At 41.8% G+C, this 236,864-nt stretch overlaps 3 protein-coding genes and 1 long non-coding RNA gene across 8 annotated transcripts; 3 read left to right on the forward strand and 1 right to left on the reverse strand.

Moving 5' to 3' along the window:
- Positions 1–23,563: 23,563 nt before the first annotated feature.
- Positions 23,564–49,280, reverse strand: LOC125896476 (guanine nucleotide-binding protein subunit alpha-11-like). Of its 2 annotated transcripts, none has more exons than XM_049589092.1 (8): positions 49,040–49,280; positions 48,532–48,704; positions 40,015–40,199; positions 39,610–39,764; positions 37,136–37,264; positions 36,478–36,607; positions 35,430–35,583; positions 23,564–27,726 (listed from the first exon to the last, which is right to left on the reverse strand). In XM_049589092.1, the coding sequence occupies exons 2-8, from the start codon at positions 48,680–48,682 to the stop codon at positions 27,521–27,523; spliced, it is 1,110 nt and encodes a 369-aa protein (XP_049445049.1). In that variant the 5' UTR covers positions 48,683–48,704; positions 49,040–49,280; the 3' UTR covers positions 23,564–27,520. The 2 variants fall into 2 exon arrangements, with proteins under 2 accessions (XP_049445049.1, XP_049445047.1); XM_049589090.1 differs by having other exon boundaries at positions 48,532–48,693; positions 49,040–49,279.
- Positions 49,236–55,465, forward strand: LOC125896477 (uncharacterized). The gene is made up of 3 exons (XR_007450262.1): positions 49,236–49,375; positions 52,168–52,246; positions 55,222–55,465. It is a non-coding gene; the product is annotated as an uncharacterized LOC125896477 (long non-coding RNA).
- Positions 55,466–62,429: 6,964 nt separating this feature from the next.
- LOC125896475 (guanine nucleotide-binding protein G(q) subunit alpha) lies at positions 62,430–115,868 on the forward strand. Of its 3 annotated transcripts, XM_049589087.1 has the most exons (8): positions 62,430–63,638; positions 90,473–90,657; positions 92,624–92,778; positions 93,735–93,863; positions 94,440–94,568; positions 100,299–100,428; positions 107,889–108,042; positions 110,204–115,868. In XM_049589087.1, exons 1-8 carry the CDS (start codon positions 63,503–63,505, stop codon positions 110,392–110,394), a joined length of 1,209 nt encoding a protein of 402 aa, XP_049445044.1. In that variant the 5' UTR covers positions 62,430–63,502; the 3' UTR covers positions 110,395–115,868. The 3 variants fall into 3 exon arrangements, with proteins under 3 accessions (XP_049445044.1, XP_049445046.1, XP_049445045.1); XM_049589089.1 differs by lacking the exon at positions 94,440–94,568; XM_049589088.1 differs by lacking the exon at positions 93,735–93,863.
- Positions 115,869–122,192: 6,324 nt separating this feature from the next.
- tle5 (TLE family member 5, transcriptional modulator) lies at positions 122,193–179,883 on the forward strand. Of its 2 annotated transcripts, none has more exons than XM_049588716.1 (7): positions 122,193–123,073; positions 144,221–144,309; positions 153,630–153,693; positions 162,247–162,291; positions 172,886–172,948; positions 173,742–173,816; positions 175,066–179,883. In XM_049588716.1, the coding sequence occupies exons 1-7, from the start codon at positions 123,047–123,049 to the stop codon at positions 175,291–175,293; spliced, it is 591 nt and encodes a 196-aa protein (XP_049444673.1). In that variant the 5' UTR covers positions 122,193–123,046; the 3' UTR covers positions 175,294–179,883. The 2 variants fall into 2 exon arrangements, with proteins under 2 accessions (XP_049444673.1, XP_049444674.1); XM_049588717.1 differs by having other exon boundaries at positions 175,069–179,883.
- Positions 179,884–236,864: the final 56,981 nt, after the last annotated feature.

Consider the following 236,864-nt stretch of genomic DNA (forward strand, 5'->3'; position numbering starts at 1 on the left):
CGTAGTGTCACATAACATTTCATGATATTTAAATTATCATTTCTAATGTGTATCATTCATACAATATGCTTTACATTGTTTTAACATCTGAAAAAAAAAATCATCATTCTGAAGGCGTGGTGGCTTTTATTTTGCTGTGGCAGTGCGCCACAATCAATTACATGCAGAGGAAACCCTGGAAGTCTTTGGCGATTTGACACCAGAGGGAAATATTTTGTGATCGAGGGACATCTGAGTGGCAGCAGGATAAATCCCCCCATGGAGTCCAGACACTGGTGGTGGCTGATGACTCTGAGGCTGCTGAGGCGGATGAGGCTGATGAATCTGTAAAGACTGGGTGGTGATGGGGAGGTGGAGGGCGCAGACAACTGTAGTAAAGAACCATATTTAAAATGAGGAGCAGTAAGATGATAGGCTGACAGGGAAGGTGTGCTATTGGTTGATTGTGAATCAGCTGAAAACAGCTTATGACTCAACTGACAGACCCAAGGAGTGAATGGCAGGGTGAGAAAGAAACTTAGAGCCTGAGCATGACTTTGTGACTGAACATTTGCTAGAGCTTTATTCTGTACGGCTGGAGCTTCACATTTAACTGGCAAAACACGAGTGGACTAATTATGAAGTGATGGGCAGACGGATTATTTTCACAGTTTCGGTTCCTGTGAGTTGATACATGTAAATATATACGAAACCTCGAACACGCTGGACCAGCTTCATCTCTCATCTGGCCTGGGAACGCCTTGGGGTCCCACAGGAAGAGCTTTCCTTGGCCTGCTGGCCCTGCGACTCAGTCCCAGATAAGCGGATGAAAATGGATGAATGGATGGATAAACTTTATTTACTTGAAAATGTGAGAAAGTTTTTTTCTCTCTTTTTTTTTTTTTTTTTTTTTTTTGCAAATGTGTTCGTCTGAATCTATCAGTATTCATGTGTCACATCGTCTCCACAGTATGGCAGCAGCCTCATCACACCCCTCATACAAACATAAAAGGTCAGGCTCATCCACCTCGTTTAATCAAACAGCCATTAGTGTACAATATGTAAATAGGCCACCAAGCGCTGCACGTACTCTGATGCACGCAGGTTACAGACCCGCTGTCACAACCTCTTAATTCAGCCACATACACACACACACTTTTGTGGGGCTCGGTTTCAGTGAACCTTCTCTAAAGGTAATTATACCCTTACAGTATATTCATCTATCTCTATAATTATACCCTCAGCAGACACCGTGCATCGTATCGCTGAGCAGAGAGCCACAGAATCAGTGAATCAAATGTTTTCAGTTTCCCCCGCAGAGCTGGGATCATGAAATTCTTATCTTTTTTTTTTTATTATTATGGTGAGCAAGACAGGATACATCCTCACTGGTTCTTTGTGAATCAGCCTACATGAGAACTTGGTCACATCAAACCTCTGCATAATCAGTCATTCAGAAGTCTGACTGTTGATACAACTGTAGAAACTTCTCTCCATATCTGGATCTCTCCTGAAATTCCCCAAAATGACTTCATAGCTTGTCATCTACTGTACACGAAATTTATAAACAAACCTTTTCTTTTTTTTACTCTGGTGGCTCTGTAATACTGTGGTATATTGTTCTATGTGAAATTAATTTGACAGACAGACGGGGGACATGAACTTTAACTTCATCAGCTTACGATCATGAAATTTAAAATGTTTTATAATGAAAATCCAAAATAATTTAGAAATATTTTCGACTCTTAACCCTTTGAAACCTGGAGTGACATCGCTTTTCTTGTGCTGCTTGCAGATGCCTTTCAGAAGTATTTAAAGCTTTGAACCCTGAGCAAATTTGTGCAATTTCTTTCAAAAACATGGGGAAAAGAGGCAATGAGCACCTTTGTAAGAAATGTTCTACAAATTACAAAAAATAAAGAGATCTAGGAAATTATTTAAAAAAAAAAAAAGCTAGAGAAAAACAATTGTTATAATTAGCATTATTATATATTACAGAATTATTATATTTTTTCAGTAATTTTAAGCTCTCTTCCTTGTTTGTTTGTTGTTAACTATCTTTTCTTATTTCCTTCTTTTTTTTTTTAACAAAATGTCTTGTTTTTAATTTTCTCCTTTTACTGATTTCTTGCTCATTTTTGGGGTCATTTCTTCTTTCTTTGCTTATTGCCTTCTTCCGTTGCTCATTGCCTTCCTCCCATGTTTCTTAAAGAAACCAAGCCAATTTGCTCAGGTTTCAAAGGGTTAATCATCACTCAGGACCCACTAGAAGTGCGTAGCAATGCATTGACCTGCAAAGATCCTGCACTCTGCCTGTATTTCCCTCTTATTTTGCTTTAGTCAGTATGTTTCTGGGCATGTAGCCTCCAGCAAATAACAGTGGCAAGGAGGTCAGGACCTTATATAAAGGTAGCTATCAGATGCCAGACTGTAAGCAGCACACATTCAAGAGGGAGCTACAAAAACTCCAGACAGCCCTGAAAAAAAAAAAACCCCAAACAAATAAGGCAAGGCTATGAGAGTGACTCCTGGGTTGGCTATTACTTTCGGTACTGCTGGCGAGCACTGAAGGAGAGGACGGGGATGAGGAGCTATGCGAAGCTGGCCTGTTTTCTGTTGGACAGGTGTGGTGACTTTGGTTTGCGTAGTTAGCTTGCGAAAGTATCGGCTGTTCTATCACAACAAATGTAACGTTACCACAGTAGTAACTTGCAGTGTATGTACAAGCTGTGTAGGGAGGAGGGGCCAAGTTCTGGTGTCGTGTAATGGCTAAAACTTAAAGATGATGTTTGTTCTGTTCATGACTAAATTACTGTATTGGAGCCTGGTCCCTGCTGCTTGCAACTGTAATTGTTCTTACATTTGTCTCTGACACTCAGTCAGCCTGAGCTCCTCAAACCGACATGACATCCCTGTCACATCGTGTCTCAGCATGTGTCATCACTGCATGTTTGAAATGAAGCCATTAATGACAAAGGACTGCAGGGAGCCTGTCAGTCACGGAGTTAATTTATTTTACCTTATTGTTGAGTGACTGAACACCTTTTAATAAAATATAGAGACATGTTAAACCTTTGTTATCTGAAAGTTTTTTGTTCTGTGTCAGTAGATTGTTTCTTAGGAGAACTCTGCTGGCATACACTGAAATATGTTTTACATTGTTTAAACAGCTACAGAGTTTTTGAAACTAAACTGAAGAAGAAATGGGTAATTAACGTAAACACTGATAACCACCATGGCTGAGCAGGCAAAGAAAAGGCTGGTGTATACTTGGAGAAAACTGCACCGACAGAATATCCAGTTTAATTGCTCTGCATTCTGTGGGGAGCAGACACATGATGGCGCATAGCCACCACGTCTGCCTAAATTACAGTGAACATCTGTGTTGTGTTTTCAAGACGCTCTCTGAGACACAAAAGGAATGATGAAACTGGTGAAATTATATTTTCCTTCCTTCAGTGTGATGAGCTGCAAGACAGACTTTTCTTGTTATACTTCTTGGTAGTTTGTTTGTTTTTTAGTTTAGTTTATTTGACATCATGAGCTGAAGGACATAAAATCATAAACAACTACAGAACGCTCAGTGCGACACCATAAAGTCGTTGCTGTGGTCATGGATGTAGAGATAGCAGAGATTCAAGAGTCTTGGTGACGATGTACCACCAACACATCAACAGTTTTTGTTTAATGCAGCACATCAGGACATTGTTTGAGTTAAGAGAGTGATTGAGAGTGAAGAACTGATATTGGATTTTTGCATCTATTAAGTGATAAATGAACTGCACTTGCATAGTGCCTTTCTAGTCTTCCAACTACTCAAAGTGCAATTCACGCACTGGTGGCCGAGGCAACTGTACATGGTGCCACATGCTACTCAGTGAACATCCACACGCTCTCACACACCAATGGAACAGCCATCAGGAGCAATTTGGGGTTCAGTATCTTGCCCAAGGATACGTCGACATGTGGACTGATGGAGCTGGAGATCTGCCAATCTTCCAATTAGTGGACGCCCTGCTCTTCCTCTGAGCCACAGCTGCCCCTAATTGAGGCTTATATATTCATGTTAGTACTCCTCATCTACAGTTTCTTTATTGTTGTTGGCACAGTGGTCAGAACCTGCTGGCTGGGGCTTTCTTGTCCTCCTCATCTTTGTGTGAGTCTCCTTTGGGTGCTCTGATATGCAGGTTAAGTTAATTAGAGACTTAAAAGCAGTGCTCCACTGATTATACTCATGAAGTTCACTTTACTCATCAGGAGGAGGCCCACTCAACCTGTGAAAACAGTTGTATAATGTCTTCTGCTGCTCTGAGGGGACTTAACAGTGTCTGAGAAGAATAACTCTGATGGTGTCATCAGGGTTATGTAATAGAAAGTCTGTGTAACACACTAAGTGGTGGTGAAAAGGCTAAAAGGGCGTTTACCAGTAGGGATGGTCTATAGGGCAAGTACCAAACTTGGTATTGACGGAATTGAATTTAATGGAGTATCAGTGTCACAGTGGGCACTTTTTATCTGCCATACATGCCATCTTCTCAGCTCATTCAGTAATTTTCCACTCCATGGCTGCTTGGAGGGCCGTCACCCAGCTCTCCAAAGTGAGTTTACTGGTTTATTCTTCAGTGGTCTACTGTGCTGTGGATTTCACTCATCATTGCCGCTGACGAACTCCTCTCTGTACACAGTGGGCTTGGTACCGGCGAGGCACTTTCTCACAGGAGTACTCCTGGTTTTGGAATTCCTGCTCGACTGACACCTCTGCCTGTTCCCTCGTGGTACCATTGCACGCGGTCGAACTGTTTGCTGTGTGTATGCGTCTGGTTGGCGCTGGCTACTCATCTGTTTTCAGCTCCAGTGTTCCATGCCGAGAACTGTGGACTAATTAAGTTTTCCTGAAAGCTCTGAACCTGGACGTTGACTCTCTCAGTTGCTTCCCCAGCCTGCTAACCCTGTACTTGTGCATTTAAGCTCATCGCACACTGTTCTGCCTGACTCTGCTTTTGTGTCCTACACTCACCTGTTACAATCGATTCACCTTAAATCAATTAGTGCCAAATTTTGGTATCTGAGGACACATCTGAGTGAGAGAAAGTGCTGCGTTCAGGCTGCAATACGGCCACCAGAGCTGTTTGGGGCCACTCCTTACAACAGAGGACGAAACAAATTGGGGTCCCAATCAAAATGTGGCACAACAGCGCCAGGTGGAAACTTCCTCATGTCCAGATCATATGTGTATGAGGTTTTTTGATCAATTGATTGGTTATTTGGTCTATAAAATGTTCAAAAAACAATGACATCCTCAAATGTCTTACCTACGACTCAAAGATATTCAGGTTACTTTAATAACAGGTTGAAGAAACCAGAAAATAGTCATATTTAAGAAGCTGGAATCAGAGAATTTTGACGATTTTGTTTAATTACTCAAACCAGTTAATCAGTTATCAAATTAGTCTGCGACCCATTTAATGGTTAACAATTGACTGACAAATCATTGCAGCCCTTCTCTCATTTCAAGCTATGCAGGTGTCACCACAACCTGAGGCGTTCATTTACACTTCATGCCTTTTTTTCCCCCCAACTATACGTGGTAAACACTAGGTTGAACTGGAAAAATATATATCTACATCTACTTTCAGTTTTTAGAACAAAAAAAGGTACCATTGGGTACTGGTACTGAATTCCAGGTACAGGTATCGGTTTAAATGTGAATAATTAATGGTCTAATGCATTTTGTAAAAGATAGTTTGTAGTGTTTTTCTAGCTTGATCCACACTAGGATCTAAAAGTCACAATACTGTGTATAAAACATGCATGTCCTTGGTTTTGAAAAAATGATAACAATATCAGAGATGCTCTTCTGTTCTCTGACACACAGTGAGAAACTAAGCTTGCTTCAGTGCTAAGAGGCTTTTGTGTAACTCAGTGTTACCTCTTAGCCTTCGACTCATGGAGACATATCCAGTGTTTTACTAACCCTTTCCTGTCATTACAAGCTCAATGATTCTCCTAAGTCTCCTGCACTGAGAAACATGTTCGTTGTTCTTTCTTCTATCTGTCCCTTCCTCATTCATGAGGGCAGAAAGACTGAGATAGTGGAGATAGTGGAAAAGGTAAAGAAGACAGATGGAAGAATAAAAACTCAGAGGGAGATGAACAGGCGCAGAAACACTGGAAGAAGAACCAGTGGTGGGAGGGCAGGAAGGGCAGCCTGAGAAAAAGACAGAGCCAGAAAAAGACATGATTGACATGAAATGCTGCTGCTGCGCCGCCTGAGCCCAATTAGATCGCCATTATGGAATTGCTATAATGACGCATCATTTAGCGTGCTGTACTCCTGCTCTGACTGCTGAAGTCACACCAGTCCAGAGCTCCATTATTCGCCTTCCCCACTTCCAGTGGCTGTGGACAGAGACAAAGGATAAGAACAAAGGCCGTGTGTGGGTGCAACTTATTATCCTGAAGGCTGACATGCAGCTAAGATTAGGAGCCCGCCCTCTGGGCAGGAACACACACTGATGATGATGTCATCTCCAGTACTACCACGTTTCTACAGAGATGTGATTCATATGACATATGCTTTCTGGTTATTTACTCTGTATGTCATGAGGACAAACAGATCATCATACTGAATACATAAAACACAACCGTCACTTTTCTGTTGTAAAGGGATACTAACTCTTTGCCTACACTGTTTGTCAGCCCATTCCAGATATTTGTTTGTTTAAAAAACAAAAAGAAAGCATCATAGATGAGTTTTTTAAATGTGTTTGTTTGTAATGAATTCCAAAATAATGCTTTGGATCATAAATTGTATGAAATAATAGATGTAGCCACCGTGAAGTCATCCATTGGGTTTGTGGACTCCCATTTTAAGGTCTCGAGTTCAGCATTTTGACCATCGCCACCATCTCCATCTTTATCTGTTATTTGGAGAGAGAGGGCGGAGACGACCCCAAAGGCCCAGACAAATTTAACTGACTTCAAAGAACTAGAACGGTAACAAAAGCCGACTGTTGTGTTACCTGTGTTTCGGCAAAAAGTTGCACATGAACACACCACAAAGACTGTGGCCAAGTAGCATGTGCATTCTGTTCAAACAACTCTCCATACCACCAGATGGAGGTACAATGTATTTGTCATTCATAAAGGGAAACCGGAAGACCGTCTTGAAGCTAGTTAGCACCTTAACAGCGGTGAAACAACAGAGCATATTTACCGTGCACCAGTGAAAGACATCACAAACTATCTCAAGACATTTCTGCAAAGAGCTCAACTGCTCTCACTCCCTCTTGACTTCAGCTTTTTGTTTACCTTTCTCACTTTAGTTTCTCTTCTCATGTGCTGAGCTGAACTCCCAGTAAGAGTGATTTTATTCACCAACAGGCACTCCCATCACTGACACCAATTCAACATGCTGAATTGGCTGAAAAAAGCCAACAAGGGGTCCAACAGTGCAGGATACATCGGGGCGACCAGGGTGACAGATCTCACGGACAACCCAACACTGACCAACAGCCGACTGTCAGCTTGGTGTGCCTTAACTCTAGCTGCTAGCTTAGTTAGTATGGTGTGTTTACAGCTTTGGTTAACTGTGATAATGCGTATTTTCACAAGCAAAAAACAGGCTTAAAACCATTACAACAAAATGTACCTACTGGCAAAACTGAATACCTGATTCCTCAGAGGGTCAACCCTGAACAAGGCTTTTTTAGGTGACCAAAATGTTACGATAAACTTCCCTGAACTGAAAACACACTGAACTATTGTGAATCTGAGTATACACCCTGGCTATGTTACCTAACTAATGTTGTTGCTGTGGTAGCGACTTATCAATGGGAGGCACCCACCTGTCACCAAGCAGCATCCTCCAGGGACTGAAAAATGATGCCAATGTGGAAGTGCCAGAAATGGGAGTTCTTGAACGTCTGCTTGAGGCTGGCTTCCGAAGCCAGTATATCCCCATTGACCCCCATGATAAAATGCTGAAATTTACAGCAGGAATTAACATATTTACAGCCTGGTACAAAAAAACTGTTTTGGTCTATAGTTAATTTCTCCCTTAATGACAAAATCTTGGGGGTGTATTTTGATAGAGCTCACCCGTTTACATCTTCATTCATTCATTCATCTTCTAACCGCTTCATCCTCTTGAGGGTCGCGGGGGGGCTGGAGCCTATCCCAGCTGACATCGGGCGAGAGGCAGGGTTCACCCTGGACAGGTTGTCAGACTATCGCAGGGCTGACACATAGAGACAGACAACCATTCACGCTCACATTCACACCTGTGGACAATTTAGAGTTATCAATTAACCTAGTCCCCAATCTGCATGTCTTTGGACTGTGGGAGGAAGCCGGAGTGCCCGGAGAGAACCCACGCTGACACGGGGAGAACATGCAAACTCCACACAGAGAGGCTCCCACGCCCGGGATCGAACCGGCAACCCTCTTGCTGTGAGGCGAGAGTGCTAACTACCACACCACCGTGCCGCCCCCGTTTACATCTTATTAAGGCTTAAAGTTACACATGGGAAGGGCTGCTTGAGTGACAGGAAGAACACTGTTAAAAACACTAAAACACTGTACAGCTGATTTTCATTAAACATTAAAACCCCCAGAAACTTTTGACATTTTGGTGACTTGAATCATCTTCTTTAATTTCTTCTGCATAACTGTGCCTTGGCACAGTGCAATAATGTGATACTCAGGAAAATTGTTACCCAGGGATCCAAAGTTTGTGGCACTCAGGCTCTTTCTGGCTCCCAGGTGGTAGAATACACTGGTAGAAACCTCAGCCACCACAAACACACCATCTGTCTCTAATTCTCATTTCTCCCCTCTGGAAGGAAACTTAGAACTACTGCAAACTCCCTGCAGCTTCAAGGCTAAATAAGCAGTCACACGCTGGGGCTGGATCACAGAAATAACACACAGTGGATGAGTAACTGACTAACTGATTTATTCACTGGGTTCGTACTTTGCTGTCTTTGCCTTGTTTCATTCTCTGCAATTTAACCAGTTACTTACTTATCATACTGCATGGAGGATACAAAATAATAAGTGGTCTGTATAAGCTGTCTCCTGCTGACATAGAAAGAAATTGGAATCGTGTGACCACTTGACCAAACTCTAGCATTAAAAACATCAAATTAAAGTGGTGCTTTTAAGAATTTAAGCCAACTGGTGGATAACAGAATCAGCCAAAAGCCCAGTGGCCAGGGCTTTATTGTACTAATTACGACCAACAAATATGATGCCATGTCTGCATGCATGCAAAATCTGAAAAATTACAGATTAATAGAGGTTTAAGAAGCGACAATGTTATGAAAGTATTCAAAGTAAAACAATACAGTGACAGTAAAAGGTGCAACTGGCTTTACAAGATTTCTTTCCCTCTTGAAATGTATTATATGTTCTTTTTATGTAAATGAAATATGGAGGTACAACATCTGTAGAGCCAGAAGTAGTTATGTACATTAAAGTGGATCACTGAAGAAGTGTCGGGCATTCTCCTCAGCCTGTAATTGTGCAGGACAGACGGGCAAAGCCACCGCTGAAGAGTTTTCCGAGAGAGCCGCCGTTATCTGCGTTTTCTACATGCACCGCTGAGTGCCATAATTACTTCTATCACATTTCACGAGCCTGTGCAGCACTCACACGTGGAGAGGTTTCACTTCCCCCTTAAACAGCTTTGCCGGTCAGTCGCACATGCACGTCACGCAGGCAAATTACGTGAGAAGACATGCAGACACGTTCTTTGCTCTGGTACTCTGAAGCCTGTCCACTGCTGTGTTTCCTTTCTTTAACCATTTTTCACCTGTGTTATTGTGTCTTTTTGTCAACTATTTCAGACAACTTCACTCTCACACCGATCATCTACTGAAGCACTGATTTCACATCATGATGGTATGGTATGATAATTAATTAGCAGAGGCTGCTTGAAAGTAGTAATCCAAGTATGTTGTCAGTAGCAGAAATCTGAGCTCGCTGCAGAACATTCCCCAACAATTTAATAACTTATTACCATCAATTGACCATCTAAACCCCTCCCTGAAACAGTGATTGTGTAATTATAGCTTAGCAACTGTAACTAAACACAGCTGACCTGTCTATCTTTGGATTCCTCCACATGATGAAGTGGCGTGCATGGACCAGAGACACAAGCCCAGAAGCAGAACTCATTTCAGTGTTTGTTTGTGCTGACCTAAGCTGCATGTCTGGTAGGTTTGGGCAGTATCACAGTATTATGGTATACCAGGGTATTTGAAGATATGATTTTCAATACTGTCAAAAATACAGATGCTCCTCTTTTTTATTAAACTGATGCGGAGACGCTGTATTGATGAGGTAATGCATTGTAGTGCACAGCAGGTGCCACCAGAGGTCAGTCTCCATTGGTGGAAACAGGCAGCTGAGCTGAGAAAGAAGGCGACTGCAAGTGGTGGGGATAACATTACAGGACTGTAAACAACCAGCCTGTAACCACAGCGAGAGAGAAAGTGGGGGAAACAGTAGCAGTAGTGCTGCCATTATATTTTCACATCTAACTTGGTAAATAAAGGGTTTAATTTGACCAGAACAGGTGAGTTTTATTTTATTTCTGTCCAGTTTGAATGAAGTGTGTTAAATTCTGACTTTTACCACCAGCAGCTCAGCTTTTACTTTTTTTTTTCACACAAAATTTGCTAAGACATCAGTGTAGAAGCGTTTTCTTTTGTAATGTTAAAAGAGAAATATACGGTACTGATTTGCAAACTGCTCAGCTTTCATCCATCTATGATCTATCCATTATCATCTGATTATCTGGGGCCGGGTCACAGGGGCAGCAGGCCAAGCAAAACACCCCAGACGTCCCTCTCCTCAGCGATGCTTTCCAGCTTCTCCTTGGGGATCCGGAGGCGTTCCCAGGCCAGATGAGATATGTAATCTCTCCAGCTTGTTCTGGGTCTAGCATGGGGCCTCCCACTAGTTCGACGTGCCCAGAACACCTCTAACAGGAGGCATCCTGAATAGATGCCCGCACCACCTCAGCTGACTCCTTTTGATGCGAAGGAGCAGCGGCTCAACTCCGAGCTTCCTCCAGATGTCAGAGCTCCTTACCCTGTCTCTAAGGCTGAGCCCAGCCACCCCACAGAAGAAACTCATTTTGGCCGCTTGTATCCGTGATCTCATTCTCTCTTCTAATTCACTACCCAGAGCTCATGACCAAAGGTGACGGTTGGGATGCAGATGGACCAGGAAATCAAAAGCTTCGGCTTCCAGCTTAGCTCGCTCTTCACCGCGAAGATCCATCAATGCAGACACTGCACCAAACTGTAGATCCATCTCACGCTCCATTCTACCCTCACTCGTGAACAAGACACCGAGATACTTGAACTCCCTCACTTGCGGCAGTAACTCTCTCCCAACCCGGAGGGGGCAATCCACTGCTTTCCAGCAGAGAACCATGGCCTCATATTTAGAGGTGCTGACTCCCAACTGCTTCACAATCGGCTGCAAACTGCCCCAGTGCATGCTGGAGGTTACAGTGTGATGAAGCCAACAGAACCACATCATCTGCAAAAAGCAGAGATGAAATTATAGGGTCCCTGCTGTTGTAAGCCTTCTCCAAGTCCACAGAGCACATGTAGACTGGATGGCAAACTCCTGTACCCCCTCCCATAGCCCCGCACGGGTAAAGAGCTGGTCCACTGTGCCACGGCCAGGACAGAACCCACATTGCTCTTCCTGAATCTAAGGTATGACAATCGGCTCGGCTTTCACATTACTAATATTGTTCTGTACACTTGCATCATCATTTTTGTGACATTTTTGTGGTTAAGAAAAAGGCACCGCAGATGGACACTGCTGCCACGGAGACCACCATCTGCAGGGACTAGCAGAGCTGTGCAGCAAAGCTCTGCTGCTGGCCAGAGGAGGAGTCCTTGCTGTCAGTCATAGAGCTCTCTGCATCTTGCTGGAGCTCCAACTGCAGGTCAGAGGTGGTGGCAAAGCCGGATCTGGGTCTGTCCATGGTGGCTGCACTGCTATTTGATGTAGAGGCATCAGCAGTCATTTGAAACTGTTTCGTAACTGATTAAAAACTCCTAGTTGTGTAACATAGTAGTCCACTTGTTTTGATACAGGTGGCATTCACACCTCAAACCTATGCGTTCACAAACTGGAGTTCGGAGTCAAGTATACTCAGATCCAGGCCTGAGTCGTTGATGTGAAAGCCTCCTTGGAGACATTTGAGCTAAAGCGCCTTTGTTTTTTTTTTATCATCTGTGAATTATGGTACAAAATGACCTCTAAATCTTTTAAGCTTCTGTATCTTGTAAAAACCTTTATTGTTAACAAATACTCCCTTATATGCACATCTACACACTCTCTCGCTACCATCGCTCCAGACAAACCGGGTTACTCCCTGCAGATTACTATAACCTAGAGCTTTTAAAGTATTTTACAGACTGAACTGCGGCTCTAAACCAGACCAGACCAGACCAGACGATGTATTCCCTCAGGGGAGAAGAGTGGGCCACCAAGACAATTCTCCATTTAGAAGGGCCAAGCCGCTGACCTGATGTGGATCTCATATCTCGGCAGCGTCTCCCCCGGCTACAAATATATGTGTGTGTACTTTTCCATTTGATTTGGTGTCAGCGGTCAGGGACGATAATGGGGTAAACAGCGTATAGCTCAGAGTATCTGGGCAACTGGAAAAAAGAACTTTTTGTAAACTTTCCAGTTAAGTATTTGCGTGGGTGGAGGGGGAGGTGAAGGAGACTTAAGATACATTTCTGTGAATAACTGTGCGCGTGTGTTTGTGTGTGTTATGCTGTAACATTGAGCCCCAAGGGAGATAAGAGAAGATGATCAGCAGTCTCTCTTTTCCTTTAGCTTTGTGCGCCATTAGATGAAGTGATCAGAGTGGCACCACGCAGAGTGACAAAGACAAGAGAAAGAAAGAGGCACAAAGGGCTCCTGTGATGCACAAACACATCACAACAGCAGAACAAAACTTGGTTGTTCATTATATGAAAATACATCGGACATGTTTTAGCTGAAAGGCACAACTAAAGGCTGAGCGAGGACAATCAAATCACTTCCAGCTCAGATTATCACGTCAGACTTTCCAGCCTTAGGGGAAATAGAGGGAAATAGTCCTCTTCCGATGTTGACTGAAAGTAAAGAAGCTTTGGATCAGCCTCTGTGTTTAAATTCACCTCACTACCACAAGCCCCTGTCACACATGCACTGCAAACCTGAAATGATCAAGACGCTACCCTGACGAGCTGTATGTGAGAATGCACGTGTCCGGATCAGTTGGATCAGACATTAAACGGACTAAACCCTGTCATCAGCTCTGTCATCAAACTCCAGTGATGTTGGGATGCATCAGATCAGTCTGATCAGCTGCAGTGTTGGGCTGGCCAGTCAGTAACTGTTATCCGGTCCGGGGGGTGTGTCAGTCTGTAAAAGGCTGCACCTCCTCTCTCCTCAACTCTTCTGAGAGCATTTGACAAATTGAGACATCCTTCAAGATCGTGGGTGTCAATTGATTTCCAGGTCAAGTGATCAAGGATAGAGGAGTTGAGGAGTCAAGGATGGATTTTAGAATGAACCCTGTGTGTCTCCCCACAGTCTGCCTCTCAGCTTCCTTTTATTCTCTCCTCCCAGTTACTCTCAGGTGCTGCGCTCCTACAGAGAGAGTTGGGGAAAAACAAAAACAACAGCCACACCCACTATGGTGTTCAATACAATACATACAGGGACACGTAGCAGCATGTGTGAAAGAGAAACTCTGTACAGAACATGTCTGGAATTCATATATGAAAACAACCTCAGTGACTTCCTGTAAATCCTGTGAAGAACCTGCCTTTCTGTGTTAGATTGTCAGATTAGATCTGTTTGGGTTCATTTGATTAATTTGGGACATTTTGTGTGGACCAAAACACTTTCACTTTGTATCGTCCAAATTAGGTCTGTGATTTGTGTTGCTTCTTTTTACCTCTGCTTGTAAATTTGTTTTGAAAAGTGCGATGCAAAATAACGGTATTATTATTATTATTATTACTGGTTGAATAACCCATTTTTTGTGTCTGTGTTATGTCTTTCTTTTGTCTTTTGTAAAGCAATTTATGACATCTAGAAAGGTCTAGAAAGGTATATAAGTTAAATTTACTTCCAAATGACTGGTTTTTAAGTTGAGCAACCTCTGCATATTTTAGGGAGCTTTCAGACCTAGAGTTGTCTTGCTTTGGTCTGAATCAGGGACTAATTTTGTCACAAAGTTGTATAATTGCCTAGAGTTGGTTCATGTTCTCACGGCAGCATTTACAAGTGGACCAGATAAAATGCCTGCCTGAGAAAGCTGCTCTTGATTGGTCAGAATTTCCAAGTGGGAAAAATCCAGGAAGTAAACAAAACGAAGAAGAGTACACTTGCAAGATAAATGTGACACTTTCTAATGTCACAATGGAGGGACAACTACACAGGTTGATTTTAGCACTGGTCATCGTGGACTATATTGCTGTCATTGTTCATTTTAGTCAAACCATACAGTTTGAAAACGAGGCGTGGCTCCAACTAGAAAACAATGTTTTGATGCATTGGATGTGCTGAATGTGCATATTAAGGCAGTACAGGAGGAGGTGCACATTAATAATCCTCCAGGACTGTAACATGCTCATGTTTAACCCAAACAATGTGTCATGTGACTGCAGTTGGTTCAGATCAAGGTCGGAACACGTTCTCACCACAAACGAACCGCACCAGAGTTCGTTTGTAACCAGACCAAGACCACCTCTTCAAGAGGGTCTCTGTCTGGTTCTTTTGGTGCACACCCGAGTGCGATTGCTGTGTTCACACCTGCCCAAATGAACCGCGCTTAGGGGGCAAACGAACTTGAGTGCTATTGAACGGAACCAAACATGGCAGGTGTGAAAGCACCCGTAATTTCTCTCACGCTAAACCTAATTTATTATTCATTTATTATCGGTAACTTTAAGCCACAGATGTGTAATTGTTTTCTTGCTTGTAGACACGTTACATTCCTGCATGCTCAGATGACCACTTGTACACAAGAAATTTATCTTTTTAGCAAAAATTTGGAAGTAATTAAGAATGAGTGGACATCATGTGCCAGTTTAAGTGTCTTTGTTTTCCTTGTAATTCATGCTAAAATACTTTTGGTTTTCCAGTAAAATTTACCAACCTCAGACATTTGATCTTTTGGGATTTTATGGTCTTTAACGTTAATTTCATTTCATATATTATTTACTCCTCTGTAAGTTAAAATTCTTCCTCTTTTGGTCAAAATAAAAATCAAATTGATAAGAGAGTGGTTTGTGAAATCTTAAGGGAACACAAGTTTTCACAGTGTAGCACAAGACACTTGAATTATGCATGTTAAGTAACTCCAACTCCTCCCCCCGCACAGCTTCGTGGCTCTGGTGTACAGTACACAGCGAGAGGGATGTGATGTTTTCAGGCTGCACTGCCGCTGCGGGACCAGAGCAGCCTTTAGTGCTTAATGACCTGTCTGTATGGCAGAGATTTAGAGACACACACAAAAGTAGAGCCACAACAGGGGACCCGCTGCTCCAATTCATCTTCATTTTAATTGGGAACATTTTGTGTTGCTCCCTCCTCCACATTAATAAACCAAAGCCCTACAGCAGTTCCTCAAAAACCCATTAATACACAAGGTGCAGTCCGAGCCAGGTGCCGCTGAGCAGAGGACAAGAAAGATGCTTTTATCTTCTGATTTGTCATCTATTTGTCTGTTTCACCATTATCATCATCATTGCCGTCATGTTGCTCATCACCATATTATTTTCTGCGGTTGAATTATTAGCGTCATGATATTTCCAACAGCAACAAACAATAAGGTAATAAACATAATGGTTATAGAACATGAGCAGAGGCAAACAGCAGCATTACTTTAGATTTTATTACTAAACAAAAACTCTTCCTAATGGTGCATTTTTAAAAATGTTTTTTACTAATGACAGACCCTCTAAGACTTCCTGTAAAACCAGGTCGGGATCTTGAAGGATTTATCAATTCGCAGCATTCAGACCGTTGCCCCCTCCGAGTTGAGCAATGTGTGTGTGAAACAGCACACAGCGAGGCTACAAAGGGGCCAGCTGCCGCCGCAAATGCTGAAGCTGTTTTGGGAAACGGAGAGGTGATTCACGCTGGCAAATTGATTCATTTCTTCTGCTGATAAGCACCTTTTTTCCTCTGTGCCCATATGCTGCGGTGGCTTTGAAAAGGCCAGTTGAAAAACACATCTCCCTTCCCACAGTGAAAAGGTACAGGGTGGGTACACAATAACAGCATCTTACAATATACAGTGATGCAATCCAATTCAACATCACAAACGGCAGGTTGGACAATCACCACACAGTTAAATCTGCACCTCTCTGAACATCAGCAGCCTCACCTTCCTGCCGGGGCTTTGTATCGGGAGTCGTTGTGTTCTACAGGTGTTTACATTACATGCAGCTATTTTTACACACTAATCTCGACAGGTTATTGTTGTGATTGTAGCTGCGGTAGAATCTCTGTGTGTGTATCTGTTTATGTGGAGCGTGTGTTTGATAAGTGCACAGCAGGCGTGTATCTGCTTTGAGGAACATTGGTAGAAACGGAAAAGCTTTGACCAGCTCTTATCAGCAACAGACAGTCCATAGCAACAAACCAGGCAGCAAAATAGGTTTGAAAAAGCCCACCGGCTAACCTGCGCTGCACATCTCAGCTCTGCCGCTGCACAGATCACACAAGCTGCTGGACTTCTCGCTCGTTGCTCAGCACCCAGGGGAGCCGAGGAAATGTAAGCTGGGGTTCAGCGGAGATGAGCAGGGTTGATGGGAAATAGTGGCAGCAGAGGTTTCTGAGGGAGTTTGTGAGTATGTCGTTCGAGATTTACATGAACAAATCCCTAATTATCAGCAAAGGCCATGAGGCCCTGCTTCCCACCTGTTGTCAGATCCCCTCATCTTCTCCAGCTCAGACAATATTTAGGAGACTGGCACACACTGTCCTGGAGGAATCAATCATTTTAAATGTCAGCCATGCAAAATTGGGTCTGCCCCAAACTGGAACCCATTCTTTGTGCTCCTGCAGAGGATTCGAGTCAGTCATGGTGGCTTCTTCCAGGAGGAGACAAAACAAATGCTCCCATTGCCTGCATTTAAGGAGGTGGACGTCTGGCTTTGTGATCAATACTTTGATTGGTTTGAACTTTGCTTCGAGTTTCAGTTTGTGACTATGAGACAGCTGATAGATCCTGTTTTACACTTTAATATCTAAAAAAAACAACAACTAACAAACATATTTTTTTTTTATAAACCTCTGCGGCTGATAATTAAAGGAACAGTTCACCCTAAAATCAAAAAGACATGTTTTTGCCCTTACCTGTAGTGCCGTTTATCAGTACAGACTGTTTTGGTGTGAGTTTTGGGGACATAGAAATAAAATGAATAGAACACACGCTCCAGTGTTTTCAAATCAAAATAGGTGGATGGTCAGAGCGCTTGCCATTTTATTTTATTTTTTTTATTGCCATTGCAACTGTTGTAGAGCACTAACTTCTGTATAAACGAACCAACTTGTGGGAAGTCACAAACTCATTGAAGTAAGGTTTTGCAGCAACGACCAAACGATCAGTGGAGTAGTAATGTTACATTTCCAAATAAGCATGTTACCTATAAATCATCACATATTTGTTATATTTACCTGTTTGTTTTGTTGCCATTTATGTCGTGTTTGTTGAAACATGATGTGCTGTAGCTGCCTCCGAAGGGGCTAGAGCTGCTCACCTGGCAGCTGAGACAGTGGCTATGTCAGGGGTCGGTAACCTTTACTATCAAAAGACCCATTTTTGACCAAAAATAAGGCCTTTAATGAAGGTAAAATAGCCTATTATGTCTAAATTAGCCTATAAATAAGCATTCATTCATGTTTTACCACAAGGTGGCCACTCTGCAGGGCACTATGTGATTATTTGGTACTTTAACTTTGCAGAGCTGGCAGTGAGAGCAGAGAAATCTGTCCTTGCACTTTGAAATTCTCTATTTTATTGTGAGACTTTTACTTTTTTGGATTTGGCATCCACAGCTAACCACCTAGGAAGATTTAAAACTAGCCACTGCTATCGAAACAGGAGGCTGGGGTCTAAAGAACTGAATATGGAGGAAACAGTCAAAAAAGTTGGCCTGAACTGAATACCACACAGACTGAGCCAGGCTCCCATCCAACAGAGTGTGTAGGAGGCTTGATTACAGATGAGCAGCAGGTGTGCAGCCTTGTGAGGCAGCAGACCTTGACGCCACGCCCAGCTCCAGCTCCAGACAACAAACACACACACGAGACACAGACAGAAACATAAAACAGAGTGTGAGAATAATGGGGAGAAGGGAGACTCAGACCCTGACTTTACGAGACTAACTGAGATAGTTTTGGTGAGTTTTATTTTGTTTCTGTCGAGTTTGAATGACAAGTTTTATGATGAGTTTACAAGGTAATTAAAGCTAACGACAGTCTCAGTTGGTGGAAGACAGAAACTTTGATTGGTGTACAGTTGTATTTTTCTGTTTATTATAGAAAAAATACAGATAAGAATAGGCCAAAATGGAGATGTCAGCATAACAACTAACTAAAATTCTTTCTATGGCTGCAGATATCGTCCGTAGCAATGTCTGCCTTCTTTCACATATAATTGAATTAGCTTGTGGTGCTCAAAGCGCAAAAAATACCTTTAAAAAAACTCAATAATTGGGTGCCCAGTAGCTCAGTGGGTTGAGTGTAGTCTCGCTCACCAGACCTTTCTCAAGAAAAGAAAGGTCTGACTGCGCCGACTCTCACTTTAAGATTGGAGAAAAAAAACGCCCCGGCTTTTTAAAATTTCTTTCAACCAATCACAACCGTTCTTGGCAGTGCCACAGCAACGGTGCACTTGAAAACTGCTACACAACCGGAGGTGGTAGGGCGGGACTTCAGGGGGTGGCTCGTTCCACCCAATGAGAGGCTGGTCTATGCAGCGAACTTCCGCCCACTCGGACTAGGGTGGGTGCTACATGTACAAAGGAAGTGTCCTTGCCGCAGCAGCTGCAGGCCCGATTCCAACCTGCGGCCCCCCGCTGCATGCCGCATGGTGCCCTTGGTATCAACCGGCAGGAAGTTCACATGCTAATTTTGTGAATATCCAGAATGAGGGGGCTCCTTTGCTCTTGATCTAAATAGACTGCAAGCAGGGATTTTTGGGACACATGCAGTAAATTTCTCACTAGCTGAAAGAGTGAACTTAGTGTAGTCTGTGTCGGCAATATCACACCTAGTTGCTGTTTGAGAATTTGCTTTACTTCTAAATACAGAAGTTGTCCATATATAATTGTGTTTCTGCCACAAGAAATTGTTTATGGACCCTTGTCATACAGAGGTAGAGATCTAGCCATCTTGGAATAATTCCTAAACACCGAGCCCCAAAAAAGTTGTTTTTATATGGTGGCCATATGTGGAATTACAATGTCTGGGTGGGTCACGTTATGCCTTATGACCCCAAAATGCGTTTTCCCATAGACTTCAATTGTGAAAGTAAATCAGTAAATTTGTTTTTTGGAGCATCAGTACCCCCACGAAATGACTCCTTTCACTATCAGGATTTGATCCATTTCAAGTGTTTAGAAGAAAATTTAATCATTTTATCCCCATTCAAGTAAGCTCTCCGGCTGAAAGTCTCAAGTAAACTCGCTCTATGGGCCCGGCGATACAGAGGTAAAGGGTAAATCCATTTTTTTGGCTTTGTGCATCACTGAGCAACTTTCATTGGACTGAATAGGGCCCCGAATCTAACACTGTATCCACTCCTTTTAATAGATACAGTGGTGGAAAAAAGTTTTCGGACAACCTTAAAATTTTACACAATCTAAAATATTATCATGAAATATTTGTGGAAAAATCTTTTTTGTTTTTCAAAAGGTGTGGCTGCATTAGACAGATACAAACAAATACAAATTATATTGTTTTGTTTATTGTTTACAAGAAAAACTAACAAAACTAAATTCTTGACAGTTTCAATATGTCAGTTCTCAACATTGTTGGTATCAAAGTCAACAAATAACAGAGAATGTGTTCAAAACTGAACAAAAAATAAATAAACCATCACATCATCAAATTAATGTTTAGTAGTCCTGCCACTGGCACGTAGTAGAGCTCTAATCCTGGCTGGCATGTTCCCCACGAGCCTTTCACACTGTTGAGGGGTAATCTTGTCCCATTCTTCTTGAATTACTGCTTTTAATTCTTCTAAATTCTTTGGTTTATGCTTTGAAACAGACCTTTTGATAATCCACCACAGATTTTCAATGGGGCTCATGTCCGGGGATTGAGCTGGCCACTCTAAGACCTGGATACTGTGCTCCTGCAGCCAAGTTCTACTGGCCTTGGATGTGTGGCAAGGGGCATTATCTTGTTGAAACATCCAGTTTTTACCTCGACGGAACAGTGCACGCACAGAAGGGAGCATGTGGGTTTCGAGAATGGTACAGTACTTGGTAGAGTTCAATGTGCCATCACAGACAGTGAGATGACCAACACCAGCAGCACTCATGCATCCCCAAACCATGATACTGCCTCCACCATGCTTGACAGTAGGTACTGTACATGCTGGAGATAATGCTTCGCCTGGCCTTCTGCGTACCCTCACATTAGTAGGGGGAAGATAAAGCTGGAAACTGGACTCATCTGACCACAAAATCTTCTTCCAATTCCTGGCTGTCCAGTTCTTGTGTGCCTGGGCCCAACGACGCTGGGCTAACCTCTGTCTCTCATTGATCAGGGGCTTCTTGATAGCCTTGTAGGACCTTAAGCCATGATCTAAAAGTCGGCCACGTACAGTGCGGGTGGAACACTGGACACCAGTTTGGTTTGACCACTGCTGCTGAAGCTCCTGTGATGTCATTCGGCGGTTTTGCCTGCACATGCGGATCAGGATGCGGTCATTTCTTGCTGAAGAAACCCTTGGACGCCCAGATCTTGGTTTGTCTTCCAAGCTGTTGGTTCGTCTGTGTTTCTGCAGAGTGTATCCAACTGCTGAAGGACTGCATCTGCACTTCCTGGCTATCTGGCGGCAGCTGTAGCCTTCCTGGCTGAGAATCTTTATCTTCAGGTGTGTTTCCTGCGTTAGGTTCCTTGTTTTAGCCATTTTTGTGTCTGAAGAACTTTCAAATGTGCTGGCTTTATGTAGACACGAAGCTTGGCAACAAAAATTGTGTCTTTTAATAAAAAGAACGACCTTCATCACTGGTACCAAAATGACCCAATACTCAAAATTTCTTATGTATTTTTATTTTTAGGATTTATTTAGTATTTTGGCTGTGACTGTACTAAAAGAAATTGCACTTGAAGACCTAAGAGTGATTCTTAATGCAATATTTCACAAATGCATGGGGTGTCCGAAAACTTTTTTCCACCACTGTATATGGTGAACACAAATCAGAATATGAGGAGCTTTCCTGTTTTTCCCATCGTGCCAACAGTGTGTAAATGCAGCATTAGATTCCTCGGTAAGATGTAGGATTGGTCGGCCTATTCACTCGAATTATTTTATTTGACAGTATTATCGATATATAGTCAGTACGTTTACATGGACAGTTTAATTCCACTTTTAATGGGAATGAAACGCCATTCCGATTAAAAGTGGTCATGTAAACGGTCATTCCGATTGAAAAATGGTCATTCCGATTGAAAATTAAATCCGATTAAAGGGGGTGGTTTATTCCGTTTGTCATTCCGAATGAAAGAATTTTGTGTGCATGTATACACTCATTCCTCTTTAAGTTCATTCCGGTCTTTCTGCGCATGCTCGTTTCCTTGTCCTTCTGGCGCGCTGACGTATATAGCGCGCATAGCAACGGGCTGCATAGCAACGGGCTGAGATAGAGCAGTCGGACTCATTGCACTCACCGGTTTCCATTCGCCACAGCACGGTCTTCTACCTCCCTTCTACTCCTCAACAGATGAAGCATTAGCGAAACAAGGTTGTTGTAAATATAAATATTGAAGTGTGCTGACAATGTTTTTGTTCCCTATTTTCTTCAAGAATATAAGAAAAACACGCCCGAAAAAAGCACTAAGAACAGCGTCATCAAGCATCTTGTTATCCGGAGCGAGGACTACAGTGTTTTCTTCCGGTAAACGTAAACACGTAACATCCGCCCCGCCCCCTATCCAATCAGAAACCTTCCCTGACCCAAACCTTGCGTAGACTTGAATAAAGGCGATTGAACTGATCTCCCGTGTAAACCCTCATTCGGAATGAATATTTCCCACGTAAACTACCTGGAAACACTTTAATTCCGAATGATGATTCCGAATTTCTTTCAGATATATTTCATTCTGAATGAGAAGCCATCATGTAACCGTAGCCAGTGTTTATACAGTTTGTTGTTTGGGCGTTTTCATGGTTAATTGACTGCAGTGATGCTGGCTGAAGGTGGACAGAGCATCAGGGGTAATTTAACCAGTTTCCTGCAAGTTGCTTCATTTCTAAATACAGAAATTGTCCATATTTAAACTCTCATGACACCGTGGCAACGCTCCGTGAGTGCAGCATTAGTGTCCTCTGCAGGAAAGAAGATGGGTATTCACTTGAATTATTGTTTTTTATCGTGACGGGTGATTTCAGTCTCTTCCTGCTTTATTTTTAGATGCCCGAGGAGAAAAAAAGGAAAAAGTGATCTTCAGGAGTAACAAGGCAGCTCCCCTGCAGGCTGAGCTGTGGCCCCGTCTCTGTCTGAGAGGTTCTCTCTCACACACACACACACACACACAGCTGCAGACATACTGACAGATATGGCCTTATGAGCACAGATGCACACACACACTCAAGCACACACTTGAAAATGTCAAGTCATCTTGAAGAGACTGACAGCCACCAGGTCCACGGGTTCACAGTCTCACAGTCCCGTGGTGCTGTGCTCTGACAGCCACTACCAGCCGAATGTGTGTGTGTGTGCGCGTGTTTTACAGTGGAAGACGTGTCACTATCTGCCTGTCTGTATATTTGTTATGTAAACGTGTGTCATGTGGCGTGTACTTTTGTGGTCAGTGGATGCTCACTCAAAGGAAACTGTTTCTGAATTCTTACCGGCAAAACAATTTGTCACTTCACGCTAATGAGGAACTACTTTGCTGCCAGCAGGATGGAGGAATACAACAGTTTGAACAACTATCATCTCACTGTGTGAAGCCCGAGCTGCCCTCAGCTGTCAGATGTACATTTCCAGACTCTAAACACAGTGAAAGTTTTCTCCTTAACGAATGTGACACCTGTGTTTACAAGAGAATCCTCGCAGTGTGCAACCCCAGGAACACACACATACTAGTTTATGAAAATGAGAACGGTGTGAAAAAAATCCAAATTGTCACTCCTATGCAAATTCTGCAGTGTTGTATTTGCAAACTGTGAGTCACAGAGTGAGTGTGATTGTAGCCTGTGAGCCTACGTTTGTCTTGGTGACAAAGAAAACACATCACACACACTCTCTCTGTCCATATCTGCCAGGGAACACAAACAAAAGTAAGCGGAGGGGTGTGTATGTGTGTGTGTATTCCAAAGTTTGCTTTTAATATTAACTAGAAAAAAAATATTTGCCCACTTCCTCCACCCGAGTCTACACACAACAATTCACTGTCACCGTATGAGAGGAGGTCTCACATCGCCGGAAAGTAGCTCACTAGACAATCACAGTTTATGTGCTGTTGGTAAACAGAATTAAAAAATACAGCAGTTCAAACTCAATCAGAAGTAGTCATCAGTAAATGTACAGTACAATTAAACATTTTCATCATAAAGATTCAACAGCATAGCTACAACATCTGTAGCAGTGTAGAGATCAAAACACTTCATATACAGTTAACAGAGCAGCAGAAAAGACACACAGTGAGCTGATGTTTGCCTCATCACGGTCACTTCATTCAATGAATTTCAATGTCATTTTCCACTCAACACTCAATGAGGCACACAGGGGGGGTCCAACTCATGCCAGCAATCAATATTATTAAATTCCCATCTCCACACGCTGATATAAAACTGATGCACAGAGTTCACACTGCCACTTTATATTAATAATCTTTATCCTGTTGGATTTTTTTTTTCTTCCCCCACCATCGCTGATTTGAACTCGCAGTGAGTCGAGCTGCCTTCTCAAACACATCTCAGTTCCCTCACTTGTGACCTTTTAAACCTTGTCAGCCTCTAACTATGATTTGTGCTCAAATTCGTGCTATTGATTTTATTGTAGTGTATTAATTGCGCCGAGCGCTGAAGAATCAGCTGTTGGCTTTGTTGCGGTGTGGAAAGTGAATGTCAAGAAGTACAAAACAGGAACAGTTCAGAGACTATGACCGACTATTTTTTGACACAGTGAAAAATAGATATTTAGGCACTTAAAGCTGGAGTGTGGAACTTTTATCTCCCCCCTCTGGCAGTGGGAGTAATTACACGAACACTATCGAACATGTGCCTTTGACCATGGGTGGATTACGAGACAACTGGCTCCTGGGCAAAGATCTGCAAAAGGCCCCATCACCTCTCCTACCTTGTGGTTTTGCCTCCCTGTTATTGTTGTTCTGCATCTCTTTGTAGTCATTATGCATCTTTTTGTGGTTTTATGTCTCTTCCTGATTGGTATGTGTTAAATTTGAGTGACATTTTGCAGATGAAGGCCTCTGACACTGACGTATGCCTACAGGAGAGCCCACTGCATCTCCACCACCCCCAGGAACTTGCTCGTCAAGTCTTTTTAAAAATGTATTCCTTCCTCTAAACGCAGAGCTTCTTTTTTATCTGGCACATCCACTCCAGGAACTTTTCTTGGATACTTCTCAAGATCTTCTGCTGCCATCTCTCCCCACTTCCTGCCCTCTTTAACTCTGTCTGGTTGACGTAAAACGCATCACTTTTGGTGCACCAGTGCAGCAAAGTCTCCACAGACACCACAGTTCTGGTGAACTGTGAAATACAGAGAGCTACAGTGGCTACAGTAGGCCTAATCAGCATTGTGTGATTCTGTTTAGTACAGGCTTAAATGTAAGAGACGTTCATTAAAAAGTCCTGCACTCCAGCTATAACTGTTTTTTAGGCACTTTGATGCAAGCTTGTACAACTTATTTAGTTGTGATTCTGGTGACCTGGTGAATGGAAGTCCAATATTCACTCCCTTTAGCTGTGTTTTTGTTCTCCACCAACTCCTGAGGGAAATCTCTGGCTGTTTAGCTGCTAAATGCTCCACTATGTTCACCAGCTAGTTGCCAACTGTGTCTGTCTGCTGTTTTATGCTGAGCAGGAAGCAATCAGGGGTTTATTAGAACTTTTTCTGCTCAGAGCAGCTGCCTGTTGCATCTGGAAACAAGGTGATGAGAGTGAGCAGAAACACTAAAGTTGTGAGCTGAAAGATGTTAATGTTCTGTAGAGTTAAGAGAACCTGCAGAGTTAGCTGATCTTTCTTTGTGGGGCTGTTACTACCAGCAACTCCTGTCTCGTATAAGTAGTCAAGTGATCCACTGTTAAGGCCTTTTGCACACTGAGTTTGTTTTTTGCGTCTTTTGCCCTTTACTTCCATCAACCAACCGCTGACTAAGAAAAGCAAATTCACTAGTCTGATGGGAAAATAAATTTTAAAAAACCCTGAAGAAATTAGATTTAACAATGGCAGAATTTGTGATTTACAACATTTAATATCTACGAGCAAATCAGAGGCTGGAAGGATAATTTGGTTTCTACATTTTCAAACCATATGAACTTTTTTCTCCACATCACATCTACTGTAATTCTGTCTTTGTGTTTTTTTTGTGACTCCCTGCTGGTACTGACTGAAGCAATTTCCAATAAAGATCCACACATGTTGTGTTCCTCTCTTTTTGAACACAGACGGTCGAATTCACAAAAGGATCGCACAGCTTTTATGGACGCTTAACCTGCACATGTAAGAAAGCAAAAAGTGTAATTCTAAATGTACCCCTGACTGTGCTGCCCACCAAATAGCGTCTGTCTTCCTGCGCCACATGAATGTATATAAATTAAGTTATAAGGATATATTCGGCGCAAAATTGGCTATTTCTATGCAAATGAGCCTCATTACAAAACAGTAGTTCACAAAGATCAGTGCTGAGAGCTACACACAGTTACAGTGAAATTATTAGCGTCTTCAGAGAGTTGCTGGTGACTGAAGCAGACTGACAGAGTGGGGTATTAATCCCAAGTCTGGTTTCTCCGTCACGTTTAAATTCCTTGCCTGAAGTTTTGAAGAATGCCTCTGTGCCTCGTCCTTCAGGACCTATAGCTCGTACTTAAAAATGTAAAACGTAACGTACGTAAAAATTTAGTTTTCTTTTTCCCTGTGTTGTTGCTCTGCCTGCTGTGTTCTCGGTGCAAAGGCAATATTTATACATTGCCACATGGATAATTGCAGTCACACACAAAAAATCTAATTGCACCCAGCTGCAGAACTTTATGGGCGTGTTTGCACTGTAATGTCATCCGCGCAGTATCATTTCAGACCTTGAGAAGAGGCAGAGAGTGGTTGCAAGCGATGCACAATTCTTTGTGAACTCGCCCCACAGTGTGTATTTTATCCACATGTGACAGGGAGTTAAACGATAAACCATTCAACACAGACACAGCAACTGACTGGAGGTGAGTGTAGGGATGTCATCACACACTGCTGTTATGGCACTTTGAGGAGGACTCCAAAAGGCACATAAGAATTAAGGGAGACAGTGCAGATAGGAATATTGCCAGTGTGCAAGATTACTGTAATCAATCGGGATTTTGGCCCTCCGACAGCAGCGCAGTGTTTGTGAAGCCAATAAGGACTCTGTGCTGACGTTAATCACAGAGAGAAAATCCCTCGATTCACAATGTCTGACAGTAAAAGATGCAGCAGATAGTAACTCATGTGTTTATGTTGCATAATAGAAGCAGTTTGCATTGAACCTGAATGTACTTGGAGGATTCAAATAAAGCGTTTAAAATGAGAGTGACAGGGTGGCGTACCCAAGCGTGGCCCCATCGCCACTTGTGAAAAGTCATTACTCCGTTAATGGCAGCGCAGCACTTCATAGCATCTCTGCTCCTGCTACAATTATGGATCAATTCAGTCACTGCATGACCAAAACACTCCAAATGAGGAGGAAAAGCTCCTGGCTGAGAGACGTGAGGGTGATTACTGAAGTCATTCAAGTCTTGTTTTGTCTCCAATCTCCCTAAACGTCTTCATGTTTTCTACTTGAGAGGAGGAGGACAAGAGAGCGAGCTAGTGATGGTGGCAAAGGTGAGAGAAAATTGCAGACTTGTCCTGTTGTTCTCCACCACGCTTCTTCATTAAACCCTGATGAGGGAGAGGAGGAAGAGGGTGGACAGGAGCATGAAGGATGGTCTGATTGTCCAGGCTTTAGGAAAAAAATAACAAACAGAAAAAGACGCAACATTTTGGCCTTCATTAGTAGACGTACATAGTGCAGACAGAGTCACTGTGTTTCACCGACGTGTCAAAGTTCAGATGACTCCGTAGTCCCTGAGAGACTTGAGCAGCACCGTGTCCTTGATGTCGCTGAACACCCTGCGGATGTTGTTAGTGTCTGTGGCGCAGGTGAAGTGCGGGTAGAGAGTCTTCCAACTGTCTCTGTTGTCGCGGTTGACGGCCTGCTGCTCGTACAACTTGCGGATGAAGATCTTGGCGTCCTCTGGGTCGTGCCTCTTACCTGTTGACAGAGGTGAGAGGGACGGGAGGGAAAAACAAAAAGGTGAGAGGTGAGACAAGGTTGGGACTGCAGCTGAAACACTTGATAAGTCATCTGACAGACAGTTAATCAGCATCTATTTTGGCAATCAATTGTACTTTTTTAAGCAAAAATATATAATTATCCAAGCTTCTTTTGTCTTATGTTCTACCTTCCTTTAATCTGTCTTTTATTTGGTTTTATACACCAAAATGTTTATTCGTAATGTTTTTTTTAAAACCTGTTGCTTTTTGTTCGTTGGGGCAGAAGGCCAAGCAAAGCACCCCAGACCTCCCTGTCCCAATCAACACTTTCCAGCTCCTCCTGGGGGACGCCAAGGCATTTCCAGGCCAGATGAGATATGTAATCCCTCCAGCATGTTCAGGGTCTGCCCCGGGGCCTCCTACCAGTGAGACATGCCCAGAACACCTTTAACAGGAGGCGCCCAAGAGGCATCCTGATCAGATGACTGAACCACCTCAACTGACCCCTTTCGACACGCAGAAGCAGCGGCTCTACTCCGAGCTCCCTCCGGATGTCCAAGCTCCTTACCCTATCTCTAAGGCTGAGCCCAGCCACTCCACGGAGGAAACTCATTTCAGTGCTTGTGTCCGCGATCTCATTCTTTTGATCACTACCCAGAATTCATGACTATAGGTGAGAGTTGGGACATAGATGGACCAGTAAATCGCAAGCTTCGCCTCCCGGCTCAGCTCCCTCATCACCACGACAGTCCATAGTGGTTTTATTATTATTATGTGATGAATAAAAGGCTGTTTGATTTTTCAGACGTTGGAAGTCAAAACAAGCTATTCAAAGGTGTCAACTTGTGCTTGAGGAGATTGCATTTTTTTTCACAAATTTTTTGACATTATATGGACCAAATGTTTATTTGAGACAGTAATGTGTATATTAATTAATAATGAAAATTGTTAGTTGCAGGCCTAGCAGCTACATCAGAGCATATATGCAGATTTTTTAAAAACTTGGGAACCCTCACTCAAAATTGGGCAATCGACTCCTTTCCCAGTGCCAGTAGATGAGTATGCCTTTCTGTTTTTTCTTTTTACTGGTGTGTCAAGTTCAATGCCACGCACATGTCACAAACAGGGTAATTACACTGTAAGCAGCATGGACGCCAGTGAAAATGTCATGTTGGTTATAGGGCTGCCCCCTAAAAGTCGAAGTTGACTGATATAATTCTGAGTTGGGTACAGCCGTAATTAGTTACTTCTTTTTTATATCTGTTTCTTACTCAGTCTCTTTCAAACAGTGCTGACTAATTTGCATTGACAGAGACGGGGAGAAGCTGTGGCTAAGGTGACAAAGTGTCACAGAAGTTAACGATAGTGTCTGCCCACCTGTGTGTCACGTTTCCATTATTCTTTCAATTAATCATTTAAAATATGTAATGTCAAAAAAGTGCAAAATGGCCATCAAAAGTTTGTGTAGTGACGTCTTTCAAGAGGCTGTTTTGTTCGACCAACCCACAACCCAAAGATATTTAATACACAATTTAGAAAAAAAAGGGGGCACAAGACAGTTAATCGATTACTTGACAAAATTGGTAAAGAGATACTCAGGTTCCAGCATCTCATATTTCAGGCTTTGCCACTTTTCTTTGTGATATTTGATAGTAAACCGAACATTTTTTTTTATGTTTTGGATGGTGGGTTGAATAAAACATCGAAATAGCTGTTCTAATACAATATTTTTTCTTCCCAACACAGATTCAAATACCTGAACTTGCATATTGGCTGATTCCGAGTGTTGATCTGATGCCATTGCGTTAAAAAACAAAAACAATTAAGAGTTGTATACTACGTACTAATTTCCATGTCAAGAAGCCAAATGAAATGTGTACGAATGGAACAACAACTGTTTTATATATATAACAAAAATTATACATATATTCATGGCCTTACGATACTATCCAAATGCAAAAAGGATAATCTTCACATTATTTCACGATGTTCCACTCATTACTATCACAGCATTATTTTAAAACAGAGGTCGAATAGTTTTGGTATATCTGACCAGGTTGTGGGCTGGTATGTGAATTACCTCTCAGATAGGTCTCAGTGTGTTCAACTTAATGGGCTCACGTCTAACTGGCTCAACATTTGTAATGGTGTACCCCAGGGCTCTGTGTTCGGTCTGCTGTTATTTTCCATTTATGTTGGTAGTCTTGGTCGAAATGTGGATGGTACCAATTTTCATTTTTATGCCGATGACACAGTGATGTATTGTGCCAGCTCATCCATCACAGATGCCGTGGCCTGTCTTTAACGTTATCAAGATTCAGCTTTCACAAATAAAGCTGGTTTTAAATTAGGCCAAAGCCGAAGCCGAATAATATTAAACGCTTGGCTGAATACCGAGTACCGAATAACGAATATTGTTGTTTAGTTTTTCATTAGTTTTTGCAGATGAACGCCCTCCAGATTAGTGTTGTCAGGTTGCCAGCATTGGGACCCACTGTACGATACCAATGAAAATATCATGGTTCTAAGTAGTATCACGATACCACAGTGAAAATGAGGCAGATGTGCCTTTTGTCATTTATAAAAAGATAAATCACTTTTCTATAATACATCAATGATATTTCAATGGAATAAATTACTTATTGATTTATTCATACTTCAAAAACAGCATCAATAAGTGATTAACATAGGGGGGATCAAAATAAAATAAATAAATAAAATAAGAATCAACCAGCCACCCTCCTCCCCTGACAAGTCCCTTCATAAGTAAAGAACAGTCCCTAAAGTGCAGTGAGGTTTGTGGGCCATGAGCGGCTCGTTTCTCCTCTGACACATCACGTACGGTCTGTGTTCGGCTGGCTCAGCTGTTGAGGTACTTTTGGGCAGTCCACACGCCAAGAAGAGGATATTATCGGAGGCGACTTCTCCGTCGCCGGTAAGCTGATGGCCGTCATATTTGACAGGAATACATTACTGTCTGTGTCTGTGACCCCCGTTCAACCCACAATCGGTGGGATTCGCCTTTCGTTTCTGCTGGTGGTTGAAATCTGTAGGCTGCTTGCACAGCGTGCTGAATGATTTAAGCCTATTTTGCTCGCTCAAAGCTATTTTTAGTCACAAATGCGAGTGCGGTGACGGACGGATTGCCACACTGCTGACATTTAACTCCGCCTGTCATGGCACACTGTTTGATTACGTTATCAAATCACGCCGCTATTATTCGGCCTTGCTTTTCACTTATTCCACCGAATACCGAATGTGTGTTTTTTTGCAATATTCGGCCGAATATATTCGGTTACCGAATATTCGGTGCATCCCTGTTTTAAATGCTGACAAAAATGCTGGGAGGAAGTCTGTGAACACCCCTGATGTTCTTACTGCTCAGGGAAAGAATTTAGACGTTGTCGATATTTGGCTTGATGACTCCCCTTCTTTTACACCTCAGGTTGATAACCTTCTTAAAAAGCTGAAGCTGAAGTTTCGGTTTTATTTCAGAAACAAGTCCTGTTTCTACTTTGAGGCTAGGAAAAGACTGGTTGCTGCTACGTTTCTATCTGGTTCTGGATCATGGTGATTTGTTGTACGTGAATGCATCTGCACAATGTCTGCACATGTTAGATACTGCATATCATAGTGCACTGAGATTTGTTAGATATTGTAAAGCACTCGCTCAGTCATTGGTATTTGGTCTCCCTTTGTACATTTATACTTTGACTGAACAGAGATCTGACTGTAGTTATAGTCTGAGATCTCAAGATTTGGTTTTGCTGTCGGTTCCTAGTGCACAGACTGAGCTGGGAAAGAAAGCTTACATGTGCTCAGCTCCTCTCACTTAAAATAACCTTCAAAAAGATGAAACTACATGAACTGGTCTCTCTGCCTGACTTTAAAGCTCTCCTAAGTACAAGGATGAATGAGTCGGTTGGGTCTTGTCATTGTGTGTAGGTGCTCAAAAATTTTAACATTGTCATTGTCAACATTTAACACTGTCTGTCTTTTATGTTCTTTATTGTGTGGTTGTTTGGCTGTACCTTTTGGTGTGCTGCTGTCTTGGCCAGGTCTCCCTTGTAAAAGAGATTGTTGATCTCAGCGGGACTTTCCTGGTTAAATCAATTAAAAATAAAAAGTTCTGTTGCTGCCCAAACAGCACCAATCTACTGAAAATAGGATGGAGTGAATGTCAAGTTATTTCATTGAGCATGGCCTCTGGGATCAGTGCTGTTACGCACACAGCAAAACAGCCTCTAATTCTTCGAAAGACTAGACTGTGTACTCGGAAATACCTGATCCAGCATTTTAGGTAGCATCGGAGGCATTTGTGATTCCTGGAAAAACTCTAGTAATTTTCTGATCTATAATAAACAAAATTAATAATTGATGATGATTAATTGATAATTACTCAAGTAAACAGACAGATTAATTAAAATAATTGTTGGTTGCAGCCATAAATGAAACATTAAAAAGCTGGAAGCAGTGATTGATTGCAATTTTAGCTTGGAAAAATGAATCCATTAGTTTTGTGTCAACAAACTAATCATTTAATTGAATAGTAATTTCCGCTCTGGTCCAGTTCACCACTGTGTCAACACGGTGTAGGACAGCAGGGCTGCGTGACAACAGTAACCTTCATGTGTAGTTTGCAGCAGCCGCAGTAAGAAGGGCCGCACAGGAACACGACAGCAAACAGCAGCCAGAAGTAGGAGCTGCTCTGAGTCGTCGTTAAGGTTAAATTGACATCAAGGGGCTTGACCCTGTATGAGTCATTATTTTACTCTGCTAACGCTGATGGTAAAACGCAGTGGGTGTACTGCAGACACACACACACACACACACAAATAATCACTTGCAGTCATTTATTCCCTCTTTGCACACACACACCTTACACACGTATAAGTGGGAGTTTGTGGGGGGTGCATGGCTTGCGGGAAGCACAGTCTGTGGTTGCCATGGGTAACAGAGAGAGAGGTGGAGGTGGAGGTGGTGGGGTGTTGGGGGGAGGTGGGGACTCTTAGGGCAGCGCTCTACAGCCTCTCACACCAGCAGAGCTACAGTCTGCAGCCACATCATTAAGCACACCAAGTACCTGGAAGTGACTCATTTGCAACTGTGTGTGTGTCTGTGTGTGTGTGTGTGTGTGTGTGTGTGTGTGTGTGTGTGTGTGTGTGTGTGTGTGTGTTAGCTTAAAAATATATAATGATTGTTGGTTTTGGTGACACCAGGACAGCGATGGAGGGTTCAGAGTCAGGGATGCACTGAGGCTGAAATCACCCTACAGATTATTATTTTTGAGATGAAACATCAGCGGGTGCAGCAGGGTGCGATGAAATGGCCCAAAGCAAGGCTGGCCGGAGGAGGAAAACAACATCGCAGCTCTCTCACACATGATTCTGTCCAGGCTGTGATGAGAAACATGCACACAATGTAATCTGCCGCTGACTAGGCTCCGCCCTCTCAAATACTGCTGTAATTTCTTGTTTGAATGTTTCAATTTCGACTTTGAGCTTCACCAAAGTGTTGGATTTGGTTTTAAAAGCTAAACCTGGCACTTCTCCCTCTGCACAAACCACGTCACATCACACCACAGCTCAGTCACCATTCTTAAATACGCAGATGACACAACCATAACGGGACTTATAACCCAACAACAACGACCAAGAGTGGGAGCAGGTCGCCCAAGCAGCCACTTGTTGCCTTGATAACAACCTCCAGCTCAACACATCTAAAACACACAAACTCATTATAGTTTCCAGGCACAACCCCCTCCCCAAAAGCCCCATACACATCTCAGGAGAACCCATAAACATCAATGAGTCATTCACATTTCTTGGAATACACATCAGCAACACACTCACATGGACCATCAACACAGATCACATTATCAAGAACGCATAGCAGAGACTGTTCATGTTAGGACAGCTCAGAAAGTTCAGAGTTAAAGCCTTCGCCTTTAGTTTTACACTGCACCCTTGAAAGTTGGAGATTCGAATCCTCAGACCCCTCAGTCAGCTGAGATTGCTTTAAGTCTAGCAGTCTTTTTTATTTTTTGCTAGTCAGTGTGTTGTCTTAACCTTCATGCTACTCCTTGGTACAGTCAGCTGCGGCCATGATGCAGCTGCACAGAGGAGGAGAAAATTTCCACTGTAAGACTCTGAGATAACATTAACTTGAATTTATAGCTCACAGCAACTTAATACGATATAGTCTCTGGCTTTTGATTGTATCTAGTGTCAGCAGAAAATGAACATTTCTAATCATTGCTAGTGATGTTACGTGAATGCTGCTGTCACGCTTAACGTCCCACTGAGCCGGGTTCAAACTTTAAGACGTACTATGGAAAAGAAACCAGAATGGTCGAATATTCATATTAGCAGGCAGAATCTGATTCAACTGATACAATCCTAGTTGGGTACAGCCATAATAGATTGATTGTTCAGTCTATAAAATGTCAAGGAGTCTGCAGTGTCACTGGAGGTTCTCTGAGGCTGTACTTAAGCTAAATGCTGAGGCTGAAACTTAATGAATAGTTTTGGACAGACTGATAATTTACCTGCCTTTGGACCTAAGGCTGCATTCAGACTGCAGGCGAATCTGATTCAAATCTGATTCCTTCTTAAATCCGATTTTTGACTGCTGACTGTCCACACTGTTTTTAGCAAGTGGACAAATCGGATTTGGCTCTGTTCAGACTGGGCCACGTTATTGACCAATCTGACAGGTTGCTGTGGCAATGACGTCGGAGCGGAGGCGTCATCCAGCATTTATTGTGTGATGTCATATAAGGAGCTATTCAGACTCAGACACATCTGTCCAAATGCGATTTGAAACTACCTCCCAAAGGCGGTTTCGATCTGGTTTGCAAAAACCGGATTTCATGTCATTTATGACTGTTCAGACTTCATAAGAGCCATCTGGTTCCAATCTAGATTGGCTAAAAATCGGATTTTGGCTGGGAGTCTGAACAAGGCCTAAGAGGAAAGCCAAAGTGGTAACAGACAAGTTTTTTGCATTCTTTTATTATTATGAAGCATATACTGATTGCCAAATGTTATGGCTACAGAAGAATGACACCATCAGCATTAAGATTGGTTCCCTGTAAGATAGAGCTTTTATCTGGCCTAAAAAATCAGGCTCGACCCTACATGAATCAACACAGGTACTGCCTGACCCAAGCCTGAACCACGACAGCAGTGTTAGGCCCAACTCTGATTAATTTTTTACTGTGAAAGAAAATATTGTTTTTAGTCTTTTAACATTTCATGACAAGCTTCAGGCTGACATGTTTGCTCGCACCACTTCCTCTTCTCTTCCTTCTGTTCTGTCATGAATCTATCGTCAGCTTTGCGTCTTGTGCACAACAGGTTTGGCAGTACGGGCCGGAACCCCTTGGTGCACCTCTGTCTTCAAGTGCACCGGGCCATCCATACTGATGCAGCACACAGATGAGGATCTCTGCTGCTTGTTACACACATCTCTCCCACTGCAGGGGAGGCAGCCCCTTCTCTATCTCTTTGTTTCTGTCCCTCTCTTTCACACACTCCATCTCTCTACCCTAGTTTTCTACTCTGTTGCTCCATTGCTCCGTTACTCTCCCTGTCTGTCTATCGTTGTACCCTGCTCTCTTTCTGCTCGAGTACGATCACAGTCATCATCAGTATATGATATAACTTCACTATAGATGAAATACATGCATCCACAGCTCACCTGTGAAGCTGGGGAAATATTTCTGCAAGTCAGAGGTCTGGATTTTGTCAGCCAGGATGTCAGTCTTGTTGAGGAAGAGGATTATGGAGGTGTTGAAGAACCACGGAGAATGGATGGTGGTGTAGAACAGAGCCAGACTCTCATGCATACGGTTCTGAAGACAGAGACAGATATCACGCTGGAGGCTGCAGTCAGGGGGGTTGTAGATAAAAGGATTAAACCAAAAAGTTTTTGAGACACGATTTTGACTTGAGGACAGAAAAACAGTTTTCGGAGATGGCGAGGTGGACGTGGGTGGCTGAGGATGAAGCAGAGAGGGAAGTGGGCCTTTAAAGAGAGGAGGGAGGGAGTTTATGGGGGGTCTGGAGCACACGGGGCCACTGTGGAGGTTAATGAATGTGTTGGCTGACTAAAAAGTGGCAGAGAGAGATAAACGGCTTAGTGACAGCATGGGAGGGAGGAACGGACAGAATGCGACAGAGGGCTGGAGAGGCTGAGGAGAAGGGGGAGATAGAAGGAAGGGGGAGAGGGGGGAGGTTGCCTTGTGCAAGAGTGAAACCTGCTGGTGGACGGATGAAATGAATGCAGTGAGCGCAGTGACAATTTGCAAATTACAATCTGTTTTATACTTTGGTATTCATGATTTATTTGTAAAACTACACCAAATTCCAGAGATGAATATTTAACTTTTTACTCCACTATGTTTATCTGACAGCTACAGTTACTGTTTAGTGTCTGTAATATCGTAAAATAGTGTAAAATGTCCATCACAGAGTCTAAGGTCTGCAAATTACTTCTTTTGTCTGACCAATAGTCAAAAATCAAAAGATATTCATTTTGCAATGCTGTAAAACAAGAAAAGGGAGCAAACCCAAACTTTGGAGAAACTGAAATCAGAGAATATTTGGTAGTTTTTGCTTGAAAATTACTAAAAATATTAATCAAGTATCTAAGTTCAGATAGATGAGGTTGTTTCTACTATGCTGTCCACCCTCTGCTGTGATAGACTAAGTGTGAGACACACAGACAAACTTCTCAGTGCCCTTACGATGGTCTCTCTCTCCTCCAGGACCTGGTCGTACTCGCTGAGGGAGGCCAGGAAGATGAGGGAGGTGACGTTTTCAAAACAGTGAATCCACTTCCGACGCTCCGACTTCTGGCCGCCCACATCCACGATCCTGTCAGGTACCAGAGCAGAGGGAGGAAGAGTTAAAGAGGGCAAGAAAAACTGTTTGAGGAACAATTTTAAAGGCTGTGTGTTTCAGAACGGTAATAAAGCTACAACTATGAGGTAATCGCCTAGTCCACATGTACACGGGTATTCTTTGCTGGGGTTCAGAGTCAAGACAAACCTTTTCTTCAGTTCAGGTTGGTTTAATTCTGAATTATGCCTGATAATTTAAGAGCAGGTGTCATTTCATTTGGGAACAAGGTGTTCCTCTAAAGTAAACTCTGATCTTTGTCTGCTGAGCTGTCGTCAGATCCCCTCTGGTTTCAGAAAGAAACAACACCAACACATTAAAAATAAAACCAGAGAGCAACACCTCACTTCCCAGTAGGAGCTTTGTGCAGACTCAGTCAGAAATGTGAGCTAAACATCAAAAGCTTCTGCAGGAGTCAGGAGTAGTTTTTCTCACAGTGCTGTGAATATTGTTGGTATTAGATTTTAAACTCTCAGACAGGCTGGTAATCTAGGGACTGGCCACCTTAGCGTGATGGTCTTGATGGTGAAGGAGTAATCGTGGATGCCTGTGGTGGGGAATCGAACTCGGAGCACGTCCTGCTCCGTGGGAATGTAGTCTGGGGCAGAGATGCGGTCCAGGTTACTCATGTAGCTGATGGAGAGAAGAAGAAAGTGAGTGAAAGAGTGGCACAACAGGAGACGTCTAATAAAACATATTGCGTCTGTTTACAGCCTCTACAGCTAAAATAAACTCAAGCGACACAAGATATATGATGAAAAAAAAAAAAAAAACCAGTGATTAAAAGTACAAGAAGGGAGCAGAGTGAGTTCATATCACCCTGTGTACAGACCAAGGCTTTATGGCTGCTGTTGATACAAGCTGTCATTAGCTACTGCCTGTCTCTTATCATGCACACACCATGATGATTGAGCTGCTGGGTAAACACGGGATATAACAGCAATAGAAAGCAGAGAAAACAGGCCTTTGTTCTGTGATACTTAAGAGCGTGAAGCTCACACCCACTGTGTGTTAAATCCTTTCATGTTGATTAAAAGGACAGTTTAGGAGTAGCTGTGTGACACTCTGTGACTGATTTAGGTTTTTCTTATCAGTTTGAAAGATGATTCATGTGTGAGTGTGCTTCTTTAAATACTCTTTGATCAACTGGTGGTTTCAGAGTGGCTGAAAAACAGCTGGACTAACTACAGTCTGTAAAGAACTAGCCCCCTCCAGTGGTCTCAGGACAAAGTACAAAGTCTTATACTTCGTACCACAAAGACAGATACGTGGGGCTGAAACAAAACAAGGCAGTATCAAGAAAAAAAGTATTACTTATTTTAAGATAATGTCCGAAAAATATGTCTTCTTGAGATCAAACAAAAAAATAAACAAATTAATAAAATAAAACTGATTTATCAAACACACAAAATGGGAACCAATAAGTACACGAAACCTCCTCAGGCCTCATTGCCCTTTCCATTAAAAAAATTCGACAGTACAAGCTTAATACATCTCATTTAAATAGCCTTTTTTCCCCGTTGTGTGTCCACTTGTGAGTTTTGGTACAAAGGTCAGATGTGGCATAAACAAACAATACAACAATCTGTCACCACACAGTCTCCTGTGACATTATTACAGCAGCTGTGTCCTTGCTTACAGATATATGGTATTTAAAGCTATCGATTTTAACTGAGAAATGTGGTTATGATTACTGAGTAAAGCTCCAAAATGACGATAGGTTAGTGTTACACACTGTAGAGGATGATAAATATCACTATTGTAAATCCTGGTGAAATATGGTCTAAATGTGAGGTTTGATCAACGTCTTCAAATAGTCGGTCACAGAACTTTTACTTTTGAACCATTTCTGAGCCTCTTTTCACCGGTGACCATTTCGTTTTTTAAACGTCTTTTCAAGGGAAAAATGCTTGCTAAGTACAGTTGGTAACTTTTATGAAACAAAAAAGCTTAATATTCTCTGAAACTCTCACAGTATCCACATAGAGCTAAATTAGACAAATAATCTGTGAAAAAATTATATTTCTCTGCCTACACTATTGCCTCGTAGCACTTCTAATGGTCTCACTGCACGTGAATGAAAACAACCAATCAGAGCTGAGGAGTCTCTCTCAGCTGTTGATCATGTCAATCACTGCTTGTGAACTGAGGTCAAACTGTCAAACTAGGCAGCGCTGATGAAATGTGAAGCAAGATTCTGTGTGTTTGCTGCTTTTCTTTGTGTTACATCATCGTGAATTAGAAGTTTTGGTTGGTTTAGTTTAGCTTCTTTTTGTTTAGTTTAGTTTAGTTTAGTTTAGCTTCCTTTAGTTTAGTTTAGCTTCTTTTAGTTTAGTTTAGTTTAGTTTAGCTTCCTTTAGTTTAGTTTAGTTTAGTTTAGCTTCCTTTAGTTTAGTTTAGCTTCCTTTAGTTTAGTTTAGTTTAGCTTCCTTTAGTTTAGTTTAGGTTTAGCTTCCTTTAGTTTAGTTTAGCTTCCTTTAGTTTAGTTTAGTTTAGCTTCCTTTAGTTTAGTTTAGGTTTAGCTTCCTTTAGTTTAGTTTAGCTTCCTTTAGTTTAGCCCCCTTTAGTTTTGGAAAACGTGAAAGTATGATTAGCACATTTCATAAATTGAACAATTAATCGTTGGACTGGAAAAAATATTTATGAGGTTAATTCATAATGTAAATGAATGTTTGCATCTGTAGTCATAATCACACAATACACCTTTGAAACACTAAGACTAATGTCTCAGATTTCTCTAAAGTAAACTTTGCAGTAAATACAATATTAGATTATCTTGATATTTTAGAGGTGTGTTTCTTGTTTTCATTTCCTGACTTGGAAAAACATCATGTATCACAGATTCCTGTATTGTGATATCATTTTGGCAGCTTGCTGTGACAGTGTTTGTTCATGTGATACTCTGTGACTACTAGTCATGACTCAGGGTGTGGTACACTGCAGACAGCTCTGGCTCCCACTGTGACACAGTTACTCACTACTCTGTGGAGTCCAGCAGCTGGTACTCGCAGCGCCGACTGTAACAGACCCGAATTCCAGAATCTGCCCAGAGTCGGCGGATTGCGTCAGCATAGCCTCGATCCATCTGGGAGATCTGCACCGTGTTTATGTCCTGCACCCATTTGGCGTAGATCTGAAAGATAGTGAGAGACTCAGTGTATTAGGTTTTGCTCTGTACCACGTATGTGACAGGTGTTGTGTGTGTTTATGGTGAAACTGCCAGCTTCTATTTATAGACGACAACATGCTGAGTGTGTGTTTCTAAGCCACTGTGTTTGATGCCTTGTTTAATCGTTTCATGGCTCAGCTGAGCGTACATGCCCTGATGCCAACACACCTGTGTTGACATCTGTGTGTGTTTAGGGTCTGTGTTGTGTGTCTACCTCGTTCTCAGGGTTGAAGTAGGGGATTTTCAATGTGGTCATGGCTCCCGTCATCGCCTTCATGGCTGAGAAAATGTTCTGGTAGATGCATTTAGCAAAGGTCCTCCTCTCCTCCTCTGAGAAGCCTCGTCCATGGATGATCCTCATCTGTCGGATGAAGGTGGTTTTTCCGCTCTCCCCGGTACCTGAGGCAACAAATGGGAGATGAAACGATGACCAGTTATAACTAAAGTGTGATTCTATCAACAGAGTAGCGCAGAGGTTAGCACCCTTGACTCAATGTGCCCCACCTTTGTCTTTATGAGTGTACTCAAGAGGCCAGATGTTTAAATGATGTGTATGCTCAATAGGGTTGCAGCGATACACCAGTTTCAAGGTATATCGTAACATAACAGTTTATGGTTATCATACTGTGTACATTTGTGAATCTACGATATTGAAAAAAATGCAATTTGGTGGAGGAAATTATTTATGAGAGAAGTTAATCTTTTTTCTATTTACATTCATCTCCCTGTCAATTACTATTTATTTTTTTGTTGTACAACACTTTGTAAAGTCCCTGTCTACATGGGTGCTATGAATCAATCATCAATCATCTTTCTGACGTTGAATAATGATGATGATTGACATATTATCAGGATGATGTTTTGTATAATGTGTGGGGCCGTATTCCCAAACATTCTGAGAATACTCTTAGAGAGCTCTTTAGTAAGGAGTCCAGGCTTAGGAGCAATTTAGAAAAGTTCTGAGCAACTCTGAGCAAGGAAGAGACAGAAACTTTGACACATTCTTTTAACAGATGTGATTGGTTGTCACAGGCACACCCATTTGTGAGCCTACAAGGTGTGGACACCCAGTGGAAATGAAATAAACTGCTGACTGAGAAAGTGTTGTCATTGTTAGTGTGATCGCTCTGCTGATGGAAGGTTGAGACAGACTTAGTCTCGCTCACCAGACCTTCCTCAAGAAAAGAAAGGTCTGGCTGCACCGACTCTCACTTTAAGATTGGAGAAAAAAATGCCCCAGCTTTTTTTTATTTCTTTCAACCAATCACAATCGTTCTTGGCGGTGCCACAGCAACGGTGCGCTTGCAAAAATATTGCCAGGGGGAAACAGGTTTTGGTGTAACACGCCCACAAAAATATCGCCTACAGGACGCAAACCATGGCAGAGAAATGGCTACATCCCCGCATCAAACACCGCACAAGTTAGTAAAGGACGTTTGTCGACTATGACAACTGGAGGTGGTAGGGCGGGACTTCAGCGGGTGGCTCGTTCCGCCCAATGAGAGGCTGATCTATGCAGCGAACTTCCGTCCACTCAGACTAAGACAGACTCAACACATCACTGCTGCATTGTTGTATTTTTCCAGTCTTTCAAATATCTTAGTGTTGTGATGATTTTATTTCTGGTGTTACAACGTTAGGTGGGAAAAATGTGCGTATCCCAAATGACATCGACCGCAAAAATTATCCCTGAACAATCTAATCTGTTGCATTTCATTTCCTCGATGTCATCCAGTGTTTGGAGAATATTTCTACTACCTTTTTGTGTTTCGACCATTTTCTCATCTCCAAACTCAAACTCTTAAGCCTCTGAAAAGTCCTCCTTAAGAGCTCTCTTAAGGTCTAAGATGTTCTGTGAATTACTTTTATCATTACAAGGTTCCAGTCTTAACTTTAAGAGGAAATTTCAAACAAAACGTCACAACTCTAAGAATTTTCTTTGAGTTTTCGTCACTAGAAGCAACTCTTAGCACCAGGAAGCTTTGTGAATACGGCCCGTGATGACTTAGTGATACAGATGTTACAAATTGGCTCAGTCCTGTGTGTAATGACAGCTGCTTTGTCGTTGAACCTCGCCAATGCAACACAGTCACTGCAAATGCACATTCTTTGCCGTATTTCTCGATGACAGATCTGAGTGTGGGGGCAAAAGTATCGATACGATAACCAATATTTTACAGGCGTCTTTACATCCATTTATGGCAAACTGTGGATGTGGAAATCAGACTTGTGCACGTGCAACCAGTTCCACAATCAGTGAGATTTATCAAACAGAATCAGGTTCCACTTTATAGATCTGATGAAAAGACTGCATATGTACATTTCTGTCTTTGTGTATAACTACAGTTTTAGTTGTGAATCTACACAGAGCTTTCTGCACCCAGCGACAGTTGTTCCAGCATCTTCCCACAGTCCAAACAGTTTTGATTGCACAATAGTTGACGCACTTTCTTTGTGTCATAAATCAAGGCTTAATTAATCTGGGAGATCACACCTAATGGTAGACAGAATTGCATAGAGAAAGCGAGTCTTATAGCGAACCTAAATGCCAGTCATGGAAGGATTACTGAACAGGCCTACCGGGCACAGACCTGGAGCCCCCTTGGCCCTCACCTACAAAATGTCAATCAAATTAACACCTACCAGGAAGAGACTCAAAATGACCACAAAGAGATGCAAAAGAACTATAAAGAGACACACAAAACAACAAAAGGAGGCAAAATACAACAAAGAGAAACAAAATGACCAAAAAGAGACAAAATTACCTCAAAGAGACAGGAAATGATCAAAAAAGACACTGAATTACCTCTAAGAAATGCAAAATGACCTCAGAGACACAAAATGATGTAAAAGAGAAACAAAATGACCAAAAAAAAAGACACTGAATTATCTTAAAGAGATGCAAAATGACTACAAAGAGACACAAAATGACCAAAAGACACTGAATTACCTTAAAAAGACACAACGCATTACGACTAAGAAGAGATGCAAACCAAGGAGACCAGAGAAACGAAACAACTATAAAGCACTTCTATAGGAGAAGTGGGGTGGGCCTTTTGCATGTCTGGGCCTAAGGGCACATTGTGTGATAATTCACCCCTGATGCTGATAGTGTCATTATACCGCAGCCCTTACATTGTGCAGTCAACATTTACTACATAATGATACTACTGATGTGCTCTGAGAATACAAAATAAAGCTCTAATGTTTTAGAAAATATAAAACAGTTTATACTTCTATTACATGATGAACTCACTTAATCACCATTTTGTTGAAACAGCTGTGAAAATATCCAAGTTATCAGGGGCTGAATTTCAACAAGAAAACTCTGAGTTATTACAGAGTCGTTTCTCAGCTGCTTCTACAGTTGAAGGATGAAAACATTACCGCCCTCAAAGGAAAGCAAGGAAACCACAACAGAGGGACAAGGTGACGCTGATGAACCGGACGTTACTTTAACAGATGCACATTTTCTCTTCGCTCTTTATTTTCAGCCTCGCAGATTAAAGCCAAATAGTGATTGGAGATAAAATGAAAAACAAGTTGCACGTTTGTCTCCACACGTTTGAAGAGGTCGACAGGCTGCAGAGCAACACCCCCTTGAGTCATGATGTAGTTCCTGTTTTACAGCGCTGTCTGCTGCTCTTTGGATGTGTGTGTTACTCAGTCAGTTGTCTGCAAGAAGGAACTCAAACACTGATTATTCCGCCACACACTTTCCTGTGATTTCTCAACACTGCTTTCGAGGAATGATCCTCAAACAAACCTGTGCTGATAGAAAATGCTTTCAACACCGTTTTATTGACAGTCCTGTTCCCGAACACAAACATTTGTTTTCTGTTGCTCCACACAGTGATACAGGAAATAAGAGCGGGCAATAATTCAATATTATTGTTTACTGTTTCTCTGTATCACTGCAGGGTTTCCCCCAGGAAATTTACCGGAGGTGTTAAACACCCCCGAGGTCCTGATGCATCTCGCCTCGGTATCCGCTTAGTTTGCTGATAACACACTGGACAAAAGACGCACTTAAACACGAGGTATTTACCATTTGAAATACTGGCTGTGAGTTTTTACGATGTGGTTTACGGTACGGTGGTCTTTATTTTAAGCGAGGTCGCTCACATTCACAATAAAACAATAAAAGCCTGCAGGGAAGCAGCTGCACACTTGTCATATCAGGAGGATGTGGTTTAAAGTGCTGTTAAAAAAATGCCAATCAAAAGAAAATAAACCAAAACATCTGAATTATTTAAAATTATTAGTAAAAAAACAACAAATACTCAGTAGTTTCAGCTTTAAAATGTAGAAACATGCCACTTTTTGTGTTTTATTACATTGTAAATTGAATATTTTTGGACTTTCAGGTTGAAATAAACAACTTAAAGTAAAAATAAGCAGCAGAATAATCAATAATGAAAATAATCATAAGTTGAAGCCCTGCCTCACTGTTCTTTTTAAAAAGAAATTGTTCCATTATAACACCAAAAAAATCATTTTATTCAATTTTATACGCATTAGTCTAGCTTTGAATGAGTTGAGTATTAGTGAGTTTGAATACTTTAGTGCCACATCAATACTGGGAAGCTGCCTTGATGATAATTAGAATATAAATTAAAAATGACACCACATGGACATATTTACTTCATAATATCAGCCGATGCAAATCAGTAGAAATTGCACTATGTGATGACTTAAAATTAAAAACTAAAATGAAATCGCAGGTTCATATTTAGCAGAAAAGTTTCAGTTACACTCTAAGAAATAACACACTGATTCAACTTTAGAAAATTAAGGTTAAAAATTTGCATGCATCTTTTTAAGTTTTTTACTATCTGATAACCTCAGTTAGTTTAGTTCAACCAACATGATTTGTTTTGACCTTGAAAAACATAATTAAGTTGAACCAAATTAACATTTATCCAAAAGTTGATCTTTAGTGGTCAAACTGCTTTATTTAAAATATCCCAACTTATTTATTTGAATTCTATCCTACTCAAAAATGTCAAAAATGTTTCAGATTTTGACCAGCTTCTTAAAATAAGTTGTCAACCAAAGAAAACACGTTAATGAAACAAACGTAATTTTTTAATACTGAAAGACTTATTTATTTTAAGCATTATCCACTAACCCCACGAATAATCTTTTAGAGTGAAGGCTGCAACTATCATCTATTTTCCTCAGTAGTTATTCTGCCAGTTAGTATTTCAATGTATCAATTAATATTTTGGTCTATTAACGTCCGATAATGAACATGTTTTCACTGTCTGTACAAAGGGTATGTATGGAGTTTGGTAAGCGAGCATTTCTGTATGCAGCTCCTTATATGTGGAATCTTCTGCAGAAGGATTTAAGCGGGATTTATACTTGTGCGTCAGACCCTACGCCATAGCCTACGCTGTTGTGAGCATTTATACTTGTGCAGGGGTGTGTCTGTGTCACTCTGCAGCTACACCTCCAAAACACTGGTTGGCGGCGGGGTTTCTGTGAAGTTCTGTAAAGTTTAGTTGATTCAAAACACACATTAAATACACATTAAACATGGCTTAATAGAGACAATTTCAAACACAAGTACACAAATCATCTTCACTGTAACTCACAGCATTCACAGACAAAGCACTTGTCTTTATCTGGACACATTTTCCCCACAAATACAACATGCTAACATTATTAGCACAAGCATATGGCATTTTACATTGTATAAATTAGCCTAACAGCTAGCGAACCTTCTCTCTACTCATATAACACTAGGGACAACAGCAACATTTAACAAAAGTAACGCTACTTGGCTCCATTACAACTCACAAGGTTCACTGACAAAACAACTGTCTTATACTAAACACATTTTCCAAACAAATGTAACATGCTAACGTTATTAGCACACGCCCATGGCATTTGACATTGTATAAGTTAGCCTAGCGACGAGCCGAGATTTCCTCTGCTCATATGAAGCCAGGATAAATCCTGAAATCACACATAGGACTTAAAATGCCATCTTGTGGAGCAGGGCTCAACAATAAGGACTGCCCGATTGCCCGGGGCAAGTAAAATTCAAGGTCGGGCATGTAAACTAACAACTCACTTGCCCGATCGGGCAAGTTGCTAAAAATAGTAAAAGTTAATAACTAATTGATAAAATAAATGTATTTTAAACCGTGCTCCTTCGGCTCTGATGCAGTGGTCTCTCTGCCTGACGTTACACGCTGTGTAACAATGTCCTGCCCACAGCGCCCATTGATATTATTTTGCGCGACGAACGCTTCATATAATAACATAACAATATACTATTTATGGTGTTATGCCATCGTGTCATTTCTGTCTCTACATGGTCACGCGTTAACAATTCTCCTCTGCTCTCTGTATCTCGCACAGCGGAGTTCCGCCACACACACAGGTGAGCACGCTAGAGCGGCTCGGGCCGCATTTTCCTGACCAAACCTGACCCCGAGCCCGGTGCAGTTTGTCAGCTGACAAAGTTATTGTTATGGACACTGTGTAAATAACCAACAGACTGCTGCACAGACAAACATGCTGCTCGCACAGCAGCTCAGCATGGCACTCGTGCTGAGCTTGTGTTATGCTCAGGCGTTGTCACGAAATAACAACTTCCAGCACTTAAATAGGTCATAACACAAAACAGCAGCATGTCAAGTGACTTTTTACTTTATTATATTCAATAAAATTGTATGTTCCTAAATCTTGAGACACCTCATATGTAAGCTAGACAGACATTTCACCTGCTCATACTGTGCACACATGTACTGTATGTACTTAGTCCTAAAGAGCCCTTCTGGTGCCAGTAGATACATAGAAACATCCCAGCAGACTGTGCTTTGTAAGCATACAAAAAAGTTTCACGCATGTGAAAATTATTTTTCATGCGTGTGCTTCACCTCCGCTGCTACAACTCCATCCTAGGGGAAACACTGTGCGTTTTGTGCAACAGGTGGATGTGGTAGTCTACTGGTAGAGTAGAGAGAGAGCTTGTAGCGTTGAAGTAGAGTAGAGCAGGGCAGAGAGATGGAAGCAAAGTATATTAAACCCGATGTTAATACAGCAGAACTGGAGAGAGGGGTGAAAAATAAATAGAGGTGGGCATGGGCGCAAAATTACAGATGGAGAATGATCGACACATTTTTCACTTTAAGCCCTGACACTGTCATATTTGTGTAGGAATTAAGCTACAATACATGACATATGTTGTTTTAATTAATAAATAGGCTACAGTGTGAATAAAGATTACATAACATGAAAATAACTGCAGTCTTTGTTATTTGATAGCCGCTTAAATTAAACAATTTTTATAGGGCAAGTGAAAACTGACTTTGGGCAAGTAGATCTGTGACCAACTTGCCCGACCGGGCAAGTGAAAAAAAACCTTAGCACTGAACCCTGTGGAGGCTTTATTGTCTTCATAATTTATTGTTTCTTATCTGTTAAACTGAAGTAAATAAAAGCGTTGTTTCCAAAGACCAGCTATGACACAGCCTTACATTGGCATTTCGAAGAAATCCTGCAGCTGTGCTTTGAAATGGCCGAGAGGAACCACAAAGTGCAACTGTAAGGCAAATTTTATACTTCTACGTTGAGATAGAGCCTACGCCAAACCTTAAGCCGTAGCCTGACGTGCAGCTCTCCAGAAACGTAACTACACATCGCGGCAATGTAGACCTCCTGTCTATTTCTGTAAGCTGAAACCATTTCCCTCAGTGGAAACAAAGCTTTATTTACTTTAATTTCACAGATAAACAATAAATTCTGAAGACAGTAAAACCTCCACAAAAACAGCATTTCAAGTCTTGTGTGTGATTTATCCTGGCTTCATACGAGTAGACGAATTCTCGCTCTCGCTAGGCTAATTTATACAATGTAAAACACCATAGGCTTGTGCTAATAACGTTAGCATGTTATTTTTTTGGAAAACGTGTTTAGTATAATACAGTTGTTTTGTCTTTGAATGCTGTGAGTTACAGTGAAACCGATTTGTGTACTTGTGTTTGAAATTGTCTCTACTAAGCCATGTTTAATGTGTGTTTAATGTGTGTTTTTAATCAACTTAACTTTACAGCACTTCACAGAAAAACACAGAAGTGTTTTGGAGGTGTAACTGCAGAGTGCTTGCATGTCTGTATTATCGTATGACAATTATGATCTTACGTGTTCCTGTGCTATGTTCTGTAAAAACTGCCAAACCCAATACAACAATTAGCAACAACAAAAAGAAATTGCGATATTTGATTTCCTCCGCACCGCCCAGCCTCAACGTCCCCTTTAATCCACCTATTAACACCCTGGACCTGTCAGCTGACTTTATCTGACTCCTTTAAAGCACCAAAACAAAAGCTGCTAAGCCTCTGCTGCCATTCAGGTCATCAAAAAAGTCATCCAACCTGATGTAGAGTAGGCCTGTAGGTTTCTGTGGTTTTCAGGTCCAACCAATCCCAATCTGGACCATACTTCACATACTCACATGGTGACACATGCTTTACATAGTTTTCTCTACGAGGCTGCGGGCTACCAAACAGGCCAGGCAGATTTTAATGTGCATACAGGGCGTTCCTTTATAGTGTCCTCCTGGATGACTGAGCCAGGTGGATTTTTAATTTATTTGCTTAATAAATTTGCCATCACTGATTTTTATTTTCTCTCACAGGCCTCACACTGTTATTATAATGTAGAGGATGAACAGAGGTGCTGTGTGTGTGTGTGTGTGTGTGTGTGTGTCACTGACCCAGTAGGAGGATTTTAATCTCCCTTCTCTCCTTCTTCTTCTGCTGCTTGAGGATCCTCTGGATCTCTTTGTCCACTGCAATGGTCTTCTTCTCCTCCTCGGACAGACAGCACATGCACGTGCGGTGGCACCAATGCCAGCAGCCCGCCATGGCCAAAAGCACTGAAATGAGACTGTTAATGAATAATCAGCTGTCTGTAATGAGCAGGTAAGGACTGGCTAATAAACACACTGTCGAGCAGTCCATCTGATGTCCCTGAGTGTTTGACTCTGGGCAACCAGTCAAGATTTACTCCAACACACCCCCCCGGAAATCTGACTTTGACAATGAGGGTGAAAATGTAATCAGTGCCTGTGTAAACACGTCACAGATTAACTTTAAATGGTGTTTCACTGTTCAACAGTGTGACAGGAGCTGTGCCAGGTGTCAGCACAAGTTATCTCTGACATACCTGGTTGGTTTTAAATCAAGTTTAGAAGTTAGACACAAAGCAGTAGAGCACTTTACCTCCAAATCAGTCCGTCACACTCTCTGAAAACGCGCAGGTACACACTCTGACTGCGTCTCACGGTCCATGTCCCACCGTGTCCCCTCCGTCCACTCCAGCTACCAGCTCCCGTCGCTGAGGCGCAGCAGCAGAAGCGTCATTAGCCCACTGACACGGAGGTAAAACTACTCTTTTTCCAGCCCACGCGAAACAACCTGCAGCTCGGGAAAGTCCACCGCGCCTACAGAGGAATGTGCAGCCTGTGTGTACGCTGGAGACGCTCTGGAACAGGAATGCGCTCTGGGCGACGCCGCGGCAAGTGTGCGGCAAAGAACCGCAGCTGCGCCGGAAGTGAGGTAACACTTCCTACAAAATAAGAGCATGCTGTTGCTTTTTTTTTTTTTTTTTTTTACATAGGCTGGCACTTCATTGAAGTATCAGTGCTGGAGAGTAACTCCTTTTTTATCATTTATTAAATAAATTTTTGAAAAATAATTTATTTATAGTTTTTGTAAAATGAACATATAATTTTGCAATAGATGGCTACTGACAATGTCACAAAATAAAAAGATAAAATAAACATTGACGGAGATGGGTTTGCCTTCTTGAGGGCCAACCCGGTCTTACTCCAAGGTTGCTGAAAGCTGGCAGGGACTTGTGGTGTCAGACACTGACGAAAAAGCTGTTCTTTAATGTTGGCATGATACGCAGCTGGTTGCTGTTATAGTTTAACAGTGCTTGGCGGCGTCAGGATGAAACGCAGCAGGACAAGAACAAAGGTTAAGGCGGCAAAGTCCGAGTAGGGTGGATGGAAGGGGGCGTGGATGGGTCCAATAAACACTGACTTTCACCCAGGAGAGTGGTGTTCATGTCCCGTGAGGTTAAAAAAGCCAAAACCCTGTTCTTTTTTCCTAAACCGAACCACATGTTTTTGTTGCCTAAACCCAACCACGTGCATTAGTTGTTAGGAGGTGGGAAAAAAGTCAATTGGCGTTGTTGTACTGACGTAGTGCATTTATTTTGAAAGAGACTGTACATAAACAGTAAATTTCCTGTGAAAACAGAAGTGCATTTTGAAAGAAGATAATGCATGTCACAGGCAGAACTTGACACTGCGTCCCAGAAAGTCAACAACCATCCCACCCAGGGTACCTTGCACGTCATACCTGGACGTAGAAAATCAGTGACGAGGTCAGAGTGAGAATGTGTTGTGAGGGCAGATACAGCAGATAACCATGTTTGTATTTAAACATGTGCTCATCTTTGAACAAAGGCATATTTCTGAAATGGCAAGTTGAATCACTCGCAAGGGCCCGTCCCCTGCTCTAGAGAGAGCGGGCCCTTGAACCACTCCTCCCCACCCTATGGGCCCCAGTGCAACTGCACTACCTGCACTGTCTATATTTACGCCCCTGTTACAAAAACAAAGCAAGGCAGGCTTTGTATTTTTATTTATAGCACATTTCAGCACCAAGGTGATTCAAAGTGCTCTACATAAAACATCACAAGCTTCAACACAAGGTGCAAAAGAAACACGTTATAAAGGGACATTTAGAAACAAAGTATTAAAGAACTAAAGAAAAGAAAAAATGTTAAAGTATGCCAGGACAGGTATAAAATACAAGAAAAAAAGTTTTGGTGCAGTCAAAATCAATAAAAATATCTGAATAATAGAAGTAACAATGCAGTGGCAAACAGAAGTCTTCAGCTTTAATTTAAAAGAACTGCTTTTCCATGTTTAACTGACTCTCGGCAATCATTTTCTGTGTCTCAAGTGCACTCTTGTGATACTTAAAGTACATTTTGTGTAAGATACTTAAATACTTAGTACATAAGTGCTTTTTGAATGATTATTTTTTACTCATAACAGAGCCTTGTTTTTCATTCAGGCGAAAAACTGCAATGACATTGAATCGTGACCAAATGTGCAACATGCTTAAGAAGTTAAATCCATAGTGCAGCAGCAGATTTCTGCCCCTACAGTACGTAATTCATTGCTGATACTGACCACTCCTCTGAGTCATTGTTCAAAAGTCAATAAGCCGGTCACAAGTCTTGCGTGGCATGAACAGATATGACAGAATGCACAATGGTGTAAGTGCAGCCCAAACCGCTCCATGTGTTGACAGCAGATCTGATACAATAGCCTCTATCTATAGCTGAATGTATAGCTGGGGAGCAAAGTTCCTGGTTCATGCTGTCTTTGATTTCTAACAATGAAGTGAAAACTCCAGCATTGTTTGTTTTTCTCAGAGACAATGATTTATGTCAAACTTCAGAATCAAATCACGTATCATGGAAAAATCACTGAAAACCTTTTATTTACAAAGAGTTTATCTCAAAAAGTTTAATCAGGAGAACTGCAAATGCTGACTGTTTATTTTATTTATTTATTTTTGCATATTGGTAATACTGTTTTTATGTACATGTCTTTGTGAAAGTATAATTTTAAAAAAAAGCTAAGGAATAATAAGAACTTTTTAAAATTATCTCTAAATAAGTGTCTAACTTTGGTGTTTATTTTTACTCAGTCTGGTGTTTCTGTGAGTCTCCACCAGTGTTGGGCCTGGTCAGACTGTTGCATTATTTTGAAAAGCTGACACTGGAAGTAGTCATCCTGTGACTGAGTTTGATTTGACAGCAGTATGAATGAGTGCGCTGCGCTGTGGATAAAGTTTCGGCTGCTGCAGAGGCTCCCTGCTTCATGTTTCAGCTGAACTGTGAAATCACAGACACACAAGTTATATTAGATTATTATTTATAAAGGCCTGTGCTAAAAGTTTAAACTTTACATCAACACATTTCAGCTACATTTAATATCCATTTTCTTGTGCTTAGTGTAGATTTGGAAACTTCACTAACTGATCTGACTTCAAAATATTCAATTTTATACAATATGAATCATATAAAAATAGGTACAAACATATATAGTATTACAATAGGACACCAAATAGATGCAAAAAAATCTCTGTGAAGTTAACACTGAGTAAACAAAGACATGACAGGTGCCTGTAGGACTCATACAGCAGGAGTATCACAGCAGGTCATGAATCACCCTGCAAATGTTTCAGAGCACAGATGAAGTGTACAACAGGTATTTAGTCGCTCCTCCTCGGCTGCTATTTGAGTGTCAATCTTTTGTCTCCAGCCAGAAGAACCGGTTGGTCCAGGCTTTCATGGTCCCAGATATTGAGATCACCTGAGATCTGCGTTGACATGGCAACGAGGTGAGAGACCAAGAGAGGTGTGAATGGACTGAGGGGTTTTGGTTAGTGTCATACTGTATGTGTATGAAGCATAGTGAACTTTATTTTAGGGAGGTGTGCTTTCTGTAAACAAAGACGGCCCTTTGAAGTGTGTGTGTGTGTGTGTGTGTGTGTGTGTGTGTGTGTGTGTGTGTGTCTGTGTGTGTGATATCTGAGATAGGCTACATATAGTTTAACAACAAGTTATATAAGTGTAAATGGCACTATGAGAACCCATGTATCCCTAGTGTTTTGGTCGAGGAGAATAAGTGTATTTGGTTCTTAGGAAGTCAGTTTATGTGGATAATATTAATACAAATTAAAGATGTTATTGTTGTTGCTGTGTTCTGAGTACTATGACAAGAAGATAAAAAGTTTTTGCAGCTTTTTTCTTGACAAAAAATGTATTAAGACAGTTGTTTCTGTGAATGTCTGCTTGTCTTTTTCATCAGTGGAATTTCACCCTCTCCATTCTCTGGCATGAGCGATGTGTTTCATGACACTGTGTCAAGATGAAATTGATGTTAATAAAACAAGAAATTCAGAGAAGGCGGGGGAGTGAGTGAGAGACAAAGACACAAAACAAGGAAGAAAGACAGAGAGGGCGGTGGGGAATCCTGCAAAGCAAGTGGGCGTGGACTGACGGTAACAGGAAAGTACCTGCCTTCATCCTTCAATTTACAGGAAGTTACAGATGTGTCTGAATCTGAATCTGAATGATACAACACACTGTCATTTGGTCAGTTCTGTGGGCATTGTATCATCTTGTGGATGAATCTTTACAGGCAGCAGAAAAACACCCAGCCGGAAGAAGAGCGTGGGGAGAGGAGACTTTGTCCTCTGCCTCTGGCGTCTGTGGGAAACAGACAATGATCAATGATTAATCTGACGCTGAGACACACTGGAGACGATGGAGCAGCACAGTCTGGTTCCTCTCATGTTCACTTCACCTCTGACGATGAATTCACTGATGCAAAATGATGCTCAGCAGGAGGAATCATTGAAACACAACAGTTCAAATGAGATTTTAAAGCACTAATGCCAGAAAATAGAGCATTTTCAAAAGATTTAATTTGTTTATGAGATCATCTGTAAAGGTGTGTGTAGGATTCAGGGGAATGTATTGGCAGAAATGGAATACATTATTAATGATTATTATTCATTAGCGTATAATCATCTAGAACTAATAATTGTTGTGTTTTCATTGGCTTAGAATCAGCCATTCATATGTACATACTGTGATCTTCCACAGAGTCTGCCATGCAGGCCCCTTCAAAAAGCTGCTCAGCCTTGCCTCTATTGTTTCCCAGTGGTCACTCGTGGTATTGCAGCGACAAAATCGCATTTTCCCCAAACCAAAGAGAGAGACATATGTAACCTAAAACTGTTGACAGGACACCTTGAACTGCAAACGACGTCAGTTGTGACCTCCATCCATTCATGTGCTTATCCGACGCCGTGTCGCAGGGGCAGCAGGCCAAGCGAAGCACCCCAGACATTCCTCTCCCTAGCAACGCTTTCCAGCTCCTCCTGGGGGACCCCAAGGTGTTCTCAGGCCAGATGAGATATGTAATCCCTCCAGCGTGTTCTGGGTCTGCCCCGGGGGCCTCCTACCAATTGGATGTGTCCAGAACACCTCTAACAGGAGGTGCCCAGGAGGCATCCTGATCAGATGCCTGAACCACCTCAACTGACCCCTTTCAATATGAAGGAGCAGCAGCTCTACTCCGAGCTCCCTTCAGATGTACGAGCTCCTTGTCCTGTGTCTAAAGCTATGCTCATTTCGGCTGCTTGTATCTGTAATCTCATTCTTTCGGTCACTTCCCAGAGTTCATGATCATAGGTGAGGGCTGGGACGTAGATGGAGCAGTAAATCTTCACTACGTCAGTACAGCGCAGCACCCGCATCACCGCAGACGCCACACCAAACAGCCTATCCATATCACGCTCCATTTTAACCTCACTCATGAACAAGACCCCAAGATACTTGAACGCCCTTGCTTGGGGCAGTGACTTACTCCCAACCCAGAGGGGGCAGTCTGTTGTGTTCAGGCACAGAACCATTGCCTCAGATTTGGAGGTGCTGACTCCAACCCCTTCACATTCAGCTGCAAACTGGAAACCTGCTGGAGGTCACGTTGTGATGAAGCTAACGTCATCAGTTATGACAGTTCTCTTATAAATGTTTGATCCATGGAGGATTTATATTTATAAGACTTTCCTCAAGCCGAGAAAAGCCATTTTAAAGTCTGCAACATCATTTTTGACCTTTTTGAGATCCAGATCTAATACATCCACGCTGCCATGTTGCACTGTCATGTTTCTACAGTAACCAAACACTGGCTCCAGAGAGGGTCTATCTTATTTCTATGTTTCAGTAAAGGCCACTGTAGGCTCTCCTATATGGCTGTAAAGGGAGAGTTGAGGGTAGAGGTATTCAGTTGGGTGCAATCTGCAACCTCACCACTAGATGCCACTAAATCCCACACACTGGTCCTTAAAATGTCAACATGACACTTTTAGTTCCACCTGGAGCAAGTGCTCTTTTATTGTTCACTGAACCAAATGGTTTACAACCTTTTTTGGCATGTGACCTCTTAAAACACAGCAGCATTTTAGAACCCCTCAGGCTACATACTTACATACATGTCGACGTTGTAATTGTCAGGAGTTGCACGAAAGAGCGACTGTGTTCTCGAGAGGAAATGTCTGGGAAAAAAAGAATGCAAATTTGTAGAACAATACTTTTTTTCCTGTCCCATTTAATGAAGTTCTATAACTAAGTTCAGGAACAAAGACCTCGCCTCGATCTCATCCATTTCCGCACCTTAAGGTTTTAAGAACACCTGATCCGTTTCCTTCCCCTTCGAATTTGTTCTCACATCCCTCTCCCCTAAAACCATTTTTCTTTGTTTTTACTTTTTGGTGTTATCTCTCCCTTTTCTCTGTCTCTACAGAATACAAGAATCACCAGGGGCCGCTATCTGTAGTATAGCAGGCGAAGACATGACTCCCCCACTCTGTCTCAGCTTCCCTTGTTCCGCTGCACCCTCCTCCATTCAGCTGACACCAGACTGCCATCACATTCCACCCTCCACCTGCCTGCAGCCCTGATTTCTCCCATCATTCCCCCCACCTTCCTTCCTTCCCTGTCCCTCCATCCCACAACCCTCATCCCCATCATCCATTATATGTAATAAACTAATTGCAATCTATAATTCTATTGGTGTGGTCTGTGTTCTTGTGACCTTACAGACTTATTTTAGGACCTCTTTATAGGCTTCACCCCTCAGGTTGGGAACCACTTCTGTACTTTTTCTTTTATTCATTTGTAGACATGCAAATGTAGTGTGCATTTTATTTTACACCACATTAAACATACTAATGTGAGGACATTCTTCATTTAAGAAAACTAAACCTAGAAAAGCGCACAGACACATTAAAAGGAATTAAATGAATTAAAAGGAAAAAAGCCAAAACTGATGATGAACATGAAAAATATATGAACACTGTTTGTGAAGTCAATAAAAAGTAAGTGTTTGTTTGTTGAATGATATCGCAGATGATTCAAAGGGAATGCATGAAGTCATTTCTGTAAGACGGTGTCATGAGATGTGAGCAGGTCAGGCTGTAATCTCATGAGTCATGACTCATGAAGAAAGATTTTCTTGATCACTCCAACATACCGAGTTTGTTGATATCTGATGCACTTCATTAGGCTACATTATGAGTCCTTGATATTTGAGCTTCAAGGAGTTTACACTTGAAAAATGCCAGGAATTTTAAACTTTATTTGTTATCTATTTAATGTTATTGAAATGTTTAAGGGTAGTTAATTTGATTTTATTGCTTTATACCTGCTTTATAGACTAGTGTACTCCATCTATTTATTTTATGTCTGTGAATGAACATTTGAGTGCATTTTAAGCCTCTGTGCTTTCATTTGCTTTTCATTGTTGTTCTACTAAAGTAAGACTCCAGATATTTAGATCAGACATTTCTTGTCTGGAAGAGTTAAAGGATGAGGCTCTGATGCAGGTCAAACACAGAGAGTATTTATTTTTATGAAAGAACTTTAAATTTTTCAACATTTCAGTCATATTCTTAAATTCAATGCAACCCTCACTGTTGTGATGACATCACACATCCACAAGATGTCACTTGGCTCAACAGTATCATCTGCAGCTCATTCAGACTGAAGGATGTAGTTAGAGTGACAGAGTTGTAATTTTATTGTTACTGCTGAGAAGAAATGTTTTGTCATAGTCACCATTTGTGAAGACTGAAGTATTGACAGGATGAATGATAAGTTATTAAATGGGAGGAGGAATTTCTCATCCAGGCTTTAGTGAATTTATCAATTAAACATACAGCTGCCTACAAGCATTCTCATGTCTGCATTCACGTTTATTAAGTTACAACTCTCCACTGAAGAATCTACTCAGGTGCTTTGCTACTTGATTCTTTGCTTCACCACATGAGTATTGTACTTTATACTCCACTATATTTATTTGAGAGATCACTAGTTATTGTAAAGACTCATATTTTATCCACAAAACATAATGCAGTGTTACAGATTAAACTCCCCAACAGTATTATAATTGTCTTCACTTTGACTAACTATAACATTAAAACACTGCACTGTGTTAATGCATCAATAGTGATATCCAATAACCAGTGGCAGTTTTAAAGGGTGGCCAAGGTGAAGCTGTATTGGGTCCCTGAAAGGTCATGGTGGTTTTTGTTTCTGGAATTAATTTGGGTTACTTAGCAACAAAGTTTAATTTACATTACATTTTGGTTGGGAGTGAAGGGACTGCAAAAGTAGTTCAGAAAAAAAAACAAATAGTATTGTGACCCCTCAGAGGGGGCAGCACAACCTGTGTTACAACCTATTGTGTTCACATGGCTCACAATTTTTCACTGCATCTTGTTTTTGTCCATTTTTTGAGACGTCCAAACAAACACAATAGTCAGAACAACTTAATAAGAAAATCAAAGTTTTTCTCCTTCAGGGAGGCCAGGAGTTTTGGATTGGCATCTGAAGAGGCCAATCAAATTCCAAGGATGGCACTGACCTCCTTGTCGGATCAGCCTATGCCAACAATATGATGTGTTTTGTGTTTTAATATTACATATGGTCAGACAAAAGGTTAAAACCACTGTCAGGTGAAGTGAATAACTTTTATCATCTCGTTACAGTGCAATTGTTATGCTGGGAAACCTTTGGTTCTGGCATTCATGTGGATGCCACTTGACATGCGCGACCCACCCAAACACTGTTGCAGAAAAAGTACCCCTGTCATGGCAATGACAGTCCCCAATGGCAGTGACCCTACCAGCAGGACAATGCGCCATGCCACACTGCAAAAAACACTCAGGAATGGCCCAAGGAATGTGACAAAGAGCTCAAGGCATCGACCTGGCTTCTAAATTCCAAAGATCCTAGTCTAATTGAGTATTCATGGGGTGTCAGTAGCTTAGTCCTAGGGACTTGAGTTGGGAAGCAGTAGGTGGCCAGCTCAAATCCCCATCCAGACCAAATATGGAGTGTGGACTGGTAGCTGGTGAGGCGCCAGTTCACCTCACTGTGGAGGCGCCTGTGAGCAAGGGACCAAACCCCCAATAGCACGGGGCGCCTGTCCATCGGCCTCGCCTTGACATCTCTCCATTTAATGCATGTTTAAGTCCTGTTTGTGCATGTGTGTGTATTTTGGGCCTGTGTGTGTGTATGACAACAGAGTGAAAAAACCCCCACTTAATTTCCCCTCAGTGTTTAATATAGTGTATCATCTTCTTCTACCTGTACCCCTGATGTCCTGTGTCCATGCCTTGAGAGGTAAGAGGCCCCCATGTAGATCGGACTTGGCTCTGACCTGTCCAGGCATGGACACAGGACCTCTTGGGCTGCACTTTGGTGTCTGGCATCCTTGAGTCCTGTGGGTTGTGAGGTTGGGTACCAGCATGCTCAATCAGATTATGATCTGGGGAATATGGAGGCCAGGTCGACGCCTTGAGCTCTTTGTCATGTTCCTGAATAGTTTTTGCAATGTGGCATAGTGTACTGTCCTGCTGGGGGGCACTGCCATCAAGGAGTGTCATTACCATGAGGGGGTGTAGGCCTACTTGGTCTGCAACAGTGTTTGGGTGGGTGGTGCATGTCAAGTGACATCCATGTGAATGCCTGGACCCAAGGTTTCCCACCAGAACATTGCATTGTAAGGAGATGATCAGTGTTATTCACTTCACCTCTCAGTAGCTTTAATGTTTTGGCTGATCAGTGTATATACTGATGTAATACTGTGATAGGTATCGTTCTGCATAATGAATTGTTTCATATTTGAGACTTAAAGTACACTTCAGTCTTAATACTCTGTTACGTGTAACAGTATTTTTGCATTAACATTTTAAGGAAGTATAGAGTGTGAATACTTTTCCCAACACTGCTCTTCTATATGTGGATAAAATTATGACTCACTAACTAGTCTGAACCGCCACAACAGGATATACTGCAGCCAGGTATGTAAATGAGTTGTGGAAAGTAACTAAGGACATTTACTCAAGTCACCTAATGTAAACACTGAGGGACTTCACTGTTTACATTTCTACTGTACTATACATCTACTCCACTTGACTCTGGACAGAAATGTTGTATTTTTTACTACATTTCTAGCCATTTATTTGACAGGTGTAGTACTTCGCAGATTAAGATTATACAATCAAAACAAATGTTGATCTTTTAAATTATGGATCGTAATAGAATTTATTTTCATGTTAAAAACAGATAAGAATCCTCTGATATGATTTACAAACAACCCTCAAATTAAGTTATCATGTGTGATTAGTATTTGTATTTTTGACGCACATGTATATTTTGTTTATAACATTTGGTTTTACCACTTTTATAAAAGGGTCTGAACACTTCCTCCACCACTAATAAAGTTTAAAACTTTATTATATTAAGAATTATTTAATAGACAAATATATAGATGTACAATCAAAACCAAACATATATAGACATTCAGATATTGAATGACACAGGGTCATGACCATCTGTAAGAGCAACAACTGTGAAATTGTTCTGTTGGTTTTGAGCCAATACCTTTTCTTTGACTTGATCCTGGATTGTATGTATTGCATTACAAAGTAAATATGGGACTTTCTGTTTTGGTTCAGGAAAAGCCACTTCAAATATTGACAGTATTTGCAATGCTACCTGTTTAGTTTGTTGACAAAGTGCTCTATTTGGGAGAGAGCCAGAGATGATATCGACGTAGATGTTGAAACTTAAACATGTTTTAAGTGTTTTCTTCTGCCAATTTTGTCGCCATAGGGGCATGAACTGTTGCATCAAGCTTTGTGTTACAGACAGTGGTGGAGGAAGGTAAAAGGACTAATACAACAATGTAAAAATATTGAAATAGTCACTGCATTCAAAGTCCTACTTAAGTAAAAGTACAGGAGCCTGTACTCACAGGCTTGTGTGTCCCCTGTGAGTGACATATAGTTCTATACAGTAATTTTGCTGCTGGTTGAAGAGTCTTGTCAAACTAATGTATCCAGAGTTTGGTACTTTAGTCGAGTTTTCTGAGATAAATCTCAAGAGTTGTGAGATTATTATTTGGGTAGAAACAAACAAAAGAATCTGCAGCACAAATCTGTAATTTTATATAGTCTTTACTTTTCTTTTGTTGCTAAAACTGGTTAATTTTATCTCTTTGGGCTTTTGAACAGTTAGTCAATGAACTGCTGACAACTCAGAGACCTCTGAAATGTGCAAAGGGACCCCAATGTGATACTTCCTTTTTGTAACTAGTAACTCAGGTTCTCAAGTGCTATATCGTAGACAACTGGACTTGTGTGAGTTTCTTGAAGATGTTTCACCTCTATGCCACCATCCAAGAGGTTTCTTCAGTTCTAGGTAAAGTCAGGTAATTTGCAACACTTTATGGTAGATTACCAAAAAACAAAACACCTAAGATTTTAAAGACTACCTTCACTACTTGTTTTTTAACGGTTAAATCCATTCATCAGTTCTGTCATTAAATTATTAAATCATTAATGTAACCTAACGATTCATTAAAAATTATTGTCCAACTTTTCTGCCATGCTTTCCCTGTTCTTTTGTTGTCTGTTTCCTTGGTGCCATATCATCTACAATGGACGCGCGCGCGTGTGTGTGTAACACTGATGGCTAACTCTGGATTACTGTGGCTGACATGGACTCATTGCATCGTTGCATCGTTTGTTAAGTGACAAAAATATGATGTGACAGGATGGCACACAATAGTATGAAAACTCATGATGTTATGGCATCTGATAACTCAGAAACTTATTGGTTTCACTTCAGAAAAATGTTCAGTTTTAGCATAATTTTTTGGTCTTTTTATTGTTTTGGTTGCAGTAATCTTACTACCAAAAAGAGAAAATCAACATGCCACGTGGTTTATCTTGCAAGTAGCAAGTTGTTTTATCTAAGGGCCATTTGTAGCAATGATGTAATAACATGTGTGGTGACTAGCTGTTCATATTTACAGAGCCCAATATGTAAAACCTTATTTGTCCCATTTAACCTGATGTCTCAGTTTACCTGATATCACATTACAGTTTACAGACATACGCAATGGAGGAAAGAGTAATAATGTTCTCTCTGAAGTGTTGTGAAAAAGACCTAGACATATAAAGATGCATAAGATAAATACAACCAAGAAAAGTAGAAGTACCTTTAAATAGTAGGCTATTTAACTACAGTACTTGAGTAAATATACTCTTCTCTGCTTACAGAATCTGATTCAGAATTAAGCTGATTGCCAAGTAAGTTTTTATTCACAAGGAATTTGCCTTGGTATTTGGTGCATATAAACATACACTGTAAAAATACATAAGGTGGCACAACTTAAACAAGTTTGGTAACAAGTTGCACAAAGTTGCACAGCTTTTTGAGTTTATTCAGCTTTTAGAACAGTTGCTGCCAAGTCTAATATTTTACATTGCCAATTAGTTGACACAATGTTGAGTTACAGTTAAATTTCACGTCATAACATAAGGCTTTTTACATTCATATAGTACATAATGCAACTTGCAACTGCGACAGATTCAAGATAGAAAGAAAAAAGGAGACAAAAAAACACAATCTGACAAAAATGCTCCTCCTGTGTCAGTAAATGGCAGTCCATAAAAAATGAAGTATAATAAATAAATTAAATACAAAATACAAAATGTACTCGTATTTGTAAGAAAAGAAAAAATAGATAACATTCATTCACCTGGTCATCTGATAGGCAGAACTTTTTTCTAATTCAAAAATGTACTTTACTTCTCTCAGCTCAAGTTGGCCCAACTCTGCAAGTTGATATATTACATTATTAAAACCCATCACTGTTGTTGGGTGAAGGAATTATTTCTCTGTCAGGTCAGGTTGACCCAACTTTTCTTCTAGTCGAAATATGATGTTAGATCAACCCTTTGCAGCTGTTAGCCTTTGCCACTGCTTTTCTCTAAGAGCAAGTTGGCCTAACAAAATACACAGCTGTCACCTCAATAATTAAATACACAAGCATCTCGTTTCCAAAATTGTTAAAGCACAAGGCTTCAGCATCTTCACATCAAATTCAAGGACTCTTCACAGACTTCCCATATCCAATTCCTGCAAATTCAAGGTCCTAGTACAGCATGGTTTGACACATTGATCTAAAATTAGGAGCACTAACATCCATTGATGAATTTTAAAGCCATCATAAAGAATGAGGTGACAGATACACGTGCCTGTTTTCATTGAGAGGCCACTATGTTTGAATAGTTGTTGCTTTATTGTGGATTTTCGTAGACAGATATTTGAATATTTTTGGAGCTGAACTACTGAAACTGTTGCAGTGAGCAGTAAAGATCAACAGAGACACTCGGGGTGAGCACACACACACACACACACACACACACACACACACACACTGTGGATGTGCAGCTCTCTGACAGGAGATGGGCGTTGCCCGTCCAGCCAAATGTCAGTTGCCTTCGCCGACACGCCTCCGATAGGAAGACTCCCTCTCAAGCAAACTTGGGAAGTTAACCATCCATGAAAATCCCGCCTTAAACGCCCACCAGCTCCGTTTTCATTGGCTCTGCCGCTGTCAATCAATCATATCCCAAGCGACGTCAGCAGCAGCGCCACACCGGGGCTGAGGAGTGGGTGACGAAGAGCAATCACCACCAGGAAAAAACACCAGGAGCGATAAAATGCACGGACTACAGGGGTGCATTTGACTGTCAGTTAGGCGTTTTGGTGTTTTGTGGATTTGGTGCTGGCGAGGTCTTTTGGAGAACACTAGCTGAACACAATGAAGGTCCTCTGTCAGGCCGAGGTTTCTGGTTTTTAGCCAGTTGGCTGCAATTCCAGGGATGGCTAGCTGAGCTAACCTAGCTAGCTAACAATTAGCCTGCCCATTTAGCTACACTGGTCACTGGGTGCCTCGGTCTGCAACAGGATAACGGCTCCGAGCGCTATTGTGAGGCGATATTTCCAGACCAACGGCTACAACGATTACCGTCCGTCGAGTTGTCGAGACAGCGGGTTGGCCTGTGTGTGTGTTCAGTAGATGGACAGTTTGACGGGCGCTCATTGTCACTGCGCGGGCGTACAGTGTTCGTTTCGGGGCGGCTAGCCTTGTACTCGGCCGGGCGACCAGCAGAGGGATTGTACAAATGTGGCAGCCAGCGGTGTCCCACTGTCTCTGGGACCCAACTCGGTAGCTTGAAGTAAAAATTAGATTTTTTAAACGAGTGTTAACCAACTAACTAGTGTTGGCACATTGAAAATCACCAACTTGTCAACGTTAGCTTGGTTATAACGTTAGCAGCGTTTAGCTTACAAGCTAGTTAACGTCACCCAAACTAGTTTCAGCTCTTTCTGGACGGTGCATCAAATAAAATGGTTATTCACATGTACGCTAGTGGTGGAAGGTGTTTGGGGACATGTTGCATTGTAAATTTTCTGTGATCCGCGGTCAGTCTTTGTAGCCTGAGGATTTACACGAGACTTTGACTAAGCTGTCAGATATTTGACACTTGACAGCAGTTTTACCACCGACAAGGAAGGCCAGACTCTGCAGCCAGCAACAGCCTCTCAGGCTCCATTATCAGGATATAACTTGTTGCAGACGGACTGTTGCTCATTTATTTGATACTTTGTGTGAGGTGTAGCCCGGCGCCCCTTGTCAGACGGGCTTTTCAGCTCATGCGGTGATGACTTTAGACTCCATGATGGCTTGTTGCCTGAGTGAAGAGGCGAAGGAGTCCAAGCGGATCAACGCTGAGATCGAGAAACAACTCCGGCGAGACAAGAGGGATGCAAGACGGGAGCTGAAGCTGCTTCTGCTGGGTGAGCCTGCATGATCTCTGTCTCACATTGGCACGGCTGGACACTTGCAGTCAATCTCTACATCTCTACCTCTGACACACACACACACGCGCGCGCGCGCGCACAGCTGCACTAAGCTGTTGATTTGATTGTGCTGTAAAAGGTTTTGCATGCAAAACGCTGCACACACAGTTGCACAAACCACATTACCCCCGCTCACCACAGGATTTGTCTGAGGTGTTATGCAAATCAAAAATGCAGATGTGGTTTTAAAGGTGTTTCCAGTCTAGCGGGAGCTGTAGTGTAGAGTTGAGAGCAGCCAGTGACCCAGGGAGCTTATTAAAATATATATATATATGTATATGTATATTTATATGTACAACAGGGTGTCTTAAAGGGGAACACCACCCAAATAATGAACACAAGTTTGTTATTATCATGGCTTAAAAATTTAAATCAATATTTATAAGCATAGTTACACTCTCTCAAGGCCAGAAACCACAGAAGTAAATGTTAAACTTATGATGTCATAGGACAAAAGTGTGGAGCTGCTTCATTGATGATGCATAGGAGACTGATTTTATGGGCCCACACAAGATTATTTTTTGGTTTTTGCCTTTATTGGACAGGACAGGTTAAGTGTGCAGGGTGATGACATGCAGCAAAGGGCTGCCAGCTGGAATTGAACCCACAGCTGCTGCAGCAAGAACCTGCTCTACCCACTGAGCTACTGGGCAGCCTTTTTTTTTAAAAAAAAAAAAAAGACCTGAATGAGCTTTATTCTATTGTAGCGTTCTCCATTATGAAACAGAAAATGTACCCAACATTTCTCTGGGTACTTGCAGTGTCATCAATAACATCTCTCCCAATTCATTGTCTGTGGAGCCGCTACACACCTGACACCCTATGACATCACAAATTTGAGTTTTAGCACTTTAGTGTTTGGATTTGGGAGAGAATTATTCATTTTTACTGAGAGATTTGGACCGTCTTAGACCATAAGAATTACATGTATCAGTTTTGACAATGGGTGTAGATCCCATTGAAATTCAGTGTCACAAATTTTAGGCCTTAAAAGTCATTAGTCTTGAATTCACATTTGTGAGGTCTTAAATGCCACAAACATTTATTCAATTTTAATCATCAATCTTTTAAATATTTTTTCCATAATGAGTCAATCTCTTCAGCATGAAAGTCCACATTTTTTTAGATGTTGAAAGTCTTTAAACATTCCACAGAACCCAATACTGTCTTTTTACTTTAAACTTGCACTTACCTGTTGGCAGGGTTTAAATTGACCTTTTTGTCCACCTGCCAACTGTGGTTGGTGGATTCCCAAATCTACCAGCCACTCAATAGATTACCATTGTTTTTTTTTGGATTGTAAATGAAGCAAATCTAGCTGCGACTTGCATACTTTAGTAGCATTTGGCTAGTGGCTGGTGCCGAACTCACTCTAATAGCCATATTCCTATAGCATACATGCCACCTACTCCTATGCTTACCTGCAATGCCTGAATAAGAAAAAGATTTGTCCAAAATCAGTCTTATATTTGGTTAAACGTATCTTGAAAAGGTCTTTCAAAAGCATTAAATTTAAGTGTCACCCATAGACACCCTGTATACATACACTCTGTGTGTGTGTTTGTTGCTCTGTTGCTAATAATTATATCACAGTTTGTGTCTCAGTCCTCTTGTTTCTCTTTTACCTCCAAAGCGAAAGTAAAAACCCCTTGATGGACTGCCAGGGTGATGACAAGCTTATAAACAGGACACGTTAAAGACCACTCACGAGATAACAGAGGCAGGAGATTGTCTCTGCTTCCTGATGACTCTTAACTAACATGTAGCTGTGCTGGACGTCAAGTCAGCCTTTCAGTCTAGTTGTGTGATGGTTATTCAGGCTTCATTTTGGTTATTGTGTGCCTTTCCTACAACTCACAGAACACACTGCTGCATTAGAAAATTATTTATTTAGTTTTATGTGTTTGGTAGTGGTCCTAACTTATTCTGAATTACATAGATTATCAAGCATGAGTTCAGTTGAGTGAAGCCTCTCGAAACCAGCTGTCAGCAGTTCTCTTTATTCCTGTATTGGTCTTCCACATTCCCCTAGTTTTATCTGCCTGTAAAATGTGGCTTAAATAAAGAAAAAGAGTTGGTTTTAATTAAGTCTGCTTCAAGGGAGACAGCGTTCTCTGGGTGTCTGGTCTAGAAAAGGCCTTCACTGAGGTGGCCCGCACTGGGAAATAACTGCTCTCCTGAGAATAGGCAGTGCCATTCTCAGACTATTTTTCATGTTTAATGAAGATTAGCAGAGCCATTGTGAGTTTTTAAGTAATGTTATACTGACTGAGAAAGTTGGTATTTTGTTTGTCACACACTACAGTTAAGTCCAAGTTTAGGTTCAGCAACAAACAGCGTCACTACAACTAGCAAGGATTCAGAATCATATTATAAGTACACTTCAGTAACTCTGTGGTTTGTTGTCTCTGTGGTTTTAAAAATGCTCACTGATATCTGCAACAACTACCAACACAGAAAGGAGTAGCAGCGTATAAGAAATAACTATTCTTCACTCTGTTCACAAACAATTCTTGTTTGTGAGTTCTAGTATCATTGTCAGAATCTCAGGGGAACTATGCTTGTTGAATGCTAAAAAAAAAAATCACTTGTTACAGCTGTTTTAGCTTATTGCTTTATAAACATAAGGAGATGTTCAACTTTTATAAGCAAACAGAGCAGTGGATTCCTGTTAAGGTTAGAATATGACTGTACTAGCTTCATACTAACCATACTAACCTTCGATTCACAGAGACACTGTATGATAGATGTCAGTGTAACAACTTGTCTTAAGGTGGGGCAACTCAAGATCTCCTTAACTGGCCTTTAACCCCATTTACACTTAGCCACTTTGTGTCTTGGGCAGATTATATCATTCAGTTGGTGGATTGAGCGATCTAACCAGATCTTGAAAAGGTCTAAATCCCTCCATCTCTCCAAGATGCTATGTAATCTGTACTCTTTTCAACTTCAGTGCGTGGTATGTGGAAGCTGAAATGAAACAGAAATACACTAAAAATAGCTGTCATTCTCTTATTGAAGTTGCTCCAGCGATTTCCAAACTTCTAGTCATACAGAAGGTACAGCTAGCTGATGTAATATTTATCTGATTCCTGATTGGCGCTGTCTGATCTGCATGTTGAGAGAGCATTGATCTGTATAGATGAGAAAGAGATATGAGTGATCAAGACTTCTGTCTCACTTGTAATTCATTCATGTATTTCATCCATGGACTGTATAAAATAGTAGATGTAGTAACCTTGATGCGCCCATTGTTTTGTGGACTGCCACTTTAAAGCCTTGAGTTTGGTGCTTTGGCTGTCACCATCTTGATTTTTGGAGCCAGAAGTGACCGTGTTTGGATAAAAGGGTACAGCTCAAGTGGCCTTTCAAGGGATTGCAGTTTTTGTCAATTCAGCACTGGTTTCATTTTTCAGCCCCAACGGTCGCTGCTTGATTTCATCTGTGTGTTTGTTTTAGAATATGAATAGACCTAGGTGCAAGCTGTTTAGCAAAACTATTATTGTATTTAAAAGTGAGAATGTGAGCTGTCAAGTTATTTTTTCTTTAGTTTAAAATGTATTTGTTGTGATGTATATTTTAGATTTTTTTTGTTGAAGTCTGTGTGTACCAAATTACCCCTTGGGTACGATGAAATTAAAGTTAAATGCATTTATCACTACCATCTGTAATGGAGTAGGACCAAAATGTGATTTGCATGTAACATGGGAGAAACCAAGACAGATGCAATCTGATTTGTGATCTGGCTAACTCAAACAAATATGTGTGCCTAAGGGTAAACAAAAGTGTATTAAATCACATTTAAAGTGTAAATGGGGCTTTTGATCAGAGGAATGTTAGACGCTGCTACAGCCCGACTGATACTGGATTTTTGATGCCAATATCATGACTGATATTTGAGAAATTAAAATATCTGATAGAGATAGATAGATCGATTGGCCTCTAGACACCACTAATTATATCTGGCTGGTGAATAAGTCAGAGTGGCTTATGAATGTGCTCCTATGTCACCAAGACCTCAGGTAGTCATTGTCAGTATGTGTATGATAAACCAGGTAATTAATTTAAAATCAGCGATATCCAACGACTTTAATATGTTGATATTTTGGTGTAATACGACATCTCTGTGTAACTGAATGCAGGGTGACATTGAAGCACTTAACGCTGCACAGTTAATTGAATTTTAATCACAATCAAGATTTTGGCTCCACACAATTAATTAAATATAATCGGCTGCAATATTGACATTCATTATGCGTGCTCCGCTCTTAGAAAACACTGCTGTACCTCAAATCAAGAGCTTCCTAAAATAACAGGGCCTCCACTTTGGGGATGCTGTCCGCTGTATGTGCACCCTGCAGAGGCAGCCAGTGGAAAAACTATTTTCATCAACCGTTATCATCCGTTGTTTGAAATATTTTGAATTTAGGAGAGAACAAATCATATTTAAAGCATAAATTGGGCTTGTGTCTGCATTGCAGAGCCAAACAAGTAACTTGTTTAACCACCAAAAAAAACAAAACACATACGATGAATGTATGAAGGCCAAGAAGAATTACACAGTTAAAGTTCCTCATTGATTCCCAGTCTTTCGCCAGTGTCAAATCAGATATCCATGGCAACGAAGCTACAAAAAAACATAATACAGTGGTGTATACGTATCCATGGGAGATGCAGTAAATTCAGGTAAGGAAGAACCTTATTGTCAGTCTAATTATGGCAACAATTATGTGTGGAAGTGTTAAAGTGAAAGTGCTTCTAGGAGATGCACTGAATTAAGATGAAGACAAACATTAATTTAAGTCATACCTTAAATACAAATATTTGTACATTAGCAGGAATGTAGCACAACATGGAAGTAAAAGCAGTGCTCTGTTATTTAAATGTGAAAGTGCAATAAAAATATGTTGTCTCTCAAAACAATGAACAGGCGTGAAAAATAATCATGATCTCAATATTGATCAAAATATTTGTGATGGTCATTTTGGCAGTAATTGTGCACTCCTAGAAGCACTGCCTTTCTCATTGTGAAATGGCTAAAACAATTCATGGTTGGCACCACACAAAAGGCATCTGTTGACTCAGTTGGCCAATATATTGCCAAACATTGATTAGAAATATAAAAGTGTTGTTGGCGGAGCAACATATTGTTATTGTCCTTCTTTTCCTGCTCACAGATCAGATGCCGGGATGGTGACTCATTGAAAGAGATTGATTTGGAAGACATCCCTTTTCCATCCTTGCAACCCAAATTTTTATTTGATGAAAATGCTGAAGTACAAATTGCAGGAGTCGTTTGTGTCTCAGCTCGTGGTGGGAGTGTGCTGTCACATTATTTAAGCGTGTGTGAAAAGGATCTAAGCGCTGTGTAGCTCCAGTGTGAGTTATAGTGCATTCTGGTTGTCTCGCTTCATTTGGAACCTATTATGGACCTTTTTGATCCTTTTTATAGACCTTCATGCACAGTGTAGCTTTTTATTGTGTTTTTGGCTGCGTGTCACGTCTTGAGTCTTTTCTTGACAGTGGCTTGTGACTTCTTAAAGTCACTGATGGGTTTCATTTTTTTGTTACTGATTGGGGACAGAAATAGAGTTTAACAAAGAAAGTTTTGGCGAGTTGCTTACTTAAGCAGAAACATCACAGCTGTATTCATATATTTCAGTTTTAGCTGGAAATATTAAACCTTTATATTCCTCTCTAACCCACATTTGTTGATTACACTGTGAGAAGCTCAAAACCTTTATTTAAATAGGTACAGTTTGGGTTGATGGAGTGTGAAATACTTATCTACGAGCTATACTTAGCATTGCTAGTTTTGTGTGATGTTTTGAGTGAAGGCAATTAGTCCAGCTGTTTATCAGCAGCAGGCTGGGTTTCCTCAGTGGTGTGGTTAGGTAGTGCATAGCAGACGTACAGGCTGAGGAAGATGCCAGGGTTAGGAGTGCTCTGCTGCCTGCTCTGTAGCTAATGAAAGTCACAAGTAATTAAATGTGTACAGGCAGAGCCCATGGAGTTGCAGTAACAACACCAGTTTGTGAGCCGTCTTTAGTAAATAGGACCTTTTATTCAAAATGTGGGAATGATGGTGTTTGTTAGTGCAACCGTGTCGAACTGCTGATGTTGATTTTCAAATTGGTGTCTTCCCTTACTGAAATTGGCAGATGCAGATTTAAGTATATAGGAGATGTGATGATAAGTAAGGTTCCTGTGCAAAGGCAAGGATATGACAGTTATCAGTAAAAGGTCCTTTCGTTTCCCCTTGATCTTAACTTTGATCAGTGTCTCTAAAAATCTCTGGTTTCTTTTTCTTGTGACATATTTTTCTTACGGTTATGTCATATCAAGTAATTCTTTTACATAGGGCCCTAACGGTACATATATTTGTGTCGAACCGTTCGGTACGCGACTTTCGGTTCGGCACAACCCTGTACTGAATTATTGGGCGCAGGATATTATTTTATTTTATTTTGTTTTATTTTAATTCCGTTCCTGCGAGCCGAACCATTTAAAATATCTAGTTCCCCGACGGACATAATTGAGTGATGGACCGAGTCCCGTAAATCTCCGCTTTCACTTTGTGCAGCGCATTCTCGCATTTTGACAACATGGCAAGTGAGCCTGACGAACCTGAAGACCCACCCGCAAACCTTAAGTCCTCCGTTTGGGAACACTTTGGTTTCAGGGTAAAATACGAAGATGGAAATAAACAAGTGGACAAGACAAAAGCAGTGTGCCGACACTGCAGAACAGCAGTCGGGTATGTACTTGGAAACACATCTAACATGCTAACGCATCTAAAGCGACAACACCCGAGTTTGAACGTTAACCGGCACGACTAGAAAAAGCAATCTGGTGGAAACTACGATATCGTCGTTGTTTAAAAAGAAAGAGCGTTTCCCTGACCATTACGCTAAAGAAATAATCAACGCCATTGGAGTTGAGTAAAATTGTTTAAGCTGCACTTTAGATATAACCATGTTTTGTTTACTGCACTTTAACAAAGTGGGAAAGCTAAGTAAGTTCCTAGTAAAACTGAATCTGAGCAGGCTTTAAAGCTGACCAGCTGCACTATACTTTTAATTTTAATTGAGTAAAACTGTTAAAGCAGAAATGTATATTTATATTTTTCATTCAAAAAATGTATTTAAAAAAAAACAGCAGGATTTTATTTTTCACTTTTATATTCCTATTTTCATTCAAACTGTGTGGAAAAAGGATTTTATATATATTTGTTTCATTCAGAAATCGTGTAAAAAGAGTTAGCTGCTGTGGTGGTATGTTTTAATAGGGTTACCAATAAGTAAAAGATATTTAATAGTTTATTTTTTTCATTACTGTACCGAAAAAAAAACTGAACTGTGACTTGTGTACTGAGGTACGTACCGAACCGTGACTTTTGTGTACCGTTACACCCCTACTTTTACAACAAGAAACCTAACTATGTCCCAAGGAGACTCACTGTTTAACAGACTTTAGGTTGTTGTAATAATATAGAAAAATATGTCATAACATTAAAAGTATCTTGTTATGATAAGAAAGAACATTATGTTAGAAAAAGAAAAGTTAATGCTGTGCATTGTGACAGCGTTCAGACAATCACTCGAGACACTGACTTCAACTTTTCCAGTGTGGATCCACTGTTGACTAAAGGTTAAGTCATTCATATGGATGAAAAACCTGTAAAACATGTACTAATGCAGCGCTGTACTAATGCAGCGCTGCACAAATGCCGCTTACTTTTCCTCCTTCTGTGGTGGTGTGTGCGTATTGTACAGCCCTGCTACTGAGCAGGAAACTGGGGAACATTTGCCTTGCGTAAGCTGTGGTTCCTACATTAAATGAAAGAAAATACCACTATATTATTTTAAAATGATGTTGAGTAATGCATTTTACAAGCTTAATAATATGTACTGGCATTTCTCTCTTCTCCTTATAAAGTCTGAAATTGTCATGTCAGCACTGGATGTTGAGAACCAGTCTCTAACAAATTACCATGTGTCATCATTTTTTAACCTTTTATAATGGCCAAATATTGTCTGTTGTCACTGGAAAAATGTAGGGTCTTCAGCACCAAAGGTGCAATGCCTGAAATTAAGACCTATGCTAATGTTAGAAAAATAACAGAAAGCACAAATATGCCATATCACCCAGCAAAAAGCCATATATTTAAAGATTATACACCCTCCTCCTGCAACTCTCCCCTCTCTGTCCTAAGCCCCTCCCACCAGATGAACATGGACATTATGTAAACGCATCACACAGTAACCCAGTGTTTCCCGTACATTGATATATTTATTCTTATTTCATTGTAGTGTTGTGCGATGTGCATTTGATCAGCCACTTCCTTTCCACGCTCCCTCAGCCATGCTCCCTGCCACTTTGGACTGCTTGCCTTGGAGGAGAGCGTCCAGCAGCAGCCTTAGTAGCTCAGATTTGTCCAGCGCAACTCTCCAGTACCAGGTGTTAGTGGCCAGCAGCAGTGCTGGGTCTAACCTGTGTAGCGGCAGCAACAGAAAGTTTACTGATGTGGCAGTGAGGCGCACCTGTCTGGTACCTCAGAGCAAGGGTTTGTGCTGCCTGGATTTTGGTTGCTGCAGCCACTGAGTGGGGGTCTGTCTATGAAGCTGCTACCTGCTCTCCTCCTGGCGAAGTGGTCTATAGCGGCATGAAGTAAGGTTAAGGACACACTATGATTTGAGGCTCTAGCTAACGTTAGCTGTGAGGCTTTTGCTTCAGTTAGCAGAAAGGTAAACCACTAGCAAAATGTCCTCTTCACATCTTTGCCAAATCGACGTTTTGTTTCGTTTCTTGTCAGACTGTCTTTTAGAATGTCTCTTTTTTTGTAAGTGCGTCTTCCTTTTTTTGGGGAAATTTTACAGTGTATGCAGTTGTTGTCAATGCTGGAATAGCATCTTTCTCTGCTGAATTTTCAGCCATTGTATCAGGCTTTCACAGAGGGGACGTGCATGCTCATCTGCATTTTTAGAACAGCCTAAAATGTTCTATGATTGTCCAAAGTCTCCCATCTACATTTTCTAAAGCCTGAAAACAACATAGTTTAATAATGAATGCCAGCATGTACGAAACCAAACATTATATATTATCATCTTGAAAAGTCCATATGCTAACTTGGTAGCAAACAGTTGTTTATTTACACATCCAGCAGATACAGAGTAATGTTATTATTTATTTGTCATCATGTTTCTAGAAATACTTGACTCCTAAGCTGCTGAATCCTCCATGATGTTACTCACTAGTCGGGAATTGTGTGTGTCTGCTCTTTGATGCTGTATCGATGCTATAGAGCTTCCTAGAGCTGGTCAGGTTATAATTATCTGTGAGTTCATTCATATGTGAGGCTAGTTATTGTCTTAGATTTTGGATATCATAATAAGTGTTTTCTTTTCCTGGTTACAGGAAACTGCATTACAGTTAAGTCAGGGTTTACCACACATGCATTTATTTGTGGCGGCCAGCCATGATTAAATCCTGCTGCCATGTTTTGATGAACCATTCGGTTATTGATTGTACCATATTCTCACAGCACAGAGTGTTCTTTGGGCACAGACGTAGCAGCAGAGCCACAGGTGTAGTGAAAGTGAAACTTAACCATTCATTGCACTGTGTATAAACGTTTGCTTTCACACACAAGCAGCTGCTCCATTCATCCATGGATCTGATCTGATCAGTTATCCATCTCACAGCTCAAAACTCCACAAACTGCTGCTGAGGGAAAAAAGACTTCCCCTTGCACCCCATGATATTTCAGGGTATTTTCGCAATATTCGTGATTATGTAACAAAATACTGAAAATAATTTATATTAATTTCAAGAACATACTGTTGCAATAACACACGTTTTATAGTTTTGTATGTTTGCTTAAACACAGCAGTTTGCCTTCAAATATTCAGTAATACTAAACAAAAATGATCTCTCAGTTCTTTATTTTGTAAAGAGTGAGGTTCAGATTCTGTAACTATATGATATGGCAAACCCCTAAAATACACATACGTATATAGATATAGATATATATATATTATATGTGGAACATGTTAAATATACATTCAGGAGTGGGAAGAATTTTGCACAGTTGAATAATTGCACACAGTATGGCTGTAGTTGAATAATTGCACCAATTATTGTGCAGTTAAGACAGTGTTATAAAAAGTTATTGCACCTTTGGGAAATTTTGTGGGAAACACTGAAAGTGATGGGATTTTTTGAGCTTACCAGACTGTTTTTAGCTGTTCTGTTATTTGTCTTCCCCCACTTAGTCATTATATCCACATTACTGATGCTAATGATCAAAAATCTCATTGTTTATATATTTCGTGAGACCACCAATAGTCAAGGCTACGCTATTGAAACAATGGTATTGAAATATTTGGTCAAAAATATCGTGATATTTTACTTTTTCCACATTTTTCCACATATGGCGGCTTTAACAGGGTCACTACAGAGTCCCTTCTGTAGGCCTCCTTTGCATTTTTACACAAAACCAAACAATGGCAACCTCATGCTGCTCCAGTGTGTGGTTATACACTGCATCACAGCTTTACATAATCAAGAGTCATGACGAGCATGACATGTAACGCAACAACGTCAGCTTCTAGTGTGACGTAAGAACATACACGTTGGCAGCGCTTTCTTAACAACAACAATGGCATCAACGTGTCATTAACAAACATTTACTTTCCCGGGTGTTGCTGGCTGATTGGATCGGAAGGAAAAAAGCTACTGGATCTCATTGTTTTTCTACTTTGCGGACGTTTACAGCTGCTGCTGCTCTTCTTCTTCTTTGAGTTACCTGCTAACTGCTAACAGCTACTTTTTATATCTCCGACGGTGGATCACAGCCACAAGATGTCAAAAGGCCACACCCATGCTGCCCATGATCCCGTCTTGCAGACACAGTTTCAGCACTGTTACTACCTCCTGTGGCAACTTAAAGGCAAGACCACTTTGTCTCCCATTGCCTCTGTTGTACCTTATATACAGAATGGCGAGGTGGCACGATAACAGCACGATATTCTCACCTTGAACAGGCAGTGTAAAAGGGGCTAATGAGTCATTTTTGGTTCATCTGGCACAAAGAAAAGCTGTTTCTATGTGATCAGTATCAAATAACTCAGTCACATAGAACCGTTACATCCACATATGTTTTTAAGGAGGGAGTGTTGATGCTCAACTCAGCAGCAATGCTGTGTCCAGCACAAGGAGCCACTGCAGAAAAACTTTAAGGTCAGAGCTAAAATAGTTTGAACTTTGTCGTTCGCCTTTGCAAACATGGTTACCTGAATTCCGCTCATGCCTATCTGGGCATTAAACACAGCGAATATAAAATGCTCTCCATGAAGAACAACAGAGGCAGAGAGCACCTATCAGCGGCCATGAGCCGGATTCAAATCCACGACATCAGGAGCACATTCTGTACACCTGAACGAGCTAACACCGCAGGCAGCACAGGATATTTACCTGAACTCATAATTGAAATGGGAGTCAGGATGCTGTATATACACACACTCTCACACTCACACACACTGAGCACACACTTCATCTGTCAATGTGCACACCGCTCAAACAGGTTGGTAGTATCTGGGTTAATGAGTGTTTGTTTTTTGGCAACACCCAAGGATGTCTCATGCATGGAGCCTACCTACGCCTATTATAGTTTCTCTTAGTAAGTCTCTCAGTAAGCCAAGCAGATAAGCCCTGTGTTAGCCATATTTATTTGTATCCCTGTTAGCTGCTGCCAAGGTAACGGCCGGCATGGCAGAGTTTTGTAGAAATAACAAAATTGCAGACAGTACAGATTAACAACCCACACACTGAGAGGATAAAATGACCCCAGAGAGACTTGTGAGTGTGTGTGTGTACAGTGGCATCGTGGGCCATCGTAGGGCAGCCCTGTGGTACCCCAGCTATCCTCATAGGCACAGTAGCACTGCTGAAGGCAGAGTTGGCAGATGCCTTCCTGTATCCTCACTCCCACTGCTTTATGTCTAACAGCATCGACTGACTCTCAGCCAAGGTTGCTAATGCTAATCATCACCCACGTGAGCTTATTTCCCAGAAATATCAAATTGCCAGACTCATACTGCCTGACCTGGCACTCTGGTGTGACTGTGCCAACTAACTGCCTGTTAGTTTAGTCAAATGCACATTGGTTTATATTGAAATAGTTTTCTGTCCACCATGAAAGTCACATGCACTTTCAGTTCTGTTCCACTTGGCAGTGATTTGTGTCTAAACAGATCAAACTCTCTCAACCTGGCCGTACTTCACAGCTGTCAGTGGGATACTGAATACAAAATTCAAAATTCAAAATGAATTCCTGTCAACAGGAAGCGTTGCCAACCAGTGGAGTTCAAACATTGTAATGATTGTGGTGGGCATTTGGTGATTAAACTCATCATGCAGTGTATTGCTGATTATAAGAAAATTGGTCAGGGATAGTTGTGATGATTAATAAGACATTAACATTTGCTTTTAGGCTTTGCTGCTCCTCACTGTCGTGTTTGATTTTAAGTAAATACTTTGGTGTTTTTCAACTGTTGGTCAAACAAATAAACGTAAAAGTCAAAAGGTAAAACTATTCCAACAGACTAACTGGCTTTTTAACTTGGTCGTTTTGTTTAACCAACAGTCCAAAACCCAAACATATTAAGTTTACTGTCATCTATGACAAATGAAAATAAGCAAATCGTCACTCTGAAGAAGCTGAAATCACAATATTTAGCTTTTTCCCTTGAAAGATGACTGAAACAATTAATAGAATATCTTTAGTCATCTGGGTATGGCAGTAGATTTTACGTCTCTTTAATGTGTTGAATTTGACTTTATGGCTCTTTATACAATAGACGAGTTAAGTATAAGACGAGTTAATGCAATGTGTGACTATACTAGCCCTATAGTTAGTCCAGGTTTGAGCCCATTTCACAATATTGCTTCTAGTTCTTGTCTCGAGTCGTCCGTCGATGACCCATCAGTCGACTGAGATTGCTTCAATTCGAGCAGTCTTTCTGTGTTTTTGCTAGTCAGTTTGCTGTGCAGTGTACTTCTGGGGATGTTTTGGTACCCAGATTTTTCTGTGGAGTGACAATCTTGACTTTCATTATACTTTTTGGAATAGGGAGCTGCGGACAAAATGTAGTGGCTACGGTTGTAATGGTATGAGATTTTAACGGTACGGTATGATAACTGTCTCATAAAATACTGCGGTTTTACAGTAGTGCAGAATTATTATTATCAGTCAGAATGACCCTTAAAGGAGTGAAAACAGAAGAGTTATTTTTGATTGAACAAATGTTTTATGACTATAATTGAAACTTAAAACCAGTTTTTTAATGGCAGTATGTGTAAAAAACCTCTCCCTTATTAAAAAAATAAGGAAAATAGAGGTGTGATTCTCTATCCAGTTGCATTTTTAAAAAAATATCTTAGCTACGCAAATGTACACGGTACGATAACTGTCAGTTTTCATATCACGGTATACCATTGCAACCCTAGCAGCACAGAGTAAGAGAGTGTCTGCACTGTAAGGCTCAGAGAAAACATTATCTCCTCTCTTCTGCTGAGAAGTGGTGAATTTTCAGCTTATAGGTACTTAATACGTCACAGTCTTTGGCTTTTGTTTGATGTCTTGTGTCAGCAAAAAATGTTGCTGCACATTTCCAATCTGTCGTTTGCTTGTTTACTGTATTACGTAAATGCTGCTGTCACAATGAACATCCTGCTGAGTGTGTTCAAACTTTGTATGGGAAAAAAAAACTAATTGTCAAATATTTGTTTCGAACGGCCAAATCTGATTCAACTGGCATAATTCGGTGTCGGCTACAACCCGAATTGCTTCAATGACAATCAAAGCAGCTGCTGTAATATTAGCTGTGTAAAAGTCATAAAACACAATGATTAACCTTCTCTGCTTCACCTGCTTAGTGTTTTCATTCATAAAAATGTTTTAGTTTATCTGGAATGTTTGTGTTCCCAAAAGAGCATATATAAAGTTCACTCTGTGGTCAATTTATTAGGTACACCGAGATAACACAATTGCAGTCTTAAGGTTTAAGCTCTTTTCAGAACTTCATGATCATTTTTGGGCCTGCAGTGTGTGTTAATGTTGAATTGCAATGTGTAATACTTTTTTTATGTCCACCCCATTTATATCAATGGATGCTCCATGCTGTGTAAAGTGGTGCAGATGTACATAGGTAAAATTTACCTTTGTCCTTAAGGAATAGACTTGGCAGGGTTTATACTTTACAGAATTTGAAATCCTCTTAAACTAATTTGTATTCCCTGTTGGTATACGTTGCTCTGATGTGTAAGAAGGTCTCATAGTGTCAGTACATCTCTACTGTAGCAGCTGTTTTTTTCAGATGTATGTGTGTGTGCAGTCCAGAGCTTCTCTGCCTGTTAGATAAAACATTGAGTTTCACAGTGTGGTACGAAGGCAAGACAGGTAGGTGTTCGTAGTTCTGCACTGTTTGTCTGGCGGCTCTGTTGGTTGAGCAAACTGATGTTGACACGCCCAGAGTTTCGGCAGTTATGTGGCAGTCAGGCCTGTGAAAGACTGCCCAGTGCTTCTCATGTCACCGCCTGTCTGGCTTGTTGTTGCAGACACGTATGGTCCCGTTAAAACCTTCTCATAACGCCTAATGTCTTGTTTAATGTCTGAGGTCTAAGGCAGAGGGTTGGGACACGAAGACAAATTATTTAGGAGGTGAAAAAGGGGGACTTGTATGGTTAGGAAAAGACTGACTTGTTGAATTAGCTAGCAGATGTGGCTTGTTTAAGTGTACCAACAGACTGAGACATAGTGATGACCTGATCTTAATAGTATATGAATATCATATCTACAAGTTGTAGCACTTGTTTTATTGGTTGAAGGCATGTCTGTGTGTGCATATGAAAATCAAACAGGTTTGAATACCTAAAAGACAAAAAGCTTCAAAGCTCTTTTGACTGTTTACACAGCAACACATCAGCGGTGGGCAAGTTCCCAACTAAGTCTTGGACTAGGAAGAAGGAAGTGAAGTTGAAGACAGATCACAATTAGTTGGGGGAATTACAAACTGCTCAACCTCTGCCCAGTGGGAAATACTGCTGCTCCAGTACAAGTAGTATTTTGATTAAATGGGAACCAAAATAGGCAAAATGATTAAATTGACATTGAAGTCCTTTAGAAGGAAAAGTATGCCAGGAATTTTCTCAAAACTGGAATAGAGATCCTGTGCTCGCTGCCCCCCTCTCTCTCTGTCTCCATCTTATTCTTTTTTTCATCGTACATCTACATGTGCTCTTACAGTCCACTTACTCCACACAGACACATTTCAAACATTCAAATTGAGCACAGAAAAGGCTCTGGTCCTCATCCCTCCCACCACTGTCATTCAGACCGTCTTTGAAGTGAGTAGATGAAGATGTAGCTGTAAATGCCAAAGTGACATGCACGGTTCGTTGGCAGGTGTCTCGTCAGTGCCCACTAGTCCATCTGCTTCGTTTTGAGCTAGAAGAAGGATTTGTTTTTAATTTGAAGGCCAATTCAAGTTTTCTAAAGACGATGACATGAGCCAAAGATATGTTTCAGAGGCAGGTTCTTTCTTTTTTACAGTTGTATAACAAATTGATATTTTTTAACCCACTCAATCCAGCGTTGATTCAGGTGTGTCATTTTGGTCCTGCAAAGTATTGTAAACAAGTGAGTGTAAATTTGCAATATTTGCAACCATGTACGCACATGCATCCACATGTTGCCCCTTTTTGCCCACTGGCGTGAACAGTTAAACAGCAGTCCTTTGACTCATGAACATTTTCTTTCCACAAAGTCTTGGGTAAGTCTTTGAATCATTTGGAAGTTCTGCACTTTTTTGCAGAAGGCCTCTCTCATTGCCACACCACCTTTAGCAAATTGGATTCAAGTAACAGTGCCAGGCTTTGAAGCCAATTTTACATTGTAGCCAAAAGTGTAATTACACCCTCCAGGTCTGCGTGTGATGCCACAGGGTCCAAAAAGACATTTTCCTATTGACTGACAATGTGAAAGAGATGTCTGTAAATCAGTGGATACATTTTTTCTCAGTGTCAAAACTCCCGTGAAATGACTCATTTCACTATCAGGATTTGATCCATTTGGTCCGATAATGTTTCGAAAGTCTAACTTTAAAGTCAGAGTTCAAGTTAGTGGAGCACTAAACTGTTGGGTGTTTGGCCGGTGGAAGTGAGCCACTTGGCCTCGCCCTGCCGCTGTTAGTCTCTAGAGCTCTGGTTCTATGGGTCCCATAATGCGTAAGATTTTGATAAAATCATACTGCGGGCAGAAAATGGCCAACAAATAGTGAAGAAATGTGTGTCAACGGACCCATCAACCCATTTCTCAGCTGAAGAAATGGACAGAAAATGAGATGCCTGCAAGACAGTATGGGAGCTGTGCAATAAATGTGGCATTTGAGGCATGCACAGCTGGGACAGAATTACTGGAAGATCTTATAGTGCAATGCAATCCAGGAACTCCTGATAATAAAATGCAGTCTAATGCAACTGAACCACAAACTACTAATTCATATTGTTGCAAAATATCATCTTGGAATGTGAAATGTGAAATTGAACAAAGGTTTTATTCCAAGTAGCGCTGAAGTAAGTGGTCAGTTAATCGACTGGTCAATCAACAGGAAATTACTCGTATGTCAATTTTCTGTAAGCAAGATATCTCCCAAATTTAGTGATTTCAACTTCTTAAATGTGAATATTTGGTTTCCTTTGTTTGTAATGATGGTAAACTAAATATCTTTTGGTTTTGGACTGTCGATCAGCCAGAACAAGGCGACAAAAGACCACTCTCTGAGCTCACACTATTGTCTGACTTTTAAAAGATCATTGATTCTTCGGTTAATCAAGAAAATATTAAATCTATAATGTAAATATTCGCTACAGGCTGCTGTAAATAGTAGTATTGTAAATATGTTGTTTTTATTATGGCCACTCATTTTATATAAGGATGACACATTTTAAAAATAGGCCATCATGCACAGCAATAGGCATTTATTACTATTAGAACTGCTGTAGCAAAAAGGATGCTGTAAAACACTGTGCGTCGTTAATCTCCACCGTCTTGTTCCTGCTATCCACCTATTACTAATTTTCTTTTATGTGTCCCTTGTGGTCTTGTCTCTGTAGCTATACATATAACCAGTGGGTGGAGGACTGGTGGGGGTGGAGGGCCTCAATCTCGTGACGGGAACAGTGACATGGGAAATGAATATGAAACAATTTTTTATCTTTCTCTCGCACACACACACCCTCTTCTCAAGCAAGCAGGGGTTACTGTATCCATGCGTAGCAGCTGTACACTGTAGCATCTGCCAAAATGGCCATCCAAGTATTATTGTGAAACTGCTGCTCAGTTTATGCACACACAGTAAAGTTGGGCAAATAGTGTTTTTAGTCTGCAGATGTTGAATCAGTTAGTGTCCAAAATAACTGGCAGAGCACATTCTTTAGTGGCCAAAATAATAAATTGCCTTTTTTTTTGGTCATGTATACATTTGTTTCAGTACATGTCGTTGAGATAATAAGGATAATAAGGAATTATTTTATTTTTTAATCATAAATTTTCTGGAACTAAGTAGCACTAAAAGTTCCTTAAGTACATTTGTGTTTCCACCACATCTCAATAAGCTTGATGATTTAGGAAATTATACAGAAAGTGAATTAGGAATACTTTTGTTTCACAGTGTTCTGTGATTCACTTTTATGCAACTGTGATGCCAGACTAGGGAGACCAGCAGAAGTGGAAATGATTCTTCAAAACACCACTGTATTTTGTCATTACATTTCTGTTGTAATGACATACCTAATTGCAATGAATCATACTCGCTAGATAGTATGATAGTTTCAGAGACTCTGGAGAATCTACATGAAAGAACGTTGAAGCTGTTCATGGTTCAGCTCGTTAGTGGTCTAAAACCTTACTCAGACGCTTTGTTTAATTTGGCGCTCATTTGTATGTTTCAGTTTCCCTTTGCTCACTGACTCTCTCTGTCTTTCTCCCTCTAAATTTAATGAAATTTAATGAAAATTTTCTGGTACAGGACATAAATCCTCTCCACCAGACTCCATGCACAAAACAAATTCATTCAATACAGTACCAAAATACACTTAGTTAAATCACATTAGTTCATAATCACAAATCAGCTCTATAATCAAACAGAACAGCCTGTGTGGAAGTGTGCTACAGAAATATTGTTCAGACACACTAAGGAAACGTCTATCCTTAATCCTCCTTATATCATAATAATGTTAGGATTAGGGATGGACATGGAGAAGTGTTCAAATAGTGTACTTAAATCAAAGAAACAAGACCACAATGTAATAATACCCCTTTACATGTAAAAACCTACATTTAAAAAGTGTGAGTACACATGTATTATCAAACAGAATATGCCCTGTCAGTGTTACATTTTATATTGGATTGTTATTATAGTTTCATTAGTTAAATGTTGCAGCTGGTCAAGATGGAGCTGATTTAAACTACTTTAGACAGTTAGATAGTTTAATCTTTGACAGTAGGCTACATCATAAAAGCTCATTGTAGGTTTAGTGTACAAAATCTGATTCTGCAAAGAAACAAGTAACTTTAGCTGTCATGAACATGTAGTTGAATGAAAAGTACATTATGTTTCTTGAGATGTGAGTCTCAGAAGTATGAACACAGAACTGGATTAAATGTATTTTGTAACTAATATTGATACAGTTAGTGTTTGTTGTCTGAATATATGCAGTTTTTTCCCTGGCTCAAAATGAGGCAGAGGTGGTACCGTCCTGATCACTGAGCACTAGTGGATTTGTACAGTGGCTTTTGTGGACACTACACTGCATAAGAGTGAAGTTATTGAATGTTTTTTAGTATCTCCTTTTGGTGTTGGCACTTTGTAGATGGTCCATACGCATTGGCTCACAGCAGGCTGCACACAGAGAGCAACGTTAGCTGTCCAGCTTAGAGGAAAGCTCGTTTTTATGAAAATCCGTTTTTAGCATGTCGTCTACTTTACTTCAGTTGGGAAGAGGAGTGGTTTTTGTTTTAACAACATTTTGCTTATGAGGTATTGATCCAGGACGTTCTATACCTGTTTCTACCAACTAGCAGTAGAGCTGCGTTCACGGAAGTTGGAAACGGAAATTTGCCTCCTCCGCCCAAATCAAACTGGAATGCCAAAAAATCGGGGGTCTGCCCCCAGAGGCTGTATCACCATCTGCCGGAAGTCAGATGCCAAATACAGCCGATGGGTTCCAAGAATGGCTAACACTAGCTGCCATTTGCAACAGCGTTAGTAAATAGCAGCTGGTGATATGAAACTGTATTAAATCATTGAGTGGCGGGGTAAAAAAAGACTAAAAATGAGCTTACTGGCTTTCTTCACATTTATAGGGCTTGCACCCACTTTGCTGTCGTCCAGCCAAAAATAGACAGCGCTTTACTTCCTCTTTGGCAGTTTGGGCTGCGCCTCTCCTGGTGCACTGTGCTGATTACCATACAGTGCCACCACATTGGTGTAATGCCACCATTGCAGTTACAAATGACAGAAATTTACCAGGAGCAGCGCTTGTTAAAAACTGTTTACCATGAAGACACCCATCAGACTTTTATTGAGAGCTGGAGGTGGCATGATATTTGATGGAGGCGGCCGCCACATCTTTCTCTATGCAGGAGAAACCCTGTGAATAGATGTTATGAACAAGTGGTGGCAGTCGTGAAACGTGTGTTTGTTGAATCTGTGATTCTCAGTATGGCAACGTTACCCCCAATAACCCCTGCTCCAGCAGATCTTGGTAGGGAGCAGGAACCTAATGGGATGCAGAAAACTATGATCCAGGAACAAATCCCAGTACTCTGCTCCTACGGGTAAAATGCAGGTTATGTTCCAAAAAATGTTCCTGGAGAAGTTCCTGCATGTGAGAGGAGCCACTAGACAGTCATTCATTCATTCATGCAGTTCCTGTACATTCAGACAGGCCTTCAGCAAACCTTTCCCAACACTGAGCTTGAAGTGGACATGGCTTCCTGTTTGATGTGCTTGGGGAACTTTTAAGGAATCATTTACTTAGAGCTCCCCTCTCCTCCACTCTGTCACTCTTTGCACACCCCCCCCCCCCCCTTGTCTCCTTGACTCTTTTGTTCTGTCCCTCTCAGCGTGGATGCCAAACTCTGCTTCAAGTTATTACTCTCCATGTAAACCACGGCTGAAATGTCTGCCGTGGCCTCCAGCTGGCCCGACTCAATGAAATGGATCTGTTTCAACTCTTTTTTTCCTGTTCTTTGTTAGTTAATGGTTATTTAGCAGAATGACTAATACCCAGGTCAGTGCACGATGCGGGCAGAGTGACACGGGTCTCCTTCGGTTAATGGTCACGGCTGTGTGATTGTTGAGCGGCTCCTATCCTGTTCCCTCCACCTTTATGGTGTTAAAGATTTCAAAATTGCTCAAGGTCTCTGGAAAGCCTGGATGGGACTCTCTGTTACATATCAGCTTTGTATACTGACAATATGGATTTCGTCTCACATGACTATTGGCTATTACGTGGTGTTGTCCAATGGTTGACTTATTTCAAAATGAGAACCAATTTTTGCTGTGGAGGACATAAAACTGGGGTCATCAAGGTTGAAAGATGTGGGATTTACCAGGCAGAGAGGATCTACTGACAATGATGTGCACTTAGGGAATGTAGCATCCAGCATTTTCCAGCATTTTTTTGAAACTTGATCTATACTAACGAATACCTTTACCTGATAGGGATGTGCAGTAATATTGGCACATCATTGGGATAGGCTGATATCAGCTTAAATCAACCAACATACTTTTTCTTAATTGGCAAAATGAATGAATATTACATACATTGAAAAGTGTTGTATATCAGATCTTCATCTACTGGTCAGCCGTCACGCTAAGAGTATGGATTCATAATATGATGTTAATTCCACTACAGAAGAGACTTGATGATCATTAAAATTAGGTAGAGAAAAAAGTTGATATACCGATATCTGTATTGGTTATTAGTCAGTTGAGTTGCTGCATATCGTCATAACAGATATCGGCAAAAAATCCAATATCATCCATCCCTAGAACCTAATGAACTGGCAAATGAGTATATAAATCTTTATGAAAGAGTATATAATCATGTTCAGCCAAATGCACATTCTCCATATCTTCATATTGGTTGGTGGAAAAAGGCTTTTATTTTAGTTTTTAATGCTTTTTATTGAAGGAAATAATGGCCATAAACATTTGAATTTCATAAACAACTAAATATCTAACCGTGTAATTGAATTATTTCTTAATAAATAATCACGTGGTTGGAATTCCCCTCTTTTAAAATTTCAGTAGTTCATTTGAAGGGTTCACAAATTCAGAAAGAAAATTGACATTTCCCCTAGGATGGAGTTTTAGCAGCAAAAGTGAAGCGTGCGTGAAAGTTCAGGTCAGTTTTTTGTGGATTTGCAATTATTTATTCTTAATTCTTATTTTCCTTAATTTGTTGATGACATTTTCAATAATAGAAAAACTTAACATTTATGATGTATCTTTAAGGAAATCCTATCCAAATAATATGTAACGTCAAGATCTGTGTGAGGGAAGCTATCAGTCATCTGTGAGACTGATGGCTTTCGCTCGTCAAGGCCCTCGCACTTACCAAGTTGCTTGCGTATTTCTGTCAGGTGATTGCGTTTACTGTAACGTTACTGTGCGTTAATTGTGTGAAGTTGCAGGACTTTTCTCTTCAGCAAACGATAATCCTGAATCCGTGATCCGCATTGTTTGCATTATCATCATCTACCTGGTGCTTGTTGTACCTTATATGTTGTGCGGACATTAACACTGGAGTGCTAAGTGTCTCGTTTATATGCTTTACTCACAGGTGTGTGAATTGACCTGGATATGAAGCGTCCATAGCACAAAATATCATGTTAGTTTCTAAAGAGATATGATGGAGCCCTCTCCTCTTTTCTCTTCTCCTTTCCTCTTGTCTCATAAAAAAAAGAACATTGAGCAGCAGCTGTCATATTTCAGCAGCAGCGTTAGGTGCATATAGGGAAAACACTGAAAGTTCATATTCCCAGTACTCAGAGGAGAATTAGATGCCTAGGCTCAGAGATTCAAGTCTTTATGTCCATTATTTGCTTTCATAACATTTTAATTCCCATAGGCTGAGAGTAGAGTCCTGGCTGAGGATGTTGTGGGATTAAGAAATGCATGCTAAAGTTGCATGTTTGACTGAGCTCTGAGGAGACGTACTGAAGCCTATCAGCTGGGCCTATCAGCTGGTGTTTTCTGCCATGTATTTATGAGTTCAGTACTGGAGTTGCCATGGGAACTAGCATTACCCCTCAGGAGTAGCTCCAGTGAATGTACAGTAGCTTGTTCGTGAGAAATGCTTTTGCTGGGTTTTCCAGTTAGGCAGGAGAACAATGGGATCTGTTGAATTAAGCTGATCATGCCTGCAAGACATGGGCCTCTCCTCTGGTTGTGTGTGTTTGGAAAATTAAAATACGCATGAATACACATGCGCACATGATTTAACAACAGAGCTGATGTATCTATCCCATATTAACTCCGTTTTTCTGCTTGTGAATTATGCAAGCAAAGACACGGTATTTTTCTTGTCTTACTCCCTCACATCCCACTAACACCCCTCCCTTCTGTTCAGTCCTTTAGTCAATGAGAAAGTGAACTCTCCACTGCTGTGTCTTGACAATTGCTATTTATGTCCCTCTCTCAAAGACATACTCTGTCTGAAGGGGAAACTCCAATGTTGCCTGACCTGCTTTCCGCAGTGAAAGATCCTGTCTGGTTGGAGGGCAGGCGCTGCTCAGGGCACTCCTTCACTGTACACTCGACCGTGGTCTTCTGTCAGCGACAGTCAAACTTGACTCTCGTCATGCTTGGAAGACATTTCGACTACTTTGCCTTGGGAATACCAGCTGGACTTTATCACACAGAGCACATTCCATTATCTAATCGGCCACTACACTTCTGCCTACACAGTGTGTCTGTAAACATTATCAGTGTCACTCGTGTTTGTGTTTTTGTTTGTTTTTTAATGTTTCCTTTTTCCCCAATTTGGTATGGCCAGTTGTGCAACTTTCCTTTCAGCGTTAATTTGAACTGTTGGACAGCGGAGGCTGTAGTCTACCATGTGTTCCCTTCAGTCACAAAATGTTACATCAGTGTTTGGCTCTGTGGATGGTTATGTCGGTTGTTCCACCATTTCAGTCCACTACTTTGGTCCAGATTGAAAATCCAAAAAAAAAAAAAAAAAAAAAACCAACCCCAGATGGATTGTCTAAAAAGTTTGTCCAGATAGTCATGGTTCCCAGTGGGGTGTTCTTCCTTTTAACTCCACAAATGCTGGTGCTTGGTCATCAGCCCTTGTGTCTGTATGAGACGCACTGGGCTGCATTAGTATTGTACGCTTTGAGCAACTGACAAAGTATAATGAGCGAGAAAGTTTGTGCAGGGCGGGGTGGTGGATGGGTCAAACAGTCACAGGACTTTCACCGCAGGAAACCACTATGTCCCATGTGAAACCAAAAGTCAACATCAAGTTATTTTAACTGCACAATTTATTGGGGGGGGTGCGATTAGTCAACACAACGATTGAACTTTGTGATCCTTGTTCGTCGATACCAGAATTACTAGTTGGTTAAACGTATTATTAAGATACCCAGGGGAAAACAGGAGTTAAGATCAGCATGCGAGAATAAATAGCAGGTCTGATCATCAACAGCTCTGCTTCGCCCTTTCTCTATCGCACACACAAACACATACGTACAGTATGCTCTCAGACTCAATGCGACCAGTACAACTCCGCTGCTGTTTGCGGACATTCAACGCAGGAAAAATGTCGGAGTCTTTCGCACACGAGCGCTGAATGGATCTGTTCTTGCTTGGCTGAATGAGAGAGGCACTTTTGGGTGCACATGAGATCTTAACAACCAAGGATGTATGTGTGTCCTCCAGCGCCACCATGAAGTTGACGTTTGTGACTTTGAGTGAATCTCTTAAAATTTAAATGTGTCTAATTCTTTCGTTTATGACTAAATATTAAAATGAATGACCCTCCCATACGCTTCAGCTTTACTCTCTGTCATTAATTATCAAATGTTAGCATGCTACATGTAACACACTAAACATGGAGAACATGGTAGTTATTATACCTCCTAAACACCAGCAAGTTAGTATTGTCATGGTCATGTGCAATTCTACTTCTAGTTATTATATCAGATTCAATATCTTATTGATTACCAAGAGCAGTCTGTTTTTTCCCACCATTTTAGTTTATTTTAGTAACTCTTGTACTTATCGTACTTATTTATTAGGCAGTGGTTTTTGCTTTTGCTTATAGCACTTCTGTCTTGTATATTTGTATATTTTGTCAGATATTTAACACTCTGTTGTTCTAAAACTGGGCCCAGTGAGTGACCCTGACCCAGGGAACCCACTGGTTGTTACTTGTTGTGAATTGTTACAATTGTGGTTACTGTACTTACTGTTATCATAATTTGAAGCATTCATTACCTTCTGGAGAAATAAAGTTCTATTTGATTGAATGGAATTGTCACTGTGAGCATGTTAGCATGCTGATGTTGGCATTTAGCACAAAAAAACTGCCTATGTTCAGCCTCACAGAGTCACTAGCATGGCTGAAGGCTCTTACGTTGGTTCGCGTGCCAGCAAGGAGCTTCAGTTCACTTCAAGGATAAAGGGCACACAAAGATTCATGTTGTAGATCCTGTGCTCAAACAGGGACTGCTGTTTGGATCATTGCTCTTAAGGACTTAATACATAGCTAAATAGAGGTGCACGCAGTTGTGTTTATGCTACACTGGGTGTCCACATGCATGAGTGTATTCACACACACGCATGCGGTTATTTAGATTACGTGCAATATTAAAATGTCCATAAAATACCAAACATTACTAAACCAAATGTGTTTTGGTTTTGTGACTGTTCAAACAACATACTGTCAGCAATTTGTGGAGCATTCACCATGATTTGTTTTAACCTGTGATGGGCACTTTATACGTTTTAACAAATATTCTAAACGATCAGTAGAAAAAGTGAGATTAATTCATGGTGAAAATAATTATCAGCAGCAGCTCTGGTTGAGATCATTGGAACAAAGATGAGAGTGAAAGGTAGAAATCAGAGAGAATAGGTGTTGCTGAAGCTGCGGTGACTCAGACGTGAATGTTGGGAGAAGTGAGATGGAGAGATGAGTGGTGGAGAGCTCAAGCAGGGTTGTAGAGGAAGAAAATAGGTGGTGGAATGGGGGTGGAAGAGAGAAGCATTGCTCTAGAGAGAGAGCTGCATAGTGAAACGAGAGGTTGAGTTTGGGTTCGACTGCTGCCTGCCTTGTCTTTTGAATGTTCCTCTTTGATTGACAACCACAGTATACAAATGTCTGATGCTTTCATCCTGACTGTGGCGTCCCCTTTGTCACTAAATATATGTCCTTATAAAGATACAGAACCTGCTGTGAGAGCTCTCAAGGAGAGGTTAAGTGTGTCTGAGAGGGATCTGTGGATTTCTTTATCTGCATGTGCAAGCAAGTTTCCTTCTCTATGACTTGGCCTTTCTGTGTGTTTATGGCACATGTGCATATGCATGGTCACTGTGATACAAAATTGGAGGAGTGAACTTGGTTTACCCAGCTCTTTGTTGAGCTGAGGTGAGCCGTGCAGCCCTCATGTGGTTACTCTGGGCCGCTCCACTTTCCCAGACTGTCAGTTGGGCCTCTGTGGTAACCACGGCCAAAACAGTGATTACATTTCATTGTTACAGTGCACATCTCGGGACACTAAAACCAAGAGGACAAGAAACAATGGCTAAACCACAATAAGGGACAGAAACATTTGTCCATGTATATTTTAGGCTTCTGGTTTAAACTTGTATCTAGTAAGTAACATATGAGGATAGTGTGAGTTAATTTTTTAAACATATACAGAGGATTTTACAGTTTTTATTGAACAAAAAGTGATTTAACCAGGAGTCTGCACCATATGGAAGAGTGACAAGTTCAGCTGAGCAGCCTGCACTGGTAAAACACAGAGACTGAGTTGGCATTGAGGTCTGGCCCTCTGCCTGAGGGCATGATGGTGTGGATTCCTTCACTGCGTTGTGTATCAGAAGCAGGATGGAGGTGGACAGACAGGGTGAGCCTGTTGCACCGATCAACCAGCATATTCCATGGAAATATGAGTTATAAAAAGACTACAAATTACTTACTGCTTGCTTGCTTTCAGAAATACATTTGCTGACTACATTAATGTCAAAGAGCTACTACGCCAAGCAGCCTATTATATTTTTAATTGATTGGGCAGACGAGGATGGAAGGATTAGAGCTCGTCTTTGGGTATTGTGGTATTGACCCATTTTTTAAACAAATGTTTGAATCCATTACCGCCACATTTGTGCTGCTGTTCATTTCTAGCATTGTTTGCCTCTTTGAGGAGGTTTCACACATCACATTCTCTTCGTTTTTCCCAAATTATCTGCACAGAATAATTACTCGTCTTTTTTTTTTTTTTTGTTTAGTTTTTTCTCTTCTCTCCAGTTGTAGGTTAGCACTGTATGATACATAACTTTCTGTTTGTTCCTGGGTCATGTCAAGGGTGGGAATGCAACTGTCCGTTTTCACACGGCCTGCAAGATCCTGTATTCATTTATGAGCCTTTAATAGGCTGACCTACTGTGTCGTCTTTGTGTCCCTGTCAGGTACTGGAGAGAGCGGCAAGAGCACCTTCATCAAGCAGATGAGAATAATCCATGGGTCAGGCTACACAGATGAGGACAAGAAGGGCTTCACCAAACTGGTCTACCAGAACATTTTCACCTCAATGCAGGCCATGATTCGAGCAACTGAGACCCTCAAGATCCCGTACAAGTACGAACAGAACAAGGTGTGTACTGCTGGGGTAAAAAATTGGTGTGTGATGTGTTATTATATACTCACTGGTTTCTTATATAGTTATACATGTTGTATAATTCTTAAAACGGAATTAGAATTTATAAAATGTTTGGTTTAGAACCTGATGTGAGAGTCGGTTGTGTTTGGTTACTGTCAATCAAATCTTAAAAAAAACAGCCTCATAGCGTGCAGTTAGAAAGAAGGGAGGTCACCAGACCTTTGTAGTCCATTCCTAATCCCTCCCTGAGGCTACATTAACTGCTGCTAGCATGACACACTGGACTTTTTGACCTAACTGTCAATTGTCTGTTTGCATTGTGTGTAATGTAAGCTCTAGTTTTGCTGCATCAATTGTATTGCAAAAAAAAATACTGTTATAACACTACTTCTTTTAATTGATTGACTCAAGATTAAATGATCTCGCCTTAACTGAGCTAGAGTCGTCGAAGTAGTTTAAGGGTATGGTCAAAAATGGGCAAAATTAACATTGGTGAATATTCCTCTCCCCTTCACTTCTATTTACTGCGAGCAAAGAGGCGAATAAAACTTTCGCTTCATGTGGCAAAGTATATTTGCATATTCTCATCGCATGAAGTTCGACTCCAGTGAACTTTGATCCGCAAAGTCACTAGGGCTGGGTATTGCTACTCGATACCTTTTAGGGCATCAACTGAAAGAACTCTGTGCCAAGTAGTATCGAAACATCTCCAGACAAACTATATCTGCAGTCGATCCTTTTTGCACCGGCGGTCTGATCCCGGAATGTCTAGTCCTGATGGATCAGCGGACTTCCTGCAGCCATCTTCAGAGTCATTGTCCTCCTGGGTAACAGTCGGTTTACTGCTGCCTGGTACGCACAAGCTGTACATATAACACTGAGCCATTAAAACAACAAACTCCAACTGACACTGAAATGGGTCATCTCTGTTGTCAAATCCAACGATGCAAAGCCGTGTGATGCTAACAGTTAGCCCCGTTGCCTCGTGTGTGCCGCCAGGTGGACCCTCACAAATTTTCTTGATGCAAAACTCACAGTCAGCAGCAGCTGCAGCTTCAATTTCTTTGGTCACCAGATTCAACAAAACATCAGTGTCTAACAATGCCAGTGGCCAGCTAGGTTGTTTCAAGAGGATAAAGAGAGGTGTTGTGTCGATGCCATAATCCTCGGAAGCCGTTACGCAAGTGTCGTAACGCTCTGTCTCTCCATCTCTCCATCTCTATCCTCTAGTGACTGAAGCAAATAAAAGCCCTGGCTATTAATTTTTTGTTTACACACCACTCCATTCACATTATGGGTATGGTATAAAGCACTCAGTTGGTATCGGTATCATTTTAAAGGTACTGTTATCATAATTTTTTTAAACGATACCTAGAAGTGACAGCATTAACCAATAGCAAATAAGTGTGTGTGGAGGAGATACTGGCAGTGAGCCGGGGACAGACATGGAACATCCAAAAATGGAAAAGTTAAAAAAACAAATAAATGTTAATAGTTAAACTGTCGTAGTTGGGTAGACATTCAGCAACATGTACAGGAATGCATATGACTTCATCCAAGCAACAGAGGCCACTCTCTGTCAGTGTGAATTCTCATTCAGTCTCTTCTGAAATATGTGGCCACTGCTGTCAGCAAGGCCAGAAACCAGAAACTGCTTGATTGCTCAGTCCAACATTCACGTCCATTTAGTCTCATGCAAATCACATTCAAATAAATCATAGATGGATAAACTGCTCTTGTAGAGTGAATCATGGCCTCTGATAACTCATCATTATCAGCAGATCTAGTTTACATACTTTGTACTCTAGAGAAGGGTGGTTTGAAAGTGGGGATATGTTTGTAAACTGAAGTGCAACACTTTTGTTTTCGCTCCCATTTCTCACAGGTTTAAGTCCTCAGTTACTAAATTGACATGTTTTATTAAAAGTGTGTGTTTTTGCTTTGCTTCCTGTTCCTCCAGAATAATGCCCAGGTGGTGCGTGAGGTGGACGTGGAGAAGGTTTCATCATTCGAGCAGCCGTACATCAGTGCAATAAAGATGCTGTGGGCTGACCCTGGCATCCAGGAGGCCTATGATCGCAGGAGAGAGTACCAGCTCTCTGACTCAACCAAATAGTACGTCTGTGATCTATTAATCTAATGAATTGACTGATTATTTACTTGATGTGTGGAAGTGGAGAAGCAGCATCGCTGTGTAACTCTGACCTCCAAGATATCTAAATCAGTGTGATGAAATAAGTAAATAATGGTTTCCATAGTATCGACATGAGGAATAAAATCAAAGACACAGCAGTTATCTACTTGTGTTGACACGCACTCAAATGTAGGAGGGGAACAGGGATCAGACAGATGGAGAGAGTTGAGGGAATGTTGGCAGGTTTATAAACAGGTGCTAATGATATCCAACCTGCATCAATCCATGTCAGACTAATGTGGCTCCTTTGAAAGGTTAGGATGGGGAAGAAAACTAAAGATTATGCTTGTATGTGTGAATGTATTTGTTTATGAGCTACTGCTGGCTCAGTCTCAGAACTCATGGTCTAATGATGACCTAGCCTCTGGGGGCAACTGCCAGTATATCCAACCAGTGCAGCCATCGGCTATCCGGATAATAGATATCTGGGCAAAGACCTCCACTAGCGGCCATTTTGACTCATCTAATAAATGTAAAGAGCTAATAAAGAGCTAAAGCGTCATCAGACAATTGGCACAGGTTCCTAGATTGCATTTCGGCTAATGCGGTCCGCCTCTTTTGCTCTCCACACGGACTGTTAACCTGCAGGCAACCAAAGCCCACTCAAATGTCATTGGTCAATACTATTCGGATTATAAACTGAAACCAAAGTGCTTCCAGTACCAAAATCTTCAGACTCTGCATTCGTATGCATTTATCTGTTTATAGAGATAACTGCTGGCTATATGTAAGTTTGTTTAAATGTTTTGTAATTGTGTTTTTGACAGAAAGCAGTTGTCTGTCTGTTTGCATATACATGTGCATGTAGTCTCCTATTGTTGTGACTGGTGTTTGCCTCCATGTACCTCTTTGTCATATGTTCCTTCCCCTTCCACAGTTACCTTAATGATTTAGAACGAATAGCAACAGCGGGGTACGTGCCCACTCAGCAGGACGTGCTGCGGGTTCGAGTGCCCACCACCGGCATCATTGAGTACCCATTTGACCTGGAGAATATTATCTTCAGGTACTGGTGTCAAGTACTGCTGCTGATGTCACTGGTTGGCCGGCTGTTTGACAGTTGGTCAGCCAGTTGGAAACCGTCGATGCCGCTATCTCCATCTAGCCTGTGCTGCACAGCAGGGCTCAGCACTTTAACACATCCCTGATGGTACACTCTCAAAGACCGGCCTCAAGAACGGGCCCCAACCCTCCTCGTCTCTCTAGAAGGGCAGTCATTTTTATTTTCACCCAGGCAGTGAAAGTTGGCCTTTTGAGTGTTAAATCATCGTTTTGGAGTCAAGTTAAAAGGTCCTGCTTCCCTAAACTTTGACAGTGAGCAGTGTGAGGGGGAGCCAGAGATAAAATTGAGGAATGTTTTGTCTTTGGGAGCTGCCATCAAGGATGAAGCTACATTTCTAAGAGAAAATTTGGGGGTTGAGGCACGAAACATCACCTAATCCCCTCATAACTCTTTGGAAATGTTTTTCTGTGGTTACATCTGGACTGATCCACTTGCTTTTGGCGGGGGTCTGCTGTATCTGCTGTTATGCTTCACTTTCTCTTTCCTCCCTCTCTCTGTCTTTGTTCTTCCTGTCTCTAGCTATCTAAGCGATCTGGATCGTATTGCTGAACCGTCCTATCTACCAACCCAACAGGATGTGCTTAGGGTTCGAATCCCAACCACTGGGATCATAGAATACCCTTTCGACTTGCAAAGCATCATTTTCAGGTAGAATGAGAACTACACTACTTTGACTAACCCCAGTTATGTACCCTACTAGTGTTTTGTATTAATTTTAAAAGGCCATCCTGAGTGTTAGTCAACATGTTCATGTATCACCTCCAACAATGTTTATGTCCCCATTTTTGTGTGAATATGTCCCCAGTCCATTCTGTTATTTGCAGTACATTCAGTGTTCAAGTAGATTCTACAACTAGTTCTTTAGATAAATGATTAATGGTTTAACGTTGTATTCCTTGAGATTTTAGTCCTGGATTACTTGTGGACGCTTGTGGTTGCTGTGGTAGCACATGTAGTTTACTACAGCAAACCCCCCTTGAGCAACTTCATTTTTTTGTTAATGAATGTTCCCAGTTAGCACTAACCTTGGCAAGAAATACATGCATTTCCTGTTGCTGCTTCACAATAAAAGCCACATTTTTGCCAGTTGAATGCTTTTAATGTACAAAAGTGGAGGTTAGATGTTTCATTTCCATTAGAAATAGCTTAATACAGCTGGTAAATATTCTCAGTCATCCAGGCCATCATAATCATAAGTGCTATATCGTAGGCAACAGAACTTTTTTGAAGACGTTTCACCTCTCATTTAAGAGGCTTCTTCAGTTCTTTTTTTTTAAAGATATTTTTGGGGCATTTTTGCCTTTAATGGATAGGACAGACAAGTGTGAAAGGGGGAGAGAGAGAAGGAGTGACATGCAGCAAAGGGCCACAGGCTGGAGTCAAACCCGGGTCTGCTCTACCACCAAGCCAGCGATGCCCCAAGAGGCTTCTTCAGTTCTAACGGACTAATGTGGAGTCACAGGTATTAAGCTCAGTGTGGGTGTGAACCCTTACACAGTTGTTAAGGTCACATGTGAGTCGTTGGTCCACCCGGCCATCTTGAGTTTGATGGGTCCAGGTGAGAATGGGTGTTAAGTCGTCTGGGAAGGGATCCCAAGACTGCATTTTGTAAATACATCCCTACCACCCATTCTCACTTGGACCAATCAAACGTCAGTCTGTTAGAACTGAAGAAGCCTCTTTGATGAGAGGTGAAACGTCTTCAAGAAACTCAAGCAAGTCCAGTTGCCTACGATATAGCACTTAGTACAGGGTGTCTGTAGGCCCTTAAAAAGTCTTAAAATGACTTCAATTCAATGTTGCAATAACAAGGGCTTAAAAGTCATTAAAGAGTCTTAATTTGACTACTACAAACATTTTATGTAATTTCATTAATCAATTTTTTTATTTCTTTTTGTGATAATTAGTGAAGCCTTTCTATGTAAAAGCCCACATTTCTAATGTTACAACTCTTAATATTACATAATACATATACATAATATACTCTATAATACTGTCATTTTACTTCATACCTGAACTCACCTGTTGGCAAAATGTAGATTGACTGAACTCACTCTAATAACCATATTCATACATAACACCTACCTCTGCACAGGACCACATATACTCTACTTACCTGCGATGCTTAAATAAGTAAAACATGATTTGCCCATAAATCTGTCCTAAATTTGGTTAAAAGGTGTCTTGAACAGGTCTTAAAAAGCATTACATTTAGCTGTCTGATACCTGCAGACACCCTGTAACATAGCTTGGACATTAAGAATCAACAGTAAACAATGGGCCTGATATCAATGAGACAAAACTGTGCTGGATAACATGCGTGCATTTGTTCCTGAGAATCCGTCGTGTGTATGCAAGCAAACTGAATCCAGCGCAGGAATGGCGGACCCCGCCACTAACTATAAAAACTACCAGACAGAGAGGTAACTACTAAATGTAAATACATGGAATGGCTATTGCAGAAAGTGCAGACCATAAATGGTGTCAAAGATGGGGTTCGATTTCAGGGAAACCTTAAGGATTGTAACTGCAAGCAGTTTATCAAGAAAAACTAAAAACATTCCCACATTACTCCACCACTATCAGATTTTACTGCTTTTTTAATAATGATAATAGACTGAATATTTTGGCATTTTGTGTTGTTTTTTCGATCATTTCTAAACGGGTAAATTTGCAGAATAAATCATAATGAAACTAACTTCTTAGATGTAGCCCTAGCCCCTACATGCATCTGTATTATCACTTAACTGCAGTCTAATTTGGCACAATGAAAACAAGCCTAGATTGACAAGGCTCTCTATGAGCCTTTCAGTTTTTAAACATGCAGACTTCTTAAAGGCAGTGTTTTTACATAATAGTCCCTCCTAGTTTTTCTGTGTAGTCCAGACACACAGCCTCCAGGACTTGGCACAGAGACAGTCTTAGGACCCGCCACCAATACGTAGAGCAGCTTCCTTTCCTCCTCCTCTTGCAAAGAGAGAGAGAGGATGAGGAGATAGAGTTGGACCCAGGGAACAAGAGCGATTACAGAAGAGTGCGAATCGATAGGAAGCCATCGTGTCAGCCCCCTCCTACGCTTGGCAAGGCTAGAAATAACTCTGCTCGCAATGAGGTTGTGCTGAAGAGGTTCCCAGCAGCTCTGCTGCAGCTTGCCGATAGGCTCTACTCTGCTTGGCTGCGCGGCTGATGGTGAATCACTACATGCTCTCAATGACATCAATTTTGTGTTAAGAGACTGAAAATGCGAATATGAAGTGGGAATAAATGTGAGGTGTCAGGTTTTATTGGAAGAAGAGCATGATTATTGAGGTTTCTTAGTTTAGTGATTTATGAGAATGAGTCGTTATATTCCTGTAATTAAACATGGAGGATACTTGATGCAGGATGAGAAGTTCCTCAGCCTCAAACTCATGTATAGTAACAAGCACATGTGGCATTGCGCTGCCCCTGCTTGCTGCTGACAGGGCCTGAGCTGCAACAAGGAAGCCTTTCATAGACACACATCTCCATTAGGCTTGCTTCCTTTTCTTTTAATTGGCTTTTGAAGTCACAGAAAATGTCATTTCACTTGGCTTATCCAGCATAGGAGAGCTTATCGTACTAAGTAGGTCACTCATCCTTGCTAGGGGAAAAAAAGGAGGTCGTCTGATGTGAAGGAGTTTTATTTTAGGCTGGCTCTTCTGGAGGACTCCATTTATCAGTGCCCTCCTTCCTTCGAGCAGATTCACTGACTGAGTTCACCTTTGTGATGTGTGATCAAAGTTTCACTGTCTGGCTTTTTAATGATACTGGCTGAAATCGTCTGTAATGGAGACTTAAACTGACTTGTCTGAAGAGTACAGTTAGAGTTTAATTCATCAGGAGGGTTCCCACGCTGAAGAATTTCACAGTCACATTTTCCAGGCCTGGAATAGTCATGGAACTTTGTGTATAAGGGAATAGTTACAATAATCTAATGTTGATAACCTTCCATGTGATGTAACATAGCGGCAAATTAATTGTCTTTAGCTGTCGACTTAATGAAGCTTTAATAAGCATTGATTTGTGACACCACATACGTTTCATCATTTTCTCCCTGGGTTCGTCTCTCCCTTCATGTATGCCAGATAGCGGAAATTATGTTTGAATCTGATATGTTTGAAAAACGCCGGGTAAGTGGGGCAAGTAAAAAAAAAAATCTTTATTATGGGTCCTTGAAAAGACATTGAAAAGTTTGGAAATTTATCCATCAAAATGTGTGGGGACACTGATTCATTGTCTGAGTTTGTAGTTTCTGTAGCTGTTTAGTTGGTTTAAATGGACAGATAAAACGTTTGCCCTTTCTGGCGCACTTGGATTCTTATCCAGCAGCTTTAGCTCTTCAGTCTAATTTAATTGAATCGATTTAGCCTCACTTGCTTTTTGTACTAATCTTAGGCAAACTCATCCAGACAAAATGTGGACTTTAAAACCAGTTTAACTAAAAGTCCATCCATGTCTCCTACCCCAGAATCAAAGCTTTCTTGCATTCTTCAAGTCCCCATGTTGTTAAAAACTACATTTTCCCAGTTTTGATCTGTGTCCCTGCATTAATTAATCGATTATCTCCTGTTATATGCCAAAAATCAGTCTCGAGAAAGAGAATTCTGTAAAACAGGTCAAAACAGTTTGAAATGTTTGACTCATCCTGCAGTCAGGAGCGTTTACAACAGTTCATCCAATCAAATGAGACTTTAGCGACTAGCTAGCAGCAACGGTCAGTTAAAACTGCACTTCACCGCTTGTTAGGTAGTGACGTAAGCCACAGAGCAATATGGAGAGAGCTAGGAAGAGACGTGTTTTTGGTTATCACTTGGCATACCTTTCATTTTCACTTCCTAAACAACGTGGCTGAGATCCTCCTCCCTCGTCGTCCTCCTGATCTAACGATGAGGGAGATGTGTGTGGAGCCAACAGTCCGCTCAGCAGCAGACTCAGCTATAGCTCCGTATAAGGCTGAACTCTAAAGCCCAGTTCAGACCAAAGATTCACGACAAGACGAGTTGAAACATGCACTTATTTGCAATGCGCCATTCTGCAACGTTCTTAAAACCTGCTGGTTCACACAAACGCAACTACATGAGATGGTGTATCATCTCTATGCAACAACTCTTTGTGCTGTCGTTCTGATTTCCAGATTTTCAGGCTTATTTTGTGGCTGAATATAATTTGTAGCTTCTTGAAATATGAATGAGGATAGTCATAGTGAGATATTGGCTACAGCTGCATTTGTAGTAGTGATGAAATGGCGAAAAACATAAATGAGCATCAGATGGACTGTATTCATAATCAATATGCCACAATAATATAGGGAAGCAGTGCTGAAAATGTGTGTGTTAGGGGGCATAAGCACATACAGCAAGCAGTAGCAGCGACCCACCGTCTAACACCGTTGCAACTGTTTCGTCTCGTCGCAAATCATTGGTTTGAACTGGGCTTATGTCTGCCCACTTTTTAGTCCTAGTGGCCAAGTCCCTGTTGTAATTGAACACCGCTCACATATTCCGTTTCACTGGGAAATGCGTCACAGTACCGACGTTAAAGACACTAGAACCTCTGTTTCATGGGGACTTTCAGTGTTTCTTCCTTGATTTCTAAATTCTTTAACACATCCTCATCTCTTTCCCGTCGACCACTCCCCTTGTCTTCCTTTGACCTCTATCTGTCGCTTCTCTCATAACTCTCGCATTTAGCACCTTTTTGGTGGCGCTTCAAAACCAGAAAATATTTTGTACTACTCTCCATCCCCTAAACAGACTCTCCTGTATCTACTTCTCAGAGAAAGGAGAGCAGGGTGGGATTGTTTGTACACACACATACACTTCCTTGTAGTTATTTTTGGTCCACCGTAGAGAAGCTCTGTCCTCTCTGTGATTCACGCTGCAGATGCTCTGTTCACGTTTCTTCAGTTTGTATTCTCAGTGCAGAAGAGGTGTTTGGCTTGAACTGTGCTAGACTCAGAAGATATTGTTCGAGTAGTCAAGTAGTAACAGTAGTGACTCCAAACTGGCCTTGAAATATATTGATTGGCCACAACTGGATACGAAGCTTTAGGAGACGTTTTACAAGATGAACGCCTCTTTGCACTGACATTTTCCTCTTAAAAAAAAAAAATCATATTCCCATTTTTAAGTGACACAGATCTTTTGGCTGGTGGCTTCAGGCTTTAACAAAAGATACTCTGAGATGGTATTTGACATGCATGCTTACTTATGTGCTGCTGATTCTAAGGTTAAACAGCTAAACACTTAAGACACTGGGTGATAGATGTAGCGCTAATTGTCATTTCTCCTCATTTATGTGAATTTTTCTGCCCCCTGTGTGGCGGCCATCCATCTCATCTCATCGTGCTCCAATCAGGATGGTGGATGTGGGCGGTCAGAGGTCAGAGAGGAGGAAGTGGATCCACTGCTTTGAGAACGTCACCTCCATCATGTTCCTGGTGGCGCTCAGCGAGTACGACCAGGTCCTTGTGGAGTCCGACAACGAGGTGAGATGACACAGAAATAGTTTTGATTTCTGTGCAGTTTAGTTGACACAGCATTTTATCCCTTAATAATTATAATAAATGCTGAATTTGAACATGCCATCACAAGACATTTGCAAGGTTTCACTCTTTTAATTCAGCTCCTTGAACAGCCTGTTAAATCTCCTTCAGCTGAACTGGAATATTCAAACTTCAAGTGCAGACATTCAACCTAATTTCCAGCAGCAGGCAGCAGCTGTTTCCAGTGGGAAAAGCTCAGATGTACTGTACACTAAAGCTACCTGCTCAGCAAACAGCTGACAAAGTTGGCGACCAGCTGGTGAACACAGTGGAGAGACGTAGCAGCTAAGGAACCAGGGGCCATATTCACAAGGCTTCATAGTACAAAGAGTTGCTGGTAGTGACGAAATTCTAAGAACATTCCTAGAATTGTGCCTTCTAAGAATTTCCCCTCCCAGTTAAGACTAGGTCCTGGTAAAGATCAAAGTTATTCATAAAACATCTGCCCTGAAGACAGCTCCTGAGGTGAACGTTACATAAGCAGAGGAGAAAATGGTGAAAAGAGAAAGAGCAAGTAGTGATAAAGCTGAATGACAGTGAGTTAATGAAACGCTACAGACTAGATCGTGCAGGGATAATGTTTGCGGTTGATCTCATTAAAGATTTGCTCACATCTTCCGCCCAGCACAGTATCGCCAGAAATGAAAATGATCACAACACTGAGATATTTGGCGACTGGATGACTTGAGTCTGCCTCAACCTTTGTCATCAGTGATCACACTAACAATTAGAGCCCTTTCACAGCCTCATGTTGTGATGCAGTTCATTTTATTCACGCTGGATGTCCACACCTTGCAGGCTCACAAATGGGCAACCAATCACATCTTTTAAAAGAATGCGTCATACCGAGCAGTAGTGTCAACCACACGTCCTCACTAGGGTAAAAGTTGCTCTGACAGTTTTCCTAGATCACTCCTATGCTCAGACTCCTTGCTAAAAAAGATTTAGGCTGAGTTAGGGTGTTACCACAATAGTTATTTTTAAATGAAACGAACTCAGTCCTCTTAAAGTGGACCAACATTTTTGTGTTCACATTGTCAGTTCATTTGTGAGAGGACTCAGTTCTGGTCAACTTAAGCTCTGATGGGACCTCAGTCCTCTTTCTGTTCACACCTCAAAGTTCAGATGAACTTAAAACTGGAGGAAAACGTTAGTGTTTCTGTGCTGTAGACTGTTACCATTTGATGTATTCTACATTCCACATCTGGAGACGTGCTGTATCCTCCGTGGACCAAACTACTCCTCGTCCTGCGTCCTTGCAATTGTTACAGGTTGATGGGTTCTGTCCGTTTTTTTTAAAGTGTCCCAGTGCAATAGCATGTGATCTAGAGGGCTAAATACAATGACAAAGAGCAAAGTGAACCAGGAGTGCTTTGTATTCACAATGCACAGGTTAAGTGAACTGCACTGTGGACTTGGTTCGCTTTTGAGTGGTCTGAGTTCTCTCCAAGTGTTCGCATATGTGCAAAAATCGCTGAGTCAGAGATTAGAGTTAGAGGGCTGAAAAGTACAGAGTGTGAAACCACCCTTAGGAGCTCTCTGATACCCCTTTCCCACCAAATTAGCTCTGGTTCTTGAGCTGTGTTCCTGCAGGACTCTTGGAAACTTGGTGCTGTCAGCCTGTTTTCACCAGTTTGGAGCAGAACCATTGTAATCAAGGATGTGTCATCAACAGACGGCCTTGCACATTGCACAGCAGAAGTAAACAGTAGTAGTAGTAAGAAAGGGGATATCACTGATTACCTGCAAACCTTTGTTTTGTTATTACAATTATTTGTGTTTATCTAAAAACAAGAATGGACCAACTAACCAAATAATGAGACCATAATGAGATCTTTTTTTCCCTGATGATTTCTCACTTAAAGTCTATTGATGCCTTCATGGTTCACACTTCAAGTTAAGAAAAATCTGCTATGTTTTGTTTCCAACTGGGAGCCAACTTTTCATGTTCTGAACCAATTTATTTTTTGTCAAAATGCTCTTTATGGTTCAAAATTAGGGCGGGAACCGGAACAGAACTCGATCCATGATGGTGGAAATGAGATATGAGAGTATTCTCTAAATGTTTGTGAATCTACCCTCAGATATTTCTCTCAGGAGTTGGTGGCGACCAAAACAAAGTTAAAAGCAGAGTGAATATTGAACTTACACGAAAGACGACTCCAGTGAATGCTCATGTTGGTCTCTGTCAGCTGGATGTAGAAATAAGCAACGGTTTGCTAACACAGTCACCATATCAACTTTGTAAGGTCATAACTCGTCACTGTTGTGTTCACAACTTGTTGGGTTTCCTGCAAAACATTATGTTACATTATAGTGTAACATTTAATTTAAATTTAATTTAATTGTGTTGTTAAAATGCAGTTTTCTGATTTTTGTATTGAGCTCAACGACCATATGTCACATCCATACAGAAAATGTTTCTGGATTGAAGAAACTAGATGTGTCAGAGGGGTTTGTTGAGTTTACTGAGGGCACACCAGCATGTACACACACATAGATTGCACACACACACACACACACACACACACACACACACACACACGGTCATGATTATTGATGCGTCTCTCTCAACAAAGACAACAGAGGTCTTCTGTCTCTTTTCATATATTGACTTTATCTACATGGTCGGCCCCGTCCCCTCTGACTGTTCAGATAGAATTATCACTAATAAAGTTAATGTGATCAGCTCCTGCATGCCCTCTGCTCCTCTCCTGACAACAGACCCTTTCTCTGACCTGGTCATATGACGACCGGGTTTCATAATCCAGACCCAGCTGCCAGCTTGACTCTCTATATCTGCTGTACATCCCTACAGCTTCATGATCAACAGAGTCGATGTTTGTCTGCACTGACAACAGTTTGTTAATGCACACACACACACACACACACACTCTGTACTTTATCTTCACTGGGCCTGCTCAGACGTGGGACCTTAGTGAACACACGAGGATGGGAATATTTTTTAATTTTCTGCAGGTTGCTGTGTATTTGCTGGTTATGTGTCACATGGTCACAGGTGCTGCTCTCACCAAGCTCTGTTTCTGAATGGTTGACAGCTGAGCCAAGGCCGGGCAGCGGTTAGGCATCACAGACTTCAGAGATTATCCCGGCGTGTTGACAGACTGGAGACCAAGACTTTGACCCTTCAGGCCAGTCGGAGCCTGACGGAATTGTTTTCAAATGTATTTAATTTCATCGGGTCATATCTGTCTGGGATCATGTTATGACTTGCTGAGACTAAACTTTGGGAGTGATGCTGGCGAGGAGTAAAGATCAGAAAGAGGAAGAGGAGTCATGTTTGACAGCAGCTCTCAGCTTTTAGCAGTTTACACAAGGTTTCCAAGTCCACTCTTTATGTTTGCTGGACAGTTTTCTTTGGAGGGAGAAATTTTATGTTTGAAACGTGCCTGGATCACTTAACAGGGAGTCTTATTCAACTTTTTTGGGTTGTTTAGACAGTCCTCTGACTGTTTTTCATTCGTTACTATAATACCCTGTATCCACTGTAAGTGCTGCCATCCTGCTATGGGCCATCCCTGTTAGTGAGCTGAAGTTTTGTGTCAGAAAAAGCAGTTTGTCTGAAAAATATACAAACATAAAATATCCAAATACAACCTATCAACATCTTCTGTTTGTGCATTTATGGAGGGTTTCACAAAACAATGAGCAACAATCTTAGCAATCATATAAAATGTGAAAGTAACATGATTGCAGGTTTAAGTAAAACAGTTTTGTTTCTTCATGTGTTTGTTTTTGAGGAGAAATTAAATATTAGTTTAAGTTTGCTGCAGTTTTATTATTGCTAATTGTCTTGTTTCTTTCCTAAACAGACTCTCTTACTTTCATTTTTCTTAAGTCCTTTATTATGCCACAAGTCCAGAGTCCCCCTGTCCTTCCACCAAAAATAGAAGTGTTTATTAAACTGGAAATCTCTGTTTTTTGCCACTCATTGTTGTTTAGCTCTGTTCAGCTCAGTCTTCTAAGTGTCTTTAAATATAATACTTATAATAACAACAATACATTTTATTTATAGGACACTTTTCAAGGTACTCAGACACTTTACATTGGTTAAAAACGTATCACAAAATAGACAATAAAATACACACAACATCATTCACACCGGGAGAGTCATCGGGAGAGTCTTGAATGTGTTTGGAAAGAGTGTTCCAGACACAGGAAGCAGCTATGGAGAAGGCTCTGTTCTCCCAGGTTGGGCTTGGTTCTGAGTGGTGGAGTCAGGAGGTGGGCATCAGAGGAGTGTGGTGGTGGAGCAGGTCAGTGAGGCAGGAAGGGGCCAGGTTATGGAGGGCTTTGTAAGTGAGGAGAGGGACTTTGAGTTGGATGCGTTGTGGGACAGGGAGCCAGCGGAGGCTCCAGAGTACAGGGCTGTTGTGATAGCGGGATTGGGAATGGGTGAGCAGACGAGCAGCAGAGTTCTGGATTTATTGGAGTTTATTTTGGAGTTTGGATGGTGCACCATAAAAAAACGCTGTTACAGTAGTCAAGTCTGGATGTGATGAAGGCATGAGTTTCAGCAGCAGTGGGGGAAAGTGATGGGCGGGGATGAACTACGTTCTTTAGGTGGAAGAAGGAAGTACTGGTGATGTGATTTATATGTTTATATCGATATACAGTGGTGGAAAAAAGTTTTCGGACACCCTTAAAATTTTACACAATCTCAAATATTATCATGAAATATTTGTGGAAAAATCTTTTTTGTGTTTCAAAAGGTGTGGCTGCATTAGACAGATACAAACAAATACAAATTATATTGTTTTGTTTATTGTTTACAAGAAAAACTAACAAAACTAAATTCTTGACAGTTTCAATATGTCAGTTCTCAACATTGTCGGTATCAAAGTCAACAAATAACAGAGAATGTGTTCAAAACTGAACAAAAAATAAATAAACCATCACATCATCAAATTAATATTTAGTAGTCCTGCCATTGGCACGTAGTAGAGCTCTAATCCTGGCTGGCATGTTCCCCACGAGCCTTTCACACTGTTGAGGGGTAATCTTGTCCCATTCTTCTTGAATTACTGCTTTTAATTCTTCTAAATTCTTTGGTTTATGCTTTGAAACAGACCTTTTGATAATCCACCACAGATTTTCAATGGGGCTCATATCCGGGGATTGAGCTGGCCACTGACCTGGATACTGTGCTCCTGCAGCCAAGTTCTACTGGCCTTGGATGTGTGGCAAGGGGCATTATCTTGTTGAAACATCCAGTTTTTACCTCGACGGAACAGTGCACGCGCAGAAGGGAGCATGTGGGTTTCGAGAATGGTACAATACTTGGTAGAGTTCAATGTGCCATCACAGACAGTGAGATGACCAACACCAGCAGCACTCATGCATCTCCAAACCATGATACTGCCTCCACCATGCTTGACAGTAGGTACTGTACATGCTGGAGATAATGCTTCGCCTGGCCTTCTGCGTACCCTCACATTAGTAGGAGGAAGATAAAGCTGGAAACTGGACTCATCTGAGCAGAAAATCTAATTTCAATTCCTGGCTGTCCAGTTCTTGTGTGCCTGGGCCCAACGACGCCGGGCTAACCTCTGTCTCTCATTGATCAGGGGCTTCTTGATAGCCTTGTAGGACCTTAAGCCATGATCTAAAAGTTGGCCACGTACAGTGCAGGTGGAACACTGGACACCAGTTTGGTTTGACCACTGCTGCTGAAGCTCCTGTGATGTCATTGGGCGGTTTTGCCTGCACATGCGGATCAGGATGCGGTCATTTCTTGCTGAAGAAACCTTTGACGCCCAGATCTTGGTTTGTCTTCCAAGCTGTTGGTTCATCTGTATTTCTGCAGAGTGTATCCAACTGCTGAAGGACTGCATCTGCACTTCCTGGCTATCTGGCGGCAGCTGTACCCTTCCTGGTTGAGAATCTTTATCTTCAGGCGTGTTTCCTGCGTTAGGTTCCTTGTTTTAGCCATTTTTTGTTTATGTAGACATGAAGCTTAGCAACAAAAATTGTGTCTTTTAATAAAAAGAACGACCTTCATCACTGGTACCAAAATGACCCAATACTCAAAATTTCTTATGTATTTTTATGGAACCAATCAATTTTAAATTTTTAATGGCTTTTTTAGGATTTATTTAGTATTTTGGCTGTGACTGTACTAAAAGAAATTGCACTTGAAGACCTAAGAGTGATTCTTAATGCAATATTTCACAAATGCATGGGGTGTCCGAAAACTTTTTTCCACCACTGTATGTTTAAATGGCAAAAAAAATACACAGGTCACGCCCCCTCTGACTGAAGCAGCTGCTAAAAACTAGGAAAAAGGGGCTGAACTTTCTCACATTCACACACTCACCACCAGTAATGTTGTACAGCAGATCTCAATCTCAATGAGACTTCCTGGTTAAATAAAGGTTAAAAAAAAAAAAAAGTAACTGGCAGGCACTTTAGTTTAAAGCACTGCTTTGGCAGCGTTTCAGACACACAAAGGTCTGTTCAGTGTCCAGGTGCTAGCTGAATGTTAACCCAAAAACTGTTTTTGGGATAATCCTCAAAATAAAAAGTATACACATCGATGCACAGGCCAGAAGTGATAAAACGAGGACTCTTAACTTTTTCACCACTGTTCCGAAAATACAATTTAAACCATCCTGAAGTAAATGCTCACAATTATAACTGTGAACCGTTTTTCTACATTAAAATTATTTCTGTGACAACAAAACATGATGGAAATGATTAGATTATAAATAAGCTCACATTTTATATGAATATTTCTTACATTTACATAAACATTGTCACCATTTTCTTTTTTTGAATTTGTAAACACTGTGGGTGTGTTTGCACATGTGTGCGCACGTGAGAGGCCACCTGTCTGCGTGCTCCAATGAGAGAGAGAGAGAGATACAGATAATGTGTGGTTGCAGTTTGTCCCCATTTTTGTCTCTTCTACGGTACATTGTGCCAGTTAGGCTGCCGGTGACACCAGAAAGCGTAAAATCCCACCACCGCTTTGGGACGCCATTGTAGATGCCTGACAGCTGCGACAGGTTCGCTGCTTTCAGATGTCACTGCTGCGGTTCATCTTATCGCTGTGTGCACGTCAGTGTATGGCAGAGTGCTTGTGCTCTCTTGAATCATGTACGCTCTCACAATTCTACACTGACAGCGCTGTCAGAGATTAATGTTACGGTTTAATCGCAGTTGTATTTTTTTTTATAGGCAAAGTCTACCTTCCATCCCACACTGTCCCAAAATATATATCTTTCCATCCCTGAGACAGCAGGACACCCTGGAGTTAGAGCCTTGAATAAAATCTGTTTATTTATTGAGTGAGAATCAAGCGCAGAAGACTTTAAAAGACTAACTCTGTGTTTATTTCCCTCCTCTGTCTCTTTCTCTCTGTCTTCTTTGGCCCGTGTTAGAATCGTATGGAGGAGAGTAAAGCTCTGTTCAGGACCATCATCACATATCCATGGTTCCAAAACTCCTCCGTCATCCTCTTCCTCAACAAGAAGGACCTGCTGGAGGAGAAGATCATGTATTCTCACCTGGTCGACTACTTCCCAGAGTTTGATGGTGATTTGATTTTTTTAGTTTTTCTTTTTAAATACACATCTTAACCACAACATAGATTTTACATAGTCTGTCTACCCCTGAATGGTTGTATATCGTATGACCGTGCTGCTAGTTGAGCCTCAGCAGTGAATTCAATTCCAGAATTCATTTAATGAATTATCCGTACGGTTGAGAGGCTGAGCCATAGGTCAGGCTCTGTCAGTGATGCTGTGTCTGTTTCTTTCTGTCTTCTTTTAGCCAGTAACTGACTGTTTTTAAAGGCCATTTACCTGTTTGAACACCAAACTGGCAGCTTACTGGTGTAACACATTTTTTTTGTCACTTGTGCTCTATAACTTCACCCAGGCTGGAAAGTTGTCCCCTATATTTTTGATTGTACAGTGACACCTTATGGTGATAATGCTGCACTACACTGCAAACTGATACTTGACTGAACATAACAGTTAAAAGTCACAGAGTAGGAACATGTAATTTTTCTTTCTCCTCATCTTTTTTTCTGTTAATTGATAAAGGATGCTCATATTTTAAAACAGCACAAAAGAACAACAAAGGTCAAAAGGAAACATGTGTTTCAACAGTTTCAACAATTTTTGAAACTGGTCCAGTATTGAGAGTGTCGCTGCAGTGAAACAGGCTGGGACAATTACGCACTGTCAATTTACGCCCACTAAAAGTGCTTACTTTGCCACTGACAGGCTCAGATTGTTCTTAGAATTGTTTGACAACATTATGAAATGGACCATACAGAGAAATGAAACACTTTTCCTCACCTTTCACTGGTCTCTTTGTTATTGTGACCAAGTCTCGTTCTGAACTCTCGTGACAGGTGAGCTGTTGTAGTCTAAAAACAACAGTGACAACATTATTGAACGTTAAAGAGAGGAGTGCTGGGAAGTGTTTGTTGAGTTGGAGAACAGAAAGCCTAATGTTACCTAAGAGATTCTTTAGAGTCCATTATCTACCAACCACCCACTAGATAGCCACTGTTTTTTTGGCTGGAGAGTGAAGCAAATCTAGCAGCCACTTGCATGTTGGCTGGTGGCTGCTGCTAATTTCCAAGCCTGCATCTGTAAATATTTAGCTGATTTTGACAATGTGGAAAAATCCACAAGATTTTAGAAAGAGACTTATTTTTGTGAGACTTGGGGTGCTTTCACACCTGGCCTATTTGGTTTGGTTCAGGGAGACTCAAGTTACTTTGCCCCCTAAGTGTGGTCCTTTTGGGCAGGTGTGAACACAGCAATCACACTTGGGTGTGCACCAAAACAGAAGGTCTTGGTCCGGTTACAAACGAACTCTGGTGCAATTCGTTTGTGGTGAACGTGTTCCGACCTCGATCCGAACTAAGTGCGGTCTAATTACACATTAGTTGGGTTAAACATGAGCATGTTACAGTCCTGGAGGATTATTAATGTGCGCCTCCTCCTGTACTGCCTTAATATGCACATTCAGCACATCCAATGCATCAAAACATTGTTTTCTAGTTGGAGCCGCGCCTCGTTTTCAAACTGTATGGTTTGACTAAAATGAACAATGACAGCAATATAGTCCACGATGAGCAGCGCTAAAATCAACCTGCGTAGTTGTCCCTCCATTGTGACATTAGAAAGTGTCACATTTATCTTGCAAGTGTACTCTTCTTCAATGGTTTGTTTACTCCCTGGATTTTTCCCACATGGAAATTCTCACCAATCAAGAGCAGCTTTCTTGCTCAAGGCATTTTATCTGGTCCGCTTGTAAATGCTGCGGTGAGAACACGAACCAACTCTAGGCAATTACACAACTTTGTGACAAAATCAGTCCCTGATTCAGACCAAAGCAAGACAACTCTAGGTCTGAAAGCACCCTTAATTACATACATTGACAATCTGGATTAAGCAACAGGTAGGACATTGCCATAATGTGGTCAAAGACACTGATAATAACAATCTGAGCCTGCAAGTACTGTTAGTGGATGTAAACTGACAATGCACAGTTGCCTGAAAAGATTACATTGCAGCCTGTTTTGCAGTCTCTCTCTATACTGGAACTATTTCAAAAATCCTTGTCTCCATCAGTCACTTGCACACAAAAATGTGGTGAGTCCATGTTGAAAAATACCGAAGTTCCTTTTTAAATCATGCTAGCATGATGCCTAATAGATGGTCTGTTCGTCTTCCAGGGCCCCAGCGGGACGCCCAAGCGGGCCGCGAGTTCATCTTGAAGATGTTTGTGGACTTGAACCCAGACAGTGACAAGATCATCTACTCCCATTTCACATGCGCCACCGACACGGAGAACATCCGCTTCGTCTTTGCCGCCGTCAAAGACACCATCCTGCAGCTCAACCTCAAAGAATACAACCTGGTGTGAGAAGAGAAATGGAAACAGAGAGAAAGAGGGAGCGAGAGAGAGACCTGCAGCCCCCCTACACACTCAGACACACACATACAAACACACCCACACACACATACTCACAATGCAGAGTCCACTTCTAGAAACACACACGTGCATGAAACACGCTGCTGCTCGAAGAGTTTAGCATTGCTTCATACTTTACCAGACCAACACTATCCACGTCCTGTCCCCCCCTCTCCACTCAGCTCTTTGGTTGTTTTAAAACAATGGTTATCTGTTTCGCGGCTCTAATAATTGCTCCTCGTGTACACACACAAATATAACAATCCCTCCATTCGTCCCCCTCTCTTGGGTTTTACGGTCTGCTCTGAGGCTCCTCTCAGCCCCTCGGCGCGGCTCACATTTTTTTTCTTTCTTTACACTACATTATCACCAGTGCTTGTGTGTTGGAGGTGGGTAGAGGGCCTTCTCTGGGTAGACTAAGCTTTGATGGACAAAGGGCTCTCTCCCCTTCTTCTTATTTAACCCATGCATGCTACACACTACAGCACGAGGGCACACAGCCAGGCTGCAGACCCTGGACTCTGCTCCTCTGCAAAGGGTAACTAATTATGATGATAGGAATATATTATCAGGCAGTGCTGGGGTGCAGTGAGGTTCTTGGTTCCCCCTGGGTCTTGAATTGTGTATTTGATATTTTTTTTTTTTTTTTTGTCAACCCGGCCCCAAATCAGAGCGCAGAGGCTCTGTTGAATGTAAATAAAGTTTTCATGCTGCTCACACAGAGTGAGGGCTACACAGAGACGACTCTCTGCAGACTTTAAATATTCTCAGCTATGTTAACTTCTTGGTTTTATTCTTATTACTGCTATTGTTCTACAATTAAAATTGAAGATGACTACTTAAAGGAACACTCCTTTTACACTGCCCCTCATTTTAAAGTGTTAACATACGTTACGAAACAGAATTAAGAGACAACACTAGCGGTATTTACATACTGTATATCAGCTCCCCATTGCCAAATTAAAACCACCTACGTTTGTTTCTGTAAATATAATTACGTTGCCAGTATCCTGCTCATCCCTTAAGTGGTTCAGATACTAACAAAACATGTTTGGAAATTGCCAAAATTAAGTGCTTAATTAATTAAGTGGATCATTTAGATGTTGATGGCGTAATGACTCACTTTGTGTGGCATTTTTTTATGTCGACTATCGTCTAAATCACACATGTATTATTAGTACTGTGATTTATTTGTTCCCATCAATGGTGAGAATAATCTTCCTGTGCAGACATGATGATACCAGATTAGTACGGTGCAATAGTCAGTTGTAGATGAAACAGATGAACAGTTTTTGCGCTGCCAGTTAGCTCAACAAGTCACAAGTTGGTCTCGATCACCCATATGGCTTCTCTCCGTAATCAACTCTTGTTTTGCCATATTACACAGCCGACATTTGATAAACTGTAACCGATAGCGAGAGTTAAGAGTTCTTTTTTGTATGTCTAATTTATCAATCAGATCTATGTGTTGTTGATACAGTAAATGAGACTTCCTCCCTAGTTTCAGCTCACAGTTTTTCCAACCAAGGAGACGGGAGGAGATTTTATACTGCTGTAAAATATCAAAACTATTTTATGGACAAGTGTTCTATCTTTCTAATGATACTTCATATATTTAGTTGTTGCAGTTCTGTTTTGAAACGCTTGACAATGGGAAAAAAAAACACTGTTTCCATGTCGGGTTTGTGCTTTATGCAAATAGGAAAATGAAAACAGACAAAAAACTTAGTGGTTGAATATTTACTGTTCAAGGATGCTTGCTTTTTTTTTTTTTTTGGTAATTTTTGAGGATATGTGTTGGCTATTGGTACCAATCCCATATCGTGTCTCTTGCCTGATAGTTGTTTAAATATTCCATAAAGCTGAACGTTGATAGATGGCTATTTTTGTCTTCACAATGTAATTCAGGTAAGTTTTCATAACTTTTTCATCACAAGGGCTACTACTTGCAGCTTTGGTAGAAATGAAAGGACTCTATGGACGGCATAGAGCAAAAGGTGCAATTAATTAACAAGTGTGGAGGCGGAGGGGAGGGGGGTATGAATCAGGAGTGTGTTGACATCCTGTTGAGGGTGATGGCCGCAGGTTCAGTGAGGGAGGAATGCAGCAGTCCACAGATGCCTACACGACATTCCCGAGGGAAGTCTGGTGGCTGTTTGGCTCTTTGTTCATTATCTTTTTGCCTTTTGGAGGAGGAGAATGGCTAACGTCAAAAGAAGTTCCCAAGGTGCAGTAGCACACATTTAGTGTCCTGGCTGTCGCTAATCTAACCATCCTCTTACTCTTATGGATTATTTGCTGATCTTCTTGGCTTTGTGATATTTCCCACTATGTGGTTTTTGCATATTTGGCTTACCTTCTCATTGGTAGTGTTTCCATGTTTGGCATTGGCTGTGTTGGAGTCAGGAAAAAGAGGAGTGCTTGGGACAGTTTGACCTTTTTATGGGTCAGATTACACATCAAAGAAATTATTAGAGGTCCTGTCGAAGTCTTTCTGTGTATCTTTAATTGTTTGCCAGAAAGTTTCCAGTTAAAAAAAATCTTATTTTCTATAGAAAAGCAGTACAATGTGCTGAGTTTAAGGGGAATCCACTCACCCTGTGTATTCTTAGCCTTGATTTCAGTCACATGCACCCAGTGAGAGTCTTTCTGTACGTCGTGTTGATAAAGCCATTATCTTGTACATTAAGCCTTTGTGCATCCTGAGACACTTAAAGAAGGGATATGTATATTTATGCTAAGTGCCATAATTTTCTGTAGAGATGTTGCAAAGCTCTGAAGTTATTTCGGCTGAGATCTTGTTTTTTCCAGCGTCTATTTCTTGTGGATTAATCTTTGGTGCTTCTGCCAACATTTAAAGGCCTTTTCTTGACCACTTTATCCCGTATACACGGTGATGCTTTTCACACTCGCTTGCTTATAGACGTTGATTTTGCGAGTGTCACAATTCAGCACGTTCTTCAGTTTGAAATTAAGAGCTTATGTATTTTTGAATCGACTAGTTGAGACTTTTCCTGAGCTTGGAGAGTAGTGTTGTGCTCTGCTTTGCTGCTGGGATAACAGTGACGTCTTTGTGTGCTTTTAAAAATCCTCAGCTTGGCTTTCAGGAAGTACGCTCCATTCCCCTGATCTGTGGCTCCCCACCTGAACAACAGGTGTGTGGGGGTCTTATACACCGATCAGCCAAAAGATTAAAACCACTGGCTGGTGCAGTGTTTTTCTGAGGAACCTTGGGTTCTGGCATTCATGTAGATGCACCCACCCAAACACCATTACATACCAGTATACCCTCTCATAACAACAGCACTCTTTGATGGCAGTGCACCCTCCCAGCAAGACAATGCACCATGCCACACCACAAAAAGTGCTTAGGAATGGCTTGGCAGATGTGACTAAGCTCAAGACATCAACCTGGCCTTCAAATTCCCCAGATCCCAATCCGATTGAACATCCATTGGGCATGCTGGTACCTTACCTCGCAACCCACAGGACTCAAAGAGTCGAACGACAAGGCCTTGGTGCCAGACAACACAGGACACCCCCAGAGGTCCTGTCTCCATGCCTCGACAGGTCAGAGGCTTCAGCATAGGTTGGACTTGGCTCTGACTCATTTAGGCCTGAACAAAGGACCTCCGGGGCACCGGTTTGTCCTACAGATGCTTGATCAGATTGGGATCTGGGGAATTTGCCTGAAGCTCTTTGCCATGTTCCTTAGGCCAATTCCTGAGCAGTTTTCGCAGTGTGGCATGGTGCACTGCCTTGCTGGGGGGCTACTGTCACTGGGGGTACTGATGGAATCAGTGGGGGTACTTTGTCTATAACAATGTTTTGTTGAGTGGAGTGCGTAAAAGGTCATCCGCGTGAATGCGAGGACCAAAGGTTTCCCTGCACAACATTGCATTATAATGAAACGATCGATGTCATTCACTTCACCTGTCAGTGGTTTTAATGTTTTGGCTCATTGGTGTACACTAGGCAAATTAACTTGACTGTGATAAACAAAAGAAGGTGACCACTACAGGGACCAGTGTTGGCATGACGTACACTTTAAACACTTACGTTGGATCAGCTTTCACTATACGAGCTCCTCATGCCTTGCGTGGCTAGTCCCAACACAGACCAAGTCACATGGTTACACTACCAGTGATCAGAGCCAGCAGCAGGGCCGGGTCGTTTCTTTAAAGCCCTTTCCATTGACTTGTACTGTATTTGCTTTATTCTGCGTAGAATGCATTGTGGAGAAGGTTTGTACGACAATCCAGTACAAAACACTGTGCCAAACAAAATCAGATCAGCCACAGAAAAGATACGAAAATTCCCAATTTGTCGTCACCTGATCCAGAGCTCTGTGGTGTTGTTCATCCACTTTAACATGACGGTGTCTTTATTTCCGAATGAAGCTTGTGTTTGAAGCCTCAGTATTAATGTATTTATTAAAAGACTTGCCAAGTGAAGGTACTAAAACAGTCATTATAATATTTTGGTGTCTCCAATCGCGAGTGAGTGAATGCTGTGAGTTTACATGTCCGCCATTCTCCACTCTCTTCTCCCGTACTTGATTGGACTGCGTATTCTTTCCCTGGGTCGAAGGCACTGAAACTGCACCACTGCAATGGGCCTGCATTCATGCAACTTAGATGTCCGTTCAAGCGTGCTCGTTGGTACTCTGAGGTGTGTGCGTATGCGTGTGTGTATGTATGTGTACACTTTTTGACGGCTTATTGCTTATGCTTGAGATCCATTCTGATTAGAGGGATGGACACACAGTGATATTAAAAAGCTATCTTTGCATCTTTTATTTTGTTTCTTTTGTAAGGTTTGACACACCTTAACACATGTATTTAGGACCACTTAAGATGACAGACTTTTTTAAAACAGTTAAAATAAACTTTGTGTAGTGGTGTACAAATTGAAAGTAATGTATTTTTGTTTTGATTTTTTTTTCTTCTTTTTTTAAGTATACCAAATGTAAATTATGTACAATGAGTGTGCCAATCCCCTTTCTTTGTAAAGCCAGACTCTTAACAAGTGCCAATGTTGTGAAAAATCAGAGGGCCTGTGAATTTCATGGTCCAGTTTTTAAAACAAATAAACACTTAAGTATGTGATTAATTAACTAAAAAAAAGGACAATTTTATTCTATATTTAAGATTAATGATGAACTGCTGTTTTTAAGATAAATGTCATTTTAATTGCATGTGTTTGTCAGGTTGGGGAGGGAGTGGGTGGGTGAGATACTGTATTCATGCAACGCCCTCATGAAAAGGGTCCTAATGGTTATTGATTTACAGTATTTTAGCCATATTTCTCTTTTGTATGTTTCATTTCAACCACTGTTGCCTGAACCTCATTCAAACATGAAATGATTTTCATAGCCTTCTCCTTTAAATGTTTTAAATTGGAATAAAATATGTTCCTATACTCTCTTATTGCATCCTTGTACATTTCCTTTCGGAGGGTGGGGATTGCTTTCTTATGTAAAGTGATTAAAGGACCGTACTGCTTGTCATCTTCAATATAAGGTGTGTACACTTGACATAACTGCCATAACTAACTGATTTATTAATGCATTTCCCCACTGCAGTAAGCTGCTGGTTTCCATTTATTTCAATACAATGTTCAGATTAAATGGTAAATGGACCTGCATTTGTACAGTGTCCTCCTATTCATCCAACCAACCACTCAAAGCGCTTTTTACACTACGAGTCATATTCACTCATTCACACACATACGTATTCATACACTTGTGGCTGAGGCTACCATACAAGGTGCCACCTGCTACTCAGTTTTTAACACAGTCACACAACGATGGAACAGCTAACAGGAGCAATTTGGGTTCTGCTATCTTGCTCAAGGATACTTTGACATGCAGACTGGAGGAGCTGGGGATCGAACCATCTATCTTCTGATTGGCTCTACTTCAGTTAAAAGCCTAGTCCTAATTAAACGCCAAGTCCCCTTTACTTGACCAGTGTTGATACAAATTTTGACAAGTAGAGGTCTGTCTCAATTAGAGGCCTGGTCTAGTGGCTTAACAGTTCATTTATTTTATGTGTCCATTCCTCAATTACCCTGTAAGTTATTCATATTCCTTTAGTTCATAAGGGTCCTCAGGTCAAAAGAATCAAAAGGGTTTTTCATAAAAACTGATCTAAGTTGTGAGTATTATTTTAACAGGATAAAGTGCTATTGTGTCAGTATGCCGGGTACCGTAATCCTCGAGTGTCGTAACTCTCTGTGATGTTCTGTCTGACGGAACTAGATCAAATTAATGATTCATAATGGATATATTCGCGATGTGGCTGGAGCCTATCCCAGCTGACACTGGGTGACAGGCAGGGTACACCCTGGACAGGTCACCAGACCGTCACAGGGCTGACACACAGAGACAGACAACCATTCACACTCACATTCACACCTACGGACCATTTAGAGTCACCTGTTAACCTGCATGCCTTTGGACTGTGGGAGGAAACCGGAGTACCTGGAGAAAACCCACGCTGACACAGGGAGAACATGCAGACTCTGCACAGAAGGGCTCCCCCACCCCTGGGTCCAAACCAGGAACCTCTTCCTGTAAGGCAACGGTGCTAAGCTTTGTACACCACAGTATTCATACTGGTTTAAATAAAAAAAAATTGATTGTATTTCCTGATCTCTGCTGATTCATAGTTTTGTGTGAAAAGAATTAAAGGCCTGTCCCAAATATAGGCCTGTTGATTTCAATGATTTAAGCAAATAAAAGAGAGGAAAAAATTGTGTTTTAAATGTTTTCCATCTTAATTTTTTACACCGCATTTATGTACACATCTTTGATGTTGAATTTGTTATAAGTTAATTGATACCAAATAATAGATTGTGCTTCTTGTAGTTTCTGAGACACAGTCATTATCTTACCGTACTGTATTTAGTCTTTGGACATATGGGACTATGTAGATGTTTAATGGTAGAAAATGTCCTAGAATAAGCAATAAACATGTAGGGATTTTAATTATTTTCAGTACACACATACAAGAGACTCCTATGTATATATTCCACAAAAATAAAAGTTGCACAGAACTATAATTAGTGTTACGGCAGGGGAAAACATGCATTTAAGCAGCCATTCTTCAGTAGGCTCAATAGATTTCAATTCATTTTGAGGAAGCATGTCTGTTGACATCTATAAATCCTCAGATCTAGCTTTTTTGAGATAAAGGCTGACTCACATACATACTTGTGCATGCACTCACATACACAATACAGTACATAGAAGCTTGTATATATAAACCAATAGGGTCTTGAAGAAATTGTATTTAAGATGCATTAAATTGTCCATACTAATTCTCAAACTCAGGCACAAATGGGTTTAGACAATTATCATGCTACAATAGCAGAACTTTGACAAAAAAAAAGCGGACATGACGTTTGTAGTGCCAGATCCCCTCACGCTGGTTTTTATACCATTGTGACATTGAAGTCAATGGCTTCCTGAAAGGTAGTATTTACCATCTGCCATAAAAAAACACACAGCATGCTCTGAAAACTGTTTAGTTGGCAGCTGTAATACACACTGTCCGCATGTGTAATTTGTATTATATGGACTAAAACGTGCACAAATACAGGTTTTGCTCCCCGTAACAGCTGATGTTGTGACGGTCTGCAGTCTGAGCAAGACACAGAGCTCGACCTGCAGGTAAGTGAGTGTGAGCATCAATTAAGTTGTCTTCACAGACATAAAAACAACTTACAGGGAGACAGAGTGAGGCAGACGTTTATTGGAAAAGAACTCTGAAGCCACTTCAATTACACACAAAAATGTAATCGTTATTACAAAGCAGAGTTATTATAGTTCTGTATTTAATTACTTTTTGTTTTTATTTAGTTTTAGTTTTTGTTTTAGTTTAGTTTCAGTTAGCATCCACAGTGTTTGTGCGTTTGAGTTTAGTTTTTATTGTTTAAAAATGTTTAGTTGTAGTTTAGTTTTTATTTCTTTCAGTATTAGTTTTAGTGTCAGAGGCCAGATTTAAGATGTTCGGAATAGCTGTTACATAGTTTATACAACAGCAGTAGACATCTCAGTGTCATTAAACATTTGCATCAGAGCCTCCTCATGTTTGTTGTGTCAACAAGTTTCATCAAACTAGAGACATTTTCTGTATATTGTGACCTTATTTTAATTAGTTGTGTCAGTATACAAGATTGTTTCGTTAGTTTTTCTTTCTAAACATCTATTTTTTTCAGTTAATGCATGTTTTTTAACACCTAATTTTCGTAGCTATTTAATTTCAATTAACTATAATAACCTTGTTTCAAAGATGCATGTGTCACCTTTATAAAGGAGATTTGGCACTCAGCATTTTATAATAATGATAATAAAAGTGTTTTTATTGATTTTCATATTCAAACATCAAACATCCCATTCAAAACAAGATAATGGGACTCAATATATACATCACAAATACAGGTCTAAACTACAGACAAAACAGTGACAAGACAAATCATACTAATACCAGACATCAAACATACCCACCACCTATGTGGTCCACACACTCTCGGGTTAAAATAAATAGATAAATAGAAATGACAAAAATGACAGCAATATTAATAATAGTAGTGATAGTTAAAGATTAATAATAATAAAAAAAACAAAAGAGAGAAAGGAGAAAGAGAAAAAAGGGGGGGGGGGGGGGGATTCAGAAGCTGCCAGTTATGTTGGAGCAGATGAAAGCTCCTGTTCAAAATGAGAAATAAAAGGCTGCCAGACCTTAAAGAATCTCTTAGTGTTGCCCTGCAACGTAAATCTAAGGTGCTCTAATTTAAGGTGTGCCATCACCTCCTCCATCCATCGTTTGTGAGATGGCGGAGTTGCCTTTATCCAGTTAAATAAAATCAATCTCCTGGCCAACAATGAAGAGAATGCCATTGCTTTCCTTTGAGCAGTGGTTAGTTGTGCTTCCGCTGGTGCCACACCAAAGATGGCTGCCAGAGGGCCGGGCTCTATATTTTTATTATAAATGGATGAGAAGGTTTTAAAAATTTTGGTCCAAAACTCTTTCAGCCTGGGACAAGACCAGAACATGTGACATATGTTGGCTAGCACCTGCTTACATCTAGGGCAAGTCGGATCAGCCCCCTGATAAATCCTTGCCAGTTTGTCCCTTGAAAAATGAAGTCTGTGTAACGCCTTAAACTGTATCAGTCCGTGTCTAACACATACAGAAGAAGAGTGTAATAATTCTACTGCCCATCTCCAGTCAACCTCCGATATGTCCAACTCTAACTCTTCCTCCCATTTCCTTTTTATGTAATCAAGGGATGGGGAAGCCACCTTCTGGATATTCACATAGATCCTGGAAACCATCCCTTTAGGAGTCGGGTTCGTATCCAATAGCCCATCTATCCATCCACTTTGTGGTAGCGCGAGGGATGAAGAGAATGTTTTTTTTCACAAATTCTCGAACCTGAAAATATCTGAGGTAGTTAGTCTTTGAGGGGATTCCATACTCCTTCTCCAATTGAGCAGCAGACATGAATACCCCATCTTTAAAAAGATTTTTGACACATTCCACCCCAGCTCTATACCATTCCCTAAACGCTGTTCCCCCAAGGGCCAGGGAAAACAAGTGATTGCCGTAGACGGGAGCAGATAGGAGGGCGTTTCTGTTTTTAAAATGTGTTCTAAACTGGACCCAGATTTTGATAGAGTCATGTACAACAGGGTTGTTTGTGTAAAGGTGTTTGCTTAAGGTCAGAGGAGCGCAGACCAGGGAGTGTAAGGACACTGGGCTAGATGTATATCTTTCCATATGTACCCACACTGGGGTTTCGTCGTAATCTAACTGCGAGACCCAAAACAACAGCTTATATATATTAGCAGCCCAATAATAGTGCATATAATTTGGTAGAGCCAGGCCTCCCTCTTCTCTCTGTCTCTCAAGGAACTCTCTTCTTATCCGGGGGGACTGTTTTTTTCCAGATGGCACTCAGCATTTGATATGCGTTTTCAAAACAACATGAGGCAACCAACAGAGCTCCAAACACGCAGGGTCATCATACAAAAATGTACTTAACATCATGGAAACTATAACTATAAATTGAACCAAATAACGTGTTTTAAGCCTGATTCTGATTTTTTTTTAGTGCTAAAGATCTTAAAAAGTGACAACAATAAATCAAAATAAAAAGGATTTAGTGTCTCACAGAGAATGCTTTGTCACAAACATTTAGCCTGTAATGTAGGGTAATAAAATGTTGAGCAAATATAATTAAACAATTGAATAATGTTATGATTTTATTTATCTATCTATTAATATTTTACAGACTGGCTAAGCAAACATTTTAAGTGGGTGGGGTTCTCAGTCATTTTAACATCCTGGCTGATGCCAAAGAAGGATGTGACTCACAAGGGCGTAGGTTTCATTTCAACATCAGGGGGGCACATATATGATCATACTGGATGAATGTGTTATTTGGTGTGACCAGTCTTTCCTCCACATTAATGTGTCTAAGACCAGTGAGATTATTGTTTTCCAGAGGTGGCCCTGCCCTGTATTTGGGCACAGTCCTCTATGACAAGTTGAATTTCAACGTGAACACTGACAGCGTCTATAAGAAGGCAAACCAACAGCTGTTCTTTTTAAGGAAGCTGAGGCGTTTCGATGTAGATGGGACAATCGTGCCTTAAAAACAAGAACAAGTTGGAATAAGTGCTCAAGTTGTGCTGTGAGATCACTGGGGTTACTTTTAATAACCTGCAGCATCTGTATGAAGAGAGGGTCACCTCTACAGCTCGGTCTGTTGTCTCAGACTCTCAGCATCCCCTCCATGTTGAGTTTTAGATGCCTCCATCAGGGTGGAGGTTTTGCCTCCCTGAATGCAGCACTAAGCATTACAGATCGTCCTTTGTCCCATCTGTTATTGCTCATCTTAACCACCAGTGACCACTCATGTCCATGATTTACCTCTGACAGTGTGTGATACTGGAGTCTGTGTGTTAGGTATTATACTGTCTGTATCTCAAATTGCCCTTCAGGGACATTAAAGTTACCTTACCTCACCTCACCACACATGAAACAACGGGATTTGGAGGTCCTCCACCGGAAAACTTTGAGCCACCCATTAGTGGCGTAAATATCTTAAACGTCAACACCCATACTTGGCACTCAAGTATGGGTGTTGATTATTACTGCTAACTTTCAAACTAAATAATGATAACTTTATTTGTATAGCTCAGTTCATACAGGAAGTGAAACTCACAGTGCTTTACATAACCAAATGAGAAAATACACATAAAAGACAGGTTAAGATAGAGTAAATAAGATTCAAATGCCAACTCACACTCACACAGACACACATATTTTTTTCTCCCCATGGGTATGGGACTGATGTGTTGCACAGAGAGTTTACACCTATTGTTAATTTTCAACTCTTTTTTATGTAGACGTAAAATGCTGTTAAAAAATACACAGTTTACAACATCATACAATCACAATACACTATAAACATGGAAGGCACGGTAAGAGACATAGACCACATAGCTGCTTTAATAGCCTGACCCCTGCTCTGCATACACAGTGCTCTGATCGACCCATCATCACCCCTCTGTGACTGTGGGACCATGTGCTGACCTGTCCACGTGAGGCGCTAGTTGCTCAGACATCAGCCGGCGGATGATGATGAGGTAGATCTGCGGCGTGTAGATCCGCGCGGTACCGCGGCGCTCACCGCTCATCTATCCGCTGTGCTTCTGTGTGGGGCGGTGAGCTCGGCAGCGTCGCGCCTACCCACCTCCACCACCACCAGCTCCAGGAATGGACTGACTTTCTAGCTTCACCACTGCTGACAAATCCACTCTGTTCCTCCACCACTCCTCGGATAAACGTTCAGAGTTTAACTCCAGCTTGGGGTTTTTAATTTGAAGTTGCCGTTTAAGCGACAACGCAGATTTTCCTCTCACGCGACTTATTTGTAGCCGTTGGACGAAGCGGGATTCAACTTAAACGAACCCGCAGACATTTTGTTATTTCTGAGAATTAGACCGTTTTTTTTCGTCCTCCTCCTCTTCTTACTTTTTTCATCAGTGTAGTCGCAGCTGGCTGAGGCGAGCCAACTGTTAAAGGACCACCACACGGCGAAGAGGGGGAAACCATTACCCTCCCTTGCTCGCTAGCTTAAACCCAAACACCGCTGTGTGCTCAACGGTTTTAATTTACATGCGTTGAGCTCGCTTCGCTGCCGCTCGTGCGTTAACGCGGAAGGCTTCGCAACAGCGATGGATCATTTTGACTGACAGCTTTTGAAGAATTAGCTAGCTTAGCCACTGATGGTGGTTTCCTGTTCACAGACACAGTAAATACGGGGTCGGGACAGGTACAGCTTGAATGGTCTTGCATCACCCAGACGAGACGCCGACTCTTTTACCTCGCTGAGTGCATCACTTGTATTCGGCTTAATTTTTTAGGGGGGTCGCTAGCTACCGTTAGCTAGTCATCCTGCTAACGCTGGACAGCTCCTGTGTAAGGCAGGGCTAGCTTTGGACAAAGGACCAACGCAAGGAAAAATATAAACACAGGGCACTCAGTTGGTCGTGTTTGGGAAGGAAAGCAACAAACAAGGAATTGACATGATGTTTCCACAATCAAGACACTCAGTAAGTGGATTTTAATTTCACATTTGTCCTGAAATTTTGCCCCACAGTAAGCGCCAAGTGATTCACCCAGGCAGGTTAGTTAGGTAGGGGGATTATGCATGCAACTTGTGTTTTTGGCAGCGTGTTGTCATTGTATTTGAAGTATTAGAAGAAGCAGGATTTTCTTGGATATTAGTGAGGTTGGTTTTGATCCGCAGTGTTTAGTTTTTGGTGAAATCTGCATAAGATGTGTGGTTTGGGGTAACAGAGACACGATGGGAGAGAAATCTTTTGTGTTTGGGATTTAAACTGTGAAACTTTTTCCAGATCCTCCAAATCAAACAACTCAAATGAATGCTGCCATTTTTCACAACCCAATGATTGCACACCCCTGTGTCAGTGTAGACTCAATGGGTTGCATTATCCAAAATATTTATTTTTATGGTTTTGACTGTGGTTTTGTTCCAACCTGACTCAGAGGGGACAAATAAAAGTGGTGTTGTCACTGTCATTGTAAGGCTGTGGAGCCGCTTCAAAATTCACTGTACACTATTATGTGCAGGTGGGTGTTTTTATGACTGTAAAAAAGCACATCTTCTCTGTTCCCCTAAATCTCAAGTTTCCATGGTAACAGAAACTCAGTCCAGGGCATGTATTCATCAGTGATGAGGGCTCTCAGCCCATTGGTCCAGCATTTATGTTAAGTGACTGGCAGAACTGTGTTGCTCGCCACTGTAGAAATATCCAGTGTCAGCAATGCTTTTCAACCAAGGGCCCAAATTAAATAATTTGTGTTTCTGGCTGGGGCCCAGGCCCAATTTGAAAATGGAAGCATTTGGCTTCTGATATGGTGCCATAAGAAATCTCCCTGAAACCAAAATGTGGTGGCTTACCTGTATTTTCCCCTCTCATATCAGTTCTGGCTGCCATTTCACCCTGCCCCCGCAAGGGCACATCCAACAAAAAGCCAAGTCCAGCGCAGGTAAACACAACAGCAAAGAAGACTGTTTTGTTGCCAGCTACTGTGCCCTCTGCTTCTCCCTGGCAACATCTTGTCGCCACCACTAGTTCTTTTACTGCTCAAAGCGGAAGAGTTGTTTGCTAAAGCTAGAACCTGAATGTCTTTTGTGACTTGAATGGGTTTGCCCTTTGGCAGTCAGTCTGTGTGGCAGCCTGATTGTGGTGCTGCTGCTGCTGCTGCTGCTGATGTGAGCCAGCTGATGTGTGTTCTCAGACTCGGGAGCAGGATGTGAGGATTTGGGAACCTCTGGCCTGGCTTGTCAGATGAGTGAAATCCTGTATAAGCCGTGCGTCCCACAGAGTTCAACCTAAGTGTTCTGAAACTGATGATCTAAAAGGATGCTTGTTTTTTTTGTATAATACCAACTACAAACCAAAAAAACCTAGCACAGTTTAGACTGTTCACTGTAGACATATCCTCAGTCATATACCTGTCAGTGTATTAGATACAATCTTATCATGGCTACTTTTTTAATTAAAAATGGGAAATGCAAGTGGGATAGAAACAACTTAAGGGACTCCATTTTGTGCTTTTCATACTTCTGCCAAACATCTCAAAAGTGACCATTTCAGATTAGCAGTTGCATGGTTTGAACCGAAGTAGCTATGTTTTTTAGCCCATGCCATAATCAGGGTTCAGCTGTAATGTCATTTATTTATTTATTTATTTTCACTTGCCTGGGTGGGTCAGAATCCTTCTTTCCCAAAGTCCATTTTTACTTGCCTCTTTACAAATTATTTTATTTATTAGTAGTTATCAAATAACAGCAAAGACTAAAGTTAATTGTCATGTTTAATCTCTTTTTTAATTAAAGTAATCGGAACAAGGACACAGTGTGTCATAGATGCAAATAAACATTCTTGCATATAGAAAATAACTCGGCAATTCCACCTCCCTCTCTCCAGAGATGGATTCGTTAGACACTCACAGGCTTTTTTAACACCACCCAACTTAACTCTTGTTTCCAGGATAATTGAAATTCTCGCTCTGCTTTCAGCTCATAAACTTTGATTTTACCTGCCGTCATTTTCTGGCATGTGCTAATTGATACTGCACATGTGCAACTCTCTTCAGAATTGAAAAGGAAGAGCGATGACTCACTCCTTAGCTACTTCCGTCATCAGCTGCCGAAAAAAAACAATGTATTTAATACTTTTAGATGTACTAGCCCAACATGGCATTTAACTTGCCCCGGACAATCGGGCTATCCTTATGTTAAACCCTGACGGTATTACAATGTTTGTATTGTTTAGTATGTACCCACTGAGTGCGGTGAGTTATTACCTCCTCAAAGCATGGTGGGATATCAACATTCGCCTGGAGGCTTTGTAGTGCTTGCAGAAAAAAGTCATTTCAGTGGTAGAAAAGGATGTTTATTCTCTCTCAGGTGTGGATAAATGCAGTTATTATAGTTTGTGGGATCCCTTTTTTGATTAAGAGAAAAGTAAATTCTTGGAGAGAGAGTCGTAGGTTGCTCATTTATACCATTCTTTCTAACAAACAAGCCTTAGGGCTGCTGTGAATCTGCGCCGACTTGGGGCAACAAAAAGTTTATCTTGGGTGCGTCGGTAATATAGGCAAACAAGAAAGGACGGCAGAGGAGATACCCACACTGATCGTAGTCAAGGACTGACACATTTGCTGCTGTTTTTACTCATGTTTTTGCACTTTGAGCACCTTTTTTGTGCACTGACGTCTTAAATAAATAGACTATTTTGCATTATTCTTAGTTTGTGGACCTTCATGTGGCTTTCTAGCCCAGTTACATTGGTGTGCGGGTATCTCCTCTGTCATCCCATTTGACATGGCCACATTAATGAGCAAGAAGTAAGTCATGTGATTGTGCTCTTTCTGTTGGTCTTCACCGTGTTCCCGAAGAGGAAACCTTTCAGGGATGCCCATTTATAATTATGTTCAGATAATATTTACCTGCACTTAATTTCGGGGAATTACTGGGACGAGATGTCACTTTAGAGCCCTGTTTTCACCACCCTCCTTCCTGTGAGTGAAGTGGTGAAGCAGTCACCTCCTGATGGGGTGAGAACCCAGTCACCTTCTCCAAGGTGAGAGCAGCTGGGCCACCGCACTCCTGTCTGCCTGCCTGTCTGATAGGAGGTTATTTTTCTAATCCAATTGAGTGCCCTTATGCTGCTTGATTGGAGTATTAAGACCCAACACACAGGATTAAAAATGGGGTTTGGGAATTTAGGATGTCTCCTCACTCGTTCTGCAGCTGCTTCAGTTTTAACCTGCTGCAACTAGCCATTTCCGTCCCTCCACAAACACACCTGTGCTCTGACCCCCCACCTCCAACTGTGGCTTTAAACATAAACGTACACACACACACACACACACACACACACACACACACACACACGTCTTCCCTCTCTAAATCCTCTTCTTCCTCAGCTGCTGCTGCTGCTGCTGTCACAGGGGCCCGAGGATGGGGAGAATGTGTGACACTCATATAGATATGAGTGTCAAAGATAAGGAGCTGGAGGATGAGAGTAACAGCACTGCCTCATAATGACAGATGATGGATCTCTCAAACTGACTCAGTCAGCACCGAATCTGCTTTCCTTCTACTTTCCTTTGTTCTCTCTGCAGTGACATTAGTGTTCAGTGTTCATATGATGTGAACAAAAGTGTTACATTCCCACTATGAATATACACAATCAAGGACTCTCTCATGTATGATGCGTCTGATTTAAAGCAGCAGAGGACTTGCAGAGGAAGCTGTATTGGCGTCGGAGCTGATGTGCAGTCACACTGCATTAAAATAACGTTAAGGCATTTCCTGTCAGAATCGTAGAAGATGTTGCCTTTTCCTGGACACTTTAGACAATTTGTATTGCTAATGTAAAGTGTGTGTAAAAGGGCTGTGTGGCTTTTAGCTGATTCATAGAAATAAGAAGGATTTTCCAGTGTAACACTGTGTCAGGACATTTTCTGCATTTGGATGGTTGCTGCTTTCTTTCTGCATCTTCCCCAGTTTGACATTTTGGTTTTTGTAAATGGGCACATATTGTGTGTAATAGTCATGCCTAGTGGAAGTGTTTTAAGGATTTAAATGATTACACTGTAAATGTAGTGCTTTTCAAGTGCAGTTCACTACTTCACAGAGAAAAACTCCATTTATTAAGTACAGCTTGATATAGCCTATTATTTACACGAAATATTTCAGATTTTATGAATGATTTTGATTTTTTTTTTTACTTGCTTGGTTTATTGACTAGTTGGCATCTGATTAGATGTAGCACTCTGAATCTCGTTGTATATTCTTTGTACAATGACAAAAAAGGCTTTCTATTGAAGTGAAATTGCAACTTCTTTTACATGCACAAAACACTCTTTTTTTTGCCCTTATTCCAAAGAATACAGTATTCCCACCAAGCTGTTTACATGGCTAATGAAAATGAATATTCCACTCATTTTCACATTTACATGCATTCATACTCCGATTAACGTGTTCTAACATGTCGTGTATCACGTCAAAATATGGAGAAGTGAAATGGTTGGGCTGCTTGTGCCATTTTGCTTCTTTGCATCATATCAGATTTTTTTTAAGTTTTGACAGACCTGTTTGTATGTGCAAACACTGCCTCCATCTTATGTTCCTTCAACCTGCTTCGTAAAAAGGTTGGCGATATTGTCGCAGATTCAAAATCTGTATCAAAGTTGGTTGTGTTAAAAGAAGGTGTGTCGTCTGAACAGAAAGACTTTTATCTAGCCCAGCCACGCAAACAGTTGATGAGTTTCGTACAACGTATCCATGACAATAGACAGAGTTGACTGTATACGGACAAGAGGCAGTGTGTTGCAAAGTGCGATTAAAAACCCCAAATGAGATGCCGATTGTGCCGTATCCTACATATTTTAATCAGAAGATGCTATATTCTGAGAAAAGGCCTGATTTAGGATATCCAAACTGAATATGCTGTTTACGTGATCCGTATAAAATTCAGAATATTGTCATGTTTGGAATAATAGTAGAAAAGTAGTGTGCATGTAAACATAGTCATTACATACAGAAAACAAAATCAGTGAGCAATGATTTTGTCCTTTTCAAATAGTTGTCCCATTTAGGCACAAAGGAGACCACAGTATAACAAGGATTCATGTGTCTTTTAAGTCAATGGGTGCATTTTAATCCACTGTCACAGGTTACGGGCACAGTTCATTGGTTTAATAGGAAAAAGCCTCATTTGATAGTGGCACAGTGCCTGACCCAGTTGATAGCATTTGCCATATTGTTTGGGTGTTGATTAATCCTAATGCAGCTTCAACAAAGCTGGCTGTGGCGTGAAAGTGGAGCAACAGAAAGGCCCGGTGCCAAAGCCGGAGAGTAGCACAAGTAATATGGAGGCGAAATCCCCTGAGCCCACGCTCCACTGTAGAGATGGCCACAGGTTGTACACACACACAAACACACACACACACTGAGACACAGACACACTCCCTCCTCCTCCTGCTTGTCTCCCTTTATCATGCGTTTCCTCCCAGATCTGATGTAGTGGTGGGAGGGTCAGGGGCAGAGGGTGCACAGGCATTATTAAGCCCACTTGAATTAACAGGACAGCCCCCAGCCTTTCCTCTAAAGCCTCCAGCTGGGGGGAGCTTAATCCCCATGGTCCCCTGTCTCGCCCATTAAACAAACTCCCCCCACCCCTTCTCCGCCGCTCTGCTGCACACACACACACACACACACACACACACACACACACACACACACACACGTGTTCATTTCTGTGTGTGTGTGTGTGACACACGTGTTCATTTCTCTGTGTGTTTGTGTGTGTGTCTGTGTGTGTGTGTGTGAGCAACAAGCCAGGCTGTGTGTGTTTGTTGGTGGGGGGTACTAGACATTGAAGCTTGCACACCCACACACACACAGAAGAAAGCATGAGCACGGCACACACGAACATACACTTTAGCTCTCTTCTCTGCTGGTAATTATTGCTCTAGTACATGCATAGAAATAAAGGATTTTTTCCCTTTCACCCATCAACAGCAAGGACACACACACACACACACACACACACACACACGGACATTCTTACCAGCCTCAAGGGTCTTATCTGCTTTTTGTATCTGGGGAACAAATTGAATGTGGGGCTTGACACACGCAGGCCAGCAGATGTCTGGGTCGTTAAGGTTAGGCCAGCTGATTAGCATGACAAACAGAGCCCCGCAGAGCCCACAAACACCCCCACCCTGCAGGAGGCCCTGCCTTTGAGTGGCCGAGTTGAGGCCACGGGTCACAGGTGATGTTGATTTTTGTGAAGGGCCACAGTGGATGATTGTCAAAATGCTTTGGGGTTGGTTGAAAGGGAGGGGTGTAGACTGGTGCAGCCCATCTCTGACTGAACACACACACACACACACACATACACACTGACTTGTACTTAAGTAGGCAGAGGGGATACATTTGAATACACATTCAAACCCTCTGACTTATACCCCCTTTTCTTTTTGGGGGGGCTTTTTATGCCTTTTTCTACCAGGAGAGAGGTCCCCAGCAGGACTCTCACCGGGAGAGTGTTGTGCGTAACGATCGGCATATTAACCCCTAAAACACATGGATCCCCAGGTATATGCACTTTCGACCTGTTTGACTCCAGCCCGTTGTCACAGGTTTCCATCCAAATTTTGCACAAATCTGAACCAAATTTTCAGAGAATCTGCAAAAGAAAATGCAGAATAATGTGCATTTCCATCCACTAACATTATGCAAATAACAGGAGTCTTCTTATCTGTCCACACATATCTTTATGTCTGTCGCAGTTTTTCATTTCCTCAGTGGAGCTGAAGCTTGAGTGGATGTTTGAGTCACATGCTTCCTGTAGGTCGTAATTTATTTGCTTAGTCTGTTTTCATTGCACTGTATTGTGTTTTGCTTTTTATCCATGGACAAATTACGAGACAGTGGGCGCCTGGGCACAAATAAGCAAAAGGCCACACCACTTCTCCTACACAGGAGGAAGATACACAGACTTTGTAGTGGTTTTGCATCTCTCTGTAGTCTTTATGCATCTTTTTTTTGGTTGTGCGTCTCACTGAGGCAATTTTGTGTCTCTGTTGAATTAATTTGGTATATTTTTTGGGGGGTTGTTTTGTGTCTCTGTGGTAATTTTGTGTCTTTTTTGGTAGTGTTGTGTATCTTTGTAGTCATTTTATGTCTCCTTGTGGTTGTATTGCCTGTTTTTCGTAGTTATTTTTGTCTCTTTGCTGTTCCTTTGCATCTCTTTGTGGTCATTTTGTGTCTCTTCAGTGTTCCGTCTTAATTTGAGTGGCATTTTGGAGGTGAAAGCTACAGGGGGCCATGACACCTTGGGCCCTTGGGCCTACCCGGTAGACCTGTTCAGTAATCCATCCATGCTTTTATTGACACACCACCAATTAATTACTAAACTGTTTGCAATATTGTGACCTTTTTTCAAATTCCTGGCTTTTCCACTAAGTATTTTTCTGTATTGCTGTTAAAGCACTCCACATACTGTTAAAGTGCCATATATATTCCAAAGGGATGCAGGGAGATGAAGAAAATTCTGGTATTTCAAATGTGAATTTGTTGGCCATGTTAAGGCCACATGAGCCAGCAGCTTTTTAAAATTTCTGTCTGTCCAGCAATATGTAATTAATTGTTTATAAAGCAAGTCTGATGAAGTGTCGGCAAGTGAAGATTTTCAGTAATGATGACTCTGAGATGCCATACATGACAGTCGTATGTCAGCAATTTCAAATGCATTCTCCTTGGAGAGCATTTTTTAAAGCTCTGTATGTGGTGCCCTATATAACACAGCTTTAGGTGTGTTGTTCACATTAGTGTGAATGCGGCTAAAGCAAAACAAACACACACACACAGACTTTGTGCGCCATCCCTCCGGAGTTCACAGCACACACCACAGCAGCCTCTGGCTTGATGGAAATACTGAATCAAGGTGACAGAAAACATGTCACCACTCTATGAATGATGCCGCCCCTGCTGGGCCAATCAGTTACACAACTTTCACCTTGTGTTTATTTATTGTGTTGGTCATAAATAAGTGAAGAAGAATCTGTATGGACTGTGCGGAGGCCAGGGGAATACAAGACTGCTCACAGTGTGGTTTATTGCTGTCGTCAGTTAAAACATCATCAGCTGAACACTGTCAGAATTATTGTTACCATGTGATTATAGCGTAGAAACCAGGGCTTCCCCTTTAACGTTGATGAAAATAAGACTTGCAAGTTGTATCTGTACCTCTTTGTCTGCTCCGGCCACTTTGCCTCACACAAAGTACCGCAGCAAATTCACCAGAAAGACCGTGAATTTAAATCAAAACAGATGTCAGCATCAGAGTCGTACCATATTTTTGGTTTTGCTCAAGTCCGTTGGAGCTACTGATGTGAATATCTGTGTGTGTTTTTGTTGCATTTACTGACGTATATGTGCAGTATATGAGTGTGTGCAGATATGTGTGCATTCCAGCATGACTGAAGGATGCTGTGCGTGAAGAGGAAAAAGTAGAATGGTGATGAATTTGTGCTTGTGTGTGTGTGTGTGTGTGTGTGTGTGTGTGTGTGTGTGTCTACGTGCATGTTCACACATGCAGTCGAGAGCTCATCGGGTGGTGTGTGTGTGTGTGTTTTTTGTGTGTGGGAGGGAAGATGGGGGGTGTGTGGAGTGGAGAGGCTGCATCAGTATTCAGCAGTGGCTCCCTACGAGGAGTGTGTGGGAGGTGGGAAGGAGGGAGGGTAGTGGTGGTGGCGGTGGTGGTGGGTGGGGCAGCCCTTCCTCAGAGCAGAACGGTGCGATGGGCTGGAACAAAGCAGCTCGACGGGGGGCTGCCGGATTGGCCTGCCCTGGCCAGGGCCCCCAGACCTGCCAAAACGCAAGGCACTGCACCAGTTCAGACAAGAGAATTAGCTGCTCTGTTTGTGTGCCCAGGAGCAGTAATGCCCGGACTGGAACAATATGCCACCTCATCTCCACCAAGATCTCATTCAGACACCATGAGGACTCACAGCAAGGCAATGAAAACCTCCCTCGTTCAGGGGGGGGTGGGGGGGGGGGTGGGGTGAGGACAGACATCCACTATGAGACAGGACTGGTTTAGATAGTGTTGTATTCAGAATCTTATTAAACATGCTTGATATTTGCAACAGGACACCCTGTCAGCTGTGCCACTCAGGCTAATGAAATTTTGGTGGTGTAAGCGGGAATTCAGACTGAAAATAGAACCATGCTTAAAACAACACCAGGGGTCCCACTGGAGAGGGCATGTTGCTGAAGGTACTAGTGAGAACACAGAAAATATCCAGGAAGTTCTGATTTAGTAATAGACTGATTAGTTTGAAAGATTATCAGACAACAAAACACACACAGTGCACAGCGGTATGCAATACTACAAAACATTTTACAACGGGAAAGTTGCCATCGATTACTTAGAAGAGAGCGAGTGATTGAGAGGGAAACGGTGGCATTGCACTGTTCTTGTCACAAAGTCTTTTACCAGACGTGTACTTGCATTTATCTGGCCAATGCAGTGGGTTACTGGATGAAATAACATTGCATCGTTGCAAAAGTTTTGTCTTTATTTATTCCAAATGGCCACACTTGTAGGAACGGTGGAAAGTCCGCTGTGATAGTGAAGAGTGAGAGGTGATAATTGTTCAAATATGGGGATAACTGAGCACACTTTTGGACTTTCTGTTCTTGAAGGCATTCATAGTGTTGCGCTCATTTGTGCATACAAAAAGGAAAAAGGGACAGAAGTAGGTGTGTAAAGAATTAAAAAAAGATATGAAAGAGAATTTTAAATCCTTACATCCTTACCTCTGAACTGTCTTCTGTCTGTGTGGTGTGTAAAGTGGACTTGCTTGTTGGAATGTCAGTTACAGAAAGTTAAGCACACATTCAGCCAACTCCAGTCTAAGAAAGGCGTAGGTGCAGGGGACGTCAGACGCTGTTTGACCATTCAGCCCCTAAGACTGAACTTGAGTTTGATTAAACCGAACCAAACAGGGCAGGTGTGAAAGCACCCTAAAGTTACATCCTCACTAATATTTTTCATTTTAAAACGCATAACAATTGCTACTTGTAGTCCTAGCGTCCACACTACTTTGGTGCTCTGGAACCCCTAAAACAGAGACCTTTGAAAACGCTGTTAACCCTGCTTTAGTTTCAAATCATCAGGGTTGCATTTTAGTCTGGACGTCACGAAAGGAACTCTTTTGGAAATGGTGATGCAGATATTTATGTTTGCTTGTCAGGTTAAAACATCACAGTTAGATGTACATACCTTCTGTGATATTATTGTTTTTATGTGGGTACCATTACTCCTTTCCCATTACCATGACTTCCTCTGACGACAGATAATACTGTTGTTCGACACCGCTATACTATGTCATCATGTTTGCTTTGTAATGTCTCCCAATCTGTTTTCCGCCGCCTTGACCATATTAAACACGTGTTACTTTCAGTAACAGTCCACCTCTTTGTCAGTCCAAGCAAAGAAAGCTCTGGTTTTACTTTTCTCCATTTATTTAGTATTTCTGTAACTCAGCAACCAACCACAGAGAAGACAATCTGCTTCCTGTTAACACCGATACACACGTCTAGTGTATGTAAGTGGCCATGTGTATTTTCAGGCATTTAGTATGGATGGGAATTAGTTATGAAATTCTGCTGAAACACTTGTGTGTATGGAGAACAGTTTGTTGTAAAATGAAAACGTTAAAGTGTTGATGCACCCTAAAGCTAAAACCAAATGAATGAGGAGCCTGTTTCATTGACACTGTACCGTCTGTGTGAACGTGGCCTAAAACTGGCTGAAATTTCATTAAGGTATCGCATTAAGATTAGATTGGGACTCATACTGAAAATTAAATGGCTTGGATTGGAGTCAAGGGAAAAAATAGCTCTACCTTTTAAAACTTTTAACATGTGCACACGCTACAACGTTAGCGCCGGCACCTCTGTTGAGCAGACGAAACAGAAGTTCCCTGGTGTCAGCCACATGCTGGCACTTCAGCTTTCCGCTTTCATTGTCCACTTATTTGTTGCGAACTTTGGGACTAATCTTCCTTTCCTCCCTACATGTCTTCCCTCCTTCGCTGGCTGTTGTAAGTAATAACCTTGGTTTTTACAAGCAGGCATCAATCATCTGCACAACCGTACTGGGTGTAATCTTAAAGCCCCCCTTCTGCGAGGCTGGCTTTAATCTCAGCCATGGTCTCCAAACCCACAGCCCTGTCGGCCTCACCACTTTCCCCACTCTTGACAAATTGCCCATTTCCCTTGGCTTTGCAATCTCTGCACTATTTTCCTGTGTGCGTGCGCGTGTTGCGTTATAGCGTGCCTGCCCCCACCTTGTGTCTGCTATGTTTCTGTACATCTACCTGTGTGTGTGTGTGCCTCTGTGTGCGTGTGTGTGTTTGTGGGTGAAGTCTACTCATTTTTGTGCGTCTGTGTTTGCAGGGCAGTGTGCCTTAAGTGTCATATTTGTGTGTGTTTGTACTGTGCGCTTGGCTGGCCTTGCGCAGGGGGTCAAGACAGTTCTGCGGAGTGGGGAGGGAGGCTGAGCCATGCCAAGCCTATGTTTGCAAGGGCACTTCACTCGAAGTGATAAAAGTAGAATAATCCCCTTTAAAGCGTCTTAACGAGGTCAAATCTGTTGGGCTGCAAGGGGGAGGAGTGTGTGTATGTGTGTGTGAGTGTATGTGTGTGTTTATATTGTGGGGATAACTCTGCAGAAATGGGGGTAAGCCTTGGCTTGGTTCGTGAGAGATAATAATCAAAATCTAATTCCTGGCCCAAACAGGATTAGGCTCTCCCTGCGCTCTAAAGCCCCTGTCCAGAGCGGCTGAAGACACAATCCTATTCCTCAGCCTCCTCTCATACACACACATAAACACACACACACACACACACACACACACACACACACACTGAGCAGCTAACATAGCAAGGCGCTCTTGGCCCAGACAGAGTTGGCCGAGGTGAGCTTGGATGCAGGCCAGTTAGCCCTGACCCTCTCTCAGATCACTGGGCACATACGCTTTAGTCCAAACACTAATCTGGGATATTTAGATGGAATTGTTTGGTTGGAGCTATTCTTAGATGGAGGATGTGATCTTGTTTGGTGCTTGTGTATTAGCAAAAGGCTTAAGCCCTCAGCGTCTGGCTCGGTGAATCATGTCATGATGGATTTTTGCTGAGAGGTTTGCCCACATGTTAAACACATACCCCACGTGTTGTATTCACCAGAGCCAGACATAGTTATCCCCTTCAGCAGAATGAACGCTACATGTAGACACTTTATTTCAGAGGAAATGAGCCCAGAAAAAAGGGAATATCTTTGGATTGGAGAGTTGTGTTGAATTGCCCCAAATTTATAGCAATAATGCATCACATTTAAACATCACTTTCTGTGCCTGCTCTCAGCACCCTTTTTACATCTTTCTAAACCACACACATGCTGCACTTACATCCAGGCTTTAATTTACCCCTATAATTTCTAATCTCGCCGCCAAACTAAAAAAAAAAAGGCTAGTGATTACTTTGCTTTCAACAGGCACACTTTCCCTTCTTCTCAGCCTTTGCGTTATCTTTGAATAATAATGTGTTTGTGTCTGAGATGGTCAGAGGAGGTGGACAGCTCAAATGGCATCCATGGGACTGTTGCTATGGAGCAAACAGACAGCCTGGCGTTGAGAAACAGGCCAACTGCTCGTCAGTGTCGATCTTCTGCATTCATTTAAAAGTGGGAGTGAGATAACATCCAGTCATTAGTGAGTGATTACAATGCCAAGGCTCCATCCCTGCCCCCAACTCACACACACACACACACACACACACATATACCACATGCAAACACACTCCAACTGAGATGTAAACAGTCAGGCAGTGCTCCAGGAAATACAATCCCCACACTGCCGCTACCCTCAGGCAGGATTTATACTGAGGAGGATGTTTTCCAATGTATCCTGCTGTTATTGTCTGTGTGCATTGTAATTGTGTGTGTGCTCAACTTGTGTGTCCAAAATTCTCTACTGGATATATGTACTGTATTCATGTATTGTTGGTGTGTCTAATCGCTGTAGTGCGGTCCGTGTGTGAAGCCGAGCCCCCCCTGTAATCTCCATCCCTTCCCGTCGCCTTTGTCGACTGATCTATGGAGCAGAAACAGCCTTAGCCTGATTCTTATTTAAAATAGACATTATGTTTCACAGTAGATTTCACATGGATTGGACCAGATGATGAGGCCAGGAGGGGTGTATGTGTCTGTGTGTGTGTGTAGGGGGGTGACGATGAGTGGGCTTTGGGTTGGTGGGTGGGGGATGGGGGTGGGGCAGCAATTTCCTGAAACGATGAATCCCATTTATTCGCTGAAGACTGTCTCAATTGCCTCACCAGCGCACAAAGCTTTTTAATGCTTTAATTACGTCTCAAAGGAGCAGGGCAGAATCAAATTAGAGATTGTCCTACATTTAGGTACTGTGTGTGTGTGTGTGTGTGTGTGTGTGTGTGTGTGTGTGTGTGTGTGCGCGCACTATGCAAATTTTGCATGTGAGAGAGAGAGTGTGTGTGGGCTGTTGTATCCTTGTGTATGATTCATGGCAGTGAATATTTGTTCCTCTGGCAGCCAAGCATCATACACAGAGGCTTATCACACCCCACACACAGATGCACACACACACCTATTCAATGTTAAGGCTCTCTGTTTTGCTCTAACACACACATATCTTTCTCTGTCACATTCACACTGTCTAGGCTATTGCTCTGTAACACAAACAAAAAAGACACACACACACACACACACACGTTAGCCTAGCCTCTCTCTTGCACAAACACATTTTCACTTGCACAGCGTGTAGGCACCTTTTTTGTCACAGCAGATGGCATGTGTCACAATATTACGGCAGTATTTCATTAACATTATGGGCATCCATCTGTTGTGGGCTCTCAGGCCCCCATAGAGCACCTTGTTTTGGTCACTGACAGAGAGAGGGATAATAAACATTGTTAGCTGTGTATACTGCACAGAGCGAGGAGAGCCCTACAAAGCCTGGTTGTGTAGTGGCTAGAGTATCAGGGCAGCACTGTGAGAATCGTCCTTCAAACTCCCGCACTTTGCCGGACATTTTTATCCAGGATTTAGCCTGCTTTGTGATGACCTTGATTTAGAACGTTAGACTGTACTTAGTACCATGTTTCACATCATTAACAAAGCAAAACAATACCATACCATATGACTGTTCTAATACTTGTGCTAGCAGTTGTGTGTGTTACACACCAGGCAAGATTATCACGGTGGTGTTTTCTCTTAAGACCCAGACACACCAAACTGACGTCAGAGACCTAGCGGTGACAAGGGCCTCCTGCCGCGTCATCTCTCGTCAAGGTGTCTCGGCCAAGTTGCACATGAACACACCAAACTGACTGCCAACAAGCATGTGTGCTCTGTGCCTGCAGGAAAAGACATACCCCTCCATACCATCAGACCGCAGTTGTCTGTAATCGTCATTCAAAAAGAGCAACCGGAGGACCGTCTTAACGCTAGTTAGCCTGTTAACAGTACAATCAATGTTGAAAGAACAGGCCATTATTACTGCGCACCAGTTAGTAGTAACCCAAAATATTACAAAGCGTTTTTGCTAAAGTGCTCAGTGGCTTAAGAAAAATAATCTTACCTCATGTAACAAGTTTGTTTCGACCTCACTCCCTCTCCACTTCAGCTCTTTGTTTGTATTTCTCACTTTCATTTTTCTTCTCATGAGCTGAGCTGAACAGCTAATCAGAGTGGTTTCATTTAGCAATGGCCTCCAACGTGCAGACACTGATTCAACATTCTGTATTGGCAGAAAAAAGGCCAACTTAAGCTGATGACACCCTGCACCGACGAGGGCGGCAGACACTCATGGCAGCCCAACTCTGACCGACGGTTGGCTTGGTGTGTCAGGGTCTTTAGCTGTAGGGGTTCCTTGTTTTATAATGTCTTTTTCAATAACAAAACTTTGACTTAAATCATCTCAATTCTATTTGTGTCCTGTGAAGCAGGGTCATGAGCTAGCATGTACGTAGGGCTGTTGAGATAACTGTAATACCATGGTATTGACAAGCCAACCGCAGGGGATGGCAAGCAACAGCCACAACTTATGTATTCAAGTTCTTTTTTCTTTTTTTGATGGAAGTGCCAGGAATTTATCCTAAGCTACAAATGCCAGCTGCCTGACAAGGCAGCGAGCGTCTACTCTGCACTGAGCAGAGTTGACAAATATTCAACTTTTGGTTACAACACTGGGGCCATTTTTCACTTCACCTTTTACACCACCATCAGAGCAGAATACCACAAAGACCAACTGTCACATTGCTAAACAACAATGGAGGAGAAATTAATAGCTTCAGCACTTCCCTTCATCCAGAGCAATTACCACAGACTGTAAAAATAATGGAAGTAGCTACTGTGACATCATTCATTGGTTCATGGACGCACATTTGTAGCCTTGAGTAGGGCATTACGGCTGTCAGAATTTTGGCTTTTTGGAGTCAGAAGTGACCATATTTGGGTGAGAGGCTGGAGCTGTGAAGGAGTGAGGGGTGGATCTGACTGAGAAGATGAGGAGCCATCAGCAGACAACTTATTACACAAAGCGGCCCATCTTTAATTATGTGTAACTTTTACCTTAATAAAATGTGAACGCTGTAAAGACCTTAATCGTTATTTGTACCAGGCTGTAAACACATTTACCTCTGCTATGAAGATGGGCATTTTAACTTGGGGGTCTGTGGGTATTGACTGGCTTTGAGAGCCAGCCTTAAGCAGCTGTTCACAGAACTGCAGTTTTTCGGCACTTTGTGTTGGCTTCGTTTTTCAGCCTCAGAGGTTGCCACTTGGAAAGTACACTACCTTGTGCCAATGGTTTTAATTCTGTGGATATAACGAATCATAGCAACCAAACATAACCAAAGCGTCTCAACTGATGAAAACATTTCGTCCCTTATTGCACCACATTGTCTCTCTGTGTTCTGCATTTAACAAAGAATCAGTATTTTATTTGATATAAAACTGTCATCTTTGCTATTTAAAAAGCAACTGTATACCTAATAATAGCCCAACAATTAAACTAATTTATAAAGCACTAAAATCAGGATATATGAAGTAATCTACAAAACAACAAAAAATGTTGGTAATACCAAATATCAAATACCATGCTTTTGAACCACCCTCAATTCACCGCAGCAGTCCTACGTATACATAAACCTCACCTCCAGCCAAGCTTTCAAATTATTGCCAGCCATCAGCCAAATAAGGCCACATCTAAGCTGCTGTTAGTAAACACATCCATCTCTAATCTATGTTGGAAATCTGTGAAACATTTCAAGAAGAAGGTGAAGTGTGACAGTTATCTTGTTGCTCCAGGCAACCAGATGTTGACCTCCGCTATTTTCTTTAGTCTGGTTGCCCCTTTTGGCATCTATTACACCTACATTTAAACATGCCCTGTAACCATTTGATTACATATGTTTGACTATATACACATGTACTATCACTGCTCCAGTTATACAAAATTTTTCAACCATTCTGACACCTTAGGTAAACAAAAGCTGATGGCCCAGTAGCTAGTTGTAAAACTTATTGTCGGGCCCTGCGTGACGTTACAGTTTCTACATAAATGACTGTTCCCAGCTGTAATGATGCCTATAAAGATCATAACAAGCTGTGATAAAGAGTTGTTCTTCAGAAGTTCACACTGTCGTCATATCAGTGATAAGATCCCCAGAAAGCACAGCCATCACTGCAGCAAGTTTACAAATTCTTCTGACTGATATTTGATGGGTTTAATTCCTTTTAGCCATGCTGGCAGCATGCCTCAGGGGATGGCAATGTCGGTCGGTCCACCACTTTGGCCCAAATTAAATTTAAAAGTTCCTGCTCTCCTTTTCTTGCTTCCTTTTCCCATGTCTTCCTCCGTCTGTCTTCTGTGTCTCTCCTGTTATTCCCCGCGGAACAGGATGCTCTACCTGGGGCTGTTGACTGAGAGAAACTTTGGTATTTTAAACGTTTGCATACTGCGCTACACAGAGAGGAAATCGGATCTAGGGCAACAGCTCTACCCTCGGGCACAGGGGGTAACCTGTAGGCAGACACACAAACACACACATGCACACACACAGTGTTCAGAAAGCAGCGCAGGGAAGAGTTATTGCAGTGTGAGTTACATGGCTGCCTGTAGCTAAGTGCCTTGTGTTGACACAGGCTCTGTGTGGCACAGACCCATATAGCCAAGCTGTTGTTTGCTGAGTTTGGACCATGCCATACTGGCCGGAGAGATAATGGAAAAGGTTATTCTGCTTTACAGTCTGAGCCTCCGTCTCCGAGCAGCAGCTTGGTTTGTGTGGATTGGGGGTTTCTGTGTGTGGCGACAGCATGATAATGTCAGCACTTCTCATGACATTTGAAAGTGTAATGGCTGAGGTCACTGTGCTTGTCACTGTTTTGTGGGACTGTGTAGAGGTTTTTTTGAATGACCTCCTAACTGCCTGTCTTTTTCTTCCAAACCTAGAGCTTCTTTTTACGTAATCTAAAACATTTAATTTAGTGTCCAACCCCCTATAATACCATGACCATGTATATGTTTACCCTGGGAGGCTTAGTTAGAATTCATCCCCAACTCTTTACCATGTTAGAGCTAAGCACTGCTGACTGAGCCACAAAGCAAAAAATAATTCAGCCTTTGAAGCAAGCAGGTTCATTCCTACAACCTGAAGCAATCCTGTTGCTTAGCATATTCTCTGGCCATGGCTCTGTGAATGCGAAGCGGCCTATTTGTAGTTAAAAATGAAGCTGAGCGACATGCCGTGGGGGGGCAGGGTACAAAGCGACAGGTCATTCCTAACAGCGGCGGGCTAGCTTCCCGTAAGTGCTGCAATCAGATTTCTGATGGTTTTTTTATGCCTGCTCAATCGTAGTGGGAAAATGTCGATTTTTTTTCTCTTTCCCCACCTGACCCATTATGCAGCCTGCTGAGAAATAATGAGATTTTGTCCCTATTTGGGTTTGATGCTTGCTGTGCTCCAACACACAACCAGGCCGTCCACCGCTGCCTGGGGAATGTAGTGTGGACTGAATTACAATAAGGGCTAATAGCAACATCCAGGCTAGGTGAAGGAGCGGTGATGTAGCTTGCTGTGTGAGGCCCATACAAAGTCTTTTTGACATTACATGGGTGTCATTTTGGTGTAGTTTTATCCAATGTGCCTTTCAGTAAACATCCATAGTGATTGTTTTCATTATTGATCAGTCTCCAATCTGTTTTCTTGATTAACAATAATCAATAAAATATCAGGAACTTGTGAAAAGTGCTCACCACAATTTCCCACAGACTGAAGTAATGTCTTCAGATGTGTTGTTTTGTCCAACCAGCATTCCAAAATCTAAAGATGTTCATTTTACTACAGTATAAAACTTGAGAAATGCAGCAGATCCTTACATTGGAGAGCCTGGAAAGGGCAAATATTTACAATTTTTGCTTGAAAAATGACTCAAACAATATCAAAACCATTGTATATTAGCATAATAGTTTGTCCCCTGGCTAACAGATTAACTGACTAATTGTTTACTTTATTGCAGTTTTCAAGTAATCTGTACAAAAGGAAAACAGCACATGAGCAAACAGTAATAGACAGAACAAGTAGGTGAGGTATAATAAGACATAAATAACTGAAAACAAGCCAATGGTAAGATCAATAATCTGACTAAGTATTTAATCTCTATATCAATTAGGGGTGGGAATCATCAGAAGACCCAAGATACGATATTATCACGATACTTGAGTCATGATACAATGTTACTGCAATTTTACATATATTGTCATATGCTGAGTGTTGTGATAAAATGTATTGCGATATATTACCTTGTTTTTAACTGTAAATTATGTAAAGCAAAAGTTTGTCAACATCTGTTTTCTCTAATAAGTAATAAGAGCACTATAATAGGTTTTAATCTGTTTATCTCACTTCAGTCATTGTTATTGCAGCAGCAAAATGTATCTATTGAACTGGAAAAGTAATTGATTATATTATTCTAGTAGGCTACCTAAAGTTAAATTTGTATTTGTTATATTAATAATTTACATATTAAAAAAAAAGACTGATGAATCGATATTGCCACACAAAAATATTGCGTTACTATGCTGTATCAATTTTTTTCCCCCACCCCTAGTATCAACCCCCTTGATTGTTTTTGTAGTTTGCTCCATTACACTTTAGGGCTGCAACTAACAACAGCTAACAATTATTTTCATTATCGACTAATCTGCTGCTTACTTTTGTTATTAATTAATACATATTTCAGTCTATAACACAATTTCCCAGAACCCAAAGTGACGTCTTCAGTTTGCTTCTTTCATTCAACCAACAGTCCAAAACCCAAAGACTCTTCATTCACTGTAATAAATGACAAAGAAAAGCAGCAAATTTTCACATTTGAGAAGCTTCAACCAGCAAATGTTTGACATTTGTGCTATTAAAAAATGACAGAAATGATTAATTCATTATCAGAATAATTTGCGGTGTTCTTTCGATCGACTAATCATTTAATCGACTTGTTGTTTCAGCTCTATTACACACATTATGTTTCTGTAATTTTACTTCTTTAATCCGTTTGGCTTGGCTGCTGTTTGTATCCCCATTTCTGTGATACATTGTTATAACCACCCTTGTTATGACGTGGTCACACATCTCTTATCCAGTTACTATAAGTACTAAAAGAGAACCATGACTTTTGTGTGCATCGTTTCTTTTACTACACTTTACTATTTACTATACTTGTGTTTGCACATGTCATCAAGCTAGTTTGCTGTCTTTGTCAAATAGCTGTCAGTTATTCACTCGCTCCACAGCAGGAAACAGCACTTCAAAATAAAAGCTCTGTGCCGGAAATTCAATGTACGTAAGGTGTGTTTTTTTACCAACTTGACGTGTTCATGAGTCACTTGTGGTCCATTCAGAATGGACCTGCGACCTACTTTTGGACCATGACCCACCAGTTGGGAACCACTGTTTTGATATATCGTTACTTTGTTCTACTTGCGTAAATGTTGTAAGGTACCTTAACTTTTAAGGTATTTGATTCACCAAATTAGCCACAAACAAACATTCTGGTTTAGTCTTTTTCAACTATAAAATATTTCACTTGACTTATACCATAACTACAGTATATCACTACCACAATTACATTTATTCGTATAGTGATAGAACATGTTACCCCTACTCCACTAATGCTTTACAGCATGTGCACAAGCACTGCTGTGAGTGTGTGTGATGCCGCGGTGTTTTAAAGAGAAGGTTGACGTCAGTGGGGGAATTTAAGAGAGTTTTAATTTGGAGCTATATTTTTTCAACACCTCAAAGGTCTCAACATGGTCTCCACCAAATTCCCTATAATAATATTTATAAAAGTGTGTTACAATCATTATTTATACTCCCAAGATTTACTCAAGCTTGACTGGGTAGGTTTATGTATTGTCACCCAAACTGAACCGTGGAATAACAGTAAGGAATGTTGGGATAATAACACATGTTGGATTATAACCTTGACTCTCTCACGTGTCAGCAGGCTGTTAGGGCTCACAACATATGCTTTTGTTCATAATGGTCTCAGGTAATAACTCTTAAAGTTGCTTCTGCTCTGTAAAGATGCTGCTGGAGCCAGACCAAAGACAGGCAGAGTATGGGTTCTGCCTATAGAAGGTTAAATAGGGGTGTGTCGATATCCATTTATGGCTAATTGTGTCTGTGTGTGGGTTCGGCTCATGTGCGTGTGCAGTGATTGATATATAACAGAGCAGTGTAAGCACAGAGGTTTAAACATTTGGCAGAAACAATGGGTATACATGTTTCTGCTTTTATGCATGCACAGTTTTAGTCTTGATTCTACACAGGGTTTTTATGCACTTGGCCCCATGTGTGTGGAAACATACTTGGCAACCAGTGTCTTCGTAATGTCATACCCGTTGGTCTGCGTCAAATTGAAAACTGCTCGATTTCATGTTCATGTTTTTAATTATTTCTCTCACTCCGCTCTCTTTTTCATCTTTCTTACTCTTTTCACTCATTCTTTTTTTAACTTTCCCCTCTCTTGTGTTTTTCTCCTTGGCAGGCTTCATCGCAGCAGCTGAAATTCACAACCTCTGACTCCTGTGACAGGATCAAGGATGAGTTCCAGTTCCTTCAAGCACAATACCACAGGTGCAGACAGAAACACTTTCATGCGAGCATATCTCCAGGCTATACATGGATCACTTAGTGTTTTGCTTTATTGAACATATTTTTGTAACAGTAGCCACAATGTTAAACTGCAGAACTGAGCTGCATTATGGCTGCCATGCCTAGGCCAGAAATTGGGTTTTAATAAGTAAGTGTATGGCGTTAATCAACACTTCATTTCACATAATGTCACATACACTTGGGAACTAGCCAGGTTTTTATTTTACAGGTCTTTCATGGGAGGTTCCCTTGAAAGAAATATAGATTTTGACACTAATTATAGGTAAAATAAAGATGGTGTTCACTTGGTACACTTCCAGTTGATACTGTAAGATAGTGTAATTTTGCTCAGTGCACAACAAATCTACAGCAGGGGTGTCAAACTCATTTTAGGTAATGGGCACCATACAGCCCAGTTTGATCTTAGATGGGCCCGACCAATGAAATCATCGCACAATAAACCTATAAGTAACATCAGCCCCAATATTTTCCCTTTTTTATGTGAAGAACTACAAGTACATTCTAGACGTAGACGTTCGTCCTTTTACAAAAGAGACGCACAGCCTGAGATGTCTTAAGAAAAATAGATGTATTTTCAACAGTATGTCTCAGTTTTTCCACATTCAGTCAGTCTACTTCTCACTCAGTACGTTTACGTGACACTTGAAAAAAAAAAAACAATTATTGCCTTAATCCGACTATAACTGCACAGCTGAAGTGCACGTAAACGCGTTACTCCAACTAATATCGGAGTTCTCCAACTCCAATTAAGACACCCAGATAATGTGATTGGAATTCGATTTTCTCCGGCATGTATACGCCTTAATTGGAGTTAAACTAGACAATGCATGTGCACATGCTCCAGACCCCCCACGCTGGCGTATGACCCCAGAACAGACAAGACATGCTATTGTTGTAGCCCTCCAACAGCATACAGTGTTCTTGTCTGCCTCTCGAAATCACCATGACCACGAGGGATAGCATGCACCTTATCTGCACAATCAGTAACGCGTACATTATGTACTAGATGAACTAAGCTGTACGATTATCCATCTTGCTGTTGTTCAAAAATGCCGGTCTGCCACCTGACTCCAGTTGTTTATTATTAAGTGCCGTAATAGGTCAACCGGAAAGTGGGCCATATTAACCCGCTGAAACGACACATATCGCCACCTAGTGTTGAGGAGGACACGTTCCTGTCAGTAATTCGATTTTCTCAGTTGCATGTAAACTGGGACAAGGACAGAAGTCCGATTAGATGCCAAAATCGAATTTTGAGCATAGCTCGATTAAGCTAAAACGTACTGACTGCCATTACGAGCCTGAGCTCACTCCGAAGTCATCGAAATGGTGCTTGGGCAGTGATAAGTATCGTCAGAAACCAATGAAAAAATGTGTCCTTTAATGTCTGCATGATACACGTCTGGTAAAGTCTAATGGCGCCCGGCGGCGTCAGGGGGAAAGGTGGCGGGACAAGGACGAAAGTCCGAGTGGAGCGCTTGGGAGGGATGGTGGATGGGTCCAACAAACATTGACCTTCACCCGAGAGAGAGTTGTTGGCATCTCATAACATTTTAAAGCCAAACACTGTTCTTTTTCCCTAAACCTAACCACGTGCTTTTGTTGCTTAAACCCAACCATGTTTGTTTGTTGTTGAAGGAAAAAAAAACGTCAATTTGCGTTGTTGTGTCGACGTAGTGTGTTTATTTCCTGTGAAAATGGAAGTGTATCTTGAAAGAAGACAATGCATGTAACAGACAGAACTTGACAGAGTGTCCCAGAACTTCAACAACCAATGCACCTGGGTGGATGTGGATAGTCCATGACGAAAACATCAATATGTGACAAGGTCGTAGTGAGAATGTGTTGTCATTATATGTGCGTTTATCCATACATTTCATGATACAGGTGTGATACAGTCTGATACAGATTCTCTGATTCCCCTGAAGCTGCTGATTGACAATATTTTGCACAATATTCAATATCTTTAAACATGGTCACAATAGGTATTCATTGTTACATTAGAACTGTACTAACTGTACAGTGGAAAAGCCTCTGAAGCAGAATTTTACATCAAATAGGCAGCACATTGTTTAACTTGCTCCTGAAACCTGGCACCTCTTAGTCTAGTCATCTATTGGGCTGGATTGGACCCTTTGCGGGCTGGTTCTGACCCACGGGCCGCATGTTTGACACCCCTGGTCTACAGGCAAGCACAACATTCAACATGTATGAGGAATGAATACATATTGACTTGAGTTTAAATGGAGCAGTTCTTTCAAGGAAATTCCTCTGAATGTCACTAGTTCCCTTTATAACCCAAAGGAACTGAAAAACTAAAATGAGAACTGAATCTCTATTTGGCCAGTTTCTATCCTACATTTTGTAAATTCCGCTCAAATAAAATTTTAAGAAATTAATTTGGAATTAAATGGAAATAAAAGTCATAAAATAAAGCTTTGCAGAAAAATGTAGCTTGAGCTTGAGGGATGCCTCAGCAGTCAGTTGTGATAAAATAAAGACATCTGCCTTTGTTCCACTATTCCTCAACCCTACCACACTGCACACTGAGGCAACATCCTTTATTGACTCATACCTAAATCAATCTCGTTTACCCTCGGCCATTGATCTCCCTTTACTGCTTAAATACCGCTACAGTGCCAGAAGTCTGAGGCACTTCCAAAGTGCCTGGTTCGACCTCAACTGATCTGTTTGATAGCAGTTATAAAGAGGGGGGACGCCACGGGGTCTGCGTCTCAGCGAGAGATCCTCTCTTTGTGAGAGTGGAGTCTTTGAAGCCCGCCTTCCTTCCTGAGGAGGTTGGTTTGTTCTTCTGTACCTGTTCTCCCAGAACCTTCCAGAGGCTTGCCTCTGCCGGTTACAGAGACAGGCGAAGGCAGATGAAAGCCTGGCAAATTGTGTGCAAAATCCCTGCTCTGGTCTGATCGCTCTTGTTTGCGGAGGATTCTGAAGCAGCAATAACACCCGGCGCGTCTTTTTCCTCGCCTTTGGTTTTTGTAATTCCCACAACGGTGAGCAGCACCGTTTAACCCTCTTCAGAGAGCCAGGGCGCAGTTGAAAGAATACCTTTTTTGTCTGAGCATACAGAACATGCATACAGTGCCTATTGACTCAGGAGGGGGGCTGGGATGGGGTGGGGGGCTTGGGAGCCACAGACGAGGCTTTGTAGCGCTTTGCTGCTGTGCTGTGCTTGTCTGGTGCCGAAGCCTTTAAAAGGCAAATGCACCGCAGGCGTTCCCCCGGGTATAGTAGCAAGCATTGTAGCTGTCGCTGTCTTCCTCTTCCCACCCTCCTCCTCTTCTACCACCTCTCCTCCCCTCCCCTCGTTCACATGCATAAATAGATCAGGGAATACATAAATCAAAATAAAGATGACAGCAGGAGCGATTTAGAGACGGAAGAATCGGCAATAAAACTCCATCAAAGTGTCGTTTGAGAGCAGCGGTGCAGGCCCGGGGGCTGCTGCGCACCAATCAGAGGAGGCACAAAGCCAATCCCAGGTAGGCTGGCAGCGGGGAGGCCTGTTGTCATGACAACCCACCACACAGCCTACGCATGTACACAGGGATAGCAGGAAGGGTTTTATGTAGGAGGGAAGGGGAGCATTTTGGATAAGTGGAGGTTGCTCATACACACAGAATAAAACTGCCCATCACCCCCAACAAAGAAGCACACCCACTACCCAGGGCTGTCAGTCATGTTGGATATTCTGTTACGTGCCATGGCGTAAGCAGCCATGATCATCCTGTAAAGTGGACTGATTGTGTTCCCATACAGCAAAACTCATCCTCACCTTGATTATGTGATGGGCGTCAGGGCCTCGTCCAAGCGCCTTCCACCTGCACATCCTCACCTTACTAGTTCAGTACTGGCCGCATCTGTTTTCTGTTCCTTTCTTGTGTTATTGAAAGCTGATCCATATCTATACATCATTTTAGGGCCAGCGTCAAAACGACGTGAGTTTGTTAGCTGGAGGCAAAACACGACTTGCCACCACAGGGCTGTAGGCTACATAGGAGTCTTAAAATGTTGTTTTGTTGTGTTATTGGGAGCCAGAATAGAAGGAGTCATGGCTCAAAACTTATATTTTATGACATACCAGCTGCCACTGGCCGTCAACAAAAACGAAGGTAAAAAGTATTTCCTGTTGTAGGGATGAATAACGTTATGTGTATTAAGGTTTATCATGTCCACCTAATCAGACACTGGGGAGGTATTAAGAGGAATAATGGATTTCTCGGTAATGCTAACTTTTTAGCGCATTAGCTAACGTTAGCTTTGATAGCAAAACAAACTGGAGGAAACTGTTCAAGTGTCGTCTTCCTTGTAAGATTGGCATTGTAATCAACCACAAAGCTTCCTGTCAAATCATCCATCCACTGAGTGAGAGCATACAGGTCGGCCAGTCTGGTCCCACTGGTTAGTGTTTACTTCTTCAAGTAACACTCGTGGTCCCGGAGAGTAAGTGACCTGCCGTGGTGCGTTCGTAAATTCAGTCTGACGCTGGGCAGTAAAAGGAGAACCCTGTTGGTCAAAACGGAAAGCTCTATTTCTATATGAACTAACGAATGGTTAAGTTAATCACACAGTCACTCCGCCTGGCGCTCTGCTACTCCGTTTCATCAAACAGAATGTCTAGAGTTTGTTCTGCCACTCCAGTGCGGTGCTCTGGATAACTGAATGGTACATTTAGACAGCACCTCTGAGTTTCCGAACAGTCCAGTTGGTGCTAGAGCGCGCTCCACCACTCAGAATGAATGTTTCTCAACGCACCACTTACATCATCTACCTCCGTTGTCTAAAACAAACCAACAGAACTTGCTAGGTAGTGCTAGCTAATGTCTCTGGAGAATTGCTTTGCCTCCAGCTAAGCCCCGCCCACCAAAAAACATCATACTGTTTACTAACAGTAAAAGGGTGTGTAGTTATAGATATGTACAGTAAATGCTGGTTATATTTAAAAGGCAGTTAACCTTCAGAATCAAGCCCCAGTGACTGAGTCAGCAATCTTTAAGTGCTTTACTGTTTCTTCAGATCTTTTATTCAAATATGCATTAGGTGTTTGTTTGGAAACATTCTCATACCTTCAGGGTTTCAGCAGCAACAAGAACAGTTTGATGGAATTTAACAGAGAAAAACAAGACAGTTTGCATCAGCTGTGAAATCATCACCTCATATATACCCAACGGAGTGTAATATGTAAATGTCACAATACTTGTTACACTGCTTTATTGCCAGGTTATCACTGGAAAATGCTGTGCGAAAATATCACAGCGCTAATATCTTAAAAACAATGATGTCACCACTTCTTTTAAAAAAAGTATTTGGTGTATTACTGTTAATAAGCAGGATAATTACAGCATGATTTTGAATTGTTAAAACTTTACTTTAATGTGCTGCAATTAAAGATAATTTCAAATAAGGATAATTGCACATGAGGCCATTGCTTGTCCTCATTCAATTTCAGAAGGGATAAAAACAACTCCTGGGACTTCTGAAGGTAACTGATCACAGCGAATGAGATACTGACAAGTTGCTTTTTGCAAAACTCACAACACATTAGGATGCTGATAATAGGCTATCAACTTTTACATTTGGAAAGAGGGTCTGTGTGTGGAGTGCACCGAATAATGATAGTTTTTGGCAGCAACATGAGAGCAGACAAACTGATTCTGGGTCATTACAGGATTTCTGTCTGCTCTTTCTTTGAATAAATATTTCAAGTGATAGTTTCTAAACTGGGTGACGTGCTGACACTGTCGACATGCAGCAAGGAGGTCCTAAGTTTAAATCTACACTCTTGTCTTTTCTGAATGGCATATGGAGGGATTCCTGGGTTCTGTGATAAACTGTCCCTCATACCCTTTTTCCACCCAAATTATGTGTACACGTGTCACATTCGACTTAACGAATATGCCGGGAAAAAGGGTTAGTAAACATTAGAAAGCAGCATGGGGTGGTTACTTCTTTAGAATTTGTTGCTGAGAGGACAAAGCATTGTAGAAGTCACTGATGGTCGTGCTGGAAAAGGGGCGAAAATTAATGTGTCCCCAAGTGTCACTAACTTTGATATAATACCTTAAAAGTATTGATATTTGATACCATTTTTGATGTCATAGGAAAAATTAGATTTTTCTTGGTTAGTAGCAGAGAAAAGCAGAGTGACTGTATGAAACATTAACAATAACAGACAGCGAGAATTAGGGCATTAACGACTTTGATTTCTTTCAGGTCGACTTATCTGTCAATAAAGTCGAAGTCGAGTCGACAAGTCATTTGATGACGTCATCACATTGACACGGCGGAGGAAAGTGAAGTATCTCCACACATGTGATGTGTGTCTGTCAGGCCCGAACATACTCGGGCAGAACGTACACGGAACGGACTCTGCGGAGGTCTGCGCGGACTCAAAGCGGACGTCCGCAAGCCCTGTGCGTGCAAAGCTCAGATTTTATGACCACGCAGACTCCGCTCCGCGCACCAGTGATTGCTCGGCATGTATTTTTCACCTCGCGGGGATTTTTCATGGACATTTTTACAGGAAACTACAACACGGAAGTACGCTCGGCTATGAAAGCCCAAATGACTGCGGACATTCCTCGCGGAGTCTGCTCCGCTTATAGTAAGCCTGAGTATGTTCACTTAGTCAAGGATAAAGTATCAGCATAAGCCAATCAGAGGCAGCGATTGTACACGAGCACAGAGAGAGAGAGAGAGAGAGAGAGAGAGGGAAAAAAACACACGACTTGTCGACTCCTCCCGGGGGGTGTCGACTTGTGCTACTGACGTCGACAAATCGACTTTTCTTTTACTGTGGAAATGAGTACTGAAACTGTTTCAAATTAGGGCTTGGTTAAAATAATCGATTCATCAGATTAAAATTGATTTTCATTTGAATTACCTGATATCAATTCATAAAATCCAAGATCGGTCTTGTAATATGCGCTTTTTCCCACAGATGTGTGAAGCTTTAACTCTGTTAATCTCACCGGTAGTAAACGGGCCAACGTTGCAAAATTATTAATGACCGTCGTACTGAGAAGCTCTGACGTTGCCGGCTCTTTTATCTGTAATGGTTAGTTTACTTTATTTTTACTTTATTATCATGCTGCAGCAGCCTCTCCTCCTGCCATCTGTGAGTCAGGGCGGCTGCACCACTTTTACACACACAGAGACACACACGAACACTGAGTAGAGATGCCGTGGTGGAGAGACAGAGAAGTGAAGATAACTTGAGCTGACAACAACTACGCTTGTTACTGTGAGTGCAATAAAACCTCCATGAGGAAAAAAACCAATACTTTGTCAATACAGCTGATCAGTGATATTTAATCTGCTCTGTCCACAGTCCGTCATCCACCGCCACTAATATCATTTGTTACATAATATTTGCCACGTATCTTAAAACTTACTGGTGGTCATGTGACCTGCAGGCAGCGAGTCTCCTCAGCAGCAGAGAGAACAGGAGCACTGACACTGACTGATGTCTGTTTTTTATTCTTTCTAAACTTCACTCAGTATTGTGATGTCAGGAATATGATTTATGTTGACATTTTAGATCTGTCTCCAGTGAGATATTGAGTTTATATTGTGACTTTGCTGTTTTAATATTACTGTCGCTGCTCTAGAAACAACATTTAGTCATAAAATATTCAGTTTTAATCCTGCTCTGAATTTATTTTTCCTTTTAAAATAATTCCTCGTAAAATGTACAGTATTTGTTCTGTGAGAATCTCCTTCACATACTAGCAAAAATTGCTATTGTAACTGAGATATCACCAATCGAATCAGGACCTTGTGAATCGAAATCAAATCATTTCAGGAAATCAGTGGTGACACCCAGCCCTATTTCAAATTTTCAAGATCAATATGTATCTAAAAACAGATATGTTTGATAACACTATCCACCAGTGTCACGTTCCCATCACTGCTCATCAGAGCTAGAGCTGGTAAATACCCATGACTACTGCAGAGTCATTTGTCCCAGGAACAAATACTGATTGTAACCTTTCCCACGATAGACAAAAGCCAGATGTTATTGTGTGTTGGTGGGATTTTGTTGCCCAGTGAGAAAGGGGTTTTTATGTGTTTGTGTTGTGTTTGCCCACAACATGCCCCCAGTACATGCTGAAAATGGGCTTCAGTCCCTCTGTGGGGATAGAAAATAGATGGATTAATTATTTCAGTCTGCACTTCAGAACAAAAAGGACGAAATAAATACCGATAGATCTAAAACATAAGTACAAGCATGAACTTTTAAATACTAAATAAGATACCTGATTGTATGTTTCAGTTTTATAATGTCCATCATGAACACTGTGCCAAAACTGAGGTTAACTCCAGTTAACACTGCAGCTGTTGTGGTAATTATAGAAGAACCACAATACTGTGTGTATGCGTGAGCTGACATTATTGGCCCCGTGTAACACAGTGTTCAGTCTGCCAGTTAAGACTAACAGCGATGAAGATTCAGCCAGCGCTCGCTGTAATCGAGCTGTCATTCCTGCAGACAGCTGAGAAGAACATCCCAGCATAAATATACACACACCATCAAACAGGTTTCAGACTTATCTTAAATCTGAAACTATCCACCGTGTGCCTGCGCATATCTTTATTTGATCTGAGTCTTATCCTGTCCTCACATCGGATGATGCCTTCCGAGACTGGCACGTTGTAACTGGCTGCTTCAGTCAAAAGGCATCGAGGGGGATTTTTTTTTTCCCCTCTGTCTTTTTCATTTGGCGATCAGGGTGACTTGTTGACGCGTCCTCCTTTGTCCTGTCGCCTCGTGTGACATCAGCGCTGACATGATTACAGCTAATGGCTGTCGCAGGGACTGGGTCGCAGGAAACGCTCCCAACACTATATTTAGACTTTTTACTTCACTGCCTCCTCTCTGATTTAGAAAGCAGACATTTTGACTCGACACCATCTCTTGAGTTCAGTTTGACCTCCTCCTGTCAATCGATACCCCGTCAAGCTCGGTGAAAACGCTGCCACCGTGACTTGTAAAGGTGAGGATGCAGGCGGCGGTAATGATGATGATGGAGGCGGTGATGGTGATAAAGATGTTAATGGTAGCCGAGATGATGACCATGGAGGTGGTGCTGATGATGATGAAGGTGGGCGGCTGTGATGGGGGTTGAAGTGATGATGAAAGTGATGACAGCGTCATTGGTGATGATGATGAAGGGGGTAGAAGTCACCTGGTGTCAGCACTTTAGACTGAAGACTGTCTAGCTGACTAACAAGGTCTGACACTCCTCTCCCTCTCTCCCCAGTTTGAAGCTCGAGTGTGACAAGTTGGCCAGTGAGAAGTCAGAGATGCAGCGCCATTATATCATGGTGAGTGAAGCTGTGTGTGTGTCGTGCACCAGACATGATGATTTGTGTATCCTTATGCCGTTTTTGCCTCAGTGTGTTCGACCAATGAAACATCTGATTTCTACATAAAGCTCTTGATGTTTGTTCTTGTGTTTTTACTGTCTCTGCTAATTAATACTCCATCTTAACTTCCACCCTCCCCACTCGTCCTCCACCTTCCCCTCTGCAGCACAATTGTTCTCTGATGTCTCTTTTCTCGCTGTTCATTTTAAAATTTCTCTCTTAAAAGGTAATTCTGGTTTATTACAACTTGGATCTTATTTTAATGGCCTTGGCCATCTGTTTCATGTACTCACAAAAATTGCGCACAATAATAAAATCGCTGAGATCTTGGAATGCAGCAATGCTGTTAAACACAAGTCAGACTGAGGAGGATGAAAAAAGAGCTGTCAGATAAGCATGCATGTTTTAAACAATCTAAACTATGGCGGTATGATATACGTGTCAGCATCAACATTGAGATGTGCGCATGTGCAATAGTTGCATCGCAGGGCGTGTAATGTCGCATCAGGAAAAGGCAAATTAACTCAAACACGTCATGCTACAACACAGGAAAACAAGCATGGTTCTCATTTTCAGTGACTAATGTTACCAGCCAAACCCCAGTTTATGTGTGTATGTGATATAGTCTGGCAGCATTGAGAAGTGAGACTCTCCTGGTGTGTGTGTGTGTGTGTGTGTGTGTGTGTGTGTGTGTGTGTGTGTATTTGTTGAACAGTACCGTTAACGGGCCAGCAAGTGCAACAGACACAGTGAAGCACACGCTCAGCCGAAGCTACAGTGATCAGCAAGAGTGTCTCAATAAGCTCAGGTTCCATCTTAACGACTGCAAAAGGGCCGTGTTTTGTGTGTGGTGCACAGAGGAAATAAAGCATCTGTTAAATGCAACATTATTTCAACATCTCCCGACCAGTCCTCACTAGAAGTGTAAATTAGGGGTGTTCCATATCATCTCGTTCACGATAATATCGGTATAATTCTTAACTGGTAAAATCACATGAAAAATTCATATTGTGATACGGCAACAACAAGCATGGCTGAAAGCAAAATTATTAGCGACTCCACAGTGGCTCCAAAAAGAGGAGCAGAGTTATCGCTCAGAGGGAACTCAGTCAGCAGCTCCTGTGGCAGCAGCACAGCGTCTCTCCCTCTCCTCTCTCACTTTGCGCACACAGGAGTCGGTGTCATCAAGTGATAAAACCTCTGGTAATGTAAACCTGCTCCCAGCGCTACAAAAAACTACATACATGTTAATATACGATAGTTAATGTAGCATAACAACCTGTCACAGGTTACAGCATGATGATTGGATGAGAGATGGCAGAGCATAAAGGTCCAGGTGGGAAAATAAACAACTCAATCATTTAGGATTTTGCTAAAAAAAAAAGGAAATCGCCTGTTGATTTATATATATAGATCCCAGGGTATATTTTTTTTGTATTTAGGAGCTGTTTAAATGTGTAATTTGTGGTAGGTCCAATTTTGATGTACTAATAATATTGTATACAGAATCTGAATCTCACTCTGTGTTACTGTTGTTAAAGGCATAACCGGAAGACGATGATGTGGGTCGAGGCTTTCACTTTGCATCAATGACATTAGACTGTTGATCATTAAATCGATATATAGATCCAGATTGATGGATTTTCACTCCTATTCCAGACTGTAAAAGCTAGTTACCAGCTACAGGCCAGGCTAAAGCTATTAACGTTAGCCTAAAGAAACCAGAGGTTTCCCAACTCCATCAGCACAAGGGAGGCACCTTATTTTAGGGTCAGCAACATGTGTTATTAATATGACATGTTAGATCTGTGACTTCAGCCTGGATTAATGGAAGAGTATTACTGTATATGAATACAATGTTGTCATAAAGAGTCAACCAGTGCATCAAACAAACTGATTTCACCCTCCTCCCCCCTCCAGATAGTTGTCAGAGATGTCATTTTCATCTTTTATTATTATTATCATTATTATTATTATTATTATTATTATTTGTATTATCTGTGCAGATGCACTCCCCTGCAGAATCACACCAGAAGAATAATAACATTCAAATAGAGCTAGTCGAGTCTTTTGGTGAATAACGCTGTATTTCTTTATGCCAAAATAAATATCACAGGAAAAAAAATTTGCAGTTTTCGATGTAGTGCAGCCCTAATCCAAAGGATTAACCAATATGGGTTAGAATCTCACTATTAGATTACGAGTCTGTCACAACTCTCAGTTCAAACTGATTATTGGTTCAATCAGTAGGAATGTGAGGACTCTTGCTTCAGTTCACCGTGTGCCAAAGTATTCACTCATGTTTTCATTTCACTGAATTGCAATATAAAACATAACTGGCAGCCGAACACACTGACCTTGTCACTGTCTGACCGAACAGACAAAGCAGAGAAAAGTATGTGGGAGTGTATGTGAATTATAAAATGAAAGAGCAATTTACTGACAACCACCTCCACTGCCTGGAATGTCTCACTTCTTTTGTAAAAAAACAGAAGTTTATCAACGTATTATGGAGTGAGAGTGCTTCACTGTGCCATTATAACTCCAACAGTACAGAACATGCGCTATGTACCAAGGAAGCCCATCGTCATCTTCAGCCCTGAATGGGGCCATGTCTTGAAATGGAACAGCCTACGGACTGGCTTATTTTCTTTGCTTGATCAGAGCTGAATAAAGGTTTTGTTAAGTGGTGCAGGTTGCAATGTGTCTTGCTAACTTGTTTGCCAGTAATGCTCCACTTTACTAACAATAGCTCACCGTCATCCTTTGAAACTAGTAATTACATATTTAAAGCTAAATCAGCTGCCTTTATTGAAGATGAGCACTGGTCATTCTAGTTCGTGTCTAAACTGAGACTGTGGCCTCACAACACAGGCACACAGAAACTGTCCACCCTAAATGTTCTAAACTGACATTTGCTTACATTCAAGTGGCACAGCTCTCTCTTTATCTCATTGTGAGATAAAGGAAGTCAAGTGGTGTTACCACAGAGCCACATAGTCTGCAGCAAGAAGAGGTAGAGGGCATGGATGGACCAACAAAATGTGGGACTCTGCCACCTTTTCTTGTTACATCAATATAGCAAAGACAAACTATAAAGTAATACTCATATTCGAATCCATTTTTGAAAAATGTGAATTGATTCTGAATTGTAGAAGATGAGAATAACAGTCCTTATGTGAATCAACACTTGTGTGTTGCCTTGTTACCTCCGCCAAGGAGGTTATGTTTTCAGTTTAGTTTGTTGGTTTGGTTGTTTGTCAGCTGGATTATGGAAAAAACTTCTAGCCCAGTCTTCATGAAACTTGCTGGAAAGGTGTAGCATGGGCCAAAGACGAACCCATTAAATTCAGGGTCGATCAAAATCAAAGGGCGGATATACAATTTATTTTTCACTGCTGTCAGCCTTGTGAGACCGGGTATTTTGCCTTTGTGGAGGACTGTGCTCTCCGTGTGCCCTTTTAGTCCAGCTGTTTTTAGTCAAGTTTGATATTGAACGATACTGGTATTTCTAACATTGATGCAGTACCTTGAAAAATATCGATATTCAGACATTGTGGACATGCCATTTAGAATTATTATGAAAAGATAAATATAACAAGGCTGTAAGATTACGACGATGAATCTCCTTTTCTCGAATAGTAGCAGAGAACGGCAGAATGTCTGAATGAACATTAACAATAATTCAAACTATTTTATATCAGTGAAAATAATATTCTTGCGGTAGTGCCCACATTCAGAAGCCTAAAAAAACAATCGTGCCTCAAAAGAGCGTGTGCGACCAGAGTGAATTAAGACGGATTTATACTTGTGCGTCAGCTCTATGCAGAGCCTATGACATAGCCTACGCACGTGGCCTTCGCCATTGTGAGCAGTTTTACTTGTATGGTGGTGTGTCTGTGTCACTCTGCGTTACACCTCCAAAACACTAGCGATGGGGCTTTTGTGAAATGCTGTAAAATTCAGTTGATTTAAAACACACATTAACATTAACACACATTGCTTAATAGAAACAATTTCAAACCAAGTACATGAATTGCTTCAAAATAACTTGCAGGATTCACAGACAAAAAACATGTCTTTATCTAGACACGTTTTCCCCGCAAATACAATATGCTAATGTTATTAGCAAAAGTCTATGGCATTTTACCTTGTATAAATTAGCCTAGTGATTAGCGGAGATTTCCTCTGCTCATATAAAGCCTGGATAAATCACACACAAGACTTAAAATGCTATTCTGTGGAGGCTTTATTGTCTTCACATTTTATTCTTTCTTATCTGTGAAATTAAAGTAAATAAAAGCTTCAGCTACGGAAATAGACAGGAAGTGTGCGTCGCCGCAACGTGTCGTTATATTTCTGGGCAGATGCATGTCAGGCAGAGCCTAAGCCTTAGGTACAGCGTCAGTTTGACTCGGAAGTATAAATCCTGCTTGAGACGAGTGACGAGGAGACAGCATTGTGAGTAAGCGAGGGGAGGTGAGGCTCCTGACAGTGTGTGTCAACTCGCTGTTGGAGAGAAGAGAATGAGACAGTAGTATTGACACTGCAAAAAGTGAATATTGAATCTGTTTCAAATTTTCAGAACTGATGTTTCAATAAATCTACATTCTTGACACCACTAGGTGAAGTTGCTGCTCTGAGATCTCAACAGTTCACTTGGTTAGAACAGTGGCATCGTAATCAACGTTAGCCAAACCTGCAAATATAAGACTGTAGTTGTAAGAAATTGGAGTTGTCCTTTATTATTCACCTCCTTTTTGTTTCTGGATGATCTGTATGTGTGCTCTCTCCCCAACCCCCTTCATTTCCTCTCCTTCCCCATCCCTCTCCACACATACACGTTCACACACAAACATGCTCACACAGATGTGCTCGCCCGCTCTCTGCTCCACCTCAGGGCTAATCTCATTGTTGCTGGCCATGGCTGTGTTGCTGTCTGATGTTTTGCCTCTAATTGATCCTCTGACTGGCTTTAATCTCATCTAATCTGTGCCGCCGCACTGCTCTCTCCACCATCCGCCAGCCAGCAGGCACACACATATGCATACACTCACATACACCACCTCTCTGTGTGTTTCAGGCAGGCGTGAGTGCATACAATCTCCCCCCCACACACACAAACACACTTAGGCATTGTTGGCTTGATAGCAGGCACACACACACTTAAACACACGTAAACACACACATAAGGACTGGACAGCTCAATTATGTAATTAAAAAAAAAAGAAAAGTAACGATGACCCAATTTTTTTTGTCTCTACATTTACACTGATGTTCATAATTAATGTATTTTCTTTAGCATTTAGTTTGTTTAACTGCTGTAAATTATCCAGATCAAGGTAATGGTTGAATTGAACGTTTACTTGCTTTGCCAAAACCCAGCTTCCTCAAGTTTACATGATTTCTTTGATGGTTGGGTAAATGTCCGGCAGGATGTGTGCTCGCCTGCAGGCTGATATTATCTGTAAGGAAAGGAAAATGAAGGGTTTTCATCATGGTTTGGTATTTGTACTGTTTGCAGTGCACTGCAAAGTGTGTTTTGTTTTTTCTATGACTGCTAAATGTAGTATGTCTTTTTGCTATTTAAGAGCTCTGCCTTGTTTCCAGTTCACTTTGTAACCTAATAGTGCACGTGCCAAATCAAACCGCTGAGAGAAACCAGACAAAGCTGTATACATGCAAAGAGTAATTGAAAGGTTGTTTGAAAGTTCAGCTCTATCAATCTTTTCTGTTCTGTGGAGGATTTAACCCCTTAAATGTTGTAACAGTGCCTCATCATGCATGCATAATAAGCTCTAGCCTTTTCAGTTATCTTCCGAAAACAAGTGAGCTGTGCTACGTGAATAGTCGTGGTACAGAACCATCTGAGGACAAATGTTAAGAAACCTTTTGGGTTCAAAACCACAGATATCTAAAATTATAGATTAAAATGACGCTGTTTTCTGCCTTTGAAAAATGAAACATCTGCAGTATGGTTACCACAACAACAAATCTGAAGTCACCTGTTAGAAGCTGTACACATGGCGTTTTTTTTTTTAGTGTGTGTGTCCTCAAATTAGTTGTTTTCAATGTAGACTAGCAGCAGGTGCACCCAAACGCAGGAGCGACACCGTTGCAGCACGCACAGGTTCCTGAGCTCCTATTTTACGAACAGGATTCTACTTTTGGAACACAGCAGCGCACACCACATGTCATGTGACGAGAAACAACCAATCACAGCCAACAGACAACTCTCCCGTCATCCGTTAATAACAGTCTGTGGTAAATATGGAGAAGTTGATCATTTTAGTGCAAAGGTTTACATCTGTTCCACAGAAAATAGGCCATCACACAAACAGCACCTGGAAGACGATCAGCTCTGCACACAGGATTTTAGGTAAACAGGCTACGATACGTGCTTGTTAAGGTTGCTTAGCAACCTCAGATGCAACCTGCTGCTGTGCTCTTGCAACCTGGCACAGAGAAGGCACAAGAGTAGCACCCAGCGCCTGACCTAGTGATTTCCATGCCGTTAAAAATGTGGCATGTGTATGGCCCCTGAGGTTGTCACTCAGTGAAGCAGCAGAAGAGACACACGATGAATGAAAAATTTGCAGTTAGGACATGTACACTGCGTTTGTTCAAACTTGTGTTTTTTAAGTTACATCCCTAATTGCTAATTGATATATTGTTAATTTATTGTCGTCGCAATGCTAACTTACACTATAAACAAATCGTGAAAGACCGCAATATTGCACTCAAGGGTTTTTGAGTTAGTTGAAAGTATCAGTATAAAACTGTGCTTTAAAAATCTAACTATCATTCTTATTTTTTATTGGTGCCTTTTGTGTTTAGATCAATGTTCAACTTGTTTAATTCTACAAGCAATATTTGTTTATATATACTGAAAGCAGTGAAAAGGCAGAACTGAGCATACTTTAATATCTGTATATTTAGCTCAAGTAATATTGTTATCTTGATATTCAGCAATGTTATCACACAAGTTCCTCATATTCTGAGCATCCTATTGGGAACGTAATACTTGTGTGACACAGCCAGGGTTGGAAATTAGCACCAGCCAAATGCTGGTAAAATATGCAAGTGGCTGCCAGATCAAGCCTCAAAAACAAAGGTAATCTACTGAGTGGCTGGTAGATTTTGGAATCCAACAGCCACAGTGGCAGGTGGACAAACAAGTTAATTTCCAACCCTGGATGCAACATTATAAACCAGGTTGTTCTCTAGTTGTAACTAAACTGTGCATGGACGCTTTCTTTAGTTTGGTTTCATTTGTAACGTTATTTATACTTTCCTCTGAAATACAAAGGGATTTTTTTCACTGGAAACCATCTTCAGATTCAGCTCAAAATGTTGCGATCGAATTCAACTATGAATGCAATATGGCTTATCCCTCCTCCTCCACTCTACACATGCACGCTTAAACACAGACACACCACGCACACACATGTGCACTCTTTCAATCGCACTTCCACTCCATCAGTGGCAGGCCCGGCCTTGTATCCCCACAACGACCACCCCCCTCCCCCCACTCCGTCTCTAATAGCATATCAGGTTGCCCCACTCCCCCGGCCAGCGGCAGCACCTCCATTTCCCCAGCACTGTAATTACTTTAGGGAGCTTCCGCGTGGGCCCAAGCAGCTACAGAGAAAAAGCATGTGTGTGTGTGTATGTTTTGTGTGTCTCTGGATGTACGTGCACGTGCATTCACGTATAAGATAGTGTCAGTGTGAGATCGAACAGAAAACAACAATGGCGTGTGCGTGTGAGTGTGAGCGAGCGAGTGATAGAAACGTGTGTGTGTGTGTGTGTGTGTGTGTGTGTTGTTTGTTTTGCAGTGACAGAGCCAGTCCCCCCTGCAGACAGAGTGGGTGATTAACAGAGTTGACGCCTAGAGGGTGGCCCTCTCATTAACACTGAACTCACACACACACACACACACACACACACACACACACTCAACGCTCACTCTCAACAGAGGCTCTTTCTCTGTACTGTCTCGCCTTTTCTCTCTCAGTTCCTTTTCCTATTAGTAGCCATGTGTCTTCTCTTTGTGTGTGTGCATGAAGGTGTGTTAGTGAGTGGGAATATGTTGGGACTTATTAAGATGTCAAAGATGTGTTGTGTTAAGCTGAGGGTCTACAATGTGTTGAAGGATACTTTTGATTATTTCCAACCTTGACTTTTATTACCTAGATTTTACCTTCATTATTGAAAATCTTTGAAATTGCTGCACAAATTTATAGTTCGCAGGGAGCACTTCATTCAGCAGCGCTGAGCAATTACCAAATCATACATTTATTCTTTTTGGAACACCAGCTGAAAAAAGAGAACTTTAGTGTTACCCAAATGCACATCAGCTGTACAACACATGATTTTTCTCTCACAGTAAATTCTGCATAATGAAGTGTTGGCATGGAGCTCCTGTGCAGAAGATTGCCTGGTAACAGTTATTTGATGCCTGTATTGTTGTAACATTTTCCTTTTGTCTTCCTGTTTGTTCTTTTTCAGTACTATGAGATGTCCTACGGACTTAATATTGAGATGCACAAACAGGTGAGTGTACATGCAGTCCTTTTAGAACAAACTCTTCTGTTCCCAGCACATACTACACAAACCTGTTCTATGTCCTTCAGCAGCAAACTGTTGGAACACCCAAGGATGCATTAAATGCTTGTGGAAGATACATGTTTATGGAGCTAGGCCAGAAAAATAACATTTCAATCTTTTCGTGTCTTCGTGTTAAAGGTGTTTATGTTGATGTAGTCAGTAATGGCTGCTGGTCTGCGTGCCAGTATAGACTGTGAAACTTTTCTTCATGGCCCAGACACACCAAACTGACACAAAAGAACTAGCGGTGATGAAAGCAGACAGTTGCGATGCCTCACGTTGCCTGTGTCTCGGCCAAAATGTTGCACATTAACACACCACTAAGACTACAGTCGACGGCCAACCAGCATGTACGTTCTGAGCCTGGAGCCAGGAAATAATTCTCCACACCAGCAGACAGCAGTAGTCTGTTACCATCATTCAAAAATAGAAACCCAAAGACCGCTGTGACACCAGTTAGCCGGTTAGCACATTAACTACACACCCCAGTGTTGAAAGAGCAGAGCATATTTGCTGTACACCATTGAACAATTACAAAAACAATCAGACAACGTTTCTGCCAATGAGCTTAATGGCTAAAAAAAAACCAAAACTTCCTTTTACTCTTCACTTCAGCTTTTTGTTTACTTTCCTCACCTTCTTTTTTCTTCTCGTGCGCTTAGCTGAACTGCCAATCAGAGTGATTTCATTCATTGATAAGCTCTGCCATCTCTGACCCTAATTCAACATGTTGAATCAGCTGAAAAAAAAGCAACAAGGGCTGGCTTGGTAGTAAGTTCTGTTTCTGTTCGCTGCATGTTAGGTAGTCAAGCTGTAAGTTCTAAGTAAGCAATGACTGGTTCACAAGATAGAGCTGTAAATGATTTTTTACAACTGTTATCCTTCTCCACTGAAATTAGCATCGTTATTTAGGTTTTTTAAACATGGGAAAACCTGTTAAAAATAGGTAATAGACTCCTTTGCCATTGCAAGTAGACAAGAGTGTACCATGTGTACAGGGCTCAGTATTAGACGAGGATGCTTTTGTTTTTGTTTTTTGTTTTGTTTTTTTTGTCTGGTGTGATTCGTTCGACGGCCAGTGAAAATGGGCCAGATGTTACTTATTTTTTAATATCTCTTATTAATTCAGTCTCTTATGATGTTTGAGCACTGCTCGGACAAAAAACAAAAGTATTTTGTGGCAGCATGTCACTGTATCACACTGGAAAAGAGCCTGAAAGTGTCCAATCGGGTGACATGTTTCCATCGCTGCTTTATTGGCTTCCAAGCTGAAGCCAATAAACCCATGACTACTGCAGAGTCATTTGTCCTGGGAGTGAATGCCAATTGTAACTTCTCCCATTAAATCCGTGTATTCTTGTCCAGTGAGAAAGGGGCTTTAGAGAAGCAAAGTAGCAGAGCTATGTGGGATTTATACTTCTGCATCCACGCTGTACCTATGGCCTAGGCTCTGCGTCGACATGGAGTCTACACCGTACCATATGCTGTAGCCTGATGTGACCCTCCCCAGAAATGTAACTACATGTTGCGGCAACGCAGACCTCCTGTCTGTTTTTTTAAGCTGAAACCATTTCCCTCAGTGGAAACAAAGTGTTTATTTACTTTAATTTCACGGATAAACAATAAATTGTGAAGACAGTAAAGCCTCCACAAAAACTGCGTTTCAAGTCAAGTTTTGTAGCGTTACCGTTTTGAAATGTTGCTGATGTCCCTAACTTTACATGAGTAGAGGAAAGTCCACTAGCTGCTAGGCTAATTTATACAATGTAAAATGACATAGGTGTGTGCTAAAAGTGAACCTGATTTGTGTACCTGTGTTTGAAATTGTCACTATTAAGCCATGTTTATTGTGTGATTTGGGTGTGTTTTGAATCAGCTAAATTTAACAGCACTTCACAGAAACCCCACCACCGACTAGCGTTTTGGAGGTGTAACTGCAGTGACACAGACACACCACCACACAAGTATAAATGCTCACAACTGTGTAGGCTACAGTGTAGGCTCTGCATGGAGCTGACGCACAAGTATAAATCTTGCTTTACAGGGAACAGTCAGTTTCTATTTGAATGTTCTCTACAAAAACATAGGAGTCTCCTGAATCCTTCAACTTCACACTAAGATAATGTTCTGGCAGTCAGAAATTTTTTAACTTTGTTTTTATGAAAACCCGTTTTTTGTTAGTTTCTAAATGATGATGCTGTTGCCAGGGAGAAGCCAAAGAAAAGTCTGCAAGCGAAACATGAAAGAAGCTTTTCCACCAAAGTTTGTGCTGACAGCAAGCAGGAAACCACTTCTTTCTTTGGCATAACTTCACTCTCCTAAGCACCTGTCCACCAGGTGTGCATTAGGCAATATTCCCTTTGACGTGCTATGGAGAAAACAGCCACAGCCACAAATAAGAGCTGCAGAAATTTCACAACCATTAGATGTCAGTGTCAGAAACAAAGCACCAAACCAAATCTGTTGAATTCATCTAATAAAGAAGTGAGAGATTTTTTTTCCTTTTTAACTCTCCCTTCTATAAATGGTTCAGACAGCATCATTTTGAATTTGGTGATTGGCTGAAGTCTCAAGGACTACCCGTTCTTCATAGCAGTCCATAATTGCAGTTGTTCGTACTGGTGATTCAACTGGGTGAATTTCATGGCCATCAGAACCTTGGAGGTGTTCCAGCTGCCAGTCACTTAAAAAAAAAAAAAAAAAACCTTGAACCTTGAAAATAACTCGTCTCACTTTGTTATTCTGTTGATGGAGACACAGCTGTGCATTCCCAACCCCATTCCCCCACTGTACACCTGCAGCTCACTGATTGGCAGGTGTGAATTACAGAGATAATCTCCCTTCACTTTGGGAGTGTTCAGAGACATTTGAATGATGTCACCTGAGGCTGTCTGTAGAAAAACAGGTGCCGAGGGGGTTCGCTTTTTCCACTGTTGCCAAATCAGTTTCAGTTCACTGTATGCCACAGCGATGCCAAGCATGGAGATGTGTACAAGGAAGTGAATTTTATCAATTCCAAGTTTTGGAAAGTTTAGTTTGTGGATACTGATGTGGCAATAAATCCTGAGTTATACAGTTAAAACTTCAGCAGCAGCTACATCATTCATCAGCAGAGAATCCAAGGAGCAGCCTCCCCACATATTCGAATCCAGTGAAGACAGTATGGCTGGAATCAGTTGGCCATTTTGCAAAGAATAGAAGAGGCAGGGGAGGGGTGAGAAGCCGATATCCATACATCAGTTTGTGAGGCTGAAGCTGGGGGAGTAATTTATGCTCAGCCTGTAGGAGGGAGAGAGCGATGGGCCTCCAAAGGGCCAGCCCTTATCGGTGACCTCGTCTGGCGCTGCCCGTCCACACACACAAACACACACACTGTCTTATGATTGACGGCGCTCACTGACAGCCATATTGGGAGAACCGAGTATGCTTTGACAAATGGACACAGACACACACACACAGGCGTGCACACACATACACACACAAGTAGCAGCTTCCATGATTTAAAGACCTTCACATATATGCACCCACACAACTCTGAGGTAGGAAGCACAAGACGGCCGTGATGCATGATGCACACACACACACACACACACACACACACACACACACACAGAGCCATTTGTGTGCAGTTCATCCCACCCTTTTCCTTTATCTAACGGATGAAATTCACAGTCACAAGTGCAGTTGCGTGTGTGCTGTGTCAAATGTGTATGTGTCCAGAAGTCAGAGGTTTTTATGTGTGTGTGTGTGTGTGTGTGTGTGAGTGTGTGTGAGAGAGAGAGAGAGAGAGAGAGAGCGCAATATTGTACATTTGCTCATGCACTTTCCTGTTAGCTGTTTTTTCTAATGTGTGTGTGTGGGTTGAGACTGCCTGCGCGAGCATATTTGTGTTTGTGCTTGTGTCCCTCTCTATTAGCGCATTATGCCTGTATATTAGTGTGTGTGTAAGTGGCACGTGTTCATGAGCGGTTGTGTGTTTCTGTTGATGTGTGCTCCTGTCATCCTGTGTGTGTGTGTGTGTGTGTGTGTGTGCGTGCTTTCTTTGTGCACACTATGAGTGGGTGCTGAGAATCTCTAGTTCCATTAGAGAGTTGAAATTGAAGGGGATGTGTGGAAACGAGTGTCGAGGAGCATTCATGTCTAGGCCTATTGTGCACAGCCAGTCCCCCCCTTCTCCACCTCCACCTCCTCCTCCTCTTCTGTTCCTCCTCCTCCCTTTCCACCTCTGTCTCTATTTCCCTCTCTTCCTTTCTCTCTCGCACTCTCACACATTCAATTGCTCCCTCTTGATCACTCTGTCCCACTCAATTCAAAAAATGCCTCTCCACTCTGTTCACTCTTTCTCTCTCTCGCTCTCTCTCTCTGTGTTTCCCCCTGTTTTGTCTTGGTGAGTAGAAGCATGGCTGAGTTTTGTATTGAACTGGGAATATGTTGTATGAAGCCGTATTGTTTCTGGGTCCCTCTTTGTCTTTCTATTGTTCCGTTTCCTCACCATGTTTTTCTTCCTCTATGTTAAGTCTTGAGTGTTTTCCTGCCCAACAACATAACTCTTCATCTGTGCTTTCTTCATGTTGTATATAGCGTAGGCTCTTTCATTGTTTGTCTAAATAATGTATAAGCAGTCTGTAGGACACATTCAGTACAGTATAGTTAATTCCCAACATATTCATCTATAATGAGGGTCTTATAGGATTAACTCTAGCAAGTTATGCTTATTTTATAAGTATAACTTGCTCCTATACCCTCTGCGCCTATGCCCTCTGTGTGGGCAGCTCTCGGCACACCAGGCATATATTGTACTGCAGTGGTTTGCACACAGCATGTAATTTCACACATACGTGATGGGGCCAAAACTGTCCGCAACTCCCACCATTCAGCTCTGATGTTCAATGTAATTTCTGCTAGTGTCTGTCGTGCCTGGCACGTGCCTCGGCGGCTCTCTGCGAGCCCTGCAAACCATCTCTGCGACTGTGCAATCTCTGCGCAAGCTTTTCTGCAGACATAGGCTATGACTTAGGCCATATTCTTGTTAGGTGCAGTGATGGAACTACCGAGAAGCTTTGTATAAGCAATGGCGCTAAAGTGATGTCCATTAATCTCTGGTTGTGTAGCAGTTTTCAACCGTTTTCAACACGTCCTTTACTAACTTTTGCGGTGTTTGATCTTGCGGGGATGTAGCCATTTTTCTGCCATGGTTCGCGTCCTGTAGGCGATATTTTTGTGGGCGTGTTACACCAAAACCTGTTTCCCCCCGGCAATATTTTTGCAAGCGCACCGTTGCTGTGGCACTGCCCAGAACGATTGCGATTGGTTGAAAGAAGTCCAATCTCAAAGTGAGAGTCGGCCCAGCCAGACCTTTCTTTTCTTGAGAAAGGTCTGGTGAGCGAGACTAGCCAATATATAACAACTCATTCATTCATTTTCCGTAACTGCTTATCCTGTTAGGGAGCCTATCCCAGCTGACATTCGCCGAGAGGCAGGGTACAACCTGGACAGGTTGCCAGACTATCGCAGGCTAACATATAGAGACAGACAACCCTTCACACTCACATTCACAACTACTGACAGTTTTTAGAGTTGCCAATTAACCTGCATGTCTTTGGATTGTGGGAGGAAGCCAGAGTACCTGGAGAAAAAAAGAGATGACGTGGGGAGTTTTTCCACTCTGATTTGAAGTGTCAACTTCAGGAGTTTAGAGTGCTCAGGCAACAACACCAGGTGCCTAGAGTGCAGAAGCAAGAGGCGCATTGCGATGCAAAAAAACCACAAAACCACGAAAAGCTTCATTCTCATTAAAAATAATTACTAAAAGGCACCCGTAGCTGCTGAAACGCTTTCTTTGTGATCTGGGCCTAAAGCAGCACAAAAAGTTGATACTGAATTGATGTACAAGTACCTCAACATTTTACTTTAAGAAGTATGTTACTGCTGTGAAGATGGTCTCTTCATAAAACTGGACTAGGTGCTATATGACCAGAGAAAAGAGCGAAAGGGCTGTGGTGTTTGTTTTCACTCAAGCAATAACGCTCAACCTACAACTACCAGGGTGCTATGCATCGCACCAGACCAATTAGTGCTCCAGCAAGTGGGTGATGTAATGTGACATTTTTCCACAGGAAACAATATGGTCGTCGGCTGGTACCAAACAACCTCAAATTGTAATTAAACAATGAGCTAAAATATGTTAATTATAACATCTGAGGCAAGAAATAGGCAACACAGCAACAGAATCTTGATCAGCACAGCTTGGTTTTATCGTTTGAACTGTTTTTTCAACCTCCATTTTTTACAATACCAGAAACAGTATGGTGCTCCCCTGTTCAAAAATTTGCGTGTACTAAAATATGTTTCTGAAGACCTTTTAGGCGAGAAATAGGACTCACAGAATCTTGGTTTATATTTGATCAACATTACCAAGTTTTATCATATGATCAGAATTTTGTCTGAGTTTGAGAGAGAGGGTGGGGGTCTCTCTTTCTCTCTACTGTTCTCTTTTTGTCCATGGTGGCAGGCGTATGAAAGTGCAAAGTACAATCTATAGTTCAGGCAACAGTGCTAGAGCCAGCAAAAATCCTCTGGATGACACGTTTTGCATCATCCAGGGGATTTGTGCAGGACATACTACCCACAGTGTTAAGATACATAGCTGGTTGAAATTTGGCAGAGTATCCCTTTAAGAACACAACCATAGTAAATGTTCCTGATTAATTTATACCACTGCTTGTCAGAGTTTGTATCATGTCCGGTCGTATTCCTGGCAGGAAGCAGTAGCTCATGACCCTCAAAGAGTGAAACTCATTCAGGGACAAAAGCAGGACACCCTGAGGAAGTCTGTGCAATGTTAGGTTTGTTTAGGCTGCCTTCCATGCTTCCTTGAAACACATTTTAAATCAACTCGAACACATTTTTGTATCAGTATTTGCCTTCCCCTTCGAGTCTACATTTTCAAATTACAAAAGATAAAGCTTATTTAAATTGGCAAAAGGCAGCAAAGACATCTCCAGCAGCAATGAATTCAGTCTGTTGCACATCCTCCATGTATTTGTCCGGAATCCTAGCACAGTTTTATTATTTAGTATGTTTTATTTGCACACATACAATGCTCTCGTCAGTGAATGTGTGCTCCAGTAGCACTTGAGGAAAGCTAGAAAGAAGCAGAGTAAAATGTAAAGGCAGGACAAAAGGAGGGTAGAAGCGTTCAGACAGATAAAAGCTGAGGGAGAGACACAGAGAGGTGAATAATAGAGAGCACGGATAAAAGAAGAAACAGAAGCTGGGTTGGGAAAAAAGAGGGAGGGAGAGACGGCATAAAGGGCACTGAAAAAGAGGAAGAGCCATAGTTAGCATGGAGCGAGTCCCACAGAGACATTTTAGAGAGACATTTTAGAGATGTCAGGGAGTGTGTATGTGTAATGATGAGCGGATAGGAGTGAAGCGCTTGATGGGGAGCTGTGCTCTGCATGCCTAATGATTGTTAGGAGGGCCCCTCTCTCCTCATCGCACCACGAATTAGGCTCTAACACAATTACTGCTGCTTTGCATATCTCAGACGGATTGGATGATTACCAACCAAATGTGATAATAGACCTGCATGTGAGAAAGATAGGGAATGTGCAAGACAAGGAGGAGAAAAGGGTGTGTGTGTGTTTGAATAGGTTATTGTTACTGTGTGTGTGTGTGTGTGTGTGTGTGTGTGTGTGTGTGTGTGTGTGTGCGCGCGCACGTGCCTAGTAGTTTGAGAAAGAGTATTAAGTACAAGCAACTTAATTAATGAGGTGAATCAAGGGATTCTGATATGTCTGATATGTGTGTGTGTGTGTGTGTGTGTGTGTGTGTGTGTGTGTGTGTGTGATGCAAGATATGGGTGCCCTAGTTTGAGAAGGTCATTGCAGATGTTTCCCATACTGATGAGAGTGTGGTTTGAATCACGAGGGTTTAAAGGATAAATCTGGTTTGTCAACAAATCCCATGAAAAGACCAAAACCAACAATGAATTGAATCATTCAGTTTATCATCCACAGCTGTGTGTTTAATACTGTGACGTGTCAAAATGTCTTTTATGGAAAATAAGTATTGCGCTCTAAAGCAGACCGATTGAGTCTTGGTTGGAGGGGATGTGGTTTCCACCACTATTCCATTTGGCAATAAATGTCACATGCCACTTATGCTGAGTATCAGTGGCTCTGTGTGAAACCTAAACAAAATACCATGTGTACCAACAGCATCTAAACAATACACAGTAATAAACACATCCCACATGACTTGTGGCTGAATGCAAACGGAATAAAAGCACAGTACTGTCTCTGGCAAGAGCTCAAAGCCAAGCTGCTGTTTGCACTCCATTTTAAGGAGTTTCCCCATAGACTGTAAAATAATGGACATAGCTACTGTCACCCATTGGTTTGTGGACTCCTGTTTTGAAGCCTCAAGTTCAGCATTTTGGCTGTCAAGCAGGATTTATACTTGTGCTTGTGCATCAGCTCTATGCAGAGCCTACACCATAGCCTACGCACGTGACTTACGTGTTGTGATCATTTAGACTTGTGCTGTGGTTTGCCTGTGTCACTTTGCAGTTACACCTCCAGAATGCTAGTCTGCAGCAAGGTTTCTGGAAAGTGCTGTAAAGTTTAGTTAAGTTGATTCAAAACACCCAAAACACACATTACACATGGCTTAATAGAGACAATTTCAAACACAAGTACACAAATCAGCTTCACTGTAACTTGCAGCATTCACAGACAAGCACTTGTCTTTATCTGGACACATTTTCCCCACAAATACAACATGCTAATGTTTTTAGCACAAGCCTATGGCATTTTACATTGTATAAATTAGCCTAGCAGCTAGCGGACTTTTCCTCCACACAAACGAAGCCAGGGACAACAGCAACATTTAACAAAGGTAACACTACAGAATTCGGCTCCATTACAACTCACAAGGTTCATCGATAAAACAACTGTCTTATACTAAACACGTTTTCTAAACAACTATAACATGCTAACGCTATTAGCACAAGGCCATGGCATTTTTCATTGTGTAAATTAGCCCAAGACTTAAAATGCTAGTTTTGGTGAGGGGGCATTATTGTTTCTTATCTGTGAAATTAACTTAAATAAAAGCTTTGTTTCCACTGAGGGAAATGGTTTTTACAAAAGCAGGCAGAAGGTCTGCGTCACTGCGATGTGTAGTTACATGTCTGGGGAGGTGCATGTCAGGCTACAGCATTGGGTGCAGCGTTTGTTCTACATCAGTGCAGAGCCTATGACGTAGGTACACCCTGAATTCGATGCAGAAAAACAAATCCTGTTTGGGGACACTGTCGGCAGACAGCCTGTCACTCAAAACGGCCCGCCCTTAATTAAGTGTAAATTTAAGCCTTCGTAAAATGAAAACGGGTGAGTTGTATAAAAATTCACCCCCTGTACAGTTGTCATGAATCTTGAAATTAGCTTTTTGGACCAGGCTACAAACATGCTTATTTCTGCTGTTCGAGGGTCTATGGGGATTGACTGACTTTTTGAAGCCATTAGTAGCAAAAGTTGTGAATAGTACCTGGTACTGTTTTTGGTGCCACCTTGGTAGAATCTGTAAATGAGTTGAGTTGATAGTAGAAGGTGGAGTAAAAAAACTGCAGTGCACTGATTGGTCAGAGAGAAATGTCACTTGAGCAACACTAAGTAGCAACTTCAACATGGAAGTGCCAAAAACACTTCTTTGAAACAATTTATAAACCAGTGGTTGACGTCATTATAGCTATCTTCCATGATTTTTACAGTCTATGAGCGACATAGGACATCCTGCACAGGCCCGCCATTTTTAAATAACTAAGCTACAGTCAATAGCGACAGCAATGTTTTGATTCTCTTAACCCAGATTTTAAAACATGATAGCTAACAAAACTACACCTTACACTACACCATACAGTTGATGAAGTGCAGACGTTACTTTGTTTGGTTTCCAATGAAAGGATTCAGCAAGTGTCACGTTAAAGATGTCACAGCAGTTTCATGTGGCATCGCTATGGTGATCAGCTGAGAATCCCACCAACACTGAAAGGGTACTGTCCACAGTGGTAAAAAGATAAAGAGAAAAGGACCTAAAGGAAGTTGTGTCAATTGGTGCCGAACCACACAATAGGAAAGTGGCATCGGGGTGTGTAGGGGCTTTAACAACACATCAGTAGGCCAAGTTGTCTCTCTAAACTACATGTTCCTTCATTTTGATGAAAGTGGGCACCATAGTTTACTGTCCTACTGCTGTAAATACACACTAGAGAACCAAATGTGTATGAATCTGCATCTAAAAATAGTCCCCAACATATACACTAGTAACTCCTGTTTGAGTGCTGAGTGCCCTGCCTTTTAGGAAACTACTTTGACCTTTTTTAGAAATGAAACTATATATTTGTGCCCAGTTTATATTGTTAACATCTTAAGTAGGAATTAAAGGGCTTGGGTGTTTTCATTGGATATGTTGACAGTAAAATACATTTAGATTAATACTGATATTTCTGTTAAACTAAGAATCTCTCCTTCCACAGGCTGAGATAGTGAAGAGATTGAACGGGATCTGCGCACAAGTCCTCCCCTACCTGTCTCAGGAGGTAAGCCCACACACACACACGCTCTGACACAAAGACGTCACTAACCCTCTGACCCTCCGCACTATTCCTTACATCCTGGAATGAGATCACCCTCATTCCCGCCTCATTACCTCTCCACCTCCGTGACCCCTCGCTCAGCATCCCTCCCTCCTCTGCTCTCCTCTCCATTTCTCTCCTCCCATCATTCATCATCACTCGCTTCCCGTGTTCCTCTCCAACTCACTTTCACTTCACTCCTCCCTCCCCCACTCTCCCCTGCCATATTCAATCTGTCCTCCCGGTCTTCCCTCCCCTTCATTTTGACCTCCTCCTCCTCCTCCTCCTCCACTCTGCTCCTCCCCTTTATCCCTCCTCCATCCCACTCCTCTTTTCCTTTATACATGTGTATGTTTGTGTGTGTCAGCGTAATAAATGGTTGTGTGATTCAGATAAGCCATGCTCTTATCTGCCCACCAGGGCGTTGACCTCCACCCATTACAGCACACCAGCCAACCATCCATTCACCGGTGTCACACAAGGCTTTTGTGTGTGTGTGTGTGTGTGTGTGTGTGTGTTTGTGTGTATGACTGGATGAATAGCTGAATGGCCGGAGGGGGGGGATGCATCACCAGAGAGGGTTGTCGGGTCTCTGTTGGGACTATTGATATTGATCTAACCTCTCCACCTCTCTCCCCCCGAACTCTCCTCCCCTTGTTTCTGTCTCACTTTTATTGTCTCTCTCACTTTCCTTTCGCTCGTCTTCACCGCCCCACTCTCACCCTCACCCCCTCCACCCCCCACCCAATGTCTCCAGCACCAGCAGCAGGTCCTGGCAGCCATAGAGAGGGCCAAGCAGGTCACCCCCCCAGAGATGAACTCCATCATAAGGGTATGATGTTCAGGCCCCGCTTGAGGGTCGTACGATGGCTTCAAATCACGATTATTGATCATTATCTCTAATTCTGTTGTCGCCTTTAATGGCCTTCAATTACTGGCTCATAGTTTGTGTAAATTTTAACGTCTATATTTCAAAATGAGTTGGAAAATTTTAAGTTTACCCTACCCTGTAGCTGTAATCATCTATTTAACAGGATGAAACCCTCAATCCTCCATTCCAGGGGCACAATTTTGATAATGAGAACATTAGGATAGCTAGCAAGCTAACTAAAACACTGAATCAATATGGATGGGGTATTAGCCAGCTTGCTGTAATCCGTCATCTCTGTGGCTTTAATGTTAGCCAGCTACACTTTATCAATATAAGCCTTGTAGTAGCTAGCCGAGCCACTCCATCATTTTACTATGGTAGTGTTAGCTAGCTTAGCCACTCCATCACTGTGATGCATGATTCAAAGAGGCGCCTTGCCTTTGTCTTTGTGTCTGCTGCTTTAGATTCAGAGGATACTGGTGTGTTTTTGGGTCTCCTCTCAGCACAGCGAGACACACAATTTGGTCCATTTCCTGATGCATACCAATATTTTCCTTTCATACTTTGTACATTAAATATACCTAAAGGACACGGAGCGTTTGTGATTCTGAATGTGAAGCTGTTTACTTTGTGGGTGCAGCCTCTGCAAACTGGGGCTGTTAGATCCAGTTTATGAGAAGTCAGTCAGGATTGTCATAAAATCAACCCACTGATGTGTCATGACGTCAAGTGTGTGTACAGCAGGGAGTGATGAAAATGAACAGGCTTGGCAGTAACGATTTGTCTCTCTGCACGTTAAAATGAAACATGTATCCCGTGGTATTTTTATGTGTAGTTTTATGTGTTACATTGTGGACAAGGTGTGTCTTCTCTTGAGTCATTTTTTACAGTGTGTGTCCCCCCCCCCCCTCACTTTTTTTCTTGGGGTTATATAGATTGAAAATTGCATCTGTTATAAATAACTTATATGTGCTGCAGACTTTCCATCTCCTACCGAGCATGTATTTTAGCTATGATATGTGCCTTCCATCTTTCCTATTGTGCCTGAGCTATTAGCGCTGTGCCTCAGGGGTTATATATTAAACATAATTTGTGATGTATAATAGGTCTGTGCATTGCAGATTTTGCATTTCCCCCTGTGTTTTGCAGTGATTTGTGTGCCGGGTCTACCCTGCTGTGCCTAAGTTGTGTCTGGTTGTCTTCCATGCAGCAGCAGCTCCAGGCTCACCAGCTGTCTCAGCTCCAGGGCCTGGCCCTGCCCATGACCCCCTTGCCGCTGGGCCTGAGCCAGCCGACCCTCCCGGCCGTCACCACCTCCTCCGGTCTCTTCTCCCTCTCCTCCCTGCTGGCCTCCCAAGCCCAGCTGGCCAAGGAGGAGAAAGCATCACGCGACGGAGTCGACAGCCACCGCGAGGAGGACGGAGACAAGTCCGATTAGATGGTGTCCCCATTCAGCTCTGTTTTTGTCCAGAGACCTGAATCCCCCAGATCTGAGCTCCCTTGGCCTACAGCCTCTCCCCTGGTCTCCCTCTCTCTGACCTTAGCTAACATGGGCTTTAATCCTATCACACGGCTCCAGCTTCAGACCCCTAACCAACTCTCATTACTGGGAGGGCTTTGGCACCTGCCCCTTATATCAGATGAGTCCTGATCGCTTCATATTTACATCCATAGGTTGTTTCTTTATCCTCCCTCATCTGTATCAACATCAGAGTGGCTCCTGTGTCTTTTTCTTCTAATGTCCCTTTTTTGTATCTGATTAAGCTTCTGTTTTATGTTTATTTTCTTTTTTATCAGGACTCCTCTCTATTTCTGTTCCTTCCTGTCTTCCTGTCGCTCCATCTCTCAGTTCTTATTCCTGTTTAGTTTCTGTTTTTTTTTTTCTCTTCCTCCCACTCTCACCCACCTCTTGCCTCTGTTCTAAGCGGGTCCTTGTTATGCAGGACTGATCTGTGAGACTGAACGCACCGTACCGTAGGTGTTAAAACAGGCTAAACGTTAAACACAGGGATTCTTTGGCAGGCTGTAACACTTGTCAGACACAACATAGGATTCCTACAAACTTCCAATTTTCCTAAGAAGGAGGTCTGACAGAGATCAGTTGATATTTTTGGCAGTACAGATTGCATGCATTCATTCCAAGCCACAACTTGGCTTTGAGTTTAAACGGTGGATTGTAATGGATCAGAGAAGCGTTTAAACAGTGTCCTCGTGCCCCGGCTAAAGAGAGAAACATCCCACACACACACACACACACAAGTCCGAACCAAAACCTGCTGCTTTCAGAGCAGGATCGTTGTATCAAGAATACGTCTCCAGATTTTGTGTATAATCCTAAATTTATATTGAGAAAGGGAAAGCACCTTCATGCTGAGGAGCAGATAACAAACCCACATTAGTAAGTAATCCCCCTCGACTTAAGATCCTCACCTGACCCCGTGAGGTACGTTCGATAAATCCACCCAGCACCTTAACCGAAGGCAACATTTTCCCCAGTAGTTAAGTGAACAGAGATGCCGCACTTCCCCACCACCTTTTGCATCTTTAATGTACACTAATATTAGAGTGGGCACCGAAGGGAGACAGTGTGCATGTTGTGTGTTTGACAGCAGAGGGCAGTGTGTGTCTTCCTCCTCACTAGGTCCAGAGCAAAACAAGGGCAGGACAAAGACAGAGTACAGGCTGTGTCACGAGGGGAATGGCTTATTTATCCACTCTGTGTGTACTAACTTAATATACAGAGACTTGACTGGTGACATTAATCTCTGCATGCGGTCAGTCCCGGTCTCTGTCGTGATCCAGTTCTTGAGAAAAACTCTGTTTTGTGGAACACAAACACAACTGGATGTGTGCTTTTGACCCCTTCTGTAAAATCTGATTTAAATACTGTACATTTTGATTCACTGTACATATACAGGTCTGTCACACATCAGACTAACACTATATTCTGACACCTACGTACAAAACCAAGTGAGAAATTTCCACAACCCAACACAATTATATCAGTGCAGATCACACAGCTGAAACACTGGTGTCCTCCACATCTGCTCTGATGAGTAAAAACTCCCCCACAGCCTCACGGGCCCTGTTTTCAATTAGCTTGTCTGATTAGGCCTCTCGTCAGGTGGAAGTTGGCTGACACTATGCTGGGAAAAATGTGAAGTAACCAAACTCTGGTTGTGCTCAGAATCTCAGTAGCAGATCTTTACAGCGCCCTTAAAAGTTCCCACAAATCCAAACTCCACAGGGAAACTTTAAGGCACTTGTGTGATTGAATTGCCCAGCTTGAATTGACAGTTTTATACTTCCCATTACATTTAGATTTAATTACGTAAAGATACAACTTTGATAATCGTTTTATTTTCTGTTCTCTTTGGCGGCACCTGTGGTGATAAGCAGTAATTGCAGGTGTGTTTTTGGCTCATACTTTCCAGAGACCGAACAGCGTCACCCTCTATTAAAAGTTGAATTAGTTTCTTTTCATTTGGATTTGCACTTGTTTCTGAAGTTTTGTAGTCTCAAGTCATCGCTCTTTTCTCTGTTTGGTGAGTCACAATAACCGTTTGCCTGCAACGCTTGCAGAGACCAGAAAAAAAACAGCCCGCCATCTCGCATACAAGTGAGTTGAAGAGCAATTCATTGCGTTAGCTCTGCCTACCCAATCTAGTGGAGCAACCACTGCTTGGTGATGGAAAATGCGTCACTAACTGTGCGTAACTTGTGATTTTTCTTGGGAACATTGCCACAGACGCCCAGTTCGTAATACTGCAAATGCAGGGACTCTTCTCCGTGGGCAATATTGCATAACCTTATGTGGTCATAGTGACTTAACAGATATTTCATTCATTCATTCATCTTCTAACCGCTTCATCCTCTTGAGGGTCGCGGGGGGGCTGGAGCCTATCCCAGCTGACATCGGGCGAGAGGCAGCGTACACCCTGGACAGGTCGCCAGACTATCACAGGGCTGACACATAGAGACAGACAACCATTCACACTCACATTCACACCTATGGACAATTTAGAGTTATCAATTAACCTAGTCCCCAGTCTGCATGTCTTTGGACTGTTGGAGGAAGCCGGAGCGCCTGGAGAGAACCCACGCTGACACGGGGAGAACATGCAAACTCCACACAGAAGGGCTCCCACGCCCGAGATCGAACCGGCAACCCTCTTACTGTGAGGCGAGAGTGCTAACCACCACACCACCGTGCCGCCCTTAACAGATATTTGTTTAAATGAAAATCTTAAAAGAAAAATGTGGCCGACATTAGGCGTCCATATTCCTTTGGCTTTCAGGCGCTTCTGTGTTAAGTCAGACACATCAGGGCTTTCAAAAAAATATCCTCAGTCGCCAATTACAATGTTGATGTTGACGTTAATGCTGTTTACAGGTCGGAAGGTGTACCTCCGATATGACACGAATGCGGCATAACGGAAGCAACTAAACCACTTGAAAGCTGCATTGGTATAGTTCCTTTTAGAACCGTCGAAAGTCGTACCAACATGTACCTCATCCGTAGACGTGTCGGTGAAGATACTCAGTCATCTAGGTCATGGTAATCATAAGTGCTATATTGTAGGCAACTGGACAGTCCGGAACTGAAGACGCTTTTTGGATGAGAAGCAAAATGTCTTCAAGAAACACAAGCAAGTCCAGTTGCCTACGATGTAGCACTTACGCTTATCCATAGAGCTGTTTTGCTTTTCCACCACAGACAGACTCTCAATGTAGGTGGGGTTGTTATCAGATTGTAGTAGCCACATCGCTGCTCATCCAGTTCTTACTGTATTTTCTCTTTACTGATGATTCAGGGGAATGTCTGAGCCTCATTGTTGGTGCACAGAATGTGGTTGCGAAACATTTTCCAAACAAAAAGAACAGGCTGGAGTGTTTAGAGTACCATCGATTGAATATTTAAAAACACTGACAATTCACTCGACCATACAACAGACTGCAGTGTTTCTAGCTCCACCTTTTAGTGTCGGATCAGTGTGCTCGGTACCTCGACAAAGGTGTCGTGTTGATACTATTCACAACAATGGAAACGCAAAAATAACTGTTCTAATGTGTAACAAACTGAACTGAACCGAATCAGACTGCTTGGTGGAAGCAAAATGAGTGAGATCCTAAGAAGAGGTCTAATCAGGCAACGTGTAAACACCTGTGTAGGTTGACTATGGGGGTGCAGGGGCTTTAACGGGTCCAGTAGCAGCCAAAACAGCCCTATAAAACGTCTTCTTTTGACAGCATGAGACGGGATTGAACACGTACGCCTCCTTTAGGGTGTTTGCAAACACATATTTCCAGCAGATGAACCCTCAGTGGTGATCGGACCCCCTGACATTTGGCGGCGGCCTGTATATGAAGTTGTTTTATACAAACCCCACACACAGATACACAGAAACATTTCTTACCCTCCTCTCTCTGGTTTTAAGGCTACACTGTGAGAATGAATTGATGTAACGTATGAGATGCTTTGATTTTTGGAGAAACACCACTCAGAACGATGTTTGGCACGGTGATGATGATAAAGCACATTTTATTGTTGAAGTCATTCAGAAAGCAAAAGTAAACAAACTGCACATTAGAATGAAACCCTCCATGTGTCTATAAGTTCAGACGACTTCCTGTTGGTGACGCTGGTGGGATGAATCCTTCAATGATGCCCATTGTTGTGTATGTATGTGAATACATAAACAAGGTGTGTATAAGCAGCTGTACAGGTTTGATACACACACACACACAGACACACAGATGAAATGCATTGCTGTTGTTACTACAACTGAAGCTAACACGCTATTCTGCTTGTGAATTAAGCTCGCAGCACACCGTCCTCCCACATACTGTATGTGTCTAGCTACAAACTGTACTTGTCGTAGTGATATGCAGAGCGTGTAGACAAAGCGACACACACACACACACACACACACACACACACACATCAATGCATGTCTGCTGGGGAACTGAGATTGATTTCTTTCTAGTGGAGACATTTTTTCAAAAGAATGTTTGGTCCAAACTTTCTGTGATCAATGCACTTGTTTTTTTTTTGTTTTGTTTTGTTTTTTTATCCTCTTTGTTTTTAAATATTAATCAATATGAACTAGAATGAGAGTTACAAAGCTGACGTTATAAACATACAAATGAAATTCTATGTATTTGTTAAAGTAGTTGGAGGCGCCGGCCTCTGTATACAGTTATACATAGAAAGCTTTATGTGTATATAGCTGCATCTTTTCTTGTCTGTCCTGGATGATTCTTGTGCTATTGTGTTACAAAACTGATGTGACACCAGGGGGGAAACTGCAGTACGTTGACCTTTTGCCCTTTGACCCTCTTTCTGACCCCCACCCTCTCTCCGATCCCCTTTACTCCCACACCACGTCCCACCTTCCCGACTTTTGGCCCCCATAGCGTGAAGCATTGTAAGCGTTTTGAGCTTTGTAAAGGTCTTTTTTTAAATACTTATTTTGTGCATAATGTAAAACCTGAAAGTGTGTACTTTGGCAAAAAAAATGTTTTGTGTCTGAAATCATAGCTTCATTGAAACAAAAAAAAAAAAAGAAACTATAAAAAAAAAGTACAACAAACATTTACTATAAATAATATGAAATGTTCTGCAGTAAGGAAGGACTTCTGGTGCCTTACAAATAAAGTCAATCAAATCATAAGAAGCGTTCCTGCTCATCTGTGACTCTGTGAATGTCTCAGTGTGGTTGGTGTTTGGAAAGCCTGGATTCCTGTTTTAATGTCTGTGCAATTGTTTGAAGTCACTGCAGGAAGTATGGTGAATTGTCAGGGTAACCGTCCAAACAGAAGACCCAGATTACAGGTGAGCTCTGCTGCCTTTCAAGGTTTTAACTCATGATGTTTTTCCCTCAGTGGGCCGAATAAAATTTTGCCAAATATCCAATCTTTAGGCTGACATTTGTTCCAGTTCATCTCATCAGTGTGTGAAAATCAACTTTAGGTCCAAAACTTGGTTGAGGTAGGGTAAACATTTCTTATCCTTAATTTTTGTTGAGGTTTCGTGATCTGAAGTGCACAGTAAGATGTCAGTGTTAAAGACAGTCCAAAATCTACAGCCTCAATAATGCTTGAAACAACCAATATAATAATGTCCTTCTGACAATATCCATGATGGCTTGTAATGTTTTCTTCTTCTTTTAGTTTTGCTCAATGATGGGTCGTGACTGCAAACCTTTTTTGCAGCCAAATCTCAAATTTAAGATGTACAGGAAGATGGAATTTAAAAAGGACTTTGTGCATTTGCATCACCATGCAGCTGCTCATCTTTCGAAGGATCAGCTTTGATGAAAATCTCCACTAAGTTGCAAGGCAATTTTTGTAGCCTACTGAAAATGACTGGAAGCAAAAGGCTGTCTGAGAGGTAGGGAGACGTTTTTTTTAAAGATAATTTTTTGGGCTATTTGCCTTTATTTGACAGGACAGCTTAAGCGCAAAACAGGTAGAGAGAGAGTGGGGAAATGACATGCAGCAAAGGGCTGTGGGATGGAATGAAACCCGTGGCTGCCACGGCAAAGACACAGCCATCACACATGGGGCGCCTTCTCCACCAGGTGAACCAGCTGTCGGCCCTGTAGGAAGACAATGTAAATGCTTAAGTGTTTGGATTTAGGGGGAAATATTGGCATAAATTAAATATGATAATTATGTTTTCTTTAGTGTATAATCGCATGAAAATAAGAATTCAAATTGTTTCGTTTTCGTTACCCTAGAATGAGCTGTTTATACTGTATCTACATAGGGAGTGGGTCCTTATCTACAGAGATCGCCATGGCGCATCACCATGTTTCTACAGTGGCTCAGAACGGACAAACCAAACACTGGCTCTAGATAGGGCCATTCATGTTTTTGCGTTGGTGATCACTGTCGGAAGCCTCTCCACAATAAAAGCATCGGAAAAACGTTGATTTTTTTTTTTTACAAAAGTGAAACTGTTTTATTCAGTGTTTTAACTGGTTCGCATCACTGGGTCGATTTGTTTTGGACAGGGAGAGACCTCTGCAGATAATTCAGCTCCTGGTAAAAACCCCCAGAACAATGAACACTGAAGGAATTCTAACTGGGAGAAATTTCAGCTGGTTGCAATCTGTAATCCTCACCACTAGATGCCACTAAATTCCCTTAAACCCCTGTCTCACTGGACGAAAAACCCCACTCACATCGACTAACATCTGGCTTTTGTATTAAATGGTAATGATTACAATCAGCATTCACTCTCAGGTCAAATAACTTTGTAGTAGTCACAGGTATTTATTAGCTACGAATCGGCAGTGATGGCAATATGATATCTGGATGGATATGCTAATTTTAGCCCCTTTTGCCACTGCGATGCAAAGACGGGCAGACACAAAATGTGGTCCAACTCCATTCAAGCAGCGCTCGGACATTATTCCAATTTAGTCAGGACTGACTCTGAAAGCGAGACTGAATAACTACTAAGATTTAAAAAAAGAAATAAATACTGCAACATTGTCACTGGCCTCCATGCTGCTTTCTTCTGTTGACTAACCTGTTTTTTGGCACACCCGTGATGTTGAAAATGACACTCTAGAAAGAAGAAAAACAAAAAGGGATACTCGTCAGCTGCAGAGCCATGTACACAGCTCTGGTCTACTGGCAATGGGAAAGGGGTAAATCGCCTGTTTTTCCCGAGTTTAAAAACTTGGGCTAATTTTAGTGGAAAAAGAGAAATACACACTTCCTTTAAATACTTCAAGTATGAATATCAAACTCATCAGAGGCCCATTTAGTGTCCACTCTGGAGCTTTTAATCGGACAGCTCTCAGCAGATGGATTTACCCAGCTGTCGAGTAATTGCAGAGGTTGAAATTAATGTTTTTCAGAGCATTTTAAGGACTTGGTTTAAACTTAAAAGAATTAGCTTCAATCATAACTTGAGATGTGCTTTGGAAAATGGCCGATAATGTTTAGTAGAATGAAGTGTTCTTCTGCCACATTTCAGAAAGGCTGATTTAAATGAGAAATGAGAAGAGCCATGAGAGCGATGAGAAAATCAGGTGCAGATTCTTCGGGACCAGAGGCTAACACAGATAGCAGCAGAGGTTCTCAGTGATCTCTCCTAAGTCTAATAGCATAAACATGAGTTTGCACCATGTTGTGTGGCTGAAATTCACCATGAGAATCCTGCTGGATTCATGTTGACTTGATTGTCTCTATCCTACATCTGTTATTGCACCTTCTTTAGGTCCCAGTGTTGAGGTGCACATGACACGACCAGTTTTTCAGAGCCATGATTTTGCTCTTTTTGTTAAGACAGAGAGATGAGTGCCTTCTGACTGCCTGAGGGGTTCCTGTAGTTCACATCAGATCCACCAGGAGGAAGTGTTGATTTACGTTTAGCAGCAGCTGCACTCTGAAACCAGCAGGTAATTGCTCTGAGGTATTCTCACATGTGCTCCAGTGTTTGTGTGTCACATTCAAGAGGGAGCTTCCTGTTCTTTTGGCTGCGTTGATGAAGGTTTATCTATTCAGCGCCACATGTACCCTGAATTGATGTGATATCTCGGAGACAGCGGATCGCGGCCTGTTTGGCACCTGTGCGTAATCCTCATTTAGATGCTATGCCTATTAAACCTGAGACATAACTTGGTTTGTTGCGTTTACACCTCGTTGCTGAGCACATGCAGCGGCTGTTTTTTTTTCCTAATGTGTGAATGACAGCACATCCTTCCTCCTCTATCTCCTTTTCACTTTCTTCCCTTCCCCCTCACTTCCTTCTCCTGCTTTCCTTTCCCCTGTGTGTCCATGCAGGCAGGTGAGTGTGTATGCCTGACTGTGTGTGTGTGTGTGTGTGTGTGTGAAAGAGGAAGACTTATGAAACCTCAGAGTTCCTGTGGTTGCAGCCCTCCTTCCTCTCTTCCTCCCTTCCTCTCTCTTTCGCTCTCCCTACAGACAGCTCTGGATCTGACACTTGAATAAATATGAAAGTGCCCTATTTTTTCTCTTTCTGTCTGAGGATTCACACGCTCCTCGCAAGCAACGACGCAGAGGCAGCAGAGGGGAGGGTTTCTCTCATCCCAGTATTTTTCTATAGCGCACATTAGAGCCTGTGGAAAAAAGATAAAGTGCCACAATCACACACGAGTCATTTAATTAGTGGCACCTTAAAGGAGAGCGCTGATGATATTCTGTGTGTTCCTTGTTGTCAGTAAATCCCATGAAAAGACAGAAATCCAACAATCAATTTATCCGACTAATATTTATTGCCTGACATCCCTCTGTGCCAAAAACATCTTCTGTTGTCCAAAAACTCTTAAAAAACACATCAGTTAATCACAGTGTTGACATGTTTCTTCATTATAATAAACACGGACTCTGTGTAGTTTATTTTAAGTCATCCCACATACACAGTCCTGCTGCTGTAAATAGTCACTGGATTAATCCACATCTGAAAATAGTTTTCAGTGCACTGTTTACTCAAGTCCGAGCAACATTTGTTGAAAACTACAGCTGTTTTAGGAAAGTCACTGTTTAAAAATTAAAGTGTATTTGTATGATGCATTTTTTAAAGAGTTAGGTCTCCAGTTAAAATATATTGGAGAGGGGGACTGCTGGTTTCGGTCTTTGGTTTTGGACAATAACAAAATTGTCCACACAATAATAATCTTACAGGCCCAAGCACACCAAATTGACTTCAAAGAACTAGCGGTGACGAAAGCCCCCTGCTGCGTCGCCTAACGTTGCTGTGTCTCGGCCAAAAACGTTGCACATGAAAACACTACACAGACTATAGCCAACGGTCAACCAGCACATATGTTTTGCGCCTGTGTGTATTCTCCAGCCACAGACCACAATTTGAGACCAACAAAAGCGGGTGTTAAGACTTAGGGACATGTCTAGCCGAGTTTGTAACGCAAGAAGTAGGAATTTTTTAACAACCATTTTGGACATGTTCAGCCAGGTGTGTAGGGACCAAACTGGGAATTTTAAACCAAACCATGGCCTTTTCCTAACCATGACCAAGGAGTTTTTGCCAACCTGGGCTCACTCCAGAGTCGTCGAAATCCGGTGCTTGGGCAGTGACTTACAGTGTCAGACACTTACGAAAAAGCCATCCTTGAATGTTTGCATGATACGTGGTTGGTTGCCATTATAGTGAGGGAAACAGGGGGAACTGCCCATTGGTCCAACATCCCATTGTTCCGACCATATTAAACTCATTGTTCCGAAGTCCCGTTGTTCCGAAATCATCATGATGCCCTGTGGTTAAGGTCTGGTTAGGTTTAGGCACAAAAACCACTTGGTTAGGGTCAGGAAAAGATCATGGTGTGGGTTAAAATGAAAAAGAAAGTGACAAACACATAAGCTGTGAGCCTGCTTCGCCTCAAGCCTTTCCCAGCTGACCCAGAGCTGGTCGCGGCGCACCATCAAGGCAGAAATACGCCCGCCGGGAGCTGTTCAGCACCGTGGACCGTTGGACTAATGGATGTTGGACCAATGACATGGACCCGAAACAGGGCGGGACACGAAAAAAAGGTAATGCAACCTAAGTACGATTAAGGGAGGCAGGAGGGGAGGTGGATGGGTCCAACAAACACCTACCTTCAGCCGCGTCTTCACGTCTTGGATGATTCCAAAGCCAAACCCTGTTCTTTTTTCCTAAACCCAACCACACACGTTTGTTGTTGAAGGCAAAATAAACATCAATTTGCAATGTCTTACTGACGTAGTGTGTTTATTTTTTTTTTCTGTATGTTTACTGCAAATTTCCTGTGAAAACAGAAGTGTATTTTCAAAGAAGACAATGCATGTAACAGGCAGAAGCTGATACACCATCCCAGAACGTCAACAACCAACGCACCCATCCAGTCGTATGTGGAAGTGGAAAGTCCATGACCAAACATCAATATTTGAGGTTGGAGTGAGAATGTGTTGTTTTGTGTCTAAGCATAACCACACCTTAACCACAGCGTCATTACTATATAAGCTTATAGTGTAAACATATCTGCTCGAAACATACAAACGTAACATATCCGTGGTTCTTAGAAACGTACAATGCCAACACTCACTCTGGCCAGTGGGTTGCAGTGTAATTCCTCCTTTTTGGAACACTGTTGATGTTTTTATGGATGAGTAAGTGAACCTTGAACTTAAATGATAAAAATACAGGAACTTCAGCCCAATCCTTTGAGACAAAGGGCACCAAGATAAATCACAGGTCATCAGGTGTCTCATTAATAGAACAGTGTGTAGGATCCATTCTAAAAACATATGTACAGACAATAGCCAAAAATGGCGGAAACATGGGTCAAAGTTTCTCCCATCAAGTCTGTTGGGGAGGGGTGTACACCGCTTTCGGGCCTCGTTTTGTGCAAACGCAGTGTTTATTAATGAGACCCCAGATGATTGAACTGCTTTGGGAGAAAAAAAAAATGTTTAAAAAATGTCAAATGTTTTTAAAATATTTTCTACAGTTTGGGGTTTTGTTACATACTGTATGCTTTTGCTTGTTCAGGCATCTAAAAATCTGTCAAATTAAATAATCCGAGATGGAAAAATCACATAAAATACGTAGGTGCAGTCAGTGATTCTAATCCAATACTCTTTGTCAAATTCAACAAATATCTCCTTGCTGTCTGCACTGTCTGTTCTTTGTGCTCTAAAACAAACAAACAAACAAACAAACAAAAAAAAAATCTGGTGTTCGTGCTCAGCCCTCAACCCAATCACCAGAATAAATTCTGGCATTGTACGCTTCTGTAAAAACCATGGATATGTCACATTTGTATGTTAACATGTAGCGGACGTGTTGAAGCTTTATGTTTCTTTACCCTTCAACAACATTGTGGTTAATGGTTGCTTATGTTTAGGCACAGAAACCATTTGGTTGTGATTAGAAAAAGATCATGTTTTGGGTCATAATCACTGGTTTTGGTGATGATGCCAGTTTTGCTTCTTGTTGGACTTTAACCAGGAATCAGTTCAGGAAGGACTCAAATGCAGAGCAGGGGGCAGGCTGAAGTTTAAACAAAAAGAGAGCTTTAATGCTGATAAAAAAAAAATCCTCGAAAAAGACAGGCAACAAAACACAAAGTCCAAAAGAAAGAAGAGCCAAAACTAAACTGAAACAAACCAGGGGAGCACGACGAACACAGGGAAGAAATCCAAAACAGAACATGAAAGGCTGGGGAGAAAAGACACCATGAACGCAGACAAACAGAGGGAGCAAAGGGAAACACACAGGTATATATACAAAGAAAATTAATCACAAGACTGAGACACAGCTGGTGTAGGAGGACATGGGCAAAAGGAAGGAAATGGGGAGTGGCATTGATAAACATGATTGAATAACATGAAACAAGGAAAAACAAACAGAAAACTCCAAAACAAAGTCGATATTATAATAGAACATAGACAAACCCAGGATCATGACACAAACAGGGGTTTGCAGGTTGGCAGCCGTCTTGCCTAAGTGTCACACCATCCACCATCCCCTCCACCTCTCTACAATAAAGACTGCTCATATACATTAAATCACACTATGTCACTTCAGAGACGTTAATATATTATGCACAATGCCAACATTTTCCTTCTGCTGACTGGACTGCAGCCCTGGCTCTGTAAATGGGAACAAACAAAGTTCAGTCAGGAACACTTCAGTCAAAGAAAACTTTATTTCCATTTGCAGTATTATATTTGGCAGCATGGCTCAATTCTGGGGCCTCTCAGCCTTTCCTCTGGCCTATGTAGAAAGCCTCTTCCATGCGCCTACATGGAAAGCCTTGAGGCAGAGAGAGCACACCTCCCTGCCCTTCCATGTGCCTACATGGAAAGCCTAAGGCAGGGAGAGTACACCACTCTGCCCTTCCATGTGCAAATGTGGAAAGCCAGAGGCAGAGAGAGCAAACCTCCCTGCCCTTCCATGCGCCTACATGGAAAGCCTAAGGCAGGGAGAGCAGCAGCAAAGACCCCCCTGGGAACAGAGCAGAGCAGCATCAATGAATAACAGAAATGACACTGATAAGTCAGACACAGCATGACAAGGAGGAGCTGGGGTGGAGGCTAGTTGCAAAGCAGCTTGCAGAGGAAGCAGCAACAGTAGGCAGGCCTGAGCAGTTTAAATAGGATGCCCTGAATGAGATTCACCAACTGGTTGCATAGAAAGGAATCATGTGATCTATCAGCTGACTCCCTTCCATCAATCAGCTGCTCTATCAGTTGATTGGGCTGTTTGAGATCAGCTGATGTAGCTGGGATGTGAGTTGAGCTTGATATCGTGCCCTGTCTGAACTAAGGCGGACTTTATACTTCTGAGTCGAATTGACACCATACCTACAGCGTAGGCTGATCTGCACCTCCCCAGAAATGTAACTATGTGTTGCTGTGCCGCAGAGCTGTCTGTTTTTGTAAGCTGAAACCATTTCCCTCAGTGGAAATGAAGCTTTTATTTACTTTAATTTCACAGAGAAGAAACAATAAATTGTGAAGACAATAAACCGTCCACAAAAATAGCATTTTAAGTCTTGTGTGTGATTTATCCTGGCTTCATATGAGCAGAGGAAATTCCCACTCATCACTAGGCTAATTTATACAATGTAAAATGCCATAGGCTTGTGCTATTAATGTTAGCATGTTATATTTGTTTGGAAAACATGTTTAGTATGAGACAGTTGTTTTGTTAGTAAACCTTGTGAGTTGTAATGGAGCCGAATTTTCTAACATAACCTTTGGTAAATGTTGCCGTTGTCCCTGGTTTTATATGAGTAGAGGAAAGGATCGCTGGCTGCTAGGTTAATTTATACAATGTAAAATGCCATAGGCTTGTGCTAAAATCATTAGCATGATGAATTTGTGTGGAAAATGTGTCCAGATAAAGACAAGTGCTTTGTCTGTGAATGCCGATTTGTGTACTTGTGACCACCGCACAAGTATAAATGCTCACAACGGCATAGGCCACATGCACAGGCTATGACGTAGGGTCTACAGCATAAGTGTAAATCCCACTTATGCTGTAGACCCTACGTCATAGCCTGTCCCACTTATAACGCTATGTTCAATTTTGTTTTCGACCAAGCCATTCACAATCCAGCCCATCAGCAACAGGGCATTCATGCTCACGCTCAGGACAGTGAAAGGCCATGGATGGTTGAAGAGAAAGACAATGATAGTGAGAGTGTCGGTAAATCTGGCACATGCTAATTTGCTGAACTCTACAGCACGTTGTAAACAATCTTTCTCTGGAATCACTGACTCCAGCTTTAAGTTGCATACACGTAACCTGTGATGAGGGCTCACAAGTGGACATTAGTGAAGTGAAACCTTTGAGTCAGTTCAGGCAGTCAGCTGGAGTCTACCCTTACATGGCATACGATAATACCTAAGCAGTAAATTTCTCACCATGCACTTTACACCTCTCACCTGAAATCGATGATGCTGATGCTGCTGCTGTTGTTCATGTAGCATTTAAAAGCCCCACCTCCACCACAGCATCCACCTGTGGGCTCTGAGCATTATTGTCACCCCCTGCTGTGCTGAGCCAGGTGCTGGCTTGTGTGGGGGTTACTGATGCAGTAACTTATCCTGCATCAGTGTGTGAGTTGGCTGATTGAACTCCATCTCCATAAGTTTGGAAGCCTGAAAATACATGAATGCATGTGCAGTGTGTGTGTGTGTGTGTGTGTGTGTGTGTGTGTGTGTGTGTGTACACAGTGCTGATAGGAATGCACAGGGGGCCACACTGGACGTTTGTGTGTGTGTCTGTGTGTATGTGATGCTGATGATGATGATGATGATGATAAGTCTGAGCAAAAAGAGAGAGACAGCGAGAGCGACGGAGAGCGAGAAGCGTCTTGATTAATCATGATTGACTCATTCAGAGCCCACTCGTCTTTTCCACCTCGCTCCCTCGCTCCCGCTCTCCTTTATGGCTTGATTACGGAGACGTACTCTATCTCTCATTACCCCCCTCCACCCTCCCTCCATTCCTCACTCCTTTTCTCCATCTTTTTCTCTCTCTCCATCCGTTGCTGTGCCGGTTTATTCATCCGTCCCTGGGAAAGGAGGCTGTCAATCTCCGTCTGCCGCCTCTCCATCCTCTAACCCGCCTCACGTCCCTTCATCTATCCCCTCCATCCATCCATCTATCTCCCCCATCCATCACTGTCACTCTTTCTCCTCTCCTTCCTCTTTTTCTCTCCGTCTCACCCGTTCCTGCCACTTTGAGACTCTTTTATATATAAATTTTCTCTCTTTCTCTCTTCAAAGGCTTCCTCTATTTATCTTCGTCCCCCTCCCCCTTTTTTTCCCTCCTCTGCTCTCAGAGTGATCTGTCGTTCCCCGTGTGTCTGTCAGGCACACTCAGAAATGGAAAAAAAGCAAACATTTTACTGTCTCCTTCTCTCCCTCTTTCTCTCCGTCCGTCTGTCGCTGTGTGTCTCTCCTTCACTCTCAGCCTCAGCTGGAGGAGCAGTCAGTGTTGACACAACCCGGTCTAATACAGATGCTTCCAGAGATGCACCATGGGAAACTGTCTCTTGGCCTGCTTTTCTAATCTTGTCTTTTCTCTGTGCAGTTCCCCATTGCACACACACACACACACACACACACACACACACACACACACACACGTCATGCTCAGTGTGCATTTGTTTATGTGTTTGTGAGGCATTTTGCAAGTGTGTTTGTGTGCATGAGTCTCGGCATGTTTGCGTGTGTGTGCATACTGTAGCTGAGTGTATGTGCGTGCACCTCAGTGTGCGTGTGTGTGTGTGTGTGTGTGTGTGTGTGTGTGGGCACGTGTGCAGCTGGGTTTCTCCAGCAGCAGGAAACAGAAAGAGAGATGAGAACTATTCAAACTTTAATGGAGTCATATGAGATACAAACAACCTCCCTCTCCCTCCTCTACTCACTCCATCCGTCCTCTCCTCCGCTGACCTTCCTTGTCTCTCTCTTCCTCTCCCTCTGTGATATTTTCATCTTTAAAAAAAAAAGAGAAGAATGACTCTAACCTCCTGTCTCTCCCCTCTGTTGCCTCTCCTCCTCGCTCGTTTGTTATTCTCTTCATCATCTCACCCCATTTCTTCCACTCCTCCTTTCTTTTGGTTTTGTCTTTCATCTCCAATCCCGTCATCATGTTTGACTCATAATGGCTCTCGCCTTATCTCTATTACTCACCGTCTATCTCTGTCGCTCGTTTCTGTCTTTGAATCTCTCTTGTTCTGCTGCCTAATGACTTTGCTTTCTCCGACCGACGCCTCATTGCTTTCCTTTTCTTTCTTTTTATCTTGGACATTGGCTCAGAAAATCTCTCTTCCAATTGCTGTGAACCCTTGAGCATGTGCATGTGAAGGAACGCATTTTGAGATGTACACTTATTTGTTGGATTCATAGTTTGGAGCAGGAGCACGGACATGTTTAACCTAGATGACTCCGTAAAAACTTGGTATGTCACCTCAATAGGCGTAGCTTTGCAGGATGCAGCAGTGCAGCCCATGTTCTGAGTGCACGTTCATACTTTATATGATAACCTGTGTTTACCTTTTGATGCACAACAAAAATCGTGAATTATTTTGAATTGATGAAAATGAGAAGTCAGACTGAGTGTCTAAGCATGGGCTAGTTTTATTTCTTATTTTATTAAATTAGGGAAACTAGACTGAACTCTACACAAGTATAAAGGCATTCAGATTCTACTTTTCATGTGTCCTATCATTTATATCTCAAACCTGTGTACATGGGAATTTATAGCTTGCTTTTTAAGTCCATTTGTAGATCTACTGAGGCAATATACTACAACCCCGATTCCAAAAAAGTTGGGACACTGTGTAAATTGTAAATAAAAACAGAATGCAATGATTTGCAAATTGACCAGCTCACATCCCAGCTACATCAGCTGATCTGAAAAAAGCCCAGTCAACTGATGGAGCAGCTGATAGATCACATGATTCCTTTCTACGCAACCGGTTGGCGTATCTCATTCAGGGCGCCCTGTTTAAACTGCTCTGGCGTGCCCGCTGTTGCCACTTCCTCTGCAAGCTGCTTTGCTTCGCCTCCACCCCAGCTCCTCCTTTTCATGCTGTGTCTGACTTATCAATGTCATTTCTGTTTGTCATTGATGCTGCTCTGTTCTGTTCCTGGGGGTCTTTGCTGCTGCTCTCCCTGCCTTAGGCTTACCAAGTAGACGCGTGGAAGGGCAGGGTGGCGTGCTCTCTCTGCCTTAGGCTTTCTGTGAAGGCACATGGAAGGGCAGGGAGGTTTACTCTCTCTGCCTCAGGCTTTCCTCATTTGCACATGGAAGGGCAGAGAGGTGTGCTCTCTCTGCCTCAAGGCTTTCTGTGTAGGCCTAGGAAAGGCAGAGAGGCCCCAGAACAGAGCCATACCACCAAATATAATACTGCAAGTGGAAATAAAGTTTAAAATAAAGTGTTCCTGACTGAACTGGGCTTACTTGTGCATTTAAAACAACTGGACATGAACACAACAAATGTCAGTGAAAAAATAAAGCTCCAGGATGCTCACAAGCCGCGTTCATCGTAGCCTTCAACAAGAATGATTGGCTGGATATATGTGAGAAGAGATGCATAAAAACAGACGACGGATCCATACTGTGCTCCTCTGTTTATGTCTGGAAATGAATTCAAATGAGACAACGCAGACTAAAACCAACTAATTGTAAGCATCACAAATGCTCAAATTATTGAACATTATGGCACTTTTTGGCATTACTGATCTCACATTGTACGGAGAGCTAAATTATCATACAAATATTATAATCATTTTACATCTGGCATCGCTGATCAGTGGGAATGTGTGTAACTCAGGTGCATGTGCTGACCAACACATTGCTTCAAAGCGCTACCACTGATCAAAGACGTCACAACATATCATTAATGGACACGTGACACTGATCTCAAACTTCTCAACTCACACTCTGAAGCAAAGCAAAGACTTTTATTCCCCAAAATATCTAAACTGCTTCTTTAACCCCCAGCAGGTCTGTGTAAAGAGCATGTAAGGATACTCTGGAGTTTTTCTTCTTGGTTTAATAACAGCAAAACAAATTTCCTTTTTTCTTCTCCGTCCTTTTTTTTTTCTCTATCTCTCTCTATTTGATTTTCCTTTTCCTTCCTACTTTTTTTCAGACCTCCCCTCCATAGTGTCTCTCCCTCTCTGTGTGTCTCTCTATAGTCTCTCTGCTCCCACTGGTAATGTTTTTCAGTGTAGAGCCCTCCCCTGTGTGGTTAGTGGGCTGTTACCCAGCTGCCTCTGATACTTCCTGCCTGTCACTTCCAATCCTGGTGACAGTGTGCCTAAAACACACACACGCACGCACACACACGCATGCACACACACACACACACACACACCCTCGCCCTGTCTTTTCCTGACACACCAGCGTTTACGAACATTATTTAGTCGCCTGTCCAAAAGAAATGCATAAACACACACGCTAATGTTTTTCACACACATACTTGCAAAACCATTTGTCTATTAAGAGACACACACAAATACACACACAGACATGCAGAGACACACACTGCTGCAGATGCACACATGCAGGGACACACACACACACTCACACTCACAGACAACACTAAAACACATACTGGCAGTGGTGAATGTCTATATATGAGGGTATGAGCATGGAGGCACATATGCCTACACACACAAACACACAGCAGCAGCAGCAACACAGCAGTGGAGTAGACTCCCCATTGCTGAAAGCCAAATTCATTTAGCAAGTGGCCTCGCTCTCTCTCTCTCTCTCTCTCTCTCTCTCTCCAGCTCTATTTGCAGACTGCCACACTCCTCCTCCTCCTCCTCCTCCTCCTCCTCCTCTCCATCTCCTGGCTGCCACAGGAGAAACCAGGTCTTCTTTTTCTCTTCTTCTGTCTCTCACATTTTTTTTTGACATTTTCATCGGTCACTTTCTTTTTTCACTCTTGTTTGTCCCTGTTTCTCACAGTTACATGAAACTATTCTTTAAGGTCCAGACACACCGAACCAACTTCAGAGAACTAGTGGTATCGACGGCCCCCTGCTGGTCACCTGACATTGCCATGACGCAGCCAAAAAAGTTGCACATGAACACACCACAAAGGCTATAGCTGACGGTCAACCAGCAAATATGTTCTGTGCCGGCATAGATGAAATAGCTGACAGCGGTAGTCTGTAATTGTCACTCAAAAACGGAAACCGCAAGACCGTCTTGACGCTAGTTAGCCAGTTAGCACAACAACACAATCCAGTGAGCATAGAACAGAGCATATTTGCCATGCACCAGTGAACAATAACACAAATCATTATGAAACCTTTCTGCTAAACAGCTCAGCGGCTAAAGAAAATTAATCTTACCTTATGTAACATGTTTGTTTTGTTCTCACTCCCCCTTTACTTTAGATGTTTGTTTATTTTTCTCACTTCCAGTTCTCTTCTCGTGCGCTGAGCTGAACTGCCAATCAAAGTGATATCATTCACCGATAGGCTCCGCTATCGCAGACACTGACTCAACATGTTGAATTGGCCAAAAAAAGCTGACAGGGGGCCGACAGGGGGCAATAGTGCGGGACACATCACACTGACAGGGGCGGCAGATGCTCACCAATGGCCCAACTTTGACAGCCGACTGTTGGCTTGGTGTATAAAAATAGTAAAATAAAAATAGTTAAATAAAATGAGGGTGAGGGTTCAAAATATAATTTAAAAAGTCATAATGCAAGGTCTGCTTACTAGCAGATTTTGAGGCTTTTAGCTAGGGCTGGTCGATATGGCCTGTTAATAATATCATGATATTTTTGGGCAGTATCGCAATACAGGATATACATCTCTTTATTTTGAAATCTGAAATACTGAACTACTAAAAATACAGTTATAATAAGGTTAAAAAAGTATTGTTATAATAAAATAAATGAAAGCGGAACCACAGGTGAATTTATTTTGTAGCAACCGGCTCATCTCAGTGTTGGACGTTTTTGTTGTACACTTGAAGCTTCTGCTAACAGCTAGCTGTTAGCTGTTAGCAGAAAGTTAAACCGTTACAGCAGTGCCATTAAACATGAGGTTTTGTTCACTGGGAGCTGCAAACACACTAGCAACTCCTTGGTTCATATATTAATATTTGTGAGTTGCACTGGTGCTCCATGGTTGCAAAATGTAACTAAATATTTGCGGTCTGGAGCTCTGCAGGTACAAAAATACACGCCTCGCCTCACACACTATTGTCCAGGAGAGAACGGTCTGGATGGGAGGGGAAGGGTGAGGTACATATCGTGTTTGTGCCAGTGGCTTAAAAAATAATGTGACAATTTATACTCAGTGTTTGCAACACATGGAACAAGCCGCGATACATCAAGTATCACGGATATGTCACCCACCCTAACGTTCAGCTGAGTCTCAACGTTTTCCTCAACAGATAGATTTTGCTCACTTGTCATGGTAACTGTATACATTCTGGTCATGTGATTGCATCCAAGCAAACTCCTTCCACTGAGATGTGGTTGAAAGCTCCATGAAAAAGACCTTGGACCTTGAGTCAAGACAGCTTATTCGTGACCTGCTGCTCTTTGACCCTGTTTACACTGTGTTTGAAAATGTGTTTCGGTGATTCAAACCGAGTGGAGAGCCGAGACATATCGTCTGTCATTCGTCTCCAGCTGATCACTTGTGTTCAGATTTCATTAATGTCTATGCTGTTTCAGCTAGAAGGTCAAAGGGCGCTGTGCTCAGTTATGACACCAATACCCTCGGAAACAGCTCGCTTACAGTAGGAGGCATCTTGTTTTCTTTAGCGTGAATCTTCTGACCAAATTAAGATTAGCATCTGATTTCACTTGCACTCCAACCATGTACATTAGTGCTCCAATTTTCAAGTGTTGGCACGCTGTCACAAAAAAAGCACCACATACTGTATCAATCTTAGGCTACATTTTACTGTTAAGTCCTTGTCAGGGACACATCAGGATGCATTAGCGTTTACACTATGAAAGACATGTGGTCAAATACGTCCCAGAACACCTCGGCAAGTGGTTTTAGTCATCAGATCTCAATGCATCTTAGCACGTGTTTAGCACTGTCCTTTTTTAATCTGATCGCCCAAGACACATCTTAAAACCCAGTGTAAACAGGGTCTTTGATCAGCTTGTGCTGATTTTAAATGTGACCGACTGCAAATACAACCACAGATATGATGGATCTAATAATGCATTTGCTCATTTTCATTCATATATTTCCACTTAAGTTTTGTGACTTGTGAAGTGAGTGTTTTTTAAAAACCCAATTTGCCCTCTTGTTAAATATCCTTCTATTCTCTGTGCTAACTTATTGTATCCTGCTGCTTTAAAACAGTTGTACATGAAACAGTTATTATGCAAAAAAACCATCTCTGATCCCACCTTGTTGTTGTTGTTTTTGCTGTAATGGTATGTTTTGCTTATGTCTCCAGATAGCCGACCAAGTGTAAACAACAGCACATCTCCTTTACATATTCCCAGTGTGGCTACAAAGTGTGACAGCTAATTTCTTTTCAGCTGCCTAAAATGTCAACAGCAAACCTCAGACTTTGACGCGAGCCGAGCATAATCAATGAGCGAGGTCAAAGCTCATCAGCTGCTGTCAATATTTAACAATCATACAAAGAGAATCCATCATACAGGAGGTGGAGAACATTTCTCTCCACTGACAGTAGCCTCAAAATACCAGAACACAATGTAGCCACATGTATATTTAGAAAAAGGCCCTCCTGCAATAAATGCGTGCCAGAACAAGTTGGCAGGAACCTTCTCACCTGTTCTCTGAGTGTTGTAAGTTATTCTGTGAAACAGTGGAGGTGCCAACTGAGTAAACCAAAAAGTTCTTCCCAAAATACCAGAAAGTCACAAATTGAGATTGTAATATTACAGACTCTCTGATGCAGCCCTGTCTCCTACACATTACATTTATAAAGAGTAGAACTAATCTGAAACCCGCCACACTTCCTGGGGTCTAGTCTGGATGCAAACCAGGGGTTCTGGTGTCAGTCCTGCAATTTGTATGTCAGTCATCCACCTCAACCAGCTCCCCTGGGAATCCAGTGTGGTACATATATGTTGTGTTTTGGTGACTGAAAGAAATGTTGTATCTGAATGTGTGCTATGTTCTCACTCTTCACATTCTTCTTTATGTCATGCTCCTCTCTCTCTGAGTCCATCATTATCGGGGCTTTTTAGACTTTGAAACAACCTGCTCAAGGAGCCACAGCTGGATAAACTGGTGTCGATTTTGAAATCATGTCCTAAACTCTCATTTAAAGATTTGATTTTTGCATCAGCATCTTTCATGACTCTTTTTTTAACCTTAATTTTATGCCTTAACTTTACAACTCGGTTTTGAATTTATATTCCTTACTTATGTTGTGCATGTTCACATTTCATAAGAGCTAGCTCAAAGTTCAGTTCACACAAATTAAAATGAACTAGTTTATGTTCATAGTTCACTATTTAACTGAAGTTCACGGTGCTAAAACATGAACTTGTTTTGTGCATTAGTACATAAAATTTTGTGATCATTGTTCTCTTGCATATATTTCCCAAGGCTGGTTGGATGCTTAAACTCTTTGTGTCGTTACACATAATGTTAACATTACGTTTTTTAAACCCAGTGGGCACAATTTGCATAAAAATTGAGTTTTTTTGTTTGGCTCTCCACTGATATGTTCATAAAATTCCTTCAAATATCCATATGAACTGGCTTCAGCAGTACTGATAGCCGCCATCATCATGCTGCTGTTGTGTCGGCACATCGGGTGCCATAAAACATCTGGTGTTGTGAGATTTAACAACATTCACGTTCAAGTTCAAAAGTTGCTAATTGATGCGTACAGTTCAGTGTTAACCAAAATATGATCACTTTCAATAAAGGCACTCTTAGAGCGTGTTCATGCACAACACTGGCTATCATACTGCCACTACTACAAATAATTATCTAGAGCTCAGCACAGTTGCACCACACTGCCTTAAATAAGCTAAAAAAATTGAAGAAAAAACTTAAATTGATCAAAAGGATAGTATAAGAAAGATAAACTTGTGAAAAACTGCAGCTGAAATACAGATTGTACTAAAATGAGGCAGAATTCACACTGACAGGTCTACAGATAGCACTGAAGTGTTGTTGGCATGTATGATATGTGTTGACAGTTCATGGGTTCACGGCCGGGCCTGTCCCGTCTATCACTCCAGCCTCACACCCCAGGCACTACCTATCCCATGTGCCCCGGCTTTGTCTGGTCGGCCCTGTAGTTTCTGGAAAGCACTTTCATCCTGATCCTCATCACTAATTCATCCGCTTACGACCTCCATCTATCAGCGCTAGCTCAAGTATGAAAACACCTCGGGCTAACTCACTACAATCGAGTCCTGGCTTCCTCCTCACGCCATGAAACCCACTCTGTTTCTTTTCTTTTCCACTGATACACCTGAAAAAAAAAATCCTTCTCCCCATCTCACTTTTCATCTTCTTTTTCTCTTCATCACCAGTCTCTCTGTCTCTGTCTCTGTTTTTTTGTTTCCTGCCTCTTATATTGTGTTTATACTGGGGTGTTTTTTCGCCTACTTTTCCCCCTCTCTTTGCTTTTATTTTCTAGCTGCATTTATCTGAGCTCACCCCTAAAAGCAAGCATTACAGTGAGTGCCAATGACAAGATAATGGTCTGCTTGTAGTTACTCTCCTAAACACAGTAATGCTAATGTTAGATCCTCTCAGCTCCTCTGTGTGCTTCACAAATATATTCCTGCCAACTTGTACTTCAGAATTATAATTCTGTTGCTTTTTCCTTTGTTGTTCATATTAAAAATTTACATGACTGTTGCAGAGGGATCAAGGTTATAAACTGCTCAGTCTGTGGAAAGTATTTAGTCTTGTTAAATTTTTTTTACTTTTTTTCACATCAGGATAATTTTTTCTTTTTTATATTTTCTGAAAGAGTACTTTTTCATGCCAGCTATGGTCTGTGGGACACATTCAGAGTCTTCATATGACTTCATAAATACATGGTTGTCAGGCTGTTAGCTTTGCTCAATTGCTGGAATGCTGATTCTTGTGTGATACAAGTGTTTTCAGCTGTCATCTGTGATATGCTACCCAGTGTCGGCTTGCCAAGCCCACATCCCAACAGTTAGGAAGCCATTTGAGTCTGTCCACAGTAGTTTTTATCCACGCTGGCGGCACAACTTCAGCGGAGTCTGTCAGTTGGTCAATTGATCGTCCACATTGGTCTAGAATAAAATATCTTAACAGTAACCAGATGGATTGCCATGAAATTGTGCACAGATATACACAGTGCCCAGAGAATGATCACAATGATTCTAAAAGATCTTCTGATTTTACATCTTTTTCATGTCACTATGAGGTTGGCTTCTGTGGTTTTGAGTGAGTTACCCTCCTCAGAATGAATTATATAACTTAAGTTATCCCCTGACTACATTTTTGGGCAGCTTCCTGCTTTTTGGTTGAGGCAAAATCAAATGTTGCTACCCCCACTAGTAGTGTTGTCAAAAATATTCAGTCAGCAACACTTTAGTCAAAGAAAACTTTATTTCCATTTGCAGTATTATATTTGGCAGTATGGCTCTGTTCTTGCGCCCCTCTGCCTTTCCTCGGGTCTATGCAGAAAGCCTCTTCTACGCGCCTTTGTGGAAAGACTTAAGGCAGAATGAGCACACCTCTCTGCCCTCCCACATGCAAATAAGGAAAGCCTTAAGGCAAAGACAGCACGCCTCTCCACCCCTTCACGTGTAAAAAAAAAAGGAAAGCCAGAGGCAGAGAGAGCACACCTCCCTGCCCTTCCATGTGCCTACATGGAAAGCCCTAAGGCGGAGAGAGCGCACCTCTCTGCCCTTCCATGTACTTCTATGTTCAAACAAGGAAAGCCTGAGGCAGGGAGCACACACCACCCTGCCCTTCCATGTGCCTACATACAAAGCCTAAAGCAGGGAGAGCAGCAGCAGCAAAGATCCCCGGGAACAGAACAGAGCAGCATCAATGACAAACAGAAATAACATTGATAAGTCAGACACAGCATGAAAAGGAGGAGCTGGGGTGGAGGCTAGTTGCAAAGCAGCTTGCAGAGGAAGCAGCAACAGTAGGCAGGCCAGAGCAGTTTAAATAGGGCGCCATGAATGAGATTTGCCAACTGGTTGCATAGAAAGGAATCGTGTGATCTATCAGCTGACTCCCTTCCATCAATCAGCTGCTCCATCAATTCATCCTGCTGTTTGAGATCAGCTGATGTAGCTGGGATGTGAGTTGAGCTTGACATTGTGTCCTGTCTGAACTAACGCTATGCTCAATTTGTTGTCATGTTTTGTAGGATATTGTACAAAGTGCCACACATTGCAGTGGCCTTTAAAATATGGTTTGGTCATCAAAAAATGTGATCGAACAATTTCAAATGGCTCTTCTACGCAATATATTTTTGGACAATGTTTTACCTTATAGAGTAAATTGTGCTCAATTTTGAGTTTTTTTCTCACTTTAAAACTAGTTGACTGGTCCAAGTTTAAACTTCAGTTTAAACATGAAGAAAATAAGTTGTAAGGATCATCCCTTCGCAGGACATTTGTTGCATGTAATACATCACCCTAACTCAGGGGCAACCTGTGGCTCCGGAGCCACATGAACGATTCACTGTTGTAAGTAAGGTTATGTTTAAAGGCTGGATTTGTAGTGATTTACGACAGATGCTGTAAGTGTATAAACACAACCCTGCAGCACATATTTTTAAATCCGTGATAAACCAAGTCTAAACCACTTACTTTGTATTTTTGTCTCATGTTTCCAAAGTTGGCCTTTATAGACCACAGTTTATATAGGAGAAACAGAAACCATAAATGTATGTGCTGATAGCATGTTGCTAGCTATCTCAAGTTACCTGTGCAACCTCACATCATGGAGAGCGTGTAGGTGGCTATTAAAATAAATGGTTTCTCCGTGGTGAATCCCCTGTCAGATGAATGACTCAGTTGTCAGTAGTAAATATAGCAGGCTTCAGACAGATGGGACGAAGATGGAAAGCTACATTTTTTTTGAAAGGCTCTTGGTTTGTGTAAATGTCTTTCCCCTTCGTCTTTGCGTTTATGCTTGTCTCTCCTCTTTTCTTCCTCCCCTGACAGTTCTCTCCTCCTGTTTTTGTTCCTCTCCTTTTCTACTTACCTTGTGTCACTCTTTCCTCCTTTAGATTTCATCCTCGCCACCTTTTCTTCGCTTCTTTCCACATCTCTTTGCTGCCTTCCCTCCCTCCTTCCTCTCCCTTCCTGCAGACAGCCATATGCAGCGCTGTAAATGGCAGGGTGCTGTGTGGTTGTGATGTGGTCCGACTGTGGTCTGTTTGCACTGCCACTGCGGTTCACTCTGCTCACCAGCCTGCTGCTTCACCCTGTCTGGACCCGGCTGGCTGCCTGGCCGGCCACTCGGATGGTTGACTGCCTGCCTGACTGACTGACTGACTGACTGAGGAGTAATTGAGGCAGTAGAGCAAATGCTCACACACATATAAACACACTGCCACGACCACAGGCCTGTCATAAACTATCCTTGTGTGTCACTGGAGACACAGGCCAGCCGTCAGCGTCCCGTCGCTGCCCTGTTTCCATCTTAATGCTCCCTGTTGTCTAAATACTCTGACAATACCACCAAACACCGTTTATCATCCCATAATTGCAACCTGCAGAAAGCTGGTCATTGATAATAAAGCTGAGAATGATTAACGTGATGACTCATGGTACTTTTAGTCCGGCTGATGGGAACTATGATATATTTGAGAGAGGCAGAAGGTGCGGCTTGAGTCTGCATGTGGGTAAGAGTGTGTGTTTAGCTCCATGTAGCTATTAGACAGGTAGATCTCCAAACTGTGGAGCGGTTAATGAACAAAAAAAGAAAAGGAGATGACAGGAAAGGAGGCAGACTGAGAGGAAATGAAACTATTAAACCCAGAAATTTAGCGTGCGGGTTTTCAGGGGGGGAAAAGTGCAGAAATAGGGTCATGTTTTGTGCCTAAACGTGTGTTTGTGCATGTGCGTTTCACCGTCTGCAAGGAGGCAAAGGAGAGAGAAACCGAGTCAGACAGAGAGCAGACAGAGCGGGAGAGAGGAAGAGGAAGCAGGAGGAGGGGTGCTGCCAGAGGGTGAATGTTGGAACATAGAGCATGCTGTGTTGATTTGATTAAATTCAGTTCTGTTCTATTTGCAGTAGGCCTAGTTACTCAGCTATATTTGTACAGTGCTGTCTGCTGAGTTTTAACAACACCGACACAGATCTCTGGGAGAACGGGAGGCCTGGGATTAGGCTCTAAAAAGGCACTTTTTAAAAGGATGCACCAAGTTTTTTAGGGGGAGATTAGCCCTGTTAGTCAGTTTTATGGTTTATCCAGTTGCCACTGATACCAAATTAATCCGTGTGTCTCTGGTTTGCTCCTGGGCTCAGCGCTCACACTTTAGCAAACAGTACGTGGTAAGAATAGGTAACTAGCATCATCAGGATAGGGAATGAGAATGTTATTCAGTAAGTGACATACAGATACCCCATTAGTCTGAGATTCAGGTCCCGTATATACGACAACGATTTCAACTGAAAACGGTAAACTTTAGTTGCGTTTTGGCCAATCGTTTACACGTCAGCGGTGTTTTGGGTGCCTGAAAATGCAGCGTTTTGAAAACGGGTTCCAGAGTGCAATTTTTTGGAAACGGCACTGTCTCCCTTGTCATGTAAACTTGCAATATGCAGTTGCTCTGAAAACGGAGACTTTTCGCACATGTGCATTACGGTTCCAGTCACTAGGCAAGCCGACCGTCACAACAACAATGCAGAGCTCTGTTTGTGCTGCTCACCCTGTTGATTTGAAGTGAAGTGTAGATCTGCTACTGTAGCAACTCCACCTCGTTGTCCATCCAGACAAAGTTATCTGTGCATGCTTTCGCCATTGTGTCTTCTTTGTTTTGGTTTGTAATCACTGCGTTATAGAGGCGCAGGCACTGCCACCCATTGGCCTGGCGTGCATACTACAGCGTTTCCAGTAAATTTTGCGGCGCCGTGTGAACGGGGATCGTTTCAACAACGTCATATAAACGCAGAAGTTTTTTAAATGCAAAGGACAGACTTTTCTGTTTATAGAGAAACCGTTGTTGTCTAAACGGGGCCACAATGGACCTGCATCTCTAGAAAGCAGAAGTGATGGGTTAGCATTACCAGACAGAGGGTTTATATCACGTGAAATCTTAAGGAAACTACTCAAAGTGAAGACTTAACCTTATTTCCATCACAATAAAAGTGATAGGAAGTTGCCTCGCCAAGCTCATAGTCACTGGTTGATCTTCCTATAGGCTACACAGTCGTGTTACCTCTCTCAGTGACGGCTTACCAGCTCCGAACTAGAGTTGGGAACACACTGGCTTACTAACATTAATTTAGTTTGGCTTGTTTTTAGCTGGTAACTAGCTTCTAGTGGTCTGGACCACTCTGCAGAAGGAAGGATGGCGAGGCGTTTGGGTGCCGTTCACCAAAAACGGCTTTCTTGGAGTCTTCACTGCAAAACAACAAACATGGCCTCTTCGTGAGGTCTAACAGTAGTCCTGAGCTGACCTAGGCACTTAACCCTGCTGACTGTCATCACTATTTGCTGCATGCGTCTTCACCATGACACCCCGAGAGAAATGCTTCCCTCCATACACACACTGAAGTACACGTCACACCCTCACAGGTTTCCCACAAGGCCACCAGCCTTAAAGGTGAAAAGGGGTGAGCTGGTAACAGTCGGCTCCCCATGGGGCCACCCAGAGGGGGGACACCGACATTCACAAAAGTCGTATAAATGAGAAAGTGTTCCAAAGGTATAATGTTAATGGCTGGTCTGTAGGAAGTATACCCCCTCTAGTCCTGGCTCTGCAGTTCAACTTAAAGGCCTAGACACACCAAACCAATGTCAGAGAACTAGCGGCGACGAGAACCCTCTGCTATGTCACCTCTCATTGCCGTGTCTCAGCCAGAAAGTTGCATATGAACACACCAAACTGACGGGCAACAAGCATAACTAGTCCGTGCCTGCTTGAGAGGACATACACCTCCATACCAGCAAACGGCAGTTGTCTGAAATCGTTACTCAAGAAGGGGAAACAGGAAGACTGTCTTGACACTAGTTAGCCAGTCAGCATATGTTAACAATGTTGAAAGAACAAAGTATAGTTACTGTGTGCCAGTGAACAATAACACAAACTGTCATGAAATGTTTCTGCTAAAGAACTCAGTAGCTAAAGAAAAATAATCTTACCTCATGTAACAAGTTTGTTTTGGTCTCACCGCCTCTTGACTTTAGCTTTTTGTTTACATTCCTCACTTCCATTTCTCTTCTTGTGTGCTGAGCTGAACTGCCAATCAGAGTGATTTAATTCGCCAACCGGCTTCGTCAACCGACTTCACTTTGCCAATGACGACTCAACATGCTGAAATGGTGGAAGAAAGGCCAACTAGCGACGACATAACAACGGTATGGGACACATCGCACTGAAGAGGGCAGCAGATGCTCATCAATGGCCCAACTTGACCGACAGCAGACCGCTGACTTGTTGTGTCAGGGCGTTAATGTGTTCATCACTGAGTGGTCACCACACTCAAAAAATGCTAGAGCATCGATGGCTGTTGTGGAGTGGAGTTTATATGGAAAGCATCAGAGTAAAAGTAAATTAAAAGGCAAAAGCCACCCACAGAACTAAAAAAACTGAAAAAAGAAGGTGGCGAAATTTGCAAATTTGCACATATCATATTCTGTATTGTTAGTTATTATTGTTTGTTTGCTAAGTTGTTTATTTGTGTTGATATCTCAGAAACAAAATGCTCCTGAAAGTGCCAAAGATTTACCATTAAAGGTCAGTCTTGGGCATACAGATATCTCACTGTGTTGAGTTACTTGCCTCAGCCCTCTGGTTGTGTTTGAGTTCAGCTGAGTTTAGTTACCTCTCTCTGTGAATCCCTGCCTTTTGGCTAACACTGTTTTTAGCAGCTCCTGTTTTCAGTTACTAAACTGTGACTGTGAGAGCCTCAGTTTCCTTCAAACAAAGTGCTTGTCAAATTTTCAACAATAAAATAGTCCTCCAACCACGTCTTAAAGGCAAAAGTGTATACTGGCTGTCCTGAACAGTCACCTGTGAAGGTAGGGTGAAAAACCTGCTGTCATAGTGTATCCTCCTCCTGGCTGCATAACACTGCCTCCCTGATCTCTCTCCCTGAGCTCTGTGTCTTTTGCATGGAATTGTGGGGCTGACAGTTCCTCAAAACTTTCTAAAACCATCAATTATTATGCAGCGATGTCCCAGGTGTGTGGTGGTGAGAAACTGTCTGAATGGTTTTGAGAAAAATGGTCTGTTTGCAGCCTCATCCACATTTTCCTGATCCCTGGAAAGATGCAGTTGTGAGGAGGCTATGGTGGCTTTTCTCTCCACCTGCAAATGCGGCTGATTTACTTCAAAGACGCTGTTGGATGGCACATTGTACAAACTAGTTTATTTGAAGCATACTGAGGCCCTTCACAGTTACTCACTGAATCGGTGCCCAAAAACAAAAGCAGCTCTATGGGGTGAGAATCCGAGACACATTTGCTGTTAAAGGGACAGTTCACCCCCAGATCTAAAGTACAGATTTTTCCTCTTAAGCAGGATTTATACCTCTGTGTCGAATCAACAGCGCACCTATGCTGTAGCCTGATGTGCACCTCCCCAGAACTGTTACTTTGGAAAACATGATGACATGAGTATGAGACAGTTGTTGTGTCGGCAAACCTTGTGAGTTGTAATCGAGCTGAATTTTGTACCGTTGCCTTTGTTAAATGTTGCTGTTGTCCCTGGTTTTATACGAGTAGAGGAAAAGATTGCTAGCTGCTAGGCAAATTTATACAATGTAAAATGCCATAGGCTTGTGTTAATAACGTTAGCATGTATGTGAATGCTGCAAGTTACAGTGAAGCCGATTTGTGTACTTGTGTTTGAAATTGTCTCTATTAAGCCATGTTTAACGTGTGTTTTAATCAACTAAACTTACAGCACTTCACAGGATAGCTGTCGACTAGTGTTTTGGAGGTGTAACTACAGAGTGACAGACACACCACCGCACAAGTATAAATGCTCACAACAATGTAGGCCACAAGCATGTTTGCTAGCAGTAGATGCATGTGATGAGGTTGGTGGGTACAGGTCGATAGAAAGTTATTTCAACATGGAGCTGCTCACAACAACGTCCGTGGGTTATCTTGAGTAACCGTGTCATGATTTCTGGAAAGAGACATTGCTGTTGAAATTTTCAAATCAAAGTTTTGGTACTTTTGGCACCATAAGTGTCATGTAGTTCCATCATACTGGAGAGAGGGCAGACATCTCTGTCCACTAGCAAGTTGGCAAATCTTTGGGCTTCAGTCGGGGACCTGTTGATTTGGTGCATGTTGATGGGCAACAGAATGTTGGAGATGTCGCTATTGTTGTGGACCTTGGCTATGATAACCTGCGGCTGCTCGTTAGCTTCAGGCTTGGCCCTGAGGCTGCGATGGGCTTGGCATATTTTGACAGTCCTGCCGAAATTGTCCCTGCCAAGCAGCTCCAGGATTAAGTTTGAAACAAACACTGTAGGGCAGCCGTTTTCTTCACTTTCCTTAATGCCCACAATCCTGATGTTAAGCCTGCAAGATCGCCCCTCCAAGTCATTCGGTTTAGCTTTTACCTGGCTGTTAGCTACCTGTAGCTCTTTGCATATGGTTTCCAGCTCCATGATGTGGTTATCAGCAGCCAAAAGAGCCTCGTCCATGACATCCAAATGCTGTTCAGCTTCACGGTGTCCTTCTTGAAGGGTGGTTTGGCACACTTCGATTGAGTCCAAACGGCCCTCCATCGGTTTATTCAACTCCTCCACGAGCTAGCTCGGTTGCTTGAATGTTGATAGCGGCTACTGCAGCCTTGTTGCTAACAGCACTGGAGCTCAGCTGGGGTGAGGTTTTACAGCTTAGGCTTTTTTCTTTCTTCAGTTTCATTGTGTGAAAATATGTGCAACCGTTTTCTGAATAACTCTGACTGAAAGATAGCAAGAGTGAACGTATATGTGCAGTAGTTTTAAGGTAAATTGGAGGAAACAGCACCGAGTTCCTGAAAAACACGTCTACTCCATTACAGATTACAGATTTCTCCAACCTTTGGTAACTCACACCAAAACAATCTAGATCAATAAATAGCACTGAAGGTAAAAGGCAAAATAAACTGCCCCTTCACTGATGAGCCTCTGTAGTACAGTTAGCAGCCAGTCAATATCTGTGAGTTAACACTGTATTCCTCCATGAGTACAACAAGCAATCATTTAGCAGATACAGACAGAGAGAACAGCAATGCTGCAGTGTGGTTGCCTGTGGTTTGAATGCGCAGTGTTGCCAGTGAAATCATTGAAGCTTTAATAGGACCAAATGCTTCCTGGTAGAGAGTTCAATAAGCAAATATTTCCTGAAAACAAATCCAATTCCAGGCGCAACAAATAAGAGATTTGAAAAATATTGCTTTCTAATATAATTCAGTTGAGCTGAAACCAATTTAATTCAGTTCAGTGTTGGATTCAGACTTCCTCTGAGTGTGTTTATGAATGTGATGGATAGACGGATGGATGGAGCTCGGTGAGTCAGTGTGTCGATGGTGAGTGTAGCGTTCTGAGTCAATGTCTGGTGACAGCTTGGGAACAGTCAGCCAGCCAGCTCCAGTCCCAGGGGACGCTCAGACTAGGTCACACACACACACACACACACACACAGCCCAGACTGGCTTGATGCTCGCTCAATGTCACTTTGACATTTACTCTCTCAGGGAACGCTGCTGTCACTGAGGACGATGTGTCATAAAATGGAGGCAAATTTTTACAAGGTTACTCTGTAGTGTACACATACACCATAATACAACATACTACAAGTAGGAATACTGTAAATGACTGTATATGATGTCATTTTTCATTTATGGACTGAATCCAGTGATTCGTAGTCCAACGTTTACGTCTCTTTTAAGATCTGTTAATAGTTTCCCTTTTCAAAGTGATGGATGTGGAACATATTACACAACTGTTTTTAGTTGGATGTCCCATGACTGCTGCCAGGAACTCATCTGACCGGACACAGAGCATCACTTTCTGTCAAAGTCATACAAACACACACACACACACACACACACATGCACACGCACACATACAAAAACACACACATGTTCACGTAAACATTTGAACACATCACCATTTCTCTGTCTTCACCTTGTTTCTCTAACAGGCACACTTTACATACGCTTTCCAACACAATGTCTATAATGCGCGTGCGCACACACACACACACACACACACACACACACACTTGACACACACACATTCCCTGGCTGACCATGCTGTCCCAGCTTCCTGCCAGATGGTGTCATTTGGCCAGACAAGGTTGCTCTGCTCCACTTGCCTGCAGAAAATGTCCATCCTAACAAGTTATTTAAAGGGTCACTTCACCAAAAGCGTTAAAATTATTTAGACCTCAAACGTCTGGAGAAATGTTTGGAAAGTAAACAGCCAAGTGTCTTTCCTCAAACAAACTCCCAGTTACTCTGGATGATCCACAAACCTCACTGGAAACAGTTAACTGACTGTTTTGTTACATTTGACTGCATAGACTTTATTTAATAAATGGAGGTGGCCAACGTGGCGTCACCGACTGATTTGTGAACTCCTGTTTTGAAACCTCGAGTTTGGTATTTTGCCGTCACCATCTTGGATTTTTGGAGCCAGAAATGAATGTATTTGGACAAGAGGGTGGAGCTGTGGAGGAGCGAAGGCTGGATGTGACTAAGGCAGAATTTATACTTCTGCGCTGAATCAACGTAGCTACAGCGAGGCTTTGCGTCGACATGGAGCCCATGCCGTAGCCTGTGCCCTAGTGGTCGCACTGTGACACAGACATCTTCTCTTTTTTTGTAAACTGAAACCATTTCCCTCAGTGGAAACAAACTTTTATTTACTTAAATTTCACAGGTAAGGAACAGTAAATTGTGAAGACTTAAATGGCATTTTAAGTCTTGTGTGTGATTTATCCTGGCTTCATATGAGCAGAGGAAATCTCCACTCGTGGCTAGGCTAATTTATACAATGTAAAATGCCATAGGCTTGTGCTAATAACGTTAGCATGTTATATTTTACTCGAAAAAAGTGTAAGACATTTGTTTTGTTGGTGAATCTTGTGAGTTGTAACGGAGCCGAATTATGTGGCCTACTGTTGCCTTTGTTAAATGTTGCTGTTGTCCCTGGTTTTATACGAGTAGAGGAAAAGATTGCTAGCTGCTAGGCTAATTTATATAATGTAAAATGCCACAGGCTTGTGCTAATAACATTAGCATGTTGTATTTGTGGGGAAGAGAAGTATTTGTCTGTGAATGCTGCGAGTTACAGTGAAGCCGATTTGTGTACTTGTGTTTGAAATTGTCTCTGTTAAGCCATGTTTACTGTGTGTTTAATGTGTGTTTTGAATCAACTAAACTTTACAGCACTTCACAGAAACCTCTGCCGCTGACTAGTGTTTTGGAGGTGTAACTGCAGAGTGACACAGACACACCACAGCACAAGTATAAATGCTCACAACGGCACAAGCGACGTGCGCAGGCTACGGCATAGGGTCTGCCGCACAACTATAAATCCCACTTAAGAAGCGGTGGACACTATCAACACACAGCCTGTCACTCAAAGTGACAAGCTTTAAAAAAATGTAAACCAGTGAGTTCAATAAAAATTTAACCCTTGTACAGTTGTCATGAGGCGAAAATGAGCTATAGAGACCAAAACTGTTTTGTGTACGAGGCTGTAAACATGTTTATTTCTGCTGTAAAGTTGTGCATTAGAACATGTGGGTCTATAAGGACTGACTCACTTTTGGAGCTAGCCACAAGTATCCATATAAGGAACTGCAGTTTTTGGCACTTGTGTGTTGGCTTAATTTTTCAGCCCTGAAGGTTGCAGCTTGCTCCACTAATGCCCTTTGACTCTCTGTTCACCTCCAGCTTCCTCACCCACCTCTATGTTGGTGTTCTTTTCAGTTCATATCTTTTGGCTCCTGATGATGCCACTTCCTCCTTTTACCCTGTCACGGAAACGGTTGCCAGGGATAACAGGAATGTTGGAGGAGAGGGGAGGTGTGTGTGAGGCAGGAGAGGAGGGAGGAGAGGCAGAGGGGCTGGATGGAAACTAGGTTAATGTTTGGGGAGGTAAGTTGTGTGAGTTTGATGGCTGGTTTGCACGGTGTGTATCTGTCTCAGGTGGTTAGTGCAACTAATGTCAGTCTGTTGGCAGGTAAATTGCGTGAGGGTATGCAGGTGTGTGTGTGTTTGCTCTCAGTTCAGGACGGGGTTAATACTGGGGGTTGGGGTGAAAGTCCCAGGTGGAACACTTTTAGTTCCTGAACTTAATTGGCGTCACATGACCCAGGCAACGTGCCAAGTGTGTGTGTGTTACAGTGTGTGTACCTGTTTTGATAGTGTGCTCACTTGCCTGCAGTGACAAAGATATGAGTTCATGTCTGCATGTGCACGTGTGTGTGTGTGTGTGTGTGTGTGTGTGTGTGTGTGTGTGTGTGTGTGTGTGGATGTGTTTGTGCTAAGTGCATTTATTTGTGTGTGTAGCTCACTCACACACGTGTGCAGGAGTTTTGTGTATGTGTGCAGATCATTATGTGTGCCTGTGTTCGTGCAGACGTGCATGGCAGGGTATATCAAGGCGGTAGGCGCCACAAGTAGAAACAATATCTGATGTCTTTATCTTTGACTCTGTTCAGTTCAAAGCCAAGCCGTATCTGGGGAGCATGAACGTTTCTGCATACAAAGCGAGGCTGGTAATAATATACAAGCGCTTCAGAGCTGGCTAAAGGCTGAAACATGCTTCTCCAGTGCACAGAGGCTGCTCAGAGATGCTTACATGGTTGTTTTCTTTTATACTTGTACATACAACATGCTTACGTGTCTTCCTCTCTGCAATTAACCTACCTTTTGACAGGATTCACATCAACCAATCAACGTGCTTGACATGCAGGGCTGCAAAATGTGTTCAGATTTAGAGGTGTGCACGTCAGCTAATACTCTAGCCCCTGCAGTGACTGATGTTATGGGTCAGCCTTCTCTGCTTCACAGAGACGTTTACGTGTATTTTTCAAGCATAATTCCATGTTCGCATTAAAAATGTCTCAAAACATCTTGAACTTTGTTTTATATTTTGTTGAGTACTTGCATCATTCCAAATGTTTCCAAAAATGTCCAAACCTAGAGAAACCTTTTATACTATTTAAGTTAACAGTGTGTTTGATTTCGCTGCCTGTCAGTGGCACCGTATCCCCTTCTTTACCGTGAGATATGAATCATACAATGTCTCAGGATTATTCTCAGTAATAGTAACAGAAATGGCTGGCAAAATAACTAATAATTAATTTTGATTAATTAATCACAGAAATCACTGAAGGCCACAGTTGCTTTGTCACATGATGGAGACAGATGAGACGCTGCTGCTTGGCCCCCCGCGAATGGAACATTCAAGCCCTGTTTCCACCAAACACTTTCAGTATGGTACCTTTGGAACCAACAGTAACCCTTCAGACATGGTACCTAGACCCTAGTGTTTCCACTGCAAACAGTACTCTTGAATGTGGGCGGGGTTGTTGTCACTCTCTGCTCCGTCCAGCACTCACTGTATTTCCTCATAGATGGAAGTCTGCACCTTGTTTATCGTCCACAGAACGAGGCTGCACGCCAACATTTTCAGAACAAAATAAAACAGGCTGCAGTGAGAGTCTCTCTCCATGGGATATTTAAAAATAGTGGGTTTGTGCATTTAGTCCTTCTAAGGTAAGGTCAGCCGGCAGGAGCCCACAGGAACAATGCTCTGCAATGCTTTTTTTTCTTCGAGTGAGGATTATAATATATGCAGCTCACATAATCTGGCCAAAATAATATATATTATTAAACGTTTGAAGATCCACTTGTTACTTACATCAAAGAGAGACAATGAAAACTAATGGAACATTAAAAGTTGTCACATTGAAATTAAAGCTGTGTTGCTGGACGTTTCCAGTAAACGTTTCACCTTAAAAGTTGCTGATAATCAGCCCAGTGAATTGAGTTTTCTCCTCTGCAAGAAAGCAAAACATCCTTTATTTTTATGGTTATAGTTTATTAATGTAAAACTCTCCACGGTATGAACATTGGTTACAAAACCAGCCACAACTCAGCCCTGAGCAGAGTGACCGTCCTCTATTGACCAATCAACAGACTGCAGTGTTCACAGCTCCACCTTTTAGTATCAGATCTGTGTGCTAGGTACCCCAACAGAGGGGGGACCAAAAATTTAGATGGTAAAAAACGGTTCCATTGGTACCATCCACAGCTTTTCACAGTGGAAACAGAAAAAAGTGTACTGAACTTAAATGCACCATACTGCACTGCTCAGTGGAAACAGGGCTTTACATTTAAAAAAACGCCCAGGTGGAACTTTTGATAGGAGCACCATTTTCTGCATTTTCTGCAGTAAGAAATTTTCATACCACTAGAGTGTGTCAAGCCTGACATGTCACCAAAATGCAAAGTATTTAGCAGCAAACCCTGAGGTCCGAGCTGGCACAGCCTCTGATGCTAGCACTAGCAACCAGCCTCATCAAACCACACTCAACCAGACATTTGGATGCAAACTGAATAAGTCTACCTGTGACCAACTAACTAACTCCTTTGCAAAATGGATTGCAATGAACTGCAGTTTCAGTGGAGTGGAGGACAGGGGGACAATTTTGTCTAAAATCCAGCAGCTTTACTGTGACATGTCTGCCAGAATTCATCGGAACTGATTTTTTAAGTACTTTCACAGCAAAAAAATGATGTATGAGATTAATTTGGATTAATTAATCACAGCGCATGTAATTAATTAGATAAGTTTTTTAAATTGCTTGACAGCCCTAGTAATAGCGCATCATTTCTGCCACAGTAATCCAGTGGAGACCTAATATTTCAATATCAATCCAGGTCACTATAATGTGCCACTATGACAAGTGGCTCATTGATAATGCATACAGTAATGATGCAACACTGTCCACAGTGCTCATTAAGTTATTTTTAGTATGACTGTTTTGACCACAGATAACAGTGCTGGGCGAACCCACGATTAAATTTGCCACATAACGAAGGTTACAATATTGTAACCCTAGTTCTATTAGCACTGGCTCCGCTCTCTACTACTCTTTGGGTGATACTCAGTGTGCTCATGATTAGAGGAGTATTACCCAAAGAGTCCAGTCAGGGTGGAGCCTGTGTGAGGTACAATGTTAGTTACAGTAGCTGTACAGGAAGTCGACTCATTTAAATTAGCAAGTGAAATGACATGACGTGAATAAATGTGACTTAACGTATTATGAATAAAACTTTAACACAGTTCCTCATCAGTGTTCATGATTTCTGCGGGAGTAACATCAGATAGATTTTCATCGGCAGTGGTGGTTGTTTAACAATGATGACGTCAGCTCCCATGATCCCCTGCTGCTTTACAACGTCATCACATTCCGTCTTTTGCTATTGTTTTGATCGAAAGACACCTAGCAGCAGAAATGACAGGCTGTGCATTAGGAGCCAAACTCAACTTTCAAGATGACTCACTGAGGGCAAGTTGCCACTTAAAAATTATGATGAGCTTTTTCAGAGAGATGAAGGTGTTACATTCTCCTTTTTGAGTGTGATGAGATGAGACAGATGGTTAAAATACCCTCTTACCCCAACAATCACACCATGACCCCATGAACTGTGACAGTTGGGAGCAGAAACGGTGGATTAGACTTTAAACCCAGTGAGGATTTTGTGGTCAGTGAGATCACCGACAACAAAGAAGACATAGACAGAGAGATGCACTTGTGACTACAGCTGTTTATTCCACAACAGCATCAAACTAACAAGAGAGCAAATATTCCAGCCCCTATTTTCCAAGACAAAACATTATCATAAAAATGCCTTTTTATAGATTCATTACAGAAACAAAACATCCTGCCGAACCTCCGATATGTGTTTTTGAAAAACACTGCCAACAAAACTCAAAGCGAGTAAAACCAGAGTGAAATGTGCGCTTGTGCTCCCTCAGTCATGATCTTTGCACTAACAACCAAGATAAAGAAGTCAAGAAGACAGAAAAATAAAATAAGCAACTTACACAAAGCTTCAGTGACTGAGTTAAAAACAGAAAAATACAAAATGAGTCTGTAATAAGAACTGGGGCTCATATTCAGCTCTGTGTGAGGCTCGGGGTTTGTCACGCCACTTGCTGCCAGTTTCCATTACCTAGTGCAGCGTCCGAACTCGCTCCACTTGGGCTCGAGTGCTCTGTTTGCTCAAATGGTCTTGGCACGCTAATGTGTAGTACACCTCACTCAACAAACACTGTGTCAGGGGAGCAGCCATGGAGTAATGTGTGTAATGGGGAGTTAGGATCACTCTGTTCATACACAAGGAAAGCATGTATACTTTTCTCCCAGCTTCCCTCGCTCTTTCTCACCGGCTCTCTATCTGTTACAGGTGTATAAATACAGAATATCAAAAAATAGTTTCGGTTGCTAACATTGAAATGCCATGAGGATTGTTCAAAGTTTCTGAGTTTCTACATTATGGAAGAAAATCATCTATCTTCTTTTTCCTTTACTCTATTTCTGTCTCTTCCTCTGTACCTTCTTTGTTTGTCTGCAGTCTTTCAGCCACGTTAGCGTCTCGGCTTCAGGGATGCCAAGGTCTGTCGGCCCGTCCACAATTTTGGTCCAGACTGAAATATCTCGACAACCATTGGATGGTTTACCATGAAATCTGGTATACACATGCTCCTATCAAGATGAAATGTAATAACTTTAGTGTTCTCACTTTTTCATCCATGGCCAAATACTTGGTTTTCCAATACCGATAAAACTAACCCATTATTTAATACTAGCCTAAATCATCTAAATCATTCCCAACAGCCTCAGCTGCGTTTGTGTCCAGTGAATAGACTGAATGTGCAAAAATGATGCCAAAATATCCCAGATACAGCCACTGCTGTCATGCGCTAGGGATGTCATTTGAAGCCAGAGTCAGTGCAGTAGTGATCCGGCAGTAGAGCTGCAGTATCAAGGTTCTGCCCATCTAGCTGCCCAACTGAATCACGAGTTATTCACTTCGGTCCATCATGATGTCACATCCTATTTTTATAGCAACAGATAACTAATTAAAACCAGACTTACCAGAAACATGAACCCTTTGAACTCAGGTTACGTACTGATTACCGGTACCAATTCTGGTACTCTGAATTTGGCACTGGTGCCCAACGGTATCTTTTTTTTTTTTTGGTACTTTAGTTTTTCTGTAGTAATTAACATGTAATTTTTGAACAAGCTGCAGGGGTGACGTATTAGTGGCAGTACTAGCAGTAGACTAAAAAACAATTCCTCTCCTTTGCTGTTTTCTAATCACACAAAGCTAATCTCCTGTCTCTGTCTGATTGTGTGTGTGTGTGTGTGTGTGTGTGTGTGTGTGTGTGTGTGTGTGTGTGTGCCCACTCATCTAGGAATGATTTTAGGCTATTACTAAAGTAATATGAAAAAGAAAATAGACCAGATGAAGAAACTATCACAGCAGATTGGTGCTGCAATGATAGTTTTGGCTTGCTGGGAAGCCAACGGCGCGGTCATGGAGCCCCGTGGCTGGCTGCCTGTCTTCAGGGCGCCTCTGCCTTCTGCCTGAAGTTGAACCTGGCGGCTTGGCAGAGCTGCGTTTCTGGCCTCGGAGTTCCGTGGTTACCTTCCAGGCTTCGGAAGATGAAGAAGATATACTTTATTAATTCCCGAGGCGAAATTCAATTTTTCCACTTTGTTGTCATGTACACACAGGCCCGAAATACACACACATGCACAAACAGGACCTATATATGCATTAAATGGAGAGATGTCAAAGTGAGGGGGCTGCCCATGGACAGGTGCCCTGAGCAGTTGGGGCTTCAGTGCCTTGCTCAAGGGCTCCCTGGCATTGCCCAAGAGGCAAACTGGCATCTTTTCAACTACCAGTCCATGATCCATATTTGGTCTGGATGGGGACTTGAACCATTCCAAGTTTCCAGTCCAAATCCCTATGGACTGCAGCACTTCCATCTCTTGTCTAAACCTGACATACTCACATAGATGTGCCCTGTGCCCAGTACCCTTAGAGTTAGCCTGTTTGATACCCAACCCTACTTTGAACATACATCAGTATGAAAAGAACTACCCAAAATGGCTGAAAGGATCTTTTAGAAACACTTATTTGACGTGTACTATTATTTTTAGTTTAGCCCATGTCCCATTGGCTAACACAGAGGGCGCAGGGTTTAAGATCTGTACTGCAGCCAGCCACCAGGGGGCGATCAAGATGTTTTTGCCTCACTTTAGGGGAGCTGTCATGTCGTCCATCTTTATAATACAGTCTATGGTTGAGTGCTAATTAGCAAACGTTAGCATGCAAACACGCTAAGATGGTGAACATGCTGAACATCTGCTTAACATCAGCATTTTTGCACAGTTATTGTGAACATGTTAGCATGTCCAGCCTCACAGAGCCCCGTTATCATGAGTGCTGCTTATCAAATCAAATGTGACTACACATCACACACCTGATATTTCAAAATATTTACTCTCATTCAAAGTGAGTAAAAAGAATGCAATGGAAATATATTCTGTAACAAATCATTCTCCGTTTACTCCACTGCTAATTGACGTGGCTTTAAATATTATTATGAAATATGAAACATCATATCCACTGTTACTTCCACGCACTGAATGAAATACAACCAATGTTAGAGCAAAGATTAACTGCCCCAGTACACTCCCGTGCTTTCCTTTTGCTTATTCAGGAATAAATTTAGTTTTAAGTTAAATAAATCAGTGTATTTGTAGTTATTGGAAATGTGCATATCTAACATATTATTCCTGTGTAAATTTTGTGAATATATCCACTCGACAGTTAGACAGATCTGGCAACTTTGTGAGGCAAAGAAATCCCCGGGAGGCTGACGAAAACGTCTCCGAACAGAAACAAAGAGGAAAAAATCCAAATAACAAAAATATGTTTCATATCTCTGTGTGTGTATTCTCCGTATCTCTCCAAAATCTAACTCCTTGTTTGATTCCATACCTTTAAACAGACACACACATGCACACAGGGCTCACAGGTGCAGTGTGTTTTGTGTGTGTGTGTGTGTGTGTGTGTGTGTGTGTGTGCACTGCATGCCTGCTCTGTAAGGCCAGTTGAACAACAAGATATATCCCCCAGGAATCTCCAAACATGGCATCATGAATTTTTCAACACTGACATCCGCCATCTGCACCTTGGACAGCGCGCATGCACACACACATACACACACGCACACACACCAATACCAATCCAGCATTCCTCACACGCGTACATGCATCTGCTCTCTCTCAGTCTGTCTCACCTCTCTCTCTTCCTCTCTGTGTGTTTTGAACGCTCTGCATCTGGTCGCAAGAACCCCTGCCAGTACATTTTAGACTTACATAATGCATTCTACTGTCAAAATGTTTAAAAGGAGAGAGACGGGTGGAGAAAGGGAGGAGGAAAAGAGGGAAAACTAAGTGAGGGTTGGAGGTAGAGAAGAATATTGATATTCCTACTTGATTAGTGATATTGATAAAGCCATTTTTTCCCAGTTCAATGAGGCATATTGAACTAAAGAAAGACTTGAGTCCGAGAAATCGAGGGAAGGCGTTTGGTATGCAGAATGTATAGAGCTACATGCAGAGATGAAAACAAAACACAGCGACTCTGTGCTGTGCTGCTGCTGCCACTGGATAAATGACCAGCTGTCACAAATGCATGGATTTATTTGCCTGGTGTTCGTGGAAATGATCAAGAAAAGGAAAACGCAGGGGCACAAATGAAGTAGCACACGAGGTCTCACACACACTGACTGTGGTGGTTTTACTGAAAGTATTAGCTCAGCGGGGCACTGCTTTATGCTGTTGACTTTGAAAACACAGCACTATTAATAAATGAAATGTTAATGCCTCTTTGTGTGGTTAGGGGCTCGTGTGTGTGACATGACGACAAAGTAAGAATTAAATATTGTTCAGGGGAGACAGGAGCAGAGAGAGATGATGATGATGATCGAAGAGGAGGAGGTATTTTATTCACTGCAGTCTGACTCAGTACCTATTAGTCACACAGTTGGTTTGTGCCAAGCAGGCTGATCGCAGCGCAGTGTACAACAGCCTGAAGGAACTACACACACGTAAATTACGCACATGAAAATACACACACATATACTGTACACTTACATATGTAAATGCTCTTACAATAGCTCATGCTTTCAGACACACACCCACACACTAACCTACTCTCACAAGCATGGACACACACACCAGACCCTCCTCATATGGCACATGTATGATTCACACAAACTCTCACTAATATACTTCACTCAGAGATACTTACTCATAATACACACATCTATGTACACCTCACACTCACCCTTGTTACGCAGAACATACTGTACACAGGCAAAAACACACACAATACAATATATTTATATTTTATACACACATACACGTTACAGCTCATCAGATGTGCAACGACAGATACAGTAGAGACACCCATCTGCACATAACGGCCTACAGATCTGTTATGATTTACATCCATCCAGTGTTGATTTTGACAGCTTACAGGTTTAGTCTTAGTCTTGAGATGAAAATGCTTACTATTATATTCACATTTAAGTCATTTTTATCCTTCATAGTTTTAGTCTAGTTTAGTTTTAAAACTCAAAAAATGTTAGTTGAGGACAGCTCAAAAGTTTTAGTCAACAAAAATTCATGATATTTTAGTTATTACTTTTAGTCAGTGTTTTCTATATGTTTTTTTCTAAATCTTTAAGCTAATCCAATTAGGCTAATTCATGTATCAGAATTTCTTTTGGCAAATACAAATCATTTCTATCCACTTACAATCTGTCATTTCAGTCAGGACCACTTTAATCAAAGAAAAATTAATTTCCATTGCAATTTAATATTTGATATTTGGTGGTATGGCTCTGTTCTGGGACCTCTCTGCCCCTCCATGAGCATATGTGGAAAGCTGAAGGCAGAGAGAGCAAACTCTGCCCTCAATGCACATGTGTGGAAAGCTTAAGCTGCCCTTCCATGCGCATGTTAGGAAAGCCTGAGGCAAAGAGAGCAAACCTCCCTGCCCTTCCATGCGCCTATATGGAATGCCTAAGGCAGGGAGAGCAGCAGCAAAGACCCCCAGGGAATAGACCAGAGCAGCATCAATGACAAACAGAAACAGTGAGACACTGATGACTCAGATACAGCATGAAAACGGGTGGAGGCCTGCCTACTGTTGCAAAGAAAGAAATCCTGTGATCTATGAGCAGTCAGCTGATCTGGCTGCTTGAGATCAGCTGATGTAGCTGGGATGTGATCTGAGCTTGACACCATGGCCTACCTAAACTAACTCTATGCTCAATTTCTCCAGCAGTGTTTGACAGGTTTATGGGGTGATTTACGAACACACACTTACTGATCATCACTTAAAAAGCTCAACATCTCGCTATACGTTCTCAAAAACCTCGACACCATAAATAACTAATCTGAGACAACTATTTGCACCCAGGTTCACTGTAAATGCTAACTTCTTGATCTCACTGGAAAGAAGCAGAAAAATAACTTTACTAAAGTTTGAATTCTTTCTTTATCTGCAACATGTTAGTCTGGAGGTTTAAACTTGTGTCCTCTCACAGAGTTGGTGATTAAAACTAAACTTTTATCTCAGTCAGAGAAAACTTGAGAGCTGAGTTCAGACTCAGTTCACAGATAACATAGCCTCCTACCTGCCTGTCAAACAGCATCAAACCATACACCTTCCTAAGGCAGTCCAGCCTGAGTGGAGTCCTGCAGGGATCAGCTGGTGTCTGCTTGCTCTGCTGCCATTCAGCAGCTAAGAGGTGGAGCTGCTAACAGCCACTGCTGCAACTAACGAACACCACAAATCCATTCAGCAGCTCCACCATCCACAGTCAGACACACATGGCTGATAATCTACTGCTGAATTACAGCTCACAACATGCACCAACAGATGACGCTGCTCCGGTGTGAGTGTTTTTCCTGGCGCAGACTATTTGCTGGAGTTTACCAGCCCGTCGCTCTTGCAGCATTTGAAGTTAATTACAAGCACGGTCATTCAATGTCTGATAGTCCACCACTAACATTTTTGTCACGTCTCGTCTCATCAGTGAAAATGAAGTGTAGATTTCGTCTTCGTTTTTATTATCAAGATCTATTTTTAGCTCATCATCGTCTCATTTTCATCATGGAAAAAAGGGCGCTGACGAAAATTTTTGGTCAAAGTCTTTGTTAAAGAAATTGACATTGCATCCATCCTAATCTCTAAAGAAAGAAAGAAAGACCTGGAATTTAAAATCAACACATATACATTAAGTGCACACCTACACACCTACGTAAAATGTCATTGAGCTAACTTGATTCATAATCCCTCAGGGATACACGTGTACCAAACATGCAGCCGCCTCTCTTATGCTCTGTCTCTCTCTTTTCCATTCATGTTTGTCAGAACAAGATAAGCTGCTGACTTCATTTTGCTCAGTGGGACACTTTCCTTTTTCCTAAAGATTTCATCTTGATGTGTTACAGATCATTAATAGAAAGATTGGAAGTTACTTTCTGGTGTTTGGCTTCATACTCTGTACACTGGACTTGAAATCAAACAACGTGGCTGTGAGGTTATAAGGTTATCTTTTGGCTGTATTATAAGGGTACTCACATCGGGTCATCCCTGTGTTCTGTTCCCAGGGTCCTGTGTCTCTTGACATAAACTAAAATTGTGAGAGACTGGTGAGGGCCAGCTTTGCAGCCAAAATTGATGGACACTTCCAATGCAGTCTGAATTGTAAAAATCTGTGCAGCCACTGTGGAGACATAAATGTTTAAAGTCAAGGAAACTGTCTTGCCCAAAAAGTTGAGGCCATAGGTTTCAAAGAGTAAAACATCAGTTGGCTATATACTGTAGGTGGATCATTTCGATGTGTTGACCCCGGGAAACATATACTGAACATTTGACCATAGGCCAGAACATTGCTAAGAACAGAAAACCCTTTGAAAAGTTTCCTTAATGAGTCGTATAAAGAGGATATTGAGCTGGGGAACATGGGTCTTTGGGAACATGGATACACTCCCTTTACATCCACGCAGATAGATAGATAGATAGATAGATAGATAGATAGATAAAGGTACAGACAGACACAAACATTTGTCATCCTTTTTGTACATAGTCCCCCAGTTTGGTGGCAAAAGCACGATTTTGCAGTTAGTTAAAGAAATCAAATTCAGTGTTTTGCTGCAAATCCATTGCACTCAGTCACTGCCTAAAGTGTTTGACCCACACATAACCAGACATGTGTCTTCTCTACTGATCCTCCGTCAGGTCTGAACTGAAGCCAGCTTCATTTCCTGCTTGTTTCAGGAGCCTTTGCTTTCAGTCTGGTCTTAAAAAAATGCAACCAGCCTGCTTTCCTCAAGAATTCTATTGGCGCTTCCCAGTTCTACGTCCAATGCAAACGTTCCAGTGCAAGAAAAGGTGTGCCCTTTATGTACTTCTCCTAACTATAGGGGCAGCTGTGGCTCAGATTAGGTCGTCCACTTATTTGAAGATCAGCAGTTCGATCCTCAGCTCCTCCAGTCCACATGTTGAAGCATCCTTTGACAAGATAATGAGCCCCACATTGCTCCCGGTGGCTGTTCCATCGGTGTGTGAGTGCGTGTAAATGGTTACTGACTAGCAGGTGGTACCTTGTATGGTAGCCTCGGCCACCAGTATGCGAATGTGTGTGTGAATGGGTGAATGTGACGTGTAGTATTAAAGAGACTGGTCGGGAGACTAGAAAGGTGCAGTCCATTTACCATAACCAACTGTTTTAGTTGCCTAGTCGTATTTTATTTGCAATAATAAACAACTTTTGCATTAAACAAGCCATGCTGCAGCTGCCATGCAGATATTGGAAAAAGTATTTTTAAGTTGGCATTGGATGTGTAAAATCTGTCTAACTGTCACATTAATTGATATTTTTTGGGGTGTTTTTTTCCTTGAATTGTCCAATAATATTTGCAACTGGTGATCGCGTGCAGTCGGACTGAGGTCAGGTGACTGTCTTGGTCTGTCAAGAACATTACGGTGTTTGTCCATAAAGAACTCATTGGCTGTGTTAGCTTCCTGTTCAGGAGCATTGTCCTAAGGCTGGTGTGTAGAAAGGTTTAAAGACAGCTATGAGTTCTACACTGTTCATTCAGTATGGATGTGAACAATCTAAGATATCTCTAAAGCTGAAAGTCAGCAATTTAACCTTTATTAAATCATGTTTCATTCCAGATCCAATGTGCCTGAAAGCAACATAAGTATTTCACTGTCCACACACACACGCACAAGACTGACACAGTTCTTTCCTGCAGCCTGGAGCAGGAAATAAGTTGGATGAAGCTAATTATGGCTCAGAGTGTTACTGCACATGTCCCACACATACAGACCCGCGAGACGCACAGCCAGGAAGTCACACTGATCCTGCAAAAACATACCCAATCACACCCAGACACGTCAAAGCACGCACAGACGGACACACACACACACACACACGCACATATCCATACACAGAATCGCCAAATGTTTGCACTACAAGGTCAGAAAGTCACATGTGTTTGCAGGCGCTAAGGGACCTGTAACACACTACAGGTACATACACATGGCAGTTTTATTCGCCCCGTGTGTGTGTGCATGTGTGTGTGTGTGTGTCTGTGGTTGTTTTCTTCTGTTGGTATGTGTGTGTGTTTTCCAGTGTGTGAATAGACGTCTATTTATCCAGCATCAAACCAGACCAGAGTTTATCCAGAGTCCCACATCATAGAGATAGGGTTTCTCTCTCTGCCGTTTCCTATTACTGCATGGATTAGTCACTGCAGATCTGCAGATCATTTCACTGACCGACTGCTGACTGACAACTGTGTGTGTGTGTGTGTGTGTGTGTGTGTGTGTGTGTGTGTGACAGGAGGTCAGTCGATGATTGATTTCTGACCTCATCTTTCATTTCATACCCATATATCCTTTTTATCCTTTTGACAAAGTAGAAGACAATGAAATAAAGATTTTGACTGATGAATCTTAAAGGGACAGTTCAGATGTTTTAAAGTGGGGTTGTATGAGGTGCTTATCCATTGTCAGTGTGTTACATAAGGTAGATGTCAGTCGGCACGCCCTCAGTTTGGAGAAGCAGGTAGGAGTACCACCATGGACAACGTGGTCTTGCTCCAAAGTTGTCGAAATCCAGCGCTTGACTTCAGATGTCCGACACCGACGAAAAAAGACGTCCTTTTACATCGGCATGATATGCGGCCAGACTGGTGTCAGGGTGAAATGCACTGGGACAACAATTAAAGTTAAAGCTGTGGCAGTCCGAGTAGGGCGGGTGGCAGTGGTGGTGGATGGGTCCAACAACCACTGACTTTCACCCAGGAGGCCGGTGTTTGTGTCCCGTAAGATTGGAAAGCCAAAGTTTGTTGTTGAAGAAAAAAAGTCAATTTGCAGTGCTGTACCAACGAAATGCATTTATTTTGAGAGACTGTTTGCAAACTGTACATTTCCTGTGAAAACTGAAGTGTATTTGAAAACATGTAACAGACAGAACTTGACACGGCATCCCAAAACATCAACAACGCTACACTGAGAATATTTTCACCGCTTGACCTTAAACGTCAGACAGCCTTTTCTTGACACCTCTCAAGTGAAGAACTTCTATATTTCTACACATCTCCCTCTTGTGGTGTGTTCAGTCTTGCCTGCTTCCCCAAACTGTGGAAGCGCGTACCGAAGATATGGATAAGTACTTCAAACAACAACGCTAAAGAAAATCCAAACTATCCCTTTAACTCAAGAACCACTTACTAGCTTTTATCCACAGCTTTCCACTGCATCTCATCGTCCAGTGGTTCCCAACTGGTCCATCCGCGGGGTCCAGATTTATCCATCATCATTAGTTCGAGGTCCCACAGATTAATATTTTCAACATCATACTTTAGTTTGGCCATGGCTTTGAGCTGTCAAGTAGCTGTCTCTCACTCTACAGCAGGAATCAGCACCTCAAAGCAAAAGCTCTGAGCTGGAAATTCACTGTACTTCAAATTAATGTGTGTTTTTAACAAACTTGACATGTTTTCGAGTCACTTGTGGTCCATTCAGAAAGGACACGCAACCCACCAGTTGGGACCCACTGTCATAGTCTCTATCAGCAGATGTGCGTGGCCTCCTTGGTCTCTCTTTCTGACCCTTACCAGTTGATAAGTGATGATGGAAAACTCTATCTGCTGATGAAGATGGTGAGATGTGGTTGAAAGGTCTGGATAAAGCTAGTAAGTGGACTTTGATTTAATTAAAGTTAACTGCATATAACACAAGAATACAATAAAATTATTTGAAGTGTCAGACAGTGAAATGTTTTATCTCCTTGATTTCACTCTTCTCAAACTATCCCAGAGAGGTTTTTGAGGATTTCAAGTTTCCTGTTCAATTTGTTTTTTAAATGGAACATTTCAAACAAAACAACACACAAACTTTGATGTCATGCACGAATTGAATATCACATGCATCTTAATTCTTATAATCTAAAACAATAATGAAAAATATCATATTTTGGTGCCAGGCTTTTCCAGTCAAAGAGAACATGATAGTTTCCAGACAACAATCAGGGATCAAACTTCTGCAGAAGAAGACGCAGATATGCCAGTCTCTCCATTAACAGCAGCTTCAGCAGACCGTGCAGGCTCACTTCTTCCCGGGTCAAAAACACTTCCGCTTACTATCCCCGCCATCGAGAGCCACTCAACGTGACTAACTGAGGAAGATGAGCTGCGGCTGAGGCAGGCTGAGGGGAAGCAGGTATACAGAAAACGCCAATTACGTATTCATGCGCTGAACATCACAGCCAGCGATGATCTCACTCTGCTCCAGCATGGATGTTTCCTTTCATAAGTACATACAGTAAGGATGTGCTCCCCTCATCATGCATACTGCATCCCACAGCCACACATTCATAAATATGACAGTATCCTCTTTGAGAGAAAAATACATGTGCCCTGTCCATAAAGCTTTACATCAGCCTTTCACACAAGTTAAGACCAGACAGTGAGTAAAATGGGAGTCAGCAGGTTTTTATTTTTACTGTGCAGCAGCAGCAGCAGCAGCAGTAGCAGCAGTGTTATAAAATGTGCTCTGTGGAGGGGGTTATCATGGCGACACCAAATATTGCAATATCACCTTGAATAAGATGCATGCAACAAGCAAAGGACTCAGATAGGAAGTGTGTATGCATGTACGTGTGTTACTTATAGCTGATACACTGATCAGCCAAGACATTAAAACCACTGGCAGATGAAGTGAATAACACTGATCATCTTGTTGCACTGGGAAACCTTGGGTCCTGGCATTCATGAAAATGCTACCTGATGCGCTCCACCAACTCGAACACTATTGCAGACCAAGTACCCCCCCCGCTTATCCTCTTGAGGGTTGCGGGGGTGGGCTGGAGCCTATCCCAGCTGACATTGGGCGAGAGGCGGGACACCCTGGACAGGTTGCGAGACTATCGCAGGGCTGACACATAGAGACAAACAACCATTCACACCTATGGGCAATTTAGAGTCACCAATTAACCTGCGTGTCTTTGGACTGTGGGAGGAAGCTGGAGTACCTGGAGAAAACCCACGCTGACATGGGGAGAACATGCAAACTCAGCACAGAAGGGCTCCCTCCTGGGAACAAACCAGTAACCCTCTTGCTGTGAGACGACAGTGCTAACCACCACACCACTGTGCCGCTCTAATAATAAAACAACTATTCAAACACAGTGAATAGTTGATTTCAGTGTTTGAAGTGGAACAAAGAAAATTGGCGACACCAAATATCACAATATCACTTTGAGATAAGATGCATGCAACAAGCAAGGGACTCAGACGGGGAGTGTGTACGCATGTGCATGTGTTACATATAGGAAATATTTATATATAGGCAGCAATGAGGTATGGGACTTCAAAATCAGGGCAAATAATTGTTTGTGTGTCTGAAAATGATTATGTGTGCAATATTTATTAGTGTATTTGAAATAGAGCCGCCTGTAGAAAAGAAAGAAAGAAAGAAAGGATCTAAACAACATGACAGGAATTAACTGACTGCAGTATTTCAAAGCAGTAACATATACTGCATGACTCCTTATATCCCTGCAGGTTATGATTTATGTTGCTCCATATGCCTCATTAGAAGGACACCCATTTACTTATTTTGATTTCAGTGTTTGAAGTGGAATAAAGAAAACTGGCACAAGAAAAAAAATCTTTAATTTCGAGCTGGACATGTCTCAGAAGTGGGGTGTTTACCCACTGTGCGTGTGTGTGTGTGTGTGTGTGTGTGTGTGTGTACTGTAGCCTGTGTGCGCGCACAGTAGAAATAGCAGGATTGAAATTAACGGCGGAATTTACTGAGCATTTATGTAGCGTGACTGACAGCGTGCGTGCGCGCGCGTTAGTGTGCGTGCGTGCGTGTGTGTGTGTGTGTGTGTGTGTGTGTGTGCAGAATAATTGGGACTTCAATGCCCACAATCCCCACAGACTCCTCAGCTCCCCTCCGCCTCCCCTCCTCCGCCCACACCCATTCAGCGGCAGTCTCGGCACCTGATTGGCCTGATTACACCGTGACATCAGGCCCCAACGTGGGGGATCCTTGGAACGATTGGTTCGAGCGAGGCATGCCTTGGGCCAATCAGAGCGCAGAGACAGCCCTCAAACAAGGAAGAGCATTTAAGGTGGAACCGTGGAGTTGCTAGGGTCCTTTCCCACAGTCTAAATTGAGATGTGAACGCATTTAACTCGAGTTTTGTCGTCTTTAAAGCGTTTTGTTGGTGTCAGATAAAATAAGGCAGGCGCAGTTAATTACCTGACAGGTGACCTTGTCCTGAATGTAAGTTAAATCATCTCCAACGACCGTCATTTTGTGGTTTCAGGGTCAAATTCATGTAAAACTGGAGCTGCTCTGGCTCTCTTCTTCTCTTGTGTTCTTGTTATCCTTTAGTTATTTTATATTTCATAATAATTCCTCAGTTTGCTAACCACTGACTGGCAATGTGAGCTGCTCAGATAGCCTATATAAATACCTGACTGCTGACACAAATGACTGCTGCTGCTCTGTTAGAAATGTTTACTACTGTTATTAGCTGATGTAATGAATACACATTAGTAAGTGAGCTAATATCATCTGGAGCTGCTATTTTGGCCTTGAGAGCTGAAATCATAGTGTCTGTACTTTACTTACAGCAGCTGATTCTGCTCCTGTGTGTTTTAGATGCTGACCGTCATGGTGAAGGTGCTGACTCTCCTCTGTGGAGCCCCTCAGCCTGTATCCCTCAGCTTCCTCATGCGCCACAGAGGCAGAGGTCAGTAAAATGCACTCTTTACAGTGTAGTCAGAGTCTATGGAGAAATATTTTAAAGTTGTTCAACTGTCTTTCTTTTGATTGTTGAGAACACATTTGCAGTAAAAATCGTCTGATTTACATGATCAGTAACAATCAGTAACACCAAATTGTTGGAGAAAACCATGCTGATTATAGTCACATCTTTTATTTTTGTCTGGTTTTAAATACGTACTGGAAATATATTTGTATAGACATTTAAAAATGTTTTTAAAATTGACCTTGAAATTAGTGAAGAGTTCATTCTGTTAGGAAAAATGCCGAAGGGGATGGTTGGGTTTGAAGATGAATACCTTATTAGAATACTGAGGATAACTGCCCTTAAACTCTTGACAAAAAACTGGCTCCAGAAACTAAGCCAGAGTGTAGAGACATGGAGGGACCAAGCGGAAATGGAGCCGTTAACATACAAAATCACAGGAAATCTAAGAATGGGATGCATATTGTGGACCAAATGGGAAAGCTACATAAAAAATGGGGGACAACGATGGTATCTGTATAAGCGTTTTTGTTTTGTTTTCCTTTATTTGTGCTTCCTTTATTCGTTTTGCTTAGTGCGTTGTTAGTTATTTACCTCGGTTACATGTGCATGAAAAAATAAAGTTGAAAAAAACAAACAAACCCCAAAATGTTTTGATAAAAGTAGGGAGCAGAAGGCAAACCTTCCAAGTGTTCTCTACACTGTATCCAACCCAAAACCCAGATGCGTGTTGCTATGACAGTTATGAATGAAAACACAATTGATGAATAAGGCAATGGGCCCCTGGGCAAAGACATGTAAAAGACTCCACCGCCTCCTCTGGCAAGACACACAAACTTTGTAGTTGGAATGCATCTTTGTGTCCCTGTTAAGTAATTTGATGTCTTTCGTGGTCATTTTGTGTCTCTTTGTTGTTGTTTTGCCAGTTTTTGTAGTTTTTTTTGTCAGTTTTTGTAGTTATTTGTTGTGTCTTTGTTGTTTTGCTAGTTTTTGTAGTTATTTTGTGTCTCTTTGTTGTTTTGCCAGTTTTTGTAGTTTTTTGGTGTCTCTCTGTTGTTTTGCTAGTTTTTGTAGTTATTTTGTGTCTCTCTGTTGTTTTGCCAGTTTTTGTATTTTTTTTGGTGTCTCTCTGTTGTTTTGCCAGTTTTTGTAGTTTTTTGGTGTCTCTCTGTTGTTTTGCTAGTTTTTGTAGTTATTTTGTGTCTCTCTGTTGTTTTGCCAGTTTTTGTATTTTTTTTGGTGTCTCTCTGTTGTTTTGCCAGTTTTTGTAGTTATTTTGTGTCTCTTTGTTGTTTTGCTAGTTTTTGTAGTTATTTTGTGTCTCTCTGTTGTTTTGCCAGTTTTTGTAATAGAGCTTAGATCGGGCCCAAGAAATGGAGCCCGACCGGCCCGTCCCGTCCAATTAACTGTAATTATGGGCCCAAGCCCGATTTAAACCCGGCATTTTTCAATAAGTTGGCTGTTATAATTAAGAGTGCCTGGGCACACACGGTGAGCATGTTAGTGCCATGGAAGTACTGCGAGTGTACTCGCAGGCGCTTGACTGTCCACACAGGCAGCCCATTTCTGCTGCGCTCTCCGCACCGGTTAAACATCGACTCCACTCGTCAGTACTCGTTTTTTCACTTCAACAGGTCATTTTAAACAAAAACCACAATTCTTGACATTTGAATAACAGAAATATAGGATCTTAACTTTATGTGTCATACAAAGTGTGGTTTAATTTTACTTTTTATAATACATGGTCTTAACATTTCATTATCAAATCATAGCTTTAAAAAAACAAACAAACAAAAAAAAAAATCTGACCGGGCCTGGCCGGTCCCCCCCGTCAGGGGGGCGAGGATCCCGGCCTGACCTGGCTTGGGCCTGCGGGCCGAGCTGTGCCGGCCTCGGGCTCGGGCAGAGAATCTAAGCTCTGTTTTGTAGTTATTTTGTGTCTCTGATGTTTTGCCAGCTTTGTAGTTATTTTGTGTCTCTGTTTTTGTTTTGCTAGTTTTTGTAGTTATTTTGTGTCTCATTGTAGTTGCTTTGCCAGTTTTTGTAGTTATTTTCTTTTGGTCTCTCTTTTTTGTTGTTTTGCCAGTTTTGGAGTTGTTTTGTGTCTCTTTGTTTTTGTTTTGCCAGTTTTTGTTGTTGTTTTGCCAGTTTTTGTAGTTATTTTGTGTCTTTTGATGTCTCTTTTTTGTTGTTTTTGCAGTTTTGTAGTCATTTGTGTCTCTTTGTTGTTGTTTTGCCAGTTTTGTAGTTACTTTGTGTCACTTTGTTGTTGTTTTGACATTTTTGTAGTTATTTTTTGTCTCTTTACAGTTCCTGCACATCTTTTTGTGGTCTTTTTTGAGTTACTTCCTAGTCGTTACGTGTTCATTTGAGTAATTTAAAAATTTTGCAGGATAAGGTCATGGCAGAAACTGATACTTTAGGCTCCAGGACCTATGGCCAGTAGGCTTGGTTAGTAATCCATCCATGTTATGTATAAAGGCAGTAAATATAAACACTAAATACATCTTCAAGCTTTGAACCTATCTAACTTCTGAACTGTGTTAATGTCTGTCCATGTGTTTGTGTGCCTGCCCATCTGTCTCTCTGAAACCCAGTGTGAGGAGTCGGGGGAATAATTACCTGCATAATGCATTCTAGACAATTAGATAATGCTGATTAGTACAATGGGTTACATGGGAAAAGGAAGTGTTGCTGGTGGGGGCATCATTGAACGACTGTGTGTTTGTATGAAAGAGAAAGCTGAAAGAGAGATCTGGAATGAAGGCGGATGAGATGAAGAGGAGAGAGAGCCACACAGGAAAATGTGTGTCCAGAAATGGAAAGGATTGATCCTCTGGGAAGAACAAATTTCCTCACTGACTTTCATGGCAATCTATCTACTGGGCTGTAATGGTTCTTTTGAGTGACTGTTAGCACTGTTGCCTCACAGCGTGAAGACCCTGGGTTTGAATCTTGGACAGCTTGTACTTTTCTTTGTGAAGTAAGCATGTTCACTTTCTGTCTGTGAGGATATCAGCCTGAAGACATGCAGGTCAGGTAACTTAGAAACTCCAGACTGCTTGTACTGCAGGTGTGAAGGTGCTATGGTATGCTGTGCCACCCTGAACAGGATAAGTGGAAATCTTAGCCAGATGGTGGTACTATTTTTGCAAAATAGGCTGCCTTCTGACTCCACACATGATTTCCTCTGCTTGCCAAACTTTTTGGAGTTTGAGACAAAGCTGTTTCTGCTGCAAGGCTCAAGCTGTGGAGGTAGACCGCAGAGGTTGAAACACTGAAAACAATTCTGGCCAATTAGAGCTCTTCTTACTGCCCTGTGGGTTGTTGGTTATTTATTTATATGTTAGTGAGGCACACTGGCTGTGTCTCTTTCAAAGCTGTCTTTAAAGAACACTAACAGACCGCTGTGGACTGTTGTATAGGATAATGATACATTGAATTTTCCTTTGTTTTCTGGGTTTCCTCTGTGTCAGTCCCTTTGTAAACATCATCATAAGGTGACATGAATGATGGCGAGTGGAACGTGATCACAAGCAGGAACACGTCTCCTGGTGAGGCACATTGTGTTCACTCCTTGTTTTACTTTGGTGATTAAGTCACTTGAAATGTTTAACTGTGGCATGCCTAAATGTAATGTGTCAGCACTGGTAGAGTCTTAAAGTGAGTGAACAGAATTGGTAACATGCAGTATATTTTAAAAGTTGTTAACATCAGACACCACAAGCTATAAGTCATACCAGAATAAATAAGACTGTAGTGGCAAAACCTCTGAGTGTATATAATTGAACATTGTTGTGTTTTATTATTTATGAAATCATTTTTTTTTCATGTGTAAGAGAATGAATGTGCTGTTACTTCTTTTAAATGTAGCAGTAGTAGTTGTGCTTTGAATTCAAGAGGCATATTTAAAGGGACAGTCCACCCCAATATCAAAAATACATATTTTTCCTCTCACTTTTATTGCTATTTATCAGTCTAGATTGTTTTAGTGCAAGTTGCATTGCTAACTGTATCACCGCATAGCAGGAAGCGTGCATCTACTGCTAGCTCACCTAGCACCACTGAGCTAGCTAACGTTACAGCTCAGCTGAGGAGGATGCCATTAATGTTTACATCTTGAGCATGAGCCTCTCATCCATGAGTAGATGCATGCTTCCTTCTGCGCAGTGATATGGTTGGCGAGTGTAGTTCAGTCAAAAGAAAGTAGTTACTTCATGAAACTGCTCACAAAAAGGTCTACAGATGAAAAAAGATGTCCTTTTATGTTGGCATGGTACGTGGCCGGTTGCCGGTTGTTTAACCGCACCAAGTGGCATCAGGGTGAAATGAAGTGGGACAACAACAAAAGTTAAAGCGGCAAAGTCCGAGTAAGGCGGGCGGGAGTGGTGGTGCATGAGTCCAACAACCACGGACTTTCACCCAGAAGACCAGAGTTTGCTTCCCATAAGACAGTAAGGCTAAACCCTGTTGTTTTTTCCTTAACTCAACCACGTGTGTGTTGGCTAAATATGACCATGTGCATTTGTTGCTTAAGGGTAAAAAACGGCAATTTGTGGTGTTGTATATTTTGAAAGAGACTGTAACAGGCAGAAGTTGACACGGCGTCCCAGAACATCAACAACCAACACACCCAGGGTACCTTGCATGTCATATCTCGACATGGAAAGTCTATGACCAAATGTCAATATGTGACGAGGTTGGAGTGAGAAATTGTTGGAGTAACTGGGTCATGATTTCTGGAAGGAGACACTGCTGCTACTCCCGCCAGCTGTATCACTGCCCAGAAGGAAGAGTGCACCTACTCAGGTGCTCTTGACAGCCTGAAATGTAAACATTAATGGCATTCTCCTAGGCTGGGCTGTGTCATTAGCTAGCTCAGCTTGCTAGGTGAGCTGGCAGTAGATGCACGCTTCCTTCTGTGCATTTATAAGGTTGGCAGGTGTAGTTCGGTAGAGAGAAAATAGCTCCTACATGAAACTGCTTACAAAAAGGTCTGTGGATTATTTTGAGTAACTGGGTCATGATTTCGAGAAAGAGACATTAGCGTTGAGTTTTTGAAATATATATATTTTTTAACCTCTGAGCACCACAAGCCGAGTGCCATCTAGTTCCATAATATTGGAGAGAAGACAGACATCTCTACATTAGGGATAGACCAATATGGATTTTTTTAGGGCCAATGCCGATACCGATTTTTGCCATCACCCTTAGCTGATGACCGATTATGGACTGCCGATTTTCTTGAGCCGATATTTGGGGCCGATACTGCTTTTGCTCCCTCAATTTACATTAAAAAAAAATGACACAATGATAACAAATATTACAGGTCTCAAGTTTAAAATAAGAAACATTTATTGAACAGTAAAAAATACTAAAACAAGATGGAAAGTTGAGGTAGAACAGTTAGATTATTATTATTATTATTATTATTATACATTCAAATAAAAAAGAGTTCAGTGCTCTTAAATCTTCCAGTAATGTCTTTATAAAATAAACAAATATTTAAGCTGAAGCATAAATAAAACAACAACTACTGTACACAGTAGGATTCAACAGCTTTGTTCAACTTAACCACATACTTTCAAATGAAAAAAAGTGCCAGGGAAAAATAAATCCGCAAACCCATGCGCGTATCGGCCAATGCCGATACAAGTAAAAAACTCAAATATCGGCCCGATATATCGGCCGGCCGATGTATCGGTCTATCCTTACTCTACATCCAATATCTCCAACACTCGGCAACTCACACCAAAACAATCTAGAATAATAAACTGCTCTATATGTAAGAGAACACATATGAATTTTTGATTTTAGGGTGAACTGTTCCTTTAAGTTACAGAGCATCTGAAATAGAGTCTAAAAGCAGTGAAACAAAAAGAATGAAGCGTGAGACTGAATATGATAGAAGGACACAGTAGTGAATGTAGTAAAAGAGTGCAGAAACCATTTAGCAAATCAATTAAAAAATACATTCATTTGTCAATTATTTGAAGTGGGAATGATAAAATAAAACTCTTACATTGACAAATAGGCTCTTTAATCATGCTGCTAGTTTCATCCTGCTTCGTATCAGTGACCTCATGCTGTTAATATAAGGACTTCATCACTGTTGTCATCACAACCTCAAGATGAAACTGTACCGTATAAATTATATTTTCCTCTAAATGTCCCCTACATGTCCCAGACTTCTTCTGTCAGTACCAGATGAACCAGAATTACTCATCCACTCACATCTCCTCTAATACAGACAAATGTTTACATAGTTTCTTACTCAAAATAGCTCAGTGCTTACTTTCCATCAGATCAGATATTTGAAAGAAATACTAAAATTAGTCACACAGCGAATTCAAACAAACTTAGCTGAGTTTTAATTTGGTAACATAAGCCAGCATTAGGTTTCCCCAGAAGGATCTGTAGTGTTTGTTAATAGACCGCATTGGATAATAGGATGTCTGTGTGTGACCTTGATTGAGGCTCTGGGGCTGCCCTCTGGCTAACCCGCTTGTTATCAAATGCAGTTTCTGTCTTACTGGAAACCCTCCACGGATGCCAAGACTGACTGTGTCCGATTCTACAGTGTTGGATTAATGGCTGTTTGATCAAGTTCAAAGGCAGAGCTGCCCTGGATAAACTCATTATAAACAGCGCCAAAAGACGGCCGGGCCAGACTGCTGCACTGTACATGGAAAGGCTTTAAATACCAGGTCTTAGTTGGTCCAGGTCCATTCTGGTCAGTCCTGTAAATAACATGTGCAGCGGAGCCAGCAGTCAAAAGTAGGCAGGGAGACATTGTTATCTCGCAGCGGTGGCGATATTTGTGGGGTGTTACACTGGTAGTCCTCCAGATACTCGACTTATTGATTTTGATGACATCTTTGGCGGTAAGTGGACGTCGCTGTGATGCTTCTGCACCGCAGTCCTGCCAGATATCACTACACAATGTGTGCCCCGTCCTTAATTTCTATTATAGGTAGCACACTTTGTTGGTGACTGTTGATTTTTTTTTTTTTTTTTGGGTGGTGAGGCTGCCCAGTTCTTGTGTCTATTCTAAACAAACCACTGTTGCTGCTGAGGAAGAAGGAAAATGAATCACTTCCTGTGTGGCAAGTGTTTTTCCCCTAAAAGACCACCTACCAAGGGACGGGTAGAAAAGCAACACAGGGTATGAGTTACATCAGTATAACCAATGGTAAATGGACCTGCATTAGTATAGCGCCTTTCTAGTCATCTAGTGACCACTCAAAGCACTTTTTACACTACGAGTCACGTTCACCCATTCACACACACATTCATACACTGGTGGCCGAGGCTACCATACAAGGTGCCACCTGCTACTCAGTTTTTAACACACTCACACACCGATGGAACAGCCATCGGGAGCAATTTGGGGTTCAGTATCTTGCTCAAGGATACTTCGACATGCAGCATGGAGGTGCCCGGGATCCACTGATCTTTCGATTGGTGGACGACCCGCTCTATCTCTGAGCCACAACCGCCCCCCAATGCAACCCATGATTATTTTCATTGTCAATTAATCAGTCAACTATTTTCTTGATCAGCTGATTAGTTATTTTGTCTATAAAATGTCAGAAAATGGTAAAAAAAAAAAAAAAAAAAAAGAACATAAGTGTCTTCCGAGGCCCAATATGATGTCCTCAGATGTCTTGTTTTGTCTACAACCCAAAAATATTTGGTTTACTGTCATAAAGGAGTAAAGAAACCAAAAAAATATTCAGATTTAAGAAGCTGGAATCAGATAATTTTGACCTTTTTTTTAACTTAAAAAATTACTCAAACCAATTAATTGTTAATGAAATTAGTTGGTAGTTAATTTAGTAGTTGACAACTAATCAGTTAATCATTGCAGGTCTATTCAGTATATTGGGAAGTATCTAATATATTTGGGGTGTGTATTAGACCAGTGGTCCAGTCACAGGGTCCTGACTTCTCCTTAGTCATTAGTTCAAGCTCCACACAGTTTAATACATTCAGTGTCATACTTGCGTTTGGATATGTCATCAAGCTAGTTTGCTGTCTCTGTCCATTAGTCACTTACTCTTGAGCACTTCAAAATAAAATCTCTGTGCCAGAAATTCACTGTTCTTAAAAGTAAAGTGTGTTTTGTACAAACTTGGCATGTTAGCCAGTCACTTGCGGTCCATTCAGAATGGATCGACGACCCACGTTTGGACCGGAATCCACCAGTTGGGAACCACTGTATTAGAGAATGAATGGTCTTTAGAAACACTGTCCCGTGTCAATGTTCCTGAGCAAGGTATTTTATAGTCCCTTTCACACAGAGATTGTGTGATTGGGCCACTACATAGTCCCTTAATTATGACCATACACTGTATGAATAATGGGTGTGGCCCATTGGTTTGTGGACTCCCATTTTAAAGACTCGAGTTCGGCAGGTCAGCTGTAGCCATCTTGTTTTTTTTTTCTGGAGCCAGAAGTGACAATATTTGGGCAAGAGGCTGGTGACGGATGGATCTGACACTCAAAGTGCCCCACCCTTAATTATGCTTAAATTTAAGCCTTAATAACATGTAAACAATTGAGTTAAATACAAAAAAAAATCCCTCCGTACAGTTGTCATCAATGTTGAAATTAGCAACAGAGACCGAAATTGTTTTTTGTACCAGGCTGTAGACATGTTCACTTCTGTTGTTAACATGGGGGTCTATGGGGATTGACTGGCTTCTGTAGCCAGCCTCAAGCAGCCGTTCAGAGAAGTGCAGTTTTTGGCACATTCATTTGGGCTTCATTTTTCAGCCTAGAGTTTGCTGCTTGATTCCACCTTTGCTTTTTTCTACAGAACCAAACAACTTCAGCATCATGCTGCCTTTGTGTGTGATTTCAGACATCATGCCAGAGCTCTGGTTGATCTCATCCTTGACTCAGAGGGTAAGGACCTCCCGTACCTCATTGTCTCTCCAATTTGAGAACATTTTTGATAGCTGTTCTTCCTCGTTAGGAAGAGCTAGCTGCTTTTTAAATTAAATCTCTTGTCAGTGGGTCGCACACATAACACGTCGTCAAACATCACACCTGTCCTGTCCATGGTCCTGTCCTGCTTGCTGTCCTTTTTACACAGACATCGATTTGACGCTGTTACTACCTTTGCTGCTGGCTTAAAGGCAAGACAACTCTGTGCCCCCTTTCACGATGGTACCTTTTATAAATAGCAACAAAGCGAAATAACGGTGTCTTGAACAGACTGTGTAGACGGGGCTAATGTGATGTCTGACTACCTGCGAAGTCACTGTAGATGGGCATAGCAACTTCAAATAACACACTTTTTTTTTTTTTTTTTTTAAAATGTAGACTTGTTTTTCTGTCACGTATGACTTGTGACATGAGACTTGTATATCCAGACAGTGCAGGACTCAAGGGCCAAATTATGTTTCTTGCCTCTTTTAGCATGAGAAACCAAACAGC

This window comes from Epinephelus fuscoguttatus, linkage group LG10, assembly GCF_011397635.1.
Source record: "Epinephelus fuscoguttatus linkage group LG10, E.fuscoguttatus.final_Chr_v1".
NCBI lineage: Eukaryota > Metazoa > Chordata > Actinopteri > Perciformes > Serranidae > Epinephelus > Epinephelus fuscoguttatus.

Excerpts from the sequence above, each read along its gene's own strand:
- LOC125896476 (XM_049589092.1), bottom strand. The coding sequence starts at position 48,682 with ATGGCGGGCTGCTGGCATTGGTGCCACCGCACGTGCATGTGCTGTCTG. Across the intron at positions 39,765-40,014 it reads ACTTCAACCCTGAGAACGAG|ATCTACGCCAAATGGGTGCA; the intron begins GTAGACACACAA and ends ACTATCTTTCAG. Across the intron at positions 36,608-37,135 it reads ATCAAGACCATCACGCTAAG|GATCGTGGATGTGGGCGGCC; the intron begins GTGGCCAGTCCC and ends GGTACCTGACAG.
- tle5 (XM_049588716.1), top strand. The coding sequence starts at position 123,047 with ATGATGTTTCCACAATCAAGACACTCA. Across the intron at positions 153,694-162,246 it reads TGCAGCGCCATTATATCATG|TACTATGAGATGTCCTACGG; the intron begins GTGAGTGAAGCT and ends GTTCTTTTTCAG. Across the intron at positions 173,817-175,065 it reads AGATGAACTCCATCATAAGG|CAGCAGCTCCAGGCTCACCA; the intron begins GTATGATGTTCA and ends TCTTCCATGCAG.
- LOC125896475 (XM_049589087.1), top strand. The coding sequence starts at position 63,503 with ATGACTTTAGACTCCATGATGGCTTGTTGCCTGAGTGAAGAGGCGAAG. Across the intron at positions 63,639-90,472 it reads GCTGAAGCTGCTTCTGCTGG|GTACTGGAGAGAGCGGCAAG; the intron begins GTGAGCCTGCAT and ends TGTCCCTGTCAG. Across the intron at positions 94,569-100,298 it reads TTGCAAAGCATCATTTTCAG|GATGGTGGATGTGGGCGGTC; the intron begins GTAGAATGAGAA and ends TGCTCCAATCAG.